This window comes from Barbus barbus, assembly GCF_936440315.1.
Source record: "Barbus barbus genome assembly, chromosome: 46".
Classification (NCBI taxonomy): Eukaryota; Metazoa; Chordata; class Actinopteri; order Cypriniformes; family Cyprinidae; genus Barbus; species Barbus barbus.
Window position 1 is genome coordinate 5,525,136 of NC_136724.1, and position 288,358 is coordinate 5,813,493.

General features: G+C 38.2%; 8 protein-coding genes across 12 annotated transcripts in view; 2 read left to right on the forward strand and 6 right to left on the reverse strand.

Moving 5' to 3' along the window:
• LOC306865154 (NACHT, LRR and PYD domains-containing protein 3-like) overlaps positions 1-34,336 on the reverse strand; it is a 94,926-nt gene extending 60,590 nt beyond the window's left edge. Inside the window, exons 1-9 of the mRNA XM_079409567.1 lie at positions 34,128-34,336; positions 33,814-33,890; positions 33,462-33,575; positions 32,941-33,054; positions 20,597-20,710; positions 19,973-20,086; positions 17,436-17,528; positions 15,439-17,232; positions 13,855-14,028 (exon numbers count right to left, since the gene is read on the reverse strand). Of these exons, the coding sequence (XP_079265693.1) occupies positions 13,855-14,028; positions 15,439-17,232; positions 17,436-17,528; positions 19,973-20,086; positions 20,597-20,710; positions 32,941-33,054; positions 33,462-33,575; positions 33,814-33,890; positions 34,128-34,154 (2,621 nt within the window). The 5' untranslated portion in view covers positions 34,155-34,336. The remainder of the gene's footprint in view (positions 1-13,854; positions 14,029-15,438; positions 17,233-17,435; positions 17,529-19,972; positions 20,087-20,596; positions 20,711-32,940; positions 33,055-33,461; positions 33,576-33,813; positions 33,891-34,127) is intronic.
• A 3,273-nt stretch (positions 34,337-37,609) lies between these two features.
• Positions 37,610-44,782, forward strand: LOC306865010 (protein adenylyltransferase SelO-like; the record flags this gene model as incomplete). Its single annotated transcript, XM_079409338.1, has 20 exons — positions 37,610-37,668; positions 38,360-38,481; positions 38,549-38,655; positions 39,784-39,912; positions 40,002-40,066; positions 40,826-40,882; positions 40,979-41,077; positions 41,564-41,631; positions 41,707-41,794; positions 41,878-41,947; positions 42,034-42,106; positions 42,210-42,293; positions 42,552-42,681; positions 42,764-42,808; positions 43,269-43,350; positions 43,616-43,708; positions 43,800-43,879; positions 43,960-44,003; positions 44,372-44,451; positions 44,576-44,782. The coding sequence occupies 20 exons, from the start codon at positions 37,610-37,612 to the stop codon at positions 44,696-44,698; spliced, it is 1,698 nt and encodes a 565-aa protein (XP_079265464.1). The 3' UTR covers positions 44,699-44,782.
• On the reverse strand, positions 44,461-69,154 carry LOC306865155 (amyloid beta A4 precursor protein-binding family B member 1-interacting protein-like). The gene is made up of 14 exons (XM_079409568.1): positions 68,991-69,154; positions 62,023-62,082; positions 61,502-61,601; positions 60,126-60,376; positions 59,179-59,256; positions 55,398-55,557; positions 52,922-53,043; positions 51,869-51,943; positions 51,542-51,685; positions 51,071-51,181; positions 46,813-46,911; positions 46,199-46,322; positions 46,041-46,087; positions 44,461-45,658 (listed from the first exon to the last, which is right to left on the reverse strand). The coding sequence occupies exons 2-14, from the start codon at positions 62,080-62,082 to the stop codon at positions 45,116-45,118; spliced, it is 1,914 nt and encodes a 637-aa protein (XP_079265694.1). The 5' UTR covers positions 68,991-69,154; the 3' UTR covers positions 44,461-45,115.
• Positions 69,155-74,967: 5,813 nt separating this feature from the next.
• LOC306864909 (uncharacterized protein) lies at positions 74,968-80,499 on the forward strand. The gene is made up of 5 exons (XM_079409198.1): positions 74,968-75,075; positions 75,282-75,880; positions 77,085-77,638; positions 77,758-77,824; positions 77,914-80,499. Exons 2-5 carry the CDS (start codon positions 75,301-75,303, stop codon positions 79,440-79,442), a joined length of 2,730 nt encoding a protein of 909 aa, XP_079265324.1. The 5' UTR covers positions 74,968-75,075; positions 75,282-75,300; the 3' UTR covers positions 79,443-80,499.
• A 12,163-nt stretch (positions 80,500-92,662) lies between these two features.
• LOC306864915 (glutamate decarboxylase 2-like) lies at positions 92,663-108,684 on the reverse strand. The gene is made up of 16 exons (XM_079409205.1): positions 108,052-108,684; positions 107,741-107,803; positions 107,343-107,486; positions 106,653-106,886; positions 105,918-106,008; positions 105,149-105,261; positions 104,601-104,716; positions 103,944-104,023; positions 103,777-103,831; positions 103,538-103,654; positions 101,618-101,682; positions 100,909-100,987; positions 100,564-100,713; positions 99,902-100,009; positions 98,316-98,405; positions 92,663-95,964 (listed from the first exon to the last, which is right to left on the reverse strand). Exons 1-16 carry the CDS (start codon positions 108,122-108,124, stop codon positions 95,791-95,793), a joined length of 1,752 nt encoding a protein of 583 aa, XP_079265331.1. The 5' UTR covers positions 108,125-108,684; the 3' UTR covers positions 92,663-95,790.
• Positions 108,685-109,793: 1,109 nt separating this feature from the next.
• LOC306864671 (myosin-IIIa-like) lies at positions 109,794-202,610 on the reverse strand. Its single transcript, XM_079408826.1, has 38 exons — positions 202,493-202,610; positions 199,805-199,988; positions 198,511-198,645; positions 178,124-178,228; positions 177,945-178,044; positions 167,725-167,801; positions 165,718-165,863; positions 153,658-153,723; positions 153,175-153,330; positions 152,475-152,513; positions 151,275-151,374; positions 150,493-150,609; positions 149,678-149,782; positions 148,650-148,733; positions 147,121-147,323; positions 146,340-146,438; positions 146,125-146,239; positions 143,990-144,116; positions 142,326-142,542; positions 133,437-133,584; positions 130,554-130,707; positions 129,913-130,001; positions 129,374-129,503; positions 127,093-127,178; positions 125,445-125,486; positions 123,581-123,652; positions 123,322-123,402; positions 123,030-123,235; positions 122,484-122,595; positions 122,248-122,410; positions 122,084-122,170; positions 121,870-121,993; positions 119,075-120,176; positions 118,838-118,973; positions 115,433-115,524; positions 114,545-114,585; positions 110,801-110,986; positions 109,794-110,580 (listed from the first exon to the last, which is right to left on the reverse strand). Coding segments are annotated over exons 1-38 (5,379 nt in total). The 5' UTR covers positions 202,495-202,610; the 3' UTR covers positions 109,794-110,429.
• Positions 202,611-230,534: 27,924 nt separating this feature from the next.
• On the reverse strand, positions 230,535-245,720 carry LOC306864951 (uncharacterized protein). 5 transcript variants are annotated; one of them, XR_013783824.1, is made up of 9 exons: positions 244,525-245,720; positions 243,217-243,443; positions 242,935-243,129; positions 242,263-242,421; positions 238,640-238,746; positions 232,995-233,092; positions 232,686-232,832; positions 231,842-232,068; positions 230,535-231,601 (listed from the first exon to the last, which is right to left on the reverse strand). XR_013783824.1 is itself a non-coding variant. In XM_079409265.1 (5 exons), exons 1-5 carry the CDS (start codon positions 245,541-245,543, stop codon positions 238,703-238,705), a joined length of 1,644 nt encoding a protein of 547 aa, XP_079265391.1. In that variant the 5' UTR covers positions 245,544-245,720; the 3' UTR covers positions 238,630-238,702. The 5 variants fall into 5 exon arrangements, 3 of the variants coding, with proteins under 3 accessions (XP_079265391.1, XP_079265392.1, XP_079265393.1); XR_013783825.1 differs by lacking the exons at positions 230,535-231,601; positions 231,842-232,068; positions 232,686-232,832; positions 232,995-233,092; positions 238,640-238,746 and adding exons at positions 240,204-240,462; positions 240,548-241,014; XM_079409265.1 differs by lacking the exons at positions 230,535-231,601; positions 231,842-232,068; positions 232,686-232,832; positions 232,995-233,092 and having other exon boundaries at positions 238,630-238,746.
• A 979-nt stretch (positions 245,721-246,699) lies between these two features.
• LOC306865159 (annexin A13-like) lies at positions 246,700-257,372 on the reverse strand. The gene is made up of 11 exons (XM_079409581.1): positions 257,197-257,372; positions 254,913-254,988; positions 254,652-254,746; positions 254,402-254,572; positions 254,246-254,279; positions 252,271-252,350; positions 251,943-252,011; positions 249,474-249,575; positions 249,278-249,353; positions 248,253-248,365; positions 246,700-247,994 (listed from the first exon to the last, which is right to left on the reverse strand). The coding sequence occupies exons 1-11, from the start codon at positions 257,209-257,211 to the stop codon at positions 247,875-247,877; spliced, it is 951 nt and encodes a 316-aa protein (XP_079265707.1). The 5' UTR covers positions 257,212-257,372; the 3' UTR covers positions 246,700-247,874.
• Positions 257,373-288,358: the final 30,986 nt, after the last annotated feature.

Consider the following 288,358-nt stretch of genomic DNA (forward strand, 5'->3'; position numbering starts at 1 on the left):
CTTGGCTAAATTGATCCTGAGTCCCAAGTTCTCCACTTGAGGAGGAGGGACCTGTGTGCTACCAGCTCTGCCTCTGACTGTGCCAGAATGAGCCAGTCGTCGAGGTAATTCAGGACATGGATTCCCATCTGTTTCAGAGGGGAGAGAGCCGTGTCTATGCACTTCGTAAAAGTGCGGGGAGCTAGAGCCAGCCCAAAGGGCAGGACCGTGTATTGATAAGCCACACCCTCGAAGGCGAATTTCAAGAATCGTCTGTGATGGGGGGCTATCTGGATGTGAAAATAAGCGTATTTCAGATCCAGCAAAAAGAACCAGTCCTCTGGGCGAATTAGCGAGAGAATCTGCTTCAATGTAGTCATTCTGAATGGCCGTCTCATGAGGGCGCGGTTCAGACGTCTGAGATCGAGGATGGGCCGGAGGCCGCCATCCTTTTTGGGGACGAGGAAATAACGGCTGTAGAAGCCTGATTCACTCTGAGCTGGGGAAACTATTTCTATAGCTCCTTTCACCAGCAATTTCTCCACCTCGGCTCGCAGAACGTGAGCGTTGCTGCTTCGCACTAAGGTGGGGACCCTGTTGCTGTACCGCGGGGGGTCCTCGAGCGAATTGAAGCGTATAACCTCTTTCTATAATCCCCAGAACCCACTGTGACACTCCGGGGATGGCCTGCCAGGCCTCGGCCCGTGTGGCAAGGGTGTTGGAATTAATTTGGGTGGCGAGTCGCCGTGTGGGGACTCGACACACCTGTTAAGAGAAAATTATTCCTTTGAGAATGTTTGCGTTTTATTTTTCCTCACTATAGTAGTGATCGGCTGTGTGGGCGCTATATAAATGGGCCCAGTTCACAACAGTATGTACACAAACACATTGCCGTCGACACACCGAGCTAAACGGGGTGTTCAGAGGCGTGACAGAGGCCATTTTGGGTGGCGAGTCGCCGTGTGGGGACTCGACACACCTGACAAGAGAAAATTATTCCTTTGAAAATGTTTGCGTTTTATTTTTCCTCACTATAGAAGTGATCGGCTGTGTGGGCGCTATATAAATGGGCCCAGTTCACAACAGTATGTACACAAACACATTGCCGTCGACACACCGAGCTAAACGGGGTGTTCAGAGGCGTGACAGAGGCCGTTTCGCGGCGCTAGACTCAATGCTTCCATCAAGAGAGCAGTTAACTCCCCCGTGGGCGGGGTCTAGAGTCTGAACCTGACAGAGATAATCATAATGACAGCCCTTTCTATCAATCTGCCTAAAAAGATCAAACCACTCATTAGAAGAGGGGTGCTGATGATCCTTGTGTGTTAACACCCTGGCAGATCAAAAACTGATGCACGCATCCCATCAGATCCGTTCGTAGCGGACGAGGGGAGGCAGGGCAAGACACAGACTGTCAGCTGTCAGATCAAAGCTGTATGGAGAGTGAAACACGGGGCTTTGGCCAGCGTAAATTCACTCAAGCTTGAACGCTCAAACCCGCGATTTGATATTTCTTCTCCGAGGTAACTGGGAGGGGAGAAATACGAGAGCAGGGGAGGCGGGGCCAACTTCGTTGAAGTAGTACAACCGCGAGCGCAGCAAGGACAGCTTAATAGTGAAAATAGCGCGAGCAGATCAAAGAGCTGCGAGAGGCGCTAATCCTTAGTGCAAACACACCGGCAGATCAAAGCGCTGTGTGCAGAGTGAAACAGGCGGGGCTATGCCAGCGCGCAAAAAATCACTCGAGCCTGCCCGCTCAGCCCCGCGATCTCTCAGTTTACAGAGAGTGAGAGCGGGGAAGGCGGGGCCAACCAGCGCAGTATTGTAAGATCTGTATAAATGGATTGTGCCACTCAGTGCGATGAGGAGCGCTGATCCTAGCGTGTTTAACACACTCCGGCAGATTAAAGTGAGCACACGAGATAAACTGACGTGCAATCACTCAAGCCTGATCGCTCCGCTCCGCGAGTTAAGTGTTCCTTCCTCCGAGCTGTCTGGGAGAAGAGGAACATGAAAGCGGGGAAGGCAGTGGCGCCTTATAGTGAGCGAATCAGGGGCGGCTTTCGACGAAAGCAGTCTGTTTGTGAGGGAGCAGCTTTAGCGACTCACACGCACACACACAAAGCTGTCAAAGATAGCTTTCTACTCCGGTCCGCCCAAGAGGATATAGCCGCTCATGTAACGAGGGGCGGTGATTCTCACGTGTAATAACACTGGCGGAACAGAGCGCTGCGGTAAGAGTGAGCACGCGGGCTCTTGAGCCGGCGTGGGATCACTCAAAACCGGTTATTTAGCCCCGTGGCCCTATCGTTTCATTCTCCGAGCTTGCTGAGAGAGAGGAAACGGAAGAGCGGAGCTGCCTTGCTAGAAGGCCAGCGAGTGGAGAAGAGCGAGACTCATACTCGACTGAGCATTCCGTCTCAATGAACGCGCAGTCTGTGTGGGCGTTGCCCACAGAGGCGAAGCGCTCACTGCCCTTCTGCATCGTGCAGAATCCCCTGCACGAGCCACACTCGCAGTGCGACATTTGCAACAACGTCGCTTGAAATTTGCTCTTTCAGAGAAATTTGATTTTAGACTCACCGGATGGCCGCAGGGGACGAGGCTGGCATCTGCACAGGTCGCTGGAGCGGCTCGAAGAGCAGGCAGAGCAGCGAGAGGGTGCAGAGTAAAAGGCAGCTTCTATCCGCAGCGAGGCGTTTCTACGGCGAGCGTCTTCCAGTCTCGAGTGTCAGCGAAGGGATGATCGTCGTCGCTGAAGGAGAATTGATCTGTTTTCCTATGGCGAAGCGCCCGCTTATATAGCCAGATGACCCCGCCCCTTCTGGCGGGCTCTGGCGGGCTTTGCCGCCATAGGCTCGTGCAGTTCCACTGACGAGCCATTGGTTCATTTTTTATTACCGCACGAACCAATGGCCGTGCAGTCACACTGCGTGATTGAAAAAGTCTTCAGTCCTCGGAGAAAAAGGAGTTTTTCCCCATAGCGTCTAGCGACGCAGTACGAGTGTAGTATCGACAGGGAACAGTATTTTCCAGTCAAGATGGTAAACAGATTATCTTTATAACATGTATAAGGGGATACCCATATGGATTGTTTGAAAAACTGTTATTTAAATCGCCATCACACCACTACGCACAAACAACGGGGACGCCAGAGTTACACTTGCCTCAAATTTCAAAGGTAAAATGCATTGTCAACAAAAGCTTATTTTTGCCAAATGCATGACAGAATTAAATGTTTGCACTAAACTATGTTCTTAGGGTTTCCACCGGTCCTTAAAAAAATCTTCAGTTAAATCGTTTAAATTTAAGGCCATGAAAACACTTAAATGAGTAATGCAGGAGTAAGCCTATGGGTAAGACTTCTGGTTCATTAGCCACTATAGGTACATAACTAGAAGAGTAACAACTCACAGTAAACGGTAAATTTTTTGCACTACAAACCATTTGTGTTCATAATTAAGAAAATTGTCATGAACTGTGCTGGGAGGAACGACGGAGACCTGGATAATCAAATTTAGATGATATAATCAAAGACAATACAGTCTTTAATGAATCCAAAACACAGGGGTAAATCCAACTCAGGAACAGGAGCAGAAACACGAACACAACACAGTAGACTCGACCCAGGAGGAATGCACAGACTGGAACTTAAATACATGACTTGTGATAAATTGGAGAAACACAGGTGAGCGGAGCAGGAGTAGTTAGGCGGGACCCAGGCCACAGCCATTATGGTGACCCTCGGTAGAGCCGACGGTAGGGAGGAGCCATGGAGGAGGAAGGGCTCACGACTCCTGGGGGCCAACTTACTGTGGCGGAGCAGGTGGTTGGAGGAGCCCAAGGCAGAGACGGAGAGTCAATGAGCCAAGGCGACGGGGAGGATCCAGAGGGCCGAGGTGGAACTAATGGCTCCGGCGACCGATGCAGAGGTGTGGATAGGCAAGGCCGCGGTGGAGCCGGAGCGACAGAGGAACAAGGTGGAGCCGAAGGGAAGGAGGAGCCTGACAGAGCCGGAAGGACGGAGGAACTAGGCACAGCCGGAGGAGTGGAGTCCCGAGGAGCAGGATGGTCAATACCAGACCAAGGCGGAGCCGGAGGAACGAGGGAGGCCGGCAGTCCACTTAGCTTAACTGCACAAGTTTTATAGTTAATAAAATCTTTAAAAACAAATGACATTAATTATACTTTAATTTCCTTCAATAAAAAGGAAATTGAGTAAGACGGTGTAAAAGGTGTGTGGACATGGATTAGTAATCTGGCCACTTGGTATAAAGGAGAAAAAATGCTGGCCCTCGTCACTATCAAAGTTGCCCATCCCTAGTTTAGAGATATGTTGCTTATGGTAGAGGGTGTGCCCTTTCCCAGTGTCTTTCATGAAAATTTTCCATCTGTCCCCAAAAGGTGTAAACTCTCTATGTCAAGGACTTGATCAATGCATATTCCAATTGTTAGTTCCTCTCTCCATTTGGGGGATGTTTGTCTTGGTCTGAGTACTTAAGGAAAAGTTGCAAGAACATTAGGGTGATTATGTAGCCAGATGAGCCTGTAGTGAGTTTGTCCATACACTTCATACTATGTATTTGTCTTGAATTGATTATCTTTGAATTGACTATGTAATTGGCTTAATATATTTTATACGACTAATAATAAATTGTCGCAATTTCATATTTGATAATAAATTATTTTCTCAAGTATATTAAATGAAGGTGTATGTTTCCGCAAATCTGCGTCCAGGGTTAAGTACTGTACATACTAGATCCCAGGTTAGATGGAGCATGGGGCACATCAGGTGGGATTCTAGACTTCTGACTAACTGCTTGACTTTAGTGAAGTTGTATGCAGTTGCATTAATTACGGGTTGCTAGTCATAGTACTAGTTATAACCGCTACTGTACTTATTTTTACTATTGGGTGCTAGATAAATAGTACTAACATAACCTCGGATTATTGTTTGAGCTTTATTGAAATTGTATGTAGTTATTTTATGGGCTAGATAAATATACTACTGAAATATTAACATTTTTCATAGTACTAGCATAACCTCTGATTATTGTCTCAGCTTTATTCGAGTTGTATATATTTATATATCTATCGGGGGCTAGATAAATAGAACTGGCATAACTTCTGATTATTGTTTGAACTTTAACTAAGTTGTACATGACTGTAGGGGGCCAAACAGAACTACTGTGCCAGGATGATGGACCGTTTTGTGCGTGTTTTTCTCCCCATGTGTTCCCGGTGACCCAGTTTCTCCCCAGTCGTGTGTCCTGTTCCCTGTGGATATTACCCTCTGTGTTGGTCTGTATTAAAGACGATTTCAATGATCCATGACTCTGTGTTCCTTCCGGCAGCGTAACGTGACAGAAGACCCGACCTACAAAACTGTTACCTCCGTTTGTATCCTCCGTTTTTTTCCCCCAGTGTTATTTGTTTCCATAGTGTTCCCTAATGGACCCCCTCCTTCGCCCCGAAGTCCTCCTCCTCCTGCTGGAGCAGGGGGAGCGTTCACTCAAGGACCATACCACACTGTTTCTAGCCCTCGCTGAACTCACCAGCCACCCGGACGACGCGCTCCGAAGATGGTCCTCGAGCGGAATTCGCCGCCTTCGTGGAGTGGACTCTGGCGAGAAACGGATCGCCCCTCACAGTCTCCCAAGAGGATGATCTCGCCAGATCCACTCCAGAGCCCAGCCCACCATCTCCGCGGTGCGGAGCATCAGCCCGAGCCCACCGATGATGGAGAGCCATTTCCCGCCGCGATCTGCGAGCCAGCGTAAAGCCGAGCGACTGAACGGATGATCGCCCCAGAAGTTGAGCCCAACCCGTCTGACCAGATGCAACAGCCGGCGACAGTGCCTATCATGAGAGAGCCAACCATGGACGGTGTGAGCGCGGAGTGAAGCTCCGCCCCCTGAACCGTGGCTGAGGGTGAGCTGATGAGACATCTGGGACTGATGGACAGGGAGGGGGCATCAGATCTTTCAGTGCCCGCTCCTCGAAAATGCCCGCCCTAAGCCCCCATCTTTACGGTGCGAGTCCCGTGGGTCTGCCATCCTCCAGCGTCGCCAGGGCTGGAGTATCCCTCACCTCTGCCTCCAGCCTCGGAGGCCCAGACTCCGCCTTGGCCCGTAGACCCAGTGGCTCCACCTCGGCTCCTAGCTCCCTCGCCTCCACCGTCATCCATCGATCCTCCAACTCCACCAGGCTCCCTCGTCACTCCGGCTCTGCCTCAACCCACCCTCGCCTCCGGACACCTCTCCTCTGGCTGCGCCTCGTTGCTCCGCCGTTCGTCCGCTCCGTTGGGCTCCTTCCCTCCTCCAGCTCCACCTGGGTCCTCAGTCGCTGATCTCCGGACTGCCAGCTCCGCTTTGGTCGCCAGAGCCCTTGGCTCCCCCCTGGCCCCCTGGATCCTTGGCATCCCCTTGGCTCATTGGCTCTCCGTCGACACCTCAGGCTCCTCCACCACCTGCTCCACCGCCGTTGGTCGGCGGCCATCCCTCCTCCATGGCTCCTCCCTCCGTCGGCTCCACCGTGGGCCATCATCACAGCTGTGGCCTGGGTCCAGCTGTGCGCATCCTGCTCTGGGTCCTTCCTATCTCTTCCCTGGTTCCTCCCTCCTTCGTCACCCCCTTGGACGATATGTCAGGATGATGGACTGTTTTGTGTGTGTTTTTCTCCCCATGTGTTCCCGGTGACCCAGTTTTTCCCCAGTCTGATTGTGTTCATTTGCTCCAGGTGTGTCTTGTTTTCCCCTGAATTCCTTGTCTTTAAAAGCCCCAGTCCTTTCAGTTAGTGTTTGTTGGGTCTACAAGTGATGTACGTGTGTCTTCCTCCTGTTCCCTGTGGATATTACCCTCTGTGTTGGTCTGTATTAAAGACGATTTCAATTATCCATGACTCGTTGTTCCTTCCGGCAGCGTAATATGACATACTGTTTAAAGAATGGCAAGCATAGGGCAACATATTAAATGGTATTAGTCATAACCTCTGGCTAGTGATCAGACTGGCGAGTTTGGGACCGTGAGGTGGTGATGCGAGACACTTTGAGTGCTATAGATTCCTAATGAATGAGTACAAATATTAAATAAAGAGTTAACTAGAATAATCAAGTGTAAGAATAATAATTAGAAATGGACAAACATCCAATTTGCATGACAACTTAAATTCAAGGTCATAATAAAATGGAGTCAGATTAGAATTTAACTTAAGGGGGGACCTATTATGCAAAAAGCACTTTTATAAGGTGTTTGAACACAGTTGTGTGTCCGCAGTGTGTGAAAACAACCAGCATATACAGGTGCATCTCAAAAAATTAGAATATCGTGAAAAAGTTATTTTTTTCTTGTAACTTATTTAAAAAAGTTAAACTTATATTTTAGATTCATTACATGTAAAGTAAAACATTTCTAAAGTTTTTTTGTTTTAACTTTGATGATTAGAGTTTACAGCTCATGAAAGTAGTGATAGACAGCGGCATATGCCAAGTTTGATTAATGGCTTTGACATTTTTTACCTCATAATAATATTAATAATTTCCATATGTGACCTTTGACCTTGACTTCTCGTTTGGCTCTCAGCGAAGGCGGACGCTTTTTCCTCTCCTCTCCTCCCCTTATCTTCCCTGCTTGCTTCTCGTCTTGTCTATTGTCTAACACTGAGAGACTCTTCTGCACTGCTCTCCAAACTGAACAATCATGGATTTGATTTGAACTGGTCTCTCAACGCAATTGACACCATATTCTCTACAAGAGCCCTGGGTTCGGGAGAGCCCAATTGTCCGGCCGGAACGTTCGCTACTGGCTACACGATGGACGTATGGGAGAGATGGCGGGTCGTGTGTCTGGTGGCTCTTTCCGTGGAGGATATTGAAGACATCTACCTATTCGGAACCATGATAACGGGTTTTCTGCTGATTGTATTAGGCTTTGCCCTGGGCTATCAGAGAATTCAGAAGACGGGAACAGCTGTCCAAAGCCTCACAAGGCTGCCCGTCATGATTGAAGCAGTGGGCAGAGCGGTCAGCACTGAGACTATCAACCGCAATATGGATTCGATCACGGAGAAGCTCACGGCTTTGCTGAGAAATATTGATGGATTTGGAGACCAGAATGGACAAAGAGAGTAGCTGTGAAATTGGTATGCAGCTGCTCGCACCAAGACCAAACAATTGCAATCTTATCTTCTTTCGGCTTCCCTAAACAACCAGAACTGCCTCGGACAAGTTCGTGCTGAAAACAACCCCCCGGAAGAGCACTGCAGTGAGACGCTCTTGCTCCCTGACCCCTCCCAGAATTTATAACATTGATGTAATCAAATTAAATATAAACCAAAGCTATTTGCCACTGCCAGGGCATTAACGTTTTTACAGAAAAATATTTTATAGTTTGTTATAGAAAAACAGTATGATTGCGTGAACATTTCTGTTCGCATAAGAAAAGAGATTGATCTGTAAAGCAATATGTGTTCCTGGACTACAAACCCAGTCTTAAGTCGCTGGGGTATATTTGTAGTAATAGCCAAAAATACATTGTATGGGTCAAAATTATCGATTTTTCTTTTATGCCAAAAATCATTTGGATATTAAGTAAAGATCATGTTCCATGAAAATATTTTGTAAATTTCCTACTGTAAATGTATTAAAACTTAATTTTTGATTAGTAATATGCATTGCCAAGAAATTCATTTGGACAACTTTAAAGGCGATTTTCTCAGTATTTAGATTTTTTTGCACCCTCAGATTCCAGGTTTTCAAATAACTGTATCTTGGCCAAATATTCTTTAATCCTAACAAACCATATATCAATGGAAAGCGCGTTTATAAATTTTTCAGATGACGAATAAATCTCAATTTTAAAAAATTGACCCTTATGACTGGTTCACTGGTCCAGGGTCACATATATTGTGAGAGGGCCGTTTGTCACTGTGTCCCAAACGACTCAAAATAAACCACAAAGTTAACAAACGATGCACTCCACTGTGCTGAGCGAGAGCGCTTCTCTGCTGTCTTCACGTGCTATAGGAAACTTCCTGTTTCCCACTTATGAAGTCGTGATTACTTATTTCTAGTGATTATCGTCAATTTGATTTCACAGATACTATTTAAACTAAACTGAGCTAGACAACGACATCATTGAATTCAATAATGAAATGCCTTTAACTGAAAATTGAGTGTTTAATCTTATTTTTATACATTACTGACACTCTATCTTCTAATTTGATACTGTTAAGTGCTTTGACACAATCTGTATCGTTAAAAGCGCTATATAAATAAAGGTGACTTGACTTGATTACGAGCACGTTGCATTCTTTTCTGTTAAAAATAACAGTGAACAGTGGTTTGTGAATGCTGATGCTCAGCCTAAATAATTTTATCGGGAGCGTTTACGTGAGCGCTGCCACAGTCTTAGGCCCACCCCAAATGCTCTCATTGATTGATACGCATGACACCCATACCAAGCCAGTACTGATCAACATCCCACCCCTCCTGTGACCATGGTTAAATCATTAACGCATTAATTATATATGTATATATACATAATATATATACAGTGCTTTTGTAGTCATTCAGCATCTATTTTCTCAGCGATGTAATTTGATTTATAAAATGAGGTTACATGCTGGTTAAATGCTGGTTAAGGTAGACCTATAATATTAAACGTACATGTTCTGTTACAAATCCTTGCAACGAATGAACACAGTCAACATTAATGCTCCCTGTGTTGTGCAATGGATTATGAGATTTGTTTTGTGTGTGTGCCAAAAAAAGGTTAATTAACTGGTATTGTTACATTGTAAATTATTTAAAAGACATATTTTTTTTAGATAAATTGTACTTTTCTTTCTCCATCAGGGCGTGGCCAAAGGTTTCATTGGTGCTTTTTCATCATTGCAATTTGGCACCAAACACCACTGTTGTCAATCTTGTGAGACAAATAAGCAGCCGGAACTTCAAAAACAAGCCCAGAAAAAGCCCAATATTTTTCTTTTAATGATTTATTATCATCAATATTATTTATTATCAATTATGTATTACCAATAAATGAGCCTGCAAAATATTAAGCTGAAACCACTCTTTTATCTGAAAAGCAAAAACAGAAGCTATTATACAAACATTAGCAAACTGCAACAAAAATTTGAACAAAACTCATCTCCAATCACCTGTGAGCAGAATAGGACTGGAGAGATGGAAAAGGAAAAAAACACAAGAGCTTCAATGGGGAGCTGTAACATAGCCACATATTTATAGCCTAAAAAATATAGGGGTCATTCTATGGAAATGTCAAATGTTCTGTCCCTATAACCTTTACAGAAATATTACACTTGAAAAACACTTGGTTACATGTTTTTTATATATTTTAAAATGAAACAATGTGATATTTGAACAATTACACCTTCTTGAGCCATCAAAGTGGCAAAATTTGTTTTTAATTAATTATAAAGAATTCCAAGCACCACAAAACTGCTCGTCCCCACAGCCATATACAGAGGGGAAAGTGCTTTATTTTGAGGTCAAAAACAGGTTTTTCTACCATTTAAAATAAAATAATGTATACATAACTATCAAATAAATGGCATAAAAAAACTAATTGGCAAATAAATATTATAGAAAAATATATATATGTTTTTTATTAAATTATAATGTATATTATATTAAAAAGAAAATATGATATTATATAATATTATTAAAAAATATTATTAAAAAGTTAAAAAATCATTAAGCTGTCATTTATGTGTATTCACAAAGTCAAAAGGTAATCTAATAATGTGGTCTAAGTTTAAATGTTAAAAAAAACATTGTAAGATATCTTGCCATACCAGGCTATTCGAACCAAATGTATTTACTCTTAGTTTTAGGATATGACTACTTGTTTTATTATTACAGACTGTGATAATTAATATATTACAAAACATTGTAAAAATTAGGCTAAAAGAAAGTCATCCCACTCCTCTACGTCTACTTCTATCATCGCTTGGATTACAGTGTCACGCGACTTATTTTTGAATGTGATTTTTCTCCAATGAGGGGGTGGAACATATGGCAAATTACACTATGACACTTACATTGTCTGCTCGCAGTTAATAGCCAGTCAGTGAATAGAGTGTCAATCAATGCATTGGAGAATACGGCAAACATAAATAAAGAAACAAAGTTGCTTGTCAGATTTCCCTAACAAGCAACCATATTTTTTTTAAATAAGTCCAAAAAACCGCAACCCGTGACCAGGGATTTTTTCACACAACTTTACAAAAAAAAAAAAGCCCAAAGTCGCATATAATATGCGGACTTGGCAACTGTGCCAAACACTGGCCCGTGACCAGAACGCTCCACGGCAACTACACAGAGTGTGTGTACTTTCAAGACTAAAGTTCTCTGCAGACTGAGTCCGAAATTTCTGTCCGATATTTTCGCACATTAAAAAATAAATACGACCTCACATTGTCAATCATATTTGTACACTGCCTCCGAAACTTTCGTCTGTCAAAAAAAAAATTGGATTAGGTTCGATTTTCTGCGTTTTCGCATCCATAGCAAGACATTTTGATAGGAAAGGATGGGGAATACGAAAAAACTGAAAAACGCATGCAAAATTTTCGGACTCAGTGTACAATGGCCTTAAGACTTGTTTTCTTTCCAGGTAATATGTGTAAAGGTTTAGAGTGTTTACTACAATTAAAATGTGCTTTATTGTTCTCAGTGGCATCTACGCTAATATTAGTCTGTTTCATTCTTATTCCGAGGTGAATGTAGCCACCCAGATCCAGTCCGTATCCAGACCAGATGGTGGATCGGCACCTAGAGGCGACCTCTACAGCCCTGAATGTCAGAGGAGATCAGGACAACTAGATGAGCCCCAGAGACAGATACCCAGCGAAGACCATGTTACCTAGATGGCCACAATCTCTGCACAATCTGACTTTACTGCAGCCTGCTATTAAATTGCTGGTTTCGTCTGGCCAGAGGAGAACGATGGAGTTTTGGTTCCTTCGATACACTATTTTCCTGTTTAATACTGCAAAACTGCTTTGACACAATCTGTATTGTAAAAAGCGGTATATAAATAATGATGACTTAACTTTACTTGGCTCAGGTTCAGGGAATACTATGTATTATGTATTATGAATAATATATATATATATATATATATATATATATATATATATATATGTATATATATATATATATATGTATATGCATTTTTGTATTTTGAAACGTTTCCACACAGTATTTTTATTTTAATTGCTCAAACTGAAGTATTTTTATTTTAAATACTGTGACGAGTCGGCTGCCTCCCCCCTGTCCATCATCACCACCCCGTCCCGTATTCGCCGCCCTTCACCAGGCTCCCGACGGGAGTGGGTGTGTGAGAGAGGAGGGGCGCTGAACACCTAGGGTTGGCGGCGTGTGATGAGGCGCACCTGATGTGAATAGAGCCTCATCACCGCCGCCATTTAAACGCCGAGCGCGCCTCTCCTCGGGAGACCGGTCTCTTCCCCGTGCATGCACGCTGGTGTCCTCGTGGGTCCAGGAAGGGTGCGTCGAGGATGACTGCCACACCCGTTAGGCGGCTGACGGGCCAGGATGCCGGGCCGCCGAATCCCCCAGAAGCGCCGGGAACCCAGGAGATGGACGAAACCGTGCAAGAGATGCCGCCGCCACTCTCTCCCGGCCCCGAGAGGGGAGCGCGTGCGGCCACCGGACTCCGCCCCTTCCCTGAACCCTTCCCTGTAGGGGTGTGCGATACTGCAAATTTTGGTATCGATCCGATACCAAGTAAATACAGGGCCAGTATCGTCGATACCGATACCGATTCCGATTCCGATACTTGTCAGGTAAAAAAACATAAATTTAAATGACCAACAACAATTTAAAAAAGTTAACAATACTAATGTTGATATGACTAATATTATATTAACCTTAAAGCTACGTGGATATTATTTGCCTTTCTAAAAGGACTTTGCCGGCAGAGGAGCCCAGAACATGAAAGCAATAAACAGTTTCATGTTAAGTCTTTTCCTCCCAAAGAAAATCTGTTGCTCCATTAATGTTCAATACAACGTATATATTTTTTCTGCAATTATACATTTTATGCGCACATTTTTTCTTAAGGTGGGCCTTTAGCCCCGTTGTACCCTAATTACAATGTCTTCTGGTCCATATCCTTTCCTTAGGAAGGTGTGCTAGACACTGATTAATGACACTGATTAATTTTTAAACATAAAAATACTATACATGTTTATATATTTTGCTATTGTATTGTGGAATGACACTTTCATAAACTTTTCTTTGCTCCTCTGATTATATAATGACAAATATTACAATATCATAGCACAACAACAGTGATCAGCAATAATGATTAGCCTAATACTCACAATAAAAATAATAAGGTCTTACAGATCATAAAACAGGCTCGGAGGTAAGAAGTGGATTATCCTTCACCTGAAATTTTTGTCTTTTCATCCTGAAATGCGAGGCAGATGTTGGATCACAATAATTAGGAACCACCGTTTCCACAAATCCCTTCACTCGATTGGGATGTTCTCTTTTATTCTCGACGGCAAGGGCAGCGACTGTAACATCGAGCGTATTTTGCAGTATTAAACACGTATTTATACAGATTTCATCAGGCTCCGAAAATTCTTCAAAAAGAACAAAGAATGGTCTTCTCAGCTGCCATAGTTGCAACTCCTGCGTCATCAGAACAGGGTGTTCAACGCATCACCGTTTCCGTTTAATAAACGTTTTGCACCGTTTTTTGGGGGCTGAATGCAGCCCAGGTCTTCAGAGTTATAGGTGTACTGTAAGTGAGCTAAACTCTGCAGGGTCAAATTTGCATACAATAACATGTCTGACTATTAAAGAGATGATCTTACCACAGTTTCTCCACTTTACACTCAGGATCCTCCAGTACAGCAGAGAGAAGCTTCACACCCGAATCTCGTAGTTTTTTATTAAACAGATTCAGCTGTCTCAGACGTGAGGGGTTTGATTTCAGAACTGAAGTCAGAGCAGCACAATCTTTATCTGTGACACCACAATCACTCAAACTGTAAAAATATGAAAATCATACTTGTTAAACACTATGAACTAAAAATCAACAGAAAATTGAAAATAATTAGATGCCATTTTTAGATTGAGTGAAGAAAATCCCACTGGTCACCAATAGATGGCACTGTCTCAAAATTACTCAGTAACTCAAGGTACTACTCTGTGTGCAAAAGTAAAAAAGCTATTCAGTTCAAGATACTGCATCTTGGCTGGCATAAATAAAGACTAATTATTCCCATTAAAATTATTCCCATGATATACATGTTACACTCATCAGCTGATATCTCAACCATGATAACCTTGTTTTTTTATTATATATATATGTCATGTTTATATATTGTAAATATTAAAGCCTTATATATTATAAATATTATTTGCTCTGTAAATTCCAGTATGTCTGTTTGTTTGTATGTTTAAAATGTAACTTTTAAAACATTTAGGGCACTATTTTAATGATCTAAGCGCATCGTTTGAAGCACATGGCACAGGTGTACTTAGATTATGTCCACTTTTTAGTTTAACTACGCACACCATAAACTCCCCTTTTTAGGCAAGTAGGCTACCAGATATAATCATGTCATAAATATTTTAATACAACTTAAATTGTATTTAACATGATCACAATTTAATAATAAAAAAACATTATAGGTTACTAATTATATAACACTTTAATTTCCACAGTTATTCAGCAAATATATTTTAAACAGAAAGCAAGCAAAGAACATTTACTGTAGCCTACATTATGAAATTATCAGTGATTTCAATCTATGATGAATTTAAACACTAAAATCTCCCATTATCATCAATTAAACTGTCTACATTGTGAAATTAATCTCTTATTTGAATTGTATGTAGATCTGCAATTTGCTGTTTTAGAAAGTGCAGAATTCAGTCAGTGAGCACGAGCATTGAATGAAACTCTGGCGTTTTAGCGATGACTAATCTGAATGCCTCTGATTAGCTATTGCATTCATAAACTCAACAGAATCGTGTGTGACTGGTTATACTGCTCAAAGCTGTAAAAAGAAATCTGATGCAAAATGAGCAGATCTAAATTTAATACCGTTATAGATTTAATTCAATTGTGCAGGGGCATTTTTGTATGGCGGGTGGGCACCCCTGGTAGAAGCATAAATCAGCGCTTATGCATCTCCCCATCATTTTCCCCATATATTATAGGGTATTAGAAATAAATTAATTTCAGAAAGATTAATAATAATAATAATAACAATAATAAAATAATAATAATAAAAGAATGATTAATATCAGTTGTTTTCACCAAAGTGTGTCAAGTATGCAACTATGTTTCTCCAATAACTGATGCAACATGTGTGTTTGTTTTTAAGAATTATGAGCTTTTGAATTTCCTTTACTTTAACAGTAAAGTGATTGTTCTCAGTGATACTTACTGAACTTTAATCACAGGCAGAAGTTTCTGAAGAACAGCCAGTTTTTCAGCTTTATTGTTTACTCCGACAAATTCATTAAGATCAAACTCATCCAGCTTTTTCTCTGATGTCATCAACACAAAAACTACAGCTGACCACTGAGATGAAGAGAGCTTGGCTTCACTTATTGTTCCGGATTTCAGATACTGTTGTATTTCCTCCACTAGTGAATGGTCACCCAATTCATTCAGACAGTGAAACAGATTGATGGATTTCTCTGGAGAGTCAATGGTCCTGATCTTTTCCTTGATGTACTCAATTGTTTTCACATTGCTGTCAGATCTGTGTCTTCTCAGTGTCATTAGTCCTTGTAGGAGAATCTGATGAGACTCCACTGACAGACCCAGAAAGAACCGCAGGAAGAGGTCCAGATGTCCAGTTTTGCTCTGTAGAGCCTCATCCACAGCTCTCTGATGTAACTCAAAAAATGAAACATGTTTAAACGTGAGTTGAAACCAGTCCATAAATTTAGACAAAGCATTCGGGTTAGTGATTGGGTCAAATACATTTATGTTGTTGTTTATACAGGAGAGGTGCACATATAGAGCTGCTAGATGTTCCTGAACACTCAGATGAACAAAGCAGAAGACTTTCCCATGATACAAGCCAAACTCTTCTCTGAAGATCTGAGTGCACAATCCTGAATACACTGATGCTTCTGTCACACCAATGCCACACTCTCTTAAGTCTTTCTCATAGAAGATCATATTGCCTTTCAGAAGCTGCTGAAATGCCACTTTCCCTAGTTTGAGGATCATGTCTTCATCTGTCACATATTTGTCATAGTCCTTTTCATGTTTGATGTTGGTCTGAAGGATCAGAAAGTGTGTGTACATTTGAGTGAGAGTCTTGGGAATCTCTCCACTCTCTGCTTCACTCAACATTCTCCCTAGAACAGTGGCTGAGATCCAGCAGAACACTGGGATGTGGCACATGATGTAGAGGCTCCTTGATGACTTCAGGTGTGTGATGATTGTGTTGGCCAGACTCTGATCGCTGATTCTCTTCCTGAAGTATTCCTCCTTCTGTGGCTCATCGAAGCCGCGTACCTCTGTCACTCGATGGACACACACAAAAGGAATGAGATCAGCTGCTGCTGGTCTGGAGGTGATCCAGATGAGGGCAGAGGGAATCAGATTCCCTACAATGAGGTTTATCAGCAGCACATGCACTGAAGCTGATTCATTTACATCATGCACCCTCACATTGCTCTGAAAATCCAGAGACAGACGACACTCGTCCAGTCCGTCAAAGGTGAACAACACTTTATATTTGTCACTGGATATATCCATTTCTTTTGTTTCAAGGAAAAAGACATGAAGAAGATCTGAAAGACTGAGTGTTTTGTCCTTCATAAAATTAAGCTCTCTGAAAGGAAGTGGAAATATAAGCTGGATGTCCTTATTCGCTTTCCCTTCAGCCCAGTCCAGGATGAACTTCTGCACAGAGACTGTTTTTCCAATGCCAGCGACTCCCTTTGTTAGCACAGTTTTGATGGGTGTGTTTTGTCCAGGTAAAAGCCTAAAGATGTCATTGCATTTGATCGGCGTGTCCTCTGTTGTTGTTCTCCTGGATTGTGCCTCAATCTGTCTCACTTCATGCTTATTACTGATCTCTCCCCTCTCACTCTCTGTGATATAGAGCTCTGTATAGATCTCATTCAGCAGTGTTGGGTTTCCCTGCTTTGCTGTTCCCTCATACATACATTGAAACTTCTTCATCATATTTGATCTAAACTTGTTGAGGACTTCATGGCTGTAAAATTAATACCATATTATTACACAAATTAAATATAGAGGAAAAAAATATATTCAGGAAAATGACTTTGTTTTCTGTATCATGAGACACTGAACATATCATAAGGTTTATGAAATGTGTCCATTATTAATGTATTTGAGTTATGTGTGATTATCTCAAATCACAAATAAATTCCTACAATTTACCTGACGCCAACATACCTGCTTTTATTAAAGTCCTGTAGTTGATTCGTAGAGTGGTCATTCTTCTTACAGATGGGTTTTGTTACAGCTGAACTGGGTTGTAGGATTGTCCTTAAACATCATGAAGAGAATCAGACAGTCTGATATTGGTGGATTTTTCTCATTACCTTAATAATTCTACAAAACGTTTTACAAAGTTAATTTACTTTGTAAATGCACTACTTATCAAATCAACTGCTAAACTGTAATAATAATAATAATAACAATAAAAACAACAACAACTTCATACAAACATTAATCAAGACAATTTTTTGTTGGCTTTATATAATGTAAATATAAGTAAAATAATATATGACTGATTGCTTATAATTTAACATCATGCCAGCTACCAGCGCTATTTTCATGACAAGAATAAAAGCAGCAAAATAGAAAAAGAAGAAATAAACAAAAAATAAATAAATTTACAAGTTTAAATCTGGCTTTACTTCATTCAAAATCTTTTCATACCAATCAACATAATAAAAAGACTTTCATTAAAATTTAATTAAAATATCCTCACAGATAGTGGACTCTAGCATAAAGGGGGATCTTCATCTGTTAACAAAACCTTGTGTGTGAGTTTAGAGTGCCCTATTCTGCATGTACCGAATAGGCCACTGCAGTATGTGTATATACACTGAACAAAATTATAAACGCAACATGAGCTGAACTCACGTTCATGAGCTGAACTCAAAGATCTAAGACATTTTCTATGTCCACAAACGGCCTATTTCTCTCAAATATTGTTCACAAATCTGTCTAAATCTGTGTTAGTGAGCACTTCTCCTTTGCTGAGATAATCCATCCACCTCACAGGTGTGGCATATCAAGATCCTGATTAGACAGCATGATTATTGCACAGGCGTGCCTTAGGTTGGCCACGATAAAAGGCCACTCTAAAATGTGCAGTTTTACTTTATTGGGGGGGGGGATCCAGTCAGTATCTGGTGTGACCACCATTTTCCTCATGCAGTGCAACACATCTACTTCGCATAGAGTTGAACAGGTTGTCCACTCCTCTTCAATGGCTGTGCAAAGTTGCTGGATATTGGCAGGAACTGGAACATGCTGTCGTATACTGCAGTCAGGTCGAGACCCCGATGAGGACGACGAGCATGTAGATGAGCTTCCCTGAGACGGTTTCTGACAGTGTGTGCAGAAAACTGATTGTTGCAGCAGCTGTCCGGGTTGCTGGTCTCAAACGATCTTGGAGATGAAGATGCTGGATGTGGAGGTCCTGGGCTGGTGTGGTTACACGTGGTCTGCGGTTGTGAGTCCGGTTGGATGTACTGCCAAATTCTCTGAAACGCCTTTGGAGACAGCTTATGATAGAGAAATTAACATTCAATTCACAGGCAACAGCTCTGGTGGACATTCCTGCAGTCAGCATGCCAATTGCACGCTCACTCAAAACTTGTGACATCTGTGGCATTGTGCTGTGTGATAAAACTGCACATTTTAGAGTGGCCTTTTATTGTGGTCAGTCTAAGGCACACCTGTGCAATAATCATGCTGTCTAATCAGCATCTTGATATGCCACACCTGTGAGGTGGATGGATTATCTCAGCAAAGGAGAAGTGCTCACTAACACAGATTTAGACAGATTTGTGAACAACATTTGTGAACAATATTTGAACAATAAATAAACAATAATATCCTGTCCAGAGGAGAACTGGCCCCCCGACTGAGCCTGGTTTCTCCCAAGGTTTCTTTCTCCATTCTGTCACAGAGGGAGTTTTGGTTCCTTGCCACTTTCACTCAGTCGGGGATATTTGATTTCTATCGATTATCGTCAATTTCATTTCACAGATACTATTTAAACTAAACTGAGCTAGACAATAACATCACTGAATTCAGTAATGAAATGCCTTTAACTGAAAATTGAGTGTTTAATATTATTATTATACATTACTGACACTCTATCCTCCAATTTTATACTGTTAAGTGCTTTGACACGATCTGTATTGTTAAAAGCACTATATAAATAAAGGTGACTTGACTTGACTTTGAGAGAAATAGGCCTTTTGCGTACATAGAAAAAGTCTTAGATCTTTGAACAAAACATATAAACATAACATTTTCTTTTTGCCCCCATTTTTCAAAGATGAACTCAGTGTATATGCAGTATGTGTGGATGATATGTTCCCAGAAAAACAATGTTTTTCTACCAACAGCAGGATTGATTTCAAGTGCAATTGTATTAGATTCATCCCAGTTAGTTGGCGATTTTTTTTTGAGAATATAAGAGTTTATAAGGGTTTGAAATCTAGAGATAGAATATTTTTTCTTCTTCTTCTTCAGCTCTGACTTATCAGCAGCACCTGCTTGCACATTCCCTGGAATTACATAATGCCCTGGTACCCAACAAAAAGGATTGCAGTCCATTTAAAATGTCCACAAAAGCTGGGTGTTTAAAATAATAAAATTATATAAAATGCAGACTATAAAAATAAAATGCAGACTATAAAAACACTGTAAAATAAAAATGCCAATCATGTATTTTAGAAATGTTATACCTGAAATCAGTCTGTGCATCTTCACTCTTAAAATCTATCAGATGTCCAAAAGACTCGTCACTTCTCATAGACATGCAGCTGGGCTCTGGTTCTAATCTCTTCTGATAAACTGATCTATAAAAGAACAAATTAAATTATTTTGGATGGTATTCACCTTAATGTAAGATCTTCAAAAAATGTTTTAATGAAAGCCACTTGAGAAGACTTTAGTCATTGTTTTCAATAAATTTCATTTAAAAAAATCAGGAAAAATATATATATATTTTCTCTCTCTAATGTTCAGGTGGGAAGATTCATCCTGGATTTATGACGGATCTGAAATTAACATTTGACACTTTCTTATTAATTAAGAACAAAAGGTGCATGTTTAAAATAATATAAGCATATGTTTAATTGAAATAGTATGTCTGAATCCAAGACATTACTTTATTTATTTATTTAACATTATGTTGTTACAATAAGTGTAAATTGAACTAAGCACTCTCATAGATGTGTCTCTTATCAGGTAAAGAAAAAATGTCTAGTATGAATACCATAATACCTTAAATGCATAATACATAAAAAATAAATAAAAAATACAAAAATATATAAAAATGCCAATCATGTCTTTTAGAAATGTTATACCTGAGATCAGTCTGTGTATCTTCACTCTTAAAATCTATCAGATGTCCAAATGACTCGTCACTTCTCATAGACATGCAGCTGGGCTCTGGTTCTAATCTCTTCCGATAAACTGAACTATAACAGAACAGATTAAATTATTTTGGATGATATTCACCTTAATGTAAGATCTTCAAAACATTTTAATGAAAGCCAATTGAAAATACTTTAGTTGCTGTTTTCAATAAATTTAATTTAAAAAAACAACAACAACCACCAAAAAACAGGATTTTTTTTTTTTTTTCTCTAATGTTCAGGTGGGAGGATTCATCCTGGATTTATGATGGATCTGAAATCAACATTTGACACTTTCTTATTAATTAAGACAAAATCTGGGTGTTTAAAATAATATAAGCATATGTTTAATTGAAATACTGTCAGTCCTGTGTCGTGTCGTGTTTCCCACCCTCTTGAGTCCATATTTGGTTTGTTTCCTGTCCTGGTTTAGGTGATTATGAGTTAATTCTGTTCAGCTGTGTTTTAGTTATTATCTGTAATTAACCGTTGTATTTAAGTCCTGTCTGTTTTGGTTGGTCTACTCTCAAGCCCGCTGTCCACGGGGAAATCAACGCCACTGTCCGCAGCTCACCCAAGCCCGCCGGCCACCGCTGACTCCAGCCCAGAGCACGCTCCAGTGGATCCAGGACCAACACGGAGGGAAAAAGCATTCAAAGCGCTTTTCATTCTAGACGCCCAGAATTGAGATATAATGACATTTTCCGTTATTTTTTCTGTTTGTTTTTATGTACATCTGCTTAATATTTGTGTTATTTATTGCTGTCTTTGTATCTGTATTAGATCTACTATATTCTTCTACCTGCATTTCATTGCAAGATTCGTAGAAAAGGAGATATGGGACATTAGTCGATTTAGAGGGGTATTACGACCCCATTTCTAATAAATACAAGAAATGAATGGTCAGTTCTTAAACAGGACGTCCTACACTATAGGCACGCCTCATATGAAACCATTTTACTGCAGAATCTTTGAGATATGGGACATTATTACACTTTAGAGAGCTATAAAGACCTAATTTCTAATAAGTACAAGAAATGAATGGTCAGTTCTTATATACGACATCCCATACTATATGCACACCTCATATGAAACCATTTTACTGCAGCATTTTTGAGGTATGGGGCATTATTCGATTTAGAGGGGTATAAAGACACCATTTCTAATAAGTACAAGAAATGAATGGTCAGTTCTTATATGGGACGTCCCATACTATATGCACACCTCATATGAAACCATTTTACTGCAGCATTTTTGAGATATGGGACATTATTACATTTTGAGGACTATAAAGACCCCATTTCTAATAAGTACAAGAAATGAATGGTCTGTTCTTATATGGGACGTCCCATACTATTGTCACGAATCTGGTCCATGCTCTCCCGGTCAACCACCACTAGAGGTCACCCGTTCACCACATTGACTTTTTCACTCACAACACACTGGACTCCATTTCCCACAATCCATTGTACTGACTACACGCACAGCTGTTCACCATTATCTCACCCACACCTGATTATCATTTCACAATCACTCACTCACTATTTAAGTCTGGGACTTGCTATTGCTCACTGCCGAGTATTGTTAGCCCGTCTACCTTACAAAGCGTTTCCCTGTTTTCTTAGTTAGTTTTCCTGTGTCTTGATTCCTGCCCGTGTTCCTGGATTATTCTCTCTGCCTTGCCCTGTCTGGATACTGTACGCTGATCGTCGACCCACGCTGCCCTTCGGATTGTTCTGTGTCTTGCCTCTGCCATACCTGTTTGCTGTCTCCCGACCCTGCCTGTATGACCATGTTTTATAATAAAGCTTTGCACATGGATCCGCACGTCTCACGTCTCGTCAGCCCCGTGACAACTATATGCACACCTCATATGAAACCATTTTACTGCAGCATTTTTGAGATATGGGACATTATTACATTTTGAGGACTATAAAGACCCCATTTCTAATAAGTAAAATAAATGAATGGTCAGTTCTTATATGGGACGTGCCATACTATATGCATACCTCATATGAAACCATTTTACTGCAGCGTTTTCAAAATATGGGACATTATTGGATGTAGAGGGGTATAAAGACCCAATTTCTAATAAGTACAAGAAATGAATGGTCAGTTCTTATATGGGACGTCCCATACTATATGCACACCTCATATGAAACCATTTTGCTGCAGCATTTTTGAGATATGGGACATTATTACATTTTGAGGACTATAAAGACACAATTTCTAATAAGTACAAGAAATGAACGGTCAGTTCTTAAAGAGGACATCCCATACTATATGTACACCTCATATGAAACCATTTTGGGACATTATTACATTTTGAGAGGGATAAAGACCCCATTTCGGTCCCACTTTATATTAGGTGGCCTTAACTACTATGTACTTACATTTAAATTAATCATTTGATACAGTGTACTTATAGGTATTTAAAGAAATATAAGGACAATGAAAAAACATGTATGTACACAATATGTAATTACATTTGTAATTAATTTCTGTAATTACATTTATAATTAAACTGTTGACCCATCCCTTACACCTTTACCCACCCTTAAACCTACCCAGACCACCAAACCTGTCCCTAACCTTACCCGTATCCCACCTCAATAGCAGCAAAAGTGTTTTGCAATACAATATGAACACAATAAGTACATTGTACTTATATTTTGATGTAAGTGCATAGTAGTTAAGGCCACCTAATATAAAGTGGGACCCCCATTTCTAATAAGGACAAGAAATGAATGGTCAGTTCTTATGGAGGACATCCCATACTATATGCACACCTCATATGAAACCATTTTACTGCAGCATTTTTGAGATATGGGACATTATTACATTTTGAGGACTATAAAGACCACATTTCTAATAAGTACAAGAAATGAATGGTCAGTTCTTACATGGGATGTCCCATACTATATGCACACCTCATATGAAATGTAAGATATCAGAGACTGAATCAGACAAAGTGAAGAGGCGATCAGAACATTGAAACCTGAGGAGCTGGAATTCAGAGAGGCTCCAAGAAACGGGATGTAATAAATCTGTCCAGATCCGAGCACCAGCTAGTTTGAAGCAAACTAACCAGCAAGCCTCTTTCACAAAACAGCTTGCAACATTGAGACAAAAGAATACTTATTAATAATTCCAGTTCAAGAAGGAGACTGTCAAAATTGTTGCAAGTAATCAAGACTGATGTTCACATGTAAACCTGTGATAGAAAATCACGAGCTACAGACTCTCTTGGACAGGTCTCCACATATAGAAGACCGACCAAACCAAAATTCCTTTGTCTAAAAGAACATGCCTTCGTTCTCCATAGAACTACATAAAAGACTTTCATTTTCAATTTTTAATGAAACTAATAATTTCTATGCATAACTGCATATTGTGTATGTAACACACATTTGAATATCCTTGTTTTAATCACTCATTGTGTATGTAGTGGTAATAGCTGAAGGATTCAGATGCATGTGTGGTATGTATGAGTTTGAAAATTCATGCTTTAAATGTTTCTTCCAATCAATTCTTTGTCAAATGTATCATAGTCTTGTTATAGAAATCGATGTTCAAAAGTATACTTTGCAAGAGCCTGTAAAGTTCGGACCTCTGACTGAACAGATAACGATTTATTAGTGGGGTGGAGAAACAAAGCAATACCCCAAGCAAGGACAGTATCTAATTGGTCAAGACGTCCAGATGGGACGGTCTGAAAGCCGAGTTTAAAAACGCTTGTCCCTTTTTCTCGTCTCTCTTCCTTTTGTCGCTCTTACTCTTCTTCGTAAAAATGCTCTCTTAGTTACTCTCTTCTTCTCTTTTGCCACCGCGTGCTGCTCTTTGAGCTTGCTCTGGCCCACGTGCAATAATGAGAAGGAAAACAACTTAGTCTCGTTACATCTTTTTTACTCTTTTACTTTAGTTTCTTGTCTTTCCGTGGAGTTTCGTGTTCTAATGTAAGTTTGCTACAAAGTCCAGCTCCAACTGCACTCGCTTCAAACTTCGACCAGACCAACTCCGCATCCTCAGCCAACGCCCAAGACCTCACTTCAAAGACTACTGAACTCTCAACCAATCAGACACTTCGGGGAACCCCCTGTCTGCAACGACGACACAAAGGAAACCCGTAACACAGGCAATGCAAGCAAGTAACGCCTCCAAGCTCTGAATTGGTGTCTTTAATATAAATCTTAGCCTCATTGAGAAACTCAAAGTGAGGGTTAAATAAGTGATTGATGGTTGTTCAGGTCTATGCAATTGAACATATTGCTGTAAACTTGGGATTTCACATTTTCATTCTCTTAAACTCATCCTTTCCTCACTTTCTCTCTTCCTGCAACGTGTGAATGTGTGAATGCTTGTGTTCATGTGTTAGATTAGTTTATGTCTTAGGTTTATATAAATAAAATCTGATTTATATTGAAAAGAGAAGTATCTTGTGTTTTCTGCTCACAAGTTTTCTGCTCACAATAGCACTCACTCCCATCAATAGCACTCACTCCCATCCTCATGAAGTGCTTTGAACGGCTAGTCTTGCACCACATCAAGTCTGTCCTCCCCCCCTCCCTGGACCCCTTCCAGTTTGCATATAGGTCCAACCGCTCGACCGATGATGCCATCACCACTGCCCTCCCTCCAGCCCTCACACATCTGGAGAAAAAAGACTCATATGTCAGGATGCTGTTCATAGACTTCAGTTCAGCATTCAACACAATCATCCCTCAACAGCTCACTCACAAACTGGCCCAGCTGGGGCTCAATACCTCTCTGTGCAACTGGCTGTTGGACTTCCTGACCGGGAGACCTCAAGCAGTACGGGTCGGCAGTAACACATCCAGCACCATCACACTGAACACTGGGGCCCCCCAAGGATGTGTGCTGAGCCCCCTCCTCTTCACTCTGCTGACCCACGACTGCACACCATCACACAACTCCAACATTTTCATTAAGTTTGCGGATGACACGACTGTGGTGGGTCTCATCAGCAACAGAGATGAGACAAACTACAGGAGCGAGGTGAGCCGCCTGGCCGGGTGGTGCAGTGACAACAATCTCTCTCTGAATGTGAAGAAGACGAAGGAGATTGTTGTTGACTTCAGGAGAGTACACACTCAGCATGCCCCTCTGACCATCAACGGTGCGACTGTGGAGAGAGTGAGCAGCACCAAGTTCCTGGGTGTGCACATCACTGAGGACCTCTCCTGGACTAACAACACTGTAGCACTGGCCAAGAAAGCACAGCAGCGTCTCTACTTCCTCCGCAAACTCAGAAGAGCCAGAGCCCCGGCCCCCATCATGTGCACCTTCTACAGAGGCACCATCGAGAGCATCCTAACTAGCTGCATCACTGTGTGGTATGGCGCTTGCAACGCATCCTGCCGCAAGTCACTTCAACGCATAGTGAGAGCAGCTGAGAAGATCGTTGGTGTCTCTCTCCCCTCCCTCCAGGACATCTACAGCACCCGTCTCACCCGCAAAGCCCTCCGCATTGCAGGCGATCCCACCCACCCGACATACAGCTTCTTCAGTCTGCTGCCATCAGGGAGGAGACTGCGGAGTCTCCAGGCGAGGACCAGCAGACTGAAGGACAGCTTCATACATCAGGCTGTCAGGAAGCCGAACTCCCTCCCGTCCTTGCCCCCCCTACCCTCTTTCACCCCCATTTAACACAGCAACACACTAGGAACTCTGACTCTGTGACCCCCCCCCCCCACAGACCAACAAACTGTGACCGGTACCTGTCACTTGTGCAGCACTGGCTGATCACTACCCATCCAACATTGACTGCAAATTACCTCTTCGGATAGTCTGACAAAAATCTATCCGAACAGTCACTTCGACTTGTCACTTTAACAGACTGATAAGCTCTTCTTGCACTACACTCATAACAAAACACAACAAAACAAATCTACACAGTTTTGTTTTTGTAAATTCAACTGGTTTGCACTCCATCTATTCTGCCATGTGCCTTATGCACTTTATCTATCTCTCTTTTTTATTTTTCTACAATGTCCTCAGACTGATAAGCTCTTTTGCACTACAAATATATCTACACAGTGTTGTTTTTATTTTACTGGTTTTGCACTCTATCTGCCATGCGCCTTATGCCACTTATCGATCTAATTCTTATTTTTTTCTACAATATCCTCATTTGTATATTTGTATAGTTGTATGTACATATGTTTAAACTGTATTTATCTGTATCTGAACGTGTTTAATGTTAACTGTATGCACCAAGGGTCTGAGAGTAATGCAATTTCAATTCTCTGTATGTATGTGCTGTACATGTGGAAGAATTGACAATAAAGCTGACTTGACTTGACTTGAAGTTAATGTCTTGATCTGCCGATCTTGTTACTGTGCTATTAAATAGTGTTTTCACTATATTTTGGATTTTAATATCCAGAGCAGAGTTTGTTATACGGCTCGTTCAGTGAATCGCCGTGACACTGATTCTGTTCAAATTCCTTATAAAATCATAAATGATTCCCTTTGAGCTAATTAAACTATTTCTTTAAATTACGTATTAATATTACTTGTATTACGTTACAGAAACCATTTTACTGCAGCATTTTTGAGATATTGGATATTATTCGATTTAGAGGGGTACAAAGACACCATTTCTAATAAATACAAGAAATGGATGGTCAGTTCTTATAGAGGACATCCCATACTATATGCACACCTCATATGAAACCATTTTACTGCAGCATTTTTGAGGTATGGGACATTATTCGATTTAGAGGGATATAAAGACACCATTTCTAATAAGTACAAGAAATGAATGGTCAGTTCTTATATGGGACGTCCCATATTATATTCACACCTCATATGAAACATTTTACTGCAACATTTTTGAGATATGGGACATTATTACATTTTGAGGACTATAAAGACCCCATTTCTAATAAGTACAATAAAAGGATGGCCAGTTCTTATAGAGGGCATCCCATACTATATGCACACCTCATTTGAAACCATTTTACTGCAGCATTTTTGAGATATGGGACATTATTACATTTTGAGGGGGATAAATACCCCATTTCTTATAAGTACAAGAAATGAACAGTCAGTTCTTATAGAGGACGTCCCAAACTATTTGTACACCTCATATGAAACCATTTTACTGCAGCATTTTTGAGATATGGGACATTACTGCATTTTGAGGACTATAAAGACACCATTTATAATAAGTAGAAAAATGAATGGTCAGTTCTTATATGGGACGTCCCATACTATATGCATGCCTCATATGAAACCATTTTACTGCAGCGTTTTCAAAATATGGGACATTATTCGATGTAGAGGGGTACAAAGACCCCATTTCTAATAAGGACAAGAAATGAATGGTCAGTTCTTATAGAGGACATCCCATACTATATGCACACCTCATATTAAACCATTTTACTGCAGTGTTTTCAAGATATGGACATTATTCAATTTAGAGGGTTACAAATACACCATTTCTAATAAGTACAAGAAATGAATGGTCAGTTCTTATATGGGGTGTACCATACTATTTGTACACCTCATATGAAACCATTTTACTGCAGCATTTTTGAAATATGGGACATTATTACATTTTGAGGACTATAAAGACCCCATTTCTATGTCTAAAATTCTGCAGCAAACTGTTTTCATATGAGGTGTGCATAAAATATGGGATGTGCCATATAAGAACTGATCGTCCATTTCTTCTTATTATAAATGGGGTGTTTTCGGGACACTGAAATTAGACAATAGCACATTACTCAAAATGTTACAAAAATTTCATATGAGGTATGTAGATAGCATGAGATGTCTTGTATATGAACTGATCATTCTTTTCTTCAACTTACATGCCCTCTGAAGTTGAATAATGCAACAATTCTTCAAAACGGTGTAGTAAAAATGATTATTATGAGGTGTGCATATAGCATGGGACGTCTAGTAAAATACTTGACTATTGCTTTTTTCTACTTATAAGAAACGGTGTCTTTATACCCCTCTAAATTGAATAATGTCCCATATCTCGAAAATGCTGCAGTAAAATGGTTTTATATGAGGTGTGTATATAGTATGGGATGTCCTCTATAAGAACTGACCGTTCATTTCTTGTACTTATTAGAAATTGGGTCTTTGTACCCCTCTACATCGAATAATGTCCCATATTTTGAAAACGCTGCAGTAAAATGGTTTCATATGAGGTATGCATATAGTATGGGACGTCCCATATAAGAACTGACCATTCATTTCTTGTACTTATTAGAAATGGGGTCTATATCCCCTCAAAATGTAATAATGTCCCATATCTCAAAAATGCTGCAGTAAAATGATTTCATATTAGGTGTGCATATAGTATGAGACATCCCATATAAGAACTGACCATTCAGTTCTTGTACTTATTAGAAATGTGGTCTTTATAGTCCTCAAAATGTAATGTCCCATATCTCGAAAACGCTGCAGTAAAATGGTTTCATATGAGGCGTGCATATAGTGTAGGACGTCCTGTTTAAGAACTGACCACTCATTTCTTGTACTTATTAGAAACGGGGTCGTAAACCCCCTCTAAATCGATTGTCCCATATCTCCTTTTCTACAAATCTTGCAATGAAATGCAGGTAGAAGAATATAGTAGGCCTAATACAGATACAAAGACAGCAATTAATAACACGAATATTAAGCAGATGTACATAAAACAAACAGAAAAAATAACGGAAAATATCATTACATCTCAATTCTGGAATGGCAGCTACAATGAAAAGCGCTTTGAATGCAAGTTCCCTTTGTGCAGTGTTAATTTCGTTGACAAAGACGACGACGAAAAATATTCGTCAACTAACCTTTTTTCTGTGACTAAGACGAGACGTTGGCGAGCTAAAACTAATATCTGATGATAAAAACTATGACGAAATTTATGCGCGTCTTCGTTAACAAGACGAGACTAAAATGTTATTTGAGGACTACCGAACATTCAAAATACATCCTATAGGCTCAGGGACGTGGGAACTATATTGTGAGAGGGGGGGGGGGGGGGGGGGGGGGGGTTCTTGGGGGGGGGAGGTTACTGTAGGTTAGTGTAGGCCTTTTGTGTTATGTATCCTGATTGACTTTACGATTAGTTAAATCTGTTTTGCACATGCATCACCACAGAGTTAACCATTTCAGACAGTACCGGACAGCCTCTGTCTCGTTCACTTCACGTCTGTGGGCGTTACGTGGAGTGTGGCCGCTCCAATTTACCTTCAATGAAATCTAACCTTAGTGTAACTGACAGAATTACTAAAAAATATTTTGCTACCTAAAAGTTAAAGTTTTTTGTGTCACGCATGCATGCATGTCTATTTCCCTCATATTAAATATGAAACGCATGTGGACTGATATTTTTCCAATGTCTGGACTCCTTTATTAATGGAGTACAGACATTTCAATATATTGGTATTAAATGCATTTTCTGAGAATTTATATTTCAAGTTTTTACTGCAAATGTCGAAATGCGCGCTCTTTGGTCCATCAGTGCTTGGGTCACTGATCACATTAGATCGCATACAACATATAACCCTTTCACACATAAATTTAAAATAATCTGGCTGACCCCCCACCGTGAGTTTTTCAAGGCGACCGTTATTTAGAATGGCTGTGTTCGAAATGCCATACTATCATACTACTCTTACTATTTCTGCAGCATCCAGTATGTATGCTGCTCTTGTATGCACATTTGCTGTATGCATGAAATACCCGGATGACCTACTATATTTGCCAGAATCTGCTAAATATAACTCAAGTATACTGAAATCAGTACAGAAGCTGTGTTCTGAATGGCATACTATCATACAACTTCTACTATACTGCAGTATGCTGTGTGAATACTGTGAATAGTATGTGAATTTTCTGTATGCATGGAATGCCCGGATTACCTGCTACATTTGCTGAAATTTGATGTATGCATCTGAAGACGCTTCGTGGGGTACTGTTTCCCAGAATGCAACGCACTCCATGTGACCTTTCATCTTCAAACGCGTGAGTGAACTGGAGGCGGGGAATAATAATTATAAATGTTACACTTGTATATGCATGTTTATACATATACATGTAATCTACAAACTATCGCTGTGCATTTAAAAACAATATCATTTGTAGGACATAAATTGTACTTTAATCTCTACGGCACTTTTCCGATCAAGTCAAATGACGTCACCTTTATCTCTATAGCGCTTTATACATTGTTTCAAAGATATTACATAATAATATTAATATTGCAGTAATATAATATATAAATAAATTATATATATAACTAGAATTAATATTTCAATTAAGCAAACAGAATTAAATTCCGATGCAAACAGCTCTAATAAGAAATGGAGTGTATTTACTCTAAAGACAAATAGACCAATTTGTTGTCAGAGGCTATTTACATTAACTCCGCCCACCAATGCCTGCCTGTGATAGACAGCTCTGCAGAAGACACGTGTATTTCTGTAGAATCAGTGGCGGAGAGAGTAAAAGATATGAGCTGCTGTTGATGCGAGCGATCCGAGTTTGATTTCGGCTTTTGTCAAACTCGTGCAACTCCTTTTCCCATCACATACCAGATCAGAAAGGCGTTTATTTTCAATAAAAAATTAAGTAAATATTTGAAAAGTGGAGATTAAACACCTCATTAATAATACAGTGTGCTTAGCTGTTAGTAGGTTTTTGTCCCAATAAAGTGGCGTTCATCAAATAAAATTTATGATAATTTACACTAAAATGTTGTCTAATATGTTATTGCATACTGTTTTATAGAAGAAGAAGTGAAGTGACATTCAGCCAAGTATGGTGACCCATACTCGGAATTCATGCTCTGCATTTAACCCATCCAACGTGCACACACACAGCAGTGAACACACACACACCGTGAACACACACCCGGAGCAGTGGGCAGCCATTTTATGCTGCGGCGCCCGGTGAGCAGTTGGGGGTTCGGTGCCTTGCTCAAGGGCACCTCAGTCGTGGTATTGAGGGTGGGGAGAGCGCTGGACATTCACTCCCCCCACCTACAATTCCTGCCGGCCGGAGACTCGAACCCGCAACCTTTGGATTACAAGTCCGACTCTCTAACCATTAGGCCACGACTCACATGGAGCGCGTTGCATTCTGGGAAACAGTATCCCACGCAGCGTCTTCAGATGCATACATCAAATTTCAGCAAATGTAGCAGGTAATCCGGGCATTCCATGCATACAGAAAATTCACATACTATTCATGTGAATACTATGAGCAGCATACATACTGGATGCTGCAGAAATAGTAAGAGTAGTAGGATAGTATGGCATTTCGAACACAGCCTAAGACTAAATCAAAAATGCCTGCCAAAATTAACACTGCCTCTGTGTTGGGCCTGCAATTACCGTACGCATAGTAATACGCGCGCACATATTTTAATTTCAATTGCGGCTGGCTTGACCGTATTTTTCTGGACTGCGGCTGGCTTGACCACGGTAGCGTAACTCAAATGCATCTTATACGAGATAAATAATATACACGATATACATAAACCAGCTGAAATATTTTAAAATCACTTACACCCTACCTGATCGAAAAAATCCAGTCTTTCACTCTGTTTTGTTAAAGATTTAAATCTTTGCCGCCAAGATGTTGGATTAAGTGAAATTTAAATCTATAGGGGTGGTTGGATTTATTCACGCATGTTAAAAATATTTATCAAAAGCTTCTTTCTTTTCAGATTATTATTTACAACATTATCTTAATAGGCTGTATATTAACTTATTCTGAGAAAACCGGTAGTTCTATGTTAAATCAGACATTGAGCACCCCAATATACCCAAAATGTCATGATCATAACACAATTGCAAATATTCGACTGTGAGATTGGGAGTCGAATCGGGCTCCTCATATCGAACCATCGAATCGTTGACTATTAGGGGTCACCCCGAATATATATACAATATATATAATATATATATTACACCATGTTGTTACAATAAGTGTAAATTGAACTAAGCACTCTCATAGATGTGTCTGTCTCTTATCAGCTAAAGAAAAAATGTCTAGTATGAATACCATAGTATCCTAAATACATAATACATAAAATATATATATATATATATATATATATATATATATATATATAAAAATTCCAATCGTGCCTTTTAGAATGGAATTACATAATGCCCTGGTACCCAACAAAAAGGATTGCAGTCCATTTAAAATGTCCACAAAAGCTGGGTGTTTAAAATAATATATAAAATTCAGACTATAAAAACACTGTAAAATAAAAATGCCAATCATGTTTCAATCATGAAATGTTATACCTGAGATCAGTCTGTGTATCTTCACTCTTAAAATCTATCAGATGTCCAAATGACTCGTCACTTCTCATAGACATGCAGCTGGGCTCTGGTTCTAATCTCTTCTGATAAACTGAACTATAACAGAAAATAATATTATTATTTTCAATAAATTTCATGAAAAAAAAGACAGCCAAAAATACATGTTTTCCCCTCTAATGTTCAGGTGAGAAGATTAATCCTGGATTCATGACTGATCTGAAATCAACATTTGATACTTAATTAAAAACAAACGCTGGGAGTTTAAAATAATAAGCATATGTTTAATTGAAATTCTATATCTGAAACCAAGCCATATTTCTTTTTTTTTTTTTACACACACTATGTTGTTGCAATAAGTGTACATTGAACTAAGCACTCCCATATGTGTGTCTCATATCAGGTAAAGAAAAAATATCTAGTATGAACACCATAATACCCTAAATGCATAATAAACAAACACTGTAAAATAAAAAGGCCAATCATGTATTTTAGAAATGTTATACCTGAGATCAGTCTGTGTATCTTCACTCTTAAAATCTATCAGATGTCCAAATGACTCGTCACTTCTCATAGACACACAGCTGGGCTCTGGTTCTAATCTCTTCTGATAAACTGAACTATAACAGAACAGATTAAATTATTTTGGATGGAGGGGGGGGGGGGGGGTGTTTTTCTTGAAAGTTTTCTGAAAAGATTCATCCTGAATTTATGACTGATCTGAAATCAACATTTGAAACTTTTTATGAATTAGGCTAACATGTTTTTCTAGAGACAGACATTATATAATACAGCTAATAATAATATACATAGCATTGTATAATATAAAATATTATTTAATGCGCTTGTTCAAAGTACCCGGATCCTGTAGAAAAATCATCTCTGGAGGTCTGTGTGTCACCCATGATGAAGCTATAGTCGGATCTCAACTGCCTCTGGATAGAAATGACAAACACAAAACTAAACATATTAAGCAACACTGAACACCTTTGTAATTGATCTGAACGGATGACAGTTGGAGAAATAGATAATGACCGCTGCGTTCACCCAAATAGGTAGGCTTTCTTTTTGAAAAATCATAGGCTACATCACGATACACAAAACCCCCCATTCATTTGATTTAGAATGAAAAAAATGTCAAACATGTATAAAAATATCAATCTGAAAGTCACCTTTAAAGAGTCTCGAGACGTTAACATTCCTTCATCAAAATGTATAGCCTACCGATTGACAAACTCCATCTTTTCCAAGCTACACATAAATTCCTTTCGAAGGTTTTATGAAAATTTATATTAAACATTTAATAATACTTGGCTGGAAGGACTCGACTGTTTGTCTAAAATGGCAACACAACTACTTTATTTTACTTTCACTTTCTTTTATACGGCATGTTGCTCACACTGACGTTGATAAAATTGTGCAGTGAGGGACGGATTATGACTCAGCGGTGCCCTGGGCATGGACCGATTTAACCCTGTGGTTAACAATGTTCTGTCATTTTAGACCGAAAAAAACCTAAATAAATACAAATAAAAAAGTTTGGAAATTAAAAAAATTACTGCTGACATTCACTATGTAACTAAAAAAAAAAAAAAAAAAAAAAAAAAATGTGGACTTAAATGGTCGTAAAAAAAAAAATCACACAGTTGTTCGCGGTCAAAAATGACCGTCATTGGAAATGAATGGGAAATACACAAAACTACGAAAATACATATATATATATATATATATATGTGTGTGTGTGTGTGTGTGTGTGTGTGTACAATCTACAACTCGTTTATGATGCAGACAAAAAGCGCACAGCAATGAAGGGGTGGCACTCCAAAAATATCAAGAGTGCAAAACGAACACACTTGACCCCCTATCTTTGAATTTTCGGTAACACTTTATTTCGATAGTCCACTTTAGACATGCTACGAACTATAAGTAACTTTTTAGCTACATGTCAACTACATGTCAATTAATTCTCATTAAATTGTAACTACATGTCTACTAACTCTCAGAGTTGACTGTTAGGGTAGGTTTAGGGTTTGTAGAATAAGTTGACGTAAACTTGCAAAGTTTCTGATAGTTAGTATATTGTATGTTGTGAACCCATAAAAATAAAGTGTTAGAAGATATTAAGCAGACAGTCTACTAATACTGTAATGACTGCTGGTTGACATGTAGTTGCAAAGTTACTTACTGTTAGAATGTCTAAAGTGGACTATCGAAATAATGTGTTACCGAAAATTCTCAAACAGTCCATAAAAACATGAACAAATAGAGACGACATAGAAAGAAAAGAACAAATTGTGTAAAAATAACTGGGTAATTGAATCATTCTGATTTTTGTGTACAACTGGTGCTTTCTTTAAAACATAATTTCATTTAAATTGTCTATAGATTATATATTTTTCTTGTTCAAAACATTTAAAACTCCATTGCATGCCCTGTTTGGTTTATTTCTATTTCTGATTATACCAACAATGGACCACATGCATCTGTATCATCTGCCCTGGACGTAAATTATGCCTATAGGTTCATTAATATAATTTATATACTCACTAATAGGCATCCTACATTTTTAGCATTTGTAAATGATTAAAGAAATGTTTATATTAGTTTGATTATGCTTTGAAAGACTGTGAAAGGATTATTCTGTCCCATTGTTATTGTTCCACCTGAATGAACATAATGTTTTAGGTAGGGATGGCTGACGTGAAACTGACGTTTCGACACAGTGTCGAGATCCCGAAGCGCAGATGTTTCGAAACACTGCTCCGAAGCATGATTCGAAACACCCATGTCATGTGACTATGGTGATTCGAAGCTCCGGCGCGTGTCACAAGTGTTCCGAGACGTGTCATACCTGCCGATTTGGCGTTTGATTGACAGGGTTGGGAACAAATCACACAATTGCACTATCTGTCTCAACCTAACTCCCACAAAGTATAAAAGTAGAGTTAACGCATCTTCACTTCGTGGGTTTTTGTGAGAGGAGAGAGATTTTGCGATATAGTGATATTTATAGTGTAATTTGGTTAATTATATTTAGTCTATTAAAAGTAATTATTAAGATATTGATAGATAGGCTATAGACATTGACAGATAATTAGGATAGATATACTGATACATTCATATAGGCATACATATACATTCATATAAGTTAGATAGAGACAAACACATCAAGTTACAGATAGGATATCATAGGCTAGTTGATAGATTATTTCATATTGAAATTACATAATAATGGAAGCTCCACACAAGAGATGCCGGCCCTCTGTGGTGTGGGAGCATTTCCATTTGGAAACACAAAATAAAGTGAGATGTATGTATTGTGATAGGCAGCTAGCCTACTGTAATAATACATCATCCATGATGCGCCATTTGAGGAGCACTCATCCTGCCCTTTTGGGGGGGTGCAGAGGATGGTAACATTGCTCCTGCACCTAGGCCGCCTATTGGCACCGCTGGGCCATCTAAGCAAGGTATGCATTGTATGAAATCTAAGTCAGATCACAAAGTATTGAGACACTGTTTAGAAAATCCATATTTTTAAAAAGACTTAGGCCTATGTCAACATAAGCCCTACAACTTAACATCCCAATCACAATTAACAATCGTGTTAAAAATAGTTTCAATGAGAATATTTAAAAATAGCACCTCACAAACTTAGTCAATGTATTCAATATAGTTCTATATTCATACATATATGTATGGATCTATGTGTGTATGTGTGTGTGTGCGTATATACACACTTCTTTGTTCAGGATGGTTTCAAACTAATGAACCAACAGATTAGTCTTTATAGCTGTGGACTATTTCAATCTAAATAATTTAAATGTATTTGACTGAAAATAAGTTTTACTCTTCTCTTTTATAAGGCAGACAAAAGGAATTGGATGAGGCTCTTGTAGACATGGTGGTGAAGGATTTGCAGTCCTTCACTATTGTGGAGGATATGGGTTTCAGGGCCTTTGTGAACAAGCTTGATCCAAGCTATGTCCTCCCATCCCGGAAGGCACTTAAAACGATAGTCACTGAAAGGTATAACAGCACCAAGGAGAAGACAATGAGGGACCTACAAAAGGCAGAATTTGTTAGTCTTACGGCTGATATGTGGTCATCCATCAATATGGACGGATATCTTGGTGTAACTTGTCACTACATTACACCAGAAGCAAAGATGGTAACTGTTGTATTGGGTGTAAGGAGGTTTTACCAAACCCACACAGCCCAGCATCTCATGGAGGCTAAAACCTTGCTCATGTCTGAGTGGGGAATTACCTCCAAAGTTCAGTGTATGGTGACTGACAACGCATCCAACATGATCTTAATTGTATAATATAATTGCAATCGAGCACACTAACCACTCCCCCATATCACCTGGTGGCTTCACTGACAGAACATACATTACAATTCGTCAATTCGCTCAATTGTTTCTTTGTTGACGCTGTTTCAGAGCAATACTTGAAAATGCCCACTAGGTGTCACTGTAGAGACAGGTATCGAAACGTTTCGAAGCCTCGACACATTTGCTTCAACTGCTTCAGTGTTTCACGAAGCCTCGCTCTGCCCACCACTAACTCACGCTACCCCAACCACAAGCAGCACATGCCCCGTTACCGAACACCATAGATATATATCAATAGCATCCACCGAACACAACCGCATGAACCGGAAGAGACTGTCACCGGATGTGCTGCTGTTGGAGAAGAGGCATTTTAGCATGTAAGGTTTATAAAATAGGCGTGGTATAGTGACCCATAACTTGTTTCGTAAATTCTAAATAATAATTATAAATCATTGTAATTGCTATTATTATTACGGTCTCTTAACTTGCTCATTAGCATGAATATTACTAGAATATTGGGTATTTATTAGTAGTAATGAAGCACATATTATGTGCTGCATGACCTTATTCTTCATCTCTAATCCTACTCAACACCTAACTCAACAACTAACTAACTATTAATTAGGAATTTATTGAGGGGAAAGTCGTAGTTAATAGTGAATAAGTGTTCCCTATTCTAAAGTGTTACCAAAATAACTATTAAAATAATTAGAATAGTAGTAGTAGTATAAATATAAAAGTCAATGAAATAGTTTTTATGAGATTTAATAGCCGAATCTATAAAAGTAAAAGTTCAGAATCCATATAATTAATGGATTTAATCAGTTGTTTTTGTAGGTACTTAAAATAAATAATAATAAATAGAGCAGAGTTCCGTGGCTTCTTGAGCCGCCGAGCGCCCCCTGCTGGAACTGAAGTATTGTTTCTGTAACACATGAAATATTACTGATTTCTCCTCTAGTTCCGTGATCAGATTAAATACGGATGCAGATAACTTCGTGTTTGTGAGACCGATGCAGTGACAAAACATGGTTTCACATTATTGTTCTTATTCTCGGCCTTTGCTAGCACTACATGTAGAGATGAACGAGATGTCTGTGAGAGTGAGATCTGCAATGAACAGAATCACCTCTATACCAATGGAAACACATATGGAGAAATATCACTGACATTATCACATACACTTTTAGGTAAGATTTGCATTATGCGTGTAAACATGCTGTTGACTGTTTGAATCACTGTCTGGGTGTTTTACAGATGCTCTTCCTCTTGAGGAGGCGGATGGGGATGTGAAGGGATGTGTGTTTTCAGGCTGTCAGCCCACCCCTCTGAAAGAGCCCCTGACACTGGCTGCTGTCTCACAGGTAATACATACCCTTCACCTGGGGATATTATTGTAGTAACTGTGCTTTTCTAATAAAAGAAACCATTTAAGCTGCCAGTCAAATTTTAGTCACATCCAACCATTCTTTATTACTATTCAAGTTCACATTAAAAAAAAAAAAAAATATATATATATATATATATATAATTTATTCATGCCCTTAAATAATACACACCAGCATACTTTTAACAAATATATTATTACTGACATATAGATTAAATAAATATACTTAAGTGTGAACTGAATGTAATCTTTTCAGACACTTAATTGCAATAAAGTTTAAATTCATATTAAATACCTATTTCAGTAGAACTTATGTGCATCTTTATCATTTTAAGTGCATCACTTCTGTTGTGTTTAACAAATGTACTGACAAATTTACATTGGCAAACTAAAATATACTTTGTTTATATTGAATAAATTACATATTAAATGTCATTTCTATTTAAACTTGTATATCATTATTAAATATATGTGTTATTATTACACATCTGTAATAATGAATTTGCAATTGAGTGCATTTGAAATATATATATTTAATATGTAAAATCAAGTAGCCTAGCACACTACTTAAAATGATATGAACGTGTGCTTTTTTAAAAATATATGCTTAAGTGGCCTTTTAATTAATATTATATTATCTACAAGTACATGTTGTTTTCCATTAAAATGTGTTAAAATTATAAGTGCACATTCAATACAATTAAGTTCACTTCTTTTTCACAACTAAACTAAACTAATTTATGGACCACCAACTCTTTAAATCAGTTGCTACTATCACATAGTGTACAAATTATCCATAGCATTTATACTGTGTTTGTGACAAGCCGTTAACTAATTGCAATGAGTTAATTAATTAATGTGTCAGTCAAACAGGTCTATGTTTTCAGCTTATCAACTCATAATCAACTTGCTTCATTTGTCTTTGTTTTGACTAAACTGCTTTAAAACTGATTTCATGAGAAACATGAATTCAATCAGGCTTGTCTAAATGCTCCATCGTATTTATGAGAGTACGATGGCATTATCAAATACATCACTGTACCACCACAATATTTTTTTGTAAATGTTGTCTCCAGATATTTGATTCTCTTTTTGTGTATTCCAGGATGTGTTGAGGAATATTCTGGATCTGAATGAGTCTGTGATTCAGAATGAAGAATTTGTTCTTTGTGTCAGTGGTGGAAAGCTGTTTCCTGGCTCTATTCCACTGGCACACAGATACGGGGGCCATCAGGTAAAACTGAAGGTTTAAACCTGACAGCAATGGCATAGGACAGCCAAAACAAACTTATCAACTATGCTGTTTTATTATTATTTTTATAGTTTGGTTATTGGGCAGGGCAGCTAGGGGATGGAAGAGCACATTTCCTGGGTGAATACACAAACAGGTAAATGTTTTAAACAGGTGTCTCTGAACTCTCATCATCTTACGCAATATTTAAGGAATTATTCACCAAAAAATAGAAATGTTCTGTTAATTTACTCATGCTCAGGCCATCCAAGATATAGGTGACTTTCTTCAGTAGAACAGTTCAGATGATTTTTAGCTGAACCCATGGTCCTTGTTTATTCATGATCTGCAAGGCAATGGGTGCCGTCACATTGAAAGTCAAGAAAGCAGTTACAGGAAACACAAAAGTACACAAAAATGCCTGTGGCTTCTGGTGATATATTGAGGTCTGCACATGTGTCCCGCCTCTCAACAATGGCATCAGTTCACACATGACTTTGCTACCACGCATGCATAATCATGCAACAGAAACCATGAGCTCCGATGCTGTTTGTCTGAGGCTATGGATTACAGGTAAATAATGTTGTAAAAGTTTCTTGCACTTTGCTTCATAAGACCTCAATATATCATCAGAAGCCATAAGCATTAATCTGGTTTTTCCTGTAACAGCTTTTTAGACTCTTAATGTGACGGCACCCATTGACTGGCATGTTATGAATCACCAGTCAGCTAAAAATCATCCTCAGTGTTCTACTGAAGAAAGTAAGTCACCTACATCTTGGATGGCCTGAGAGTGAAAATGTATGGCAAATTGTAAACTATTCCTTTAAGCATGCCGCTGAACAATGAGTGACAAGTGTCCTGAATAAGAGTAGGCCATACATTTCGAACAGTCTACAGTCTCTTTTTTATCCAGAAAAGGTGAACGATGGGAACTCCAGCTGAAAGGCTCAGGAAAGACACCGTACTCAAGGTGAATTTTGCTTCTGTGGTTTCACAGTATTTGTTTTATATTGTGTGTTATCTTAAGTAATACATAATTATTTTTCTTATGATGTTGTGTGTGTAGGTCTGGTGATGGACGGGCTGTGATTCGCTCCTCTGTGAGGGAGTTCCTGTGCAGTGAAGCCATGCATTTTCTGGGTGTTCCCACAAGCAGAGCCCTCAGGTGCATAACATGCACATTATACACTAATTTGTAGGAAGATGCCTTATGCTAATTAGTGAGGTTTGAGAGAATGAATGGACTAGGGGTGTCCCCGACTAAGGATTTTAATAGTCGAATCAGAATTGAATTGGAATCTATAGGGGTGGTTGGATTTATTCACACACGTTAAAATATTTATTTGAAGCTTCTTTCTTTTCAGATTCTTATTTACAGCATTATTTTAATGAGCTGTATATTAACTTATTGGGAGAAAACTGGTAGTTTTATGTGAAATCAAAGATTAGAGCACCCCCATTTAACCAAAATGGCATGATCATAACACCCCGCAAATATTCGACTCTGAGATTGGGATTCGAATCGGGCTCCTATCGAAGCATGGAATCGTCAACTATTCGGGGTCACCCCTAGAATAATATATGTATTTACCGTGTTCAAATTTCGTTGTTTCACTTTATTATTATTATTATTGTCTGTATTGTATTTCAGTCTGGTTGTAAGTGAGGAGCCTGTATGGAGGGATCAGTTTTATAATGGCAATGTCATAAAAGAAAGAGGTAAAACTACAATCAAAACACATTGTTCTTTATCTTTATAAATCACGGCATGGGATTGTTCTCTGTGTCTATCAGGAGCGGTTGTTTTGCGCCTGGCCAGGTCCTGGTTTCGTATTGGTTCGCTGGAGATATTAACTAGAACCGGAGAGTTAGATGTCCTGCGGTAAATTAACTTTAACTCAGGAGGGTAATATTTATTCTCAGACTCACTCTCATTTGCTTTTTAATGTTGTATTTCATTTTTAGGACATTAGTGGACTTTATAATTAAAGAGCATTTTAAATCTATTGCGATGGATGACCCTGACAAGTACGTGGTATGTATCTCAGTGTCTCTCTTAGTTGTAATACAAAGTTATTTTAGACTTTCTGACCAGCTTGACTATACTTCACTGGGTTTCAGGTGTTTTTCTCTAGAGTGGTGAATGAAACCGCACATTTAATCGCTCACTGGATGTCAGTTGGATTTGCGCATGGTTAGTTGACTCTTCTTTACTAGTTTAATATCACAATCTGTTATATTATAGATTGAACTGAATACCCAAAATGTTCAACCATATGATCTGCATCTTCACACAGGAGTCTGCAACACAGATAACTTCAGTCTGTTTTCTATCACCATTGACTATGGCCCATTTGGATTTATGGAATCATATGACCCAAGTAACTTTTTTTTCCCATACTTCAAAATATTAGTGACCATTTTCCTGCATGTTTGCTGTATGACATAACATATAATGTGTGTAAATATATACGTATCATATATATAATTAATATAATTACCTTATAGTTAATATAGTTGAGTACATTCATTGCATTCATTGCAGTACGTTAATTAACTGCATTAATTGTTTTATTATATTCTATATCTAAGTGAACATGAAACTGACCTATCAAAAAAAAATAAAAAATTCTGAATAGATTTTGTCCCCAACACATCTGATGATGAGGGCCGGTACAGTATAGGAGCTCAGGCTAACGTGGGCCTGTTCAATCTACAGAAACTTCTAGAAGCTCTGAAACCACTGCTGACCTCAGATCAGCTGTCACAGTAAGAGCTCTTTTTTCATGTTTATTGTATTGATCTGGAATGAAACAGGTGATGCATGTGTCATTCCATTTGTTAATTTCAGGTGTCAGCAAATACTGAGAGAATATTCACAAATCTACCATCAAAGGTGAGCATAAACTGTACACTGTATTAAATGTGCACTAAAAGATTTTTGAAAAACACTTTTGACCACATGCAGCATCGGACCGAGTCCCAAAACACACTTGTAGCCAATCAGTAGTAAGGGGCATGTCTTTTAATGATAGAGAGAAGAGAGCGCTCAATTTGAGTGCACAGGACGGATATTAGCAGATTGACTATAGATAGAGAGATGGCAGATAAAAAAGAGGACAATATCAGAGAAACAAAACATTAAAAAGGAGGGTTACGATCAGGCAAGAGGTAGGCCATGGTTGCGCATGCATGCACGTGTGGGGTGGAGATTTCAAAATAGGGGCGAGGTCCTGTTGGGGTGTGGGTGTGTTTGTTTCAGTGCTTTCAAATATCAACATCGTTTGGCAAAAATCGCTTAGTGCACCTTTAATCTCGGAGTCATTTCTAATCTAATTTATCTATTTTTGTTTCAGATTCCATGAACTGTTCAAAGCAAAGTTAGGCTTTCTGGGAAATCAAGAAAAGGATTCATATGTGATTGCATTTCTTTTAAAGGTAAATATTAGCTCTCTCTCTCTGTGTGTGTGTGTGTGTGTGTGTGTGTGGGTGAAATATATATTAATTTATTTATAAACATTTTTACATTTACTTTTTACTTACATTTTTTTTTTATTCCATACAGTATTAAATGGCCAAATCTATCAAATAAAGTTCAGAGTCCTCGTATAATAACTGCAGTAAATACAAAAAGAGTAGAATTACATGTATAACGTTGTAGAATTAAATGTATAATGTATGGTGTGTGATGTGTTGATTTGAGCTTATGGAGGACACTGGAGCAGACTTCATCATGACTTTCAGACAGCTGAGTGAAGTCACTCTGTCCGATCTTCAGACGGGATCCATTCCTCCGGTACATTTCCACTCCATTCACACCCACAGCAGCTGCAATATCCATAATCATGATTTCAGTCCATTAACTGTGACTGTGTCTCTCTTAACAGTCAATGTGGGCTCTGTCAGACCTCTCATCACACGAGTATTTCAGAGACTGGGTTCAGCTGTATTTAAAGCGTCTGTCAAGGTAACATTGCTGCAGTCTACACTAGCAAACGTTATAGCATTGACATGAACATCTCTTGATGTTTTAATTGTCTCTCAAAGGCTGAAAAGTGACTCAGATGCAGCACGTCAGCACAGAATGCAAGGTATTTTTGGGTCTATATTGTATATATTGTTACGTTAAAGGATGCCATGGCAAACTACCATTCAAACGTTTGGAGTCCGTAAGATTTTTTATTTTTTTTTAATGCTATTGATAAAAGTCTTATATGCTCACCAAGGCTGCATTTGTTTGACCAAAAGTGAAAACTATAATATAGGGAAATATTAGATTTTTTTTTCTCTGTTTCCTATTTTGATAGTTTTATTTTTAAGTTTATTGATTCCTGTGATGGCGGAGGTGAATTGTCAGCACCATTACTGTCAGCATCGTTGCAATTATTGATGCTAAACTTTTGAATGGTAATGCTGTTATGTTGTTATGTGTGCTGACTGCTTTGCTTTTATTGTTCAGGAGTCAACCCACGGTATGTATTGAGGAACTGGATGGCGGAATCTGCTATCAGAAAAGCAGAGAAAAATGACTTTTCAGAGGTATGACTACATGTGATGCACTTTTGCTTTAATATGTTAACATAAAACATATTATACATACAATCTAATATTTTCAGGCAGACTATTATTTTTTATATGTGAATTCCTTATGATGCATTTCTAGGTGGCGCTGTTGCAGAAGACTCTAACAGAGCCGTTTGTGGAGCAGGAGGAGGCTGAGAGAGCCGGATACTCTAGTAAACCTCCATCCTGGGCTCAGCAGCTGAGGGTCAGCTGTTCTTCCTAATCGATTTTGTCAATGTAAGCGTAACTTAAACATTAATTTGTATAAAAACATGCTGCAGTTCTACACAAGCATATTTAATAAAAAAAAAAAAAACTTTGCATCATGCATCTCAATAAGAAGTCAATAAGGCCTGCCAGAATCTGTTTAACAGTTAACTTTGCAAGACCATATTTATTGATTTCATTAGCAATGATGATATAGCATATTTGTAAAACATACAGTATATAATCTAAGTAGTTGAATAATAACAAAGTATTTACACATGTTTAGTTTTTTGGAGTAATAAAAACATTTCAAACAACAACAAAAAAAAATTTAAGGATCCTAACGTCACACCAAAAACCAGTTGGGGGTCAGTTCCTTAGTCCAACTATAAAAACATGTCAATTAGCTCCGTCTTCTTATCTGTCTTCAAGTTCATTGTTGACCGCGCTTTTTCTGCATTGCTGTCATCAGTTCTGACATTAAGTCACCACCTGGTGGCGTTGTTAGTTGAGGTGTAGTTCTCTTTGGTGGAGGTGGAGCCACTTTTCTAATGGAGTCGGTGGGTTTTTTGGCAGCCGGTGCAGGAGCTGGGGGTGGAGGTGGTGGCGGTGCTCCACCTGCAGATGCAAAGTTTTGGGGAGCAGGAGGAGGTGGTGGAAGACAGGCAAAGGGGTCTGGAGGTGGTGGTGGGAGAACTTCTCCCCCGTAAGAAGTCAAACTAGGTGGTGGTGGTGGAGGCAGGAAGTCAGGGGGCAGCTCGACATCTTCTGGAGGAGGTGGTGGAGGAGGCAGGTCATCCATGGGTGGAGGTGGGAAGGAGGATTGTGGCATTTGAGGTGGAGGAGGAAACTTGTTGACTTTGGTTGTGCTGGAAGGAGCAGGGGGAGTAGGAGGAAACATGGGGCTAGGTGGTGGAGGAGGCAGGATTTCCATTGAAGGCGGAGGTGGTGGAAAAGATGTTTGGTTGCCAGGTCCCTACCAAAACAAACCAAAAATAACATTTAGGAGAACTCCAAATAAATCATGACATTACAAGAAGATTAAAACAGCTCTCAAGGAACCAGATATAGCCTTGTGAAAAAGAATTGTGCTTAATTGTATTGAATGTGCACTTGTAGTGTACTTCAAGTCTTAAAAATATATATTTTATCTGTACTTGCAGAAAATATAATATTAATGAAATAAAAGGTCACTTAAGAGTACTTAAAAAGTATTTTATTTTTCATGACTGTTTCTTAACACACTTAAAAACACCACTACTAAGGTCCCTATACTACAGTGTATAATATTAGTGATAAGTGCTTTATTTTTTAACCATGTTCTCCATTACTAAAACAGCTGATAGGCTGAGAGGTACCTTGGTCTCCACTGCAGGGTGAGGAGCATGTCCATTTGCAGCTTTGGCTGAAAGATATATACAAACATTTCTAAATGTCCTCAGAATAATTTAACATGTTAATATAGCAAGATCAATGATACATTTAATGATGATCTGTTGAGTTCCATTATCTCTACCTTTAGGTGTAGGGGAGGGTGTCGATGCACTGGAGGAGGCCTGGATAGTGCGGTTAGACCATGTTGCAGAGCCTGCGGCTTTCCTCACAGCAGCCTTGTAGTTGTCATATAACAGCTTACCATACTAAGAAAGAAATCATGACCAAACAAGACCGTTACTAGAAGAACTTAAAGGGATAGTTCTCCCCAAAATGAAAGTTCTGTCATCATTTACTGGCTATCAAGTTGTTCCTTATCTGTATGAGTTTCTTTCTTCTGTTGCACAAAAAATAAGATATTTTGAATGTTGGTAAGCAAGTAGATGCTTGTAGCCATTGACCGGCAACTGTTCAGTTACAAGCATTCTTCAAAATATATATTTTTTTTGTGCTCAGCAAATAAAAAAAACTCAGGTTTGGGCGAGGGTGAGTAAATTATTTCATTTTTGGGTGAACTATTCCTCTAATACCCAACAATAGAACCGAACACAACATACTGTAGCTAAAGTGTACAATGTACATATTTTTTATTTTAAATTAGAATTTCTAATGCTACTGCTTCATGTCTTCTTTGCATTTATCATTATCTACTTAATTATTTACAAATGTATGCTCTGTGGCTTGGTTTCTGCTCACCTTTGCAATACGTATCCCAGTCACCCACAGAGTCATGGTCCACTCATCATCACAACACAGAAACTTGATGTATTGTGATTCTTTTTGAATCTGAGGATGCTGAAAAACAGATCACAGTAACCATATCAACCACTGTGTACTCTAATATAAACATCTGATGAGGCCAAGATACCTAATAACACTTCATTTGGTCGTATTCCCTATTACATTCCACATAATTCCCTGATGAATTGTGGAATCACTTAGTATTTTTCAGATATTGTATCTGATCTTCTTGCTCTAGTCTTATTGTACATTTTCCTGAAAATACACTTTGTTGTTTGTGTTTTTCTCATAGGTTTGGTAACAAATTATTTAGGGTATTCAAAGTTATTTCATGTTTTGATCATATTAGTCTTCCTCCAAACAGACAGTTGGTGATATTAACATTGTGTTGCTTACAAATATTATTCAACTGTAGTTATATAGCAGAGACAGTAGATGGCACAATAAAATAAAACTTTTGATTGCCAACACCCCTCTCCAGTGCCATACATTAGGATTAGTCTGAAATATTTCTAAAAGAGGCAGAGACAATGCTGTACTTGATGATGTTGAATTACTGCATAAGCAAAAATGCATGTCCTTTTCTGTTTGAGCATAGTCTGAGTCGCTAGGTTTATCTTTAGATCTACTTCATGTATTGCATTTTATCATGTGTTTGCATTTTATTTCCCAATTGCTTGACTAACTTAAAACACAGACAATCCTAACTTAGACATAGCCCGAAACACCCTTAGAAAGTATTACAAATCAGTTTAAAGATTTGTCATGTTTCCTTAGCGAGAGTTTAGCATGTCAGTGGACCTGGTTTTGTTAGAATCATGTATACAGCAAGGTATTTTTGTCTTCTGTGGATTGATGTTGGTAAAATAGCTTTTTAAGGAAAAGTGAAGTTATCATTACTTTGTCCAACAAGAATATTTAGCCAGTTATATTGTTTCCATGCCTAGTTTAAAATTAGAAGAACAATTAACCAATATTCACACTTTCACCACTTATACATATGTGACCCTAGACCACAAAACCAGTCTTAAGTCGCTGTGGTATATTTGTAGCAATAGCCAAAAATACATTGTATGGGTCAAAATGATCTATTTTTCTTTTATGCCAAAAATCATTAGGATATTAAGTAAAGATTATGTTCCATGAAGATATTTTGAAAATATCCTACTGTAAATATATTAAAACTTAATTTGTGATTAGTAATATGCATTACTAAGAACTTAATTTGGACAAATTTAAAGGCAATTTTCTCTTCTTTTTTTTTTCACCCTCAGATTCCATATTTTCAAATAGTTGTATCTCGGCCAAATATTGTCTTATCCTAACAAACCACACATCAATGGAAAGCTTAATTTTGAAAAATTGACACTTATGACTGTGTGACCCTGACCACAAAACCATTCTTATGAGATGGCCAGACAATGTAACAGTGTAGACTGAAGAAAACTAAGTTTGAGGTATTTTAAATTGTGTGCAAAGACTTTAATTACAGACAGGCTCTGAAAACTGCATGGTCTGAACACACAAACCAAAAAAAAGGTTTTGAACTTTCACTAACTGTGGTTTTGAGAACCATGCAACCATGCTGTGTGAAACACATATAGATAAGGTAGTGGCGAGTGCCACAGGGCTCGCTTTTAGGCCCTCTGTAGTTCTCATTATATGTTCCTCCACTAGGTAGTTTCTTTAGGAAACATGACATTATTATTATTATTGTTATGTTGAAGACACTCAGGTTTGTATTTTCTGATATATTTTTAGAATGTATATCTGATTTTTAGAATGTATGTAACATAAGCAATTTAGCTTCAAAAATAGATGAATTTAGAAATGTAATTTATGATAAATCTAATATTGCAATATGGCTAGATTTTCATCTGTCTCTATAGATAAACTTCAAATGTAGCATTCAAAGGTATTTACCATAAAATGTTTTTTGTATGAAATACTGTACTGTTCCTTGAATTTAGCTACTTTCCTTGCAACCTAAAATATATTCACCTTTCGTGAATCTTTAAACCCCCATCCCTTAATGTTTTGTGTTGCTACAGCTAATGTCAGCTCTCATCCATGCCCACTAAACAGGAAAAGATGCTTCCCCAACCACTTCCTGCATTCTGGAAGTTCAAATGCAACACATTGGCTTTTATCTTTGGGGGTAGTCATTTAGTTAATTATTATATATTAAAGCAGTAGGCATACAGGAGGCACACCTTGAAATAATTATTGCAAAATTTGTGTTTAGCAACCCAGGGTTTGGAAGTTACACCTACCAGATTGAGTAGTGTTCTTTTAGTGGACATGTATAAAAGAGAACCAACTAGATTTATGGTGCGTAAATATCAGATAAATGCCCTACTGCCGGCAGTACCTAAAGATCCCTTGTTATTATGGCACATTACTTAAAAAACTGAGATTGCCCCTTAACACTGGCTGGGGACGAGGTCTGCTATTTTTACTACAATAGTAATTAAATAGGAATTTCATTCTGGGATGTAGTTTTGGATCAGTGGAGCATTTTGAAGGGTTGCCGTAAGGTCATCTTCAAAACTCTGACCCGGTCACACCATTGCACCACTCCTTGTTATCTCAGGGGGAAATGGATGCTTTTAGAGGGATTTGATTTACAGCTTCTGGTGCTATAAGCCTCACGTCTTTTATGTATGCTTTCATGTCCATGACTACTGCTGATAAAACAGCATTTTTTTGCGGAAATAACAAGGATTTGCTTTAGGCGCAAAAGTCCAGAAGCACAATTTCTTTGCACTATCCACAGAATGAGAACAGAGAGCCTTTTTTCAGTTTGATTTCAAGTTAATAAACACCTCAAAATCTCAGTTGAGACTCTGGAAAAACAACAGGGGGGAAAAAGTACTTTCTTTTGCCTGTTATACTGCTGATTTCCATGTCTATGAAAAGTTCTGCTTTGGTTTTAAAAATGTCCATGTCACAAATCAGTATATTTTATAGAAAAAGGGTGTGTTTGTTGGTTGATTTTTTTATTGCAATTAAAATGACTATTTAATTGATCCTCCTTATAAACACACGTCAAGAAAACTTGCAAAATATATTGTAATAATACAAAACACAAGTTGCTCTAAAACAGACACTGAAAAATAGACCACATTAGGCTTGGAACACCTACTTTTGCTTCTTTTTATATACAGCATGTGTAATAAATCAGGAACTAACTACTGTACAAATATATCACTGTGAACTCTGTTGAGAACTCAAGTGTAAGTGCTTCAAAACAAGCCTATTATACACAAGCACTGGTAATGCAGAGATATGTTAGTCTTCATTCAAAACTACATATGTGCACATAGCGTAGAAACATTTTATATACACCATTTTCAACATTTAAATAAAATCAGTGTTGCAGAATGTGTTATGAAGACAAATAGTTTAAAACTTGACTTTTAAATATGAAAACATCATTATGCCTTTGTGAAAAAAGTAAAACATTATTATGGACATAATATATATGTATATACTGTAGATTATACATATATAAATATATATATATATATATAAAACGAGATAAGTGCAAACTAAATGTAATGTTTTTGGACATTTGATGGTGTGCTAATTGAAATTAAATGATATTTAAATTTATTATAAATGAAATTAGTTGAACTTTTACCCACTAAGTAGGTATACCCTTAAATGGGACTGCATAATTCTGGTTAAAGTTTGCTGATGAATGTGCCAACTAGTATTTAATGTAAACTATAATATACTTTAATGTCATTTATATTGAAACTTATATTTATACACGTGTGTATTTGTATTATGTATTTAAATATATTTGTCATTACACATTTTAATCATATTGTTGCATTTTAGTATATTAACATATACTAACATTAAATATAATATCAAATAACACTACGGTTATAGTCAAGTACTTTACATGTGCTTTAGTATGTTAGTCAACACATCAAAATAAGTGTCATAATAAGTGTACGTCTTTAAAGCACAACATAATATTATTGAAACGAGAAGAATGTGCACTGTCTTTAAGTACACTTAAGCAGCCTCTTTTGTCATTTATTTTATATTATCTACACAGATTTAATATATTTAATAATATATTATATATTTATTATATTAGTGTGTGCACTATATGTTTCAAGATTTCAAGTACATTAAAAATGCACATTCAATTCAGTTAAGTGCATTTCTGTTTCAAAAGGATGGGCTGAAACCGTACCTTAAGAATGAAGCAGTGGTCTGTTGGAGCTTTGTATTTGATTCTGTATTCTTTGCAGTAGTAGACATTCACATTGTCAAACTGCACCAAGCACACAAGATCCCGTGAAGCCTGATGAAGACAGAGAAAAACCCATTAATCTCCAAAATTTAGTTGTTTGACCTTTTCACCAAGCCAGTTATTATTGAGGTCTATACACTCTAAAAAATGCTGGGTTAAATACAACCCAGCGCTTGGTAAAAATATGGAGCCCAGTGATTGGGTCGTTTAAACCCAGCAGTTGGGTTACTGCCCAGAAGGTTGGGTTAAACATTTAACTCAACTGTTGGTTGAAAACAACCCAGCATGTGTTCTGTCCAAGCACTGGGTTGTATTTAACCCAGCATTTTTTAGAGTGTAGCAATGCAATATTTGTCTGAACTCCATACAAAATACACTTTATGTTTTACTGTCTGGATTGCCTGAGCTGACCTTTGTCTTGCCTTTGGGTGAGTAATACAATCCAGAGGCCCGTAGCAGGAAGTAGCGCTGTTTCCAGGATTTCTTGCCATCCTCCTTCAGATACAGAACACCCTCCAGGTCAGGCACAATGACAGAGGCTCCACAGAAGTTCTCCTACACCCGGAAATACAGAACCAGACATGAAGACTTCGATCATTTGCTTACACTCATGTTATTGCATATACATTTCTGCAGAACACACGACATGAGGGTGAGAAAATGTCGAAATTTCCATGTTTGCATCAGACTTGTTAAGATGACACATCTCAATTATATCAAAGTTAAAGCCAGACGCACCTCCAGAAGCTGTTCTTTGTCTTTGTCTTTCATGTCCTTTAGAGATTTCTTATCCTTTTTCCACAAATAAAAATTCTGTAAAAGTAATTGGAATGCAGTTAATATTGATTAGCATTCAACAGAATTTCAGTCATTAGTCATCAAGTATTCATGTATGACATGAGGCACCTTTAAAGACAGCTCTTTGTACACAAATGGACACTTCTAGATTTCTACCATTAGAGAAAACTGTCAATGTGCTGAGATTAACTGTTTTTCTAATTTCTGTTCCATTTTCAGTGAACTTACAGGGCACAAGAAATAGAGAAGTTATAGAAAAGGAGTTGTTTTAGTGTTAGAAATGTAACAGTTATTACAAGCAAAGGAAAGGGAAAAGTATCCATTATTTTTAGCCCGTTTGTATTAAGTTATTTATTGGTCACACTTTAGTTAGGGACCAATTCTCAATATTAACTATGACATTTGCCTCAATAAACTCCTAATTCGCTGCTTATTAGTTCGCAAGGTTCTAGTTAAGTTTAGGTATGGGGTAAGATTAAGGGATGTAGAAGAATTATGCAAAATAAGGCATTAATATGTGCTTTATAAGTACAAATAAACAGCCTATATGCTATATTTGGTTACACTTTATTTTGATAGTCCACTTTATTAGGCATTCTATTAACTATAAGTAACTTTCTAACTACATGTCAACTAATTCTCATTAATTTGCAACTACATGGCTACTAACTCTCAGTAGGGTAGGTTTAGGGTTAGTAGAATAAGCTGACATATACTTGCAAAGTTTCTATGTTGTATTTTCTGGACCCATCACAATAAAGTGTTAGAAGTTATTAAGCAGACAGTCTACTAATACTCTAATGACTGCTAGTTGACATGTAGTTGCAAAGTTACTTACTGTTAGTAGAATGTCTAAAGTGGACTATCGAAATAAAGTGTTACCCTATATTTAATAAGCAGCCTGATAATAGTGAGAACTGGTCCCTAAAGTATTAGCTATTAGTAATTTAATTTGTATCATCAAGAAGCACAAATAGCTGTCCAAACACTTGCCTGAGGGTTTCTGAACACTTCATACTTGTCTTTTTTCTCCTGAAAAATCACTTTGTTTTCAGTGTCCCTTGTCCATGTAGAAAGAGGCTCCACAAGGTTCTCATGGTCCTCAAACCCCCGTTCTGTGGAAAGTTCAAACTCAGTTCAAATGTCATCATTTTTGTCCATCCTCAACTCTCCCTTTTATGACTAAATATTAATCAATACCACCCCCTTAAACGTATGTACAAGTTCTGTAAAGATTCATTTCACAAACACTTTTATCCACAGCAACTTAAAATATTTGGTCCCACTTTATATTTGGTGGTCATAACTGCTATACTTTTAATTTAAGTGAATTTGATACAATTAATTTATTGTGTACATGCTTTTACATTGTACTTATAATAAAAAAAAAAAAAAAAACTGCGTGTAATTACATCTGTAATACATTTCTGTAATTACATTTATAATCACACTGTTGACATATCCCAAACCTACCCATACCACCAAACCTGTCCTAACCTTACCCGTATCCCACCTCAATAGCAGCAAGTGTTTTGCAATACAATATGAACACATTAAGTACATTGCACTTATTTTTTGACACAAGTAGATAGTAGTTAAAGCCACCTAATATAAAGTGAGATCAAATATTTAAAATAAACTTTAACAAAGTTTTTTTAAAACTTTAATAAAACCCCATGATATTAAGTTTACCTTGCAGCTCTGCAAGCACTGATGGAAAATAATGTTTAATGTTAATTGCGCGCACACACACACACACACACTTTGTTGCTGTTGTATATATATATATATATTAGTATGGAAAGCAGTTTTTGAGATTTCAGGATTTCCCTATTCAAATAGACAGGACTTGGTCTTGGCTTCCTGAAATAGCTGCCCGGATGCGCTCTAAAGCGTGAGAAGTACACAGCATGAAATGCTGAAAAGCATGAAAGTAAACAGCAAACTGAAATATAGAGCAGAACTTCCTCTGAAACTTACTGGTGTAAGCTGTTTTCTTTATTTAAATGGTTAACTTAACATGCCTTTGGCTTATTTGCCAGAATAAAGCTGAAAGATACCCTAAAAGTAACAGAAAAATGATAGAAAAAAATACAGTTTTCAGAAATAATGATGGTAGCACATTAGGGAACACAATTAACTCATTGCTGATTAGCATGCATATTATTAGCATACTAGCTGTTTATTAGTATTTTTAAAGCATATATTAACACTTTATTCTGCACAAACATTCTAGATCCTCTAACCCTACTCAATATTGGTAATACTACTAAAGTATTACCAATATGATTATAATAAAGTAATTTACCAAATGCCAGGTTTTTACTGTGCACACCTCCCATTGCATTGGTGCCAACCCAGACACTGTGGTATATATATTTGTACTATACTGTCTGCAACCTCCCAGATTCTCAGTTAAAGATCACATATACTGATTAAAAACTGGAATGAAGAGATCTTATTGGTGATCTGATGTGTGATGTGGTTACTGGCATTAAACCAATGGTGTGAGTCTGCTTCACAGGCATAACATGGAAGCTATTTTCCCTGAGCCTATATGATTTCCTGTCTCCCTCAGATTGATGGGAGATGAAGGTGAAGAGCTGTATATGTAGACAGTAAGAAACGGCAAAAGAGTATGCAAGTGTACTGTGTCTGTGTGTCAGAGCTGCTTAGATGTTCCCTCATGATTATAAGTGACTCACAGTAGGAAATATCATCATGCGAAGGTGATGCTTCTCTAAAATTAACCTGGGTGTAGCATAGATATTTAACACAGTTAAAGTTTGACTCTGTTCCTTACCCTGGTGAGTTACGTTCTTTTGGTTACATTGCATTGACAGTTAATTTTCAGTCAGAGATGCCAATAGAAGGCAGGATGAGGGACAAATACTTTTGACAACAAAAAGGTCTATAGCAAGTTTTGTCAAATATTTAACTATAAAAAATGCACGTGCATGTTTAAGTACACTTAAGTGGCATTTTTATTTCATTAATATATTATCTGCAAGTACCGGTTTTATTTTTATATATATTTTTAGGTTTGAAGTACACCACAAGTGCACTTCTTTTTCTCTATAGGAATAAGAACAAATGGAATAACGCAAGATAAATCCAGTCTATTCATCTCAAATTTGGCAGCCGGAAAGCAAACATATGGTAATGGCTACAGATGAAGCCTCACAGCAGATGGAGAAAGAGAAATTGGGGATTTCGAACATAAGGACTGTATTTCCTCATGATAGGGAGGTTGAGTGACGGTGTCTGGGGCAGTAAATTAAACCCACCTGTCGTTTGGTGTATGAGAGTGAATGTGTATACCGGTCAGCTCTGTACTGTGAGCTCACTGGAGCCTGGCTGTCAGCGTGCCAGTAAAAACACACTTCATCATCTTCGCGAAATCCAGCCTTATAAAGCTGATGACAACTAAATGAACATGCAGGTTTGTGTGTACATGGATGATACTCACCAGTCTGTAAGTCAGGGTTGGTCTCACACACACACCAGTCCACATTGCAGTCACAATGTGTCTTCTCAAACAGGTTGTCTATCACATCTCTGACGGTTTGTCTCTCATCCACCATCAGAGTCTTTGAGCTGCCGTCCGTAATCTCCACTTTCACGACCAGCTGTCACAACAAACCATAAATAACAAGGATAAACTTAGTTAACAGGATAACTGCAAGATGTTTGTTTTTTTTTGTGGTGATTTTGGAATTATGGCGTAGTTTAGTGACATCTGTGCAACAAAATCTTTGCATGCCCCAAAAACACTGTGAAACAAAGCTGTTATGATGCTTTACAGTTTATGTTGGTCACAAGATTTCATCCAGTTTAACAGTTCTTGGCCAGAATATTCTGCAAAGTGGACCAAAGTGGAAGTTCTGCCTAAACAAAATTTAGTTGAAACCTAAATATTTTAAAGAGCCTGGTGGGAACACTAGCATAAACACACACTGGTGACAAGCCATGCTGATCTTTTCAATAGAGTCTATCCACAGATATTTGGAAGACGGAGATATAAATGGTCTTATAGATGGATACATTTTCTGTGAAATAGATGGGAAGGATGGGAATGACAGTACATTTAAAGGGAACTACTGTCTCTGCAATGGTGTATGAACTGTTCAGGGACATCTTTGAATATCAACAATCATGCTAAAACTGTAGCTTAGTGCATTCAGAACAGTCTCATTTTGATTGTAGTCATGTTTTGTGCAGATCACATTGTTTCAGTTGTCACTGCAGCTTTAAATCAGTTTTTTCTGTATTCACTGTTACAACATACTGTCGGTAAACCACTTTGAGTAACCAACTTTAGATCACTCAGTATAGGCATTAAGTCAGTGTGGGCCATGTAACCTAACCAGACTAATTAGAAACAAGACTGTTAATTATTCTGGCAGTCTGAGCCTTGAGCAATAATTGCATACAATTATTGCTCAAAGCCTGTTCTTTTATTTCTCAAGAGACTATTAATCATCATGATACTTTGTTGTGATACTTCACTAGACACAAAAATATACATAACCTCTGCAATTGTTGACATATAGTATGATTATGGATCTATACATTTCTAACAATAATTTGGACAATTCTGTGGTCGAGACCAGCACATACGAGTCTGACTCAAAAATGAGACCAAAAGAGGGATGAGTCCGAGTCAAGACCAAGACGTGAAGATGGTTGAGTCCAAATTAAGACAGATCTGAAGATGGTCGAGTCCAAGACCTGAAAAGTGTTGAGTTTGAATCAAGCAGAAATCTGATTCTTTGTCAAATCGCAGAATTGAAAAGTGTTGAGTCAAGAATCAAGACAGTGACATGAAAGAGGTTTAGTCTGAGTCAAGATCGAGACCTGAAGAGGACTGGATTCAATTTAAGACAGAGACCTGAGTCAAAGCAGAGGAGTGTCGTCTTTGAGTCAAAACTGACACCTGAAGACGGTTGAGTCATAGTCAAGACTGAGACCTGTAAAGTACTGCATCTGAGTCAAGACAGAGACCTGAAGACAGTTGAGTCAGAGTCAAGACAGAGACCTGAAGACGGTTGAGTCATAGTCAAGACAGAGACCTGAAGTGTTGAGTCCGAGTTAAGACAAAGACCTGAAAAGTGTCGAGTCAGAGTCAAAACAGAGGCCTGAAAATCAGAATTAGCTTTATTGCCAGGTATGTTTACACATACGAGGAATTTGTTTTGGTGACAGAAGCTCCACAGTGCGACAGAATGACAGTGACAAGACAAGACACAGATAATAAAAATAATAATATTCAAAAATACAAAACAGACAATGTGCAAAATAGCACAAACACAATTTACAAAATAGACAATAGTGTTGTGTGTTTCATGTTTATTGTTAAGTGTTCAAATGTTCATGAGATGTTGACTATGTTCAAGTCCAGACAGAGACCTAAAGAAAGTCGAGTCTGACTTCAAAAGACCTGAAAAGTATCAAGTCCAAGTCAAGACAAAGACAGCGTTTCTCAAAAAGGAGTAAAGACAGAGGCCTGAAAATAGTTGAGTCCGAGTCTAGACAGCAACTTGAAGATGGTTGAGTCCAGAGGTGGAAAGTCCAGGAGTCCTGCCAAATGTTTATTCCACTCATGAACCATGCACTAATTAGTTCTACTTCCTGGCTGAAAAACTGTGCTAATTAGCAAATCCAGGTGATTGGAACTAAATACCGAGGAGGATATTTACTTTCTGATCCTGGACTTTCCACCTCTGGTTGAGTCAGAGTCAAGACAAAGCCCTGACGAGGATCGAGTCCAAGTCAAGACAGTGAGACCTGAAGAAAGCTGAGTCTAATTCAAGACCTCAAAAGCATCGAGTCCAAGACAAGACCAAGACAGCGTTTCTCAACAGGGGGAGCACTGGCCCCAGTGGGTGTTCAGAGAAGGGGGACCTGAGGTGTTCTTGGAGGGCATTTGTTAAGGTAAGTTTATATTAAATGTTTATATTAAAAGTTTATGACCAGACAAAATGAGACAAAACATTGTAACTATTTACAATATGATTCACAATATTCTAACTCTAATATTCTAACTCCCGTGTTACACTGGATGCAAGTGAACGTTACAAATCCATTGTCCTGTTGCAGCATAACAAGAGCATGTCAGAAATGGAATAGGCAACCATTTATTACTTGTGTTTACTGTCTGTGACTTGGCTGTGCATCCAGTTCATCCAGTGAACTTAGTATCCAGGCATAATATTAAACTGATAACCCTCAACAAATCATTAATAAGAATATTTTTTTGTTTGCTCGTTGGCTGCTGTTTGTGGTAATATACCTAATTAAAGTCTGAAAGTCAAATTTCTAACCAAATACTTCTTCAAACCTTAGTAAATCTTTAACATTAATTCAAATTCTCTTCTTCAATAAATTTTGCATCTGAAATGGGAAACTCCAATAAATGCATATAAAGCTGCATGTCTTTAGTAAATCTTAACAGTAGGCTTTGCGTTGGTTTCTTTTTATTTATTCTAAGGTCTAGGGGAGACAATTTAGATTACGTAATGTTGCTTGTGATTTCTCTTAAGGGATGCCCTACGTAAGGCCTCTTTGTGCTTCCATGAGAGGGAAGATGTCTGAACGTTCAGCAGGGTGCAGGCATGCTTCAGAATGCCCTGATCTGACTGATGGTACTCTTTTAGAAATGGATCTGTGTGGTGGATGTCCTCTCATCTAGATCACCTAATGCAGTTAGCATTTTCTATCCCACAGCATTGACCGATACCATGAAAAACATCTATATTTTTTGCAGTTAAATGACTCACATTCTTGATAAATGGATTTAGGAACAGTCTCCAGCTGTTTTAGAATAGCCAAAGCCAGCATGAATCATGAGCAGTGCCTGACTGCAATAAATAATATACTTGACATCATTCAAGACGGAAAAATGGGTAACACTTTATTTCGATAGTCCACTTTAGACATTCTAACAGTAAGTAACTTTGCAACTACATGTCAACTAGCAGTCATTAGAGTATTAGTAGACTGTCTGCTTAATATCTTCTAACAGTTTATTTTGATGGGTCCACAACATACAACATACTTTGGAAGTATATGTCAGCTTATTCTACTAACCCTAAACCTACCCTACTGAGAGTTAGTAGCCATGTAGTTGCAAATCAATGAGAATTTGTTTACATGTAGTTGCAAAGTTATTTATCGTTAGTAGAATGTCTAAAGTGCACTATCGAAATAAAGTGTAACAGAAAAAAGATTAAAACAACTGTCTCTCTCACCTTTTTCACTTTGGCCTCCTTTAGCTTCTCCAAAGCAAGCTTGATCTTATCTGCTTTCATCTGTTCTTCTAGTTCTTCCTGAGGGGAAACAAAATTATTATTGTGGTTTCATGGGGTCAATGTGACGTTAAAAGGCGCTACATATGGGAAATGCAAGGTTTACTTTGATTATCTGCAGATTAAATATACAAATGACAAAGGAAGACGGTATAGTGTTGTCTGGTTTTGCTATCTGAGGTCAGAGAGTCTTAACATAGAGATAGAAACCTCATATGAGGCTGATTTTGAATGCTCCACAGTATACAAAGTGTGTTGATATGTGTTGACTCCAATAGAGTTAATGTTAGCATGATGCTAATCTAGTAATGTGATTAATTAGAATTAAATACATGCAACTATTTTCATGTTTGTACAATAGCCTATATTCCAAAATATCACCAGGCATTCTGGGATCCAAAGAAGGTTATCCTTCTGAGAAGGCAATATAATTATGCTGCCCAACTTGTTGAACAGCCTTCACACATCAGTGAAGAACAAGTACATCTGTAATGCTTTCAAATGCTTATAGGTAGGCATCTCACTTAAGGTTTTAAAACAGAGCTTTACATTATAAAATCTCCGGTTGTACATTCTGCCAAGCACTGGGCTAGACATAAAATAACATTCAATGAATATCCGGCTGAGCTAACATTGCAATCATGAGGATAATTACATTTTATGGTTAGGCTTTTTTACATGCTGAGAAAAAATGCATATTGTAGACATTCATAAGGTTCATACTTCATAAAGTTATTGCAGTTTTACAGTGTTGGCTGCACTTAAATTCCATTATATCCACTCACATCTATTGTTTGGCCTAGTATTAAAATAACCCTGTAACCTTCAACTATGTATGTGTTAACCACATGAGGCCTGAGGATGTCTGAACCATTCAGAATGATACTTACTTTTGATGGTTTGGAGGCGGGTGGTGGGGGCAGAGCTGCAATGGAGTTGGAGGAAGTTGCAGGTCTAGAGGTGTCAGTTGATGCTAGGAGGCTAAAATTACTCTGAGGCTGGGAGGGTATTAGGTCAAGTGGAGCTGACCCCTTAAACGTATCTCTTTCTGTGGAAAACTTTTCTTCCGTGGCACTGATATCTGCCACCAGATCAGCCATCAAGGCGTCCAAGTCATTGTCTTCCAGATCATGCAGAGATGCTTTAGAGGTTACAATGTGGAAAGAAGAAAAAATGTAACTTTGTTGACAACCTACCGAGGCTACACATGATATGAAAACAAAATATCGCAACCTGATCTTATCAACTATTTTAAGTGTGCTATTTCATGTGAATTTGTAAAACATGATACAAAACAACATTTATAATAATAATAATAATAATAAGCATGAAGGTCCACCCCAACCCCATCATTGGGTCATAAGTAGAACGTATGAAACTGTTAGTGATGTCAAACAATTAATTGCGATTAGTCGTATCCAAAATGAAAGTTTTTGTTTAAATAATATATGTATGTGTACTGTGTTTATTTATTATGTGTATATATAAATACACACACATACAGTATATATTTAGAAAATATTTGCATGTATATACATTTATATATTTATATTATTATATTTTATATTATATAAAAATATATTTAATAAATATACATTTTTCTTAAATATATACATGCATGTAATTGTATTTATATATACATAGTAAATATACACAGTACTCACTCATATATTATGTAAACAAAAACTTTTATTTTGGATGCGATTAATCGTTTGACAGCACTAGAACATTTACAAAGGAGATACAAAGTATGAACATACAAATAAGCCACCAATTCACTAAAATGTAAAATATTTATGAATTGCCATGAGATTATGTTGGCTATTGTGGCCACAAATAAACAATTTCCCACCAAATGAGCAGTCAGGATTTAACTAAAACGAGGGAGGGAATTAATAAAACATGAAAAGTTCTTAATTTGTGACATTTATTTATGTCATGTGCGGGGCTCCGTGACAACCAGAAATGACGAAAGAATTCATAAAAATAAATACATTTTTTTAACAAAGTTTAACTTTTGAGCTCAATGAGGCTAATATGTAAGCATGCTAATCCTTACTTTGATTTCAGACAAACGTTCTCTACTTCAAACAGCTCTGTCTGTGCATATTTTGGCTGCTCTCAGACATAATTTCAAGCAATTTTATGGTTAATTAATCACTAATTTCCTCCTAAAAGCAACACTTGATGAATAGAGCCTTTAGGTGAAATAACTTGGTAAAATAGCAGACACTTGTGTAAAATATTAGGCTGAAATATGGTTTACCATTCAGATCTGTAAAACCAATGGAAAAGTTCATTTCCTGAGAGTCAGGAATGGAGGAAGGTTTTGGCAAAGGTGCAGACTCTGCTTCCTCTCCCAAACTCTGTGAAAAGACAAATGAGGTACAAGTCATGTGAAAGACAAATATGGATGCAATTTTTTTAATTCATTTTTTTTAAACAACAGAACAAACAGAACAGGAACTACCATACAAATGTGAAATGCATATAAGTCTTAATGTGTGCTTGCCCCTTTTTCATATTTTGTGCTCATACTGTTAGCATCTGACTTATCACTAATTTATACTGCCTTAAGAAAATATACACATTTTCAGTGCATCGTATCGCAGTACTGGAACTGTTTGAATGGTATATATTTGCTGTTGAAGTAGCCATACACACAAAAAGAAAATGTTAGAAATATAACTTATGAAGATTTTCCATATCTTTTTTACTTAAAAGCACACAAAGGCACACATTGCACTGATTAGCCAGTTTTCCCTCTTGAGGATATGAGAAACATACCTGCGTTAGGAGATCCATCTCCTGCAGCATGTCGCTGAACATCGCATCAATGTCATCCATCTACAACAGCAATATAATATCTTTAGAACAAGTCTTGCAATAGAATAAAGACCGCAAATAATGTGAGTTCAGTACAGAAACCAAACACAGAACTTGAGGTATGAACACAGGCCTAGTTTTAACAAATGCATTCTGATCTGAAAATAGCAGGATTGTTTTAGTGATATGCTATTTACACTAAGTGCAACAAGCTAGAGATTATATTTACACTATGTTAAAATAGTAGGGTTTTCTGCTATTTATACTACGTATTGCAAATAAGTAGTATTTGAAATAAGTATTTGCAGAGTCCCACAAGGCTCAATTCTTGCACCACTCTTGTTTTGCCTGTATATGCTCCCACTAAGTCAGATAATGAGGAAGAACCAAATTGCCTATCACAGCTATGCTGATGATACCCAGATTTACCTAGCCTTATCTCCAAATGACTACAGCCCCATTGACTCCCTCTGCCAATGCATTGATGAAATTAACAGTTGGATGTGCTAGAACTTTCTTCAGTTAAACAAGGAGAAAACTGAAGTCATTGCATTTGGAAACAAAGATGAAGTTCTCAAGGTGAATGCATACCTTGACTCTAGGGGTCAAACAACTAAAAGTCAAGTCAAAAATATTGGGGTGATTCTGGAGACAGACCTTAGTTTCAGTAGTCATGTCAACGCAGTAACTAAATTAGCATACTATCATCTCAAACACATTGCAAGAGTTAGATGTTTTGTTTCCAGTCAAGATTTGGAGAAACTTGTTCATGCCTTTATCACCAGCAGGGTGGATTATTGTAATGTTCTCCTCACAGGGCTTCCAAAGAAGACCATTAGATAGCTGTAGCTCATCCAGAATGCTGCTGCCAGGATTCTGACTAGAACCAGAACAGCTGAGCATATCACACCAGTCCTCAGGTCCTTACACTGGCTTCCAGTTACATTTAGGATTGATTTAAAAGTACTTTTACTCGTTTATAAATCATTCAATGGCCTAGGACCTAAATACATTGCAGATATGCTCACTGAATATACTGTAAACATAACAGACCACTCAGATCATTAGGATCGAGTCAGTTAGAAATACCAAGGGTTCACACAAAACAAGGGGAGTCCGCTTTTAGCTATTATGCCGCCCGCAGTTGGAACCAGCTTCCAGAAGAGATCAGATGTGCTAAAACATTAGCCACATTTAAATCCAGACTCAAAACTCATCTGTTTAGCTGTGCATTTGTTGAATGAGCACTGTGCTACATCCGAACTGACTGCACTATCTATAATAATTGTTTTCTATTCTTAACTGTTTTAAATTCTTTTTAAATAAATTATGTAATTTTGTTTTTATTGTTGTGATTATTATTAGATTTTTTTTAATTGTTGTTATTATTATTATTATTTTTAATGACTATTTCACTTCCTTTTATGTAAAGCACTTTGAATTACCACTGTGTATAAAATGTGCTATATATATGTGCTATATATATATATATATATAAACTTGCCTTGCCAAATGTAGTACAAAATGTAGGCATTGTAGTACATTATAAAACAGTATGCAATAAATTATCATTTTAATTCAAATTACTAAATGGATGCCACCTTATTGGGACAATAAAGCCCTTCCTATACCTACCCTAACCCTATCCGTTACTTTATTTTCAACATTTTTATTGAAAATAAATGCTTTTCTAATGAGATTTGAAAGTTGAAAAGGGAGAACATTTTTTTTGCTAAAAGGCGGATTCGAACCCGGGTCGATCGCATCAATCGATTGTTGGCTGTCTATTGTAATTTTGACTATCCCAGCCACACATTGGTGGGCGGAGTTAGTATATATAGCTTCTGCCAACAAGGCGGGCTATTTGCACTAAGTGTAAATAGACACTCCATTTCATTTATTATTATTATTAGATTCTGTTTGGTCAGTCACAACATTCAGAAGTCAAATATTTGGTAACATGTCATGTGATGCATGTTACATGTACTTACTATTGTAATAACAGTAAATTATGCAAAATTACAAGTAACTAACCCTAAACCAGACCTTAACCCTAGCTTTAAACCTATACATTTAGTTAGTTAATATTACTCAGTACTTATTTCTATAATTATACTAATAACATCATCTGAGGTGAACATAACCAAATATTTTTTTACATAATAACTACTTCCATCGTCGTCCATGGCAACACCACGCTGCTTTCAAATTACTACATGCATGTTTTTTTTAGAAAAGCAGATTGGTATTATTTTGTGACTATGGCTTATGCAGGACATGGTTAATTTTAAGGGGGAAAGGGAAGTGGTGTGTGGCGACCCATACTGGGAATTTGTGCTCTGCATTTAACCCATCCAAGTGTACACACAGTAGTGAACATACAACTGGCAGCCATTGCTACGGTGCCCGGGGAGCAGTGTTCGGTGCCTTGCTCAAGGGTCTCACCTCAGTCGTGGTATTGAGGGTGGAGAGAGTGTTGGTTATTCACTCCCCCCACCTACAATCCCTGCCGGACATGAGAATCAAACCCACGACCTTTGGGTTACAAGTCCAACTCTCTAGGCCACGACTGCCCCTTGCATGCATGAACGTTCAGTGATGCATGCATGAACCCCTTGCATGCATGAGCGTTCAATATACATATATTTCTCAGCTGAACATCCTCACATCAGATTCTGCTGGAAATCAGCTCTAAAAATCAACATTATTCAGCTAGAATCAGTTCAGTGTTGATTCAGTTCAACTATATTTATTTTTATAATCATGGCTTTAAAAAAATTAAAGAGTTTTTAGTTCAAAGCAGGTCCTTTTTGAAGGAATTCATGGGACAGATCGTGAAAAACTTTATCTCAACCCAGCCCCAGACTATTTTATATGAACACACTACTAAATGGAGAGAAAAAAGATCTAATAAGTTTTTTTTTCCCCACTTGTGTTTTCGTCTGCATACTCTGGCAGCTAAAGCAGTTTTGTAACTCCTGTGCAGAATTGATCAATTGAATCGTGCCTTTTTTTTTTTGGTTACAATGTACAAGTGTTTGTGATTGGTAATAGAGCAGAGTACCTGTACAAAACAATAAATAAATAAAAAACATAACCCAAAGCTAAACATTGCACAACATCCATCCAGAGGCTATATAAAAGCATGGCTTGCATAACTCGTTCTTTGCCAAGACATGCAGAATTCTGCCCATGAACACTCAGCACTGCCTGAGTGTACACTATTACAGAAAGTATGAATTACATGCAAATGAACTTGCCAAGAGATCATTCTCTGTCTCATTCTACTGTAGACGTTGACGATGCAGTAAGTGAATAAATAAGATTCAACTTTTCTTTTGTCACAGTTAAAATATATGAGCCAGTTTAAATAAAGATCTGTTTCACTTCTGATTTTTCAACTGTCTACAATTCAACTATAATAAAACAAACATTATCTGTTAATCATGGTCCAAAATACCCAACTCTGTCCTACTTCCCTCTTATTCTCCCACATTCAGCAATTCGTTTGTGCAACTGCTTTGAATTAATGCACATGTTATCACTTTATAAACATAGACGTCTAGCTCATATCGCATGGTTTGTGCCACAGACATAAATGATTCCTTTAAATCATGTGGCTTATTAAGAATATGCATACTTTTCAGTCTGAGAAGAGGGTGGTAAAATGGGCAAATCCCATAGACACTGAAGATGGGATTCAAGTCCTCCTTCAATGGATTTTCTTTTTTTCTTTTTTAATCTAATGTTTACTTGATCTTTTTACATTCTGAAAAAAAAATACAAATAATTTTTTAGATTAAAAATGCATGTTTTTTTGTACTTTACTTGAACACAACAATACAACACAAGTGAATCTTCATTCAAATATGAGTTGTGCTATAATACTCCAACAAAAACAAGCTCTTAAGTTAATACAATGTCAGTCTAAACTGCCAGAGTCTGTACCAGCACCTGTGAGTTAAACAATGCTACGTCCTCTTGTTTAAATGAAGCACTGCCAATCAGAGAGCTGTTTGTGTACTGCCACACATGGGGAAGTGGTTACAGCAACTTCCCCTCAAAAGATGTTGAAAGCATCAAAGTTTCCAACAGGAAACAGATGACACTCACTGTCTCTCTGCAACCATCAAATACGGTGCAAATCATCAAATCATATCATCAGAATATATATTCACATTAAAATATAATCAAATGTCTTTTGTTACATTTATGCTACATAGATTTGATGTACCAATAAAGGAAGAAATGAAAACATGCAATTTCCCAGCATTAGTCATGTTGATCATCGTTAGTCATTAGTCATCGTGTCAGAGTAAATTTGAGGTGATAGAAGGTCAGATATTCTAGATACTGTTTAATCTATTTTCCAGTATATGTTATACTTCAAGAATCATTTTCTTTTGTTTTGTTAAGTGTTATGGTAACTATAATATTCCATATCAAGGGCATCTGTGCAGGATTTCAGGTCTGGAAAAGAAATTAGCTCAGTGTCTCCATGCATGTGTTTTGAATTAAATATTGAGGAAGTTAGTTATACTGCAATCAAACTGGTCTTACTTTGAAAGATAACTGTAACAAATTTCAGAATTTTGTTGACGGATATGTTTCAACTTGCTCTTTAAAAAATACATTTCTGATATAAATGTGTACAACTCATACTAGCTTATTATATATAAAATACATATACATGTACATATGTTTATTATACATATATATATATATATATATATATATATATATATAAAGAGAGAGAGAGAGAGAGAGAGAGAGAAACTCTAGATGCAACTCTAGATGGCACAGCTGAGAGGTTCTCTCCTGTATCTGTAGCTAATGAGCTTGCTGCTCAACATTCAAATATATGACTAGTGCTTGCTGTAGTGCTGTAGCGTGCTTCAGAAACCCTCCACCTTCCCCAGCTCCACCTGTATAGATCTGCTACGAGGTGATAATGTATGCAATATGGGGGTTATTTCCTGTATGTTATATTTACAGCAGCAGTATTTCTTACATGCTCTCAGCAGCATGTTGTGGATATATTGGCAGTAGCAAGTCTCGGTACTTGCTCTGCCGCAGTAGTAGCAGCAGCAGCGTAGCGTAGCAGATCTATTCCGCCAAGACCAAATACATTAACATTGTCATGTACATTACCATGCGCCAATCCCTCCGAGAGTTGTCATGACAGAAATATATATAGCATAGCACATCTCGAATCAACAAGCTTCACAATTTATGGTATAATAATTCGTATAGCATGAAAAGTACACAATTAGTTACAGTATATTGCAGTATTTACCTACTTTTAATGCAATAGTAATAGTGATATCTTCTTTATAGCAAACACCATCAATAAGAGTTCATTCCTAAACAGACTAAATATTTTGACCTTTAAATGTCATTTTTGAGGCCGCAGTCTAGTTAGCATTTACCACAGAATGAAAAGTTAATGTAAGACACAAGAAAACCTACAAACGGACCAATTTTGCAGCATTCTGTGATTTGTGATAGAATTATATAAAAACGGCTCATTTTCACAGTTCTCTGAGTAGCCTAGTAGCTATAATGTTGCTGCAGTAATGCTTTTTAATATCACTGAGATGCTATCATTCCTTAGTAGTTATTTTAGTCTGAGGAAAACAGTCATTACAGACCCAGGCGGACTGTTGACTTTGGGGTAACCCCAAAAACCCTGAAAAACAGTGTCCTGTTTGTTTCTCCATCAAACACTCGGTTTAGTGTGGCTGGTGTGCCATTTTATGATTCCTGTCACAGTGCTTGAATACTTTAACCTGTGATCTGTTATGCTTGAAACACTAAACCGCTCTATCGTAAGAAAGTAGAGCCTGAGACAAAGAAAGGTGTGCTTTGAGGCTAAAACGTATGCATATGCAAGAGTTCACATTTTTCTGAATTACTTTTTGCAGACGGCTTTCTAATCACCGTTGTACAAATTATTGTTATTTGCTAATTTAGAATGCTGACAGCATGTGTTATTCCAAATGAGATACTGGACAACTGAGGACAAGCCAAACAGCAAAAACTTTAGGTTTGTTCTTTACAAAATGCAACACATATTATCTATAAGTCAACATGAGATGACATTCCCAACTCAGTTTACTTCCATACTGTGGCATAATTCCAAGTGAAATATGGTATTCAAAGGAAACAATGATTTCATCCATCAGGAATTGTTTGGATTCTGCAAAGTGGGTGTTTCAGTGGATTGTTGAGGAGGTTAACATGCAATCAAATTTTGATTAAAACTTATAAAGACAAAAACGGTTAAATTTGGAATATCATGCGCTGATGAATCATGTACAGTGAAACTAGGAATATGTTTTAAAGAAACTTTAATGATAAATGAAACTACTATTAGTCTTCAGATTGGATAGTACAATACTATAGACAATGTTTTTAGCAAATACCACACTGATATGGGTGTGGTGTTATTTGTTCTGTTTGCTGTGTCAAACAGTGCAACAGATAACCAGTCACAACAATATATTGAATTAATTGACAATTAATCCAGTCAGAAGAGAAGAGTCAGTAGTTTGAGCTGTTTTCCACAGTGCCTTCTCTCAAGTTTAAACAACATATTAGCCAAAGCAAATCTGCCCATGTCATCTTTATGTCTGGACCCTAATCAATAATCAAATATACTGACTCACATCATAGACAGACAGATACAGCATCTGGTCTAGCATTTAAACTCCTTTTTTCCATAAAAACAATCAGTAAAGTCATTCAAATGAGTCATTTATGAAAATAAGCTACAGAACTGTGGAATTAGACTAATTTTAGGCACCAGAGACACTACAAAATAATTTTGTTACTTGATTAGTGTCAGATGTAACAGGAATTTGAACAAAATCAACAACACACTGAACCTAGTCCTAAAAAATAGTTGTTTGAGGAAAAATATCACTTACCTTGGTTTATTTGGCAGTTTTAATAACTAGGTGATGGGGTCATAAATACGTTTTCTGTAAAATGCCTCTCTTTCCTGTTTAACGGAAGACACCACCCAACCCACATGCAGCAGGCTGCTGAGCTGTAGCGCTTGTATGTTAGTCACTGACACTTCACTTACTTCCTGCCTGACACGGAAGTTCAGGTCTAAACCTGTCTCTACATTCCATGTGACGCTGAAAAGCAGTGGGATACAAGTGCACAGCTGAGATTGTGCTAGTTTATTATTACATATTGGTCAATGATTGACAAGCGTTTCTCTCTGTTAATGATTAATGCCATTGTTATACATGTCTGCTTTATTGTCAGCAATGATACGTTTCAACATAAAATGAAGCCATATAATTTTATAAACCTGGTTGCTAGTGCATTTTTGTTGTGAAGCCAGTTGCATGCCTGAACTATAAAAAAATATTAATGTTATAGAAATAGTTAACCCAAAATGAACATTTTGACTATCCAAGATGTAGAAGAGTTTGTTTCGTCATCAGAATAGACTTTTAATTTAGTATTACTTCACTTGCTCTCCAATTGATTCCTTGTAGTGAATGGGTGCCGTCAGAATGAGAGTCCAAGCAGCTGATAAAAACATCACAATAATCCACACAACTCCAGTGCATCAATCTTGTCATTTGAAAAAAACTGGGTGTTTGTATTGAGCAAATCCTTCTGGCAAAAAGATTCCCCACAGATTTGTGAAACCAGCTTGGTTTAAAAGTGACTTTTGTGTAAGCTATGCTTTATTTCTCATTGTGCTTGTTTGACTTATTTAGATTTGCATTAACTGATATGTATGGGATGTAGTGTGTCAGGATATTGGGCCAGAATTGAACAACACACATAACATATTCACAAATTAAAATTATTTATTGCAGTGTGGAGGACAAAAGACATAAGTTTGGACTTTGGACTTGGACTTTGTCCAAATAAAGAGGAAAATAGCATTGGAAAGAAAACTTACCTCTTCATTTCATGGGGTTTACTCCAGTGTTGACACATTTCCGAAAGCATGTTCCTGTCATCATTTCACAGCGATACCACAGAACAAGTTTTGGTTCCCCAAAGAACCTTTCAGTGAACAGTTCTTCAAAAAAAATCCCCCTTTTTCTTAATGTGAAGACCATTTTAATAGTCTAAAGAAGCTTTTTCCACTATAAAGAATGCTGTATGCAATGGATAAAAGGTTCTTTACGGTACTATAGATGCCATAAAAGAATGTAGATGGCTTCAGAACTAAAAGAAAGGGAATAAAAGCCACAAAACTCTCACTTTGACTTCACAGGGTTTACAGAGTCAGTAATATATCTGTTCCAAAATTCCTTACTTTTTCAAGCTGAACTCATAGAACAGAGACTGTATAACTTAATGTTATTAATACAATGAATTTCTGATGTTTCTTTCCATTCAAGTGGCTGAGTAAACAATCTCAGGTCCATGCAGCTGGATGCAGATAGATGCAGCCAATTAAGCTTGTTTAGCACAAGTCCTAGAAGGACACATTTTCAGGACATTTAAGGACAATTCGAGACAACAAATGTCAAACACAAAAGTTGAACCATCAACAGCATGAAATAATAACTAAATAATGTGCACTTCTCAGACTACAAATGTGTATTAAGAAAGGATTTGACACAATATTGTTTAATATCTGTGTGTTCTTATTGATTGTGTGACTCATTCCAACCACAAAGGCACATATGCTCATCTAAAAGAATAGTTGAAATGAAAATGTACTCACCCTCAGGCCATCCAAGATGTAGATGAACTTGTCTCTTCATCAGAACAGTTTTGGAGAAATTTAGCACATCACTTCTTATGATCCTCTGCAGTGGATGGGTGCCGTCAGAATGAGAGTTCAAAGAGCTGATAAAAACATCACAATAATCCATAAGTAATCCACACCACTCCAATCCTTAAATGTTTGAAACAATTCCATAATTAAATGGAATTGTTTTTAATATTGCTTACTCCAGTTAAAGAATCTTCTTGTCTGAATCAGGAGAGAAATATGTGTAGTTCAAGCATAGCCAAAACAGTTCTAAACTAACAAGTGGGTGTTAAAGTGAGAGAACAACAGGGTGTCACGGTGCACACAGCAGGGAGGACACAGGAAACACGGAAACGAGGATGTAACTCAAAAACATACTTTACTAAGACATCAGGGCCAGGGCAGGACAAGGCAAGGCAGACACAGACATCAAACACCGGGAAGTAACGAGTAGACCAGACGAAATGGCACAACACAGACAGGACTATAAATACACAGGTAAATTAACAAACACGGCTGGACCAGAATAAACTACTAATGACATGACAAGGACAGGAAACAAACCAAATATGGGCACAAGAGGCAGGAACACATGACACACACACAACAGTTCTCTTACATTACTCCCCCCTCCCGAAAGGCTCGTCCCGAGCCTTAAAAGTTCCATCGGGGAGGTGGGGTGGGCGCTCTGGAGGCCTCTCAGGACAGACACGGACCGGAACACAGGACAGGGACCTCCAGAGCGATACAGACAGACGGAGACATCGGAGAGCTGGACGAGACCAGCGGAGACACAGGAGAGCTGGACGAGACCAGCGGAGACACAGGAGAGCTGGACGAGACCAGCAGAGACACATGAGAGCTGGACGAGACCAGCGGAGACCCAGGAGAGCTGGACGAGACCAGCGGAGACCCAGGAGAGCCCAGGAGGCCATGGTGGAGCCAGGGGCTCAGGTGACCATGGTGGTGCAGGGAGCACAGAAGGCCAAGGCAGATGGTCTACGGAGCCTTGGCCTCGGACCCCTCTCGGCCCGGCCCCTACAGCCGGAACCCTACTACCCCCCCAAAAAATTTCCCTGGGGATGTTGGGGTATCAGGAGCCCTCCGGGGCTAGACACAAGTTAAAAAGTCCTCGGTCACTGGTCAATACGGTGGCAGCCGGCTGCCACTACCACAACGGTGGCAGCCGGCCGGCTGACCATCCCAACGGCAGGGACCGGTGGGCTGGAGGCAGCCCCAACCGGTGTCGGGCCGAGTGACCTCGGACGGCGGGTTGGCTTTCCCCGCGAAACAGTGGCCAAGGTGAGCCGCGAACGGCGGCGTGATCTCCCGCGAACGGCGGGGTCCTTGAGCCGCGGACGGCGGCATGATACCCCGCGCACGGCGAGCTGGAGTCAGCGGCGATCCGGCGGGCATTGAGTCAGCGGCGATCCGGCGGGCTTAACTCAGCGGCGATCCGGCGGGCAAAACAAAAAACACAGGAACAAAGAAAACACTGGAAAAACTGGACAAAACAAAACGCGGTGAAGGGACGACGCTTACTGTACTGGTCTGGTCTTCTGTCACGGTGCACACAGCAGGGAGGACACAGGAAACACGGAAACGAGGATGTAACTCAAAAACATACTTTACTAAGACATCAGGGCCAGGGCAGGACAAGGCAAGGCAGACACAGACACAGACATCAAACACCGGGAAGTAACGAGTAGACCAGACGAAATGGCACAACACAGACAGGACTATAAATACACAGGTAAATTAACAAACACGGCTGGACCAGAATAAACTACTAATGACATGACAAGGACAGGAAACAAACCAAATATGGGCACAAGAGGCAGGAACACATGACACACACACAACAGTTCTCTTACACAGGGGATGGACGTTTTCACTGAAGGAAGCTTTATTATGGATTGCAGACTATAAATTACTTTACACATAAGTGACTATTTAAAGTTAAAACACCTTAATGGATTTATTCATTACAAACATGCAACTTTCACAAGATATTAATTGATGGACTGGCATCTGTGTATTGCTACATTTCTCCAAAAACAAACAAAAAAGAAGCAAACTCATCTACAACTTGGTGGGCCTGAAAGTAAACTAGCAAATTTTCTTTTGTGTGTGTGTGTGAAATATTCCTTTACTGACAAATTTTCTGCAGAGAATGAAAGCAAACTACTATAAACATCTGGAGAGGTGAGCGCATTTGGCATAAAATGACAGCTTAGCTCATGGCCTGATCTTACAATGAACAGACATATTTTAGCACTTTTCAAAGAAAGTACACTAGGTCTCAAGTGACTCCAAAAGCCCATATGGTGGGGTGTGAGGGGGCATGGTCTTTAAAAAACCATTAGGCCACAGTTGACTCATTATTCTGACTTAAGACAGGTCTGTACTATTCAGTACTATCAAACACTCTGGTGGTTCATTACAGCCATTAAAGTGGGAAATATAGAGAGAGAGTTCACAGAGTTCAGAGCTTAAACCATCATTGTAGCCTAATTAAAATGTCTTAGTGACTCAAACTTCACATTTTTATATCCAGACACTGGGCATGTGTCCATGCAGTAGCACAAGTCATCTGAGATCAAATAATCAAAGGAATGGTGACATAATTGTTCAAAATATCCAAACAGTGATGTATAGAGCAGGTTATGGCTAAACATAATCTATAAATGGAGGGGGGGGGGGTAAACCATGTTAAAAAGGCAGAAGAAAGAAACAAATACAGGTTTGGAACAGTTTGAGGTTGAGTACATGATGACAGAATTGTTATTTTTGGGTGAACTTTAAAGAAAAATGTAATGTTGATTTCACATTATTAGCCTTAAATGCTGATTATCTAAATTTCAAGATGTATATAACATTATTGCCAACAATAACTCAACAATCTCATATTGAGTTTAATTATTTATTTGGATTAACCAATACACCATAGAATATCCTGAAGCCATGAACATGCAAATGAAAGCTCTTTAGTTATCAGCCATTAAGAGCTCTGGATTCCCAGCTCTCCTCTCCAATTGTGTGTCTAGTATGGCCGGCTGAACTCTAGCAAATAAACTTTGACCCTTTAAGACTTTTTCTTCTGCCTGACAGATTCTGAATGACAGACAACAGCTGTTTAAACAATCAAAAGCCTGTCTATCTTTAAAAAAACTGACATGGCCACAAACAGAGGTGACACTGGTTGTAACACAACTTTCCATTACCCACAATGACGCCTCTATTACAAACTTGCACAGCACCCACTGAATTCCTTTCTGTGGTCAAATCGCTATATTGGAGGGCAGACAGTAGTTAGTTGAAAATAGGAAAAAACTTGGCAAAAAATACTTTTTTTTTTTATTCCATCTTGACCACCCTTTTCAGTGAGAGATTGTTACGTGTAAAACAGGCATTTGGTGTTAAAAGTGTCAAGTTGAACATTGTCGAACATAGCACACTAAACGAAAGAGGGAAAATAAACATCAAAGGATGAAAAACAGATGAAAGAGGGAGAGTGAGGGGTTAAACTCAGGGGAAACCTGATGCTAATTAAGTCTTTGGAATGCCACATAAGGGCTGTGTCCTGAAACTTAGAGAGCTGCCTAACTAGACAGCATTTTTAACCATGATTTGCAGGTACAGCAGTTTTGAGACATTAACTGGTGCTTGCAGAATTAATGGGCATTTTAGAAACATGGGGACACAGAGATACATGTAGATTCATGCAGGATTTTTGGGCATCATGCATGCAGCAAATTTGGGTTTAATTATCACAGAGCAAAAAAACACACATGGTTTTGGGCATTTTATATATGTGTGAGAAAAACCTTTCTATCTAAACACTTCTGAAAGAGAATGCCATGGATTATGTCTCAAAACTAAACTGAGATATACCTAAACAGCCTTTTTGGGCAAAGTAGCATTCCTAATGGGTCTATGATGCCCAAAACGGCTGCCTACATTGCCCAAAAATTATGTTATTACACATATGATGCTCAAAAATGTTGCATGTGTGCATGCCTGATTTGGCCAAAAATGCAGCATGTACATCAATAATGCTTAAAATACACACAAATATGATTCCTAAAAATGCTGCATGTATATATGATGTCTAAAATGTTGCCTAGATAGGGAGCTCACTAATCTTTGAGACACAACCCATGACATTCTCATTCAGAAGTGTTTAGAGTGGCTCACACACACACTCCAGTGGAGGAGAGATGCTCACCTTCTGCTGTTTATATTTTCACTGACATTCCAACAGAAGACAGCTGCAGGTAAAATCATCTTACTGTTTAAAGAGTTTATGTGCGGATTTAAACATACAAGAACAAAATGAAAACCATCTTTATCTTCCGGATCAGGCTGGACTAAATGATAACGGACTTTTTTTCTGTGCTCTTAGTATGTAGTGCGTAACGTCAATAGACTCGTTTAAACGCGTATTTCCTCAGGAGTCATAATTGTTATTTTCTTCATTTAGGTGGATACCTGATTAAACGATGCCATCATTCAAAAAGTCGCTTTTGTTCCTGGTTTATGTATTATGCACGTTCCGCGCTGCGCGCTCGGGGGACTTTGGAGACCCCAGACCCTGCTCTGGATCACACTGTCCGGGGGGCAGATCGTCCAGATCTCCGCGACAGCACAATCCTACAACACAGAGCAGATCAATAAATCACCATCATGCTCCCTCCAGCTTTCCATCGGAACATCACGCAACACTTCTGTCCCAGCGCGGGCGGTCTGGAGACCAGACAAGGGAAACCGTCCAGACGCGCGTCGCTGGAGATTTTGGTCCTTTGTGCGCAGACTGCGTTACGCCTCAAAGACCAGACCATGTTATGAATGACACCAGAGAATGTAAAGGAATTGAGTGCCGTCTGCCTCTGAGGATACGACCGAACCCCAAACCGAAACCCTGTGCTGGAGACGGGTGTGTGCTCGGGACCAGCCAGCCACCCCTCATTCATGTGGCAGACAGAGCCGCTCAGTTTCTGGGGGAATTTCCGGACATTGGATATCCCGCATCAGAAAGTGGGGCTCCTCTGGGAGTTCAGCTCACTTGTGACATCAAACCAGGTAAATTGAAACAGTGGTTCCAGCTGTTCTGCACTTGAATTAGAGTATCTTGTTTCAAAACTGGTGTAACACTTAAGGATACAGAGTAGACTATTGTATTACTATAGTTTATAAAATTCATAAACTATAGTAATATTGACTTATTCCACTTAACTGAACAAAAAAGTACATGGCATAACCATGTGCTTTATTAAACTCATACCATGGTAATATCATGGTATTGTCTAAAGTACTTTGGATTGTGTATACCACTTACAAAAAATAGCTACCATGGTATGACCCTGTGCTTTGTTGAACATATGCAGTAGCATGGTAATACCATGGTATTATTTGAAGTACATTGAACTGTGTAATTTTCATGATTTTTTTAACTGTCAAAAAAGTAGCAAGTTATTACCACAAGGTTTTTGGTCATCAACTATGGTAATTCCATGATATAAGTTTAGGTGCTTCCAACCTTAGTAGTCAACTGATTATTTTAGTTTTACATATTATATTTTAATAAAATAATTTTTCCACAAATTATGAAATACTTTATTGTATTGTATACATTGTAAATTATTTAATTTAATTTATATTACAGATTAACAAAGCCCCACCAGACAACTGCAACTATTTCATACTATATAATGTTGTACTCCAAACTATGCAGAGGAAATCTCTTTAATGCTCTTTATTGGAGAAGGATGCAAACCTACAGACAGCACAGAGAAAAACTAATACTTTATTCAATTTTCACATCAGTACTGGAATTTCCATACATCAGTGAATAGGGGAATTATAAGTGCAAACATACGCATCTGCTTGGCTGCAGAGAGAGTGGTAGAGCTACAGAACCGCTGGCAGTCAACACCCATTGCAGACTACTTTGATCCATTTCCATATGACTGAAATAGTTTTAGCACTGGAGTTGGAAAAGAAAATAGCCCTTGGTTTTTAAAATGTGTGGTGAAACTTTGACCTTCACATATACAAAAGTTGTATTAACTGCAGAGAATTTCTTGTTTGGATCATCTTTAAATAAACTATTCGTGTTGATTTACTGCCAAATAATAGTTCTCATGCAAACCCAAATATATTTACAATTCAGTTTGATAAGACCTGTCTATTCCACTATTAATGGAAATGCATATTCCCTCCTTAAAGCTAATTATACACTTGTTGGGTTATAGCCACTTAGTTACTCTTTCTTTTTTTTTACTAGGAGAGAATGAGGTCCCTGCCGAAGATGCACTTATCCTTCATCTACAGCTGGAAAAGGGACAAGAGAAGCTGGTGGAGGCTTTGAGAGCTCAACAAGTAGTGGTCCGTGACCTGCAGCAGAGACTGGTGGAACAGCAGGGGGCCCTCCTCTCCCAGCAGCGTGAGATACTCGACCAGCAGCGCCGCATGTACGAGCAGATGGATGTGGTGAAGGCTCAGTACGGTCTGCTTTCTGAGACCGTCAAGCAATTCTCGTTCCAAGGCTTGCAGGGAGAACTGCAAAGCTATTTTGAAAGCCACCTGGCCGGCCTTCAGAGCCAAGCACGTAGTCACCTGCAAAAGTCCTATGCTGTGCATAAGGTAGATATCGATGCCAAAGTGGTGAATGTAGTTGGGGATGCAGAGCACCCAGTGTTGGGCTGTAAAATTGCTTGCGGGCCTGAAGAATACTGCGACTTCCAGAAGGATCCACTGCAGTGTAAAAGGTGCACTATGTGTCTCCCTGGATTCTTCCTGGTGTCACAGTGCTCCCCCACGGCTGATAGGATGTGCCAGGTGACAGTGTGGCAGCAACTTCATTATGCATGCAACACATAAGATTTCAATTGAAGACCAGACAAATTTATATGTCTTAATCTTTAACTCATCTTTGAGTAACAAATATCTATCAACAGGACAGGGATGAATGCCTAGAATTACCAAGCCTGTGTGGAGAGCGAGTAAAATGTCTTAATACCCCAGGTAAGCAAAAAGAAAACAATGCCACCCCAGTGCCTTCCTTTAAATGGTATCTTGGGATTCACCAAGCTTCTCTTTGTTTCGTTCTTCAGGTGGGTTTCGTTGTCTCGGTGTCTCTGAAAGGGAGATGTCCACAGGGCTGTGTGGTCATGAGTACTTCTACAATCAAGAACTTCAGGAGTGCCAGGCTTGTTCAGACTGTGATGGTGAGCCTGTTGGCATTCCCTGTACTTTCACCAGTGATGCTGTATGTGGAACTGTGACTGAGAACATGCTCTCACAGTCTTGGACAGCTTCGATTTCCATACCGCCTACAAAGTTGAAGAGTACTTCCATCTATCCAGGGCTACAGCTCAATATTCACAGCAAAGCAGGAAACAACCTGGTGACCAACCACGATGATTACATCAACCTCCAACAACATGGACTGGTCTGGATAGACTACAACTTTGCACTAAAGCATAGCTGCAGGAACTTTCTCCAAGTCGGGATACGGATAAACGGCAGTGAAGAGGAGGGTAGAGACCTCAGCGGGGTCAGAATTGAGCAACCTGAAAGGAAGTTCTTCCAGGGTGTGACTGTAAGTGCAGCAGTTGAGGTGGAACCCAATCATACTCTGACACTCGTGCTGAAGAGTCCCAACCAATACTGCAACCAGAGTAAAGATATTCAAGCCTATGAGCTCGGAGGAGCTTCATTCAGCTTGCTCTGGCTATCTCATGACACTGGTGCTGTGGCCATGACTGCTCAGATGTCCACAGCAGCCCACTACCAGAGTAACTATCGCCCCACCTTCCGTATAGCCACTGTATCTGATCCCTACATAGTGGCACTGACCCATGACAGCCGTGGGGTGCGTTTCATGGAGACCGGTGTGGTGAAGTTTGTTCTCCAGCAGGCTATCTATTCAATGGGCCATTCTTGCGTTCGAGAAGGTTTCTCACTGATTGCCTACGTCAACAGAAATGGTACTAACCAGGAGGTGCTACGCTCCTTCAAGTCTGGCGTTAACTACAGAGACACCTCCATCACCCTTTCTGGGGCCACAAGGGTAGACAACAAAGACTGGCTCAATTTTGAAATTGTCGCCCCATCTCAGTGCAATGTCCGCTACTTTGGTGATAGTTCTGGGATTAGTATGCTGAGCTTGATATGGATCCCTACCGCTGTTTCCTCCATGTTCACAGCCACTATCTCAAGAACAGGTCTACCCTCTGGGGCAGTACGAAATAAACCCCTGTTCTTTAGGCAGATGAGCCCGAATATAGACCAAATGCGACTGGCTGGGCCAGGTGAGCCACATGCTCAGAGGAACTTTATGTTTTCGGAGGCTGGGACTGTCAGTGTGGCGCTCGACCTAAAACTGATCCATTCCTGCAGTGTGGTCAAGCTGACCCTTTACCGGCAAGGTACAGATGGAGGTCAGGCCACATCCTTGACCCAGCAGGTGGGAGGACATATGCCTGAAGGTAGTGAGTGGGCCAGTGTGGGGCTGAGAACTTCTTTTGAAGTGCAGAATGGTACAGCCATTTATGTTTCTCTGGACTGCATTCGTGGCCGGATCAACCAGATCACCCATGAGGAAGGCACCAACATCTCCATTCTTTGGTTGGCTTCATGATCCCAAGTATGCAATCTTAGATCTAAGGTATCGTAATTAACTGAAAAATTGCTTTGGAAAAACTGGTGCTTTCATATGACAAAGTAGAAAACTTTAAACAGATGGACTTTGCAATAATGGTTCATTTTTAATAGCTGAAATGCACAGGTGCTATTAATACTCCTCTGGTATTCAGATTCTATATTTATTGACATTATGTGAGGAGCAACGATTATTATTATAGTTATTATGTAAATTCAGTTACAGAAACGTAAATATGAAAAGGTTTTTTTTTTTTCTTGGCTGGAACAATGAACTAATATAACCTTTAAAAAGTACTTTTTTTAGTGCTTTGGCTGGTTGAGCAGTGACCAATTGTTCTCAAGGGAGTAATCCATGTAAATGTGTGCATACAGCATTTTGTGTGTGTTTGATAGAAAGTGTGTTCGTTAAAGAAAAATAATGTGCATTTGTGAGCTGATGTGATGATTTTGCTGCACTTTATCAATACTGAAGTGCAGTATGTTGTTCAGTGCACAATTTTGTGTTTGCCTTGTTGAAAAAACTGGGATTCAAATAATATAGCTTGATCTATATGAAAGATAGGCACATTATAGAAATCAAAATAACAATATAATGAAATCATTATGTATCTTTCAGCTCCTGAATATTTATATTTAGTACTATGAATGAATACTGCTGACCATGATGTCCTGTCATTGTAATTTATATGAAAAAATACAAAACATTGACAAATTTGTCCATTCATGCTAAGTTACCGTGTAAGTGTCATGTCTTCTATGACTCTGAATACTGTTGTCATTTGCTGTCTTTGCATACCATGTTTAATTGCTTCTGTATGTGCTCAAACTACAGATTACAAACAGTGACGTGAACAAACATTTGACAACATTAATGTCATGTCTGCCTTCACTGTAAAACACGTAAAAACCAAAGTATATGTTGACCTTTAGACCCGTGCATTTCAATGTAAGGATTGGTGTTTCATTTACTGTACACATAATGTAGAGTGTAATCTTTTATTAAATAAAATTAAAAGTCATATCTATTTTGCCAGAAAAAATTATAGGCTTCTTAATATTGTCTTAAAGCTTTTTAAGGGCTCTATTAAATACAATCTACTTGAAAGTCCAAACGGACTGTACTATACTTACAGTATATTTTAACCATGTTCTACACTTGTTTGGGAGAGAACAGGTTATTTTCACTGAATTTAATATATATATATATATATATTGATTGCTTGATAATGTCAGCTTTGGATGATTTTTAAAAACTAGCACATGCTACATGTCGTTGTTACTGGATTTGTACGAGGACACTGGTTACCTCATAATTGCAAATAAAATGTACTTACCAGTACATTTTAAGTTTTCACTAACCCATACATTCAGGATCCAGGTGTCTAGTTGATTCCAGATGGGTACCAGACATCCTTCCACCGGGCACAGCTTCAACCTCAAGAGGGCAGCAGTTTGGTAAAGCCTCAGATAGCAGTACTGAAACAGTACAGGACATCATACTGAACTGCAAAAGTGTGATAAAGAATCATGTTCATCAGAGCTAATAGTGCCTGAGATGAATCTGCAATACTTTTTCTTGCAAAAGTTTTCAGGAACTTGGAAGTAAAAGCAATTGAATGTCTGCCGAAACATGACTAACAGTGTTTAAATTAGTGAGAAAACTGATTGTGTGAAACAACAGAATGTATTTGTCTGCCCTGGGAATGGAAAGCAGGTGTGTGGCGTTCTGGAACCAGATGTTTCTGGTGTAGAGATGTTGCTGTATACAAAAAAAATATCCATATAAAACACTATGGTTAGGAAGACAGGCAGATATAAATAGAGAGAAAGAGAAGGAGAGAGCTGTATAAATAGTTACCATACAACTAGCCTGAAAATCACAGAAGTTTGGAAAGGGATGTTTTTGCTGGTTGGTTTCGATATGTGATTTTTAGATTGTTTTTGGCATGTTTACAGTATGTTTTACAAACTGACTTATCTTTTGTGATATAGTCAATCAAAAATATACTTTATATTTGCATGTGAACCCTGGAAAACAGAAAATGAAGATCAGGTTTTCTGTTTTATAAATTGTGGATTAAAATAAAACCGTTATCGATGCCAAAGGAAGGATTAAGTGGGAAAAATCTCTCTTGACAGCATAATTATTTTGATATGTGTGGTGTTTATGCTGTGTGTTCCTCTTCAAGCATCTCTGCCCATATACTCATTAGTTTACATAAAGCAGAACAAGCTAAATCTTGAGAACAAACCATTTGCCCTTACACAAATTAAATATGAAATGAAAATGAATTACAACTGCAGCAAAAACATATATGTAAACACAACAGCTTGGATGCTTTCACAAACAAAACTGCTCTGTCAATGATTAAGAAAGTTTCCATTCTGGTCAGAATGTGTACTTTTAGAATATATACACATTGAAAAAAATGTGTACAGAAATAAGCATTATTTACATTAGCAGTCTCTAGACTATAGCTTGTCAAATAGACTATTGTAATGGCAATGCATTTTTGTTTGATTTTGACAAAAGGATTGACAGCATGTACCAAATCCTGTACACAGAGCGTAACTCTGTGGATGAATGTCTATTCTAAAGAAAAGTTATATTTTGCATAATCGAAAAACAATCCTTTATTGAAGATTTTTTGAACAAAGTGAATTATGAAAACATAACTAATTTTTATGAGAACGTGGTTCATTATGTTAATGTCCCAATGCAAAAAAATAAAAAGTTTCAACAGAATTCATGAAAAACACCCATTTAACATCCTTTCAAAGGAAGCAAATTAATCTGACAGCATGGTAATTTTTTATTCACATGTATTTCATTGTGTGATAAAGGACACAAAACGTAATGTTTTAAACTGAAAGATGTAATTATTCCAGTCTATCAAGCAGATCTTTAGATGGACACCTTTAGCTGTTTGAAATTAACTCGAGACACAGAAACCGTATACTTGACCTTTTTCAGAAATATAATGTGATGATTCTTGTCAATGTTATCTCACACACCTCTTTCCTTTTATTGCTAGTTTCATCCTCTCCCTCCTTCTCTCCTCCATCTCATCTGTTTGCTCATTAGGCTGTTTAGTGAGGCATGTTAATGAAGGCCAGCAGGTCACCACGCACAAACAGAGAGAAATTCACAGTCTGCAGCTCATGAAAGCCTTTTCAGTCTCACCAACCACAAAGACCTTCCTCCCACTCAGCAACAGTTTCTAAAGAACTCATAAAGATGAACTTACCGTGTTTCCTACGGAAAACATATTAGGTGTCTGTGTGGTATTCTAATCATTGCCCAGCTACAATGTGATGGCACTCATTTCATGCTCTGTTTGGATTTCTGTTAGAACATTGACAAAAATGTGTCCAGTTAATTAAATCTAAATTTAGTAAGCCATTTTATTAAGATGTAACGATTGTTTTTGCCATAAACCATGACTCCATATTTCATTTCAATTCAATTCAAGTTTATTTGTATAGCGCAGGGGTGCCCAACTCTGTTCCTGGCGATTGACTGTCCAGCAAAGTTTAGCTCCAACTCTAATCAAACACACCTGAAGCAACTAATTAAGGTCTTCAGAATTGCATGAAAATTAAAGGCAGGTGTGTTTGATTAGAGTTGGAGCTAAACTTTGCTGGACAGTCAATCGACAGGAACAGGGTTGGGCACCCCTTGTATGCTTTTTACGATACAAAACGTTGCAAAGCAGCTTTGCAGGAAATTAAGTTTCCACAGTATATTTATACATTGTAGAAACTTAATATATTTAACTTATGGTAATATGGCAAAATTTGGTAATTCTGTATGTTGTCTGAGGGTTGGCATCCTCTGAGGTCCTCTGAGGGGTTGGCATCATCTCTTCTCAGGTGTTCGGTCATCTCAGATCATTTAAGGGTTGGATCCAGACTGAAGCTTCTGTAATCCCTAGTTACCACGAGATGTTAATCCCGTGACAGAAACAGAGAAACAAATAGAGACATAATTAGTGTAGCTGCTGTTCCATCTAAGCAAAAATGATTTGATCAACCCAAGCTAAAGAATAATAATAATGTACATTTGATCAGATATAACTGCATTACAAGATTATAAGATGCATTATGTGAATGCTTGGCTAAAGAGATGTGTCTTTTAATCTAGATTTGAACAGAGAGAGGGTGTCTGAACCCCAAACATTATCAGGAAGGCTATTTCAGAGTTTGGGAGCCAAATGTGAAAGAGTTCTACCTCCTTTAGTGGACTTTGCTATCCTAGGTACTACCAAAAGTCCAGAGTTTTGCGACCTTATGGAGCGGGTTGGATTGTAGCATGGTAGAAGCCTAGTTGGGTACGCAGGAGCTAAACCATTTAGGGCCTTATAGGTAAGTAATAATATTTTGTAACTGATACGGAACTTAATAGGTAGCCAGTGCAGAGACTGTAAAATTGGGGTAATATGATCATATTTTCTTGACCTGGTAAGGACTCTAGCCGCTGCATTCTGGACAACCACCTAGCAGTGCATTACAACAGTCCAGTCTAGAGGTCATTAATGCATGAACTAGCTATTCTGCATCAGAAACAGGTAGCATGTATCGAAGCTTGGCATTGTTTCTAAGATGAAAGAATGCTGTTTTTGTAACATGGGAAATATGATTTCGAAGGACAAGTTGCTGCCTATTATAACACCCAGATTTTTTACTTTAGAGGACGTAACAGTACATCTGTCTAGTTGCAAATAGCAATCCAAGAGATTCTGTTAACTGTTTTTTGTAACACAATTTTTTTTTAATACAATCTATTAGCTTAGATAGTTTAGAAGTTTCATCTGGTCTTGTTGAGATATATAGTTGAGTATCATCAGCATAACAATGAAAACTAATCCCGTATTTTCTAATAATATCACCAAGGGGCAACATGTATATTGAAAATAGCAGAGGACCTAGGACAGATCCTTGTGGTACTCCATACTTTACAGGTGATAATTGAGATGACTTCCCATTTAAATAAACAAAGTGGTAGCGATCGGACAGGTAGGATCTAAACCAAGCCTGCCCTTGAATACCTGTATAGTTTTGTAATCGATCTATGAGTATGTCATGTTCTATAGCGTCGAACACAGCACTAAGATCAAGTAATACTAGCAATGAGATGCAGCCTTGGTCTGACGCAATAAATAAGTAATTTGTAAATTTAACAAGTGCAGTTTCTGTGCTATGGAACTGGGCTGAAATTCTTCATAGAGATCTTTTTTTGCAAAGAATGAGCACAATTGAGCAGACACAACTTTTTCTAAAATTTTAGACATAAACAGAAGATTTGAAATGGGTCTGTAATTTGCCAGTTTACTAGGATCTAGTTGTGGTTTCTTAAGAGGCTTAATAACCACCAGCTTGAATGGTTTTAAACGTGACCTAAAGATAACGATGAGTTAATAATATTGCGAAGCGCTTCTTCTGCTACAGGTAACAACTCTTTCAGTAGTTTAGTGGGTACAGGATCTAATAAACATGTTGTTGGTTTAGATGCACTGATAAGTATATTTAGCTCTTCCTGTCCTATAGTTCCTATATTTCTTAGCACATTTTTATGATAAGCATGACTATTGCTATTTCTCATACTCAAGATTAATGATTTCAACAAACCTCTAGGCTCTAACCCTGTAGATATGGATTTATCAATTTTATTATCTGCCAGGTGAAAATGTGATCATTTAGAAAAGTGTTGCTACTGTATTTTGTTGTTACTGTAAGTGTGGTGTTGGTGGTTGCCAGGGCATTACACATTACTATGTGGTTGGTAAGATGTTCTGAGTGTTTTTAATTTATTGATGTGGGGTTGCTAGTGTGGTCTTGTGGTTATAGTTACTAAGTAGTGTTTTTTTTTTGCAGTGATGTTTTTTACTGAGATGTTCTGAGTGTAGCAACTGCTTATTAACAGGACAGGGGAAGTTGTGGCCTAATGGTTAGAGAGTCGGACTCGTAATCCAAAGGTTGCGGGTTCGAGTCTCGGGCCGGCAGGGATTTTAGGTGGGGGGAGTGAATGTCCAGCGCTCTCTCCACCCTCAATACCATGACTGAGGTGCCCTTGAGCAAGGCACCGAACCCCCAACTGCTCCCCGGGTGCCGCAGCATAAATGGCTGCCCACTGCTCCGGGTGTGTGTTCACGGTGTGTGTGTGTTCACTGCTGTGTGTGTGCACATTGGATGGTTTAAATGCAGAGCACGAATTCCGAGTATGGGTCACCATACTTAGCCGTATGTCACTTAACTTAACTTAACCACAAGAACACCCTAGCAACCACACAGTAATGCACTAAAAACACTAAATGTAAGCTGCACTAAAGAAATCTTACCGTCAGTGCCAGTAACCTCATGGTTAACATATAGTGCCTTTGCACTTTTGCGTCCCGAGTTCGAATCCCGGCTCGTGGACTTTTCCAGATCCCGTCCCTCTCTCTCTCTCTCTCTCTCTCATTTTGCTTCCTGTCTTCTTTTCACGGTCCAATCAAATTAAAGGCAAAACGGCAAAAATAAAATCTTTAAAAAAAAAAAAACAACAACAAAAAAGACATCTTACCAACTGCATAGTAATGCTCACATATTGTAGAAACACTCAAAAGCACAATATTTAGCAACAGCATATTAAAGAGGACCTATTTTACACCCTTTTTACAAGATGTAAAATAAGTCTCTGATGTCTCCAGAGCTTATATGTGAAATTTTAGTTCAGAATATCCCACAGATATATTTTTATAGCTTTTTAAAATTGTCACTTTTAGGGTATGAGACCAAACACGCTTATTTGGAGTATGGTGCTTTAATGCAAATGAGCTGTTGCTCCCGGTGAAGAGGGCGGAGCTTCAAGAGTTCAAGTTCTGGGGCCTCATTTATAAAATGTTGTGCAGAAACCATCCTAAATTTTATCTTACGATCATTTCTCAGATATGCGTACGTGCGATTCATAGAATGAACGTACGAACAGAAAATGCGCATACACGTCTCTTTCAGATAAATCTATGAATCGCAAATTATCTTGAACTTGCACGCAATTGAATGGTTTTAGCTCTCTGCCTTGTAAACGACTCCTAATTAATATCATTAACACATAAAATATCACCAATCATCATAATTTAGAACAGCCAGCTGCAAGAACAGTTTATATTTTAAAAAAACTGCAATACTCCGACAATAAAAAGTGCATAAATCTCCCCAGACCCTGACGTGAAGTACTTTTTCACGTCAAAGACCCTTTTTATAAATATGAGCGCTGGCATGGATTTAAGCGCATGCACACTCTAAGATCAAATCTGAACGTACGCACATGAGGCCCATGGTGTCGTGCCAAGCTACTTACCCCTGATAAAAAGTGTATCCCCCAGTCGCGGGAGCGGGCATGCATGCAGCGGTACAGGCAGACCATTGATGATATTGCCAAGGTTAATAAAACTATAACACGTGAATTCTTTAAGTTATCGTTTTACAGCTATCACATGGCCCATCTATCAAAATAAATGCTTTTATTCTTCTGTAGGCTAACAATCGAACCTCATTGCACTGAATTGAGAATGTCTAACGTTACTGAAAAACCCAGACAAACATATCGTTTTCCTCATAAAACAAACATACTCTTTGGATATTGTTGTAAATTGTTCTTTATTCCCCCTCCTCTTTCCACCATGAATTATTTTCAAAATCATTTAATAATGCTTTGCATTTAAATACACAAAATGTGATTACAGTATGCTCGTCTTATCAGGCTTCACATCATGTATAATACCAGTGAGGAATATGGACAAGTTTCTTCTTACCTGGCAAAAGTAGGATACGTATCTTTTCAGACCGTATTTTCGACCTGCTAAATGTGCTACCGCCAGACCCGGAGATCAGCTGAATGAATTCAAAAACTGCTAAACTCAACTGTTTAATTCTTGGGGAGTTGGAAAATTAGTCAATTTTCAAACAAAGTTGAGTGTTCCTTTAACAACCACATATTGTAGCAACACTCGAAACACACTACTTAACAACATCTTAGCAACAACATAGCAACACTCAAAGTACACTACTTAGCATCACCCAGCACTCAAAACAACTCTACTTAGTAATGCCTTAGCAACTACTCATTAACCACAAAAACACCCTGGCAACCACACAGCAATGCACTAAAAGAACAGCTTACCAACCGCATAGTAATGCCCTGGCAACAACCCTAACAACAACATAGTGTAGCAACACTCAAAACACACAACTTAGAAAGACCTTAGCGACTACGTAGCAACATTTTTAAAAAGCACTACTTAGCAACATCTTAGCAACTAGAAATTGACCATGAGAACACCCTAGCAACCACACAGCAATGCACTAAAAACACTCAGAATATCCTACACTCTAAAAAATGCTGGGTTAAATATGGACAAACCCAGCGATTGGGTTGTTTTCAACCAACAGTTGGGTTAATTGTTTAATCCAACCTTCTCGGGTCAAAACAACCCAATCGCTGCATAGTTTACCCAGCGCTGGGTTTTGTTTAACCCAGCACTTTTTGGAGTGTACCAATCGCATAGTAATGTCCTAGCAACCATCAACCACACCCTTAACAGCATACTGTAGAAACACTAAAAGAACACTACTTAGCAATACCTAATCAACTACAAAAAAAAAATTAAAAATTAAAAACCTTTAGTTAATAACCACAAGAACACCCTAGCAAATGCTCACCAATGCACTAAAAGAACATGATACTAACAGCATAATAATGCCCTGGCAATAACGATTTTCTGTTGCAACACTCAACTACATTTCAACCAACCACCTTAACCACCATGCCACACATCCTCAACAACAACATAGCAACACCCTTACAGTATATCGTGGCAGAACAACTCACGTTTTCTTCAGAAAATGCAAAAATCCAGTTTGGATTCCAAAGCTGTTTTGGTCACAGGGACTGAGTGACATTGACTGATTTGTTTTTAGTTAGAACTGAGAAGGAGCCAAGAATAGATTATATATATATATTATATATAAACAACAAAATCAAGTGAAAGAACAGGAATGTGTTAGCATTGTTCCAAAACATGTCAGAAAGAATTATCTTGTCCTGAAACAATAGGCGGCTCAGGCTCTGATGGGAAGTAAGATGTAGTTTTAAAGAGCTGAGATCAAATCCAGTCCCCTGTGAGTGCTGAGGTTAATTACCTTCTGGAGCAGCCAATGAGAGATTAAGTGTTTGTAAACAGCTGTAAACAATTTACCTTCCATATACAGTCACAAGATGGCTACTCTGAGCACAGTTTGCACTGCGGTGTAAACACAGCTTATGTCATTGTGAGTCTGTAGCCTACAGAAAATATATAGGATTATGGTATGCAAGATTTTTTATGGTTTTAAAAGCTTCTTGTGCTTTTAATTTTATTTTATTCCAGGGTTCATAGGTCCAGCAGAGATTGTAGGTGGGGGTAGTGAATATACACCACATCAGATATACTGCTCCCACACTGGGCTGTTGGGCTGAATCGTGTCCTGTGAAGAACCTGCACCACACATCTGGTATGGATTAACTGTCCAGTAAAGCAATACAAGCTAAATACAATGTATGACAGTACAGTATTTGACGGTTAGATGACTGGGTCAGAGCTTGCTGCTTAATATATTCTACCCATCCACAGGTACCATTGTAATATAATCAATATTATTCACTTCAACTGTCATTGTTTTTAATGTTGCAGCCAATTAGTGTATATCAGACATTGGAGGGTTAAACTAAATTGAAATGTAACTGAAATATACCATACACACTTTCAAAACACAGGACATGCATTTAATCATTCTACATACATCAAAGGCCATAAACAGAAAGTAAACTATAGATTTAAAGCCGTTTGGCCTTAAATTAGGATTCCCAAAGTAAGTAAATGTGAGAGACTTCAGCAGAGGGCTCTTTGTGGTAATGTTTCTGATCAAATCACAGACAAAACTGATGCAGTTTATCTGCAGTGACGTGATAAGAAACAGCTAAACAGATAATAGCAGAACTGATGGGTTTCTATGTATAGCTGAGACAGATCGCATGACTATATAGGGAGCAAAAAATCCTTTGTAAGCAGCAACAGAAGAAAGCAACTAAAAAATTGGGAAAACCAAAGAGGAAAACTGAGAACACTGAATGATTGGTTCGTAAACATTGTGACTGACTGTCAAGAACAATTTAGAACAAAAATACAAGAACAAAGGGTAGTTTGGAAAATTTATGTCATTTATGCAGAGAGAAAGAAAACGGGCAAAAATATTTGTCTTTTTCAACACTGAAAAGTGACAACAGTGTTCTCTCTCTCTCTCTCTCTCTCTCTCTGTGGTGTTGACAACAGTGCAAATCCAGCTTAGACCTGCTGTGAGCAAACCTCAGTAAAATTGAGTCTGCAGCTGCACATCTATATGTAATGAGTGTCATGAGTGTCTCAGATGGTGGGTTTGGTATTTATAAAGCTATCTGTAAATAGCACAAGGGCTTTTCTTCTTTCATAGCATATTTGCATAAGATGGGGTAAGACACCCTCCTTTAAGAACAGTGTGCATTTACTTTAAAACAGTAAAATATTTAAATACAGTTCAGCATGTGCAGGATGATAATGCATCAGCCAATGTGTTATTAAGGGAGATAAATATTTGCTCATTTAGTTGCCATAGCATAAAAAATGTAAAATTAGGCCCTTTACAGATTGCATAAATAACTTTTGATAACAATTTTATTAATAGCTATTTATATATTTACGTCATTAATGTAAAATATTAAGTCAACTATTCTATTTAAAATTGTAATTTGACAATTCAGTTGAATAATTGAATAAGTAATGACAGACAAAGCAATATTGGAGTAAACGATATTCATCTGAAAGGTAAATTTATTCTTTGACTTTTATACAGGCATATTAATATTTATATATTTAATTGTCCATATTTTAATTCAAGATATGTTATCATAGCAACACTATGAATAACAACAAGAATATGTTATAATAATAACAACACTATTATTTGATCTTTTTACCTAAAAATAAAAACTTGTTACTCCACAAATCTAAAAACACTGTTGTGTCCACAAATCCCTTTTAACAAACAGACACAAGAACTTTGATATTCAACATAATACTACTGTCAGCTAATGTCAGGGATTTGTTTTCAATATGCATAAAACTGGGAACTGAATAATTAATCATAAATATATTTTAAATAAACTACACAAATACAAAATGTATGTATGTATGTCTAAATAGAAGGAAATCACATCTGAGCACAGCACACAGTTAGGGATGCAGAATTTACTTTCAATAGCTAAATGCTTAAATTATATATTGTATATGTTAGATATTTAAGAAAATGTAAGAGTATATTAATATGAATTGATCAATTATACAATAAATGTATCATATTCAGAGAATGATATAATTACAAAAATAATACATTAGTGTTCCCTGCAAAAGAATAGGCTTTTTAAAATTGCTATTGATTCTTTAGTTTGAGAGAGCAGGGTCTAACCCCCCCCAACCAACCCTAGAGTGTAAACTTCACAGTGGCACTAGTAAGGCCCCAGTGCCCCCTGTAGGCTGATATCAGTTAATGATTCAACACTCGAAGCAATTCATTATTCCTGTCACATCCTCAGGGAGCCATACTACATCACAACACATCTTACACACCCAGATGAAATGTGAAATTACATCCCCAATGACTCAAATAATCATAGCAATCTAATTTTCACTTTCTAGTTTATTAGTAATCTACCACTACAAATCACTATCAGTCACAACAGAATTATCTACAGACAGAAAGACAGGCCAACTGATGACACAAGACACAGTCTGACACATGTAACATACTTGATCATAATTATAATTGTAGTGTGTTATTTGATACTAGCCTACATTACTATTATTTAGTAGGGCTGTCATGATTCCAATTCATTTAGAGTACTCGATTACATATTAAAATGATTAAAATACTCAATTATATTTTACCCAGGGCAAGTCAAGTAACCAACAAAATACCTGAAGTGGTGCATTCCTCAGATGTGAATCGAAGAAACGTATTATTAGACCGTTTTCCAAGGCTGCATTATATATTAAACCCATTTAAAAATCGTAATAAAGCATAATGCTATTGTGTATTGACAAACGCTATGATTCAATGAAATTAATGTATGCAATGCAGGTTTAATATATGTGTTCTAATTATTTACATGCATGTAGGTTACGCATGTGTGTCTCAGAGCGACTCACTGAAAATACTGCTCCACACAAACTGTTATCATTTAAGCGTCTCAACCTACATCTGTTCATATTGTTGTGAGTTTGGGTTTATTATAAAGCTCATCTGGAACCGCAACTTTTTTTTTTTTTTTTTTTTTTTTTTTTTTTTTTTTTTTTTTTTTTTTTTTTTTGCACCATTTCATCAGAAATGTGAGGTAAATCATGTATAAACCTACGCAAATTTCAAAATGAAAAGTAAAACTCGCTCTGAGTTTACATTTGATGTCCACATATTCAAGAAATTACAGTGGCTATAGTATTTCTGTCGCAAAGAAATTGCCAAATATTAAAGATTAAGTGTATATTGGAATTAAATGCTGTTTAGTCAATATTAAACAAGGATTTGATCGCACAGTAAAGTGTAAAAACAATCGTCACGCCCTCTGCAGTCAGTTGTTATAATGCGTAATCTACATTAGATCTGTTGTTTATAATACATCATGCATTTAAACAGTTTTATTCAATAAAACCATATGATTACTTGCTGTTGATACTTTATTTGAACAACTTATTATTGCCTATTAAAGGCTATTGTTCGCTTAGGTATATTTTTATTACTACAAAAAAATCGAATAAAAATAATTGTATTAGTCGATTAATCATCAGAATAATCGACCGATTACTCAATTACCAAAATGATCGTTAATGACAGCCCTAATATTTAGTTGGCTATATTTTAAAGTTAGTATATTTTAAATGTACTAAATTGCATTACAACTTCATTGTAACTTCATTACAAATGTGTAATTATACATATATTCTAATCAATGACATACACGTTTCAATAGAAATGGAATTAAAGTACATTTCAGTTTACCATAAATACTTCTGGGAGGATACTTAGTCATAAGAGCCCATTGTCTTTCAAATCAAGTGCTGAGGTTTATTAAAAATCCAGACAGACTTGTTTGGCAGTAACATTTATTGGCGTTTCCCATGAAAGTAAAACACATTTCAAGAGAGTCTGTTATCTGCCTCGCTCTATATAATTTCAACACACTAGTTGTTTGTTACTTTCTTCTGAACATCAGATCCTCAGACAATCACTTTACTTTCAAGCAATGTTGAGTGAGAAAGAAAAAAACATGAATTCACTCAGTCACATGGTGTTACCCTGTTCGGTCAGGTTCATGACAAAACACATGAGTTCCTCAACTGATGGACATGATGGGTAGCCGTGAAACAGCAGGGAAAACACTGCTCTTAAAGGTCTGAGAGCTGCTACAGGGCAAAGCAAGAGAAAGAGAGACACAGGAAGAAGAGAGTGCGATAGAGAGACATCGAGACTTTGAATATGCTTATATAGAGGCATGCCAAGGAACTACACACGCTAATATTAAAGCTGCGGAAAACAACCAAAGCGAAAGACAGAGAGAAAGATAGAAATATACGGTCGCGAAAGCATACAACTTCTAGCCACACAGAACATGCTTGCTTAGCAGATAAATACGTTGGATAATGCTAACACAGAGTGAGCAAGCTAGCGACAGTGTACTATATATTTGAAGCTAAGCTATCCATATTGCCACTAAAACTAACACCAGGTTGCACTAAATATACATATAAATATATATGTGGTTATCTGGGATTGTATTTCACAAGCTCGGAAGGCAAGGCGTTCATGCACGTGCAAAGAGAGCAGGTTTGTAGCAGCGGCAGGGAAAGACGGCACAGTGGGCGTTCCAAGACTACCACAGTGAGGATGTAGAGGATGAGGATGTCGTGAATACAAGAGCTTAAAATACATAAACTATGTGACACAGCTTGTCGATCCTGAAAAGGGACAGAAGAACACTCGTATCTCGAAAATTACGAACTTAGCATTCCTTCCATGCTGAAAAAGCAGCTTTACCCTTATGAGAATTAGCTATAAAAAAAAGTCCCACAGTTAATATAGTTAAACCATGGTAACCACAAATTAACCACGGGTTTGCTACACTAACCATAGTTTAACCATGGAATTTGTAGTAAAACTGTGGTTATACAATTGGTAATCATTCTGCCAAAAACATGGTTACTACTCTTTTACGACAATAAAACCATGGTTAATTTTCATAATTAGCCGGATTAGCTGGTTTAAGTCGGTCTTCCTGCCTGACCAGGGGTGCGTTTCCCGTACAATGACATTTTAGCTTAACCACCTTAGCTTGATGCTATGTTGTAGAAACTAGCTAGCCATGGCTGTTTTCGAAAACATAGGAACTTTGTCGCACATTCGTTTTTGAATAACATTGCTTTGAACTGTTGTACATGACGTCAAGCAGGTGGTAATTAAACAAATTAAAGCCATTATTTCTGTAAATAAAGCACATGGCATCTGAGGACTGCTTCGTTACTTTTGGTCTCTGTTATTTTGCATTTTCCTTCGTGGTACTAGAGCATGTATGCAAAAATATAAAAGTCGAATGTTTGCAAATGTTTGTTGGAACTACGGATTCAGGAAGCACCAATCTGTTGGTTGTAACAGAATAGGTTCAAACTAAGATACTTTTGGGAAACACACTCTAAGACCAATCTAAAACCAGATTCAACGGGGTTCAGTTGTGTTTTTCAGCAGGGCTGACTATTGATACAGGCAGTAATGTTGCATATAAGCTATAAGCAACTCTCATCTCGAATGGACGTCCAAGCTGGGACACATTCAGACAATGCTCAGTTTCATAAAACATCAAACTAAGAACATCCATTGGACAGATCATCATACATATAAGCTAAAGTGCACAAGCTCCTCTTAAGGAGAACTAGACAATACTGGCAATTAATACTAAGGCAATACAGTTACAAACACACAAAAATACAAATCGGCACAGGATGTCAAGTTTATCACTTGGGCACGAATACAACCAGCACTGGTTCAGAAATGGCTCTCATAACCATCGAAATGTGCTGTAATAATCAGTTCGAGTTAGTACGTTAAAATGCAGAGGCTTCAAGTGGATTTAAAACCAGATCCTTCATCTTTGCAGTTACATAAATCATCATATTCAACACATCTGACACACACACACACACAAGCAGAATGTATCTACCATTTATGATTAAATATCTGTTGAATAGAGAAAATAATATAATTTACCACACAAATAGACTCTGCCTTATATACAATACAGTGATGTATTCACATAGATATGTACTTGATCAAGAACATTATTTACATACTATCATAGGGCAGAACCCTAATTATGCTTGTTATTTTCTTTTTGGAGTTTATATATAACATTAAATTTAGCTCTGTTAATATACCCTGAAATATCTATAATTTTGTATAAGAAAGCTAAATAAGTACATGAATGGGTCGGTAAATTAGGAAATCTATTTATATTATGTAGGAAAGGGTTTTACTACATATATATACTAAATTTGTCATTTAAATCCATGTTTTTTAATACAGTACATAATATGCATGTGCTATTGTTTCATTCAGGGGACATTGTCGAAAGAATGAATATTTGATTGATTGATTTTTTTTTAGTTTGCTTAAAAGTGAACATCTACCTCAAAGTTTCCAAGACCAACTGCCATTCAAATGCCACTCTATTGCACTTTTCCAAGTATTAAGTTGGAAATTCTGAATTTCCAAGTAAAGAAATAAAGAATATTGTTAAATAATTGCACATGTTATTAGGGGGAAGGGAAATTCCTATTTTAAAGAGCATTTGATCCTGCAAACAGGATTATTTTGTTTGTTATCTGGCACTTTGAATAGCTGTTCAAATAGAAACTTAGGACCTGCACTGAATAAAAAGTAATTAACTCTTCATATTCTCAATAAATACATGTAAACAAACAAAGTCATGTTCCAAGACACTAAGATAGACAGTAAAAGCAGACGGTAACACTTTTACAGGGCTTTGGACCACGAAGCCCACAACAACGCTACAATACTAAAGTCTAGATATTTTCATTTTGTCTTTTTTTAAATCATACTATCTTTATATGACTTTGGAGAAGAGGAATCAAAGATTTACCGTTACATTCACAACAAATATTCGATCCATCCAGGGACACAAGAATAACAGGTTTTGGCATCTTAAGTTTTTAAAGATCCTGTCCCAGTCGCTCAATCTCTTCAATGAGGAAGTCAATGTCTTCAAAGGTAGCAGCTGGGTTGGAGATGACCATACGGAAGAAGTTGACCTTGTCTCCCTGCGGCTGATAGCTCACCATGGTCGTTCCGTACTCCATCATTCTGGCTTTGATTACAGGTGCAACCTGTGAGAGAACATTTTATTAGCTTTGGGAAATGTTTTTCACATTTTCTTCAAAATTTGTCCTTGCTAAATTTTTGGAGTGCTGTTGGTGGTTGTCAGGGCTTTGCTATAAGGTATTTTTTTAACATCTGTGTGGTTGCCAGGGTGTACTGGCGGGTTGCTAATGTGTTACTACATGGTTGTTAACTGGTCCAAGTCAAAAGAGCCTCTGTGATCTCTCCTTTATGTAACTCATTTTTGCTAGCCTTAGCAAACAGCACTAATAAGAATAGTGCAGTGCAGTAAGTAAAACTGATAACAAACACATCTTAAACACACTGAAAAGTGTATTAATTTGCTAAATAATGAGAGTACTTGTGCTTGTCAATGACCTGTCTGATATTGATTGTAACGGAAAACGCTTGAGCAGCCTTCTGTACTGTGCATTGTAACCTTCTTGGGGGAATGTGACTTCTTTTATCAAACGACTTCGAATCAAGTCCTAAGTATATTGAATACTTTGACCTTAGTTCTGATTCAGAAAAAAACAAAAAACAAAACAAATCCTACTTTCATTTAGAAAGCAAATGGAACAAAAAAAAGTTTTATTTAGCCAGCTACAAGGCAACCACTAAAAGCTTCACACTTAAAGGGATAGATCAGCCAAATTCTATTTAAACTAAATAGAATACAGTTGTACAAATGAGGATATATTCTAACCGTAGGGGTATCGAAAGGTAGTCGAAGAAAAACTGCATAAACAGAACAAACCGGAATGCGGGTTAGCGACAATCGATGCCTATATAGATGAGAAATTGTGCGAAGACGTTAGAAAATATCCTCATTTGTACAACTGTAGCATGAAAGAATACAAAGATATTTACATGGTTTTAACTCATGGCAAGAGATTGTGCAAACGCTTGCCCCGTTAGGCCAGGAGAGGTATTGCAATTTGGAGTAAAAGCGCATGTGTCGAACGTCTTTGTATGTGTACGAGTCAAATGAAGTATACTTTGCAAGGCTGTGCGTACGACTGTATGCGTACGCTAATATACACGTAAAAAATGAAGTATGGCCTTAAAGCTTAACCAGAATGTCAACCAGTAATATCAATCCAGTGTTTCCTTGTAAGCTTGATGCTCTGTCCTTGACTTAACCTGAGCAGACTTGATTAGAGATTTGGACAGTATGTGGGACTGTAATCAGAATAAAAGACACACAGCCGCTCATCACCACATAATTACGCTCACTTCCCCTCATAATAGGTGTCCAGCTATGATCAGCAGTGGCCTGTATCCAGCTCATATAACCATGTCCATCTAAATGAGCATTGATATTCTGGAACCTGTCCAGTGTCTTTTCATATATGTCTAAAATATATATATTTTTTAAAATACTGTATTGTATTGTCACTGCACCGTAAATACAAACACCTATGTGACTATCCTGCTACTCAAGAGTCTCTGGAAACCAGTTTTATAAAGATCTTTGTAAAGGATAAAGAATAAGTGTTCTAGTTTCAAGTAGATGAGGAGGGGTTTGTGGGTAGGGTTAGATAGAGACTCTTTGTATGACTAACATGAGCGCCATCTGTTCAGACTAATAGCCGATTAGAGCTTTGCTGGCATGGGAGTGACTGAAGAGCAGCCAGCCAATAAAAGGACACCCGATGAGCTGCCCCTCCTCCTACAATGACATCACTGCAGGGATGTCATTTTAGATATTTTTCTGGTTTGAAGCATCTAGACATTACAAACAGACATCTTACTGTTATGTGCTGTTGTGTTTGGGTCCCCGAGACCCCAATGTTATAATAAAATTTCTAAAATTCAATATTGTGAAAAAGAAATACATGCCATTATACTTTTAGAAAGAGTGCATATTATAGAATATACTTAAGCGTGAACTGAATGTGGTATTTTTGGACACTTAACATGTTAATTAAAATGAAATGAAAACGTATTATAGTTTAAATTTATATTAAATGCAAGTATCTAAACTTTAGAGTGCTTTTTGTCCAATTTAAGGCATATTTATATAATTTCATAATTTAAGCTTAACTTAACTTAAAACAAAATTTATTTTGAAACTTGTATGTCATATATTTGTAATTACATATTTATAATGATGAAGTTGCAATTGAGTACATTTGAGGATTGTTTGCTGTAGCATGAAATATATCCGTGATAATTCAGCTTAATTATGCTTTTGGGTTAATAAAATGCCCCTAGGGTCTTTCCGACCCCCAAAACAGAGCATGAAGATTAATTTACGTTTTTGTTACTCTTTTATTGCACCACTGCTGCAAAAGCAATATGTCATCTTCTGAAACATCAAAGCTTAGTTCACATTAATTGATCGAGTTTTTCTCACCTTGTGCAGACGCTTCATTTTCTCCACTTTGTCCTCCAGGTAGCGTACGCCCGGTGGAAGGTACCAGAAACACACATTGGTATGCTGAGGCTGCAAGGACACGAGACCAGCAAATAGCATCAGCGTACGTTCACGCAATACACACACCTATCACTCAATTTAACGTACAACACACGCTTGCATAAATAGAGCACTCTGGGGAGTCCATTAAAGATCTGTGACGGAATATGTGATTAGGGGCCGTCTGGGGCCATAATGGGAATTTTTGTCGCTGTCAGTTTGGAAGCAGCCATGTAATCTATTCAATCAAAAGGCTTTGCTGTGAGGGCTTTGAGCGCTTGAGCAGGTAGCTCATAGACAGACACTATACAGTCCATTAGAGGCCCTCATCCTCATTGTGAGGCTCCAGGGGCCATGCTAGAGAAGAATGCATCCATGCAGCAGTGAAAAGGACTCATTAACTATTCAAATGGTGGGACATACAGACAAAACACAGATCGAGTCATACCTAAGCATGGTAAAACCAAAAAGAGCTTGCAAAACATGAAATTGAGAGCTGAAATGTTTTGTTAAATGTCATTCGATCATACTGCAACACTGGGACACTGCACTTTAGCAAGGAGCCTCCAGCCAAATCATTCTGTCACATTGGCACTAGGCACAATTTACATTTAAATGAGCCTCGAACGACTGCTCAGTCATTTCAAGGGTGAAACATTTCATATTAGATGAATTAGCACACACAATCAGCTTTGCATTTGACAAAATTACTTAGAAATACAGTACTTGCATTTAAATTCAGAGGGGATTTTTGTTTCTTAAAAGACAACAGATAGGATTTAGAAATACTGTGTGTTTTGTATCTTTATGCAGATGTGCTATTTCCTGGAAAATAATTTTTTAATAAATTTCATAAGTGAAACGAACTGCTTTAATTTGAATATCTTTTTAACATTCAGAATACATTTAAATAATTCTGACAAAAGAAAAAAAACACTAAACTTTACATTAAAAATAAATAAATAAATACAATATATTAAATGGTATTAAAGCAGTATCTATTAATTAATTATAATCACACACTATTGTTCAAACTTGGCGGATAGTAAGATTTGATTTTGATTTATTGACTAATTTTCATGTTTACTGCAACACATTCAGACTTTTGACCATTAACAAAAAGCATAATAAGAGAGACCACACATTAATACATGCCATATATGGGTGGGCTATATTTCATTGTGATTATATCATCAATAGTAGACTGCCACAGAAAATCAATTCAATTTGTGGTACAACAACCTCACTCTAAAAAAAAACAGAAAATGTCAGAATTTGCTGAAGGCGGTCAATGCACAATCTGTGGTCCGTTTACGTGCCATATGAGATAAGTTCTGTTAGCTCAGACTAAACAAGAGCAGAGAATTTCTGTCAGTAGAAAAGGCCTGGTGTTATATAGTTTACTCCTTTGAATATTCTTCCTAATTCCTTTCCTTTCTAATTTCTCAGTCTCTTCCAAATTAAAAGCACTGATGGCAAGATGCAGCAGTTGTCGAAAAGAATTAAATGCATCTAATCAGACTTACCTTTCCATCAAACACCATATCATATCCTTCCCTGTCCTTGATCTTGTTGTAGAGATACTCTGAAAGCTCCAGACATTTGTCAATCTGAGCCTCAAAACCAATAGTGCCCTTCAGAGTAGAAATGAGAGGACAAACATTGTAATAACACAATAAAACTCACTACACAACTGACCAAATTGGATGAACGACTGTCCCAAATGTCTTTACAGCGGTCGTTGAAGGCAGGCCAGCTGCCCAATAAATGTCCTGATAGTAAATGTTCACTTTTCACGGGAATGGAATACTAGTTTACTAGGTTAATTCAGTAAATGGCATTCAGTTATCTTGGTTATTTTGCATTTTTAATCCACTTTTGTGTAAATGTCTTAAGACTTGACAGTCGGCTGTAATTACTTCCAGCTCATTCATTACACTATAAATAGTCTAGTTGGGAGCATAGTGTTATATATTACATATATGGAAATTCCATTCATGCAAAAAAAAAAAATAAAAATCATATACTGTGCACAGTACATATACTTTAGCAATAATAAAAAATAATGTTCATAATAGCATACTACTAAATAAAGCAGTACGATATCATATTGCACAAACTGGGAATTACAAAATAACTTTTTGAACTTTTTAAGTTATAAGAACGCAAAACAAAAAGCTCTTAATACCTTAGCTCTCCACATAAGCCATAGTTTGAAGATGTCCACATGACGGCCGCACTGCAGAGCCTTGTCCCCTGTGTCATAGGACAGATCATATTGCTTGTCCTGCTGGAACAGATAACAGGCCTGCATCTGATTGCAGCTCTGCATCAGGCCCTGGAACAGATAACATGAAGAGAAGGGTAAAGCATTACAAAAAAAAAAAAGATAATAAAATGACTTTCATAGCATTCACTGGCAGATGTCACTTGATCACAATTTTTTTAAGCATGACTTAGTGGTTTAATACTGGCCTCTGTAATATTATGATGTAATAATATGTTTTGGGTTTGATGAATACAGCAGTCTCACCTCCTCTCGAACCAGCAGAGCTGAGCACTGCAAGGGCACAGCCATCATTTTATGAGGGTTCCAGGTCATAGAATTAGCCCTAAAATGGTCAATTTATACAGAAAATAATTGAAATACCAAGTCATTGTCCTTGAAATGAATGAATGGCTATATAATCATTTATTTAGATTCAGACAAGATTTCTCCCTGAGGCACTGTGCTGTGCATTGAAACATCAAGTCAAAAGAAAAATGATCAAATCTATTTAATTTCACAAGGGTAAACTTTTCACACAGAAGTTTGTGGACTTCTCAATCATCTTTCAACTCTTTGAATGAATTTAACAAGCATTTTTGATAAGAATAAGGTTTATAGTAAGTAAGTTTGATCTTGGCTGACTAGATATGCTACGCTGCTGAGCAAGTACGAAGACTTGCTCTGATAAACATGCTCAGACATTAAGATATTAGGGAACATGCTGCTGCAAAAAGTAAAGATGAGCCCCTCATAGCAGATCTAGACAGGTGGAGCTGGGGAGGAGGAGGGCTAAAAATGAGAATTGTCAAAGACCATGCATCGGTTAGTTTAGTCAGGATACTGACTAAAGAGATACTCAGAAGATGAAGTGCAGTGGCTGTTGCACTAGCATCGAGAGAACCAATCAGTGCATGGATAGCGTTTCATGACTGAACAAGACATTTAATCCATAGGAAACGCAGATTGTACTGACCTCTCAACTCCATTCAGCTTCCAACGGTGTTTCCGGGACATTAGCAAACTTCCGCCCCATGCTCCCTGTATGAATACAGAAACAGAAGCTGTTTTAAAAGCAAACCGCAATGGACCATGTGGTATTAGAAACATGCTTGTCTTTCACTTTTTTTTTTTTTTTTTTTAAGGATGCTTAATCTTGACATATAGAGAGGTTTGAGCTCTGACAAAAAACTTAATACTGATCTTTATTATATAAAATACCTAAGCATATATTGTATTTCTTCTGCAGAACATTCATCAAAATATACATGTACATTATATTCACAGCCCATTTGAGACTGATGAGCTGCTGTCTTTAGGTCAGATGAATGAGGTGGAGAGGATGCCGTCACAATATGTCTGTGTGGCTGTTGAAATGCCAGAGGCGACAGCATCACCAGAGAAAAAAATTAATAATAATGAAAATAAGATACCGCTGTTAATCTTATCAGGCCCATGAGAGTGAATACACACATGTACACACTCACACAGACTGATTGAAGGTAATTCCTCTAATAGGAAACAGTCTACACTACTAAAAGACTTATTAAAAGCTAACTAAGTTAACCCTATGCCACACTTCAAAAGCAGCTGGCTCAACATCAAAAAATAATTTGTACATGTTCTGGAGATTATATTTGTGCAAAATATGCTGCAACCAAAAATTCTGGGTGGTGGCAGGGTGTTGCTAGGTGCTTCCTTGCTAGGTGAGGTGTTCTGAATGGTTTTTAATGAATTGCTAGGTGGCCACTTGGAGTGTTTCGGTTCGTTGCAAGGGTATTGCAATGCAGCTGCTAAGTTGTTGGATTGGTTTTTTTAGTACATTTCTATGCATTTGCTAGCGTGCAATCAATTCTGGGTGGTTACTAGAGAACTGCTGTGCAGTGCTATGGTGTACTATGGTTCAGTTGTTCTGGGTGGTTACTATGGCATGGCTATGCAGTTGCTAGGGAGTTTAGATTTCTTGATAGGGAATTGCATTGCAGGTTCTAAGATGTTCTAGTTGTTATTTTGTACTTTTTCACCTTTTCAACTCAATCTCACTTATTCTTACTGTGTAATGTTGCTCTTTAAGCATAAAATGATCTGCTCTGATCTACAAAGCTCAAAGTCCACTCTAAAAGGAGATATTCTCTTTAACAGAAAATACAAGAACTACAAAAAATGTCTCATTTGGACTACAGCATGCTTCTTCCGGATATTGTGAAATCACAGTGTCACTCATTTATATAATTCCCGTCCACGGATAACACAAAAAGGGGAGCGAAGCTTGGTTGAGTTGCGCTAGAGAAAATAGACTGCAAAAAAAAAAAAAAAACATACCACTCTGAAACGTCCTGTTAAATCCATGCTTGCATTGGTTCTGTCTGTGTGATTCTCTTGTTCATAAACATGTCAGGGTCTGAATCGCACTCAAACTGGTATGGCAAAATTGATGCCATTGTTAATATGTATAGCTGAGCAGATGAAACTTGTGATTATGATAAGGGGCATGTCTAAGGGCCGCTTTAAGCGGTTCGCCAATCACGACACACTAGTCCAGCTAACCAATCACAGCACATTTTATATTTCAGAAGGAGGAGTTTCATCGAAACAGGAGCTAAACAGAACTTTTGAGACAGACTGGGAAGAGAGGTGTTGCAATAACGTAAATTTCGTGAAAAAAAGAATAACTTGAGGGTGAGGGTGACAGAATTTTCTCTTTTGGGTGAACTACCTCTTTAAGATCTGTAATGCAGTACAATCGAAAAAGTCCTCAGTTCTGCATCCAGAGAACGATACTTCGATACGGATGTGCCAACACTGAGATCACTCTTGGATCCCAGTCCACTGTCGGTATTTCACAGGTGAAACGTTCAGGAAGTTCATGTAAGTTCAGGGAAGCAGATCTACTCACATCCACATGCATCCAGACATCATGCTTCTTACAGATGTCTGCTATAGCCATGAGAGGATCAAAGGCTCCATAAACCGTTGTGCCGGCCGTGGCGCTGACAAAGAACGGCACGTATCCCTGTGAGAAAGAAATCAATGCGTTATTCAAGGGCCCATTTTGCCAAAGAACCACACAGATTATTTAATCAGACCCAAAAGAGACACGCGAGACGGTCATGGAGACACGGCCATTGAAATTACCTTCTGCTTGGCTTCAATAATCCTCCTTTCAAGGTCGGAAGGAATCATCTTACCCCTGGAAGAAATGAGAGCAGAAAATAAGTCATATGGTTTAGTGATTATAAGATGTGCATTTCTCAGTTGTGCAGTCATGAAGTAATGCATCAGTAATGATAATCCAGACTAACCTTTCATCTGCTTTAATACAGATGACACTTTCTGTACCGATTCCAAGTGCGGCTGCTCCTTTCTTGATTGAAAAATGGCTCTGATTGAAAGCATAATCAGTCATTAATGCACTAAATTGCATATAAACATAAATCTATAAATATTTGAAATGTCCTTAGAAAAATATATAATAGTGATTAGTATCTTTATTTGCTGAAATAATAATAATAATAAGTTACTAGCATATATGAAAATGTTCTATAATCAAGCCATTTTGTGAAATCATATATAATTTGACATGACATGCAATTTTGCTGTCTTGAAAGAAAAAGCATTTCTTCTTTTCTTTCTTTTTTATTCCTTTTTTACTCTTAGAAATTAATTTCACTGGGCAATACAAAAAACTATTTTTTTAAGTAAAATGTGAGAATTATCGGCTGACTGCTCTCTCTCGCGCTCTCTCTCTCTCTCTTTTAATAACTGAAATACAAAATTGTCAAAATGTGGACAAATACAGTTTAGTGTAATGTAATATATTAACATTATGCAATTAGGGAGTGTTTTCAACAAATGGCTTTCGCAATTTACATTCTGACTAAAATGGACTATGTTGACTATTATTGACAGTATATTATTATTTCACTCATTTGATACAGAAAATAAATGCACAGGCGTACATGTTCAGATGTGAAGGCCACCAGTCTCGGTACGGATGACATTCCTTTCTCCTTCACCTCAGGGAACATTTTATAGCGAGCCAGCAGCATGGCATACATGTTGGAAATGGCGCCACCTAGAGGACAATATCCTTTCATTCCATAACTCAGGTAAAACTTGACCTCAGTCGGTTTTTACTCAGGCTCTGAATGTCATTTACTCTGATGTAACTGTCCACATCATATCCCAGTTGTGATTTGTAATATACATTTTTGCTGATCCATTTTTTTTATTTTTTTTTTCAAAGTGGGGCAGAGAATGGCAGTGCAGAAATTGCAATTATTTGCATAATTCACCTCACATAATTTTTTCTTAATTTGAATCATACAGTCACTATTGCATACTAAAATTACAACTCACAAACACAAATAACTTTTGTCTTTTAAAAAAATAAATAATGGAGACATCCTCTCCTAAAAACTTCACACTTTTAACCAATCCCTGTGCTTGCATTCATGCCGCAACATGCATGTATTACGGCAGGTCACACCGATTGACAGCTGCTTACCCGGGGAGAATATTCCATCACCACGGCCGTCCTGCCAGCCAATGATCTCCCTCATCTTCTTCAGCGTGACGTATTCCAACAGCACAAAGACTGGAGCCACCTCATAGGTGAACCTGTTTGCACAGAGATCACATGACCCAGTTACACAAGCCAGAAAAAAATGTCACGACAAGCAAACATCACGACAACCTGTTTCACAACTGATGCTTGAGAGGATTTTGCAAAAGTCTGCAGGTTCTACAGCAGTGTGTCACTGCAATAAGCTTACGACAATGATGGAAATGTACATTTTCTGGTACATTTTTTAATATTTCGATTTTTTAATACTTTCTAAAATGTTTAACATTTGATGTCTAATACAGCCAAATACACAAAGCTGACTTTTGTTTTATTCCCCACAAAAACCGTTACATTGTTATTATATTGTTATTACATTGTTATTACATCATTATTACAATGTTACTACATTATTATTTTTTTATTAAGCATCTGATAAATTAAAACTCTAATTTCTGACATAAAATGATTGCTCTAGCCTGAATGTAATTTTAATTTCCATCTCATTTTCGCTCTGTGAATGGCACAAGATGAGAGAGTGGAGGTTATATTTGCTTGTCTGAATTCATCAGCTTTTCACTTTATTCCTTTCAACGGATATCTGTGAGGTTAAGCCAGCCACCACAAAGAGCAGGCCAAAATAATGTTTATGAAGGCAGAGAAAACGGAAATGATATGCTTTGTATTTTAACGGAAGGAGACCCACACTCACATATTGGTGTTGGCAGTGGACGTTAGCCAATCGGCAGCCAAGCCAACCATGTCTAACCCAGTGGAGAGCTGATTGAAATACCTGGGGTGTGCTGAAGATAGAGAAAACACAGAGGGAAAATGCTGAATTAATCATTTAACGTACAAAAAAACATTAATGTCCCACTATGGCCCTCTATTAATAGACGCTTGGAGTAAAACACTTCAGATGGAGCTCAAACGAATCTCTGACCGGCGCAGACAGCAAGAAAATCAATCAATCTTTATTATGATCATTCATAATTATTCCCAAAAGCAAAATCACTTTTCGAAATAATGCCTGTCAGTTAAAATGCCACCAGAGAAAACAAAATCGTCCCTAGACGCATTCATTTAATATCAAGCCATGTTCTGATATGATTCGTTTCGCCTTCTGGCAAAAAAAAAAAAAAAAAAAAAAAACACACACTGATGCTTGCGGTTCTGTTTTATAAGAGAGACAATCAATATGAGTATTTATGTTATTTTATATATAGATCTAATGAATATGAATACTTGAATACACAATAAAACACATCCTAGTATGAAAACTATTAAACAAAATATTGAAAAATAATTCAAGTCAAGAATACCTATTTATATCAACAAAACGAATTTTTATGGGTTAGATCCAATAGAAATAACCATTTAAAGGCAGGTTAGCACTTTTTACAGAGTATAGGCTATTATTTATAAATTACAATTGAAAAGCGCTTACCAGTTTTTATGGCGTATTTTAGCGTGGCACGACAGCTGATGAGAATATCATCTAGAGTCTCGGGTTCGTCCGAAAGCTCCCAATTATTCCTTTGGAGCAATTCATTTGGATAGTGAAAATCAATCACTTTCGTTGACCTGTCAAAAGATTCCACTATATAAGCCAGCAATATATCCACAACCTCCTGCAGAAAATTCATAGTCTTGGCGTCCCCATCGAGTGCAGGTAAAAGATCTGTAAAATATAACATGATTGCATTAAAATAACAGATGATTGCATGAAGTGTAAGAGTCAAGAGTAAAATAGCTTCATTTAACCTTGAGAAAGAAACAAAGGACAAGATCTCCGAAATCCATTGTTACATTTTTATATACAATATAAAAAAAAAATGTATCCACTAATTTACCCAACAATGCAAAGGCAGGGTTTGATTTTATTTCATTTTAATCTGTATTAATTATTTTTACTCACATAAATATCATTTTAAAAATTGTTTCGGAAATGACATTTAAAAATGAGTATTATACAGTAGACGATATATCTATATATATATATATTATGTATATTACAAAAATATATAATTAAATCGAATAAAACCACGCCATGTAATCAATATATCCAATCATGAAACCAGCTTATCACAGCAATTTGGCCTTTTTCCCCCAGTTGTGATGGCGATGTGTGGTTTACCTGTTGAATAGAGATCAGAGAAGCACGCGGCGGCTTTGGGGCAGTTACAGGGTTTATTACAGCCGCAGCTCTCGGCTGTAGACCCATCTTCTGCTTTAGCTGGGGCTTGAGCTGCTTTCTCAGCCTCCCCGACATTTAACAGAGCTACAGAAGAAACGATTACTCTGTTAATTATATAAAACAGCATCTCACACTGTAGGAAAGAGTTACTTTTTTTAACTGCACCCAATTCGTTTCAGACTCTAAAGAAGAAAATACAATGTTCTTAATACCTAATATTGAACAGTTCAGTATGAAAACGAAATAGACATTCTAATCTCGCGCTGTTCGTAACCATTTCCCATTTTACGAAGGTAGATGAGATACAAATGTAAAACTCATGTTAAAAATAAACGTACCACATAATTTGGAGCCGATGCCTCCGGAGAATTTCTGGGCCGCCGCCTGACACCATGCTCTGGCTGAAACGATCACATGCGTGTGATTTGAACACCATATCCGTCATACAACTTCCATTAATAACATCAATAATCCATGGCTACATTTTGTTGTTTATTGTCATACGACACAGCTGTCATGACATTTCAAGGTTTTAAACGAACCTTGACACACCAAATGTCGCATTTCTTTGTCTCAAAGCCCCACTAATTCATAAACACAATCAATGCAGCATATTTTCAAGCTTCATTTTGAACGCCGTGTCACTTACGAGTGTTCGGGCTTTGACTGCCGTTTCCAGTCGCGTTTTCAGCACCCAGAAACCAAAACCCGTGAGATGCCATCGCGAACGGAGCGGATCAGAGTAGCGACAGAGAGACGCGAGCAGCAGCCATCCAGACGCGCGTCACGGGGGAACGGGAGCTGTCCGCAGCCGTGGTGCTGAATCCAAAAGCCAGCTGCGTGCGCGATGTATTTACAATCACACCTGTCCAAACGCGTCAAATCAAGTGCTTTAATTTTTATAGTGCTCATAAACGATGTTGAAAGCCCTCAGATGGAGATCAGCCGAGACTGAGCGTCTAGATTCAGTCGGTGCGCCGTGCGCAATGATTTGGAGCAGCCGGAGACCGTCACTAAACTCATGGAGAAACGCTGGCACTGATGGAGACGCAGGCATCCAATAGCTCTCATTCTCTTTCACATGCCTCAGCTGCAAACGCAAGTTAAGGATGCACAGTACATTTTTATTAAAACACTTCTTGCAATCCGTTGCGCCGGCTCTCCAACGTGCAAACTTGCAACTTTAGAGGTAATAAAAGATTCTTGTGGCGTAAAAATAATCCGCTTCACGTCACCAGAGAAATTCCGACGCGATTCGGGTCATGACGAACTATTTTGCGTCGTTAATCGTGACCACACACACTAGTTTATGCCCCTCCTGGCGCACCACCCGCATCTGTGCTGAAGGCACAATAGTTTTTTTTTTTTTAGATTCTGTAATTGCTTTACTCCAGCGTTGAGCAGACTTCATCAGAAGCAGGAGGAGCAGTCCGGCTCCATGGACCATGACATTCAGATCTGCGGTCTTTATCTATGCCCCCCCCTCCCTTTTTTATTATCATCAAACCATTTCTTATTAACAATGAAATTGGAGACCCAGTTTCAAACATGAACAGGAAAACATAGAAGTAATAAAAACATTACTGTGAATTTATTGTACCATTTTCAATTGTGTGCGGCGATCGTGCGCAATGGCATGCAGGCCATTTATTCCGCATGCATATAATAAAATGAAACCCTAAATAAAGCAGAAATAAATGATAATTGTACTATAGGATTTATAAAATAACAGGTTAAGCAAAATATTAATAAAGCCGAAATTAAGCGTTTTTGCCCACTCGCATGAGGTTGGTGTGGAGAAAATGAGAAAGAAATCACACAGAAAAGCAAGTCAAGAGAGTTACATCGGCAAAAACAAAAACAGAAAAAGTGTGAGCATCACACTAAAATACAAACAAAAATAGACTGATTTATTTGATCAATTATGAAATTCAATTTGGAATTTATGTTAGAAGAATGGTAGGAACCTGCTTTTAATATTCTAATTTAATCTATATCCCTAAAACATATTTTTATTTAATCACTGTTACCTAATCATGAAATGCAGAATCTTTTAATACCATATAATGCATTTTACATAAAAAGGACACATAAACGGAATGAGCTGATTTAGTATTAATTATATTTATAGTAACTTCAGTTTAACTTCATGTACATTTAATTAGACTAATTACAGATTTAATTAAATATTTAGTTAATCATATTTACAAATAAATGACATTCCAATAATACACATATCTATTTGTATGCATTATTCAAACAAGTATACATTTGGATACCAGTGCATCTGGGGAATTATTATAATACATGTTTTAATGTTTGTGTAGAAATGAGGCAGCAAGTCTGACTCACTAAATCAAAGGATTGGTGCAAATATAAAGGTCAATTTATGAAATCTTTGTGAACAAATCTTTATTCACAGAGAGGCTTACACATGCATGAACGAACAGAAAACATCAACTGCTAAACCTGAGTTAAAAATGAAGCAAGAGCAGCACAAATGTCCTGTCTAAGTCAAGTAGCATTACATTCTGTACAGCGTTAAGTAGTCATTATTTATGTAACTACTTAAACTAAAGCCAGTGCTTTCATGGAAAACCAAACCAAGTAACAATACATGGACTGAAAACATGGCATATTACTCAAAGAAACAGGTCACCCAAAAAAAGACAATCTTCCCCTCCAGTGAGCAGTGAGTTGAACCAGATCAGAGGTGCATTTCCCAAAGCATCGTTAGCTAACTATGGTGGTAAGTCCCATTGAACTCTATTGGTAACGACGTAACTTGCAACCATAGTTGCTTTTGGGAAGCGCACCCCAGTCCGATTTATGAACGAATCATCTCAATCGATCCAGATCTGACTCATGGAAACTGCATGGAAAAGAGCAGGTGGTATATTATTCAAAAATTCTCCTTTTGTGTTTCACACAAGAAAGAAAATCATATGGGTTTGGAACGACATAACGCTGTGTAAATGATGCCAGAAATTTCATTTTTAGGGCAACCCTTCCTTAAGGACAACTTCATCAGTCACTGACAGTATTTACAGAAGATCTGAAGCTTGATGGCTGTGTTATTAGCCTTCGTCTCTGGGAGGTCTTCCTCAGTATCTTTCTGTAGTCATATGGGTTGTCCTCACTTTGACTCTCTGTAGAGGGCATTCTAGAGAACGAGTGCCTGTGGACAGAGAGGGGCAGATAAAGCATGACTTCACATGGAAATGAAGACGCAAGCGAGAAAGGGAAAGAAAGCGGGGAGGTTTTTACGTCTTGATATCTGCATCTTCAGCTCAAACACATTTATCATGTTCAGTACTGTGTGCTGCACTGAGGTCTATGTTTCGAGGATGGTATTTGTTAAACAGACAGAATGATGCACATTTTTAATGTTCGTTCACCTGTTCTCCATTGGGTTCTTAGGGAGATCAGATTTGGGGACATCAGACAGTGATCTCTCAGAAGAGCGTCTTCTTTCAGTGGAAGATCTCCGTCTGCTCGAGCGCCGTCTGTCACTGGGCAGGCTTGTGGACTTTGTGCTGGACAAACCCTGGTAGTACTGGTCATCATTGTCCAGCCTTTTGGGGCTGGGGGGGGGGGGGGGGGGGGTGTGCAGAGAAAACAGATGAATTTGAAACTATTAGCTTCGTGTGAGGAACAGACCAAAGTCATTGATCAGTTCCTTCAGAAGACTCAGAATAATCATGAATTACTTTTATATTTGGAGATCGGCAGAACTCATTTCCATCTACTTTGAAATGACATAAGTTTTAATGAATTCTTTATTACCGACCCCCCCTCCCCCCTGCCTACAGCCAAAGTTTATTGCTCCCGATCATAAATAACGTCTACTTTATCATAGCAGGCTGCTATTAATGGGTGGCCATTATGCCGTATTGAGTATATTTCATGGCTGTTCTTCAGTGTGTAAGCGATGGCCTTCAGGACAGGCTCTGATTCATGACTGGCTTTTCGGCAGTGATGGACTCAAATGGAAATGTTCTTTCAGTGGATTTTACTCATCGTCTCAGGGCTTATCAGCAGCGTTATGTAATGAAAACAGAGATCTATGAAACCAATGAAGCCAAGAGCCTACGGCCTGCTGCCAGACCACTGATGCAATTATATCAGTCAGCCCCACTGGCCTACTGATGCACTTCCTGTCTGTCTCGCTAACAAACCAAAAACAAACAAATTTTCATATTTAATTTTTTATAATATTATACTTGAAATAGTAAAGTATTAATATAAAATATATTAATATGAAAATAATTATATATTGTATACTTATAGAATGTGTTTATTGTTATAAAGATAATAATAATAATAATAATAATAATAATAAAATAGAGTTGTTTATTTGTAGTAATATTTGGTGTTCTGACTTTACACTTAATTAATTATATTTATTATATAATTAATATATTAATTATATTGAGAATTTGTGGAAAACCTCAAATGAATGTCTAAATGCCAAAAATAAAATATTAATATAAAACTAATGAATACAAAAAATGATAGAAAAAATGTAACATATTTTTGTATGACCATAAAATGGTCTTAAAGATGATGATGATAATAATAATAATAATAATAATAATAAATATATAATACTTTATGATTATACGTAAAATAATAAGTAATATTTTTTTATATATATATTTGTTGCTCTAAACTTAAGAAACATCATGAAATTAATGTAAAAAATCCAAAAATAGAAACAGGAAATATATTCATATTAAGATGAATTATGACCATAAAACAAAATAATAATAATAATAATGATGATGATGATAATAATCACCATCATCATCATTATTAAAATAAAGTATTTCAGTTTTTTAAATTGTAACAATATTTGGTGTTCTGACTGTATGCTGAATTAATTCTATTTATTAAATTATTAATATATTATTCCACATTTGTGTGTAAAACCTCATCAAATGAATCAAAATGCTAAAAACAAAACATTAATACAAAACATATTAATATAAAAATGATAAAAATGTAATAGTTATATTTTTGTTTTACCATAAAACAGTCTTAAAGATAATAATAATGTAATACTTTATGATACTTAATAATAAAGTGTATTTGTTTTAATGTTTCTTGTTCTAAACTTAAGAAATGTCATAAAAAATCCCCCCAAATAGAAAACATATTCATATTAAAGAATTTGTATGAATAACATCATGAAATTAATGCCAGAAATGGCAAAAATCCAAATCAAAAATATGCTTATTTTCTTCAAGCAGAAAACTATTTCTTTTTGTTTTCTTTAGATTTTGAGGTAAAATGGGACTTGGACATGGTTTTGAGGGATTCGTTCAAGTGGCAGCTACACAGTGCAGGAAAAACAGAGTGTTCAGCTACATCTGTTTGCTCTGTCTCTCTAGTTCTGCACATTTGTACTGCAGTACACCTTCATTACCTGCATGTCCTCAGCTTGCCCTTTTTTCTCCCAAGATACCTTATTGGTCCCCTATCTCTCTCTAGTTTCTCTCTTTCCTCTGTTAATCTCTTCCTCTATTTCTCTCCGACAGAACATAAGCTTGTTATCAGAGAGCCAGAGATTTGACCTTCTCACTCTTAAAGTCAACACTAAACGCTCAAGCCCCAATTGACATATAGCATTTACAAGTGAAACTTTCGCAAAACAAGACCAGAAACATACATATTATGAAAGTTGATTTGATGAATACTGAAATGATGCATGCTGCTGCTCATCTCTGACGTGCAAAAACTACTGGTTTTTAATGATGCGTGTCTCTGAGAGTGTTGTTCTAAAGCGTCCGGCACCCTGTCTGTCTGTCAGAGCTTTTTGTCACTCAGCAGGTCTGTGCAATCTCCTGTCAGCAGCTCTCATGGAGGTTCAGATTCATGATCACACACATAGTATTTTACACATGCTGTGACACTGCGGATATGTCACGCCGACCTGATCGCTGACAGCCAAATGCTACAGGAACTAGCCGTAATATGCAAGCTATTAGCATAAGTGTTAAAAATATGGTTTACAATTCAGTTTTTATTGATTTTATATCAGATTCTTTATGCTTTACCTACATTATGTCTGACATGAGAAAAACGTAATTGCATTATGTATTAGACTGGATTGTTTATACAGCGTATTTTAGCAGCAGTTAAGATATGAACATATTAAAAGGTGAACTGGAGGCAACACTGGGTTAAGATTTAGCTTTATATCCAATGTTGGTAAATTTTTCACGAGTTTTGTTAAGAACAGCATCTACATCTATTATTTCTGGAGTATTTGTACTGTGCAAGTATGCAAATGTTCATACTACATTTCTTATTTGTGCACAACACAGAATATCTTATTACACCATCCATAGTTTGTTATGACCTGTGTTTGATTTGTTAACATCTCTCTTTTGCCTTTTTATTACATCGGACCCCCCAAAACACATAGGATTACTGGATTGAACAAAATTAAATTGAAAAATACAAAATTAAAGTATAAATCGTTCAATATTTTGGGGTCAGATTTGAAAACAAAATCAGAACTTATTTAGCAAGGATGCTTTAAACTGATCAAAAATGACAGTGAAGACTTTTACATTGTTATAAAAATATTTCAAATTTTGACATTTCTAATCGTCAAAAAGTCCTGAGATGCATAACAGCTTCTACAAAAATATTAAGCAGCGCAACTGTTATATTAAGAAATGTTTTTGAGCAGCAAATCAGCGTATCAGAATGATTTCTGAAGGATCATGTGACAATGAAGACTGGAGTAATGATGCTGAAAATTCAGCTTGCATTACTTTACATTTCAAAATAGATTACAATAAAAAACATTTTTTTTAATTTGTAAAAATATTTTACAATATTACTGTTTTGCTCGAATACATGAAGCCTTGGTGAACATATGAGTCTTCAATTGTAAGGTTGAACGAAGTGTATTTTTGAGACAATAAACGGGAAATTTCACTGCACGCCACATGCTATTTCATATAATATAAAAAAAAAAAAAAAAATGGCAGTATACAGTGTATCATATGTAGTATGCGGTGCACTAGTATTATATTCCAAACATAGCTTTTATCACTGTCTGCAAAGCAGCAGCTTCTAAGGAGAGGACACATTTTTGTTTAGTATAACACTTCTGCTAATTTATTTACCTTTGTTTTCTTGGCCTCCTTTTATCATTCTGGACAGACCTCTGGAAAAGACCAAAAATAGTGTGAGAAAGATCATTAATGCTGAAGCCCAGATAATCCTGAGTTGAGATAATTCCGTCATTGGGTCCTATCATACACCTGGCACAATGCGGCGTCAGGTGCGACGCAAATGTTTTTTGCTAGTGTCAGCCCGACGCAGTTATAATTTTCACGTCTAGAGCCATGTTGTTTAAATAGCAAATGCATTTGCGCTCATTTGTGCGCTCATGGGTGTGCTGGTCTGAAAATGAGGTTTGTTCAGGCGCATTGTTGGCACGTTGTTATTTTGAGGCACATTAAATATACACCGCGTCATTGACCAACTAAAACTTGGTCTAAAGTCAATGGCGTAGTATTTTTGTTGTTATTTAAAGAGCGTGCTAGTAATAAGCGCCTATAAGCTCTGCTTATTACACACACACAGGGACGCGCAGAAGCACACAAACATGCTAAATATTAAAAGATTACAATGTAAAAGATTATTATTGTGTAGGCATAATATAAAATATTATAAAAATCCCTACTTGTCATAATGGATAGTCATTGCATGTATCAGAATTAGGCTACCTATTTGCTCACACACAAGCAGATGCGTTCAGTCTTTGTGCTTGCAAATTCCGCCGTGTAAATAGCGAATTCACCATGGCGCGAGAAAACTGGCTCTTAAAGGGAATGGGAGATGAGACTCTGATTGGTTTATTGCACGTTATGCCCAAAACACACCCATTAGACCATGCGCCGTGCACGCCGACCGTTTTTCCTGTCGTTAAACTAGCAAGAGTGGAACATGGCACTTTAGACCATGTGCTTAGATGTTAAAATAGGGCCAAATGTGTGATGCTGACTCACATGAATGAGTGTGTAGTATGTGGAGTCCTCTGGCGTGTTCAGGGTCTTTGGTTGCTGTGTGCGGCGAGGCGTTCGTGACTGCTTTGTGTCGGCTGTGATAAGGGGTGAAAAAAAATAAGGGGTGAAAACCAACAGAAAATGTAATATTTGACCTTGAAGTCAATACTTTTAAACCTGTTCAAGATGTGATATTATGTCTAGTGTCTCCTGTGTGAATAAGGAGCAAAGAGAACAACTAATTCTCTGGTGGCGAGCCCCATTGCTACATAGAAGAATAGGATCAGCACACAACATCCAGCTGACCTTTGACCCCTTTGTTCTTATCGAACAAACCGTATGGCATGGTTTAACCCTTGGGCCTCACTATTTGTAATTATCCACTAACAATCAATCAGAAATGCCTTCCAGTCACAACATGCTCCAACACTGACACAGACAAGTAAAAGTAAGAATGAGAATGAAGCTTTGTTCTAAACCCTAGTCAGCCTTCTTGTTGTCTACTATCTATATAGGCAGCTCCCTTTCAAGGCAGGCAGAATCCTAGCTGATACTGAACCTCATAAATTCCTGATCTGAAACGCTCAACATGGGCCTCACTTGAACTGTGCAGGAGGCTCAAATTGACTCCAACAGAATTTGATGTTAGCAAGTTGCTAAGATAAAAATGTAACTTGTACTGAGCATAAAAAATACATATTGCACAAACTGGGTAAAATAGTGAACCTTTAATCAACCTCACAATGTGTATTAGACTATTTATATTATTAGTTTTCATTACTGAAAGAAATACATTTATAATTTCTCTAATTTCTCTTCCTTCATCCATCATCCACTCAAAAATCATTTAGGCCTAAATTTAAGATTTATGCATTTTAATTGCATATAAAAATCCCATTAATTTGATTACACAGTTTAAACATAAACTGACTAATACACTTAATTATACACATCATTTTACATAAATGAAATGGGTAAATTTTCCATACATACATGCATAAATAATGTCACAGTTTATTAAATATTTGCATCTATTTGATTTTATCTAAAATACAAATAATATTTTCAGAATGCATTTCTTCAAATTACTTCGAATCAGCACAAATACTTTCAATTACATTTTTATTCAGTTAATAAGTAGGATGAGTTTAAACTATGGATAAGTTAATTCATAAAATACAAAAATATTAAATTTGGTTCCACTTTATATGTATTAAGTGGCCTTAACTACTATGTACTTTCATCAAATTGTACTCATTGTGTTCATATTGTATTCCAAAACATGGTTATACTTTAGTTTAAGGTGTCCTTGTTACAGTGTAATTATATATTTAAGTACTGAGTAATATCAATTAATCACATGTACATGGGTAGGTTAAGGATTAGGGTTACTGGCATTATATGTTGTTATTATAATAGTAAGTACATGTAACATGTAACAAGGACAATAAAATAAAGTATTACCAAAACACTTTTTGTGCTATTGAGGTGGGATACTGGTAAGGTTAGGACAGGTTTGACGGTATGGTAGGTTTAAGGGTAGGTTAAGGTGTAAGGGATGGGTTAACAGTGTAATTTTAAATGCAATTACAGAAATTAATTACAGACGTAATTACATGCAGGTATTTTTTTTTTTTTAATACAAATACAATGTAAAAAAATGTACATACACAATTAGTGCATTGTACCAAATTATTAATTTATAAGTAAGTACATAGTAAGGCCACTTAATATAAAGTTGGGCCTTAAATATATGTATGAATAACTATTTTTAAACATAGTTTAATGCATTATAGAACCTGCCAGTAAAACTAACATTAATCCATTTAGCCTACCTTATGTTACCAGTACTTTCTTAGGTAAGTACACTATAAGTACTGTTAAAGTGCAATGTCAAAAAAAGTGTAATGCTCATTAAAAAAAAAGCCTTTGATACAGAAAACTTCCTTATTTTTCTTTGCAATCAACACCAAAAGGTACAAAAATGACCTTTGGTTTATTTGAATAGCATCTGCTAACTCAAGCACTGTTTATCATGTAGAAAGGTCCGGTGTAAAGAAAATTAATCAATGTCCACCAGGACCAGCGGGCACAGGCTGGAGAGTTTGTCATATTTATTGAATGTGTCACTTGAAAGGTCATCAACAATTCTTGATTGCTCAGAGGTATAAAGCCAATTTGCAGCTCTTATATTAATTCTTGCTGTAATTGCCGGGGCACTTTTGCATGCAATGCGATTAGCATTTAAAGACCTTTCATGTACATGGAAATGTGACTGCCATTCAAAGGGCACTTCTATGTGGAAACAATAATAATTGCACAATAATAATTGTTTCCACACAGAAAGACTCTGCTTTAGATTATTTATTTTGACTGTGGAGCTCCCAAAGACATTTTACAATCACAATAAAACATTAATAAACATGTGACAGATGACCACAGTATTTATGAAGCCAATGTAATCCATTTAGCAAGATTTTTGCAGAAGTTCAGTTTTCACAGATGAGATTAAAACTATGTGACAGAGCAAAACAGATCAGGAGGCCATATCTGTCAACACAGAGACAATTATCACTGCTGACAGAATAATCTGGTTTCATTTAGACACAAGGTGCATATCAGAAATAATAGAATCTGCAAGAATTATCCTCGCAAAAGTAATTAGACATATCGCAACAAAAATCAAATGAACATTAGATTTGCTCAGCTGAGGGAAAATTTCTGATGACACATCTTGTTCAGCCCAATTTGCATGTTGTGGCACTAGACATCCAATTTTTGATAAGATCAATCTCTGTTAGAGAAAAGTAAATTTCATGTTCTGATACAATTGACAGCAAACAAGTATACTGCAGGGGTTTAATTAAGGTAGAGTTTTCTTATTTTAAGCTATTTTAATCTTAAGGAAAAAAAAACTGCTATATTTTCTCCACTTTTGTTTTCAGTTAAAATAATCAAAGCTATTCTTGAAGTAAAAAAAAAAAAATTACATTATAAGTACAAAATTATTGTCTATTTAATTCTATTGTTTTTTAATTTGTTAAGTGTACTGCCCAATGTATGGACAAGTATACATTTTTATTGAAACTGTTATGTCGTGTATTTAAATATATTGTAATTACACATTTGTTGATTAGAACATTTAAAATATATTAATTGAATGTAAAACTAATTAACAAAACACATTTAAAATGATAATCAGTACTTTACATGTGCATCAAAATAAGTGTACTTCTTAAAAACATGACAAAAGATTATTAAACAATTTCAAATGTAGTAAAACTTTTAATTTGACATTATTACAAAGTGCACTTTTTAAAAGTATACTGAAGTTTCACCAAACACGAAAATGATTACAATTACTAAGATGTCAGACATGACTGCACAAAATCTATGAAGGACGTTTACCTGGTTGCTGGAAGTAGCCATTCATAGGTTGTCCTTTCACAAACATCCCATTTTCGTTGGGGTTGAGCTGATGGGCAAGTATGATTTCATTTAACTTCTTCTGCAGTGATAAGAAATCTTCAGAGACCCTGGTTACCTGAGAAATACAGGTTTGGATTGATAATCAGAGTGATTAAATGATGACAGATTTGTCATCTGTGGGTAAACTTACATAAACACACACACAAAAAAAATCACCTCTTTGCATAGCAACTCCACGTCCTCATCCTGTTTTTGTGATGTAGCTTTCAGGTTCTTTCTGTCTTTGTAACCTCTAAAATTGCTCTGGATTTTAATGGCTGCCTGCTCCTCATCATATTGGTCTTCCTCTGCCTGAGCATCCTCCTCTTCTTCTACCCCCTTCCGTTCCAGCTGGACATCTGTGTTTCCAGTGCCTCCTTCTCTCTCTGCTCTCAATCGCTTTCTCTCCTTGTGGCCTCTGAAATTGCTCTGTAAAACAGTTGCGGCATGTTGTTCATCTGCCCCTGGAGACTGACTGGAATCTAGCTCTTGGTCTTGCTCGAATTCTAATGGAGGTGGTGGAAGTTCCTCGAGAGAAATGTCTGGTTCTGAAGTGTCAGGATTAGCCATATCTTCTTTTGGCTTTTTCTTGGGGATTTTGCCTTCCTCCTGGAGCCTTTTACGTTCTTTGTGGCCACGGAAGTTGCTCTGAAGAACCACAGCAGCTTTGGCCTCTTCATATTCTCCTGGTGGTCCAGCTGGAGCCTCATACTCCTGTTCTATGTCCTCAGTGAATTCCATCAGTTCTTCTGGAGGTGGTGGATCTGGAATAGGAAGCTCCTCTTCAACTGGAGGACTCTTTGTCTCCTTCCCTCTAACCGGCAACTTCCCCTCCTCTTGGAGTCTTTTACGTTCTTTATGACCTCGGAAGTTGCTCTGGATAACAGTGGCTGCCTTGCTTTCCTGTGCATTGTTCTCATCTCCTCCACTTGCAGCCTCTTCCTCAGCCTCCTTCCCTTCTTCCTCCATATTCTCCTGTACTTCCTCTTGTATAGCATCCAAATCTTCTCCAGAAGTGATTTCTTCAACGGTGGATGAGGAAATGGCCAGTTCATCCCCTGTTAAAGTCTTGTTACGTTCCCGACGCTCCTTGTATTTCTTCCTTTCCCTGTAACCTCGGTAATTGCTCTGGAGGACCACAGCAGCCTTTTCATCAGCTTCATCCATTACCACTTCACCTCCTTCCTGTGAAGGTTCCTCTGTAACTGGACCTTCTGATTCCGATGGGGCCTCCGTCACTTCCTCTGTCTTCTCAGCTTTTTCATTCTGCATGGCTTCCCTGTGCAAAATAAATCAGTTTATACTACCATAGCACTGTTGAATTCTTGATTCTACTGTATAAGCCCATTTCCATCGCAGGAACTTTCCCGAGGAACTAGGGACTTTGGACACTCAGCGTGTTTCCACCACAGGAACCAGGATCTAAATAAAGTTCCGGGGAAGAATTTGCACCTCAGAAAGCCTCTGCTCACGAGGTAGTACTTTTTCAAAGGTCCGGAACATTCAGGGGTGGGACTTGGGTGCTAATGGTTGATTGGTTGAGTTCATGCAACATTATTTCAACCAACATTTATTCGCATAATATTACTGTTATTGTGTCATGAAATGTAGTTTTAAGAGTATTTCAGGCGAGAATGTAGTTGTTTAAAACTCAAATCCGTGGTTTATTTGTAAAAATGTGCTTCACCGGGCGTTCAGTGCTCATGTATACAGGCGAGAGCAGCCTCAACACGGCTAGTCTTTCTGACATTTGCTGTTAGCTCCGATATCTCTGTAGTGGGATGAGATATACATAATTCGTTTTGGGTAAATCTAACAGATAATCTTTGGTCTTTATTCTATTAATCTATTAATATGTTATGTATGTACATTCCCTGAACTACATTTATGCAGCTATTAATAGCCTATGATTAAATTAAAAGAGGCAGTGGTGTTTGATAACATACATTATTTTGTTTTATTGTCTGTACAGCGAAGGATATGGCAGTAGCCAAGGCGAGCTGACTGATGTTGTCAACCTCCATTTGCAGAATTACCGGACTTGCGTTATCCCGTCCCCGGGAGTTCACACTCTCGAGTTGATCTTGCGAAGTCTGAACTACCGAGGACGCAAGTCCAAAATTTGCATACTGAGAAACGGCCCTGGACTGGGAGGAGCAGTCGCTCACAGTCTTACTTCACCAGACTATTGCCTAATTTTCACGGTACTTTAGACCGCGATGGAAACGCAGACAGCAACTGGTCTGGGGAAAAAAAAAAGTTCCTATGACAAATTGTTCAAAGCAATTTCTGTGGAAAAGTGGCTCATGTGTACCTTGCTCTGACTGGTCAAACTGGTCAACATTAAGCAGTCTAAGATTTTAGTATTCATCCATCCAGCTTCTAAACCACTTGTCAAATATAGGGTTGCTGGGATGCTTGGAGCCCATCCCAGGGAAACACATCCACATCTATGGACAATGTATTGTCTCCAATTCACCTATCCTGCATGTATCGGACTATTAGGGAAACCAGAGCACCCAGCGGTTTCAGGGCAGAACATGCACGCTACACAGAGAAAGACATCCTAACTCAGCCAGGACTTAAACCAATGACCTTCATGACCCTTCAAGTTTGTCAATATCCTGGTATTACTGGGTGTCTCTCGTTTCACTTCATGTCTTCTCTCTTTTCATGCTCTCTTTTAGCTGTTGCAATTGATCCTATCTTGCAAATTTGGTAAAATGGCCTTGCAGGACTTCAGTATTTATTTTATGGTTAGCACATACCTTTTGTTAGAAAGCTAGAGACTAGAAACTTACAAAGAAAATGAAGACAACGGTTGGAAGAACAAGGAACCAGTAGGACAAAGAGATTGATGAGATGGAATTTAAACTAAACTGATGAACCTTTGATTGAAAATGTTGGATTTTATTTCTAAAATAATCTACAAGTAGGAGGATAAAACCATCTGGAATAAGAACAGGACTTACTTTTTCCTCTTGAAGCTTTTCCTCTCTTTGTGTCCCCTGTAATGGGCTTGGATCTTTGCAGCAGCTTTGTTCTTCTCATCTAGCAACTCCTTGTATTTCTGCCTTGCCAGATATCCTCTGCAAACTGTATGAAGATGTCGTGATTTAGTGCAAGTCTTTTCCTTCTAAACTCATTTAATTAAGTTTCTTCAATACTTTAATGTTTTTGTCTTACCTGCTTGGAATTGTGTGATAACAGCTTCTGACTTTGTTTTGCTTTTGTCATCAGCCACTCTTTTCCTAACTTTGTGTCCTCTGTATGCTAGAAGAAAGGAGATTTTAGAGCTTGTTCAGCAGAGTATTCTGCATTTTAACATCTAGTCAACAACATGAACACACCTGACTGCAACACCACAGCACTTTGTTCTCGCTTTTCCAGCATCAAACGGTATCGTTTAAATGCCAGCCAACCCCGTACATATGCTTGGACCAGAACAATCCGGTCTGTGGTCTGCCTCACCATCAGATTCAGTTGCTCCGCGTGATAGTATTTAAGAAAAACCTGAACACATCCATCAGACTTATGAGCTTGTTTGAACAACAACGGCAGTTATTAATGCCACTGACTCACAAACCTTCGTTTTTCCCAGAACCCAGTTCTCTAGTTTGGCCTTCTCCAAAATAACAGCACATGTCTCAGGATTCATTGTTGGCTCCTCATTGGCTCGAAATGCTAATATAGAGTACCTGAAAAGACCAATTGTTAGTAAAAGGCAACTCTGAACACAACAATTGAGAAATTATAGACTAAAGAGGCAACCCTTTTCCACCAGCAATGTGCTAGTGCTGGTATCGGAAGTGGTGGTCCATTATTGGTTGTTAAATTGTGGTTATCACCACAATCCTTTTGATGGCGATTACTTTGGATGTTAAAATACATTTTCAAAACTAAGACCAAAGATCACAATGAGCTATAATGGGTTCCATGATGGCTTTGTTTGAAGGGGGAGTTATGTAGTCACACCATGTAATTTTTTCATTTTTCAAGTCATTTGAAACACAGGCCAGTTATGGGACGGGTCCCTTGGCAGAGTATTGGTTCCAGCACCAACATAAACACAATTTAGGGGGAAAAGGGGTTTATGCACTTGACACACAGTAATATGTAGTATCAGTCCAACCGTTCAATGAAGTTGTTGAAGAGAATACGATGAGAGTAGCCCTGTCTGCGTATCTTGGCCGTCTCTAGAATACCAGTGTACCGTAATTGGATAAGAACCTTCTCCCTGTCAAACTTATGGGCTTGGCGATCATTGTTGGGTTTTATGCAACGCACAAAGTGAGGCTGGCCTGCTACCATCTTTGATAACAGGTCCATTAGAGAATACTGCAAAGTACATTGAATAAAGAAAGACTGTGATCACGAGTGATGATTTTTATTGGTTCTTATCATTAGGTCTTCAGAAGTCTTACTCTGAAGTAAGAGGCCACAGTTTGAGTCTTCATGTTGGTGGTCTCTCGGGGGTGATGTGTGGTGTCTCCGGTGCCCTCCGCCTTTGCAAACACAAAATATTCAGCATGCTGAAAACATGTGGTCATGAAAATCTACAGAAGGGATATTGGGGGTCTTTTATATAAGCATAAAATTATCTGTTTATAATAAATTTATGCATGTCTCCTCTTGGAAACTCTTATACAACAAAGCCAAAGGTCAGGGTAAACACACAATCACCGTTTGTACAGTCTCAACAGGCAAGGCAAGCATTGTTTTGTCATGGGTGGGAGTTAATTTCCGAGAGGAAGACTGAAAAAGAAATGCATAAAAATCGTGATAAGACAGTCTGATTTGACTCTGAAACTTTTTATTTTATTTATATATATATATATATATATATATATATATATATATATATATATATATATATATATATATATATAGTAAAGAAATAACAAAATTAACTGCAGGATTCATTTGCAAAGCAATCTAACAAGCATTAATTACTCATGAAAATCATCAATAAGGCCAAATTCCTTGTTTGAAATGGCCATGAATATTTCACCAGGCTATATTGTCAAGGTGTTTCAGTGTTGAACACAAAGCAGAATCACACACTGACACAGGTGCTTTTATTTTACGTGGGCTAAAATGGATGGAATCTTTCATGTGAAATTTTCTAAAGACAGCATGCTTAAATATGCAAATTAATGGTAATGTATGCAGGTCTTCATCAAAGACATAATTTCAATATGTTTAGAACCCTCATTCATTTCAGAGTGCAACCTGAATGTGAGGTCTAAGTGGCTCATGTGTTCTCTTAATAATTCTCTTGGGAATAATAAACTAAATGCAAAAAAAAACCCCCATAAAACTTGTAACATAAGTAGATGTTTTTAAAATGCGACTGCACAAACAAATGTTCCTTAATTCCACAGGGACACTCAATTCTAATGTGTATTATATGAACTAATCAAGCTATAAATCAGTCAATCTACAAATGCATTAGCTAATAGAAAGCTGGTAGGGCCACATGAGAAGATACTCTTTCATTCTCACAGACATGGGTCATTTTCAGGAAATGGTGCCAAGCATGTCTCCATGATTACTGATACAATTAACAGACCTTTGTTGCAATATTTGATATATCGGACTGACTGAACTTTTAAATGAAACTAAATTTTACTTGTTAAATGTTTAATTTTCATAAAACACGTCAATGTGCATGACCTCATTTGCCACTTTGGGTATACTGACATTAGCCCTTTTAATTTATTTTTGAAATCATAATAATAAATTCACAGGGTGAATTTCTCTTTTAGTCTTTATCAATATTTCATTATGTTTATTGGCCTCATCAAACTCAGTTCAATATTTTCAGTATTTTTGTTTTACAGAGCTTTAAAGAAAAAATATTCTTGGAACAAATATTGAGTATAATCACTGTAAATCATGTAATGGCTAGTCAACATGATCATATTTTATGTTTTATTAATGACTTTCATTCAACTAATAGAATTATAATTTACTATATTTTACTATAGACTTATAATTCAAATGTAAATGTCTAAAGGGTTTAAATAATATAATGATTTTGATAGTTAGGTAGGTTAGAATATTAACATTATAATGAAATGCGTTTAAATTTGTAAAAAAAATACGGGAACAGATATGCCAATCCAGAAACATAGACACCGTATTTTTTTCCGTGAAATTCTGGCACAGCTGGCTTTTTTACTTTTTTCCCTCCGATACTAGGATTAAGAGTATAGTAACTAGAAGGGGAAAAATACATATTTGTACACCACAAATCTGAAACTTGGAAGGATGCATCAACCTAAGGTGATCAGCTAATATCTAAGGTATTTTTGTCCTGGAAATTTGAGCCTGAGGTGGAAAAAAATTATTTCTTGGAAGTTCAGAAGTAACTTTTTAAAATAATTTATTATTTTTATAATAAAAAAGCACCGTTTTCTGAGAAAGACCCACATATATACAAATAGACAACCAAAACCAGTGAGCACAGTGCCGGCTGGCAAAAGGCGAATATCCTCTATGAGCACGTCTCTAATGTACAGCACAAATACTACAGGATCATTACCTCATTGAATGATACAATACTGAACAACATAAGACCCTCCAGCTTTAGACAGAAGACATTATAGGAAAGAGGAATGGAAATGACATTGATGGGTATGGAGTGTGGAAAGACAGAGAGACAAAATAGAAGTGGAAAGAAAATTAGTACTTTCCAAAAAGTGAAACCACTGAAGCTTCCAGCAAAAACATAAGCCCACTGCCTTATGAATGCCTACATCTAAACATCAACATAATTTACATACAGAAGTCTTAATGGTAGAGTATAAATAACAGAACAATATGGGGCCCCTAAGAGGACATGGTGATAGGGAAAAAAATATGTGTTGGGAGGAAAACGTATATTTCAATGTTTCTGCAGAAGTATAGTGCTTCGCTGAGACACTGTGTTAACTCCAAAATATTTGCGTTCTCATTTATGACCACTCAAAACTACTGCGTTTCCCAGAGAAACTTTGCGTTTGCTTGCAAAACACTTGCAGTCTCTCGCAAAACTATTGTGTTTCCCCAAGAAACTTTGTGTTCACTCACAAAATATTTGTGATCTCTAGCAAAACTACTGCATTTCCCCGAGAAACGTTGCATTTTCTCACATTTCTCGCATTTTCTTGACATTTGCAATCATTCGCAAAATATTTGCAATCTCTTACAAAACATTTGCGACCTCTCGCAAAACTACTGCATTCCCCTGAGAAACTTTGTTTGCTTGCAAAACATTTGCAATCTATGGCACAGCTATTGCATTATGAAAAACACATTGCATTCGCTTGCAAAACATTTGAGATCTCTTGCAAAACTGTTGTTTCCCCAAGAAAAGTTGCGTTCACTCACAAAACATTTCCGTTTGCTAGCAACCCTTTGCAATCTCTTGCAAAACTATTGTGTTCCCCTAAGAAACTCACAAAACAAACTCACAAAACACAGCAAAACTACTGCATTTCTCGAGAAATGTTGTATTTGCTTACAAAACACTTGCGATCTTTCGCAAAACATTTGCAATCTCTTGAAAAACATTTGCTACCTCTCGCAAAACTACTGCGTTCCCCTGAGAAACTTTGTTTGCTCGCAAAACATTTGCAATTTATCGCCAAGCTATTGCATTCCCAAAAACGTTGCATTCGCTCACAAAACATTCGCGATTTTGTGTTGCAAAACTATTGTGTTTCCCCAAGAAATGTTTAATTCACTCACAAAACATTTACATTCTTTAGCAACTGTTTGCAAACTCTCGCAAAACTATTGTGCTCTTCTGAAAAACATTGCATTCGCTCCAAAACATTTGCGATCTCTTACAAAACTATTGCGTTTCCCGAGAAATGTTGCATTCACTGACAAAACATTTAGATTCTTTCACAAAACTATTGCATTCCCCTGAGAAAGGTTGCATTTGCTTACTAAACATTTACATTCTCTAGCAAAGCAGTGTCCCCCATAGAAAAAGCATAGAATTTTGTTAGTTTTAATGTTTTTCCACATACCTCATCTTAAAGTTTTGCAGGTGAATGCAAAGTTTTTCGGGAGAATGCAATGGTTTTGTGAGCGAAAGGAAATACACTGAAATATAATTTTCTTTCCATCTCATTTTTTTACCATCACCATGTCCCTTTAGGAGCTCTATAGTACAGAGAGGAGAAGAGGTCAAAATGAGGTACCTTGGCGAAGTTAATTGTGCGTTGTGATTGTTGTGTTCCCATACGAGCAGAGCCCGCAGCCTTGCCTTTAGTGTGAGCCAGGTTACCTGCACAAAGAGAGAGGTCATGGGATATATCTGCTTTAACTGTGATAACCAAACACATTAGAAATCTGCTGTTGATACTTCGTTAGATTAGATCACATGTTCTTCAAAGATAATCCACCATTTGTTGCAAGGTTAACCATTTCAAGGGCACTGGGATAGATGGTCTTTAGAGGTCAGTGCTGTGACAGATAAATAAGCTTCACAATGGTCAAGTAGCTAACAAAAGCCTTATGAATGAAGCCTAGGTTTGAAATCCCAGCAGACTTCCTAGAAACAATCCACAGTGAATCTCACAGGACGTAATCGACTGTGTCAGTCAGATGACCTCCATTCATCACATCAGATCACATGGGAGTGAGCACATTTTATTTTATAAAAAAGTGCTACATTCATTTATATAAAAGTGCTACATTCATTCTTTCAGACCAATAGATCAAACTCCCTGCTTAACGTTTCAGACAGGATGGTGTTTGTCTGTGAGATTGTGGTGTGGTCTATAATGCAGTGTAATCTAATAGAATGTGACTATTTTCTTTACACTATGGACACTCTCCTCTATGTGCACTATGGACACTTTACACTATGGACACTCACACTTTACACTATGTGCACTATGGACACTTACACTTTACACTATGTGCACTATGGACACTCACACTTTACACTAGGTGCACTATGGACACTTACACACACTGCTGCGTGTGCACAATCTCACAAAAAACTCAGCAATATATGTATGTTATGTTTACATGCTCTTGCACTACAAATCATCCTGCACTGTTCCCCAACCAGCTGCTGACTCAAATGTCTCTCTTTGCACATGTACAGTTTGTATTTTTTGTCTTCTATTTTTTAGTTTGTATAGGATAATATTTATGTGAAGCATTCGTATAGTTGTATTTTTTATCCTTTATTCTTTTAGTTTGTATAGGGTAAATACTTATATATAGTATACTTATAGTTAAATCTGTTAGTAGTGTATAGGTTTATAGTGTTTTTTCTTACTTCATTGTTGTATGTCTGTATTTATGTAGCACCGTGGTCCTGCGAGACACGACATTTCGTTCCACTGCATGTCCCCACATGTAGCAGAATGACAATAAAGCTCAACTTGAACTTGAACTTGAACTATAGTTACCATTTGGCTGCTCATGCTATGCTAATTTACACTACAGTAGTATTGATTTCTCTAGTGGGTCACATGAAGAAGCACCAGTTAGATGAACATTTTGGTTAAAATACTGTATAACCTAAAATCTACCACCAGCATCTGTGTCATACTGTTAGCAAACCTTGTCACTCATCCTTTTAAAGGACAGGTTTGTGTGCTTATAATAAAAGTCAATGGGGCATGTTGGAGGGTTTAAAATTTTTTTTTTTTTTTGAGTTTTAAAAATGAAGATAACATTTGTCTATACTAAAAAGTTATTTGAGCTGTAAAGTTGTGTTTATAATTGTGATTACTTTTCTATATGGATGAATTTTCGATGTTGTGGCATTTGTAAACAGGTCTTGATAGTTTAGAAGAAATTCTGTTTTGTGTTTTATTTCTTTCTGTATTCTGTACTTTATGATTTGTTACAAATGTAACATCAAAAATACTATCTAACAAATTACATATACATATATGATATTACTTATAATAATAATAATAATAACAATAAAACACCCATTTGATGTTTTAATACTTTGTATTATATTATATTAGTATTATATGAAGTATAGCCACAGTAATGGTTATAAATTATCTTTTGGGGGTGATATCTCTGCCATTTTGATATGCAATTAATTTGTGATTTGTGAAAAGTAATCACACTGCAGGACCATCCACACAACTAAAGTAGTGGAAACTGGCGGATGTACTCAAAGCAACAAATGTTCCCTTTTTTTTTTTCTGGCAGCACAATGGGGAAAAAAAAAGTAATTGAACGAGGCAATTACACAACGATTGGATTGACTGACACGTTGTTAGAGGTCACTGTTTAGAAAATCTGTCTCATACAGAGAGGACAAATGAAACACACACACCAAAAGATTTATAATCGCCTGTCTAGATGAATGTGTGTGGATTTGTGGGTTCTTTAGCAACACAAAATAAGTATATCTGTATAAAAAAGGACAGAAAATAAAGCATCTGAACAGCAGACATACCAAAGGCTTTAAATGTTTCTAAAGAATACAAAGTCAAAGCAAACCTGTTTTAGTAAGCGGGTGAGTAACCAGTTTACGGATCAGTTCATTCTCTGAGGACCTCAGCAGAAGAACGATATCAGCAGGCAGAGCATCTCTGTTCTTAGCCAGAAAACCACCAGCATTATAGATCACCTAACCACACGAGAAACAACATGTATTTACATCTAATAGACTATTATTCTCACAGATGGACTCGGCTTAGAAGTTTAGTTCACCCAAAAATAAAAATTCTGTCATCATTTACTCACCCTTACATACACAAAAGAAGATATTTTAACAAATGTGCTTTTATTTTCTATACAGCAGAATGGACAAATTCTTCACACTATATATATAAAAAAATAAATAAACTGTTTGTATAAAAACTCACTGCTATGAAAACTCCATTTGGATCCTTTATTTATAGAAATGTGAATGATGTCAGAATTGTCCTTTTTGGGTAAACAATCCATTCATTCTCTTTCATATCTTTGTTTCTGTGGTATGTTTGAAAAAAACAAAAAGATGCAGAAATAAATATTGATAAATATAATATTTCTACCTTGCCTGCGTAGTGATGGATTCCAAAGCCCAGATCAACCCTCTTTGGTCTCCAGAAGTTTTTGGACTTTAAGTTGTCCTCAAATTTCTCTGAATGAACAAAAGACAACTGCTTGTTAATTACAATGAGTTCATTCACACACCCATCCATTCACAAGTTCATTAGTTCAATAATTAATTTGATCATTTACTTGTTTGTTGTTGTTGTGTACATTTAACCATTCATCATTTATGTCAGTTCATTCATTCATTTGCTCATGTGTTCGTTCACTGACCGGACCCTCATTAATTCATTCATCCATTCGTGATACCATGAGATACACATGAATTAATTAATCCGTCCGTTTCATTCAGTATAAAGCAATAAAGCTAAGTCATGGAAAAACAGCTAGGCGTCTAGTCTTGGCATGTTGAATTATTCAGCTGTCAATCAAAGACTTCTTTGAGAGCGTCCTCTGGAGAAAGCAGATGAAATCTTAGCATGTCAATAAATGTTTGATTACAGCCTCTCCCTTGTTCTTGTGTGTGTGTGTGTGTGTGTGAGTGCAAGTGTCCCTGGTCATAAGACACCAGGTGAACACAACTAAAGCTAAACGCTCGTTGATGTTTCAGGGAGAAGGTCAGATGTTGAGAGGAACTTGCCAACGAGGGTCTGGTCAGTTGCCTGAGGAAAGCGACTCTCCTCGTCCAGTAGAGCTAACATGCCCATGGGCTTCTGAAGGAACAGGTCCAGCAGCGGCCGGTTATCTTCATATTCAATCACTCGAGCGTCCACGTCTTCATTCAGATACTCATCCTGCAGAGAAACCAAATGATTTAATGAACTTATATGAGGTTATTCGAATCAAATCTCTGAATGTTTTATAAAATACCATTCAAAAGTTCGGGGTCAGTCATTTTTGTTTTATTTAATTTAATTTAATTTATTTTTAAGAATTAATGCTTTTTTCAGCAAGGATGCAATTAATTGACAAAAAGTGACGGTAAAGACTTTTAAAATGTTGCAAATTATTCCAATTTCAAATAAATGCTGTTTCTTTGAACTTTCTATTCAACAAAGAATCCTAAATAAATAAATAGCAGCATATTAGAATGATTTCTGAAGGATCATGTGACACTGGAATAATGATGCTGAAAATTCAGTTTTGTGTTACAGGAATAAATAACATATCTATTCAAATAGAAAAAAAAAACAGTTATTTTAAATTGTAATAATAATATTTCACAATATTACTGTTTTTACTGTATTTTTAGCAAATAAATGCAGCCTGGGTGAGTGAAAGGGACTTCTTTTAAAAACACGAAAAAATCTTACCGACCCCAAATTTTTGAATATTAGTGTAGATGCAAAGCTATCAGTATTTATTTCGTTTGAGGAAGAAAAAATAGACACAAATGACACAATACTGAGAACATTTACTGACATTTACAACAATACTGAGACAGACACTGCTGTTTCTTTAATTTCTCATCCCCAAAACAACATGAAAAACAAAATAAACCATGACTGGTCACTATCCACGTCAATCAGTTATTCTCTTCTTGTCTAACTGGGCTGTTTTCAGCGAGAATGAGCTGCGAGTGCACAAGATTTCATGCTGATAGTAAAAATTCTGGTCATGTGAGACTAATTCTACACGAAATGTCAAAAGAAAACTCTTTATTATAAGACAATGCATTCGTATTTTGAAATGTCTTGTTTGATTACACTTTGTCTCTGAATGTGATGCTGTCTGTGACCTTCTCACTTGATGCTGCTATTGTTTTGCACCTGAATTTCTCCTCGGGGAACGTACTTCTGTTCATCTATCCACTAATATTTGTAAGCTTCCAACAACACTGCAGACTTCTGCTAGCTGATGCCTGGAGCTCCGTAACCTCCTAAATCTGAGCTACACTGTGCGTCAGACAACGATGACTTCCTGTGAGCAGAGCACTCAACCCAAAGCGCAAATGTCATATCTGTCTTGTCTCTAGACTGCCATGTTGATAAATTACAATACACACATGGACATAAATTATTCGCTGGCAAAATGCATCAACAGACATACAGAAGCGTGTCCAAGAAATCCAATCTCTGGTGTGGATTAGAGCTTTTAGCCGCGGGTAAAGTCATCATGTGAACAGAGAACAACCTCATTTTTTGGGACAGTAAGACTGCTGCTGACATACAAGCCTCGGGGATGCAAAAATATCAGACATTTGAAGCAACATGGGTGCAAAAAATAATAGAAAACACACGCCAATGTTTACTTCAGGCTACATACTACTGAGTGCTCTGAGTGGAAATAATAATATGGAGAACACACATCAACAAATATGATGGTTATGAATACATTTTACAGGAAAAGCTCAAAAAGCAGTGCCTGGGTCAAATTCCACTAAAAAAAAAAAATTAATAATAATAATAAAAAAAATTATAAATTTTATTGTAAGATAATTAAGTATATTTTTGGACTTTATTTTGTTTTTGAAATTATTTTAATTACATTCCCCCCACCCACACTCTCATTGGTGTAATAAAAATCTAAATGTCAGTACTATGTGTATTATTTATATGATGCATTAACAATGCAAAAATAATATTACAAAGTTTTTACTGTATACAGTAAAGATTTTTAAAAATGTAAGTACATTTTCGCCCAAAATCTCATTGAATGAATGAATGAATGAATAAATGTATTTATTTATACTATAGGCAAATAATCTATATTTTATTGTGGTTTTTATACTGCCTTTTAATTTATACTGATTTAAATAATAAAAAACAACTAAAAATTGTATTAATAAGTTTGAATAATACTGTATTGCAAAAATAAGAATCTTTGAGAATTGATGAGAATCATCATGGAGAAAAAACAAACAAAAACAAGTAGACGTACATTTGTGTACACCAAATGTGAGTGGTGCTTGCCATTGAAAAGCATTATATTTTACTATAGTATTTTATAATAATCATTAATATTATTATTTTAGCAATGACTAGAAGTCAAATATCAATGCCCTAGCATCTTCCTTGAACACCATAGCAACTGCCTAGCAAATAAATATATTTGTGAGATTTATCCATATAAATACGAATGAATTATACATCAACCACTATGTATATAAATGTGGCCATCACATTCACACATTTACCTAAAGCAGCATTTTCTGTCCGCTTACAGAAGCACAAGCAAAGTCAGCGGCTACTGACGTAACCCTTGTTTCAGATGATTTATGAAGGCACTAATGTGGGTTAGTCGCAAACGTTTAGAGGCACCAAATCACTTTCCCCCTCAAGGCTACAGTCAGTCTGAGGAATTGCTACGCTTGTCTGCGTCAGAAAAAAACTGAATACTCCACTCCCTTTCCCACCATTTCTCACAACACTGTGATACAATAAATGATGAGGTGTTACCACCATTTAGATGGAAATATGGTTATGCTGAGAAAAAAAAAAACTAAAAATGCTCCCAAAAGGCATAGAAAAGCTCCCAAGCAATTCAAGATTGGATAAATGACTTTATTAGAGGCAGGATGTACCTGTTCCCAGGCGAAGATGTGCTGGTTGAAGTAGAACTGGATCTGCTCATTGGCAATGTTGATGCAAAGCTGCTCAAAAGAGTTCCTCTTAAAGTTTTCAAAGCCAAAGATGTCCAGAATACCAATGTTTAGACCTTTGTCGTCCTCCCTGGAGAGAAAATTCAAATATTATTTAAAAATAATTTTACATTTTAAAATGTTTTGTCATTCACAGATCAACTCATAGGATGGAAGTATATTTTTCTAGTTTCTGCTCAATTAGGAGATATTCTAAAGTTGTATTTCTCCATAATATTTGTAGTTGTATTTCTCACAAATATTCCATAATATTTCCATATTAGCGATGTAACGTATCTGAATGCTAAACTATTATTTATTATGTAAATTATAGCCTTTGTACTTCAGAGGTACTTCTTGTACTTGTACTTCTTTGTACTTTGGACACAGAGGCGCGCGCATTGATGTTTGGCTCACTGTATTTTATTTTGATAAAGTACCAACTGCGCTATCAAGTTAGCAATGCTGGAACTAGTGTTGCTTTCGTCAACAAAAATTATGACTAAATATCCTCGTCCACGAACCTTTATCATGTGACGAAAACGAGACGCAACATAAATGCTGGTCATGTGGCAATGACTATAATTAAATATATAATGCAATATTGTTGACGAATAAAAACGAGACTAAATGTGGTTTACAAAATAAAAACTATGCTAAAATGTCTCTTCATTTTCGTTGACCAAAACGAGACGAAACGGAATGTTATAACGTTAGTTCGTCTCGTTTAGTCGCGTTATTATTTTGCAGTATTTCTGTTTCCTGTGTCTCACTTCAGGAGCTGCATCAGGTTGCACTGCGCAGACGCAGGCGACATCACTTCCTCAAGCCCCACTCGCGGCATTATTTAGAAGATGACAACAAACATGGTATCAGGTTTGGTTGGTAAAATTAATGTAGTAAATTCAAATCAGAGCATCTTCCTTGTCTGGAATGGATATATTCTTAAGTCTATAAGGTAACAATAATATAACCTTGTTTGAAATGGGTTTGGCTAAAATAAAATTTTGGTTTCGTCTATACTACTAGCGCAGTGGTGGGCCGTCAGGGGAAGCAGGGCCTTCTCTGCTGGCCCTATAAAAAATAAAATTGTGTGAAAAATGTTTTTATTGATTATTTAGGTATCATTTTCATATGCGTAATGTCCACTAAATTGCCTATGATTAGTTTAGTTGAGGTTGAACTGGAATATCCTACATAAAAAAAAGTCAGAGGCCAGCTCTACAGATAGTGCTACCCTTTTGTTGAAAGACGTCACATCTGATTTGTTACAAGCATTAGTGACAGAATCATCGGCCAATCAAATTTTGACTTTCAATGACAGCCCGCCCTCTGGGTCCAGCTACGTGCCCAGTGCTACCCCCAGCGTTAGACCGCCCCTTTAGTCAGGGATTTCCAAGGTACGAATATGAAAGTAAACGAAAAGAAAATGACAGCTGCAGTCATCGGCACCTACGCCAGATCTTGTTACAATATACTAAAATCGCCTTTTCAAGGTGCTCTTTTGCAGACAAAAGAGAATAACTGAGAAAGGAAGACCTACACCCAAAGTGAATTCGCTAACAAAGGCTAGCAAAGGTTTTATGCGCCATTTCAAAGATTGCAACTATGAGTGGCTAACAGCTAGCACCGAGCACAAGTTATTTTGTTGGCTGTGTTTACTTTTAAATACGAGTAAAGGGGCATAGAACGACAGACCCATGGACTTTATTTACAAGTGACAGGTGAGTGCTTTATTATTTGATGAGTATTGTATCATGCACATTGTTATGGAGGTGTAGGTGGTGCGGTGTTTGGATGTCCAGCATTTGTACAGTTTTGCTGCTTTGAGCGCGTCATCATTTTAGCGTGACATGAATGTGCATAGTGACCTGTGTATTGTCGGATTACTTTTACTGACCATGTAGGGAAATTTACTCTGCATTAAACCCACCCCAATCTAGCCTACTATTAAAATAGTTGATCAGCCGTCATTGTTTGTTGAGAGCCTGTGTGCGGCATAATATGTGCATTATAAGCATATAGCTGCGTTAGCTGTAACATGTACATGTAGTTTACAGTTGCTTACTGAAGTCCCTGACTAAGCCCACGGTATGCCACTGCTACTAGGTACTTATACTATATACTGACTTGGTTAAATAGAATTGCATTACTAAAAAGAGACTAAAATGCAATTTTCATTGACTAAAACTAGACTAAATGTTTTCGCTGATGAGCCGAGCCAGTGACATAGCCGCTCAGCGGTGGCACAGCAGCCGTGGCGACGGGACGTGACGTCTCCATTACCCTCCTTCAGGGAACGAGGGTTACATACGTAACCGTGATGTTCCCTTTCAGTCGGTCACTCCACATCACGTCGGGTGACCGACAAATTGGGATCCCTACCAAAGGGCCACGGATACTGCCCCTTCCAATGTCCTGTGAAAGCCTCCTGCACCCCTATATTTTGGCGCAGGTTAGGGCTTACCACAAGAAGACCAGCTACTGTTGCAATGGCACTACCCACTCAGTATGACTGGATAACACTGGGAAAACGTACCCCTTCCACTTGGAACAGGAACGCAGCAGAAGCCCATCCTTCCCGAAGGAGGTTCAGAAGCACTTACGCATATGAACAACCGTTCAGGTGTATATGGAAGATTAGAGGTGATTGTAGCCTCTTGGATAATGGCAGAACATCTGCCGGGGAAACACGGGCTCTGAGGCTATACCGTGGAATTTACACATATGGGATCCAATTAGGTCTCACATCGAGTGAGGGCCTGGCGTCAGACGCTCCTCCACGTCTGACTGCCGAGGGAATGGAGGAGCTGGACAGGGTCTACAGTACGCAGTTTTAGCAAGCCGACCCGAAACCTGAGCCTCTCACTGCCCATTTGAGGTGAGAACACAGGCGCGAACGTGTTAGGGGTCGCTCAGCCCGCAGCTCTACAAATATCTGCCGGCAAGGCACCACGAGCCAACGCCCAGGAGGATGCAACACTTTTAGTAGAGTGGGCTCTTGACCTGAATGGGCAGGGCACACTCTGTGCCTGATAAGCCAGGGTGATGGCGTCCACTATCCAGTGGGCCATCCTCTGCTTGGAGAAGGCATTCCCCTTCTGCCGGCCTCTGTGACAGACAAAGAGCTGGTCTGAGGTCCTGAAGCTTCACGTCCTGTCAACGTAGCATCTCAATGCTCGGACAGGACAAAGCAAAGCTAGGGCTGGGTCTGCCTCCTCCGGGGGCAGTGCTTGAAGGCTCACTACCTGGTCCCTGAAGGGAGAAGTGGGAACCTTGGCACATAGCCAGGCCGGGGCCTCAGGATTACCTGGGAGTCAGCCGGCCCAAACTCTAAGCACGAATCGTCGACCGAAAATGCGTGCAGTTCCCCTACCCTCTTCATGGAGGCCAATGCCAGCAGGTGCAGAGTCTTCATTGAAAGAAACTTCAGCTCGACTGTCTGCAAAGGCTCAAATGGGCCCTGCTGTAGTGCTCTGAGCACTAGAGACAGGTCCCAAGAGGGTAGAGAGGGGGGCAGTGGAGGATTTAACCTTCTCGCCCCCCTAAGGAACCTGATGATCAAGTCATAATTCCCCACCGACTTCCCTTCCACGGGGTCGTGGTTGGCAGCAATCGCAGCCACATAGACTTTTAGGGTGGAGGGAGACAGCCTTTGCTCCCACTCTTGCTGCAGAAAGGACAATACGACTCTGATCGGGCACTTCCGGGGGTCTTCTTGGTGAGAAGAACACCACTCGACGAACAGGTTCCACTTCAAGGCGTAAGCATGTCTCGTAGACTGCGCTCTCACCAAAGTGATGGTGTCAACTACCTCTTGGGGTAGGTCACCTAGAACTTCCGCGTCCCATCCAGGGACCAGACATGAAGTTTCTAGAGGTCTGGACGCAGGTGCCATAAGGTGCCCCGTCTCTGGGTCAGTAGGCCCTTCCTCAGAGTAATCTACCAAGGAGGGGCTGTCACGAGGAGCATCAGTTCCCGGGAACCAAGTCCGAGTGGGCCAGTATGGCGCCACGAGCAGGACCTGCTCCTCATCCTCCCTGATCTTGCACAATGTCTGTGCGAGAAGGCTCACTGGGGGACATACATACTTGCGAAGGCCCCGTGGCCAGCTGTGTGCCAGTGCGTCCGTGCCGATTGTCCCCTTGGTCAGGGAGTAAAACAACTGGCAATGAGAGGTCTCTAAACCAGCTGGACCGTCCGAGGATGGAGTTTCCATTCTCCGGGGAGCGCAGCTCGTGACAGACAGTCGGCTGCCCGGTTGAGCAAGACCGGAATGTGAATGGAACAAAGCGACCTCGGATGCTTCTGACTCCAGAGGAGGAGGTGACGGGCGAGTTACGACATGCGACAGAAGTGTAGACCACCTTATCGGTTGATGTACGCAACAGTCGCAGTGTGTGCGGACCAGTCCATGCTTGCCTCGTAAGCGCCTCTTTAGACGGTTCAAGGCCAGGCGTACCGCCAACAACTCTAGACAATTGATGTGCGAGTGCAGTTGGGGGCCCGTCCAAACCCACGACACTGCAAGCCCTTCGAACGTGGCCCCCAGCCAGTAGTGGAGGCATCCATGTAAACCACAACATGCCTGGAGACCTGTTTCAGGGGCACTCCTGGCCGGAGAAAAAGGTCTGACCATGGGGTTTGGCAGCAGGCCGGTGTGACTTGTTGAGAATGTGAATGCCCTGTTCTCTCAGGGGAACAAGGGCTGCCTCCGCAGCTTTCGTGAAGACACGGGGCGACAGGGACAGCCCGAAGGGCAGGACCTTGTACTGATATGCCCGTCCTTCGAACGCAAATCACAGGAATGGCCTGTGGTGTGGAAGGATGGACACATGGATGTACGCGTCTTTCAGGTCGATCGCTGCAAACCAATCTCGGGGACGGATGCACCCAAAAATGCACTTCTGAGTGAGCATATTGAACTGAAACTTGCCCGGTTCAAGACGCGCAGATTCAAGATTGGTCTCAACTCACCCCCTTTCGTGAACCAAGATGGCGCCGCTGATGGCAGCGATTGTGCGTTGCTCTCCAGTGTTTGTACTATTTTTGTTTGTTTTTCCTGTTTTTGTTTTTCAAATACGATCAGTTTTACCAGGGATGACCTGCTGAACATTCGGCAGAACACACCCCAAAATCTTTTGCCGGATTTTGATTTTTCGGACGTTTTGCTGGACATTGTAGTTGGCGGAGCCGTAGCTCTGGTCAAACGCTACAGGAGGCGTAGGCGGGGAAAGCAAGCCGGCGCGCTCATGAGGCTTCGTCAGCGCGGATTTCGAATGGTGTTGCCTAGTATCCATCTGGCGAATCTCCGCTCTCTACCCAACAAAACGGATGAACTCCTTCTGCTCTCTCGGAAAAACAAGGATTTTTCTAACTCTGCTGCCCTGTGTTTCACGGAAACCTGGCTAAATGACAACATACCGATGACACTGCGATTCATCTGCCTAATTATCAGCTGATCAGAGCAGATCGGGATGCGGAATCAATGAGGAAATCGCGTGGGAGCGGGACATGCTTTTACATCAATGAGAGGTGGTGTACAGATGTAACTGTGTTAAAGAAGATGTGCTGTTCAGATCTAGAAACGCTCTTCATTAACTGCAAGCCGTTCTACTCGCCGTGGGAGTTCTGCTCGTTCATTCTCATGAGTGTCTACATTCCACCGCAAGCGCACGTGAGCACAGCTCTACAGAAACTCGCTGATCTGATCACAGACACAGAACAACAACACCTAGACTCTGTTTTAATCATTCTCGGAGACTATAATCTCTCCTGTGAACTGCCAAAATACAGACAACACATCACATGTCCCACCAGAGACAGTAATAAATTGGATCACTGTTACACAACAATAAAGGAAGCATATCACTCGGTTCTACGAGCAGCTTTAGGACTCTCTGATCACTGTTTGGTTCATCTTATTCCGACCTACAGGCAGAAACTTAAATCTGCAAAGCCTGTATTAAGATCTGTTAAAAGATGGACTAATGAAACAGAGCGGGATCTACAAGCCTGTTTCTCTCTCACTGATTGGACTGTTTTTGAAGCCGCTGCCATCGATCTGGACGAGCTCACAGAGACTGTAACATCTTATATCAGTTTCTGTGAGGATATATGCATTGCTAACAGGACTCATCTATTCTACAACAACGACAAACCATGGTTCACTGCAAAATTCAGACCCCTAACATCCAGCACACTCCCTCTTTGAACTGTTACCGTCTGGTTGACGTTACAGAGCTCTGAGCACCAGAACGACCAGACACAGAAACAGTTTCTTCCCTCAGGCAATCCATCTCATGAACACTCAACAATAAATGTGGAACACACAACTATAATACTATATACTATATACTATTATCCATTCACCACACTCACTTATTTTATTTTCTCATTTCTAATTTGCACATACTTGATCTGTACATACATAGTTGTCTATATTATATATTGTGTTTTTGCTGCTTTGTACATTGCCTACTTGGATATTTGTATATTATTCTTTTATTATCTGGTCCTGTCCTGTTGCTGTCTTTCTGTTGCACTGTGGAGCTTCTGTCATTACAACAAATTCCTTGTATGTGTAAACATACTTGGCCAATAAAGCTCATTCTGATTCTTTCTTGGGCACAATGAAGGGCTGTAAAACCCTGTCTTCATATCAACTGGAGGGGCACATCACGTCCCTGGCTAGTAGGACAGTGATCTCCCCACACAAAACATGAGCATCTGCTGCCTTCACTGCTGTGAGGTGGATGGGAGAACACCAGGTGAACTGAATCGCATAGCTGAGTCAGATGGTCCACAGGCGCCAGTGAAATGGGCTGGGTAGCGCTACCAGGTACCCAGACGCCGTAGAAGGGACCCGGCCCGTGGCGGACCAAAGAGGTGTCTGAGTGTGGTCCGGTGTTGGTCCATCCGTGACTCTCCATGCCCTCTTGGGACCCAGAGGCAGAGACAACTGTTTCTTGTCAAGATTTATTTTAAACAAAAGATTCTCCACCCGGCCCTCCTCCGGGAGAGGTGCATCCACCATCTCCCGAAGCAGTCCTCTCTCTCTCTGGGTCACCTGTCCCGGGGCCTCTTGCTCTTCCGCTCACTGCCAGGTTTGACGGGGGCCAGGACGAGCGGTGCGACCCAGAGACCGCGCAATGACCTTCGTCGCTCATAGCGCGAGGTCAGAAGCGGTACAAAGCTTTTTCAGAACTTCTGAATCGTGACCACCCTCGTGCATGTCCCTCAGTGCTTTTAGCTTGAAGACCCTGCAGTAACGCCGTAGCTTAAGGTGGAGGCAGCTTCTCCACAAGCCACACAAGCATCACCGGACAGACCAGACGAGTACCTACAGGCCCGGAAGAGGAGGCACGGTTTGCCCTGCCGGGTGGAGGCGGTATTAGGACACAACTGCATCGCAACCGACCGATCCACTGAGGGGACCCCCTGTATACCCCCTAGCTGCACCACCATCAAGGGTGGTGAGGGAGGAGAAGCTAGCAGGTCAGTTTCTGGCAGTAAAAGGTGCCGTCTATGACCTGGTAAGCTCCCCATGCACCTCTGGGAAGAGAGGCACCGGGGCAGGGCGCTGAGAACCAGCGCAAGCTACCCCGAGAAACCAGTCGTTCAACCTCGAGGGCGGCCCAGGAAAGCATAGCCGTGTTTTTTGGATCCGACTCAGGCATTGCTACTGCCAGAGCAGCAGCGTAGCCTAATCTTCTTCCCCAGAAAGCTCCGGCTCACCCTCCGATGCACCGATTGACATCTGGTCGTCGGGAGGAGCGCCAAGGATATTGCTGGTACGCCCCTTGTAGAGGGCCCAGCACGTTCCACTGGAAGCTCAACTGGTTTCGGAGTGCAAGAGGAGCTATGGTCCGTCGAGGGTTGGTTCCCTGGAGGATCTGCCACCACTGTAATCCTCAGACCACCCGTGCCATCGCCTGAAGTAGTCCTCGTCTGTCTGCAGCCAGAATGAGAACCAGATTGAGGCAGAGGCAACAGAGCTCTGCCCCTTTGTCGAGGTAACGGAGCCTGGCCCGCAACTCCAAGATGACCATCTTCCCAGCCTGAGAAGATGCCTCATCCATGAACGCCACCTCAGCATGCTTACTGCCCAAGCACGTGAGGCAGCGATCATGACCATCACCCGGCCCCAGGTAACGACCGCATCCAGAAACGCACGTGTGACACATTGTCTGTAGCAAGACCCAACTCGTCTTTACAAAGACGTAACGTCGAGTTTGCCAGATGCAATTTTGTCTTTAAAAAGACGCACCCGTGAATGTTCTTTTAGGGAAAAAGCTCTTTTAGCATGCTGAAGTGCACAGGGGAGATGGTTGCCTGCAACACAAACAGTGGGTAGTGGAACCTGATGTGTAATCCACTCGACACGGGAGGAACCACCGCCGTTGAAGCGCCGTACCGCCAGCACTAGATTCTTCCGAAGAGCGTGCTCAACTCGTTGTATTCACTCGTCAGCAGAAGTCAGAAGCAGAACAATGTAACCGCTCGGCTCCGAAACAAAAAGCTGAATATGTGCTGCACTTGCTGCCTTCTTATACTCATGCTGTGATCAGCGGCAGCTGGATGCAATAATCGAATGCCAATGTGCATTGGCTCGTTTAGTTACACTCAAAGTGGATTGGTCTCTCTAAGCGACTGAAAGGGAACTGAGCATAGTAGATTTCTCTTTTTTTTTTTTCTGTTGTACCGAAATCGTATCGAACTGTGACCTCCGAACCGAGGTACATACCGAACCGTGATATCTGTGTACCGTGCCACCCCTAGTTAAAATAGTGGCAAACCTGAGCACAGATTGAGAACACTCTCTTCTCTTACCCTGACTGGTTGTCGTTGTCTGGTTTCAGGAGAGAGTTGATGCGATTGACGATCCAGCTGAACAGACGCCCATAGAGGGCTTTGCCCATGGCATCCCGTACCTCAGTGGCCTTCTCCACTGTGTTTGACCTGACAATGGTTTCTCCCCGTGTGACCACACAGTGAGAGGTCAGCGCTTCCTGGAGCTCATCCGCACGGATACACAACAGTGATGCAGCTGCACATACAAACACATAGAAACATAACAACAATATGCAGATTTATTTATATAGGAGGTTCTTGCCCCTTCTACACAGTACAAAAAGTACTATTGCAGTGGCTACATACTTACATGTAACATGACAATACACCAATTTAGGGACATGCTGTCATCATGAAAAATGATGGTAAAATTACGGTATACTAAAGTAATAAGCCCCAAGAAGCCGTGGTTTACAGTGAATTTATAACAGCTAAGGGGCGTAGTTAGGCCAGAACGGCTCAACGGCTTTGTGCGAACCTACAGTATGGTGAATGATGTCAAAAATACCGTTCTAAGATGGTGGCCGCATCTACATGCCTGGACCGGTCGAATAGGGCAACAGCTTCGAACGCGGTTCAACCAATCAGAACCAAGGACCGGGACTATCCATTTTATAAAATAAAATTGTAAACCACAAACTACAGTTAACTAAACCTAAAACCATAGAAAACAACAACAACAAAAACTGTGTTACTTAGAATAAAATACAAACAACTTAAAAGTGATAAAATAAAAATAAGTAAGTTTTACATCAGCAAGTTGCCAAGACAACATTTCTCATTTTCATTTAGGTTAACCTGATGTACTAAAATGAAAAGAACTTATGCTCAAATAAAAATGAATAAAAACTACGGTATATAGACATATTACAAAAACTAATAAAAATGACAAACACACTACAAAATTACAAAAATTTTAACTAAAATATATACAAATTAAATATATTAATAAAAACGATTTAAATAGGTTAATATAAACTAAAGTAATACTGCAAGAAATTCACTTCTACATACAGTTAGCTTTAGCAGAAGGTTTCATTAATTTGAAAACCATCTGCAACTATAGGAAATTTGTTTGTTATATATATATCCCAACTTACATATTTTTACATATTTACACTAATCAGTAATTGTGCATTTTTCTAATTGCTGTCTCCTGCCTCAATGTTTTTTTTTTTCCTGCAATAGAAACATCAATGGTGAACCACGCGAAGACCTTCTGCAAGGGTTTGTGGGCAATATTAGCCTAGACACTTTATGAAATCATCACAGTATAATTACAGATGCTCTAAACCCCTGCAATGGCCCATTACTTTTAACTTAAACTTAAAATAGTCAAATGTGGTTTGCTAGTTTGAGTTTGATAAGCTGGTCTGGATAAGCTGGTGAAAATTGCCCTAAACCCGTCTAAATCTATTAAGTCAGCTAAGAGTAACAAACCACCTTAGGCTTGTTTATGGAGATTTCTTTCTAAAGGGATGCAAATAGGGGTTTACTTACGGTTTCTAGCAGCTCTTAAGAATTACATGAACACACAACGCTCATGACTGATTATATAACTGTGCTCGGGCTCAGATCAAAAGATTGTGCTGTACAGAGTGAAAGGTCATTCTTGAAAACCAGGAATGCGAGACAGTTCTTACCACTCTCTAGTACTGCCATGTTGGAAATGTTGCTTTTGTCCGTCTGATGTTCGGAAGCGACTGATGTGAACTCGACATCTCCTGCATTTAGGATCCCAGCTAAGATACTGTAAACACTCCCAAGCTCCTAATAAGATTATAACAAAAAATGTACCACGTTCATATTAATAGATAAACAAAATGCATTAAATTAAAAATTCCACAGAAGAGACGCCAGGCATAAATAACATGATTTATTATATGACATCACATTTAAACACCCCAGCCCAGAGGAACGAATCTGCTACATATTTCTGCAAATGTAGCATAGCAGCTAATATCTAGTGGCACACTGACACATCTGTCTATTCGATTATATGGACTCCCTAAAGAATACAGTGCTCCGTAATTTCAAAGCCATGTCACTCACAGGCCTGTGATTACTGCTGCCTCCCTTGAGAAATAGAAAACTAAACTGACATTACAGAGACAGAGTAAGATTTAGATGTTGGCCTGCAGGTATTTCAGTGGTATAATTCACAACAATGACCGTCTGCTTCTTTAGTGAGTCCAGAACTAAAAAGTTTTTCAGCATGCCTTAGCATTTTATTTAAAGGAATATTTATTAGGGAAATAATATATATTGTTTTAATGTAATGTAATAATGAAAAATAGTGATGAAAGTGTACTAACTTTAAGAACACTTATGTGGCTTTTTATTTTATTAATATTATATTATTTACAAGTACAGGCTTCTTTTTAAGATTAGAAGTATCTTCAATAATAATTTGAGGAATAGTTCACCCAAAAATGAAAATTTGTTAAAAACTTGGCCATTCAAGATGTTGATGAGTTTGTTTCTTCATTGGAACACATTTGGGGAAATTTTGCATTTCACCACTTGCTCACCAATGGATCATTTGCAGTGAATGGGTGCCACCAGAATGAGAGTCCAAACAGCTGATAAAAAACATCACAATAATCCACAAGTTTCTGGCTAAAATACAAGTCTTCTATCCATAATTTTGCTTTCATCAGTGAAAAAGCCAACTGAATCAGGAGAGAAATATGTACAGATCAAGCACCACTATCAAAACAGCCCAAAACCAAGTCCAAACATATCTAAATAAATATGTTGGCAGCTTTTGATGTGAAAGGACAACAGAGGATGGATTTTTCCACTGGAGGAAGTGGTATTGTTAATTATGGACTCTTATTTTGCCATAATGATGGATTGGTTTTGTACAAACGCACAGTTTTGTTTACTTCACAAGGTGTTTATTGATGGACTGGAGTGGTGTGGATTACTTGTGGATTATTGTGATGTTTTTATCAGCTGTTTGGACTCTCATTTTGACGGCACCCATTCACTGCAAAGGATCCATTGGTGAGCAGGTGATGTTATGCTACATTTCTCCAAATCTGTTTCAGTGAAGAAACAAACTCATCTGCATTTTGGATGGTCTGCAAATTTTTCTGGAAATTTGCATTGTTAGGTGAACTATTCCTTTAAGCGCACTTATTTTGTATTTATTTATTTTTGATAAATAAAGAGCTGAGATGCTGATTTGTTCCTTCTACATAATCTATTTTTGCTTAAGCTCATGCTATTCATGGTACATCTACATTAAAAATCTATTTCTTTATGAAGAAAAGAACAATGGGTTACTTCCTGAACCCGATGTTGCGCACTATTGTGACTGTTTCATGATCTTGGGATATCTGATATCTTATTTCACTGATAAGCTTGGATGTGGCCTTCCAGGCAAAATAGGCACTGGTAATGTATTCCAGCATGCATCACTGATTCGCCTGATGGTAATTGTGGAGACTGATGGCATTAGAGCACTGGGTCACAACTTCTACATAACCCTCCACACAGGCCATCGCCAGCGTTCAGAGCATGGCAGACTGTCCTCACGGTTACTGCACATCAGCATTCTGCTTGTCTATTACACCTCATTATTTACTAATCAAAAGACATTTTAGCCCCTTCTCCAAAAGAAACAACATTTGAATTTTAGTATAATGAAAGTCAGTGTCACTTATTACTGAGAATGTGATTCTAAAAATAAAGGTTCTATGCAGAAAAAATCACTATAGTATTGAACATTTGTTTAAGATTGTAAATACTTTATTGCGATAGGTTTGTGTACCTCTAGGGTGAAACCGATGACTTTGAAGCACTGCTCCACCGTCTCAAACTGCTCCTTATAGAAGGCATTGCCCACAATGTCAGGCACTAATTTAACATTCTCATTGTGGAGATACCTGGAATTGAGAAAAACAGAGAGTACAAAACAGAAATAAGGACGTCAGATGAGGATCCAGATAAAAACAGCAGGCTGTTATCAGGTGCTCAAGAACTTACTTTGGAGTTTTGCTGTCTGACAGCTTGTAGTGGCCAAGTTTCTTCCTCTCAGCCAGACCAGCATAGATATAATAGAAGATGTGGAAGTTACGTTCGCCTCTGAAAAAATTAAAGATGTTTGGTTATGGAACTTAGCATCTAAGCAGTTGAGAAAAAGTGTTGGTGGTAAATGATGGCAAGTAAACTTATTAAAGAAAAGTATATTCTCCATTTTCTTATTTTTAACAAAATATTTGAGTGCTTACATAAACATGCAGATGCATACATACATATATATATATATATATATATATATATATATATATATATATATATACACACATGTACAGTACAATTTAAAATATTATTAGTAGTATTACTTGAACAAAATGTATTGAATGCACTGTATATGTTTTAAAAGAAAATACTTTATCAGTTTTTCTATTATAAAATGTCATGTTGAATACAATGTGTTACCTGGCATTTCTTTATAGTTAATTTTGAATTCACTTGAAATTTCTGAAAATTATAATAAATGTGTTATAATAAAAAAAAAAAAAAAAAAAAAAATTCATTGTGCTTAATTTATTGTTTATTATTTATTGTCTTTTTTTTCATTTTTCAACAAATGTTTTATACCCTATTTACTGAATGTGCTTTGATAAAACAGGATAACTATTAAACATCAAAATGTGTTTGGTCATTTCAGTCAGTCTTTATCATTCAATATTTAATTCTGTATTCATGCTGAATTTAGCTGCAGCTTCAAGGTTAAGGCAATATGAGAGAGATGGTCTCCTACACGGCCTGGTGTACAACCCGAGACTTCTCCAGCAGGTAATCTGAGATCTGAGCTCCCACCACGGTCCCTCCACAGGTGAACTTCATCTCTAGATACTTCCCAAAACGACTGGAGTTATCATTGATCACAGTGCAGGCATTTCCAAAGGCCTCCACCAGACTATTGACCAGCAAAATCTTCTCTTGGAGGGTCCGATTGTTTGCCTGAAGAAACAAAAAAGATAAAAGAGACATCACAATATTGATATGAGAAGCATTCTATGAAAAAAAACTAGTGCTGTCAATCGATTAAAAAAATTAACTAATTAATCACAATTTTTTCCTGAAATGAATCACGATTAATCCCACCTAACATTCAACTTTTTAAATCTACTTTTATATTGCAATAATTTCACATTTAATCTTCAAATTAATGTAGAAACAACATAAAGACGGTATATTTTTAATATTTGATTAATGGCATCTTTTTAATGAATGAAGGCCAGTATCACTGACACCAATATTGATGTCTCTATAAAATAATTATTTTTTCCCTAATATTTAACCATTGACTATTGCCATTCAACATTACAGTATAATTGAGAGCCATCAATTTTAATATTTATTAGACTTTAATAAAAATAACTTCTAATTTAAGTGAACTTTAAACAATTTTCTCATAAACACAGTATAACCAATGTCATATTTAGCTACCTATGCCCTTCAGCATGTAGGAAATATACAGAAATTGAATAAAGTTATCAAACACTAAATTCTAAATTAAATACAGATGAGTCCTTAAAGCTATAAAGTTATTGATTTCCTTTTTTTTTTTTTTTTTTTTTTTTTTTTTGTTCTTTGATGAACATACATCACAGCAGCTGGGTTAATAGGTTATTTTGGCTGCTTTTTCTTTAAGAGTTGCAGAGGCGGATCTGACACGCATCGTGTTTTCTCTCTTTACACTCACTTTACATTTTCTGACCCACTTCAGGTCTTAAAGTCTCTATTAATGATCTGACGAGTGTGTTAGATGAGTGAGAAAGTGCAGGACAGTTTTGAAAACCATTTCACAGACATGTTCTTAAATGTTACTCATATATTTCACGCAAGCACAGTTTTAAGGCAGTTTTAATCACCTTCATGACTTAACTGACCACGACATTGCATGCACATCGTTTCTTTCGCGCTTTGATATGAAATGATAAAGGCTACAGCGTGCGGCAGCGCCTTTATTCAGTACAGTACAGTTTCCGCGCTCCTTTGACTCACGCCTGACGCTGAAGTGAAGTTGAAGCACGCGTCTGAAACATCTCCTATTTGAAATGCTCGTAAAGACGTTCTGTGACTAAATTAGCAAGAAAAAAGAAAGAGGCAGCAGTTGTGAGTGGGGTGGCCAACACTAGCCCCGCCCCTGTGTTAACGCCGTTAAATATTTTTAACGCGTTAAACTGAAAAAATTAATCACCTGCGTTAACGCGCTAATTTTGACAGCACTAAAAAAAAACATGTCATAACACAACAGTGAGAACATAAAGCCACTCTCCAAACCTTTCCGAGGACGGTCAGCTGTTGGACTAATAAGTGGGCACTTTCCGTTTTCCCAGAACCACTCTCTCCACTAATGACAATGCACTGCACACAGAAACAAGCAGTTCAGAACATGACTGATGATACACTGAGAAAAAAAAAAATTATCCTAAAATTGGTAACATCTAAATATAAAAATATTAAATCGCACTTTATTTTAAGGTCAAAACATTAAAGGGTTAGTTCACCCAAAAATGAAAATTCTGTCATTAATTACTCACCCTCATGTCGTTCCGAACCAGTAAAACCTTCATTCATCTTCGGAACGCAAATTAAGATATCTTTGATGGAATCTGAGAGCTCTCTGACCTTCCCAAAGACAGCAAGGATCCTAACATGTTCTGGGGTACTCTCCAAAATGGTGGTAACTCGGGGTGAAGAATTGTTTAATAAATTATATTATCATTGTTTTCTTTGCGCACATAAAGTATTCTCGTAGCTTCGTAAAATTACGGTTGAACCATTGATGTCACATGGATTATTTTACCGATGTCCTTGCTACATTTCTGGACCTTGACCGTGATATTATCCTTGCTGTCTATGGAGGGTCAGAGAACTCTCAGAATTCATCAAAAATATCTTAATTTGTGTTCCGAAGATGAATGAAGGTAAGGGGTTTGGAACGACATGAGGGTGAGTAATTAATGACAGAATTTGCATTTTTTGGGTGAACTAACCCTTTATGTTTAGGTATTGGGTAGGATTAGGAAATAGAATATGGTCATGCAGAATGTGTTCTTTATAAGTACTAATAAACAGCCAATATGTTATTAATAGGCATGCTAATAAGCAACTAGTTAATACTGAGAATCAGTCCCTATACTAAAGTGTTACCAAATATTATTTACTATCATTGAATCAACCTAATACATTACTTGAAACTACTTCATATGGGTTAAATCAGGTAGAAATATCTCTTTAAAGTAACAATTGCGGGTGTCAATGTTTTGATGGAATATACTCTAGGACCACAGAGGAACATATTCTACCTGATCAGCATTATAGGACACCATGGACTGATATGCGATGTCTGCAACTGCATATATATGAGGAGGGTTGGATGTTCTTTTGGCTCCAATATAAACCTTAGAGTGCTGTCAGAGAATCACAAAATATTAGACAACTGTATTTGACTTATTTGAGAATTCACATTTCCTGAAACAAAAGTGTAACGTAATTAAGTGTTCGAAACTTTTTGTTTGCATTTAAAGGGATAGTTCACCCAAAAATGAAAATTCTGTCATCATTTACTTACCCTCAAGTAGTTCCAAACCTGTATGAATTTCTTTGCTCTGCCGAACACAAAGGAAGATATTGTGAAGAAAGTTTGTAACCAGGTTGTTTGGGGCACCATTGACTTCCATAGTAGGAAAAAAAAAAATACTATGGAAGTCAATGGTGCCCCAGAACTACTCTGTTTCCCACATTCTTCAGACTATCTTCCTTTGTGTTCAGCAGAACAAAGACATTCATACTGGTTTGGAACTACTTGAGGGTGAGTAAATGATGACAGAATTTTCATTTTTGGGTGAACTTTAAGTATATTCTTAAAGCATTTTTTTTAAGTACAATAAAGTGTACTTCTTTTTCACAAGGAAATCTAGAAAGGAGAATATGTGAATGAAAGAAAAGGGGAAATGAAATATACACTCTCTGCAAAAGATGCAATATCACAAAACAGATACAGATTGATGAGTGAGGAAGAAAGCGAACGAAAGATGTGGCAGTAAATGGAATTTAGTAGACTACGAAATGCTGATGGCATCCATAATGAAATATCTCTCTCACACACACACACACACACCTCCGGCGTGTACAGCTCCGTTTTGTGGAATGGATTAACTGCTATGAGGATGTCTCCAACGTAGGTGTAGATCTGCTCCTTTGCGTAACGTTTCTGTAGCTGTTCAGTGATTGTGTTCTAACAAAGAGACAATTAAACATCACAGATGGCCATCCCATCAAACCACTGCACACCGATACACAACAATATAACCATCTAATACCACATTTACATGCATGACCAAACCTGGTGAGATAACCATAACACGGTGAGATGATTTATTATCTACTTCATTCATGGCTCTTTACATAGTGATTATTGCACACTATGTACATGTTGCTGCCATATGCAGCCAGTATGGCCATACAAGACAGTTACACACATCACAGGTCTTCATCTGGTGATATCAGTCCAAGGACAAAAGAATAATACAAGTGCTTCCTGTCAGCACTGCTACCATAATGGATGAGAAAATATATCTAGTGTCAATGAGAGCCCTCTGCATTGATAAATCACCTTAAATGTGTTTCTATACAAACTCTGTTATTGTTCACTAATCTGTCTATTTATTCACTTGACAGTTAAAATATGAGACTGCTTGGATGAGTCATGGTCACTTGACAGTCTCTCTGAAAAACGCTGCTGGAAAATGTAAGAAGTACAAAAAATTCCAACTGGAATGAATGGCTGTCTGATAGAAGGATGGAACATTTCCTGAAGTCTTTCCTGAGTCTATATACTGATGATCAAAACGTGTCTATGTGTTTTGGCCTTTCTCTTGTGTGGTCTGTATTCATTCTTACTTCATCTAGAACCTCTAGGGTTGCCAGATCATCCACGTCGTCACAAGTTTGACTTTGAGACTTCATGTAGCTGCCTTTTTTGGTGTGGATCCGCTCATGCCTGCAACCATGAAAGTTAAAATCACAGAAATTACTCACACAAATGACCTTTGTTGAAACTATTGATAAAGTCATTAAAGGTAATGATGAAATAAAAATCAATAGTTATATAAGAAAATTGCTAAGTCATTTGAAGATGCCCATACCTAATTTCTAAATCTTTATTTCAAGGTTATTTTATTCTACAGCTTTATTATTTTTTCAAAAGCTATGCAGCAAAATTATCACAATGGATTGAGTATGGCATTAGCATAGGAGCTGTAACAAGCATGCAAAATACATTACCTGTTCAAAAGTTTGGAGTTAGTAAGATTTCCCCCCACCCCAACCCCCAAAATTTAAAATGATCTACAATATTAAGCAGAACAACTGTTTTCATCATTGAAATAAATGTTTCTTAAGCAGCAAATCAGCATATTATAATGATTTCTGAAGGATTATGTGACCCTGAAGACTGTAGTAATGGCTGCAGAAAATACATTTTATATACAACGTTGTGTATATATATATTTTATATGGTTTTTACTGTATTTTTGATCAAATAAATGATGCAGTCTGTGTGAGCATAAGATACTTCTCGAATATGGCTGACAAAGACTTGCTGACTAACCACCTTAACACTAAAAACATGAAAATAGTTCAAACTTGTTTTACCTATAAACAATATAGCCGCATTACACTGAATATTTGTTTTATGAATGTGTAAGCTTGTTAAGTTTATGTTTGTGATAGAAAGTTTGTAAGAAAGGCCAGCACATTGGGCCAAACTATGTATTCACACATTTAAAAGAGTAACTCTTGAATAAACCCTACATCCTAAGCACTCTTAAGATTATTAATTACAGAGCCAAGAAAGCACAACATATGAGAATACATTATATTCTCAATGATACTGGTATTATACAGTAAAGCTGCACAAAATTAGCTGCCTAACAACACATTCTGCAAATCACAAAAACACTGGGTACACAATCAATACTTTTGGGAAAGTTGCAAGGGAAATCGTCACAAAATATGATCAGAGACAGGAAGCTGCTACTGCTACATCCACAGAAAGTAGATTCTATCTAACCCACGTGACTGACAGTCAATATCTCATACCTGGAATCACTGTCTCTCCTTTCAGATATTCCAAGATGGCTTAAATGATAAAAATAAAATTAATATCTCAGAAGCATAGCAAGGTTTGTGATGGTGCCGCTATAATGGCTAGCACTGCAGTCAGCGGAGATCCTTGTATTTTTATGAGCATGTTTATGTAAGTTTTAAAAATATAAGTAATTCTGATGTATCTCTGGCTTTTAAGGCTGATTACAGAGAACTCATTCTTACGTTTTGAGTTATTTATAAATCGTTGTCTGTTTAAACATGCGCTAGATGGACACGGCATGTCAAGTCAATAGTTAAATTTTTAAGTATAATTTGTCGACATTATGTTTCAATAAAACAGAAATAAAATCTGAGAACAGAAGTATCATAAACTTTGCTTATTAAGCACAGATGGCACAAAAAATGGAAAACATATATTTTACAGGTCGGTGCAGCTAAGTATGATTTAGAGTAAATAAACAATATATTTTAAATGGAAGATGGGACTTTCAAATATTCTGCCATCATATTCTACATAAGAATGCATCAGGTTTTTTTTATGAATGGATTGCTTCTCTTTATACAATCTCTGGTAGAGTCATTCCTTGTGAAAAAGATTAGAAAGTTCAAATTAAAATTTGTGACACTTGTCACGTCAAACACATTGTATAACTCACAGAAAGCACTAGAGCTGATATTTGTGTCTAACTACCTTGATTTCTCGATAACGCCTATTTGCTGGTTGAGGTCGATTAGCTCCATCAGCTGCTTGGGCAGCGTCTTCTCTCGGCCCACAATCTGTTTGATGAAGACATGCTGGAGAAGGTCAAACACATTGGGCCTGAGCTCAAAATCCTTTATCAGACACCTAAAGGGGACACAAGCGAAAAAATGAGAGAATTTGTGCTAAAATGTTCAAGATATCACAACAAATGGCAACTGATAAGGAACAGATTCAGGAAAAACAAACAAGGTAAAGGTTGTTGAGATGAAATCAGTTACAAACAATGTTCTGGTAAAACAGCAGGAGGATAATTAGAGTATGATGAGGCATTATGAGACACTGAGGCATGGCTCTTTATGAGAGTAATTAACCTACAAAATCAGTGTCAAAAAGAAAAACTAACAAAACTTTAACAACCAGCAAACTTTGTATTTGCCAATGCTGTATATATAAAATACCTGCGTTACTCACTTGCATAGAAAATCATTAAAATCCTTTGACCAGAGCTCTGGTTGGTGTAGGGTGGGTGGAGGATTTCTGTTCAGAGAAAAACAGATAAATAGACAAAGATAAGTGTGAGAGAGCAATGAGGAGACAACCGCTCACAGCAAATTGATCCCATGCATTCATTTCAAAGGAAAAAGACACTCCTCACTTGATAAGATTATTAGATTACTGCCTAAAATTGTCTGTTGTTTAGATGAATCATTTCAACAATCCTTATAAGCACAGACCATATAAAGCATGCACAAAGAAAAATGTCTACAAAAATGCATACCTGCATATGTTATAAAAGAGACTGTGGCAAGTTGTCACATGTGGAAGAACGACCTAGGTTACGTATGTAACCCAGGTTCCCTGAAGGGAACGAGAGCTGCGTCAAAACGCATATGGGAACGCCATCAGCGTAACCGACGCTCTGAATATCATCTACAACAAGTCCAATAGAAGGGCGAGGCGTCACGGGCGGGGTGACGTCACGGCCAGGAGGTATATAAGCACGTGAGGCAGAGCCCGCGTCAGCTTCATGTCATGAAGCAAGCGCTGGCAGGGATGCCGGAAGTATGGCTTCGAGACGCAGCTCTCGTTCCCTTCAGGGAACCTGGGTTACATACGTAACCTAGGTCGTTCCCTTCCAGGAACGTCGAGCTGCGTCAAAACGCATATGGGAACGCTATACCAACGCCGCCAGACTGACAAGTCCCTGCCTGATGTCAGGCCAAGAGGACAGAAGAGCCTGTAGTGGCTCGGATGTCGAGGTCGTAACCTGGCGAAGTCAGGGGCGTGGACTACCCAGCAGCGTCGTAGATGCCCTGATCGGTACATCTGTCCAGAAAGGCCTTGAAGGCCGCCATACCTCTGGTTGAGTGCACTCTGACTCCCACGGATGGGCAAGCCCATAGGCCTCGTAAGCAAAATTGACAGCATCCACCATCACTTACTAAGAGTGGGCTACCAAGCCCTACCCTCTTAGGCGGACCAAGGCCCTCGAGCAGTTGGTCCGACTTCCTCCACAGAGCAGCTCTGTGGATGTACGTGCCCAGTGCTCACACTGGACACATACGGTTGTGCTACTCCTGGCCGAAGGGAGGAGGACAGAGGCCTGGAGTACGACCGGCTGTGGTATGACCGTCAGAACCTTCGGTACGTACCCCATTTTTCAGGGGTAGAGAGACTTTCGCCGAACCGGGCACACAGTCAACATCGAAGGGGCCGCAGACAGGGCCTGAAGGTGATCACCCTCCTCAGAGAATGATGCTAACCAGAAGACGGTCTTGGAGGTGAGGAGTCTATCTGTTATCTCCTCGAAATGCTCAAAGGTGTTCACACCGAGCCTCAGAACCGCAGCCAGATCCCATGTGGGGACGTGATCGTACAGGAGGCCTCAGCCTCCGCGCACCGGAGGAAACATGTAACTAGGGGGTATCTGCCCACTGGCTGGCCACCGATAAGGGCGTGGTATGACAAATAACTGCCACGTAGACCTTAGTAGTGGAGTGGGTTAACCCTGCGGAGAATCAGGCCTGCAGGAACTCCAGAACTGCACTAACTGGGCAGTTGACTGGGTCAAGGTGGCGGTCTCCGCACTTCAACTTACAGTTTCCTCGTGGAGGGAGCTCTGGATTAAAGGAGGGTCTCGACAACCTAGTCGATAGACCGGAAGCTATGAGTTGCGCCTGCTCAGAGGCCAAACCCACAGCTTCCATAGCTCCGGGCGAGGGTGCACATAGGTGCCCCCGGCCTGTGAGAGGAGATCTCTCCTGATCAGTACCGGCCACGGAGTGCCGTCAAGGAGAGAAATCAGGTCCGAGAACCAAACTCGGCCCGGCCAGAACGGTGCTACTAACAGTAGACTGACCGCGTCCTGGCGCACTCTCGCCAGAACTCCCGGGAGCAGAGCGATCGGGGAGGGAAGGCGTACAGACGGGGCATCGGCCGCGTCTGTACCATAGTATCCAGTCCCAGAGGAGCTGGAGGAACTAAAGAAAACCAGAGGGGACATTACGCTGACTCTGGAGTCGCGAACAGGTCTACCCGTGCCTGGCCCAACCTTCGAAATCTGCTTCACCCCTCGAGGTGAAGCATCCATTCCCCGGGCCTCAGCCCCTGTCTCGACAGAACGTCTGCTCCTACATTGAGATGTAAGAGACCACTGCCGTGCTGTCGGTGCGGACCAGCACGTGGTGATCTCTCAGGTCCGGGAGGAAGTGCTTGAACGCACGGAACACAGCTAGGATCTCTAGCTGGTTGATATGCCACGTCAAGTGGCGACCACTCCACAGACCGCGGGCAGGGTGGCCACTCATGACCGCACCCCAACTGGTGAGGGAGACGTCCGTCGCTAAGGAAACACGGCGACAAGGAGCTCCCGGCACCAGGCCCTAGGACAAGAACCAAGGTTTCCTCCACGAGTCTAAGGCACGGTTTCTCCATACAATGGCGTGATCCTTGACAATGCGAAGCGAGTCTCCCCTCAGGGAGACCCCCTTGGTCTTGAGCCACCACTGTAGGGGCCTCATGTACAGCAGGCCAGAGGGAATCACACTGGACGCAGCTGCCATGAACCCAAGCTGTCTCTGCTTAACAGTGAATGGCTGGCCTTCTCGTACTCTCTCGACTGCCGCGAGGATCGACTCGATCCGAGCAGGGGATAACCGCGCCTGCGTCGTGGTCGACTCCCACACCACGCCTAGATAAGTGGTTCTCTGAACTGGAGAAAGCACACTCTTCTTGGCGTTTAGTCTTAACCCCAGATCTTTCATGTGGGCAAGAACGACATCTCGATGCCGAACCGCCAACCGCTCTGATTGAGCGAGAATCAACCAATCGTCGATAAAATTGAGTATGCGGATGCCCTGCAGTCGCAACGGGACCAGTGCCGCATCCACACACTTGGTGAAGTGCGGGGTGAGAGTGCTAGGCCGAAGGGAAGAACCCGATACTGACACGCTTTGCCCCCAAAAGCGAACCTCAGGAACTCCCTGTGAGAGGGAAAGATGGGTACATGGGACAAACGTCCTAGAGGTCTGTCGTGACAAATCAGCCCTTGGACCCGATTTGGAACACGATCTGCCTAACTGTGAGCATCTTGAACTTCAGCTTTCTGGCTGAGAGGTTCCGAAACTCAAAAACCAGTATGGGCCTCAGCCCCCCATCCTTCCTTGGAACAATGAAGTATCGGCTGTAGAAGCCGGCGCGAGTCTCGTGAGGAGGAACCACTCGATGGCTTCCTTCCTTACTAAATTCTCGACTTCTTGTTCCAGAACCAGAGCCTGCTCGGGGCGGACCATAGTCACGCAAACCCCGTTGAACGGCGGAGGTGGCCCATCGAACTGGATGGAATAACCATGCTCTACCGTCCGCAGGACCCAAAGAGACACATCTGGCAGCCGCTGCCAAGCCGCTAGATGATCTACTAAGGGAATCAGTCTCTCGAGACTGACCTCTGGTGTCAGAGATATGGCCAGACCACTGTCTTGCTGCGGCTCTCCGGAGGAAGACGCGGTCTCTGGCACTTGTGCAAGCCGCTCCACCCCAGTAGAGGTCGCTCTCCGCGGTCCTGGGGCTCGCCCGTCAGGACCTGCTGCGCGAGGAGCTGGTATGCGGAGGAGGCTGCGCCCGCCCAGCAGCCGCCTGAATTTCGAGAGCACGCATACCATCTGCCCTCAAAGATTCCACCCGCGATCTCAACACCTCGGTGGAGATCGGGGGAAATTGAAGGCTCTTGTGGCTCCTCACACTGGGGCGAGAGAGGCGGCGAAACCTCGTCAACGCTCGTCACATCACCTTTTCCTCGGAGGACGCAGCGTCAAGCCCTCGTCTCGGGGGGAAGAGTACCGCTTCCGAACCGCGAGACGGGGCGCCAGATCTGGTGGATACGGGAGAAGATAGTTTCTTTTCTCTTCTCTTCTAAATGCCCGCCAGCCAGATCAGCCTTTTTTTCTACGAGCCCAACGAGCGCAGCCGCCGCTCTGCCTCGGCAGAGTGGGGCTGGCTTTATTTGTGCTTGTGCAACACTGGAGTTTACAACGCTCATACCGTCTTTCTCATCCACCTCCTCGGTAGGAAGACAAGCGGGGCGTCGAGCCCTCTCTCTGGGGGAAGAGAACCGCTTCCGAGCACAGAGAGCGGGCGCTGGATTTGTTTTGATCCATTTGCGAGCCGCGCGAGCGCAGCCACCGCTCTATCTTTCTTTTGCACAAAAGCGGGGCCGACAGCGCGTGGAGAGCTCGCTTTCCTTCTATATAAATTGGGGCGACAGAGGCGGCGAAACCTCATCAACGCTCGTCACGTCAACCTCCTCGGAGGAAGACAGACGAAGCGTTGAGCCCTCGTCTCGGGGGGAAGAGACCGCTTCTGAACCGCGAGACGGGGCGCCAGATCTGACGGATAGGGGAGGAGATAGGGACATTCCCGTCTCACTCTCGTTCGCCAAATCAGCCTGTGAGTCCCACGAGCGCAGCCGCCGCTCTGCCTAGGTAAAAGCGGGGCCAGCACCACGCGGGGAGCTCACAAAGACTCTCTTCTCGAAGAGAGCCCTCCGAGTGCGGAGTGTGCGCAGCGAGAGCCGCTCACAATGCGGGCAGTCAGCTCCCTCGAGAGCCGCTGCCTCGCGCTCCGCACTCAGGTAGACCACGCACAGATCATGTGTGTCCCCGCTCATAATGCTTTTTTTTCATAACGCAGGACTAGCACACAATCTGAAACGCGATCTAGGATCGCCCCCTGTTTTGGTCTTGGCTTTAGGGATGTCTAATTTCTTTTCAGGACATACAACACTAAATAAGACTCACAAAACAGATATGGACTGACAACACACAGAGCGCTTGCTGAATGACAAAAAGCTGACGCGGGCTCTGCCTCACGTGCTTATATACCTCCTGGCCGTGACGTCACCCCGCCCGTGACGCCTCGCCCTTCTATTGGACTTGTTGTAGATGATATTCAGAGCGTCGGTTACGCTGATGGCGTTCCCATATGCGTTTTGACGCAGCTCGACGTTCCTGGAAGGGAACTATAATTCAGTAACTATAGACCTTATATAGCTCCGCCAGTTTTTAGTACTGTGCTTGTTGTCTTCCATTTGTATTTCCACAATGTGAAGGTAAGGTTGTACAAATTTAAGAATGAACTGCTCGTTATAAAATTGTCCCAGTCCACTGACATTTGTTATGACATCCGTCTTGAAAATTGCAATACTCACAATAACTGTACAGTTAGTAAATCCACTTCACCAGCTAATAACCCAACAGCAATGCTATAGAACTACTGCAAAAACAGAAGACAGATTCAAAATCAGAATTCAAAGACAGAATTGTGCTTGTTTCTCTGGCCCATAAAGTATATAAGGTTTTTGGTTTAAAGGTCAAATTAATAATTAATAATAATAATTATTATTATAATTATTATAAAAATGTTGATTTTATTACATTATAAACAATAAACAAATCAACAAGGAAATATATTACTATATATACTGCTATTGTATTGTAAAACAAGAAAGTTTGTATTTATAATTTTATAAATTTAATTAAATTATTTTAATTACTTTTCTTTCAAAAGTTTTAAAAAATAGATTTTATTTTGGAGGAAAACATGCTCCTAATTGAAAAACTATATTGGGTCTATATGAATTACACAAATTTAATATTTTGGTATATCGTTTCATAAATTTCAGGTTGAGGCATATTGTTACAATATTATTGGATATTGTTTTTTTTAAATACAATCCACACTTTATGTTATGCAATGGTTTGACATTTTGCATGTGACGTTTTTGTTTTTGCAGTTTAATTTTAGTTTGTATTAGTTTGTTGTTTAAATTTACAACCCGAATTCCAGAAATGTTGGGATATTTTTTTAATTTGAACTAAAAAGACTTTCAAATCACATGAGCCAATATTTTATTCACAAAATAACGTGTTTAAACAGAGAAATATTACACTTTTATCCACTAAATGAGCTCATTTTCAAAATGTTGGCACGTGGGCAACAAAGGGCTGAAAAAGCAAGACATTTTGAAAAGATTCAGCTGGGAGAACATCTAGTAACTAATTAAGTTATTTGACATCAGGTCTGTAACACGATTAGCTACTGTATAAAAGGGATGTCTTAGAGAGGTAGAGTCTCTCAGAAGTAAAGATGGGCAGAGGCTCTCCAATCTGCGAAAGAGTGTGTATAAAGATTGTGGAATACTTTAAAAACAACGTTCCTCAACGTCAAATTGCAAAGGCTTTGGAAATCTCATCATCTATAGTGCATAACATCATCAAAAGATTCAGAGAAACTGGAAAAATCTCTGTGCATAAGGGACGAGGCCGAATACTTTTGTTGGATGCCCGTGGTCTTTGGGCCATCAGACAACACTGCATCACTTACCGGCATGATTCTGTCATTGGCATTACTAAATGGGCCCAGGAATACTTCCATAAACCACTTACGGTAAACACAATCCACCGTACCATCTGCAGATGCCAGCTAAAGCTCTATCATGCAAAAAGGAAGCCATTTGTGAACATGGTCCAGAAGCACCGTCGTGTCCCGTGGGCCAAGGCTCATTTAAAATGGACTGTTTCAAAGTGGAAAAGTGTTCTATGGTCAGACGAGTCCAAATTTGACATTTTTGTTGGAAATCAAGGACGCCGTGTCCTCCGGGCTAAAGAGGAGGGAGACCTTCCAGCATGTCATCAGCATTCAGTTCAAAAGCCAGCATCTCTGATGGTGTGGGGGTGCATAAGTGCATATGGTATGGGCAGCTTGCATGTTTTGGAAGGCACTATGAAGGCAAATAAAGGTTTTAGAGCAACATATGCTCCCCTCCAGATGACGTGTATTTCAGCAGGAAAATGCGAAACCACAAAGCATGGCTTCGTAGTAGAAGAGTCCGGGTGCTGAATTGGTCTGCCTGCAGTCCAGATCTTTCATCTATAGAGAACATTTCGCACATCTTTAAATGAAAAATATGTCAAAGATGACCACAAACCCTTCAACAGCTGGAAACCTATATCAGGCCAGTATTTTTCCCATGACTAAGACGAGACGACAATAAGGTCAATAAACGATAACTATGACTATATCAACATGCAATTTCGTTGACGAAATAAGACGAGACTAAAATGTGTTAAAAAAATAAATAAAAACTTTCCGTCAAAAAAAGAGACAAAATGTTGTTGCGGACTGCGCTACACGCCTCTACTACGCGAGCTTTCATGAGTGCGGTTGCCAGATAACAAAAGTTTAAAAACCCGAGTCAGAGCTTCGCTGTTACAATGATACATTTTCTACCCAGTGTTTTGCTTATTTTAAGCAATCTGGCAACCATGTGCATGCTCCTTGTTGCGGAACCGCCGATGATGTGAAAACACAGAAAAACAAACTGGAGTTTAGCATCTAAATGAAAGCGTCACTCACCCGTTCTGTGTTCTGTCATGAGATCTCGACTGTATTGTTTGCGATTATGGTTGCTGAATAAATGCACCTACTCAACTGCTGTTGTTTTAATAGAGAAATAGGTTATTGTCATTTTGAATTACTTGGAACTTCACTGTTATAATATTTTTCATTTGTTTTAGCAGTTTTCATAGTGTAGACAGAGAGATTGCATAAGTCTTTGATATTAATTTATATAATAAAAAGACTTTAATAAATAAGTACACTAGATGAGGAAAAATACACAATGAGTCCACTTTTGGAACTATTTCTGGTGAAAGTGCAATATCTGAAATGCAAAAGTAAATTTCTCAAATGACAACAATCATTAAGATTATAAATTGTGAAAATTATTTTTATCAGTTTAACCATTATACAGCATGATGAAAATGTGACTAAGAATTGACTAAAACCTTACTAAAAAGGGGAAGTCTTAGCCTAATGGTTAGAAAGTTGGACTCGTAATCCAAAGGTTGCGAGTTCGAGTCTCGGGCCGGAAGGAATTGTAGGTGGTGGGAGTGAATGTTCAGCACTCTCTCCACCCTCGATACCAGACTGAGGTCTGAACAAGGCACCCAACCCACAACTGCGCTGCAGCATGAATGGCTGCCCACTGGTCTGGGTGTGTGTATGCACTTTGGATGGGTAAATGCAGAGCACAAATTCCAAGTATGGGTGTATGTCATGTCACTTTCACAAAATGCTCATACATTTAATTGACTTAAACTTGATATAACAAAAACAGGACAAGACTTGACTACATTTGAGTAAGTTAAATTAAAAATGCCTGCCAAAATTAATACTGTTGTAATGTTAATTAATAATAATCTTATTGCTAAGATGTCATGTTTTCATAAAACTAGACTAAAATACTTCAGGTTTTCTTCCACTAAGACTTTTAGTCGATTAAAACTTGAATAAACAAAAAAGGGATAAGCTTGACTAAATATGATAAAAACTAACAAAGACATTTCACACGGGACTCAAACTAAGACTAAATTGATAATAGCTGACAGAATTAACACTAGATGCTACACCATGGTAAACATGCCCCCATTCCAACTATTTTGAGACCTGTAGCAGGCATCAAATTTGAAATAAGCTTATTTTTTAACTAAATTTCTCACTTTAAACATTTGTTATGTTATCTATGTTCTGTTGTGAATAAAATATTGGCTCATGTGATTTGAAATTCCTTTAGTTTTCATTTTATTAAAACTTAAAAAAACGTCCCAACATTTCCGGAATTCGGGTTGTAGCTGGAAAACCACTATAGCCCATAATACACTTTAAACAGATATATATTATGAAGGATGACTGATTTATTACTTTAGGTAATATTTTATTATCATTATTATTATTATTAAATCCATGCCAATAAACAGCCAGTTTCCATTTTTACAATTGATCTCAAATGGAGGGACAACATGCCCCACTGCAGGCTAAATGAACTGTATATTTTTTCCTGGGTAATAACAGTGGAAATATTTAACATGGTTCTGTAGTGAAGATATTACAGTAAAGTGTGTGACTATGAAGAGAGAGAGAGAGAAAAGGTTAAGAAATATTCAACAAGGTAAAAATAGTGACAGCTATCCCTGATCTCCTTTGTTTTTGTTTGAGGTTGCATGAGTGAAAGTTAAATTTTCAGTGAATTTGTGCTCATGTGAAAAAGCTTTGTCCGTGAAGGCTGCCAAAAAGCTTTTCCCTGTAAATGTAGATAAGTAAGCAGATAGACACTTAACGGTGTCACAGAGGACCTGACAAGTGTTCCCTGCTGTGGAACAATAGAGCTAATTAGCCATCATTTGGTGTCCTGGTGAAGGGGGCTTTTAGCAGAGGGAGAGCAGGGTTGAGGAGGTGTACTCCAGCCCAACAGCTAGCACGTCAGGAGCGCGCTCTGTGCCTCTGACAGCAATTAATTACCCTAATGGGGGGGCATACATCTCTGCTTATCACACGCTGCACCCCACACAAACAGCGGGTGTCAGACGCTTACATGGAAACGGCTGGAGAAACGTTTGGACTATTAAAGTGCATCCTTATCGGAAAACGCAGCAGCAAAAAATAAAAGATTACAGATGAAAACAACAAGGCTTCTGCAATTTAAAGCACATTGTTAAGAGCACAGCATTCAAAAGCCACAAGACAACAACAATAACGTGGGCTGGGATATGTTTTGTTCTGGTAACGTATGTCACTAATAAAAGCACCAAATAATCAACAAACTAGATAACCGTTCAAAAGGCTGGGTTTGAAGGGTTTTATGTTTTTGAAGGAAGTCTCTTATGCTCACTGTTTCCAACACTGATAATATTTTTTCTTGAGCAGAAAATCAACATATTAGAATGATTTCTGGAGGATCATGTGACACTGAAGAGTGGTGTAATGATGGTGAAATTTAGCTTTGCATCACAGGAATAAATATATTCTAATAGAAAACATTTATTTTAATGTTTTTGTGGAAACCATGATTTTATACATCAACATTCTGTGATGTATAAAGAGAACAGCAATAATTTGAAATACAAATCTCTTGTAATTTTATTTTATTTTATTCTTAATTTTGATTGCACATTATTAAACTGAATGAATTAATAAATTAATGAATTTTTACTCTCACAAAAATTTGAATTGCAAGATATAAACTCAATTGCGGCTGACTTTTTCTCATAAATCTGAGCTTACGTCTCACAATTCTGAATTTTTTCCTCAAAATTCTGACTTTACGTCTTGTAATTCTGTTTTTATTTGTTTCCACTATGGAATAAAACATTTAAAAAGAGGTAATTGTGACTTTTTTTATTTCACAACTTTTTCAACTTATATATCTCAGAATTGCAAGAAAAAGGTCTGGAACGTGAGATAAACAGTCACAATTATGTATCTGTTTTCTTTCTTTCTTTCTTTCTTTCTTTCTTTCTTTCTTTCTTTCTTTCTTTCGTAGCAGAAACAGGTTTCCACAGTACAAAGTATTTATATTTTAATGAAAGAATTTCCCTGCCTTTAGTGCTGTTATATGTTAAAAAAATAAAATGTTTGGTCTATTTCAGTAGCATATTCAGATTATGTATCATCTCTCTCATTGGATGTATTAATTTCTGGTTTATTTTGGCTCTCAGCCCCTTTCCACTGGCTAAATGTGTGTATTCCTGTCTGTTGGTGGCAGGGGGGCTGAATGCAGACACGTTGTGCCCAGGGCTCGAGGCTTAGTCTGGCCTAATCTGGGTCACACAAATGGAACACCAAATATGCCATCAGATTGTGCCACTGGCCTAGTACTGTTCACGGAGCACATACCAGCTCTCAAACCCTACAGTGCCAGAGTCATACCAGATCTCCTCTGATTCTACCCAAGGCATAATCATTCAGCATAAGAGACACAAGTTCAAATCAAATTGTGAGAGTGATTTATCAACAAAAAGACGGTCAGATTTTGCAATAAAAAACTCTTAAATAATTCATTTTATACATTAATAGTTATTTTAAATAAATACATTTATTTTATATACATTTTTAATATCAATATCTAACCTAAAATATTCTTAAATATAGAATAAGACTCAAAAGTTCAGGGTTAGATTTGACCCTGAAATGCTTTTATTCAGCAAGAATGCATTAAAATGATCAAAAGTGACATTAAAATACATTTATAATGTTACAAAGTATTTTTGTTTCTGTTTATCAAAGAATCAAATGTTAAAATATATTTAAAATACATATATTAAAGTAAAAAAAAAAGTAATAATATTTTACAATATGACTATTTTAAATATATTTTTAATCAAATAAATGCAGCTTTGGTGAGACTTTTAAAAACATTAAAAATCTTACCAAGCCCACGCTTTTTTAATAATAATGTAGATCTAAATATAAAAATACTTTTCAAAATAAATCTTGAGTGAAATATTTTGAGAACATTCCGATTTGAGATTCTAATGGCTACGTTCCATTTTTGTCACATTGCATTGCTCATTCTCAGTATGGATGGGTGTGTGTGTGTGGGGGGGGGGGGTTTCTAATAAGAGGGAAACAGAACATGAGAGAGACCCAACAAAGACAGCCTGCAGTGTGTACATGAGCAGTCAGAAACATTACCACACCACTCTGTGATTATACCCACCACCCCCACCATTGACTGCAGTCAGAACACCACTGAGCTCAGTGGACGGATGCTGTCTCTCTGTCTGTGTGTGTGTGCATGTGAGGTATATTAGAACACAAAAGTGCTGCACCATCAAGATGACATTAGTGATAACAGTCTCTGTTCTGAGCATGAAAACAGTAAACAATCAAATTTCGCCTTCAGACAGGTGAATGGAGAGAAAAATCGATTGGTTTCTTTCTTGTGTCCACAAAGATACATGCATTTCAATAAACCGACGTATATTAAAAGCTGCACTAAAAAAGACCGAAGAGTGAAACCAGCCTGGCTTCTGACAGCTCCAAGGCCCAAGTAGGCAGCAGTGCCATCTACAAATTATTCCATATACTGACACAAACCTGACCTTGTGGACTGTGAGGTCTTTTTGAATATTTTGTAGAGTACTCATGCAAATCAGTGTTTGCGTACAACGTGTAAAAAAAAAATGACGGCGTCACCTTGGAATTTTGAAGAGAGCTCTCATTGGATGAAGATCAGCAAGGGGCGGGTCTCCATCACCCAGCTCTATGGCCGTGATACCCAGAGACCACACGTCACAGCGCTCGTCATACGTGGAGTCGAGCTGCTGCTCACATGCGATGACCTGGTCAAATACACAAACACAGTCAGTACTGAACTGCAAATGTTTATAACGGACACATAATTGCAATGTGACACTGATTTTATACAACAGTAGTTCAATAAACAACAAGCTAAAATTAAGTGACTTACATTTTAGACACAATACTATTGACTATTGATTTCGCAAACGAAAATAGTTCCAAAGCCATGGCAGAACTGTTGTGTGTCTCGGTTTCGTTGCTTATTGAATCCCCATTTTTTAACGAATCGAGTGAGTCAATGATTCAGTAACCCATTCAGTCACTTTTCAGTAACCCATTCTGCCGCCACCTACTGGTTATTTCATATTTAATGTATCATTGAATTTTTCCCAGCATTTCTTATTTAGATGTTCAAAAAATATTTAGATCATTAATCTTATCACATTATTCAAGGCACCTCGGGTTCATCAAACATTATGTTTAAAATCAAAATAAAAGATTTTGTTTACATAATATATGAGTGTGTACTGTGTATATTTATTATGTATATATAAATACAAACACATGCATGTATATGTTTAAGAAAAATATATGTTTATATATTAAATATATTTATATAGAATATAAAATATAATAATATAAATATATAAATGCACATGTAAATATTTTCAAAATCCATACTGAATGTCTGAAACAAAAACTTTTTTTAATGCGATTAATCGCGATTAATCGTTTGACAGCACTAGTAAAAACATCTTTTTATTTTCTTCTGCAGCAAAAAGATGGATTTTGTACTGTATTCTGTATTTCATTTGAAGGGTAACAACTCTACAGTGTCTTATTATTCTAACTAACTGAAATAAAGTAAGAATTCTATGTGAAAGATGGCACATACATTTAATAAGGTTAGGGGAAAATGTATAAACCGTGGGAAATTACATCTGTTTTGTTATATACAACATATACAACAACTCATTTCCACCTCTTTCCAGTTGTTGTTTAAGTGAGAGAAGATACTGTATGTTACTTAGTCCAGATTGGGGAAAATGCAATGTTTAATAATTTATTTTGTTATGCATTTATTAATTTATTTATTATTGATTGAAAAAGATTTTTGTTTTGTATATGCTGTCAGTTTTAGTTCTTAGAATGAAAAAAAAAAAAAAACAGAAATCGGAATTGGCCAAGTAAGCATCTGTAGTTGTAATACTACACAAGCAACAAACTGGGACCTTATAGTGCAGAATAATAATAATTTAATAATACAGCAAACGCATAATAATATTACACACACTAAAAGGATGTTGATTTTATACTTTTATAGTTTTAAAAATATAGAAGATATAATTTAAGAGAGAGAGAGACTAAGCAGGGATGAGAGAAATAGAAATCTGCTATAATAAATCTATGCAAAAGAGCTGCTAATAAAAGCTGTGAAGAAAAAAAGTAAAAAACGTATTTCTCCATTAAAAAAAGTGAGACCTCTACATTAACCTACAATATTGTACCGTAAACTTTATGTGGATAGAAAACCGCAGAATGGAATATAGGTGGTCTTACCTCAGAATTAGAAACACAAATAAACTGTCCAGCGTCTTTAGTAATTAATCCATGCGATTAGTCCAGAAATGAACCTAGAATGTTCCCCACAGATGTTTAGAAGTCTAAAAGTGCACTAATAATAAATCTCTGTTTGTATTTTGATTGTATTGGCACCTAGGACAATTTGAGGCACGTATGCCTCTACCCTTGAGTCATATGAAAATTTTGGCTACGACTCTCAAAACAACTTCAGAGCTGTAGTCTCATATGGAAATCTTATGGAAAAACTAAGTAAACAAAAACATTTGCAGCCCACAAGGTCACCTCCATGCTTTGCAAACTACTTGCCAACGGTCCTACCTCAGGGGCCATCCAGAAGGGCGTTCCGACCGAAGTGTTCCTCCTTAGCCGGGTGTTTGTAAGCTGGGCCGATACCCCTGATCAGAGGAAGAAACACCAACAAAACATCCTGTAAGGTAGTTATGAAGTGACATTCAGCCAAGTATGGTGACCCATACTTGGAATTCGTGCTCTGCATTTAACCCATCCAACGTGCACACACACAGCAGTGAACACACACACACCGTGAACACACACCCGGAGCAGTGGGCAGCCGGGGAGCAGTTGGGGGTTCGGTGCCTTGCTCAAGGGCACCTCAGTTGTGGTATTGAGGGTGGAGAGAGCGCTGGACATTCACTCCCCTCACCTACAATCCCTGCCGGCCCGAGACTCGAACCCGCAACCTTCGGATTACAAGTCCGACTCTCTAACCATTAGGCCACGACTTCCCCCCCAGTTGTTGTTTAAGTGTTGTTGTTATCCGTACAGATTCAATGGATGGCTTCTGGATTCAAGGAATGTCTTTGTATTGTCTGTACTGGTGTTTAGCAAAGTGGCAATGGAAACACAATTTGAATAGAGATCAAATAAGCTCACAAAGAAAAAAGAACACGTTGTCTTGGATGCAGTGATCTTAGTAACCCAGCACTGACCCATGAGCCTCCTGACTGAGAGTCAGAAGTCATTATTTACATAAAATCTTGACTTGAAAATCTTATTTATGAGCTGTGGTCACCCTTCACTGTCACTGTAAAAGCAGAACGAACATGATGGAGACATGATGAAGACATGATGGAGAGTAAAGGAAGAATTTTATGATTTGTGGGGGGGGGGGGTCAACTATTCCTTTAAACGAATACAATTTACATAAGAAGCTAAATTATGTAAGATATTAATCATTTTCAGAGAAGCTTACTTGACTGAAGGAAAGAGTGGTGCTTGCAAGGCTATACAAAGAAAGTGGTTAGGTGTTAAAATATCACTGAAAAATGGTAAACTAAAAGAAGTAATAGTAAATTAACTGGATTTAAGTCACTGACGCACAATTTAATACCTAAACATATTAATTTGCACCACCAAAACTACATAATATGGGTTAAATCATGCAGAAGTCAAATTTAAAGTATCAATTGCAGGTTACCACTTTTCACAGTGAAAGTTTTGTTTTTATGGTGAGGTCAAATTTGCGTGAAAACAAAAACATCGCACAGTTCACACAGAACTCAAACCAAGCAGCTTGGGAAATCTATTTGAGCAAATCCTGCACCCTTAAGTAGTTTACACACTTAAGTAATGTGGCTTGCCAAAACTCGCAGAACAATAGTAAATGTGACCAAATGTGACTTTAGAAATCTAATAATCTAATTTTCTTGATGTGAATATGATAGAATTGATATTTGACTGAGATACGTTTTACATTTTTGTTTTTACTATTCTTTTTCTTATTATTAAATGAATATTGTTGTAAATACTAATTTAAGTAATTCAAGACTGAATTGTGAAAGTCTCATACTTGCTTTAAACGAAATCTCTTCAACGTCAATGATATCATCATATTACTTACATTTGAAATCTGATTGGTCTTTCTTATATCTATTTGCATATTGAATTGCGACTGATCGTTTCTATTTTGCATCTATGGAAATAAACTCAGCAACAGCTAAATAGCCTAAAACCTAAACTTACCTAAAACTAACACTATTCTTTTCCTTCAGAAAATGCAAATCTAGTGTAATTTGTTCTAAGCACAAACTTCAGTACATGTAAATATTTTTCCTAGGAAACAAGATATTAGAAAATTGGATTTATGTTGTGAAGAAACATTTAATTAACATTTGTAAATCGCATAGAATCTGAAATGTTTAGATTAGAGCAGATTATGTTGTGCTGCTAAATTTAACTATGAACACATGATTCATATTAAGAATGTTTGTAAAGCAATCTTCCATCGGTTTCTGATCGGATTAGAACTATTGAATCACCAGTAAACAACCCATTCTTGGCAGTATCAAAAAGGATTCGTTACATTCATAAGACAAATACAGAAACATGGATTCACATATGCTGTGGGCTGTAAATGGACAACAGACAAGAGATGTATTGAATAATAACAGTTAAACACACACACACACACACACATACACACACACACAGCACTAAACAGTCTCCTGCGGCTGTTCCCTTTCTGCTACATTAGGTCTGCACAGGGCCCCGGGGTCAGTCTTAATAATCATCAGAGATAACACTGCCAATTAGAATATTCATGACAAAGCCACTAAAGCGTCCCCCCCCCCTCGCTCTTTTTGTCTAATAATGCAGTTTTTTTTTTTTGTTCAGATGAGTCAGTGTGGGGGCTTTATCTGCTCAGCATAGCGTGAGCCCCTTCACACGGATAACGCATTATCCCTGCGTGACTCTGAGCGCTCTGAGACGTGGGCACGTGGAACCTCTGCATACAGCCGCGGTCCGACAGCCACCCACTTGCCGTGGCTCCATTCCTGACAGTGGGAGACAGATATTGCCCCCAGCACGTCTCTGACCAAGCACTCAACAAATGCACTCTTTTTGGAAAAATTAGGTTGACAGGGTAAACGGAGTGACGTTCAAGTGAGGTTTGTGTAGTTTGATGCAGACAGAGAATAGAAAAGAAGTAATTTCCTGCCCGCGCCCTACATCTTTTTCTTTCCCAATTGCCCATTTCACTACGATGTATACTTCACAGTACGATAAAAAAAATCTGTTGCTATTTTTTATTTCATTGCATCTTCAAACACATTTCTTTAACATTATAAATGAATGAATGAATGAATGAATGAATAAACAGTTGTACTGAGGCACAATGGAAAAAATGGGGAAAATCTATGAATGTAAAAAAAAAAATACTGTTGCAATAGTATAGCCACAAGACACAAAACAATAGTGATTTTAGTGAGAATGGGTTAGTCTAATGTTGTTCTGTCTTAATACTATAATAGCTATTAGGCCCTCAAGGACGTGCTGCATTGTGAATATACAATATAGATATAGATTAATATAGATTAAATAAGCTTTCCATTGATGTATGGTTTGTTAGGATCGGACAATATTTGGCCAAGAAAGAACTATTTGAAAATCTGGAATCTGAGGGTGCAAAAAAATCTAAATATTGAGAAAACCAAAAAAAAGTTGTCAAATGAAGCCCTTAGCAACTCATATTATTACTAATCCAAAATGTTTGATATATTTATGGTATGATATTTACAAAATATATTCATGGAACATGATCTTTACTTAATATCCTAATGATTTTTGGCATAAAAGAAAAATGTATATTTTGACCCATACAATGTATTGTTGGCTATTGCTTCAAATATACCCCAGCGACTTAAGACTGGTTTTGTGGTCCAGGGTTACATTTTACTATTAGTATAAAATCTGATTGTTCTACACCATATGAATACAGTGTCCTTAAAGCCCTGTCTGAAATGAAAATAGGGTACATTATTTGGTTATCAAGCTTCCATAAATGATAGCCTATGCAAATTGGGAATGATTTGTTTGACATTTTAGAAACATGTCTTTGTGTCATGCTCTAATGCCACATTACTATTTTACATTTATGCGGTTGCATTGACACTAATCAGCCACTCTGCATAAACACTTTTTTTAAATGATCACTCATATGTGGTGATCAAACACTTACAATGACGTGACAAAGATATGTAATGGAAGCGGTATTTAACAATAAACTTTATTATCCAAAATGAGTCTGACATCAGTGAACTAAACAGTAAAATTTACTTCACTTATTATAAATAATCTTAAACACAAATAGAACAAAATGTATATAACTTAAATTAAGAACATGAGGATTCATAATTAAATTGTCTGTTTGCAGTTTAGTATTCACAGACACTAGTCTATATCGCGATTTGATTTAAGTGTACTGACCTGTTTTTATTTATTGCACATAAATCACAAATATGACAAATTCTGTGAAATTCCACAGTCAGTAAATTCCGTTTTTATGACTGGATTGATTTTTGGAAGCTTCATGAATCACACCTTAATTCCACAAACAGACGAATGGCAACATGACGGCTCACTTGACCAGTAACAAATAATGTAGTAATTAAGTAATGTAATCACACCATTTAAAAGCATTTCATAAGCGTTATATGTTCTGTAAAAAAAAAAAATCATATTTGTGGCGTATTCGCCGATACAATATATCTGCGACAGGCTCATATCGGCCGATAAAATCGCCAAAACGATATATCGGTCGGCCTCTATAAATCAATATACTTTAAATGTACTAAACTGCAATTACATCATTAAAAATGTGTAATTTGACATTCATTTTAAAGACAATACATTTTAAATGTAATAAATCACAACTACATCATAACATCTGTAATTTCAAATATATTTAAATTAGGCCTGTCAGTTTAAAGTCGGCATGAAACGGAAGTAGCGATAGTCTTTTTTTTCTCTACTGTTACGTCTGTCCGAGTGAAACGGCATCTGAAATGAGAGGGCGGGACTTGTTTTTGTCCTTCGAGAATTGAATGGATCATTGGAAGGTGGGGCGTTGCTAACAAAATGGAGACAGATCTGAATGCCAGTGTGCAGTTAGTTGTGGGGAGATTTCTCTCCGCTGGATTCACTGCCCTAGCATGAAGAATTTTTTTTATTTATTGAGGATGACGGCGCCGAGGATGAGCAACGACACAAAACATGCCTAACAGTGCGCTGGTCAATGCATTTATTTCTATAAAGTGAAGCATCAGCTTCAGCTCTTCCCCCTGTCGTTTATCCCAGCGTTTATCCCAGCGTTTTCCTCCCTTGCACCATAGCTTGTGAACGGAAGAGAAGATGAGTTGTTTTGAGGGGGAGGGGAGGTTAACATTTTTGATTAAAGATTACAAAGGCAAAAGGTATTTTTAAAAAATAATGAAGTGCACGGATAAATTATTTATAATAAACACTACAGTATTCCATTAAAATAAGAATTTAAAATTTTGATTTCATGCCGACTTTAAGGCATTAACTTAATTAATTAGTTATGAAAAATATTTTAACATATTTTAAATGACATACAGGTTTTGGCCCCGCCCCCAAACCTGTATGTCATCTTACATTTCATACAGTTGACTGTTGACAAATACTCAGTGGCCATTTTATTAGGTACACCTTGCTAGTACCGGGTTGGACCCACTTTTGCCTTCAGAACTGCCTTAATTCTTTGTGGCATAGATTCAACAAGGTGTTGGAAACATTCCTCAGAGATTTTGGTCCATATTGACATGATAGCATCACGCAGTTGCTGCAGATTTGTCAGCTGCACATCCATGATGCGAATCTCCCATTCCACCACATCCCAAAGGTGCTCTATTAGATTGAGATCTGGTGACTGTGGAGGCCATTTGAGTAAAGTGAACTCATTGTCATGTTCAAGAAACCAGTATGAGATGATTTGAGCTTTGTGACATGGTGCATTATTCTGCTGGAAGTAGCCATCAGAAGATGGGTACACTGTAGTCATAAAAGGATAGACATGGTCAGCAACAATACACAATACTCAAGGGGCCCAAAGTGTGCCAAGAAAATATTCCCCACACCATTACACCACCACCACCAGCCTGAACCATTGAGACAAGGCAGGATGGATCCATGTTTTCATGTTCTTTACGCCAAATTCTGACCCTACCATCTGAATGTCGCAGCAGAAATCGGGACTCATCAGACCAGGCAACGTTTTTCCAATATTTTGTTGTCCAATTTTTGTGAACCTGTGTGAATTGTAGCCTCCGTTTCCTGTTCTTAGCTGACAGGAGCGGCACCCGGTGTGGTCTTCTGCTACTGTAGCCCATCTGCTTTAGGGTTCGACGTGTTGTGTGTTCAGAGATGGTATTCTGCATACCTTGGTTGTAACGAGTGGTTATTTGAGTTACTCTCTAACCAGTCTGCAGATTCTCCTCTGACCGCTGACATCAACAAGGCATTTTCGTCCACACAACTGCCGCTCATGGGATATTTTCTCTTTTTCGGACCATTCTCTGAAAACCCTAGAGATGGTTGTGTCTGAAATTCCCAGTAGATCAGCAGTTTTTGAAATACTCAGACCAGCCCGTCTGGCACCAACTACCATTCCAGGTTCAAAGTCACTTAAATCCCCTTTCTTCCCCATTCTGATGTTCGGTTTGAACTTCAGCAAGTCGTCTTCACCACATCTAGATGCCTAAATGCATTGGGTTGCTGCCATGTGTTTGGCTGATTAGCAATTTGTGTTACCAAGCAATTGAACAGGTGTACCTAATAAAGTGGCCGGTGAGTGTATATGCCCTAAAATTCAAGATACTGGGGCAAAATATTTTTGTCTCATATTTATATCATATGATAAGCGATATCACAACAGCAGAAAGAGAAATATGACATGAGTGTTGTTTTTGTCACGAAGAACAAAAGTGCAAATGTGATTTTATACAACAGTTAAGTAAATAAGAAGTTAATATTGTGTAAAATTTAAACACAATATTGTGCGTTTTGTTCAATTTTGCCAATGAAAATATTACCTACAGTATAAAGCCACAGTAGAACTGTTGTGCATCTCCGAGCAACACAGCAGTGTTTGGTTTCTGAATGAATCCGCAATTTGAATGAATCGTGTGAACCAATGATTCAGTAGCCCATTCATAAAGAGAGCCGTTTACTGATTTCCTGAATGAATCAGCCGTTTGAACGAATCGACTCATATAGACATTTACCACCAACTACTGGTAGTTTTAATTTCTTCTTTAGAGTATCATTTCATTTATTTAAAAAAAAAAACATTAAAGGGATAGTTCACCAAAAATAAATGAATAAATTCTGTCATAATTTACTTACCCTCATGTTGTTTCAAACCTGAATGACTTACTTTCTTCTGCACAACATAAAAGAAGGTACTTTGAACACTGTTGGTAACTAAGCTGTTGTGGTGACTATAGTGACTTTCATTGCATGAACAAAATATACTGAGATGTTTCTGATTCATTCAGAAATGATCTTATTTTATGTTCCATACTTTATGTTAGGCCATTGTAGCCTGAACATTTAACACAATAATAGGTTTAAATTATATTTTGGGGGTATTTTCACAGCCAAATTTAGTTTGCAATTAATTAGATTAATTAATCGCAGCACCCTGTACATTTTAATTGACTGACAGCCCTAATTTAAATACATGACATGTCTGTAAAAAGTTTCAATTGAACCCCACTCTCTCATGTACGCAAATATGACAGTTAGCGGAAGCTATGGTTTCTAAAGTTTTATATATAGATATTTTTACAAAACCGCATCAATTAACTTCAGGAAGCCTTTATTAACCAGCCAGAGCCATGGGGAGTACTTTTTATGATGGATGGATGCACTTTAGTGGACTTCTATTGGACTACTGAATCTCATCAGCCCTTCATTGCCATTCATTGCCATAAAGCTCGGAAGAGCCAGGACATTATTTTAATATAACACCACTAATATTTGTCTAAAAGAAGAAAGTCATACACACCTATGGCTCGAGAGTGAATAAATCATAGGGTAGTTTTGCTTTTTAGGATAAATATCCCTTTAAATTTTAGTTTAGTCTAGCATAAATTCTAGTCATTACATTAGACTACACTTTAACCACATTTCAAAGACAATAGAATGAATTATGAAATTAGATATTAAGATGAATACTTAAGTGGGTCAAAAACACTCTCAAGTTTAATGAATTGAATTTAATATTCCTTATTCCTAACTATAATACATTTTCATTTATTTGCAATTAACATGCAATTACATGTCTGACAACATTACATTTAACTTGCACTTAATTATATTTCCATAATAACTCTTTTTAAGAGCATTTCTAAGTGTACTTCTTTTTCACAAAAGCTTATACCTTGAAGACTCTTAACAACCACAAACATGATTTTGTTGCTATCATGTTATCAAGAGCAAGAGCATGTCAACAAAGCAATTTAGTGCATAAAGTACACCAACTGGGCACATCGAACCCTTCAAAACAGGCCATAGTGATACTCTGTACACGCTGCCTGCAATTCTATTGGTCACATTTCTGTGATGTCACTGAGGAGCTCAGTCAATGTCCTTGACAAACTCTGACAGAAAGCTCTTTCTGCTGACAGCAACTTTGCTACAGCAGTTTTGAGTTCCTGGCATGACTCATCGCTCTATCACGCTCTCTCTTTTCTCTCTCCACCTCTCCTGTCTCTCCAGACGCCCATCCCCCTTCCCCTCCCTAAAACGAGAAGGATGTCCCGTTATCTCCCGCGTCCCTCAGATGCAGTCGACTAATTACGGGCTTTATGTGTCTCTGCTCTGGGGCTGATACCCCTATGAGGGGGGCTTTGGGGGGTGGGGGGCAACTATGTCCTCTCAGGGGCTAAATGCGGCCTAGAGAATAACATAAGAGAAGATTACATTTATAGTGGATTTTAGGCTGGAAATTAATAGTGAAGGGGGTGAAGGGAACGTGTGGAGCATAGCAAACATTAGTCTGTGCCACATCACAAAAGCCTACGATTGGCTGTTTATTCCCAGGAAAAGCATTTACTGGCTTTCTAAAGGTTTATAAGCTCTCATATATGGCTGTTCTGGAAGAAGCTCTTAAAAATACTCCACTTACTGCCTCAATGAAAACACGTTTTTCATAAGTAATAGAAAGAGGCATCCAGGAATGGTCTGCGTCACTGTTGTATTTATGCTTGGGAATCAAGAGCTGGTTATATTTGGAGCTAGTATAATTTTTGAGGGATTTTTATGTTTGTTTGTGCATGCTAGGATTGTGCAACAATACTTTTTTTTTTCTCATTTATCGGGGTTGGCATATGAATGTGTGTATTAGAGTACCACAGCACTTTTTTATTTGGAACTTAGACACAAACCAGACAATGCTTATTTATAGCAAATAAATGATGAATCTGGTGCCAATGTAATATCAGTTTTACATTATGCAACACTTGAGTTACATTATAACACAAATAATGACTCAGATTGGATGAAACCTATTCAAAGCCACTGTAAACTATTTTATTTATTTTAGTATTATTTAAGTACATATTAATATTTTGATTTAACTTTTATTTTGTATTTTCAGCTTTGTTTTAAATTTAGCTTAAGTTGTTAAGATATGTTTTGTAATTTGTATTTATATATTTTTGTTTTATTTATATATACTTCTATTTATCTTTATTTTATTTCAGTTTTTGTTGCAGTAATTTTAATACTTCAACTTATTTTCTTTCATTTAGCTGCCAAGTTGCCATTTCTAATTTTTGTTTAAGCAGTTTAAAATGTTTAATATTTATAACATACATGTTGGTCACGTGTTGGTTTCCGTTTAGTTCCTGTTTACCCTTATTTGGTTTTTCCTGTTCTAGTTTAGTTAATCATCGTTTATTCCATTCACCTGTTTTGTATCAATCATCTTGTTTGCTCTTTTGTTCCTGTCCCTTTATAAATCCTCGGCTCTCCCCTTATCTTTGTCTCAGTTTAATGTTCATTAAAGTATATACGTGTGTTGATAATTGTTGAAAATGATATAATAGTTTTAGTCAACAATAGCAATATTGTTATAGACTATATATAACATATAAACTGTAAACACTGCATTTTTCACATTACTTGACAGTTCTTCACATTCTCTTATGTAAATAATATGTACCCTACTGTCCTGCCCATTGATTGCCAAATAAATATATTTAATGTACAGTAATGGTATAGAAAAATCGCTACCACATTTCTACCTTCACACAGAACATAACTTGATACCATTTACAAAGGCAGCTTAGAGTGGTGAATATTACTCTTAATGCAGCTGTTAAGGAAGAAGAATCATTAAGGTGAACTGGAATCAATAAATCCTGTATGATTGCAGCTCATCTGTTTTAACACACTCTATTTAAGAGAGCTTAATTTGGTTAAGAAAAGCTATAAGCAAATCATTAGTAACTGAAAGCAGACAATATCCTCTGTCCCAATGACATGATGACTGACAGGGGCTTTAATGCAAGAGTGTTGGACATCCATCATTACCGTACATGTAAATGCACTGCTCTTGATGAGAAGAAATAAGTGCTATTCAATTAGCACGGAAACGTTCACGTGTAATGGCTTTGACCCATGTATAAAACACACAACACACACACTCAATCATTCAGGCTTTCTCTTTCACAGCCAGAAGTTCCTTCCCAATAAAAGATCAACTTCCTCACCGAAGTCAACCAGCTTGATTTCTCCTCCTGTGGTGAGCAGGATGTTGTTGCCCTTGACGTCTCGATGGATGGTTTTATTAACGTGTAAATGCTGGAGACCCTTTAGAGACAAGAGCACATGTTACAGACCTAAACTCACTGAAAGAATACATTTGTGTTAATATTTTAAAATATTTTACCATGAGAGCTTCATGTAGGATGTAGGCTATGATGGGTTCCTCCATGCGGTCTCCTCTTTTCAGCATACCTTTAGCCAGATCTGTGACAGACCCTCCGTTACACAACTGCAAACAATTACATTAATTCATGAAATACATTCAAATAGAACATTCATACAAAAAAAAAAAACCAACAACAACAAAAAAAAAAACTTTTTTTATGCAAACATATAGAGTGCTACCTGTTACATATGCTAATATAATCTATAGATATATATGGTAATACAACCTATTTCTGGTAAAATAATAATATTAAAAATAAATACATAAATAAGATAAAATATATAAATAAATTCATGAATTAATTAAAAACAATCAACTAGTTATACAGTATATGGTAATAAACCTTGATTCCGCAAAAATAAAAATAAAATAAAAAGATTGCAGCTGATTGTAATGTACAGAGAGAATTTAAATAGTGCAGGGTCACATGCTTAAAATGCAATTTTCCATTGCATTACAAAGTCTAACCCACGGTTTGTTAAAGCAACAGAATCCTATAAAACTAACTAAGGGTTGATGCTGTGGTTATGATCAATGCTAAATGCTTGCCTTCAGTCAGAGGACACAGAGGTGAAAATGGTCCTTTTTTTCTGAGGCAAGCCCTCTTGAAATTACATAAAATTGTCTAGCATGTTGCCAAGGCAACAACAATACCCTCTTATTAAGAGCCATTTAAATCGACCAAAGGCAAACACGGCTGTCTTCAGCCCGCTGCTATTGTAATGGGACAAAATGTTTGCATGAATGCTTTGACAGACTCTTATTCACAATATCCCAAAATCTACTCTCTTCTATTTTGCTGAAAGAAATAGAAATACAGAGGTAGAGATGTGCACCTTGTAGTTTAAGAAAAAAACATGTCTAACCAATAAAAAAAAAAACAGCAAATTGCCGCTAACATTACTAATGCAACCAATTACAAATCCTTTGAAAACGATCTGCTTGATCCAGCCTTTCAGCAGAACACTGAACACTTCAAAGAGAACATCAATGACTCACATCACTTTATGGCCCGAGAGGCCATTTACATTTTCAAATACATTTACTTCTATTTCCAAGACTCATCCCAAGGGGTTCGGATGGGTGGGTGGATAGACTTGATTTCCCTGATTATGCATAAACCTCAAACATCTGCAGAGCTTAAAATATGTAAAGCTGAATTGTGTCATTTCTGCATTTTGCTGTAGCGGCACCAAATGGAACTGCAGCAATAACTGCATTTCTGCATTTTCTGAAATGTGAGAGGCTGTTGGCAAGGTGTTGCTATGGTGTTTTGAGCTGTTTTAGCACATTGCTATGTGAATGCTAGGGTGTTATGCACTGGTTGTAGGTGGGAGGTCAAATATGATATATATGATATTCAATTTCTTTTTTATATTGTCTGCCAGAGCAAAACTGTAGCACAAACCTGTGGGGATTTACATCTCAAAATGTAGCACTTGGTGGTCATTCACACAAAATACATTTTTGCATTTTAAAACACAAAGTGCAGAGAAGTGGAACAGAAAGAAATGCAAGATCTAGAGATACATTTTTTCTGTGTGGAAGAACTTGACTGGTCTGCATAAAACCAAGTCCTGATCCCAGCTGAACTCCTCTGGTGGGACTTTAAATGCAGACCTTGAGCCAAAAACTCATCACCAAACACCAATGACTTGTACATAAGGGTACTGTCATTTTAGACACGTCCAAAACTGTTGCAACAGAGATGGAAATACATTTTTTAAATACATGAATTATGTTTCCATCTTTGTTTCCACAGTTTTGTTAGTGCCTTTTTCTGTTCTAAAGAAGGGGGTGTCCCAATACGTTTGTCCTTATGTCTATACAAGTCATTGGTGTTTGGTGAGGAGTTTTTGGCTCAAGGTCTGCATATAAAGTCACACCAGAGGTGTTCAGCTGGGATCAGGGCTTGGCTTTCTGCAGACCAGTCAAGTTCTTCCACACTGACTGAATCAATCATGTCTTTTTGAACCGTGCCTTATACACAGAGGCACTGTCATGTTAGAATAGAAAAGGGTCCTGTCCAAACTGTTGCTATAAAATTAGAAGCACACAGTTCCCTAGAATATCATTATATGCTTTAACATTAAGATTTGTACTCATAGAAATGACTAAAGTAGCCAAACCTGTTCATTAGAAGGGGGTGACCCAATACTTTTGGCAATATAGTGTATTTGCTTAGGACAGTTTTTGCTTGCAAACCGTGCTTGATCTGTGCATTTTTCCATTTTGATTCAGACAACTTTTTCTCTGGAGAAAGCAATATTATGGATAGAGGACTTGTTATTTTAGCTGGAAGTGTCTGTTTGAAGTTAAAAATGTTTGGATGATTTTTTTTTTTTTTTAATCACAAACATGGAACGTTTTGCTTCACAAGACATTCATTGATGGACTGGAGTCGTGTGGATTACTTGTGTGTGATGTTTTTATCAACTCTCATTCTGACGGCACCCATTCACTGCAGAGCATCCATTACTGAGCAATCTTGGATGGCCTAATTTTGGGGTTAGCTATACCTTTAATAAAGCTCTGTCTCACTCTCTACAATACATTTAGAAACACTACTAAATAATGTTTACCTCTTTCCTGTTTTTTTTTTTTCTAACCCCTCTCAAAAAGGGCAACACAGCATTCAATTTAACTTGTTCTGGACATCGAAGTTTGGTAAGTGGTGGACTGAAAGGGTAATTTCTCACTGGGTTGAACACAAAAGGTGAAATGTAGACACTTGGAACAAAAAAGTATGTTGATGGGTGTGAAATGGAGTATTCCCACAACTCCGGGTCCATTTTGAAATCTCATTATTACTGTGCCAGAGGGGCCTTTGGCATTATAGCACACCTTCCTGTTTCAGTACTGTTTACAAAAGTTAATTGAGTTAACTGCAGGGAGCTGCCCATTTCATTTATAGCTACAGTACATGCTTCAGAGTCAAGCACAGAGGCGGCAGCAAACATGTTCTTCATTTGAGTTGCTGATGCAGTGACTGAAGGTAATTGGTAATCAGATTGTTCAATAAAATGGACCCTTAGTGAATATGGATTCAAAAATGGACCCTACACTCCTAAAAATGAAGGTTCCAAAAGAAGGTTTTTTGGGTTCCTTAAATAACCTTTCAGTAAACAAGTTCTGAAAAGAGCCATTTGTCTTAGCATTAAGAACATTTTAATAATCTAATAAACCTTTTTTCAACTACAAAGAACCTTTAGTGCAATGGAAAAAAATCTATGGATGTTAAATGCACTAATAAAGAACCTATTGTGTGTGTGTGTGTGTGTTAATACACTCCTGGTCTTATTTATACTGCTTTTACCTCACAACAAATGCCATTGTATCACACTTATAACACAATCATTCACAATATTCACAATTACAGAAGAAAAAAAATATGCCAGCACAAAGATCACAGACATAAATTATCCAAAGTTAGTTTGAATCTCAGTTCCTACTGTTTCATTTGTACAGTGCTTCTGTGTGTCAGAATGCCATGAAGAGTAATGAGCAAAGCTGACCTCATTATGTCATGATATCAGTCTGAGATCACCTGCCATCATTACATTTAACCCTGACACCTACAGACAGAGAGAGTGAGACATTTATCTGACAGCAAGCAACTTGAATGTTTTACTAAGCACTTCCTTCAGGTACTGCAACATTAACGTCCAGGTTTAGGACTATTCAGTGAAGTCATCAAAAGTGCCACACTTTACTTTTTTTCTTGCTTTACCAACAGAGACAATGAGAGAATCAGTAGCTGTATGGATGTGGAAGCAGAAAATTTCTGAAGAAACAGATGTGAGAAAACAGCAGTTAAGAAAGCATCTGATAATAGTAATGCGGCAGTCAAGTCACATTTAATTATATAGCACTTTATACAATATGTTTCTTTACAATATTAAACATGAAAACATAAAAAAGTGTCTGAATTTGCACTATAAATCAGGTCTCTTGTGTATACATGTTTTTAATCGTGTCTGTCCTGGGCAAGCCAATTCGAACTCCCAAAGAGAACTCCAAGAACGCCAGTTCACCTGTTTTTGTTGTTGTTTTTTCAAGATTACATCACACCAGTTCATTCTTCGGAGTGTCTATTTACAATAAGTGCAAATAGCCCATCTTGTTGGCAAAGGCTATTAACACTAACTCCGCCCACTAACTGTCAGAGAATCACAGTCACCTGCACCTTCATTAGCCAGATCCCAATCACCTGAGTACTGATTCCCCGCACCTGTCACCGGCTAATGAACAGCACTATATCCACTCACCACAAGCACTCCTTCCTCGTCCGGTCTACCGTTCACTACCCGAACCTAGCCTGACTTCTAACCTTGGCTTACTTACCTGCAGACCTCCCGATAACCCCCGCTCCAAGTCTCCACCGCTCCTGGTCTCCACCGCTCCTGTTCTCCACCGCCCCTGGAACTTCCTTGTCCTGGTCCTCCCCGCGGCAGTGCGCACCGCCGACTCCCCTTCCTGGATCCTGTCCCCGCTCCTCCGCTCAGCACTCACCCTTGCACCTATCCTAATAAAACCCTGTATTGACTTTACTCCTCCGTGTCTCCTAGTCTGTTCGTGACAGAAGACCGGACCAAGTACAGCAACGCGTGTCATGGAGTCCCGGCCACCCACGGCCGTCGACACGCTGGAGGAGTTGGTCAATACTCTCCGGGCCTCCCTTCTTCCGCCACCTGTCCCACCACCTGCCTCTGAGAGTCCCGTGGCCGTTCCGTCCAAGTACGCGGGTGATGCGGCGGGGTGTGGCGGATTCCTGCTGCAAGTATCCCTGTATATCGCGGCACAACCCCGTAAGTTCACCACCGAGAGATCGAAGGTGGCTTTTCTTACCTCCCTCCTGTCCGGCAAGGCGTTGCTATGGGCGCAGGCGATCTGGGACGCGCAGAGCACCATCATCAACTCCCACGAAGCGTTCACCAGCCACTTCAAGGAGGTCTTCGGAGTCGCCGCGGGACGCATCTCTGTGCAGGATCGTCTTCTTCGCCTGCGCCAAGGAGAGGCGTCCGTGGATGACTACACCTTGGAGTTTCGCACTCTAGCGGCCACAAGCGGCTGGAACGAAACAGCTTTACTGAGTGCCTACCGCCTCGGCTTGAATCCCCGCCTGCGCGCCCAGATGGCCATCTACGATGACAGTGTTGGACTAGAAGCCTTCATGCAACGCGCCTCTCGCATCTCTCAACGCCTCGCCGCCTGCCTCGAGGATGAATCCGCCTCCCCGTCAGCTTCACCCACTGCCAGCTCCCCAGTACCAGAACCCATGCTCGTAGACACCGCCCGCCTCCCCCGCACGGAACGTGCGCGCCGCCTCGCGGCCAACCTATGCCTCTACTGTGCGAAACCAGGACACTTCATCCGGGAATGCCCCGTTCGACCTCCACGCCCCGCGGTGAGTACCCTTCAAATCGAACCAGATATTTCTTCATTATCACTGATGCCAGTACAACTCCTCACCCCAGACTCCTCTCTTACAGTCTCCGCCCTGGTCGACTCGGGCTCCTCGGGGAACTTCATTTCCCAAGCCCTCCTAACCCACCTCAATCTCCCCCGGAGGCGGCAACCCCAGGAGCTCCGAGTCGAGACCATCCAGGGAAAGCCGCTGGGGCGTGGTAGAGTGAAGTATCGCTCTCCTCCCGTGACACTCAGGGTCGGCTGTCTACACGAGGAGTCCATCACCTTCCTGGTACTGGAGGGGCCCACGGTGGATATCATCCTGGGACGCCCATGGCTCAATCTCCATTCTCCAGTAGTCAGATGGGATCCATGCGAAGTCACTCGCTGGAGCGAGTTCTGTTCCCAGTCCTGCCTGCTGTCAGTACAGAGGATCCCTACGAACCCTGCCCCCCTGACAGTCTGTTCCACTCTAGTAGAAAGTCCTGAGCCCCAGGTGAAGTGTACTGTCCCATCTGACTACCAGGCGTTCCAGGATGTATTCAGCAAACAGGCAGCCACTCGCCTACCACCGCACCGGCCATGGGACTGTGCCATTGACCTGCTGCCTGGAGCAACACTGCCTAAGGGTAAGATCTACCCCCTGTCCATCCCGGAGCGCAAGGCAATGGAGGAGTACATCAAGGAGGCTCTTCAACAAGGCTTTATCCGGCAGTCAACATCCCCCGCCGCCTCGAGCTTCTTCTTCGTGGGCAAAAAGGACGGAGGCTTGAGGCCCTGTATAGATTACCGCACACTCAACGAGCAGACAGTCAAACTCCCGTACCCGCTTCCCCTGGTCCCGGCCGCCCTCGAGGAACTCCGTGGGGCCCGCATCTTCTCCAAGTTGGACCTGCGAAGCGCGTACAACCTCGTGAGGATAAGGGCGGGCGATGAGTGGAAGACGGCGTTCCACACTCCATCTGGGCACTACGAGTACCGGGTTATGCCGTACGGCCTCTCCAACTCACCGTCCGTCTTTCAAGGCTTCATGAACGAGGTGTTCCGGGAGTTCCTCCACCAATTCGTGATCGTCTACATCGACGATATCCTGATTTACTCCCGGAACCTGGCCGAACATCGCCACCACGTTGAGCAGGTCCTCCAGCGGCTCAGAGAGCACCGGCTCTACCTCAAACTGGAGAAGTGCGAGTTCCATCGCTCCACGGTACAGTTCCTCGGCTATACCATCAGTCCCGAAGGAATCCAGATGGACCAGGGGAAGGTCCAAGCGATCCTGGACTGGCCCCTGCCACAGACGGTCAAGGAGCTACAGCGCTTTTTGGGCTTCGCCAACTTTTACAGACGTTTCATCTGTCAATTCAGTCGACTGTCGTCACCCCTCACCTCCATGCTCCGTGGTAAGCCCAAGTCTCTGTCCTGGAGCCCCGAAGCCCACGAGGCGTTCCAAAAGCTCAAGGAAGCCTTCAGCACGGCCCCTATCCTACGCCACCCGGATCCCCAGCTCCCCTTCGTCGTGGAGGTCGACGCCTCCACCACAGGAGTCGGGGCCGTGCTGTCCCAACACCACGACGAGCCTCCCAGCCTCCATCCTTGCGCTTACTTCTCGCGGAAGCTGTCCCCTGCGGAGGTAAACTACGACATTGGCAATCGAGAGCTGCTGGCCATCAAACTAGCCTTGGAGGAGTGGCGTCACTGGCTGGAGGGAGCCGCCTGCCCCTTCACTGTCATCACGGACCATAAAAACCTCCAGTATCTAAGAGATGCCAAACGCTTAAACCCCCGTCAAGCACGCTGGGCCCTCTTCTTCACTCGGTTCTCCTTCACTATCACCTACCGCCCCGGAATCCGCAACACCAAGGCCGATGCTCTCTCCCGCTTGCATGCCCCAGAAACACCCACAGACCCCGAACCTATTCTCCCTCCAGCCCTCGTAGTCAGCCCCATCCAGTGGACACTTAACGACAACATCCGTGACGCCACTCTCACCGAACCCGCCCCGCAGGGAGGCCCAGAAGGGAAAATTTATGTGCCCCGCTCCCAACGCCTCACCCTTCTGGGCTCAGCTCACGAAGTACCGGGCTCTGGACACCCAGGCAGCCAGCGAACCCTTCTCCCCCTCTACCCCAGGAACCACCGAACCGGACACGCCCCCTCCTCCGGAGATGATAGATGGCGCTGAGGTCTACCGGGTCCGCAACATCCTGGACTCGCGGCGACGGGGCGCCCGGCTCGAGTACCTGGTGGACTGGGAGGGGTATGGCCCAGAGGAAAGATCCTGGGTGGCCAGGGACGACATCCTCGACCCCTTGCTCCTCGAAGAGTTTCACCGCAACCACCCTAGTCGTCCCGCACCCAGAGGCCGAGGCCGCCCCCGTCGCCGTGGTAGGGCGTCAGGAGCCGCCCCTGGAGGGGGGGGTAATGTCAGAGAATCACAGTCACCTGCACCTTCATTAGCCAGATCCCAATCACCTGAGTACTGATTCCCCGCACCTGTCACCGGCTAATGAACAGCACTATATCCACTCACCACAAGCACTCCTTCCTCGTCCGGTCTACCGTTCACTACCCGAACCTAGCCTGACTTCTAACCTTGTCTTACTTACCTGCAGACCTCCCGATAACCCCCGCTCCAAGTCTCCACCGCTCCTGGTCTCCACCGCCCCTGGAACTTCCTTGTCCTGGTCCTCCCCGCGGCAGTGCGCACCGCCGACTCCCCTTCCTGGATCCTGTCCCCGCTCCTCCGCTCAGCACTCACCCTTGCACCTATCCTAATAAAACCCTGTATTGACTTTACTCCTCCGTGTCTCCTAGTCTGTTCGTGACACTAACGTGTGATTGGGTTAGTCAACAATAAAAAAAAATCAGTCAGTTCAACATCAGTTTTAGTGGCGTAGATGGTAAGGCGCATGCTTTTTGACGCGATCGACCCGAGTTCGAGCCCACCTTTTGCCAAACATTTTTTTTCTCCCTTTTCAAATCTCATATCGCATCAGAAAGGCATTTATTTTCAATAAAAATGAAGGAAATAATCATAAATGTACTACAATACTGAGGTGCAGATAATTACATTTGCAATAAGTAGTATAAATAGCAGAAAATCTTGCTATTTTAACAGTGCAAATACTGTACTTCACAGAAGAAAGAAATTCATGTTGGTTTGAAATGATGTGATACAATCATTAATTTTGTACAGGAATTAAAAGATTTTAAATTAAACCTTTTCGTTTGATTTCTTCCTGATATTGTTTTATTTTTAGACCGTATCACTCTGGATTACCTCAGGCTGCAGAGGACATGTTATTAATGTCATCTACTGACATGTCATCAACATAATTCCTCACGTATGGATGAAAAGACTCAAGAATAATTCTACCATCTTTACTCAGCTCCCACTGCCAGCATGGCTGATGCCTTTCAAAGTCTTAACATGCAGGCTTGAAAAAAGGGAAAAAAGAACAAGAAGAAGCTTTGACTTGCAGGTATACACTCTTAGGGCCAGTTTTACTAAACATGGCAAATATGCGTGAGAGTGCAATTCCAAAGCAGAGCTGATTGGTGTGGACATTTCTGCGGGTGATTTACTGACAACGCGCAAATGAAAGAACACAGACACATCATCTCATTTCCATAATGACCAACGCAATCTACCAAGCGCAGCGCAGATTAGTGTAAGGATATGTTCGGATTCAGATAATGTGTTCTGGTATTCCAAATAAATTAATACGCGTAGAAAAAAAATCCTTTCTCTTCTACCACGCGCTCTCTGTTCTCTGCAGTGTCTCCTCCTAGCAACAACAAATTCAGTAATTTCAAGTGGAAATTAGTTTAAGAGATGATTTTTTTGGGGGGGTTAAATAATGGCGCAAATACCAGCAATTTGTGCAAATGTTAGTACATTTCGTTGCGTGATTCATTTCAATACTCTCCTCCCATAAATTTTGTGTCTGAAAAGGAAATTCCAACAAATCCGCAAAATAGCTCTCCACACCTTTTCAGTGCTAATTCTTCTCTCCACGTCTTTAGTTACTCCTGACAGTACTATTTTAACGCCAAAAGATGGTTGGCACTGGCGCAGGCTGTTAGTAAATCTGGCCCATAAAGGGATAGTTCACCCAGAAATGAAAATGATGTCATTATTTACTCACCTTCATGTAATTTCCATAAAAAATTCATCAATGCACACAAAAGTTATGGCAAACCAAAACTCAAGCATGCTTGCTTGGCGAGTGAGAACCAATGAGATTGATTCTTGTGTGTTACACAGCATGTTTGAGCTTCTGTAAAAAGGAATGCGATTTATTCTTGAGCATCGGCTTAGCTTCCGTTTATGTTCGCTGATAAATGCAAATACAGTATGTGAATAAAAGCCTAAATTAAATCTGTTCATCATATAAAGTGATAGAGTCTCTTCATGAAATTTCAACTATACCAATTATTTTTATGATCTCATTATGAACTTTTTGAAGTGTCAAAGTTAGTCGTGTAGACTCTCAATGGAGGTGCGGAAATCTCTCAGATTTCATTAGAAGTATCTTCATTTGTTTTCTGAAGATGATCAAAAGTCGAATGGGGTTGGAATGAGGGTGAGTAAATGATGACAGAATTGTCATTTTTGGGTGAACTATCCCTTTATGGGCCAGATTTACTAACAGCCTGCGCCAGTGCCAACCATCTTTTGGCGTTAAAATAGTACTGTCAGGAGTAACTAAAGACGTGGAGAGAAGAATTAGCACTGAAAAGGTGTGGAGAGCTATAAGTCCTCATTTACTAGTTACTTGGAGTAACATACCTGGAGCTTCTGACTTTGAATATTTAATTTGAGCTGAATGTTTTGTTAAGTCCATCAGATGATCAAATCACTACCTTTGTTTGAGCTGTGTGTGTGTGGCCCTCACACCATTATAGAAAAACACTTCTTTTGTTCAAGCGACCTTATCATTTGCACTTAAATAATGAGCTAGGTGTCCGCTTTCCCACAACGTTTAATGAAAAAGCCCTGACAAACAATGGCATTTTAAACCTCATTGTTAATTAATGATGGGCACAAGCTAGACACATCAGACATGGTTCGAAAAGGGCTTTGTTTCAAAGGGTGCGCCAAAGAACCCGCCATTCAATACAGGAAACAAGGCCAAAAAACACAGCCACCACTTTGACCATATTAGAGGGAATGAGTGAATCTAAACAGCAGGGCAACGTACTATTTGATCTGTTGTTTTAACCACAATGTGTTAAGTTGTATTTAATTACATATAAAGACATTGACAATAACAGTTTGAAACAACGTGTTGCAATAAAACTGACCTATAGTACCTACATTAGAGTTGTTTACAAGATATGTTACAAGAGTCAGTGTTGCTTGAACCTCAAAGAAATCTCCTTATTTGTTCTTTTTAAATACAAGTACTTTATTAAATATATTGGAACACTCATGCTCAGCAAGGCTGCATTTATTTGATCCAAAATACAGGAAAAAGAGTAAAAAAATTTTAAAAAAATGTGTATGTATATATATATATATACACTGCCCTCCAAAAGTTTGGAAACGCCCTAGAAAAGTGGGGTTTTGGACAATATTGGCATGAATCCTTTTTAATTTTTGCTAATTTTGCACTGACAAGGGACAAAGAAAACATTTTATTACATAAACATTTTATACATAGAAAAAACATATCCACCATTAGCAGCTATTACAGCTCTGCAGAATCGGACATCCAACCTGTCAGTTTATTCAAACATTGACTTTGAATTGGCAATTAGTTGTTGAAGCTATTAAGCTGTGCTGACCCAAAAATCTTTTAAAAACCTGGGTCAAGTTTAAACTAGTAACCAGGCCTCACAGCTGGTAAAGGGGCATGTCTGACTTTGACATGTATATATTGCCATTATTATGTTTTATTGCTGGTCTTCAATGATAATGTCAAGTTACTTTAATGTATTTGGACCAAAAAATGTTAAGGATTTATGCTGATATCGTCAACATAGGGGTGTTTCCAAACTTTTGGAGGGCAGAGTATATATATATATAAGAAAGCATATATGTATGTATGTATGTATGTATGCATGTATGTATATGTATATAAATTTGTTAATGTGATGGCAAAAACTTTTTTTTCTGTTACTCCAATCTTCAGTGCCACGTGATCCTTCAGATATCATTCTAATATGCTGATTTTGGTTAGAAATGTTGAAAACAGTTGTTCTGCTTCACATTTTTGTGGAAACTGAATCTGTTCAAAATAATATAATTTGTTGTATATATATATATATATATATATATATATATATATATATATATATATATATAGTTAACATTAATGGTTTAACATCATTAACTACAATGAGCATTTGCAAATATCCTATTGCCCATTGCTAATTAAGGTTTCCTTTTACATTAATATTTACTCATGCAGATTAAGATAAAGGATGTGGATGAAGAATGTGTAAACTGCATACACGAAAAACAACAAGCAGAAATTAATAAATACTACAAATGTTGTGCATTGCTATTTCATGTTAACCATTGCATTAACTAATGTTACCTACAGAATCACATTACAGGGTTGTGCAAATAACTTGAGCAATGATGCAAGCACCATGTTATATTGATTGTCTCCAATTTTTAAGAATCCAGTCTATAAATCCTGTAAGGCTTTTACAAGCTATATCTGCAAAAAGCCAGGCATTTTAAATGAACTGAAAGAATAACAGTGGTACAGAGACGTACTGTTTCATTTGAAACTACAACAATGAACCGATGTCGTCAGTCCTATCAGCCATTAGCCACCAACTGGAGCCTACAAGCCAACTTGAACAAAACCGAATAGAGATCATTTCCGTTATCTTTGAAGTTTTAATAAGACGGAGCGGAGTCAGCCCCTTATACGATGAGGAACCGGTGAGTACAGATGAAAGCGGTTCCCTTCATATCCATAATTAGAACCCACAACACAAAAGAAAGGCAGAACAAGCACCGGGCCTGATGAGCAGCCAGCAAAGTGGAGGACGCAATTTGTGTGAGTCCTCTCTGTAATCAGAGGTCACTCAACGTGGAGGAGCCTTCTTCCCGAATCCTACTGAAATACGGAAAATTACAGTTCAGAGGGGACGACTGTAACCATAGCAATTTAACCCCCCTGCGTTTCCCCATCTCCTTGACTTGCTGCTGACAGCTTGAATGCTCGGCTCTGATTCCAGCCAGAGGATTAACTTCCACATTTGGATTGCTGACTGTGGATTCTGCATGCAGGAGTTTGCATACAGAAATGCAAAGCTCTTTGGGGAAACACGAACAAGAAAAAAGACCATTACCTTTACTGCAGCAGGAGAAACTTGCTTAATGCTTTGCAAAGGAAGAAAATAGCTTTTGTAATTTATGGTAACTGTGTTTGGAAAAAAAAAAAAAAAAATGTGGTTCTTAATGGAGCCTTTTTTACATTTTCATCAAAAATAGGTTTCCAATTCAGCTGAAATCTGAAGAAATCTTTATATTTAATTTTTTTTGGACACTGGCAGTATTTGAACAAGACACTCAAAATATCATCGCGTTGTTATAAAATGGCATCAGTAAACAAATAATTCTAGAGCTATTCTCTGAGATTTAACCTTTTTTATTATTATTTGTAAAAAGTATTTTTATCGTTTTATCATTTGAAACTTTTTTATTTGCTTAAAACACTTTTTAACAACTTTGTTTAATATTTTGTTGTCCAATGCAATGGTTTTCAGACATTTTTAAGTGCATCTCTGATTCTGAAACATGTTTAACAAATAAAACAGTTGAATAAGTCACATGCATATTTGATTTTTAAAATTTTAATACCAGACTTTGCATGCTTTCAGACATATGTTAAAGACTGTATGTCTGACATTAGTAAAATAACTTTATAAATATGCACAGGCAAAATCATACCATTTCTTTCTTTAATTTTTTATATATTATTTTTGATTCTGTTTTATTTACAATGATTGACTCAGAAAGTCATGGTATTGTCTATTGAGATAAGGTTTCAGGACTATGTGGGACATGTTAACTAACCCTCCTCAGCCCCACATCTTGAGACTGAGGTAAAGTTTCACACCAGGTAAACATGAGATAAGCTCTCCAGACAGGTCTAATACTGAACACAATCCAAGATCCGATTCAGCTGTACAATAGCAGATAAAAGCCCCGCTTCTGTTTTCCTTGGGTAACAGTATTGATACTGTGCTTAACAAAGATAATGTACAAAACTGACTGATATTTGATGAAGTGATTTCCTCCATGAAGACTTCTAGAGTCAACGAAAAGGTCTCAGAAATTTCTATTTGCACTGTGATCATCAGAGAACAAAGATAAGTGGTGGAGATGTTCAGGGGCATGGTGTCTTGGAAATATTCTGCTGAGCACACGTTGAACTCAATGGCTTCAAAGAACTACAATGTTAATAAATGTCTGAGATCAGAAGTACATTAAAAGGACACAAAACCTAAGATCACTTACAAGCCTGTACATCTGAAGCTTTCATACAACACAAATTTGAAAACCAAAAGCAAATAATTCGCTACCTACAAAAAGGGGTTAAGTAGTGGGACTGATACGGGTTGTTTAGTAATCTTGTAGGCTACTTATGTATGGAAAGCAGAGTGGCAGATATAATGCTGGTTTATGTGGTTTAATGACAGCACAAACTATTTCATTTGACTTCTTTTAAACTTTAATATAAGTTGGTCAAATCCCAACAAATATACTCCCTCCACCACCCATAAAGTTATATATATAGTAAAAATAATACCATAAAGTTCCATTTGAAGTACCTTGAAGTCCCATGTAAATATCATGGTACTGTATGAGCTAAATGTTATCATTAAGTATGATATATGATCCAATTAAAGGAGAACAACTGCACACTCACTTAAGCATAGACTATTTATAAACCAACATCTCTGCTAGTAGCCTGTTTCAAGGTATAAAACCTTGAAAAAGGCTACTAGCCAAAACGTTGGTTAATAAATACACTCTTAGATAAAAAGGTTATTTGGGGTTCTATATAGAACCCTAGGGTTCTTTACTCAACTCCAACGAACCCTTTCAGCCAAAAAGGTTCTATATAAGGAGAAAGAACCCTTTTTGGCACAAAACGGTTCATTGGGCTAAACCATGTTTATGTATGTTTACACATTAGGCTATTTAAAATGATTATACTACATTTTATTATTTAGTTTTATTTCAATTCTACAATGACACACTTTTATTCCAAAGAAAATAAACTTAAAATTAGGTCTGCACTGAATCATCCAATTATTAAACCAACAAACTGATCAGGTAGAAATACATGTGTTCTAGCAGTATATAGCAGTTTTTAATAAGTACATGCTAGGCTTCTATTTAATCAGCATACTAACATGATTGCGAGTTCTAAGATGCCGTGCAGCTCTATTATTGACAAGCAACATGCTCATATCAAGTTTCAGAGATTACATTGGTAAGTGAGAACATTCATTAATTTTAGCTTATTGTATTACTTTTACCTAAACTCTTGTCATTTTTAGCCTAACGTTACATGTTTATTTCAAGAAGCTAAAAGAAGAAAGGTGGTGTATCGCGTTGTCCAGACCTGCGCTTGTCATTTTTAACATGAATCCCTAAAGTACCTTGATAAAAACAGTTGTGAATTGATTAATAATGCTGGCGATAGTTCATGTTATAGCCTAACGTAATATTTATTTGCCCTGTAAATTGCATTGGACCTATACATAACGTTGTAGGAAAAGATGAAACGAAGTGTCGGTCAAATTGTCAGACTGTTGTTATAAACATGAATTCAAACCAAGAAGAACAAAGAGAGAAGCAGCTGATGGAGATGTTTCCATTTTTTCTGTGGTATTTCGTGTTTGCAGTTATAGTATAGTAAAATATAATTATTTTAACAATAATTATAATTATTGTTTTGCAGAAGTAATTGTATATTATCAGTGTTGGGGGTAACGCATTACAAGTAACGCGAGTTACGTAATAATATTACTTTTTTCAAGTAACTAGTAAAGTAACGCATTACTTTTTAATTTACAAGAAAATATCTGAGTTACTTTTTCAAAAAAGTAACGCCAGCTACTTTTTGGCAGCGGCTATTTGCACTAAGTGTAAATAGCGATAGACGCTATTTACACTAAGTGCAAATAGCATATTTTTTTAGTGACAGATGCTATTTACAGTAAGTGCACATAGCGATGGATTCTATTTACACCAAGTGAAAATAGCAATATTTTTTAACGATATGCTATTTACACTAAGTGCAAATAGCTATAGATTCTATTTACACTATGTTAAAATAGCAAGATTTTCTGCTATTTATACTACTTATTGCAAATAGTGGCAATTATCTGCACCTCAGTATTGTAGTACATTATAAAACAGTATGCAATAATAACGTACTGAGTGTAAATATTAAATGGATGCCACCTTATTGGGACAATAAAGCCCTCCCTACACCTACCCTAACCCTACCCGATACTTTATTTTCAACTTTTTGATTATTTCCTTAATTTTTATTGAAAATAAATGCCTTTCTGATGCGATATGAGATTTGAAAAGGGAGAAAAAAATGTTTGGTAAAAGGTGGGCTCGAACTCGGGTCGATCGCGCCAAAAAGCATGCGCTTTACCATCTACGCCACTGAAACCCAATCACACGTTAGTGGGCGGAGTTAGTGTAAATAGCCTTTGCCAACAAGATGGGCTATTTGCACTTAGTGTAAATAGACACTTCGTTACTTTTTCCCCATTTATTGACTGACAGTGTGCTGTGTGAACATGCTGTTACTATAGATCTAAATGTGAATGTGCATGAATTCATCCCACTCGCAAAAAACAGATTTAGTATTCATCAAAATTAATTAAAACAGTGAAATGCTAACTCAGAATATGACGCAAACTGCAATAATTAAATGTTAAACAACACAAATGTATCTAATCCCATTTTATTAACCAATGTCTTTGCTGCTGACCTTTGATGATCCAGTTCAACCATACTAATAAGCAAAAATTACTTTAGATAAACTAACAATTGTGCTTCATTGTTTTTTTATTGCCGAAGAGAGTTAAACCTTCTTATCCTGAGTTTTACTTTACTGAACGTGAATTTACTTTTCCTTCACAAGATACAGGGCTTTTACATTTGTATTAATGTAATTTCTTGTATTAAAAACAATCAAGCCCTGCTCATATTTAAAAAGTAACGCAAAAGTAACGAAAAAGTAACGTAACGCATTACTTTCCATAAAAAGTAGCTAAGTAACGTAATTAGTTACTTTTTTAGGGAGTAACGCAATATTGTAATGCATTACTTTTAAAAGTAACTTTCCCCAACACTGTATATTATTCTAAACACACTTTATTTGGTTGTTGTAGATGTTCATCTAACTCAGAGGGTATTTTTAAAGGTTTTACCACCAGCTTATCAGAGTGTTGAAAAGTGGAAGTCAGAGGAAACATGACCAGCCTGCTGCAAAACAAATATACAAAAGGTACATTATTTATTTTTCCTCACAGTAACAGTTACCAACTGAAACTCATCGATCAGCTAATCTGAAGTTACTGTTGTCTTTTTTTTTATTCTTCTATTTTCCACCTTTTATCATGCAGGTTCTTATGATTGATAGATAAATAAATAAATATTTTGCACTGTCACTGCAGGTCTGGACTCTGGAGAGCAGAATTATTTGTTTGGTCATCAACATTGAGATGAAAACAACACACTCATCTCTAATTCAAGTAAGTTCTAAGACTTGATTTAAATGTGAGATATTCCTTTCTTTTTCACAAACGGTAAACTTTTAATTACCAACTTAGAGAGCCGTGGAGCACAGGCAAGACGAACACAGAATGACACTTTCAGACAGGACACAGAGGCAGGGAAACACAGGGCTTATAAAGGACAGACTAAACTAGATAATTAACAACACACCTGGAACTAATGAACTGATAACTAAAGGGAACGAGGACAGGAACAGGAACACCAAATATGGGCACGAGAGGAGGGGAAACACGAGACACAGAGAGACAAAGTCTGACAGTACTCTCCATAGGTCTAATAAATGTTTCTCTGACTTGTATCCCCATTTTAGGATGTCAAGCCTACCCATCGCAAGGAGAGTTAGCATCAAAATGGATGCATCACTGACCAATAACACAGAGATGCCAGAAGCATCTGTTTGCGGTCTACTTTTTGTTCAGTATGGAGCATCTAAAAGACATCACTCAGTTCATTTCAATCAGCACTATTTAGCACTTCCCAGTGCTGAAATTGTCATGCGTCTTTTGTTTTCATTGTTTAAATGCTTATCTGAATGTAAAATTAATATTTAATGCTTATAAATTTAAAAACAATACCATAATTAGTCTTTTAGCTACATTTTCAGAAACATGCGGTACGCCATCTTTCATGGGTTACAGAATTGGGGAAAGTTGGAGTATACAAAAAAAAAAAAAAAAGGCAGACTTGGTTTATAGGTTTGTAGGAGAATGTGGAGTAAATACTTGACATTTATTTAAGGTAAAGGGTAATGACCTGGTGGTGAGATGCAAAATAAGAGTGTCATTAATATACTATTTGATGACAAACATTTCACATTCAGATTTTTCTTATGTATTTATTTAAAAATATATATTTGTGCAAGTTAACATCCTATTCACCCCCCCCCCCCCCCCCCCTTTTTCATTCAGTTTCTTAGCAATCAACATATATTTGTGACTTGGATGGGTGAGTAAGGTAGAGGGAGTTGAGAAAACTACATCTAAAATAAGGAGTGCTATTTTACACAGGTAAAAATTATAAAATGTATGAAAAAATAAAGAAACATGGATTTATGTTAATCTCTGTAGCTGCTGCACTATGAATTGCTGTGTTATATATCGCTTGTCATTGTAAATGCTAATAAAAGTGTCTTAAATGATCACACAAAACCTTGATGTGTTATGCTTACGGATATTTAAGTTTTTTTTCTAGTGATAAATTAGCCATATGAGCTGTTTAAGTCTTATAATGTAATTAAAATAAAACAAAAATTAAATCCAAAGAATGATCCCATGATGGGAACCCTTAAAAGGTTCTATATAGAACCTTTTTTTCTGTCTACAAAAAGGGTTCTTTTGATTGATTGATATATATATATATTCCTTCAACTTGCACCTCTACAGGTGTGCGTTTACTTTGCCTCACCTGCTCTATTAAGGATCACTAAGTATGATCTATATTAAAGTAGTACATTGGTATTACCATTCAGTAACATCTGTATCACTTTTTTAAATGAAAATCAATCTGTAGGATTTAATTTTAAAAACATGCCTTGAGGATATTTGAAAAAGAGCACAATTTAACTGCTAATTATGTTGTATCACTCTCAAATTAAATTATGCATTATGTCACTTCTGCAATTTGATGAGCTGAAATGAAACTTTTCCAGAAGGTTTTTGTGCATAACCATTCAAGCAGTTGTGGCTATAAAATGTAAAGCTTATTAAAATTTTACATATTAAACTAAAGAATACAAATGATACACATACTAGGTGTTTATAATTTACTGTTCTTGCACATTCTAATTACTGGATAAGTCAGCTGTAATAACACAACTTCTTTAGTAAATTCGATACAACATTTATGGGCTGTTTGAACACATTTTTTTTCTGGATAATTACTGCTGAAAGACATAACTACTAAGCATTATGCATCAATATATGTGACCCTTGACCACAAAACCTTGACCACACTTAATTGTCTTAAGTGTCAATTTTTCGAAATTGAGATTTATACATCATCTGAAAGCTGAATAAATAAGCTTTCCATTGATGTATGGTTTGTTAGGACAATATTTGGCCGAGTTACAACTATTTGAACATCTGGAATCCGAGGGTGCAAAACAAATCAGTTCTTAGCAATGCATATTACTAATCAAAAATGAAGTTTTGATATATTTACAGTAAGAAATTTACAAAATATCTTCATGGAACATTATATTTACTTAATATCCTAATGATTTTTGGCATAAAAGAAAAATCTATAATTTTGACCCATACAATGTATTTTTGGCTACTGCTACAAATATACCCCAGTGACTTAAGATTGGTTTTGTGGTCCAGGGTCACATATAGTTTCAGAATGGTGCAATATAAAGCAACCTCACTGTCAGAATACTGTTATCCATTACAGTGATGGAGCATCTCTTCCCTGCTAAAGCCTGTGTGTCTGAATGCAGAATTGGTATATAAACATGCTCGTCTTAGCCAGGCACAGCCAGTGCACATTAACAGTCATCTCCACACCCCCATACCTGTCCTGCCACAAAAACTCTGTACAGACCTACTTCTGAAACTAAAGTCTCTTATGTAACACTTATCTTATCCCATTTCCACAACACGCACCTTTATACCTGTCTGATCTCAAGCAGTTAAACAACACAAAAGGTCACTATGTTTACTGTAGGTCTAATCTGTTTTAAAAATAATACATACACATATGCAAAATATCTTATAAAAATATAAAAATACAGAGATTCATCCTGACGTTCCATAAGATTTGAGAAATGTTCTCTATGTTCCAATTTAAACATGTTCCCAAAAATACAGATGTGTTGATACTAATAACCTTTTATTAGCAGCATATTTTGCTAATCCTCTTTAAACAGATTTCCACTCCTTTCATACATACCCCATCTGCCCACACTGCAATAACAGCAATAAATCCATAATGTGATAATGATATAGCATGCAGTACACTTTGCCCTGATTTAAAAAAACACATTAGCATATGCATGTTTTCTGGCTGCAAATATAATAACGGCGATTATGGCATGTAAAAGTGTTTTGCTGATAATGTCACTAGCCCAATTTAATGTGTGTGATATACAACAAGCTTATATAAATAGGGCCCACATGCATGACATAGAATTGAACTTTACCTCTAGCACTAGCCATAGCTGGTCCCCGTTCTTGAAGTCCTTCTTGTAGAACATTCCAAAGAACTTGACAACATTGGGATGGTCTGAGAGAGCTTTCAGGATGTTATACTCAGCTTCGATTTCCTCATCAATATCCTTAAAGAAACAGATGAATTGACTTTTAAGAGACACTGGGCAATGGTTCAAACTTCTATTTTCATTTTTGAGTAAACAGAAACATTTCTTAAACTTTTCATAGTTTAATGTTTCAAAGAGAGTCACTGATGCAAAAAACAACAACAAAAAAAACTGTTTTCGTGTGTCATTTTAGCTATTGAATTTAGCAAAACTGCAAAGGCCATGAAATGTCAGCATTAATAAAGCCCCACAGGCCACAACGGTACACTACACATGGGGGATATACTGAAATAATATTTGTTGGCTTCCACGTCCTCCAGTGTTGGAAAATTACTGTTTACTGATTGAAACTGGAGGAAAAACAACCTCTGACTGTAGAGTTTTAATGGGTACGGTGCACGGGTCTTTTCTGTGATGCGTTTTGGCTTCAAAAGTTCTCCATATTTCTATTACTACACATGATTACTGCATTTCCTGTGCTTGGAAAGAGGTGAAAATAAATATTTGTGAGTATCTGAGGTACAATGACCACGGCAGCTGCAGTCTATTAAATTAAGCCTAGATTTATTTGATCTAGATGAGCAATTTTTAATATACTGGCAGCCAAAGGCCATTGAAATACTTCCAAGCCTCCTTTCAGTACCTTGAAAGGGTGAATTGGAGAAACTCTCGTGAAGTAAATGATCACAAATTGCACATTTTCTGAAAAGCCGTCTCATCATGATTAGTTTGGGTATGTGCTGTTAGGGGCCCTTTTATTTGCCCAGTCACTAAAAGATAGAGTGTGTGGCTAGAGAAATAATCAGAGAGACGAAGACACAGAGAGCCTTTTGGTGTTATCTGCAGGATATAGATGTTCTTTTTTAATATGACAGTGGCGAGTGGATGTTCTCAGTGGTCAGTAATTGCCTACAGGCCTCTCTTAAGGCGTAAACACTCTCACAGGTACACACAAATGTGCAAATACATACATATGCACACAAATGTGAACTGATTGAACATGAAGGGCCTACAATGACTCTGCTTTTAAACTTAGCTCTGTGCAAATCTGACCTTGAGTTTGCTTTGTGTTTAAAAATTACGACTCAGGGTTCGGCAAAACCGGTCTCATAGATGTTCATGCTTGTTGTCTCTCTTTGTGACCTAAAAACACACACCACATACAGGTTTTACTCACATGGATTGGATCCAGTATTTTGACAGCGGCTTTGCTGCCATTGACCCTGTTAAGCACTTTATAAACTTTCCCATAAGTCCCTTTTCCAATAGTCTCAATGATCTCCCAGGTGTCAGATGGATCTGGAAAGCTGTCAAAGATGATGGATTTTCCTGAACGAGGAAACATCTTCCCGAGCGATCTCCTAAGGAGAAAGAGCACACATTGAAGCACACTTAAGTTTTAGACCGCTGTCCGCTGTTTTTCCATTTAACATAAAGCGGTTAACTTGAAAGTTGTTTTTCACTTGTGATGCCAGTTCACATGAGATAATACCTTTTAACAACCATGCGATGAGTAAAAGATAATCTGCATGAAAATACACACTAATATGTAAGCATGGGCTTAAAAATTAGTCTTGGTACAGCTAGGACTATTTTTGTATGACAGCAATGTTGCTCCAGGATTAAAAAAAAAAGTATTTACAGTAGAAACATGTCCTACTTGATAAACTCACCCTGTATTATGTCTGACTTATTGAAATCCCTCAGACTTTTTGCAAAAGCTGTTGGCTTTTGCCGGTCATTGAGGATGGGATAGAAAATTTTGTACTAAAATGTTTTGGCTCGATTTAAGAAAATTTTGTACTAAAATGTTTTGGCTCGATTTACCTCTCAAAGGTTTTGATCTCAGAATTTGTGAATCCCTTTTCAGAAAACAATGTCTGAGAAAAGCAGGAAGATATGATCAAAGGCTGGAAGATCTGAGGAACCAATTTAGAAGTTGTGTTCCTTCAAAGACAACATTATGTGGAGATTGCTCGACAAAATATAGCAGTAACTATGACATAGTGAAATAAAAAATTACATTTTGGTTTGCAAAATCCAAAACTTTGACAGAAACTTACCTCATTAAAGAAACCCGGCAGCAGAGTTTTACAAGTTCTAAAGAAACATGAATGGTGCTTGCCTGTGCAAAGCACTATGCTAGAGTTTTAGAGTTTTATAGCTGGCTGGCAGGGCATTGCTTTGTAGTGGTTGAGGTGTTCTAGGTGTTTGCTAGGTGGCTGTTCACTGTCCTAAATGAAAACAGCCAAGTTTTTATGAAATTCTGATTTCTAGATATGACTTGTAGGTCTTTTGTTCAATGCAAATTTTGCCATTTTCCTCTCCTCCAAGAAAATGGTGTCCAGTCCTGCTCCTGGAAGGCCACCTTCCAGCAATGTTTAGCTCTAGCCCTAATTAAACACACATGAACTAGCTAATCAAGGTCATCAGGATCACTTGGATCTTCCAAGCAGGTATGTTGGAGCTCTGTAAATGCATTACAACAGTGCGACAAAGACTGTCCCATCTCAAAGTCTCCTTAAAATTGGTCTTTGAAACACATCCATTTCCAGGACAGGAAAGATACAACAGATGGACCCTTCACGGCCTAGACTATACCATGATTCCCTATATAGACAAGTAATAGCACACATTCAAAGTCGTGTTCCCTTGAACTGAGAGGAACTGTTTGTGTTATAACATTCAATAATAAAATTGAAGTAGATAAGAGGATTGTTGCCAATGTTGCATCCCTTCTTTTCATTTAAATAGTTCCCACAAAGCTCTTGCTCCCTGTGGTTTAAGCGCCTCATAAGAGTCTCGTATTGTTGAGATGGAGAATGCGGGCATGTCTCTTTAATGTGAGTGAATAACGGAGACCCTGATTCAAGCAGCTTTTATGACCTCATTTTTGTTCTCGGCATGTGTCAAACAGTACGAAACGCTCTGGCTACCATAACCTGATGTGCCAGCTATAAAACCACAGTGAAGAATGGGATCCCTAATGAACTCCAGCATTAGCTTGGACAGTGAAAAAGTTGCATTGTGTATTTTAGCATGTAAGCTAATTTCACAGAGCTAATTATCACACCAGACTGAATGGATTTCGGAGGGAATATTTTTATTGTCTCAAAATGAAGACTGACTTTCTAGAGCTCTGCTAAGTAATTCTTTAATGTTTGTTTGAATTAGCCTTACAAGCATCTAGGAATTTGCTTGTTGTCTTCCACAATATGAAGCATCAGAGCACTCATCTTAAGAATTATTCCTCAAGTTTTTTTTTTATTATTGTTGTAAAGCATTGTAGAGGATCCACTTTTAAGAGAGTCTCAAATGTAACTTTGAATGGCCGTTAAGCATTACAAAGGCTGCAGTAAAGTTGTGCACATTCAATATGACAAACAAGTGTTAGACTAAACAATACTTTGCAGAATTGTGTGAAAATGGAATATGTAAAGATTCTTTAAACGTTGTCCTATTGTGTTCTACAGAACAAAAAAATGCATATGGGTTTGAAATTTCATAAAATGACAATGGCAAAATTCCATGTTTGAGTGAACTATCCCAAAGTAATAAAATAAAAATTACAAATTGTATATAAATATATATACACACACACACACAGTATTTTTAGAGCAACCATGCCAGTCATATAACAACAATACTTCTGTTGTTTAAAAGAAAAACAGATTAATTCCAAACAATAGTTAATCAAGCTTGAAATTATGTAACTGTTAGTAATCAAGGATTTATTATACTGTCTCTCTACCAGACTTAGTAGTTGTAACCCTACCGGGTGACAGTTCAACCAGCTCTTTCTCTACTCTAACTGCAATTAAACCCACTTTTAAGATAAAACTGTATAGTTCAACATGTCACTTACATTCCTTTCTTAAACGGTTGTTGAACATTTTGTTGAATAAGTCCATTTTGACCCTGTTGAAGCAGTTGCGGCGTGTGAACACTTGTGGAGGAGTTAACCACAGCTAAAGCTAATGCCTGGCACCAGAAAAAACGCTAAGCAGCAGAAGATATGTTGGGATTAAGCGGAATTAGTCGACTACGCCATGAGCCTTTCCTGATTTAGATACTCATTGATACAGGCGCCAAAGCTAGTTAGAACAACTAAGACTATAACTCCAGGGGGACTACCTCTCTAGCCCAAAGAAAGTAACTAGACAGAGTAGCTTAAGAAGCATCTTCATCCATTGTTAGGGGTTTTACACCAGAGAAAGCTCTTTAATGCAGTGCTTCATGTAGTATTTATAAAACCTAACACTTTCTATTGAAATTGCCATTTTGTCTATGAATATGGTACAAATTGCTGCGGTATTATTTTTTTATAGCAAAAATGACACAATTTCCTTTTTCAGTAGCAAGAACTATTATATATTTTGGAAGATTCCTTAAAATTGTAATGCAGAGGAAGTAACAGCATTTGGAGCATTTATTTTCCATTCATTTTTCACATGGTGGAAGGATAAGTGAATTATCTTGTTCCATTTTCTCCATTTTACAATTTATTTTGTGCTGCCTGAATACGTTTAGCTCAACCATTCAACCCTGTTTTAAGAGATACTGTGTTAAGAAAATTATCAGCAACTAGAAACCAACATTTGGTCCCAAACTAACTAGCCCCCCACTGAGAGATATCCTAATTTAGGCTAAATCTTCCATCCTTTTACCTACTCCTGAAACTTTTTTCTGTTGGCAGTGGTTCCATTCACCCTTTGCTGTACAAAGAATAAAACTCTTCATTTTCAAAACAAATGTTGTACTCATTTGTAGAAAGTGGCAATTAGGTTACTATGATTCAGGATGCAGTCAAAGAAGCATGTTGGCCTACCTGCTTTTGGCAAAAACATGCAAAAGTTAAGAAAACCACCAAACCTCTTAGAAAACATCATCTAAGCATGACAGGAGATTATCGGTCATTACTTATGCCAAGTGATTAGCCTTCTAAACAGTGAGGCCACGCAGCATGTAACTGAGCACATTTAGAGCTCAATGTAAAGTGTCCAGGGATCTTCCAGACATGTTCAATAATAAATTGAGATTCTATGTTACAAAACTCCATGACACAGGAGAAACCGAAAGATAAGACTAGCCCACCTCAGCACTCACAAATTACAAGACATTGTGTGTGAGTGTGTAACATGACCTCCCTACCTATGGTACTTAGAGGTTATGAGGTGCATTAGTGTATGCATTTTTAAAGTGTCCCTTGGTAAATAAGCATCACTATTGCTGCTCATACTTAAGGTCTGGGGAATTAATGTTAATGGACTCTTCATTTGGGCCAATAAGCAACCACATAAAACACCCAAACCTCTTAGATCAATTTAATATTTTGGTAGAGAGTTTGCAAAAAAAAGCAAACATAACTTTTCTTTTCTTATTCTTTTCCGGATTCTGTGTATTATGATTCAATACAAACTTATCATACAAATTATGTCTAATGAAATTAACTATTAAAACTTTAACAGTTTGATCATTCCTTTAAAATGTAAGGAAATTAAATTAATTTAACGACAAACTTTGCATTTTTTATTGTCGAACAAGATGTTGCACACTGTATAAATTAATTAAAAATACCTTGGTTGCATGATATTCCTTAAAAAAGTTTGAAAATACGTTGCTGTCATAATTTCTTCAAGTTAAACTGGACTTTATAACAAATTGTTGTGAAGGTCTTCTATAGTTTTTTTATTTGTTATTATTATTATTATATTTTACACTGACATGCTCTCTACAGCCCTCAAACATTATATGTATGTGCATTTGCATTCTGTTCTCTTCTTGCAAACCACGATTCGTCAATTAAGTACAAAGCTTGCACACTATGGGTCAAACTACTTTTCAGCCATTACCTTTAGCAAGTATGAAAACAATATTAAAACAAACCCATACAAAATCTGGTCATTTTAGGTAATTTAAAAATCCCGGCCAGGACATGTCTGGGAAAAATGACGTATGGTCAGCACACTTGACACTAATCACACATGGAAAAATTCACAAAGAACGAGAGCTGGTACTCTTTTATTTACACATGTTCTCTGTGCTTGTTTAGCATCCAGTTCAGTAAAGGATTGATGCAAATCAGGTAAAGCTAAAATTTTGTACTGCAGCACACATCTGATATACACGGTTAACAATCTTAATCACAACAGAAAATACACAAACATTCCATTAATAAAATTCTGTAAGAAAGGTAAAAGGTAACCATGATTTTTGTTAAAATAGTAAAATCTAATAAGAAATTTATTTATCAGCAAGAGCTGATAAAATTTAAAAACTGTAACTTGAATGCAATGTAAGTCGCCTTGGATAAAAGCGTCTGCTAAATGCATAAATGTAAATGTAAATGTAAATTTACATATGAAGGAGGCGTGTTTGCCTCTTTAATTTAATTATGGTGCAGCACTGTTTCATTGCATTTAGCACCTGTATTGTAGGGTGCAAGATTTTGCATTGAAATACGGTGTACAAAAGTGGCACAATTATAAATCTAATGCAATAGTGAATTCACTGTACATTTGCATACCTGTTTTGCCCAGATGTCATCTCTGCCTGCTTTGCATCCAGAGAGCAACTTTATGAAAGTGCTCAGCACTCTGAAACATTTCAAAATAATACATTTTGCACTATGGTAAGTCGCCTTATTTCACCTTTTCAAAGAACAAATGTCGAAGCAACTTGAGGAGAGTAAGGAAACAGGAGCCAGGACCGCCAGGACAAGAAAGGAGACCTGAGCTAATTTACAAGGGTTGAAGTTTCAGTTTAACCTTTGCAGAGAAAAGCATGCAGAGAAAAAAAAGATGAAAAACTTATTTTAAGACAGCAACAGCAACAAATGATCCTTAAACTATCAAAATAGGAACTAGGAAATCCAAGCATTGTTTTATGAATATGCACATTAAGAAGTCAACAATAGCACTTGACAAAACTTTTTGCAAGTTTTTCATTTTACTCCAAGTATGCTGTACTATTATTGATATTACTATTATTCATATATTAATTCGCCATGCTGCTGCAAAAATTACCAACTGCTTCCCTAGGTCACTCATCATCACTGAATAAAAATATATAACTGATGTTTACCTGAAACTGCAAATCAAACCCCATCCTATGAAGTCTTATTGTGGCTAAGTCATATATTGCACAAAGGCACATGTACAAGCACACATTCAAAGTACCGAATTACAGCCAATCCCACACCTGAAGTTATAGGCAAATCACTCAAATTTGGCTATCTAGCCCTGCCCTTACTAAGTTCATCGAAGACATTAAAAAGAAATGCATTCAACATAACTATTACAACTCAAATGCAATAAAACCAGTTGCACAGATAGCGCTAATGTTTGTCTTTTGTAAAAACAGACCATGTTTTTCTCTATTTGCAAAGAACTACAATGTGTTTAACTAATGCTGCAGTGTTCCTAATGCTACAGCAACCTAGAAACACCTGCTTTAAGATCCAAACATTCAAGAAAATGGTAAAAGCCCACACCATGCAAGTAAACGAACTTCAACTTACAGTTCGCCGCTGCTTCTACATGCTCAGGTATCAATCAGTCATAGCCTCCCATCACAGAGGAAGGAGACTGTGCTAGTTACTGCCTACAGTTAGGTTATCTCTCTGTATTATGTATTATTCATCAACAAAAAGTAACACAATATTGTACAATATCCCAACATGCTTGGCTTCTGACCGTTACTTTAATGTCAGCTCAATAATGTTGCTAGTCTGAGGTGACCTATGGACGAAGGCATGCAATATCACTTGCAGATGACAGATTAAAACAGGCAAATGTTTGGACACCCATATTGTAATAGGTGCAATGGGCCATGAAACCAGACATCAGGCTGTATAACAGCATGATAGAGTTTCTACCTACAGTGCAGGCACTAGGTACGAGCAGGGTCAGGACAGACAGTTTGATTTCTTTGAGGTTCGGCTATTGTTCTGTTCTGACTCAACCCACAATGGTACTGTGATCACTACTACATTCAAGCCTGCGCTGTTAAAACGATTTAATGTGACTTATCTATCTTAGAGAGACATCTAGTGTCTTCACTTCTGACAATGGCAGCACCATTACTAAGCAGACAGGGTTATTTCAGTATCAGTATGGTAAGTAAATATATATTTAGTTGCTGCATTTGTAGCATTTTATTTGTACCATTTCATAGAACTTTTTGGCTAAAAGTTTTTCTTTTGAAAGTTAAAGTCATAAAATGTATCCAAACTTCTTGTCCTATGTAGAGTTGCCTATGTAGGAGCCTGTTCCAGCGTCTCGGGCTGTAAACAATCTGTATAGGTGGATGGCCAGCCCATCACATGGTTAACACACACAGACGTACACACATTTATCTGTTCTGCATGTTTTTGGATTAAAGGGGAAACCAGAGCAAAGATATCCAAACTTCATACAGAAAGACCTTCTGTGACTCGAACCAGAAACCTTCTCGCTGCAAACCAACACTTTTACCCACTGAGAAACCTTATTCCCCTGAGCAGCATCTTTAGCTTCTAAATTATGTAACTGCAACAACATTTTAGCTTAAGATGTTGCTACCAAGACCAACTTAATTTGACATTTTCTTAAGAAAATGTGGTTTCACTTTATTCTGATGGTGTCAGATGTTTATATGTTGAATTTCTGTTTTGACCTAGTTTTTGCCTGTCTAGTTCATCGTCATCACCTGTTGTTTATTAATTATCCCATTAGCCCCTGTGTTCTTAAGTCCTGAGTTTTCCTCAGTTCTTTTCCAGTTACTGTTTGATGTTACGTGTATTGAGACTACCCTGAGTTATTCCCTTCTATTCGTGTGGATTATAATATTAAAAGACTTTATTTTTGGATTCCCTTTTCTCCGTGAAATTTGTTCTACCTGAGACCATAACAGAATAACTGGCCAAAACTGTTTATAGCGGCGTTTTTACCCTTTTTTGTTTCGTTCAAATTTTTCCAAGGACCTTCCCCCCATAAAACTTCTCTGCCTGTAGCAGGGAGATCGCCCGCTGGAAGCTCACACCTTGGATTTTATTCAGCTTGCATGAAGCCTACTTCCCCACAATGGTCTGACCAGGTGTGTGAGCCGGCTACACCGCTGAGCACTGAGGGAGTATTAGTGGAGTTTGGGGATATGGTGGATTGCCCCGCCCACACTCCCACCGCTATGAGTGAGTACGAACTGGTCTCTGGTGGATATTATGAGGAACTAAAGGACATTTTTTCGAAGGACCTGATCGATTTTTTTTGGAGAGGTGAACCCTAAGCCCCCTGTTCTTCCAAATACCCCTGTGTCTCCGCTGGTCCCGTCCAGCCCTGAATCTCCTGTGTGTCCTGAAGTCCCGCCCAACCTCCCTCTCCCGCCTCCTTATTCAACCAGTCCTTCAGCCCCACCATCGCTGATGTCCTTCAGCCCCTCTGCACCTCCTACTGGTCAGCTGGATATGCCGAGTGTCTTCGGACCATCAGCTCAATCCTACACAGAAGATCCCCTGTCTCGGCCTCAGACCTCTGAGCCCTCTGCTCCACCTCGGTCTGTCGACACTTCGGCTCCACCTTGGCTCCTCCCTCCCTCGGCTCCACCGGAAACCATCGGCCATATGGCTTCTCTGGGCTCCCTCGTCCATCCGGCTCCGCCTTGGTCAGTTGTCGACCTGCCTGCACCTACAGCTTCGGCTGGCTTCTCGTTCCCTCTGACTCCGCCTTCGTCCTCGGTCCCACCGAGCTGCAGAAGAGATACTGTTTCTCAAGTGCTTTCCGCGAGTGAGATTCAAGACGGAGTGAAATACGGACAAATGCGTTTCATCCATTTCTTTAAATTTTTTTTCATTCTTCCGTTTAAAAAAAAAAAATCTCCGTCCACATGAAAACACAAACACATGCTATAAGGCACTGTCAAGAGCATGCAAAACCAACAGGTGGCGATATAATCTAAACCGTAAAGCCATGTTGGCCAATCAAAAGCCTGAAAAAGTTTCCAGTAGGCGGAGATAACAGTAAATCTTGCTGCCATGATGTTTGATGTTATAGTTGCATAAAAAAATGTAATCAGATTAGTTACATTTAAAAAAAAATAAATAAAAAGGAATACTATCAGTTACAAAGGTTTCATTTAAGTAAGGAATAATTGAAGACAGGCCGTTGAATTATTAGAAAATAATGATCCGGGGTGGTGATGCAGCCACAGTGCGAAGGGTCTGACTAATGCAGTTATTAATGCAGTTATTGAAGAGAGAGAGACAGCGAGAGAGAGAGAGAGAGAGAGAGGGGTTAAGTGTGTGTGAATTACCAGAGTCTGTGCATCTCTTGACACTTTTCAGCAGCAGCATTTCTACTAATAGCGAAACTGTAAATTCTTCTGCTTCAATAACAGCACCGTTATTACATCAGTATTGAGGAATGTCATGTAGTCTTTAACTGCTAAACTATTTTACTGATAAAAATCATCTGAGCAACGCTAACAACGATTTCTGTGCATGTGAGTGTTTCTGTGTGTGTTTGTGAAAGACAGTATGTGCTTTCTGTACATAATTTGCCATTTTAATCCTATTGTTTAATATATTTATTTGCTTTACATTTTCATTGTGGGTTTTGGTTATTTTCCAGTTTTATAAGGACCTTTGAAACGTGAACTACTGAACAGCACATTTCGAGACTCACACATTCAAGTAAATGCAGTTGTCAATCCCAAACTCTGACAGTGTGAACGTTTTATGATGGACTTATTTTGGGTTTTACAGCCAAATGTCATTGGAGAACACTGAAGTTCCACAAAGAACTTTTTATCATCTAGTGTTTTAGAAAACTATGCACATGTTGGAGCATATTTATGCTTTAACAAACCCAGAAATGAAAACACTGACGTAACGTGAACTTTTAATTTTCAAAGAACCACCTCAAGAACTCTATACCACTAAAACTAGTTCTTAATATGAAGATGGTTCTTTGCTGAACCTAAGACCCAATTTAGACATATAACAACGTACCAGTTCATAGATTTGTTACATGCCACATATACGTAAATGCAAGTCATCAATCCATTCTACCCTTCTCTGCATCAATCAACACTGACTTAAAATCTTTCCTGAGCTTCCATCCTCTCTTTGCTTGAGTGGATGTCCAGTAAGTTACAGCATTCAACTCCCATTATAATTCCCAATTATTGGCAAGCATAGACAAGCATCTTTTTCTCTGTCAATCAATTTCAGTAGCCTTTCACACTTCACTGGTGACAACACTCACCAACAGGGGCTACTGCCCAACCTCTATGTGCCTGTTTATCTGTGGCCTGCAGAGATAGAGTGTTATACCAGAAGAGCTGCAGAAAGCTGAAATATTCATGGCTGCTTCTCTGTTTCTTTTGTTTGTTATGAAGCTCCCGTGGTGTTCATTAGGTCCCTCCCTTGCCCGAGGTTCAGTTTTCAAACCGGAGGAGATGCCAGATGCCATGCTGCTCGCTTGCTGTGTGCACCCCGGTAAGACTCTGTCAGAAGATGCCGCTACTTCTTCCTGTGCACCTTCATCATCACTTTTTACCCTCCTTGTCGCTTTCCTTCATTCGCTTTCTCTCTTTGGCACTTTCTCTCATATGACTAGCCCAGGCAAACATCATAATTCGAAGCAGTGAGAAAAAGCCAGCACTGATGTTTCAACCTCTAGAAAGAGGACCATCAATCACAGGCTGATGGGAGGACCAGAGACAATCAATAACTCTGTATGAAGTCGTTCACGTCTCGGCCCATGAGGAGGCCCCACGTCATGCATCACGCTGACACCTCCCCGCCCCCTCTTCAGGTCTCCCTAGCCTTTGACGGCCTTCATTTCTAAAGGGGTCCAATTTGATCAGCCTCTTTAAGTGGTGCTCCCTCAACTGGATCTCCCGGGCTTGAGTTACCACAGCTAAAGTGCCTAATTTCCTGCTCTGTTGGGTTACAAATGGTGCAGTCCAACCCACAGGCGGAGACACAGCAGTGGCCGTAATGACCCCATGATTAGTGTGGGCACTGGGCCCACAACCTACTTGGACTGAATCTCTGTACAAAGGCCGGCCCCCCATTTCAGACAATGAGCCAGACAGACACATTACCTGTTTTGGGCTCTTATTCGAAGTGGAAAAGCATAGTCTTTATGAAAAAATAAATAAAAGTACTAATGCATTATGTGGTTGCCAGTGTGTTGCTATACAGTTGCTAAAGTGTTCTGAATGTTTTTTAGAGTGTAGCTATGCAGATGTTTGGGTGTTATGGGTGATTGCTAGGGCATTTCTGAAGTCATTGCTACATTCTCAGAAGAAAAAGTTACAAAAGTTGTCACTGGGGCGGTACCCTTTCAAAATGTACACTTATTTGTGACTCTGGGCCACAAAACCAGTCGTAAGTCGCACGTGTATGTTTGTAGCAATAGGCAAAAATATGGGTGGGTCAAAAGTATTGATTTTTCTTTGATGCCAAAAATCATTAGGATATTAAGTAAAGATCATGTTCCATAAAGGTATTTTGTAAATGTCCTACTGTAAATATCAAAACTTAAAATTTCGATTGGTAATATGCATTGCTAAGGACTTCATTTGGAAAAATTTAAATGTGATTTTCTCAATATTTGGATTTTTTTGCACCCTCAGATTCCGGATTTTCTAATAGTTGTATCTCGGCCAAATATTGTCCTATGTTTAAGTGTATAAACCTTAAAGGTACGTATGAATACCTAAATTATATTATATTATATATTCATGTTTTATTGCCTTCTGAAAGGGTACCACTTTTGTACCTTTTTTTGAGAGTGTAGGTAAAAAATAGAGTCCACCCCCAAGTCTCTCCATCTAAATATGCTTTCTTTCCTATAGTATGCAAAAAGCAATATGTTAAATAAGTAGTATGCCCAAATACACAGTATTCATTCAATAGTAAGATTCTGAAATTTGCATCTATATCCAGTAAATACTCTGAATGTGAATCACTCTTATGATATTCTGGTTTACATGGCAGTTTAATACAAATAATAATATTTATTGAGACCTTGAAAAAAGCCTTTTGTAATTAAACAGATTTTGCAGGTTGCATTGCCAAACGTGTGAAATTATCATCAAGATCCTATCAAAGCAGGTTATGAAGATATGAAGATTAATTAAGTACTTTAATTAATCAATCCAGAGAAACATGTCATACGCTCTCCAACGGACTGTGAGCTGATGCTTTAGGCATATGTTCTACATAGATTTGCAGTTCATCATCCCTCTCTGAACATTATTCACTCACTGTTTGACATTTTATTCTTGCCATTTCCTTACAATGACAATGAAGATCATAATGAGAAAAAAGGCCATGCCGACAGATGCCTAATGCAAGATGCTCGTGGTTATTAAGATATGAAATAAGGCTCATTCTTGCTCAGACTCATGCAGTACATTATTATGTCCCCTTTATGTATGACTTAATAAATGTATCAGATAAAATATAAAATTATTAATATAATACATATAGTTTGTAAAGATGGAAGTCACACTGGTCAATTTCTTTAGCGCAACAAATAATATTTTTTTTCATGGGATGAAGTTTAAATAGTAATTAATTTTTGATGACAAGAAACAACAGTACATTAATTAGTATTGTATAAGCAATTCCATCATGGATTTTTTTAAAAAGGTACAAAAATCTATTTTATTAAATTTTGATATCAAATATGATAATCATCATAAGATTTTAAAATATAATTTCAAATTATTTATAAAAATTATACTTTATCTGGTCAATGCTCACTAAGCAATGGCTAATTTCAATTTTGTTATTTCCATCCTATTCATTTTTATAGAAATATTCCCTTGAATTACAATGCAAGCTTAACAATCTACAGAGAAGCTACAGAATTCCAGAGAAACTACACAACATAATTGACCAGTATAACCATACTTCATTTTCAGTAAACAATTTATGGACTGCAATTTTGATTATGAAAAATCTGTGTTTATGCATATAAGGGAAAAAGCTGACCTTTGTCTCGTCATGCATCGTTTGTGTAAACTATTAGCTTCAACAGCAGAAAACACACAGCTGTCTCTTCATATTCGTCTCATCATTGTTTTTTCTTAGCTTCTTTCCACAATCAGTGCATCACAGCTGGAGATCCAGTGTATTTACAGAGTCATCGTGATTGTTTCCATACACACTTGAGTCTGGGCTGTTGTGAGGCAGGTGTCGATTCAAATGGCTTTGCCTCAGGGTGTCAAGCATGTCAAATTCATCAAATCCCCCAACACTGATCAATTTTATTAACTGTAAAAAGAAAATTTAAATAGTAATAGCAAGCCTTAGCAATCTAATAATTTGTTTTTACTTTGGAAAAGCAGCTCTACACAAGTATTTGAGTTATGCACTAAATAATTGCTTGTCATATCAGAGTAGCAATTCTAATTGAGATAGTTATTTATAATGTATGTGTCAGGTACAATGCAAGAGGAATGACATGCAATTCAGTATATACGAAAGCAGAAATGCATGAGGAACAGTTTGTCTAACACATATTTACTGTAGCATGATGGCTTTAATTGCTTATTACTGTGAGTACAGCTGTATAAGAGTGTGGCTTCACATCTTTCACAAAAAAAAAAAACCCACTATAATTAGTATTTCATTCCTCCTACACATTTCAGTCACTCCCAAGTCCAATAATTAACCTCACAAGGTTGTGAAATCCTACAAAAACAAATTTACTATTCATAGCAAGAGCAGTGGACAATCAAAGCAGTGGACCAAAAAAAAAAAAGAAGAGAGAGAGAGGGCGATAAAATAATGAAAATTCAGCCAGTATAAAGAGAAAAAAAAAATCATAAATGAGATATAATTATTTTAATTGGTTATTCAACGCACCACTGAGATTAAATGGACAGCAAATTAAGACTTTCCAGGAAAAAGGTAATCTTTCACGTCTTTCACGTATAATTTTAGCAGAGATCTCAACAATATTTCAAAATGTGTTCAAATGTGCCAAATTAGTCAGCAGTGTCAATATATTTATTTGGAGAATATAAATGATAAAAAGTTAATAGAATAAACAGAATATACATAAATAGTTTAGAGCTATACAAAAAATATAAAGTACAGATTTGAGAAATTTCCTGAGAAATGTCTGCCCTCAAAAATCTGTGCTTTGTTCATTTTATAGTTCTAAACTATTATACTTCTCCAAAAAAAAAAAAAAATTAAACAATAGTCAACTAATTAAACAACTGTTTACATTCTGCTATCTAGCTAAAAAAAAACACCTACAAACCTAATCCTACAAATGCTATCTAAATTCCATACACATTACTTCATAAGTTACTTCCTTTTTCAGACCAACTAATGTAGCTATCACAATGTTCTGAAAGACATTAATAAAAGTTAAGCGCAAACAGTGGAAATAAAGATGAACGATGTTTTGCAGTATATGGCAGTATAGGAACACTGAATGAACAACGTTTTAGATTTAATGATGGATTCTTAGAAATATATCAAATATAGTGGAGGTATGGTGAAAATAGAGTTGCTCTTACCAGAGGTGAATGCAGCTGTCTCCAGACATGGTTGGACAGTTCTGCACCAAACGATTTGGATACATGAGGCTGCTTTTAACACGATTATCTCATCCAAAGTGAAGTGGCTTCAGTGGGCGAAAGCATCTTAGCTCACACACTGGACTCAAGACCAGATAATCATCATAATAACCATCATTCAGAACAGCTCCATCATAAAATGTCCGATCGGTTGGAATGTATGAGGAGATAACACATTGGGAAACAAGGATGACAAATCTGAAATGGAAAATAAGCATGCATTATGACACATTGCTCAGATGCTCTTTAATCGTGTGAAATGCTTCATGGAGTTCAGTTTCATTTAAGCTTCAGCTCCACTCCATGATGTTTCTCCTAAACTGGGTTCCATTTAATCCATGTCCTGTGTAGTAGAAACAGGAGACATGATTGAGATCTCATTTGGGATCTATTCTTTAATGCAGGGGTGTCCAAACTCGGTCCTGGAGGGCCGGTGTCCTAACCCTAATTAAACACACATGATGCTAATCAAGGTCTTACTAGGCATACTAGAAACTTCCAGGCAGGTGTGTTGAAGCAAGTTGGAGCTAAACTCTGCAGGACACCGGCCCTCCAGGACCGAGTTTGGACACCCCTGCTTTAATGCTTTTAGTGACGTCAAAAAAAAAAAATTGGCTCTGAAAAATTCTCTGATAAAGTCACAGTTGTAACCATTACAATACAGATATTGTCAATATATTCACTCCTGAAACGTATTACTCATGCATGCCAATCAACCGATGAGCCTTCATTACTATACTGTAACAAACAAATAAAACATCCACCAAAAAAAAGAAAAGAAAACTAAATTCTAAAACGTTCCAGAGGAATTAATACTTCCGTTATAACAGAGGGAGAGCGAGACTGCGATTTGTGAAAAGCCATAGATTCTCTTGGCAGATTTGATGGGCGCTGAGGGTTGCAGGCATGCGTCAATAGACTGATGCGGCCAATGATGAGGCCATTGTCGTGCGGGAGGACGTGAGTTGAATGTGTTCCTGCTGGAGCACCGCTAAATCTGCTCGCCATTGTGAGGGGCTACTGGAGCATGACTCCCCCCAGCTGCTGCTGGAGATAGCAGATGTACGGCTTTACAAGATCCTTATTCATACAAGTAGCTCAATCTGACCAACACCATCATATCACATTACTTTCAGGTTTCTGTCTGCTGTTTCCGTCTCTTTACCTTTTCTCAGATGATAGTGTTTTCTCAGCACAAATATAATTTTGTAATGTTTGATCATTAAAAGCAGGCTGCATCCGTTTTGTAAATGCATGCTATTGATATTATTGTGAATGATTCATCTGTGCTTGTTTATTTTTTAAAGGGGTCATGAACTGAGAAATCAAATTGCCCTTGATATTTTGATATATAACGGGTCATTGTATAAAAACATTCTGTAAGTTTCAGAGCTTACTTGAACTTACTCGTTAGTTCAAAAACTACTTCTATTGAAAACAAGCTGCCAAAACAACTCATTTTGGAATTTGTCACATTATGACATCATAGTGCATAAAAAACCCCGCCTCTGCAGAAGATGATCAACGCCTACTTCTACATTATCTGCTCTTTAGCCCCGCCCACTGATTTGATTTAGTCACGGGGTAACATTAGGAAAGATCTCCATATTGTGTTTGTGGAACACTGTTTGCTTGCTTTACTTCATTTTTAAACTAGACAGCTCGGTGCAGGCTTTTCAGAGAGACTGAAGGTAAAAGAAGATGCAGTGCTAAGTCTGATGCCTTGTCCAAATACTCACACTTGCAGTGTTTGCACTTGACTACTTATGATGTATTTCCTGTATTTGGCCTACGTGTTCAAGTGAGGAAGAATTGTGTTTTAAACTTTTCATTACCTGGGGCCTGTACCATGATGGTGGCTAAACAAACTCAGGGTTACAGGATTAGTTTTGAGTTGACAAAACCAAACCAGTTCAATCCGGCTTTGTTGGTACCATGAAGCTGATCATCAACTTTCTCTGTCAACTCAGGCTTGATCCTGAGCTCGTGCACATGAAAGTGTGACATCAGTAATGAGCAGCCAATCACATGCCTTGAAACTGGGATTCACTTCTCGTGAGAGAGTCAGTGCGAATTCACTACCAAAGATTAAAAGATTGAACAATATGAAGAATTTAAACACATTTACACAGCAAGATGAAACAATCGATCCATTAAAGAGGAAAACCTATCTTACCATATAAGTGCAAGTAAAATTTGTAAAGTTTATAATATTTATAGATATAACAACACTTAAAAATTGAAACTCATATGTAGTCATGTTTACAGCTATTGATTCTAAAACGTATTTATATTGCATATTATCTATGTTTATATTAATTTAAAATAAAAGCTTAATAATTACTATTAAATTAAGCTGTCTTGTGTAATGGATTAAGGGTATACTAATTATATAAATAATAAAAAATAATCATGTCTAAAAATCACATGATTTTATCTTTAAAAATGTTTTATGTAGCGTCCTTTAATTTGGAGTAAGAGAAACTGGAGGAGTGGCTTTATTGCGTCAGAGATGTGTCACTTTGCTTGAAGCTGATTGGTCAAATTTCAGATTGAGATCTCTAAACCAGAACATAACCTGCCCCGGAGCAGGTTAGCCGTGCAGCGTAAGATACCATGGCAACGAACACCGATTAAAGCCGAGCTACTTTCATAGTACTAAGCTGTATGGAAACTAAGCTGAAACACAGCTGGCTAGCCACCTAATCCGGCTTCATGGTACAGGCCCCTGATGGGAGACACTTGTAGTGTTGTAAAAATGCAAGTGTTTACATAGCTTTATTTTGTATTTTAAAATCAACTTTTAAATGTCTGTTCAGTGGTCCCTATAGCATGACAATTTAATTGTTGGTGCTTCTAATAAAAACTTTACAATTGGACCTCAGAGAACAGTATAAAAGAATAATAAAAAAAAATAGTTCATGACCTCCTTAAATAAATAGGGAATAATCATTTTTCTCAATCATCCTGTGATATTACAGACTTCTCCCTGGTGATGTATGTCTGTATGTTAAACCCAACCACTTTCATAAAGCTTGACCTCAAGCTCAAATTCAGATCAGTCTTTATCCAATCAACAACCAATGGACAGAAAAAAAAAATAGGGCAGGGACTTGGTTCTTTTACAATAATATGTTTCACTTACATGTATGTCACTAAACAGAAGAAATATCTGTCACTACTTCCATTACGTCGCAACTTAAGGGTTAGATGCAGAGACCGAGGGCAACAATCATTGATATTTTTTTTTTTATTGGTTTAATCTGTTGTTCAAAACCCAGCATGCTACTGCAAGTTTAACCACTGCAAAATTAACCCTACAAAATTCGACTTAAAGACACATTACAGGTTGTAAGGTTACATGTGGTCTGTGCTTCATTTTTGAGGCTGGTTAACACGGGCTGCTGAATCTTACTGCATTTGATGTTGTTTGTTTGAAGTCATTATGCAGTGCCTTGATTGAATCTATATTTATAGACGTCTTTGATGTACAAATTGAATTCTACATTTCATCTACATATGAAGTGAACTTCAATCTTCACAGGAAATGGTTCATTTCTTTAATGATTTAATCAAACCTGTATTATCCACAAATAAATGGCATTTGCATAAATGTCTGGCTTATGGAAGGAAACAGTGAATTAACAAGGTTATACTTTTATAACTGTCACCAAAATTCCTAAAATAACTATAACTAACTCTGGCTCATGTAGGGTCACTTTACCGCAGGGCTTAGCTCAAACACACCTGTCTGGAAGTTTTTAGTGATCCTATAAACTACAGGCAGGTGAGTTTTTAATCAGAGCTGAGCTAAACTCTGAAAGAAAGTGGACCCCGAGGGCCATAGTTGAGAACCCCTGCTGTAGACCTAGAACTGGTTCTTGTGAGTTCAATTAGAGCTAGATGGCTCTCTAGACTGGACTAGACAAGACTGGACACCCCTGCTACTAAACCTACATCAGGGATAGGCAACTTCAGTCCTGGAGGACCACTTGTCCTGCATAGTTTAGCTTCAACTCTGATAAAAACTCACCTGCCTGTAGCTTTCTGATGATCTTGAAGACACTGATTGGCTTGTTCAGGTGTGTTTTATTTGGGTTGGAGCTAAACTCTGCAAGACAGTGGCCCTCCAGGACTGAAGTTGACCCATGCCTGACCTACGTCACTGCAATAGACCCTTGACAGAAAGAGCAAATGGCTCATCAAGCCTTCAGAGGCTTGTATAACAGTTTATCCATATCTAACTGCCAGAAGAATGAGTCTTACTCCAGCATTACTAATACCAATACGACTAACACCAGTGGTATAGTAATAATTTTATTAATTGTCACCATGATGCTACAGTGTAGGTGGTTTCCAGAGCATTGTCATGCAGTTGTTAGGGTGTTTAGAGTGGTTTTAATGCATTTCGTGTGATTGCTATGGCTTTCTATAGAGTGGTTTCTGGGCTGTTGCTAAGGTATGCTTGCTGGTTGCTTACTGGCCCAAATCAACTATACCCAATGCCAGCACATGCTAAACTAAGGCAACTTACTAGCCATATGTGTCCATATCTGCCTACTTCCCCACTATAGTAGTTAAAAAAAAACAAAAAAACAGTAGTATGTGAAAAGAGTGGTTTACCTGAATTCATAGTATTCATAAATTACCCAGATTACCTAATACTTCTGCCCAGATTCTGAAGTGCACAACTAATGGACTGGAGAAGCCACTGGAGAGGAGTTGTGAATGGCAACTGGCAATGACAACATGACGAATGTAGTACGTTTGGATTTAATTCATACTACACATTATTCATATTCACTATATAGGCACAAAGATTGCTCCTCATCAAGTGTAGTACCTATACACACAGTATCCTGTCATTTTAAACACACTACAGAACAGGACTGGGCAACTCTGACCCTCGAGAGCCAGTTGGATTCTCTTGTTTATGTCCAACCCTAATCAAACTCAGCTGCCTGTAGCTTTCCAGTAATCCTGAAGACATTGATTAGCTTGTCCAGGTGCGCTTGGCTAGTTTAATTGGTTGGAGCTAAGCTCTGTGGGAAAGTGGATCTCAGGGGACAGATTTGCCACCCCCGCTGTACGAACTTGCTGGTGTGTTGGAGTTAAACTTCAGAAGCAGGAATGGACACCACTGGTCTTTGATATTCCAGTCTATAGATATGGCTCAGGACCTCCCTTCAGTGAAAGCCTGTGGGTCTGTGGCAGGTGTGCCCAATCCTGTTCTCAGAGATGTAACTTCCTGCAGAGTTTATGGCCCTGCTATTAAGATGCATATTGGTTGATCCGATTACAAGTGAACGATGCAAAATGCAGGTGTAAAATTGATGAGCTTGTCCAATTTTGATAACTTCCATAGGTAGTTGAAAACACATTCGATTGGATTGCTCTCAGTGTGGACACTCATGTAATCAAATGCTTTCGAACAGCCATCAAAACCGCCTCCTCTCTGCTGAGTGACCTAATTCGGAAACATTATGGGACATTTTGTTGAAGCGTGTTAGCCCGACACTTTGGAATAAAGGTGAAAAACTGTCAATGTTTTCTTACCAGTCCTGATTCTAAAACAAACCCACAGCGTTTGACATAGTTTTGCGGCTATCATAGCAGAAATGAAAGCTGTTGATCTTCGTACTGTTTTTCGTTGTCGCCTTTCAATTCATCTGCTTAAGTTCTCCTGAAGATTTTATTAGCTGGTTCAGTTGTTTTTGATCAGGGTTGAAACTTTACTGGATAGTAGATCTCCAGGAACAGGATTGACAACCCCTGGTCTATGGCATTTTTTCCACCTGTTTTATTGTCAACCATGATCACTCAGAAATGTAATAGCAAACCTCTGCATTATTTGACACAACATTCATGTCTGTAGCACCAACATCACAGGACAATTTACACATTAAGGTTTAGTACTCAAGGTTAGTGATCTGAAAAAATATCTAACCCAAAGTATGAGCAAAAAGACAATTGGTTGGTTCACGCTTCCCCAGGCCTGAGGGAGGATTTTCCAGCCGTCTCGTCTAGCACTTGTCCCTGTTTGATGAGTCTCTCAGCCGCCTGCGTCACCTCGCCTGAGCACGACCGACAGCCAGCCAGTCAGATTCATGTTTATATTTCACTACATCCTCCCACATACGCCACCATGAGGTAATTGCATTTGACACAATCAATGGAAAACGCCACAAAAATAGACAGAAATAGTGTCCATGCTAGAAACTCATTTATGGGTACAGCTATAGAGCCATTTTTAACTAAAAGCAAAAAGATAACACACCGTTTTGTAAAAGTCAGTGGTGTTTGCTAATGCAAGTTGGCAGCATTTTTCATACTCGCATTAAAATTCAGGGCGTAACTCATCCTACACCATTTCAGCTACACACTGTAAAAAAAAAAAAAAAGTTGAGCCAACTTAAAATTTTAAGGCAACCAGCTTTTTGTAGATTTTTGAGTTCTCTAAACATATTTTTGTAGGAGATTCTCAACTTTTTGTTGTATAAACTTAAAACAAGTTGAAAAAACAAAAAAATCTGCTGAAGCTGGTTGCCTTAAAATTTTAAGTTGGCTCAACTTTTTTTTTTTTTTTTTACAGTGCAGGCATGAATGATAATGAGTTATAATGCATAACAACTTCACACAGAACATATTGCAATCCACTATTTTCCATTGTTTTTTCTTTCTAAATGTGCTAGATGGACATCTTTGACTGTCAGGTCAACGTTTTACATCTTTTTCAGTGTCTTGCGCTTGACAAGACATTCCAAAAGAGTGGCACTGGAGTTGAAATGTAAAAAATTGAGACCCTGATTTTTTTTCATTCTGCTGCTTGCGGCTCACTTTTGTCAATGCAAAACCTACACTTAAAGGGGTCATCGGATGCAAAATTCACTTGGTAAGTTGTTTGAACATAAATGTGTGTTGGAAGTATGTGTACACATCCACCCTAGAATGATAAAAATCCACCCAGTGTTTTTTTTTTTTATATCCCTATTTTAAAATACTCTTTCTCAAATCAGACTGTTCTGAGATTCCTATCAGAATGACGTAGTTCTGTACAGGCCGCTCCCATGATAGTCGATTGACAAGATCTTCTTACCTTAGATCCGCCCTGAGTTAGCTGAGAGCTGGCTGCCATTGTGTCAACTCCGGTGCAGGGGAAGACAAGAATGTCTCCAATTAAGCGATTGAGGTGTTTTGTTGTTGGATGTAATAATGAACAACGCAGTCGTCATTTACTCCTGACATCTGAGCCGCTGAAGATGCAGAGGATTAATGTTACTTTCGTTTTTGAATGGAATGCGCTGATTCCGATCTGCCTAAATGCATCTGTGTTCGCGCGAATCATTCATGATCCAGTTTCATGCACAGAAGAAGTGAGTATAAGGGGTTTTTTATGAGTCTTTGCAAATCGCCTTTCCTAATAATGTGCTAGTTAACTAGTTTCGCGGCTAAAGTAAATAGTACTGCTTGACACCCCACAGAAGAGACGAGCGGGGTCAGCAGAGCTCATTAGCATTTAAAGCTACATGGACTAGAATGGCTTGCTCAAAACAGAGCTGATTGTGACATGGTAAAAAAGGTGTTTTTTTGCACTACCACTGTGAAAGTTTAACCAAAGTATGTTATAAACTTTTCATGAAAACCCTAAAGAATCACATCAACTTGTGGAAAATGGGCATCTGATGACCCCTTTAAGGACAGAACTAAACCATATCTAGGAAATAACATATCGTGGAGACATGACAATGGGCCCTTTTCTCACCTAGCAACCACATTACACATGCTCTAAAAACCCAAATGTTTCCTAAAAAAAGCAAACGTTTCCTTTGTGGCTGAACAGGTGAGCCCATCACCGCATCATTAGCCAGGCTTATCGAAAGGGTCAAACTGAGAGAGAAAATAAGGAATATGGCATCTGAATATCCCTTCTCCTCGCAAAGGGCGCGATTATGCCTTCCGAAGACCATTAACAGGATCATGGAGCGCTTAAACGGCAAATCATTGCCCTTACCTGCTGAAATCCCATCGCTCCTCATGGCAGGGCACTGTGTTTTAAGCCACCACCAGTACAATAGCACAAACCAATGTGTTTCCATTGGTTACCACTCTGCACCCCATCTATCTGTATTGGCTGATATGACAGGGTGTGATTGGCTGATAATGACCGGCAGTTTACATAATTTCAGTCCTTTTCTAATTTGCCCTGTCATTAACTCTTCAGAGAGAGAACACAAGGCGATGCTTTTTAGAGCACAACGTCACATGTGTACTACAAAAAGAAGCGAAACCTCCTGGTGTGTCTGACCAAAAATAAAGATGCGAGGAGGAGGGGGGCTGAGAGAAATCTCTCTACGTACTTGTTCCTTGCTGACGTCTGTTCTTTCTTTCGTCATAGCGCTTGAAGCCAGCTGGGTGGAGGAGGTGGAAATGGGTGTTTTGAGTCTTTTTTCACATAATGGATTATATATCATCAGCCTTCTCTGTCTTGCTGATTGTACGCAATGCTGAGCATTATTCCACTTTTGTTCTGTTCGCTTAAATGGGAATAAATTTGCTACTAATTACTTTTTGTGTAACCCAAATGTGACACAATTGATCTGATTGATTTAAATGTACAGAATGCCAATGTATAAGAGCCACTGACCTTTGCAGTGCTGTACAAATAAAACTACAAAAAGCCTAGAAAGTTATTGAGACTTTCTGGAAAATTACACAGTTGTGTCCTGATATACACCCCCTCCTGCTTCTCTGTATGTAATATCTATACAATCTGGCATCCCATTATGCACCTTGCGAAGCTGACACCTGGGGCATAAACTGTAGCTCATGACCCAGAAAATAGAGGTTGTGTCCTTTTTCCATATCCCACAAGCCTCTGAGCATGAGGGGAAGTCTGACACCCAGAGAAGACAAAACCACAAATTCACGTTGTTATATATATATATATATATATAATCTGACAAAAATAGGCCACCAAATGGACTAAAAAAACCTTCCTCCACATGCAAAGTTTTACTGTATAATTTCTTATTTAAATATTTTGATTTTGGAGTGAAACATATCCCAGTTCTTGACAGGTTTATTAAGATTCATCCATATTTCTGCAGTGTGATATCAAAAAACATTTAATATCTTGTTTAATATGCAAATATTCAATCATCAAACAATTCCTATAGAAACCGTCATGATATCTAAATTGAAATGGATTCATCCCAGAGCGTGAAACAGTATTTTTCCATTCAATCTCTGCCGTAACGATTTTTGGCTCCCCCTCTGGCCCTGAGAGCAGCCATTTTGTCTCTCTTTCTCTGAAATGGGGGTGCAGTGAAAATCATCAGTCTCGGAGAAACGCTCGCCTCTGACAGCCGCACACTTCACAGCTGATTGTGCAGGGCAGGAGACGCAGGCTGCCGGCAGGGCCGTCTCAGCCAGAATACATTACGTCCCAGCTTTTTAAGTCGGTGAAGACTATTACCCAGAAGGCCTTTGGAAGTTCTTATCAGCGCCAACCAGATGGAGAACATGTGAGCGATGTCAGTACCTGCAGACTTGTTGATAAAACAACACAGCCGGAAATCTGAAATTGAAAAGAGATTGTGCAGTATACGGATTTAATTTGGTTAGTAATGAAATTTCATTAATATGCAATGTTTAAGTGATTAATATGTATAAGGCATTGAATCCTCTGGTTTGTATTTAGCTCCATTAGTGGTTTATACTATAGAGACAATGAGTGAACGTAATAATATTTACTGTGCTTTTGTTTTCCTATGCTGACGTATGTGCCGTTTGTGTTCAATCACCGCATGTGACATGATTACAGGGCATGACAAAGCCACAGAATTTCACAGTTTGACTTCAGTCCAAGAACAACATGCATCCAATCTACTCATATCCTACAAATACACCCCTCAAAACCACAATAATCATACATGTCTACATGTGCCAGAAAGACATTTAACAATTCACTTTCACAGCAGAATGCATGTCTGCCCCCTAGTGTCTGAGAATATTTGAGGAACTTGTCCAGGACATATTTCACCCCAAAATTAATAGAAATGTTGCAGTGTTGCATTATTTTTATGATAATCATGCACATTTAGATTTTTTTTTTATGTCAGTATATTATTGATTATACATAGTACATACATGTTGTTTAATTTTGAATTATCTTTAAATAACAGTTAAAATTTAATATACATGTACACTGCAATTCAAAAGTTTTGGGTCAGTAAGATTTTCTCTCCAAAAAACAAACAAACAAATAAATACTATAACAGCAAAGGCTTTAAAATGACAAATTTCAGCATTGATGATGATAATGGGAAATTAAATCAAGAAAATAAATGTTTCTTGAGCATCAAATCAGCATATTAGAATGATTTCTGAAGGGTCATGTGACACTGAAGACTGGAGTAATGATGGAATAAATTACATTTTAAAATATATTTAAATAGAAAACAGGTATTTTAAATTGTAATAATATCTCACAATATTACTGTTTTACTGTATTTTTTTATCAAATAAATGCAGCATTCGTAAGCATACGACTTCTGGACTTTTGAACACTTTGTATGTATATATATATATATATATATATATACAAAAAGTGTTCAGAAGTTCAGAAGTCTGAATGCTGCATATATATAATTTATTAATTTATTTTATTTTGGAGTGCATTAGAAATGTTTTATATAATATACACACACACACACACACACACACACGTGCAAATGCATTAAATAACTTGAGAATTAACTCTATATTTGATTATCAGTCAGTCATCAAATACAATGGCTCATATGTCTAAAGCAAGGAAGAACAGAGCAGTATCCATAACTCTCCACAGTTTAGTTCCGTCACAATGAAAGTGTCAGTGATAAACTGAACTGCATTAAACAGACACTGTATCATTCTTCACTTGAAGGGAAAATTACCAGGATGTAGCTCAATATGCCCATTGGTGCATGTGTGGGCCTTTGGCATCCACTTCCTGCCCTGACCTACTTAGAATGGCGTGTTGGTTATTTTAAGACACCAGTCGCACACCCTGCGGCAGAAACACGCAGCATGAACAGTGTTTTAGAGGATGGTGTGGCAGTCCAGAGCAAAGCTGGTGTGTGACATCCAATACAATGGCTGCAAATGACAGCGAGAGATTTTGTGCTTGACAAAAACAGCAAACCAATCCGACGATTGAGACAAAACAGGAAACACCACATGATGCCACTGCATTCCATATTGTGGAGGTGGTTTGGTGGAAGAAAAAGAAAGAAATGCACTGTTATATTTGGTTTTCAAGGGCTTACTTGAACACTACAGATCTATTCTGAATCAATCAATGTACTAATCTGGATGATCTCTTCTGAAAATCAAGTGTCTGGTTAGTTCTCTGTTAAACAGATCTGCCAGCTGGTCTGTGGGCCTCAATACCACCACGGAAACAAGCATCGATCACTTACTGCATATGACGGGCAACAAGCCTTATTGTGGCTCTTTTCCAAAATCTAGTGAACTGTTTCATTGTCTACATAAGCAGCTACTTTCCAAGACAACATCCTAACATCCTATCCTTTTTTTATATTATGCAAGTAAAGAATGTGACATCAGGACTTGATTGATTCAGTCAGTGTGGAAGAATTTGACTGGTCTGCAGAAAGCCATGTCTTTTTGATCCATGCCTTATACACAGAGGCACTGTCATGTTAGAATAGAAACGAGTCCTGACCAAACTGTTGCTATAAAATTAGAAGCACACAATTCCATGGAATATCATTATATGCTTAAACATTAAGATTTGTACTCATAGAAATTACTAAAGTAGTCAAACATGTTAATTAGAAGGGGGTGACCCAATACTTTACACACACACACATATATATATATGTTTTGTGAGGTTCACACAATATACTATACACACACATGCAAATGCATTAAATAACTTGAGAGAGGGTTAAACAGAATTAACTCTACATATACACTGACTGAAAACACCTCTGCACTGATGGACTCACCTTTAAATTAACTGCTAATCCAAGAGGTTCACATACTTTTGCCACTTACAGATATGCAATATTGGATAATTTTCCTGAATAAATAAATGACAAAGAAAATATTTTTCTCTCACTTGTTTGATTGGGTTCTCTTTGTCTACTTTCAGGACTTGAAAATCTGATGATGTTTTGGGTCATATTTATGCAGAAATATAGAACATTCTAAAGGGTTCACAAACTTTCAAGCAGCACTGTGTGTGTGTGTGTGTATATATATACACACACATATATATATATATATATATATATATAAATAGCATACTATAATATCAATATGATATAATTTGCAATTTGTGACTTTTTTATTTTTTATTTGTGTTTTTATTGGTTTATGATTATTTTAAAATACATTATTATTATTTTATGGTAGATTTTGATATTTTAAGATCGAAAGAGTCAAGAAAAAACTGCATTGTTTTTAAATAAATAATGAAGGCAATGTAAAACATTTCCAACACGTTATTAATATGATTTCTAAGCAGAACGTGAGTTATTTTATACCATTAAATCAATTTTGTAATTAAAGTCTTTCACACAAATATTAATTTCACACAAATTACACATGCAAAATCACACGTCTGTCTCTTCGACCACTGAATTTGGCCTTTGATGTATTCTTCCAAAATGTTTGTACTTTTTTGTGTATTAAATTATTAATTTTTATTGATTTTTTAAAGTTATCAAATGTTTTTATCCTATTTTATTGTTTTTTTTTTGCTAAACATTTTAGAGTAATGTTTAACATGCAATCAATAAATAAACAAAATAAATTAACAAACAAACAAATGGGTAAACAAGATGAAAAAGAGATTATTTACAATAACCTGGTAAATATATACAGTATATATATATATATATATTTTTTTTTTTTAATACCATACTTAATACAACATAATATCAGACCATTTCATCAAATTTAATGTTATAAAATTATACTTTTAGTATGCTTACCCTAAAATAAACTTGCACTGCAACAACAATGCTGGAAAGTTCCAGTTCCATTAGTCTCATGTAAAAAAATATCTGATTGGTTTCTGTCATATTCAACATATAACTGTTATACCCCCAGTTTCACAGACAAGGCTTAAGCTAGTCTCAGACTTAAATGCATGTTTGAGCTGAAAATATCTTGCTCTGACATATCTTAAAATATGTCAGTGTCATTGTTCTGTGTCAAGATGCACACCTTAATGTTTTCTTCTAAGGCATTTGTGTAAAATTTGCTTAAATATCTTAATTTAACTAAGTCCTAGTCCTGGCTTAAGCTAAGCCATGTTTGTGAAACCGGGCAATGATTGTAGAAAATAAGACTTGGGAGGAAGGTTCTGAAAAATGCTTCTGGCTGAAAACATGTTCCCATATCAATTTGATAGATTACCATTCCCTACATATATATAACAGTCATGACAGGTCAACTGGTCAACTAAGCCTGCAGGTGTTCTCTATTCATCAAGCGTTTGGATTCTTACATAAGTGCAGATTCATGAGGAAGGATGGTGAACTCATGCCACTGCACCTGCCACACATTCGGCTCACATGAAACCACTGCAGCTGCTGCGCTCGGCCCTCTGCCCTCATTCCAGTCACGTGAGTTATGATGCTTCAGGCTCCATTAGATTCAAAGCATGGCGCCCCCTTAAGCGAGACCCTCTGGTACCTTCAGCCGTCTACAAGAGAACCACAGCTGTCTGCTTTGAAAGGACAGCAGGTGGACACACTCTCAGCTTGTTTATATATCAGAAGTCATCCCATCAAAAATGACTGCAATGGGAGGCCTTACTAGCAATCAGCAATCACTGCTTTGTTGGTAAAAAAAGAGAGAAAGAGACAAACTGGGAGGAAAGACAGACAGAAAGCTGAGAAAAAGTGTGTGAATGACAAAGATAGAGTCCCAGAGAAAGATAAACAGCCACAGCGGAGCCCTATAATGGCTTTGCACTGCTAATTTGTCACTCCACTTGAACAGAAAACAGCAGGAAGACAGTGAAAACACCCCGCACTGTCACTTCCTGCTGCCCAAGACACGCTCGCAAGAACCTTCATCTGGGGCTCATTCTACTGGTGAAGACATCAGCTATTTATAGACCTCCAGAGAGGAAACAACCACCACAGAAAAAAAATAATAAAAATCAGAAATATGATATCTTTATACAGAATAAAAAAAATGTGGTCCTGAAAACTGATTGGTCAATACAGCATTCCAGCCACAACTTACGAAAATTACAAGAATACGAAAAACAATTTGTTCAAGTGATATATACAGTGATTTTTCTGTTCACATATTTCATCCCATGTTCTTCACTAACACTTTTGTCTCCTGTGTGAATACCTATGCTATCTCTTGATTAGGGCCTGTGACAGTAGCCACGCCCAAAACTTTCGCGATTGGCTGCACGGAGTTATGCAAATACATAGGCTGACACTGACAGGCAGGTGAGATAGGACATCCATTGCTATCAGGATGTGAAGAGACTTAACTAGTGTAACAAAAAATGTTTCTAGAAAAAATAGCCTATCCTACCATTAAAGGGATAGTCCGGCCCATAATGACAATTCTGTGATTATTTACTCACCCTCATGTTGTTCCAAAACTGTATGACTTTCTTTTATCTCTGGTGGAACAAATTCTTTTGAAAAGCCAAGGCTTTTTTTAATACAACATAAATCAATGGACCCAAAACCTTCAAAATTATGTTTCTTTTCAATCATACAGGTTTAGAAAGACATGAGGGTGAGAAAATGTTGACAGAACTTTTATTTTTTAGCGAACTATCCCTTAAACATTGTGTTTATTGTGCAGCTTCCCACTTTCCTCCAAAAATAGTTCTTTTGTGTATATATTAAAAGATTGAACGGCTCAAATGCACCTCCTGACACACAAAACTCAAGCGGGATGTTCAACCAGCAATGGTATCAGAGTGCCTTCTAGTGTTCAGGCATGGAGTTCACTAGTGATATAACCATCTCACTTTATGACTTGAGAATAAACAGTCTTGAAAATAGTCTAGAAACTCCGAAAAACATCTGTTGAATAATGCTGAACACATTTACAAGTTTACAAAGATTGATTCAGTTTATATATCATGAAAATGTATTTTTTTTCCTGTAACTTTTTTTTTGTTTTAACTTTGATGATTAGAGCTTACAGCTCATGAAATTCAAAAATCCAGTATCTCAAAATAGTAGACTATTTCCTAAGATCAATCAAAAAAAGGATTTGCAAAACAGAAAAGTTCAAGTTCTTTAAAGTATATGTTCATTTATGCACTCAATACTTGGTCGGGGCTCCTATAGCACACATTCCAGCATCAGTGAAGAATGGCATGGAAGCGATCAGCCTGTGGCTCTGCTGAGGCACTATTGAGCCTTCAGCTCATCTGAATTGTTGGATCGACTGTTTCTCATCTTTCTCTTGAAAATATCCCATAGTTTCCATATGGGGTTCAGGTCAGGCATGTTGGCTGGCCAATCAAGCTCAGTAATATCATGGTCAGCAAAGCACTTGGAAGTGGTGTTGGCACTGTGGGCAGGTGCTAAAGTCCTTCTGGAAAATGAAATCAGCATCTCCATAAAGCTTGTCAGCAGATGGAAGCATAAAGTGCTCTAAAATCTCCTGGTACACGGCTGCATTGACTTTGGACTTGATAAAACACAATGGATCAACACCAGCAGACGTCACGGCACTCCAAATCATCACTGACTTCAGAAACTTCACACTGGACTTCAAGCAGCTTGGATTCTGTGCCTCTCCAGTCTTCCTCCAAACTCCTGACCTTGATTTCCAAATGAAAAGCAAAATTTACTTTTATCTGAAAAGAGGACTTTGGACCACTGAGCAACAGTCCAGTTATTTTTCTCCTTAGCCCAGGTAAGATGCTTCTGACGTTGTCTCTGGTTCAGAAGTGGCTTGGTAGCCCTTTTCCCGAAGACGTCTGAGCGTGGAGACTCTTGATGCACTGACTCCAGCTTCAATCCACTCCTTGTGAAGCTCTCACAAGTGTTTGAATCGGCTTTGCTTAACCGTATTCTCAAGCTTGCGTTCATCCCTGTTGCTTGTGCACCTTTTCCTACCCAGTTTCTTCCTTCCAGTCAACTTTGCATTTAATATGCTTTGATACAGCACTCTGTGAACAGCCACACCTTTCAGTAATGACCCTCTGTGACTTACCCTCTTTTTGGAGGGCGTCAATGTTCGTCTTCTGGATCATTGCCAAGTCAGCAGTGTTCCCCATTATTGTGGTTTCAAAGAACAAGAGATACCCAGAATGTATACTGTAAGGATGGTCATTTATTCAAACTCAAATGTAAATATTGTAAAATTTTGAGATACTGATTTTTGATTTTCATGAGCTGTAAGCTCTAATCATCAAAATTAAAACAAAAAAACTTTTGAAGTGTTTTACTTTACATGCAATGAATCTAAAATATATGAGTTTCACTTTTTGAAATAAGTTACAAGAAAAAATGAACTTTTTCACCATATTCTAATTTTCTGAGATGCACCTGTAGAGTTCTGTTTTCCCTCTCTCTTTCTTTGCTGATAACTAAGAATTTGAAAATAGAAAGCGTTTTAGTGTTATGTAATATTTAATATTTATATAAAAGCATTATTGGTTTTAATAATAGTATAAGTTTAATAAAATAATTGTTTGCAATTAGAATTTAAGATCATCTGTGGAATAATGCTGAAAACATTTACAAGTTTACAAGGATTGATTCAGTTCATATATGTTTTCAAATGGGTGAATATTTTGGAGGGGCACCGCCCAACCTATCCATAAAGAACAGCCACAGCTGCTACTGAAATCACTGGATTTTGCCAGAGAAAATTTGCTAAACGGTAGTAAATGTGACCACAACTTTAGCAACAAAAGATAAAGACATTTTATGCTCCCCAGAAAGTCATACAGGTTTGAAATGACGAGGGGGAATACATTTTCATGTGTGCGTAAACTACCTTACTACTAATAATAATGATGATAATATTTTTTTTTTTATAAAAATACTGAATACCTAATATATAATTGTTTAATACTCGTTCACATAAATTAATAGCAAATGTTATAACATGAGTCCAGTTTATGTTCTGACATAAACACTTTCCAATTAACTTTTTCCAGTTGTTTCATCTGAAATCCCTCGACAGACATGAACAGAGAGAGCACTGGTAAGGTTCTCGATCTGGGATCGCAGGAACCTCCGATCCTCCTGTAGGTCCTGCACCTGTCTCTCCAGAGATTCAATCCTCTCCTGTTTGCTCTCCACCAGTTCATGAAGTTTAGTGATGGTAAGCATAACACTGCTAGGCAAATCGTCCATGATCGGAGGTCTCACTGCTGAGAAAGAGAGAAAAACATGCCGATTTGTCTCCGTACATGTATTTGTTCCTGAAGAAGAGAAGACTTGTCTAACTGACAACTCAATTGCAAAAACCCTCTGTTTAATGACAAAACTGTACCAATCACATCACTGCAGACAATACCTAAATATCTTCTCTATCTATGTCTCATCATTGTGTTTTGGAGATGCTAATGAGCTAATTAACATTGATTCTCAGTAAATAACAAATCACATACTGGAGATGGAAGTGGCACTGCTCGGAGTGTTGTCCTGCTCGGTCTCAGTGGCAGCTGGCAGTGTGTTTATATTGTCCCACTTGATTACTACAGTCTCTGGTTCCTGTTTTATCCAGCTATAGCTGTTCACAGGACTCTCCAGTGTGGCAGAGCTGGAGTCGGCTTCACTGCTGGGAGAGTATGGAGCAAAATCCTGCAGCCATTGGGAGTCCATCTCAACCTGAGAGCTGCCGGAGGAAAATATCATTAACAAATGACTTTAAGTATATAAGATGTTTAAAAATGTAGTTAGTCAAGTGGTTGCATGTTGCATACGCTGGGGTATATTTGTAGCAATAGCCAAAAATACACTGTATGGGTCAAAATTATAGATTTTTCTTTTATGCCAAAAATCATTAGGACATTAAGTCAAGATCATGTTCCATGACGATATTTTGTAAATTTCCTACTGTAAATATACAAAAACTTAATTTTTGATTAGTAATATGCATTGATAAGAACTTCATTTGGACAACTTTAAAGGTTTTTTAAAGGCACCCTCAGATTCCAGATTTTCAAATAGGCCAAATATTGTCCGATCCTAATACATCATACATCAATGGAAAGCTAATATATTCAGCTTTCAGGTGATGTATAAATCTCAATTTCGAAAAATTTACCCTTATGGTTTTGTGGTCCAGGGTAACATTTATGACACCAGTGATAGTTCGCTTCCAATTTGCTAAATCCATGTTTTTTGTAATTATAACTGGCTTTCAAATTGTCCAAAACATGTTTATACTAGGAAGATATAAAACAATGGTTATCAGGTTTGCAAACAATTAAACAGGCTGAAGGCCCATACGAGCATTGCAGTGGTAAATTCCGAATCTTGCTCCTGCGACTTCTCTGGTAATATCTCCATTTCTGCCTCAATTCCTCCTGTCTCGCCTTAGAGAGTTCGGCTACTGGAGGACGTTTAGTCTTTCCCTCTTTTTTTCTTCGCTGATAACTAAGAATTTGAAACAAAAAGAAAGTGTTTTAGCAAACACTAAAATGTAATACTTAATATTTATACAAAAGCACTATTGTTTTTATTAATAATGTAGCTTTAAATATAACTGAATTTTTGCTATTAGAATTTAAGTTCATCTGTGGGATAAAAATCAAACACCTCTCTCTTCTTTTTTCAAGGTATCTGGCCCTGGCAAGAGGATCAGCATTCACCTTCGCTCTATGCCGAGCCGATTTCTCATTGTTTGATAGTCGCATCTATAAATGAAAAAAACAGACAACATAAAAAGCTTGTTACGACACAATAATTATGTATATATGTGGAAAGAATATGTTACAAAAGGGATATGCATTTAAACTAGACTGTGTTGTATCTCAATGTTAGTTAGACTTACAGTTTAACAATTGTAATAAGAGTTATATATTACTATATACATAAATGTACTTCTTGCCGTCTAGTTTTAATAGATGCCTGTGTTGAAGTGAGAGATGAATCGGTGTTAAGAATGCCTTAGCTCTTTATCTTTCGATACGTCCTACTATTCTCAGTCCTTGCATGGGCCCATGGAAAGATTTATGAACATGAAGCCAATTGTCTGATCATAAACTTCTTCAGAGTGTATTACTACATCCATACATTATATAGTTGCATTGCTAGGGGTGGGGCAGTGGTATATCCAATGAGAATATGCATTACATCGGAGTGGTACTCAGGCCAAGAAACATACACTATATTGCCAAAAGTATTGGGTCACCCCCTACTAATGCACATGTTTGACTACTTTAGTCATTTCTATGAGGACAAATCTTAATGTTAAAGCATATAATGATATTCTAGGGAATTGTGTGCTTCTAATTTTATAGCAACAGTTTGGACAGGACCCTTTTCTATTCTAACATGACAGTGTCTCTGTGTATAAGGCACGGTTCAAAAAGACATGATTGATTCAGTCAGTGTGGAAGAACTTGACTGGTCTGCAGAAAGCCAAGTCCTGATCCCAGCTGAACACTTCTGGTGTGACTTTATATGCAGACCTTGAGCCAAAAACTCCTCACCAAACACCAATGACTTGTTATATAAAATGGAAGTATGTCCAGAAAGTTCTGGACATAGGCGTACACTTGGCCGAGGATACCTTTTCTAAACTGAACTATACAGATCGGTTAGTCTGAACTCAATAACCTGGAGCACTTCAGACCCCCTCCACTATTTCACCATTTGAACTCATGTGGAGATATACCTATATGTGCATGCACTCATAAAAGAGCGAAGATATCCATAGAAGAGAAAAACACAGAAGGGAGGAGGGAGCGAGGCAGAAGAAAAGGAGTGAGAAGGGAGGATGCAAACTCACAGAAACATCTGGCAGAGAGCATGATATAATTTAACAGTTCCCCCATTTGTTTATATAATAAACACCATAAAGGCTCTCTGCCCAATTCCCCTTCTCTTAACATACAATCAACATTTTTCTCATTCCATTTAAAATCAGCACATTCCAGCACATTTAACAGTTCTATTCATGAAGGCACTTATGAGCATCTTTTACCAACTTGTAAATCAAGGCATAAATCATTCTGAGCATTTGCTACTTCCCTTGCCTATAGTTCCTAGACATATTCAGTAAACCTTCATCAATTTATCAATCAACTTGTATCATCCGCCTCATTATGAGGGGTACCTGTGAAACATGTTATTGCTATTATAACACACTTTGCCCTTTAGACAATGTATTGGTTTTGATCTCCGCATGATCTTGGATCCATGGCCAGTAACATTAACATCATGTTACTGCAATCTCTGGGTAGGACAGCATTTGTGATTTCATGAATTTTAAAATTATTTCTTAAATTCAGCCCTAGGAAATATCTATTAACCAAGATGGAGTGACCGGTTTCATTGCTTTACCATCCATATGTTTTAATTGGACACTTTGTGCCCCTCTACTCACGTTTTTTTTGTTTTAAGGAATCCTGGAACATCTATGTTTATCAGCTTTACAAGAAGCTCTGTCTTTAAATCGGTCTACACTCTCTCTATATTACACATCGAGTCCTCTCTATGCTAAATCCAGTCCGAATTTGAGCTGATCCGAGAAATCAAGCAAATACATTTATATGGGGTTGGACTGGTGCCTAATATATTAAAAGACAGCAGTGTGTTGTTAGTTCAACAGATTACACAGAACTGCTATAAAACCAGTGAAATATCAAGCTGCAAATCAAAATTTGAGGCTGTCTCTGTGGTGATCATTGTATGTGCAGTACCTGACCAAGAGGGAAGAGATACAAGTCTCTGATATCATCAGTCAGTTGAACATGTTTTTGGCTGTGTTAGTGTCTTTCTCTTCATGCAGTGTCTTCCGGTCTGTTACTCGGTGATGAGGATCTGGTGGGGCATCAGAGTTTTGACTCAGGATGCAGTTATCTTCCTCTCTGCCTCTCATGGCAGATTTTTCATGTCTGCATTGTTTCTCAGTCTTTCTCCATTCTAGCCCCTCCCAGAAGTGTCAGATTCCTCTTACAGGGGGTTTAGTCGATCGCCCATCAGTTCTCCACAGCCATAATGTCTCTTTCTTTATGTTGTATCGCCCATTGGCAGCTGTCCCAGAAGTTGTCTGGCTTCTTCTATAAAATGAACACTCAAAAGAACCGCATTGTAAATTTTGATCACAACTGCATATAAGCAATCCATATGGTCAGTCATCGTGTGCAACTGTCCAAAACTAAAGAAATCTCTTCCAATTAACAATATATGGCAGTTCTTTATTTTATTTTAATAAGCAAGTTCTTCTTCGCAGAAAAAAGCAAAATGTATTCTTTACAGAATGCAGAAAAGAGCAGTAACCTATTCTGTCTGAGCATATCATATTCTATAATCTTTATGTATACATCAGCATGATGCATTGTATTATTATATCTTGTATCTTGTAAATAGTCTAGCAAATGTAGCAACCAAAGTCAAGAAAAAAAAATATTATTTTCTTTTTATTATTATTAGTTGAAAACGGCCGTTTAAATTAGTCACTCAATCTTGTTCTCATTCATCGCAATGCACAAACTAAAGTCTCAATCTCTGCAATTTATCACGTCAAGCTGTCCCCCAGGGATAACGGATGCAAATTCATACATCTAAAGATAACAAAATGTAAGTCAAACTTTATATTTAAAGACAACATTATACTATTTACTAATTTATCAATTTAATTTTCTTGTTGCTCCCACATTTCATAGAAAGTATAACCTTAAATTTTTCGGAGGCAATACATAACTCAAATCTCATAAAATATCTAAATACAGTTGTACATCTCTGCCATCCACATAATCAACAGTATTGTCTCCTAATTTTGGATTTTGCTGGTGACTGACAATGCTTTTAAAATAGCAGCACACTTGATCTAACAAAGCAGAGACAGAACAAAGCAAGAGTAGATTCCTTTCAAAACTTCACTAAATCCAAGTGAGTTAAGAATGGCAAATAGCCATTTAAATAGCCTGAAACATACTAATCTTTTGTTTCATCCATCCTGTCCAGTTCATGTGACATAGACAATTAGAACAATTGTTATTTAGCATTTTTTGGTTTTGTTTTAGTGTCTTGCAAGGATTTCACAATACCAATTCTTATCGCATTTAGAAAATCATCCAATCTTGGAAGGACTGAGAAATAGCTTTTCACGAAGCATCCATTCCCTTTTTTAAGAAGGGTATTTTTCAAAATATCTGTTCTCCTTCCCACTTCCCACTCGGTCGCGATCCGATATCTGATACTATACGTCCCATATAGCTTAAAACACAACGATAAATTCACGGCACCAAAATGTAATCAATTTCTTAACAGACAGTAAGAATAATTCATAATTCATTATTTCTCACCTGTCTGTAGAAATTCCTGGAAAGACGAGCCCCCATTTGTTAAGAATGCCTTAGCTCTTTATCTTTCGATGCTGTCCAAATATTCTCAGTCCTTGCATGGGCCCATGGAAAGAGTTGAAGCCAACTGTCTGCTCACAAACTTCTTCAGAGTTTATTAGGGGAGAGCGGGGCACAAAGTAACACTTTTTGACTTCCTCAAATTGTGTAAATCCACTTCGTGTTCAGAGTAGAAATTTTATCCACAGTAATTTCACACTTGTCTAGTACAAATATGTCGCTTTGTTTCATAAATACAGTGTATACGTTTTCTTTATTTACCCTCAAAAATTGGAAGTGAAATGTGACAACATGCCCCGAATATACGTTGTAACAGCTGAGGGGCACGTTGTAACATGACAGCTTAAAATGTTATCTGATCTTATGAAAAAAATATATAAAAAACAAACTACAATATTTTGTCAATAAAATAAAATGGTGTTTTTTAATAATTAAAAGTAATTTGATTTTTGAGTTTGACAATAAACTTATTGCAACCATGCCTGGGACGGCCCATATAAACGAGTCAAAATGCTTTCCATGTCTTGAAATAATGATGGTCAATCTTTATTCACCCGTTTCTTGTCGTTTCCCATTAAAATGTATTACAGTAAATAGTGTGAATTACATTGCTAATGTCATAGAACAGCACGGCAAGCATTACAAAACTATCTAAACTGATAAATAACAGATTGGAGATTAAAATAATATAAATAATAAATTACTAATAAAAACTGAGATGAAAATTTTACTTAAGCCAGAAATATAATTTTACTATGGAAAAATAAATGTTCAGCCATATCTTCAAAAGACTTTTGAATTTTGGGGCACTTTTTTTCTCTATTGATTGTAACTAGTAAATACTGTAAATTTGGTTATGCTAGCATGGGTGGAAATATATATAAAAAAAACGTATGTTACAAAAATAACCCTGCGTTACTTTGTGCCCCGCACTCCCCTACTACATTATATAGTTGCATGGCTAGGGGTGGTGCAGTGGTATATCCAATGAGAATATGCATTACATCGCAGTGGTACTCAGCCCAAGAAACATATGTTATATAAAATGGAAGTATGGCCAGGAAGTTCTGGACATATTAGGCATACACTTGGCCGATGATACCCTTTCTCAACTGAACTATACAGGGGTGTGTTTCCCAAAAGCAACTATGGTTGCACGTTATGTCGTTACCAATAGAGTTCAATTGGACTTACCACCATAGTTAGCTAACAATGCTTGGGAAACGCATCCCAGTTCGGTTAGTCTGAACTCAACAAACCTGGAGCACTTCAGACCCCCTCCACTATTTCACCATTTGAACTCATGTGGAGATATACCTATATGTGCATGCACTCATAAGAGAGCGAAGATATCCATAGAAGAGAAAAACACAGAAGGGAGGAGTGGCAAACTCACAGAAACATCTTGCAGAGAGCATGATATAATTTAACAACCAGTATTGATTACAAGTAGACTTTAGTTGTATTAAATACAGACTCCACATAACTGTAGAACTGCTCTTGCAATTTATTTACATTTTATATTATAGTAAAATTCCACTTCCAATCTAAACTGATGTTGGATTAAAGTGTTTATATAACGTCATACAGAGCACACAACAGCTAACAGGATGATAACATCTAAAAACAACATGGCTAGGAATTCAAATGACATTTTCAGCATCAGGAAATCACCATAGTTCGTGTGCTGGATCTTGCAGTGCGTGTCAAATGGAGTGATTGGTTACACCACTTGACATTTCAGTTTCCACATTTATCTAAAACAGTACCATGATTCATGAACCTTCAAAGCTTTCCAGCATGTGACCATTAGCAAACGTTACTGCGTTATAAAACGATTAAAAGATATATTATTTGTAAAGACATACTAACCTTGACACACAGCCATGAGGATTTGAAGGGTTCGTCTCTGAGACTCCATTTCCTGCTTCAGGGTCACATGACAGCAGCAGCAGGGTACACCACAGACGGGGAGGGCTCTGGTTACACCACACAGAACAGATTCACTACTTGTTTCAAATAAATTATAATAAATATTACGCCAAACTGCTTAAAATAATTATGTCTTTACACACTTTTTCTCTTATACTTTTTAATTATTTAAGGACGGTTACACCAACTAGACTATTTTTGTTGTTGTTCGCCGGTTGTACTCGAGTAATTAGTTAAAGTGGTTCTAAACGCTTCCTTCACGAGTCACCCGAGAACCGTCCAGGGATGCATCCCAAAAGTATCAACTATGGTCGCAAGTTCTGTTTTTAACTCCGTTGGTTACGACCGAACGTGCAACAGCTGCTTTTGAGAAACGCATCCCAGGACATAAATAATGCTCAAATGGCCGAAAAGGGAGCTCATGAGTATGGGTGAACTGAGGACTTGACCTGGTCAACCTTACTGCCTGAACAGGTTCAAAGTAACTTTTAATAACTGGTTGTACCAATGAAATCTATGTTTAGACAGACAGATGCCTTTGATTGTCAACTGATCCTGAAGAGCTGCTTCAGGTGTGTTTGACTGGAGTTGCTGAACTTTGCAGGACAGTGGGTCACAGGAGCAGGGTTGAAGATATCAGTTTTAGAGAGCACTTTTATTAAGTTAGAAACATAGCTAAAAATCTCTTTAAATAAGGCATTTTCAAACTAAAAATTTATCAAAATAACTGTTTCAAACATAAAAACCACAAGCGGTGTTGTTGAACTCTGGCTCTTGAGGGCCACTGTCCAGCAGAGTTCAGCTCCAGCCCTGATCCAACTCAGCAGCCTGTCATTTTCTAGCAATCCATATAGACCTCTGGATTGGCTTGTTCAGGGGTATTTGATTCAGACTGAAGCTAAACTCTATAGGGCAGTGGAACTTGATGGCCAGATATGAAAGTGACATGAGGCCAAGTATGGTGACCAATACTCGGAATTTGTGTTCTGCATTTAACCCATCCCAAGTGCACACACACACACACAGTGGGCAGCCATTTATGCTGTGGCGCCCGGGGGCAGTTGGGGGTTGGGTGCCTTGCTCAACGGCACCTCAGTCGTAGTATTGAAGGTGGAAGAGAGTGCTGTACATTCACTCCTACAACCGGACCTGACACTCGAACTCACAACCTTGTGGGTTACAAGTCCGACTCTCTAACCATTAGGCCACAACTGCCCATAGAACCCTGGCATAAAGGAACACGGTGACATTGTGTGAGAATATAACCTTGGTAAAGATTTCTGTAAACGAACACATACGATGATCATCTCAAACATACATGCCAAATCAATCTGTGCTTCATGAGTGGACTGAATGGTCTGTTTCTCAGCTACTGCACACAACAACATGTGCAATTTAAGATTGAAAAAAATATCTCTAAGTGATCTGTGCATTTATTACACAAACCACTTAAAACTTCGTACACGCAGTAATACAACTAGTGAGAATAAAGAGTTACATTATATGCATTGCAACACATTTAAAATGTCACTTTATTTCCCTCCAGCACCATTTTCACTCAACAATGGTAGTATTAGAGCGACCTCTAGTGTTCAGTCATGGAGAATGCTCTTGTTTTTATAGCAGTGCTATACCAGCTCTCCAGAAGCTCTCATCCACTCCATCCTTTATGCAAGGGCTTCATCAGCAAAAAAAGAGCTGTTCAGTTGTGATATCAATTGGTAGGTCAACCCAGAAGACTTTGTCAGGGTGTTAGGGTTTTACTGATGGATTTCAGAATAGCAGTTTTCAAATTAAAATCATTGTTTACACAAGCTTATATTTGACTAATTTTAATTACCAACTTGCGTTTTTAAAGCAACAAGTCGTATGTACTCAAGAATCAAAACCCCACCTAAGCAAGGCTCAGATTTGATAAATCTTTTCTGGGTTGTTGAATTACAAACTGAACTGCTCTGCTGTGGAGAGAAGACACACTGCTGGGCGTAGCTGACTTCTGTTTCCTCGCAAGGCCTGATCAGACCCACCAGACGAACAGATTTGTTAGCAACCTGGTGCAATTCTGTGATGAGGGCCACGTTGGGGATGTTGTCAGGGAGGGTTCAACAAGGAGCGCTGTCTCAGGCCATGACAGAGGGCCCAAATTAGGTCCTTTATGGTATAGGCTACTGTACTCCTGGGCATATGGACACTCGCTTGTAAAAAACTGTCCCGGGCCCTGTGAACTTCAGTGACGCACTTGGGCAGAAAGCCGTATTCATGCTCTTCTTCTTGATATAGGCTGATCAAGTCCTAGTCACAATGAGGAACACACTCTGTTGGGAAGAGATTGAAATGCAAAAATCAATTTCAAATTTGCTCGTTTTAATTTAAGATATATGTATTAACTATTACACGTTAACTGTTAAAACACACAAATACAAATTTATCAAATTAAAAGTTTTACTTTAAAGTAATTTTAAATAATTTTTTAAAAGTAGTACACTTGATTTGTTAAATAAAATACTAAAGCATATGTGAAGCACTTGTAGTGTGTTATTCAATGATAACATTCAAAGTTAATATATTTGTGTTGCCCTAGATTGAGACTCCATCATTATAAATGTGTTTTTACAAATGTTACAATACATGACATACATTTTTCAATAGAAATTACATTGTTTTAGTTTACCATAATTGAGTGTCACTTACAATTTCAGTACAATTTAAGCATATTTCAAGACAACAGGAACTATGAAATTACATATAAAGATGTACTTAAAGGGTTAGTTCACCCACAAATTACAAATTCTGTCATTAATTACTCACCCTCGTTCCAAACCTATAATACCTTTGTGCATCTTCGGAACACATATTAAGATATCTTTGATGAAATCCAAGAGCTTTCTGATCCTCCATAGCATTGGTGTCAAACTCAATTCCTGGAGGGCCACAGCTCTGCTCAGTTTAACTCCAACCCTAATCAAACACACCTGATCCAGCTAATCAAGGTCTTCAGGATTACTAGAAACTTCCAAGCAGGTGTGATTTTAGAGCTGTGGCCCTCCAGGAGTTGAGTTTGAGACCACTGCTCTATAGACAGCAAGAGAACTTTCTGTGCCTTGACTGTGGTAGTTCCCTTTCTATCTATGAAGGCGACAGAACTGACTCAGATTTAATCAAAAATATCTTAATTTGTGTTCCGAGGATGAATTTATGGGTTTGGAACAACATGAGGATAAGTAATTAATGATAGAACTATCATTTTTGGGTGAACTATCCCTTTAAGTGGGTCAATAAAAAAACCTAAAGTTCAAATAATTGCATTTCATATAAACTTAACATATAACACATTTTCATTTAATTTCAATTAACATTGTCAAAACATTGCCAAGTGTCCAAAAACATTACATTCAATTTACACTTCATTATACTCTTTTAAAGGATATTACGTTTTACAGGTATTCTTTTTAAATGCATGCTAAAGTGTATTACATTTTACAAGAGATCTTCAACAGGTAAGGCAAATTTATGAACAATCCAGATACAAAACTGATCATGTTAAAGTGCTACTTGTCATGTACCTCTCTTTCCTTTCTTCTTATGGCGTCTTTTTTTTCTGACGCTGCTGGACTCTTCAGATGAAGATTCATCGGTAATGCTCTCATCTTCGACATATGAACTGGACGAGCTCTTACGCCGCCTTTTCCTTGCCCTGGACTGAGAGAACACTGATGTGCTCGCTGCAGCAACAGAGAATAATAGTAAACAAGAGCACATGAGCAAGTATCATTATAACAGGAAATAGCACATCAACTGCTAAATTCATTAGTTCATCATTTCAGCTAACAATACTTTAAAACACGGAATGAAAAAAAGTTAAAAAAATTCATTAGAATCCCAATTAGCACAACTATATATATTCATAACCTTATCTATATACCGTCATGCGACCTTTCGTTTTTATTTACCTTTTTTTTTTATTTTTTGCCAAACATTCTCACTACATTTTTGCAACACTTGAAATAAATGAAATACGAACACTGCAATTTAATATTGTTTTGTTTTCATAATGAAAATATTATATTAACATTTTGAAGATTCAAAAAAAGAAAATTAAAACATTGTGCTAACACACAAAATCCTAAATAATAATAATTAATAAATAAAGCTGTACTGCAAAAGGTAATTCTAAAATGCATTACAATACAGATCTCATATAACAATACAGGTGTTCAGATGTTTTTCCACCACACCTTCAGGCACTGAAACCAAGCGAGCGCCAGTGAGGTTCTCGATCTGTGAGCGGAGGAACCGGCGATCCTCCTGTAGGTCCTGCACCTGTCTCTCCAGAGCTTCAATCCTCTCCTGTTTGCTCTCCAGTAGGCACTGAAGTTTGGTGATGGTCAGCATAACACTACTGGGTAAACCCTCCATCGAAGGTACCGCTGCTGAGAAAAATAAATGTATACCTCATCAGTGAAATATGGGGATCCCAATGAGTTCACTGATTCTCAGGAAATTAAACAATACCGTACTAGTGACAGCACTGTTCAGATTGTTGTCCTTCCCAGCATCAGTGGCAGCCTCGTAGTTCATATTTTCCCCCTGGATGGCTTCAGGCTCTGGTTCCTGTTTCACCCAACTGTGGCTGCTCACGGGACTCTCCTGTCTGGCAGAGCTGGAGTCCAGTTCACTGCTGGGGGAGTATGGAGTGGATTCCGGCTGCTGCTGCTGCCACTGAGTGTTAATCTCAACTGGAACACTGCAAGAGAAACCTATCGTAATTGCACTTTCATATTTATTATCTTAATGATATTTAAACATGACTTGTTTAATTACTACTTCCAAGAGTGCTAATATTTGGTATAACAGCACTCCACTTGTATGCATCTCTCCACCTGTCTGCGTTTACTGTATTCATATCTGAGTATATAAGTGGAAGTTGTGTGATTTTGAGCAGAATAGCTCCATTATAACAACAAAACTAAAACACTTATATTTGGTACATCTGGAGAATGGGTATTAGCCACTGCTAATAAAGACCGCATGACTGCTTTACTAGGTAAAATAATAATAATTTAAAAACAGAGTTTTCACAAGATTATCACGAGATTATCTATTATCACGAGCTAGTAGACCAGCACAACTGTCAATGTGATATGTGACCCTGGAGCACAAAACCAGTTATAAGTAGCACGGGTATATTTGTAGCAATAGTCAACAATACATTGTATGGGTCAAAATTATTGATTTTTCTTTTATGCCAAAAATCACGCTCCATTAAAATATTTTGTAAATTTCCTACCAAAAATATATCAAAACTTAATTTTTGATTAGTAATATGCATTGCTAAGAACTTAATCTGGACAACTTTTAAGGACGATTTTCTCAATATTTGGATTTTTTTGCATCCTCATATTCCAAACCATACATCAATGCAAAGCTCATTTATTCTGCTTTCAGGTTATGTTTAATTCTCAATTGTGCTCCAGGGTCACATACTGTTTTTAAATGACAGTTTTATAAACAGGTAATATTATTTAAAGAAATAGTTCACCCAAAAATGAAAGTTCTGTCAAAAGTTACTAATCTTCATGTCCTTCCAAATCTGTAAGTCTGTGGGACACAAATGTCGAATAATTTCCTTATTTATTTTGCCTTTCAAGTAAAACTAAATAAGTCCAAGCTTCAAGACGGTGTTCCTAGAAACAATAGACAAGCAGACCCAGTGCTCTTATATGAAATATAAGCAGAAACTAACTTTCTATGGATACAAATGTGGTGACAGTGTTTGGAGGACCCACTATAGTTTATATTCGCTTTCAGGCTAAACATAAGGTTACCTCACACACACCGCCATGATCTCCCTGGACTCCGTCAGTCTTTGTATCGCAGTGAGCCTCAGGCTGTGGTTAGTGTATATCGTTCTGGTGCCGGCCTCTTTGCATATTTTGGGCAGCATTTGGGACAGATAATTGACTCCCAGTGGAAGGGGGGTATACCACATCTCATCGGTGATCACATACATCCTTTTGGGCTGCAGATACAGCGCCTTCGCGTCGGCGGGGGTTTTGCTCAGATATTTCTCCAGAGATGCGACTGGACACAGCGGATCGCCGGGCTCTTCATACATAGCCCTGCGGCTTTTCTTGTCCTTTTCCTGCATGTGTTTCGTGTCCTCTTGTAATGTCATCGTGAAGTATTTGAATCCGTTTTGGTCTCGGTTCAGAGTAAACGCGTCTGGCTGCAGGTGTCGGTTGCCCTCCTTACCCCGGAGTCCGAAATGTAGCTGGATATCGTACCAGACTTTGTTTAATAAGCCTTTCGGGTTGCCAGGGTCCAGTGCAGGAGAATGCTTCAGCAGGTGCTGGTCCTCAGGTGAAATCGGGGGGTAATGTGCTGTTATATCTCTACCGGAGCGTCGGATCTGCTTAACGACGCCTTTAAACACATTATTGGCGGCCCTGAACTCGGTGTCCTGCATCAGATTGCACTCCCGGTTGAGAGGAGGTTCATTAATGAACCGATTCAGTCCAGCTCGAAGCCCGACGTAGCTGCTGATACCGTACAACTCTCCTTTGCTCGTCCGAATAGAGCCATAAAACTCGCGCAGCACCGGGTTTAGATCCGACTTCTCCACGGTTTTAAAGTCGATCGTCAGCTGCTTTTCACGCAACCAGGCTTTAAAACAGTTCACAGCCCATACTGTTTGCTTGACAGTACTGGATTCGTTCCGGTTGTGCTCTAATTCATCTAAATCCGCTGAGGATAGATTCGCACATCTGGATATCTGTGCTGATAAACTGCTCTCTTCCTCTTCATCTGAACAGCTTTCGCACTTTAGGTCAAACATTGTATTCATGGGAACAAGATGCGTTGGTTAAACTGTTTTCTTCTTCTTTCTTTCAATGTCATAAATGTTCGTGGCACATAAGCTTTCCAAGCAAAGCTAAAATGAACAATTATTTGAAGCGACTTGCTGACCTGTGCACGGATCCACTAGTGTTTACAGGATTTCTTTCTTCTTCTTTGAGAAACTAGAGGACGGAGCGCCACAGAAACATACCGCCACCTACCGTTTACTGCGCAAGCAGCTGCGATCTTCACTATACGATTGAAATATCTGCAATTTTATGCAAATTACCTTTTCTTTGATTTGTAGCTAACACAGCATTGATACTTTATCACTGATATGTTATCACGTTCGTGCAAAAACAAATAAAGATGAATTAAAAAAGCTGTTTATCCGTGGTGGGTTGCTCCTAAATGTCCTGCATGTGTTTTTAAACGGTGCTGTAAGCTGCAATGAGAAAGTTTTTTTTTTTTTTTTTTTTTTATAATACCTTGTTTTAAGTTTACAGAAACAAGTGTCCATGGATTATAAGAAATAACTCAAATCATTATTAAATTAAGCTTCAGAATTATAGAAATATTAAGAGGTAAAGATTCCTCAGGAATCCAACTCTTTTTTAAGTGTAAATATAAAGAGATATATTACTAATAATTTATTAGAAATATATGTATTGCTAATAATTTATAGCTTGGCATATATAGAAAATGTATTTTACATAAACCCACTTTATTAAAAAAAGTCCATATTTATTTTCCAAAGTAATGCAGAAAGGCAAATTACAATAAAAAATGTTTTTGTCTTATTTCAGTGCTTGTTTTGCATTATTTTAAAACATTCTTAAATATGTAATATTTGTCCCCTTTGAAGAAACCACTGACTTGCCCCAAGCTAAAAGCTTTACCAATGTTCACTCAGTTTATTCTAATTTATTTAATTATTTGTCCATTGCTTTTTAGTGTCTAGTTTTTCTTTTTATGACTTTTCTCAAATAAATATTTTTGAGGGGATCATATGATGCATAATATATTATAATATTTAATTATTTAATAATTAATTGTATTTATATATTTATTTTATATTTTAATATATATATTTATAATTATTACATATATATATATATATAATATGATCTATTATAATATGCATGCATTTAAAAAAAAACTTACAGCCAATAACCCTTATCGAAAAACTTCTAACAGGAAATTTAGCTATTTGGATAATACTGGATAATTATAACTTTGGTAAATGACTTTAATTAGAAACAAGCTACAGAAAATTTACTGAACAATAAAATCATCCATTTAAATAAGTAATAACGAATAAAGAGAAAATGTCACAATAATAATGCTAGTCATCCAGGAACTTTGAACTGCTTTATTTTATTCAGTTAATGACTTTAGGGAAATACAATAGTATTAATACAGAACATACTACTCCAGATTCCATCTCATGTTTATTCAAACTATGTTTCATTTAAACAGTCATTTGTCAAATAGTAAGTCCTGCAATTCATGTATACCACCTGCCACATGGGTCTACACAGTATAGTGAATGCTCTTCATATTAATCTGATCAAATACATTTTTGGGAGGACAGCAGAACTCTGCCTGTATTCTTGTGTTACAGATATAGTAAAATATACTGTAAGTTATAATACAATTATTCCATGTAAATAATATAAATACTTTAGTATGTGTTAGTTACAACTACATATTAATTGGGTGAGTTAAAACCGTTGCTTCAGTAATTCAGACATTTTACCACAAGTTGATAAATTAGCCGCTTAAGTCTCATAAATAGACCGTAAATGTTACACTGTAATTTTAGCATTTATGCTTCAGAATTCACATTGTCATGCACATTTTCAAACAGTAAAACTGCGAGGGTTTAGTGTGGAAAAATACTGGCGTATCACAACAGAACATTTCAATGCTGGCTTTGTATTATTTATGCATTAACTTCTCAACTTCTAATTATCATAATGTAACAATTTTATCTTATAATCCTGGAAACTACAAGACTCCACTTAAACTGGCCAATTATGCCTCAAGAATAAGGCATGTCACAGAAACTGGACACAAATGCATGTTTCTGAACAGCTGTTCATGAGACTTTTGAGTGGTGCTATGCCTCTTCATAATATATACGAAATACATATTTGCAGTGTAATAAAACATTCATATTAAACAAATTGTATTTGAAGGTTGCTTTACTGATTCTCCACTTTAAACTAAGATTTATAAAAACATGTTTACAGACTACAGGACAGAAAATAAGTCATGTTAGTTTGCCTAGTGAAAACCTCCTTGGTCCATGGTAAGCACTCGGATTGTGTTTCTCTTAGTGAAGGATTCCCAGCAGGAGGCGCTTAAAATCTCCGCCGCATTCCGAACCGATGGCTTCTTTTAGAGACACATCATATTTCTCCAGGTACATGTCTTTAATGGTCTCCAGATCAATCTATTCAAACAGAGGAGTGTCCATTACAGGTTGTTTTAGAAGACGGTCTAATCTAATAACAGAGCAGTATTCTTCATGCTAAATATCAGTGTCTATGGAGGGACCCAGTGTCTATGTAATATCCCACAATGCAATGCGTCCGACCTTTCATTTCCAATTTGACAACTGAACCAAAAGTACAGTTTGTGGTCAGTAAGATTTTCATTGTTAATATTTTATTTTTCGAAAGATGATTTGATAAGATAAGTGGTATCATACCTCTGAGCGACACACAATGATACGGATGAGAGTGTCTTCATCAGTTCCGGCACCTTTCATAGCAGCATTCAGCTTCCGGGCAAAGTATAGCTGAGGGTTCTTAGCACACCTCACTATGGGTTAGATGGGAAGTGTTAGTGAGTACTGTAGCATTATTACACAAATAATCAAAACTGGGACTTCGAATATTGGAAACTCTAATATTTTACCAAGGCATTTTGGCTTTGTTCACAATGCACCCAATCTATGTTTGTATACAGTAATGACTTGAAGGAATAGTTCAACAAAAAATGAAAATATGCTGAATTCAAGAGGTAGACGAGTTTGACTCTTCATCAACAGATTAAAGGAAATTAGCATTGCATCACTTGCTCACCAATGGATCCAGTGCAGTGAATGGGTGCCGTCAGAATGAGAGTACAAACAATCACCACAATACAAGAGTAATCCACACAACTTCAATCCATCAAGATGCTTTTAGCTTTAAACTATTGATTCTAGCTAAAATACGAGTCCTCTATCCATAATATTCTTTCTCCAGTGAAAAGGTTCTCTCGTCTGAATCAGGAAACACTGTTTACCAGCGAAAACCGTCCAAAACATTTCTAAACAGATATGTTATTGGATAGAGTATTTCACTGTAGGAAGCATTAATATGGATGATGGACTGGTATTTTTTTGGCTGAATCGAAGGTTTTAAGTTTAAACGCCTTAATGGTGTATTTGTTTCTTACAAATACGCAGCTTTTCACTTCACAGGATGTTAATTGATGGATTGGAGTGGTGTAGATTACTTGTGGATTATTGTGATGTTTTTATCAGATGTTTGGACTCTCATTCTGACGGCACCCATTCACTGCAGAGGATTCATTGGTGAATAAATCTGTACTAATGAAAAAAAAATAATCATCTTCATCTTGGATGGCCTGAGGGTGAACTAGTCTCAATGAAAATGGGTGAATCCAGAGACACTATAAGGACTAGACACCACCGCACCACCAACAAAGCCTGTGTTTAATACAAACCGAGTGCAGTGTAGCAGTCCTTCAGAGTTCCAGAGGTTTCCTTATCGATTGCATCCAAAATCTCTGTTCCAGAAATCTGTTGGAGAGAACAAGGTGAAATACAATCTACAATTAATCCAGAGCTGGTACATGTGAACTAACACAACATAGTATGCATAAATTACTGTCTTAAGCTCAAACAACAGAACAAACTTACGGCTTCATAAGCTTTGAATGTGACCTGCAGTTGTAAGTAGTTCCTGGTGGCCAGAATGAAGCTGAAAGTTGACTCATCTGTGCCAAAGCAGCCCTCTCCAGCCTGACAGAGAATTAAAACATCGATTAATAAACAAGCTTAGAACTGGATGTGTGACTAAAGGGTGAGCTCATTCACTTAGGTATTTGTACATTCAACATATTTTTATGTTTAGATAAACCAGGGTTTCCCAAACTGGAATTTGCAAGGAAACTGCAGGTGGTTGCTAATAATCAGTTAAACTTTTACTATTAAACTAAACACTTAAAATGCATTATTATTATTATTATTATTTTTAATTACTAAAATATATTATTTGTTTATTCGAATGCCATGTGGCCATTAACTGAAATCAAAGAACCATTGCACATGGGTTCTTTGCAAATGTTAACATTAAATTATTAAAATATGAATAATAACATAATAGTAAATAAATATTACATACTACTATTCAAAATGCTGGGGTCAGAGATTGTTTTTTTAATTAATACTTTTTTTTCAGATTTCAGGATTTTGGTTTCAAATGCGGTCTATAAAACTTTCAGCTCATTAAAAAATCCTGTAAATAATGATCACGGTTTCCACAAAAATATGAAGCAGCACAATGTTTTGGACATTGATAATAATAAGACATTTTTGTGAAAGGAGAATGTATGTGTGTGAGAGCACCAGAATGAATTATGGCTTGTACGGCCCCCTCATATTTTTGCCCCCATTTTTCATGAGCTGAACTCAAAGATCTAAGACTTTTTCTATGTACACAAAAGGCCTATTTCTCTCAAATATTGTTCACAAATCTGTCTAAATCTGTGTTAGTGAGCACTTCTCCTTTGCCGAGATAATCCATCCACTTCAAAGGTGTGGCATATCAAGATGCTGATTAGACAGCATGATTATTGCACAGGTGTGGCCACAATAAAAGGCCACTCTAAAATGTGCAGTTTTATCACACAGCACAATGCCACAGATGTCACAAGTTTTGAGGGAGCGTGCAATTGGCATGCTGACTGCAGGAATGTCCACCAGAGCTGTTTCCCGTGAATTGAATGTTCATTTTTCTACCATAAGCCGTCTCCAAAGGCGTTTCAGAGAATTTGGCAGTACATCCAACCGGCCTCACAACCGCAGACCACGTGTAACCACACCAGCCCAGGACCTCCACATCCAGCATCTTCACCTCGAAGATCGTCTGAGACCAGCCACCCGGACAGCTGCTGCAACAATCGGTTCACATAACCAAAGAATTTTTGCACAAACTGTCAGAAACCGTCTCAGGGAAGCTCATCTGCATGCTCGCCATCCTCATCGGGGTCTCGACCTGACTGCAGTTCGTCGTCGTAACCGACTTGAGTGGGCAAATGCTCACATTCGATGGCGTCTGGCAATTTGGAGAGGTGTTCTCTTCACGGATGAATCCTGGTTTTCACTGTACAGGGCAGATGGCAGACAGCGTGTATGGCATCGTGTGGGTAAGCGGTTTGCTGATGTCAATGTTGTGGATCGAGTGGCCCATGGTGGCAGTGGGGTTATGGTATGGGCAGGCATATGTTATGGACAACGAACACAGGTGCATTTTATTGATGGCATTTTGAATGCACAGAGATACCGTGACGAGATCCTGAGGCCCATTGTTGTGCCATTCATCCACGACCATCATCTCATGCTGCAGCACACAGTACACAATTCCTGGAAGCTGAAAACATCCCAGTTCTTGCATGGCCAGCATACTCACCGGACATGTCACCCATTTAGCACGTTTGGGATGCTCTGGATCGGCGTATACGACATTGTGTTCCATTTCCTGCCATTATCCAGCAACTTCGCACAGCCATTGAAGAGGAGTGGACAACCTGATCAACTCTATGCGAAGGAGATGTGTTATACTGCGTGAGGAAAATGGTGGTCACACCAGATACTGACTGATTTTCGGACCCCCCCAATACAGTAAAACTGCACATTTTAGAGTGGCCTTTTATTGTGGCCAGCCTAAGGCACACCTGTGCAATAATCATGCTGTCTAATCAGCATCCTGATATGCCACACCTGTGAGGTGGATGGATTATCTCAGCAAAGGAGAAGTGCTCACTAACACAGATTTAGACAGATTTGTGAACAATATTTGAGAGAAATAGGCCTTTTGTGTACATAGAAAAAGTCTTAGATCTTTGAGTTCAGCTCATGGAAAATGGGGGCAAAAACAAAAGTTGCGTTTATAATTTTGTTCAATGTATATATACATTATATATATAAATTATTCAAATATTAATAATCACCTTAAAATTCAATATTCTATGAATCTCAAAGGATATGTAACATTTATACGTGTCTAAAGTAAGTGAAAGAATCACATTTTACTATGTTTGCAGATGTGTGCTAAAATCAAGCTACACATATGGATATTTAAATGCGATTGTGTTGAATGTCTCCTACTTCAAACAGAGAGACGGCATCTTGCTCTGCCAGTGCTTCGTCCACCTCGTAGCTCTCGTCTCTGTTGCCCTACAAGAGAGAAAGTATTGACACCCTTGACCGAGAGAGTGAAATCCAATCTGAGTCACGTCATTGAATCCTGCTTCTACTTATCTAATGAAAGGGGATCTGAAGCACTGCCAAGCTCCAGTGCTCTATAGGGACAGCAGGAAGAGGGAGGGGTACTAAACACAGGCCGACACCGAGTTCTTAATGTCGCTCAGGACTGCGGCCTGGTCATTTTGTAAGACCTAAGCAACCATTTTGATTTAGAATGAAGCAGATTTACCTCGAGAAGCAATGTTAGCAGTCTCCTAACATCCCCACTGGTGTCTGCTTCGATGTCTGCCTCCAAATCCCTGTCATGCACTGCAGACAACAACATACAGCTGATGCTTACCAAACATAGTTGGATACATTTGATAAAGCAATAGATAAAGTGTTCAAATTGTGATCACGAAACTGTAATTGTGAGTGAACATTAGGGAACTGATGTTGCTATGTGGTTGCTAAGATGTTCTGAGTGGTTACGAGGTGGTTGCTTACTGGACAAGAAGAGCCCACCTCCAAATCTCAACTATGGAGCTTTTTCACAGACTGTGATGACATGTATACACAGTTATTAACAAATTTGACATCCTTCTCTCTTCTGACCAATGTGATCAATCTCTTGATTTTATTTTTGCCTTTTGTAAAGTCATAGAAATGCTATCATGATTTATTTTTCTATTGGAGCCAAAGAGAACGTAAAAATATGTATTGTAATTCCTGTTATCCTCTATAGAAATTTACACAACTATGATGACTTTTTTTGCTCCTATTATATTGTCTTATGACTCTTTACCAAATTATATGAACCATAATGAATCTAATATAGGGTCAAATCTTGAAACATTCAGAGGATTAATAACAGCATTTAAAAATAAATAAATAAAAATACTATAGAGATGCAAACTCTTCAGGAGTGACAACAATGTTTTGCTTTTGGATTTATTACAAAATTACTATTTTAACAGATTTTAGCAATTTTATTGTACTGAAGCATGAAGTATAGCAAGTGTACGAAAAGTCACAAAGAAAATAAATGAATAAATAATTAAATACACACACACATAAAAAGCCCAGACCCCTACAGCCTAGAAGGGTTAATTAACTATTTCAACTAGTTAACTACTTGAAAATCCTAAACAAATTAAATGAGTGAATTATTAATGCTAATAATAATTATTAAATAATGCGCTATAGCGTTAATTAGCTGTAGCTATAATTTTAAAAAGTCGAATACTTTTAAACATAGCTTTAAAAAGGCACACGGAAAGAGTGTGTCAGAGTTTTGTCAGATGTGTTCGTTGCTACAGTTATCACTGTTAATCATAGCAATTTCAGGAGTGACTCACAGAACAGTTCAGCAAATTCACTCCTGTAATTATGCGTTTGTCACTCCTGAAACTCAGCTATATACGTGGACGTAGGTTACTCACCCTCATGTCGTTCCAAACCTGTAAGACCTGCGTTCATCTTCGGAAACAAAAATAAAGATATTTTTGATGCTTTCTGAGAGCTCTCTGACCCTCCCATAGACAGCAAGGATGCTTACACGATCAAGGCTCAGAAACGTAGCAAGGAGATCGTTAAAATAATCCATGTGACATCAGTGGTTCAACCGTAACTTTACGAAGCTATGAGAGCACTTTTTGTGCGCAAAGAAAACAAAAATAACGACTTTATTCAACAATTCGTCTCCTCCGTGTCACCCTATAGCGCCACATACATAAACAACGTATGCAACGCATGTACATGGATACGTTGTTTACGTTCAGATCAAAGTGTAAGCGTATCTGCATACATACGTTGCATATACATACGTGCTACTCTCCAAAATGGCGCCAAGGTGACGCGGAGGAGACGAACTGTTGAATAAAGTTATTATTTTTGTTTTCTTTGTGCAAAAAAAGTATTCTCGTAGCTTTGTAAAGTTACGGTTGAACCACTGATGGATTATTTTAATGATCTCTTTCTTTTTGATCGTTTCTGAGCCTTGATCGTGTAAGGATCCCTGTTGTCTATGGGAGGGTCAGAGAGCTCTCGGAATGCATCAAATTTGTGTTCCGAAGATGAACGCAGGTCTTACAGGTTTGGAACGACATGAGGGTGAGTAATTAATGACAGAATTTCCATTTTTGGGTGAACTATTCCTTTAAATACATTATGTTGAATCTTTCAGTTTGTCAGTGTTGAAAGCATATTGGTTAAGTCATTCTTACCATACGCGTAGGTTTCTTTATAAGTGGCAATCTCCTGTTAGAAAACAAAATGTAGTAAATGACTCATTTCATGGACAAACATTTGCCCCAGCTTTGGGAATGGTGACAAACACAGGAAACTTGCAGAGCCTTTTCATTCAAAACAAACTGACGTACAGCATTGGTAGCAGTGCACAGAATCTCCACCAGGACATCCTCGTCTGTGCCTGCGCCCTTCATGGCCTTCCTGAGCTCTTTAACTGCAAACACGTGAGGAGGGTCCAACATGGCAAGAATGGCATTCTCAAAATTACCAGTCAGCTCACTCTTCAAAACCTCCACCAGCTCCTTCAGAGAAAACACAAAACTGTGAAGGCATGCTCTTTATTATTAAAAACTATTTCTGTGATTTTTGCATTATACTCACATCATCATATTTGTCAAAGTATGCTTGCTTGATGTCCAGTCTCTGAGCTGCACTTCGATTGGCTAGGATGTGTATGATGGCTTTCTCATCAGTTCCTTGAAAATTAAATAGAAAGACCACAAATGTATCCTCTAGTGATGAAAATATCCAGTAAACAGCATACGAAATATAACTGCATGTAGAACTGTAATTGTATGGTATATTCGATTAATAAACATACTGAACGCTAATTAAAATGTAAGACAGACTTAAGCATCTCACCTAAACCTTTGCAGGCTTTGCGAATGGCCTTTATGTCAGCAACTACATCAAAGTCGTCATAAGGAAAAACGGTTGGCTGTCAAATAAAACCAAGGAAAATTATTTCCAATGTTCATTATGTTTGATCCTGTTCACAATCAATTAAGTAATACAAGCCCAGATCACTAAATTCATGTTTTAGCATTCAACAGTTGTGAATTTTTGACCTTGCTATAACACTAACAGCCATTATTGTTAGTTGAGGACATTTATATGTGCTAACTGTATTAAATATTGACAATAATATTGAACTTAATATAACAAGTCATGTTTCAACTACTCCTGCTATAGCAAATATTTAAATGTCACGGTTTATAATTACTGAAAAATTCTAGAAAGCATTTCTTGCAGCTGTATTATGATTAATTGAAAGGAGTTAAATCCTGTTTGCTAAACTGTATGGATAGGTTGATAAGCAGAGAAGTTTCTTAGGCCTAATTGTTACTTACATATTTTAAAGATTTAAGTCTTTTTTTTTTTTTTTTAACTGTTGCAATGGTCCCAAAACACACCCATGACAAAATATTTTATGGTAACACCCAGGGGCCAGTTGTTCAAAAGTAATCTGATCGGATTTTGGTCATCGGATGGTATCAAATCTTGAAAACGGGTTGTTCAAAAGAAGAAGGAGGAAAAAAAATCTGAATTAGGTTTAGGTTTTGATCTGGATTAAATCCTCAATTTGTGTTGTTGAAAACATTTTAGTATAATTGGGATACTTTTGAAAAAAAAAAAAAAGAAAGATTTTCTGATCCAAGCAGAAGGGTGGATTTCAGGAACAAAAATGTAATAAAACTTTAAAACTGGTCCACAAAAATACAACGTTTATAACATACTATATCCCTAAATCCCCAAACAGCTGTCAATAATACAATAATAATAATAATAATAATAATAATTATTATTATTATTATTTATATATATATATATATATATATATATATATATATATATATATATATATATATACACACACAGGAGTGTGCTGGGTGTGAGGGGTCCAGAGTGATTTTAACAGCCCTTTTTCTCACTCTGAATTTTATTTTATTTATTTATTTATTTATTTTCCATCACCATGTCCCTTTAGAGCACTAGTAATCCAACCCTGATCCTGTAAAGCAAAACATGGGATTTCCAAATCCAGATCATTCTGATCCAACTTTTTGAACAACTGGTCCCAGTAATTTATGTTAACTTGATATCACTTTATTTCGATAGTCCACTTTAGACATTCTACTAACAGTAAGTAACTTTGCAACTACATGTCAACTAACAGTCATTAGAGTATTAGTAGACTGTCTGTTTAATAACTTCTAACACTTTATTTTGATGGGACCACAACATACAACATACTGACTATGAGAAACTTTGCAAGTATATGTCAACTTATTCTACTAACCCTAAACCTACCCTACTGAGAGCTAGTAGACATGTAGTTGCAAATTAATGAGAATTAGTTGACATGTAGTTATAAAGTTACTTATAGTTAGTAGAATGTCTAAAGTGGACTATCGAAATAAAGTGTAACCCAAATTACTACTCCAACTACTACTACAACCAGTAGGCTACTACTAATAAAACACTTGAAGTTCTTATTTTATTAATGGCGAAATCTGTACTGAGCACCACTCTTTTTTTGTGAATAAAGAGGCTTATTGTCATACTAGAGCACCCGGTCTCCCCCATATGAACAAAAGCCTGGCTCAGGAATGCTCAGAGGAAGGGCCCTGTCCAAACACCCTGTAATCCTAGATGGAGGCCCCTCACAGTTTGTCCCAAAGCGCCTCCTCTGACTCACTCAGATAACGGGATTCTGATACTTTCCTTCTCTTTACAATACCACCACAATCTACATCGCTGTAAAACATACTCGAAAAGTGAATAAATAAATAAATAAATAAATAAAGATTTAGCAATAAAAGTAATCCTGGAAAGCCCAGAAAAGCAACACGAGACGCATTTACTGTTACTGTATCGCATTCAGAGTTCACGCGATGATCAGGACTGCGTTTTCCGCTGCAGCTCAGATCAGTGAGATATCTTGACCGTCTTTATTCTTTTCTCTCTAACGTTATATTCATTTTTCTTTCCTTTTTTAAAGCGATTTGAATTGAGAGATTACGCGACGCGTCTCAGACCAAACTCTACGCGTCCCAGACCAAGCTCTACGCAGAATCTTTCTGATGTGGACGTATCTCGTATGTAAGCTGCGCATCAGCAGATAAAAATGTAAGGAGATACTCACTTGACAGTTTCCCATGATGAGAGCTCCTGGTGTTTGATGATCCGATGATCTGACCGCTGTCCGAGCTGCAGGCCACACGCACGAGTGACGTCAGCACGCAGGGAAATAACGGGATGGGTTTTAAACGACTCAGAAGAATCTATTGCCTTTCATTTATTTTGCACCTATAAAAAGATAAATGACGCCCTCTATCCTGCTGAACAATCATAATCTGGAGGAGCAATAAACATCTATATTCTAATACAGATTACTGTATTTGCCTTTGAATCAGCATTCAACATCTCAATTCACTTCAGAATGATGACTTTTAAGACACGTTTAAAAGCATTACTGTATTATTTTTGTTATTGTAAATTTAGACCAACAAATGAGTAAAGTGTAGAACATGATTAATAACTACACTGAGAGAGATTAAGCTCTCTTGGATCAATTTTAATTCTACACAACTTGATAAAACACTCAAATTGTTATCTGAATTCGCTTTACATCACATTTGTGTTGAACATACATATTTCAAATATCCATTATTTTTTGTTGACTGGTTAAGTTTAATACTAGTTGTTATCATCAATTAAACAATTATTTATTATGATTATTATTATAAAGCACTTGAAAAATTATTTAACTAATTAAAAAAAACGATAAAGACTGGGGGTTATTTGGGAGAAAATGCAGTATAATTCAATATAATATGCAATATAATAGAGGTGATATAGCATTTTATTATTGATGCTTGAACTCAAAAACAGGCTGAATGTCTGATGCACACTTTATTGGAAAAACTTTGGGAGTTTCGAAGTTGTCTTCTGATTGGTTGAATCTACAGAATTTCCAGGAGACGTGCATGTCGCATTCTTTACTGTTCTGCCTGGAAACAAAGATGTCAAGTCAAGTCAAGTCACCTTTATTTATATAGCTTTTAACAATACAGATTGTGTCAAAGCACTTAACAGTATCAAATTGGAGGATAGAGTGTCAGTAATGTATGATAATAAGATTAAACACTCAATTTTCAGTTAAAGGCATTTAATTATTGAATTCAGTGATGTCATTGGCTAGCTCAGTTTAGTTTAAATAGTATCTGTTAAATCAAATTGACGATAATCGCTAGAAATCAAGTGACCCCAACTGAGCAAGCCAGAGGCAACAGTGGCAAGGAACCAAAACTCCTCCCTCTGTGACAGAATGGAGAAAAAACCTTGGGAGAAACCAGGCTCAGTCAGGGGGCCAGTTCTCCTCTGGCCAGGATATTATTGTTTATTTATTGTTTAATTATTGATTTAATTAAAATTGTAAATGTATTATATTTATATTTTTATATTGTTGCAATTTCTAACAATAATAGTATTATGTAGTTAGGTATTTTATTATATTTTTAGTTATTTTGTTTTATTTTTAGTTTTATTGTACTACAGTATTGTTATACTGGGGATATGTCCCCGGGGCTCATACAGGTGTCCCGGCCTCCGCCGATGATCAAGGCCGCAGACATCATCTCCCGGCGCCAAGCTGTCATCTGATCCGACACGGACTGAGAAACAGAATAAGAAAGAAACAGACAAATATTAGCGTAGATGCCATTCTTCTTACGATGTAACGAGTACATCATGTGTTATGAGAAGTGTTCCCGGTTCCGGTTGATCTAATTAATGCTGCCTAACAATCCTTTAACGGATTTGAATAATAGAAGTGTATTAGTGTGTTATGTGTAAGCCAGGTTAAAGAAATGTGTCTTTAATCTAGATTTAAACTGACAGAGTGTATCTTTCTACCAAACAGTGTTAGGTAGATTGTTCCAGAGTTTGGGTGCTAAATAGGAAAAGGATCTGCCGCCCGCAGTCGATTTTGATATTCTAGGCATTATCAAACGGCCAGAGTTTTCAGAACGCAGCGGATGTGGAGGACTATAATGTGATAAGAGCTTGCTCAAGTACTGAGGAGCTAAGCCATTCAGGGCTTTATAAGTAATTAACAAGATTTTAAAATCTATACGATGTTTGATAGGGAGCCAGTACAGTGTTGACAGAACCGGGCTAATATGGTCATACTTCCTGGTTCTAGTAAGGACTCTAGCTGCTGCATTTTGGAACAACTGTAGATTGTTGATCAAGCGTGCAGAACAACCACCCAGTAAAACATTACAATAGTCTAACCTATGCTTTTGAGATGGAAAAATTCAGTTTTACAGATGCTAGAAACGTGGCTTTCAAATTAAAAATTGCTATCAAACAGCACACCTGGGTTCCTAACTGATGAAGAAGAATTGACAGAGCAGCCATCAAGTGTTAGATAGTGTTCTAGGTTATTACATGTGGGGTTTTTAGGTCTGATAATTAACACCTCTGTTTTTTCAGAATTTAGCAGTAAGAAGTTACTCGTCATCCAGTTTTTTATATCGACTATGCATTCCATTCGTTTCTCAATTTGGTGTGTTTCACCAGGCCGTGAAGAAATATAGAGCTGAGTATCATCAGCATAACAGTGAAAGCTAACACCATGTCTCCTGATAATATCTCCCAAGGGTAACATGTAAAGCGTGAAAAGTAACGGCCCTAGTACTGAGCCTTGAGGTACTCCGTACTGCACTTGTGATTGATATGATACCTCTTCATTCACTTCTACGAACTGATGGCGGTCAGATAAGTAAGATTTGAACCATGTTAAGGCACTTCCACTAATGCCAACAAAGTGTTCTATTCTATTTAAAAGAATGTTGTGGTCGATAGTGTCGAACGCAGCGCTAAGATCTAGTAGAACTAATAAAGAGATACAACCACGATCAGATGATAGAAGCAGGTCATTTGTAACTCTAATGAGAGCAGTCTCAGTACTATGATAAGGTCTAAATCCTGACTGGAATTCCTCACACAGATACCATTTTTCTCCAAGAATTAATATAATTGTGAGGATATTACCTTTTCTAGTATCTTTGACAGAAAAGGGAGATTTGAGATCGGTCTGTAATTAACTAGATCCTTGAGGGTCAAGTTATTTAATGAGAGGCTTAATAACAACCAATTATTAAAGGTTTTGGAGACATATCCTAATAACAATGATGAATTAATAATAGCCAAAAGAGGATCTATGACTTCTGGAAGTAGCTCTTTTAGTAGTTTAGATGGAATAGGGTCTAACATACATGTTGTTGGTTCCTCTCCTATAGTAGAGAATGAGTGGAATTGTTCCTCAGGGGATCTATAGTGCATCTGATGCGATACTGTAGCTGACGGCTGCATGGTTACAATTTCATCTCTGATAGTATCGATCTTGGAAGTAAAGTAGTTCATAAAGTCATTACTGCTGTGCTCTAGGGGAATGCCAAAACCTGTTGATGCTTTATTTTTCGTTAATTTAGTGACTGTATTGAATAGATACCGGGGGTTATGTTTGTTTTCTTCTAGAAGAGACGAAAAGTAATCAGATCTAGCCGTTTTTAATGCTTTTCTATAGGATAGGGTACTTTCCCCCCAAGCTATACGAAACACCTCTAGTTTTGTTTTCCTCCAGCTGCGCTCCATTTTCCAGGCTGCTCTCTTTAAGGTGCGAATGTGCTCATTATACCACAGAGTCAGACTGTTTTCTTTTATCTTCCTTAAGTGTAAAGGAGCAACTGTATCTAAAGTGCTAGAAAAGAGAGAGTCCATAGTTTCTGTTACATCATCAAGTTTTTCTGAGCTGTTGGATATGCTGAGGAATTGCAATAAATGAGATAGATGCTGTGGTGCCAAACCCCCTCATAGCCGTCGGGTTTACAACTGTGACAGTGAGTGCTTATAAGGCTCAATTAAACACCTAGATTTTCAAACGTATGTGGAATATGTAAAGTTTGAGGCATAGACTTTAAGATCTTTAAATACAGCCAGGAGTTTTATACACCATTCTGTTATTTTGGGGACATTTCCGCGCCCATAACCACAAAAAGTTATGGTTGCTTTACCTGTCAGTCATATGGTCTCTTGGGCGGTCATTGGCCATTCAAATATATACAAATAAATACATTTAGATCACTTAACTTAGTGATTGTGATCGGGATGTGAAGAGACTTTTAACCAGCATAACAAAAAAATGAGAGCACAAAAAAAAGAGAACACAGAGAACATTCTAGAGATCTTTTCTGCAGAAAACTTCTCGGCTTTATTCTCTTTTGTAATAAAGTCTATTTTCTGGCATCAAAACCCCAAGGCTCTGAGAGTGATTCTTCATAGAAAAGGGAAACCACCACATCAGCTTGTTCGATTTCCTACACTTAATTTTTTGGTCCGGTTGTTGGCATCTTTGCCAATTGCAGGAGGTCCATTGGAATGTCTGTGGGGTCACTTTGATGTTGGTCACCAACAGGTCTTGCCTCTGGACCATCCAGTAGTCAATGTGAATCTCATGGCTACCACTGCTGTAGGTGACCAGCTATGTTGGTTTTTCTTAAAATACATATTAGTCACGGCTAAGTTGTGGGCTTTAACACAGTCCAGGATATGGCATCTGTTGTAATTTTGCATGCTGAGGCTGTGACCTCCACAGCACTGTGCATATCCTTGATTTTCTGATACAATGTGCCCATTCATTTAATTCTAAATTTGTAGTGAGTTTTTCCTTGCCACTGATGCCTTTGGCTTGCTCACTGGGGGTACTAAGCCACTTTAATAAAGCACATAAGGCACCTGTCTTGATCACCACTTCTGAAATACTTGTCAAGGCCAATGCCACCGAGGTCTATGTCACGCTCTTGGTGTCTCAGATGCTTTCTGTGACCTGCATCCAAATATGCCTATCACGCTAGAAGGGGCGTTTCCTCTGAGGCAAGGGAGGTAGTGTCTCCTCAAAATATTGGATAAGAAAAAAAAATAGTACAAAAATAAAACAACGTTAATATTACAAAATATAATATTAAAAAGGTTTTATAAATAAACTTCAGCAACACCATCAGGTAAAGTTACAGTGGGAGTCGATGTCTCTCTCGCCTCCCCTGAGCCCATTTATTTTTAACAGGCCCCATAAAGCGTGCCGTGAGTTTGGAGAGGCTAAGTGAGAATGAATGGGGGAAAGTCACGTCAGAGGAGGCATTGCCTCCATCGCGATATAATTGGATATGACTGGTTACATTTGGTAATTTGATTGGTTCATCAAGATAGAAGTGGTCTTCTGTCTTAAGTTGTATTTGTAGTAGATACTTTTTGTATGCAAAGAAAATAAAAATTATGACTTTATTCAACAATTCATCTCAAATAAAATTTATTCGACTTGAATAAAGTCGTAAGTTTTATTTCATTTGCGTACAAAAAGTATTCTTGTCGCTTCATCACATTCAGATTGAACCACTGATGGCAGATAGACTATTTTGACGATGTCTTTCATACTTTTCTGGGCCTTGACAGTGCTATTTACTTGGCAGTCAATGGGACAGTCACAAGCCTCACAGTTTTCATCCGAAATATCTTAAATTGTGTTCAGAAGACGAACAAAGCTTTTACGGGTTTGCAACGACATGGGGGCAAGTGATTAATGACAAAATTTTCATTTTGGGGTGGAGTAACCCTTTAACCTTCTTCATAACACTTTAGTTGCTTTCTTTTCCACTAAACGTCAGTAGGCTACACCACAAAAATAGTAGAAGGTTTGGAGCAGAATTGATGACTGGTAAAAGTTTTTACAAAAATGTATTTTATGCACTCATATCTTAATAGCTCCCCCTTCTTTATAGGCTCTAGCTCCTCCTCCAAAATATACCAAGTGCTTGCATGAAATAATACAAACAAACAAAAACAAGTTAACATATATAAATAAAAAAAAAATATTTAATGGCAAACATTCAAGATTAACCAATGGACTGTTGATTCATTAAATAATAATGTTGTTCCCATCAAATCAGTTTATGTAACATTAAAAAAGCTGTCTCGTTTCCTTCTCTGCATACCACATCTATGAAACACATCTCACACAGAATTCACTTTAAAACCAAGCATATTTCTGTTGTTGCATGTCAAATTCACATCACCAACTTGAACATAATCAGAACTGCCATTCATGCTGGTTCCTATTGAAATGACTATTTTTTGTTTTTTTAAAGTAGCTTTCTGATGCTCAGCACAACAAATCCACATGACCATTTTAAACCCACTGCAAAATCCACAAGGGGAAGTCTTTCGCCCTCATGCAAAATTCCCAATTGAATGGCTTTCTATTGAAATTCACACAACAATGGTAAATTTGTATTTTTGATTTTGGCTTGCTATTGGCTGTGTGGGCTGGGAACTAGGAAAAAAAAAGTAAATTAACTGCATTACTGGCATTATTCAAAAATATCTCTTGATGTTGCAAAACCCTCTAAACATTGTACGCTGATGACACCTGCTGGTCAAGACTTCAAGGTTCAAACATGTTTAATGACAAATATTGTCTGTATGATTTGTGTTTTTTGTTCATTTATAGTGCTTGGTTTATGTGATTTTAAATAGGTCGTGGCTAACAAGGCCAATAATAAACAATTTAAAGGGTTAGTTCACCCCAAAAAATGAAACATGTCGTTCCAAATCCATATAACCTTTGATCATCTTCAGAACACAAATTAAGTTATTTTTGATGAAATCTGAGAGCTTTCTGTCCCTCCATTGACAGCAACGCAACCACCATGTTCAAAGCCCAGAAAGGTAGTAAGGACATCATTAAAATAGTCCATGTGACATCAGTGGCTCAACTTCATTTTAAGAAGCTAAGAGAATACTTTTTGCACACAAAGGAAATGAAAATAATAACTTTATTCAACATTTTCTTTTCTTCCATGTCAGTCTTCGGTGTGTATTCACGAAAGTACCATAATGCATATGTGTGTTGCTGCTGACGCAGGAATTTTTTGCCCAGCCTTAATTACTTGAACCAGAATACACAGACAATGAACTACACTATAAAAAAAAATCAAAAGTTGAGAAAACAAAAGTTTACGGCAACCAGCTTCAGCAGATTTCTGAGTTTTCTCAACTTTTTGTTGTATAAACTGAAAACAACAAGTTGAGAAAACTCAAAAATCTGCTGAAGCTGGTTACCTTATACTTTTAAGTTTTAAGTTTTTACAGTGTAGTTAATTGTCTGTATATTCTGGTCCAAGTAATTAAGGCTGGGCAAAAAATTGTAAGTCATCCTCTCTGTCAAAATCTTGAAAGGCTGTTTTATGTACAAAGTTTGATACATTCTTAAAACAAAATGTACATAAAGGTCTGAAAGCTTCATGAAGCAGCTTTGTAAAAGTGTCTGTCACTGGAAACAAGAAAATACATACAGAAAAACAGAGTCCAAGCAGTCAGTGAGTCGTGGCAGCGCTAGTTTTTCTGGCATTCCTCCACCACCCCATCTCCTCCTCTATTCTAAGCTATCTCAATCTATCCAATCCTCTAGTCCGGGGGTTTAGCACAGAGCTCCTTAAACGACAGCAAGCCAAATTGATTTATCACGACTGTAAGGGCAAGTGAACTTGTGAATATGTGTATGCATTAACTCCATGTAATATTTCTTTTTCTACATAGTAGTTTATGTGCATACTGTGCAGTATTCACTTGGTCAAAGGAGAGTTTTCCGTTCTGAGTGTACCCGGTGTGTGTGTGGCGTGGGTGGAATCGTGGAGTTGTAGTGTTGGTGCTGACAGCCAGGCACAGAGGAATTTCTCATGGAAATGATCCTCGGTGTAGAGAGGGCCTTTAATTGGGTGCATATGTCATAAGGGTTCACAGTTAATCATAGCAAATAGAGAAATAGAGGACGGCTGAGAGGAAGTTTGGGGCATTTGGGAAACGGTGAAGAATGTGGGCTGTTGTAGTTGGATTTTAGCAATATGTGCCATATGTAATTGTTGAGTGAATTTTGTAGATAACTAAATGTTTCTAATTTGTGATGGAAGCAGGAACGTTTTGAAACCATTATTCTTCAGTGCCTCTTAGATGATAAAGAGTGCCATTTTTGCAAAATAGACATGGCACTGCAAGTCTGTACAGTATATAGTGACTCACTTAGCTGGTGTTTTTATTAAGAAGAATTATGAAAATTATGAAGGCATAATTGGTGTGCAATTGCGTCATACATCTAATGCTAAACATAACAAGCCTTTGAAACTTCTGGCTAAGCAAAGTAAAAAAGCAGAGTTTCTCTCTTGGTAACCAGACATCGAGTGCAGGGTGAGTTGTGCTTTTATATGGGTGCTGATGTGAGGAGCTGCAGGGGCAAGTGAACAGTAATCAGGGGAGAATGCGTGCTGTGTTTGAGAATGTGTGTCTGTGACATCAAAATGTAAAGGAAATTGTTTCTTCATCAGAACAGAATTGGAGAAATGTAGCACTACATCACATGCTTACCAATGGATCCTAAGCAGTGAAAGGGTGCCATCAGAAACAGCTGTTAAAACATTCCAATAATCCAAAAGTAATAAACATGACTCCAATCCAGGCAGTGGTCGGGAATCTTTTGGTCATGAAGTGTCATTTTTAATTGTTATGGTTAATCACTGTGCCATAAGTTGTCAACCCCTGAATTAACATCTTGTGATGAAGCAAAACTCTGTGTGTTTGTAAGAAACAAATCCATCATTAAGGTGTTTTAACTTTAAACCGGCGCTTCTGGACAAAATACAAATCCATAATCCATAATTGCTTCCACCAGTGAAAAGGTCCATCCCCTGTTGTCCTTTCATTTCAAAATCCACCGGCATATTTATTTAAAACTGTTTAAGACTGTTTTCACTTATAAACAGTGCTTGGCCTGTGCATATTTCTGTCCTGATTCAGATGAGATGACTTTTTCACTGGTGAAAGCAATATTGTGTTTGAATACAAACAGAGGATCCATTGGTGTGCAAATGATGTAATGCTAAATCTATGCTGATTAAAGGGTTAGATCACCCAAAAATGAATATTCTGTCATTAATTTCCCACTAATTTTGGACTACACGCATGTGCTGATTTGTGACTGCGTGTTTTGAGTTTGAGCTCCATCAAGTTGATTCTTTATCGTCAATTTTCTATCTTAAAAACTATTTTATACACTATCATTTTCATTTCTATAACGTGTGAATATATCCCCTTATAGCATTCTAAAACAAAACGAATCAGAACGCCTTGTTATCACTAGTTTTATTTTGATTTCTCGAGTCTGTTATTAGCTTATAGCCCGTTAGCATCGGCAGCGTGGCTGCCGCTAATCTCGCTTAGATTGCTAATACTCTATTCACACACATTACCATTGTTTCACTGTTACTTGCTTAAATGGCGGATTTGTGTCTACCTTTGAGTGCAGGTGAGGACACATTTGAGCTGCATTCGGTGCAGCTGGAGCTGGAGGCCGTGGAGAAGCAGATCTGCGACCTGGTGGAGAAGCAGGCCCTGCTGAAAGAGCGGAGAGACATCCTGGGCTGACGCTCACCGTATACAGCACGCTGCTAACACTCCCACCACCTCTACTCCGTGTGTTTCTCTGCACAGACCCTGTGCACCCAGGACGCGATCTTCCCAGATGTCCTTCACTCCGGCGCTGGGACGCCAAGGACCCTGGGTGCACCAGCAGCGGAAGACGCGAGCCAGGCCCCGGGCGACGACCTCTCCGCCTCCGGTCTTCGAGATCTCCACCCGGAACCGCTTCGCTCCCTTCCGCAAGATGGAACGTGAGACTGTGATCGTTGGAGACTCCATCATCCGGCACGTCCGTGCTACGTTAGCTGAAGGTAAACTGCACACTCACTGTTTCCCCGGTGCTTGTGTTCTTGTTGTTTCTGCGCAGAGAGCATCGGTGCTGTCGTGCTGCATGTGGGGGTTAACAACACCAAGCTGCGGCAGACTGAGACACTGAAGAGGGACTTTAGGAGCCTGATCGAGACGGTACGCAGCACATCGCCCGCGGCGATGATCATCGTTTCAGGACCGCTTCCCACGTATCGACGAGGATAATGCCAGGGCCATATACAGATTTCCTAAAAGAATTTGCAGATTTCCTCTCAGATCTATTGGTCAATGTTGATAAAGTGCTAATTGTCGGAGATTTTAACATTCACGTTGATAATACAAATGATGCGTTAGGACTTGCGTTTACTGACCTAATAAACTCTTGGAGTCAAGCAAAACGTCACCGGGCCCACTCATCGTTTTAATAATACGCTAGATTTAATTATAACGCATGGAATTGATCTTACCGATATAGATATCGTACCTCAAATTGATGATGTTACTGATCATTTCCTTGTATAGTGCATGCTGCATATTACTGATATTAGTTATATGGCTCCGCGTTATCGTCCGGGCAGGACTATTGTTCCAGCCACCAAAGACAGATTCACAAATAACCTGCCTGATTTATCTCAACTGCTCGGTGTACCCATAAATTCCATTGTCTAAAGAACATGCCTTCGTTCGCCATAGAACTATACAAAGACTTTATTTTTCATATGCACATACACTCATCCTAAAAGGACATTTCTATGCAGAACCCTATATTATGTTGGTAGCCCACACATTTGACTATCCATTGTTTTAATCAAATATTATGTATGTCTTTTTAATCATTATTGAATAGCTGAAGGATTCAGATGCATGTGTGGTATGTATGAGTTTGAAAATTCATGCTTTAAATGTTTCTTCCAACCAATTCTTTGTCAAAGGCATCATAGTCTTGTTATAGAAATCATGCTCAAAAGTATACTTTGCAAGAGCCTGTATAGTTCGGACCTCTGACTGAACAGATAACAATGATTTATTAGTTGGGTGGAGAAACAAAGCAATACCCCAAGCAAGGACAGTATTTAATTGGTCAAGACGTCCAGATGGGACGGTCTGAAAGCAGAGTTTAAAAACTCAGGACCCCATCAAACACTCTCTTACTCTTCTTCATAAAAATGCTCTCTTAGTCACTCTTACTCTCTTGTTCGCCCTTCTTCTCTTTTGCCACCGCGTGCTGCTATTTGAGCGTGCTCTGGCCCACGTGCCAGCTGCTACCGCGATGGAAAGAAAACCAACCTAGTCTCGTTACATCCTTTTATTTTTATTCTTTTACTTTAGTTTCTTTTACTGGAGTTTTGTGTTCTAATGTACGTTTGCTACAAAGTCCGACTCCGACTGCACTCGCTTCAAATTTCGACCAGACCAACTCCGCATCCTCAGCCAACGCCCAAGACGTCACTTCAAAGACTACTGAACTCTCAACCAATCAGCAACTTCGGGGAACCCCCTGTCTGCAACGACGACACAAAGGAAACCTCTTAACACAGGCAAAGCAAGTACACCTCTAGATTCTAACTGAATCAGGTGCATTTAATATACATTTTAGCCTCATTGAGAAACTCAAAGCAAGGGTTAAAGAAGTGATTGATGGTTGTTCAGGTCTATGCAATTGAACATATTGCTGTAAACTTGGGATTTCATATTTCCATTCTCTTAAACTCATGCTTTCCTTACTTCCTCTCTTTCTGCAACGTGAATACTTGTTTCATGTGTTAGATTAGTTTATGTCTTAGGTTTATATAAATAAAATCTTATGTATATCGAAAAGAGAAATATCTTGTGTTTTCTGCTCACAAGTTAATGTCTTAATCTGCCGATTTTGTTACTATGCTATTTAATAGTGTTTTCTCTATATTTTGGATTTTAATATCCAGTGCAGAGTTTGTTATACGGTGATTATTTTTCAAATTCCTATAAAATCATAAATGATTCCCTTTGAGCTAAATTAAACTATTTCTTTAAATTACATAATATTACTTTTATTATGTTACACCATGTTACAAAAACAGCATTCTTCCATCTTAGAAACATTGCCAAGCTTTGAAACATGCTACCTGTTTCTGATGCAGAAAAGCTAGTTCATGCATTCATGACCTCTAGACTGGACTATTGTAATGCACTGCTAGCTGGTTGTCCTGCATCTTCAATAAACAAGGTACAGATAGTCCAAAATGCAGCGGCTAGAGTTCTTACCAGGTCAAGAAAATATGATCATATTACCCCAATTTTACAGTCTCTGCACTGGCTACCTATTCAGTTCTGTATCATTTACAAAATATTATTACTTGCCTATAAGGCCCTAAATGGTTTAGCTCCTGCGTACCTAACTTATCTTCTACCAATCCAATAAGGTCCTCCCTAAGGTCGCAACTCTGGACTTTTGGTAGTACCTAGGATAGCAAAGTCCACTAAAGGAGGTAGAGCTTTTTCACATTTGGCTCCCAAACTCTGGAATAGCCTTCCTGATAACGTTTGGGGTTCAGACACACTCTCTCTGTTTAAATCTAGATTAAAGACACATCTCTTTAGCCAAGCATTCACATTATGCATTTTATAATCTTGTACTGCAGTTATATCTGATCAAATGTACATTATTATTATTCTTTAGCTTGGGTTGAACAAATCATCTTTGCTTAGATGGAGCAGCAGCTACGCTAATTATGTCTCTGTTTGTTTCTCTGTTTCTGTCTCGGGATTAACATCCCGTGGTAACTAGGAATTACAGAAGCTTCAGTCTGGATCCAACCCTTAAATGATCTGAGATGACCGAACACCTGAGAAAAAATAATGCCAACCCCACAGAGGACCTCATAAGTTAAATATATTAAGGTTCTGCAATATATAAATATATTGTGGAAACTTAATTTCCTGTAGAGCTGCTTTGCAACGATTTGTATCGTAAAAAGCACTATACAAATAAACTTGAACTTGAACCCTCATGTCGTTCAAAACCCTTAAGACCTTCATTCAAATTTTGGAACACAAATTAAGATTTTTTTATGAAATCCGAAAGCTTGCTGACCCTTCATAGACAGCAACAGAACTACCACATTCAAGGCCCAGAAAGGTGGTAAGGACATCATTAAAATAGTCCAAGTGACAACAGTGGTTCATCCTTAATTTTATGAAGCTACAATACTACTTTTTGTGCACAAAGAAATAAACCCCAAATAAAACGACTTTATTCAACAATTTCCTCTCTTCTGTGTCCGTCTTCGACACGCGTTCACAAGAGTACCACAGCGCATGTGTGTGGTGCTTGTAGCGCAGGAGTTTTGAGTGAACTATTCGTTTGAATAATTTATTTAGTCATAATACATAGCTAATGAAAGGCAGTCAATGGAGAAACAAACCAACTGAAGCTAACCAGCAAAACCCTGACCCGCTGAGTACACATGACTAGTTTACTGACACAGTTGGCTAGTTGACTAGTTGGTTATGCAGTTAAATCATAATTGAAAGTTGAAAGCTTGACTCTTGAATTTTAATTAGGTTCTGTGTCTGGGGATTCCAGGAAGTTTACCAAATTCATATTCATGACCTTAGCCTTGTAGGATTTGTCACATCGCCTCCGGAACACCTTGATGAGTCATGAATTGTCCCAGTACAAATGCGTGGCCCGTTGTATGCTGCCTAGGGGAATGAAAAATGCGTGTGGGTGTCTTGCGCTGGATTTATCTTCTGAGCACAGCCAGAGCTAGCAGGGATTTAGCTATACCCCTGAGCTCTGTGGGCATTAGCCCACCCACTGTGACGGTCAGAAAGAAATTCTAAAGCTCTTCTTGATATTTTATGCAGATAGAACATCAAAACATTAAATAGTTGGAATGTGCAATGCCTTGATTTTATATAATGATAGTGTGACTAATTTTTTAAAACCACTAGCCACAATACATCTCTGGATAATAAATAGACAGAAGCTTAATGAGATATAATGTGTGAAAGATTTTCTTTCTTTCTTTCTTTCTTTCTTTCTTTCTTTCTTTCTTTCTTTCTTTCTTTCTTTCTTTCTTTCTTTCTTTCTAATTTAACCCTTGAAATTAAACTAGAAAGTATTTGGAAAAAAAATGTAAAGCATGAATGGTTTTGTGGATGGATGGATGGATGGATGGATGGATGGATGGATGGATGGATGGATGGATGGATGGATGGATGGATGGATGGATGGATGGATGGATGGATGGATGGATGGATGGATGGATGGATGGATGGATGGATGGATAGATAGATAGATAGATAGATAGATAGATAGATAGATAGATAGATAGATAGATAGATAGATAGATAGATAGATAGATAGATAGATAGATAGATAGATAGATAGATAGATAGATAGATAGATCTACGACTACCTGGACTCAATAAACTCCTGATTTGCTGCTTATTAATAATTAGTAGGGTAGTTGTTAAGTTTAGGTATAGAGTAGGCTTAAGTAATCTAAAATATGGACGTGCAGAATAAGGCATTACTATGTGCTTTATAAGCACTAATATCCAGCCTTTATCTTAGTAATATGCATGCTAATAAGTAATAGTGAGAATTGGTCCCTTAACTAATGAGTTACTGAAACATTTTTGTACAAAACATGCATTTAGATTTAATTTGCATCTTCTCAAGATGTTTTTTGGCACATCCTCAACACGTGCTGGTGAACATGTTCATAAGGTTTCATGAAGTTTGAGAGCTGCTGTCATTAAAGCAAAAGGGAAACATTCCAAATACTAAATAATTCATCTTCACTTCACAAGTGATTTGGGCATAACGATGCTAGTGAGTTACAAGACAGGTCAGAATCAAACCTGTATCTGCTACTCAAGCTTTCCAGAGTGTTGCGCTAATTACTAGGTCACAGTTCTACTTTCCCTATGTTTCAATTTAATATACAGAAAATAAGAGGCTACTCATAATGTATGACATATGAAATATATGAAATGACCTCTGCAGTCACAGATGTGATATGTGATAGCAAATCTGAAACAACATTCTTCTCCATTTGTGCCAGTGTAGAGAGAGGCCAGTCTCACTGTATTGATTGGCTGTTTGTTCCACTGACAGAGTGAGCTCTTGAAAAGAGAAATCAATGCTAAAGTGATTTGTTTATACTCTTTTAGTATGCTTTTACCTACATTACAGCACATCAGAACTCACAGTCCAAAGAGTTCACAGTGCTCATAGGTCATTAAACCTTTAGTACAGAAGGATGGTTGAAGCTTGGGTTGTAGAATTTGCTGGAAGGTGAGAAAAAAATGCTACAGCAAACAGGCTTAAGTTTGGTCACTCGACTTCCCTCTTTAATATGTGATTGTTCACTTATGAAGTATTTGTAGTATCATTAGTGGTGTTTTACTGAGGAAAAGGCCTAGGAACATTCCTAATTCATAAGTATTAAGTGTTGATTTGCGTAACATGACCTGCATGTTCCTGTTAGAGACATGAAATATAAAAGTATGTATGTATGTATTTATTTTAAGGTCTTTTAAGTTGTTGCTTATTAGCATGTGTATTACTAGAATATTAGTCATTTATTAGTACTAATTAAGCACGTATTTATGCCTTATTCTACATTACCTTATTCTACATCCCTAATCCTACCCAATACCTGTCACAGGTTGATGAGGCACAATCACACAAAGATGAAGGAAATAAAATATATTTTAATTAGTAAATCCAGGAAACAGGCAAGTATAACAGTATAATATGGACGAGAATGGACGAAGACTAAGGAAGAACTGAGGACTTATAAAGCATGAACCAATCAAAGGAAACTGATGAGATAATTAAAACAACAGGTGAATTTAGTGTTGCTTTCGTCAACGAAAATTATGACTAAATATCATCGTCAACGAACCTTTATCACGTGAAGAAAACGAGACGAGATGCAACGTAAATGCTGGTCATGTGACGATGACTATAATTAAACATAATGCAATATTGTTGACGAATAAAAATGAGACTAAATGTGGCTTACAAAATAAAAACTATGCTAAAATGTCTCTTCATTTTCGTTGACCAAAACGAGACGAAACGGAATGTTATAACGTTATTTCGTCTCATTTAGTCGTGTTATTATTATTATTTTGCAGTATTTCTGTTTCCTGTGTCTCACTTGAGGAGCTGCATCAGGTCGCACTGCGCAGATGCAGGTGACGTCACTTCCTCAAGCCCCACTCGCGCCATTATTTAGAAGACGACAACAAACATGTTAACATGCTTGGTTGGTAAAATAAATGTTGTAAATTCAAATCAGAGAATCTTCCTTGTCTGGAATGGATGTATTCTTCAGTCTATAAGGTAACAATAATATAATAAGATAACCTTGTTTGAAATGGGTTTGACTAAAAGAACATTTTTGTTTTGTCTATACTACTAGCGCAGTGGTGGGCCGTCAGGGGAAGCAGGGCCTTCTCTGCTGGCCCTATAAAAAATTATTGTGTGAAAAATGTTTTTATTGATTATTTAGGTATCATTTTCATATGCGTAATGTCCACTAAATTGCCTATGATTAGTTTAGTTGAGGTTGAACTGGAATATCCTACATAAAAAAAGTCAGAGGCCAGCACTACAGATAGTGCTACCCTTTTGTTGAAAGACGTCACATCTGATTTGTTACAAGCATTAGTGACAGAATCATCGGCCAATCAAATTTTGACTTTCAATGACAGCCCGCCCTCTGGGTCCAGCTACGTGCCCAGTGCTACCCCCAGCGTTAGACCGCCCCTTTAGTCAGGGATTTCCAAGGTACGAATATTAAAGTAAACGAAAAGAAAATGACAGCTGCAGACATCGGCGCCTACACCAGATCTTGTTGCTGATCTTCTAAAATCGCCTTTTTCAAGGCTCTCTTTTGCAGACAAAAGAGAATAATTGAGAAAGGAAGACCTACACCCAAAGTGAATTCGATAACAAAGGCTAGCAAAGGTTTTATGCGCCATTTCAAAGATTGCAACTATGAGTGGCTAACAGCTAGCACTGATCACAAGTTATTTTGTTGGCTGTGTTTACTTTTAAATCTGAGTGGAAGTGGCATGGAATGACAGACCCATGGACTTTATTTACAAGTGACAGGTGAGTGCTTTATTTGATGAGTATTGTCTCATGCACATTGTTATGGAGGTGTAGGTGGTGCGTTGATAATACTGTGGTGTGGTGTGTGGATGTCCAGCATTTGTACAGTTTTGCTGCTTTGGGCGCATCGTCATTTTAGAGTGACATGAATGTGCATAGTGACCTGTGTATTGGCAGATTACTTTTACTGACCATATAGGGAAATGTATTCTGCATTTAACCCACCCCAATCTAGCCTACTATTAAAATAGTTGATCAACCGTCATTGTTTGTTGAGAGCCTGTGTGTGGCATAATATGTGCATTATAAGCATATAGCTGCGTTAGCTGTAACAGAGATGTGTAAGATGTGTACATGTAGTTTACAGTTGCTTACTGAAGGCCCTGACTAAGCCCACGGTATGCCACTGCTACCAGGTACTTATACTATATTGACTGGGTTTAATAGAATTGCATTACTAAAAAGAGAATAAATGCAAAATGCAAAGACTAAAATGCAATTTTCATTGACTAAAACTAGACTAAATGTCATCAGTTTTCGTCGACTAAACGAAATAGTCGAAAATAGTCATGGATAATTCTAACTAAAATAAGACTAAAATGCTCAGACTTTTAGTTGACTGAAACTTGACTATACTAAAAAGAGTATGAACGTGGCAAAAACTAATAAAAACTAAAATGACAGCTTCAAACAAAGACTAGGCTAAAATTTAAATTAAAACAGGCCGCCAAAAACAACACTAGGTGAACTGAATGACTAATTAAACAGAATGGGGAAAACTAGGTCACAGGAGAAACAGAAAACCACAGACATATAACAGTTCGCCCCCTCCTGGAATTCAGGGCTGGACGGGACCAGCGGAGACACAGGAGATTCAAATGGGCCCAGCGGAGACACAGGAGATTCAGGGCTGGACGGGACCAGCGGAGACACAGGAGATTCAGGGCTGGACGGGACCAGCGGAGACACAGGAGATTCAGGGTTGGACGGGACCAGCGGAGACACAGGAGATTCAGGGCTGGACGGGACCAGCGGAGACACAGGAGATTCAGGGCTGGACGGGACACAGGAGATTCAGGGCTGGACGGGACCAGCGGAGACACAGGAGATTCAGGGATGGACGGGACCAGCGGAGACACAGGAGATTCAGGGCTGGACGGAACCAGCGGAAACACAGGAGATTCAGGGCTGGACGGGACCAGGGGAGACACAGGAGATTCAGGGCTGGACGGGACCAGGGGAGACACAGGAGATTCAGGGCTGGACGGGACCAGCGGAGACACAGGAGATTCAGGGCTGGACGGGACCAGCGGAGACACAGGAGATTCAGGGCTGGACGGGACCAGCGGAGACACAGGAGATTCAGGGCTGGACGGGACCAGCGGAGACACAGGAGATTTAGGAGCACTGGGTAATACCTTTTAAGTTGGCTCAACTTTTTTTCTTTTTTTTTTACAGTGTAGTTAGTAAGGTAGTTGTTAAGTTTAGGTATTGTTATATGTCTGTGGTTTTCTGTTTCTCCTGTGACCTAGATTACCCCATTCTGTTTAATTAGTTATTCAGTTCACCTGTTATCTTAATTATCTCATTAGTAGCACTTTATCAAAGAAGCTTCACAGTAATAAACAGGTAAATACCACAACAAACTTAATCAAATATGAAACAAATTCTGCTGCAAAGCAATTCTATAAAGACAATAATGTCAATGTTCAGCTGAAGTCTGCTAAGTTCAGTTCAGTTTAATAACTGTGGAAAATTAATTGTAAAACAAGTTCAATTCAGCTGTAAGCAGCTCTACAGAAGACATTAATATTGTTATTCAGTTAGAGTCAGTTCAGTGTAGATTCAGTTCAGTAATCAGCTATAAAGCAGCTCTACAGAGACAATGGTGTCTTCATCCAGCAGGGTTGCCAGGTGTGCGTAGCAAAACATCCCAATGGGTAATAAAAATTAGTACAAACATGACCAAAACTATCCCAATCACATTTTGGGGGAAATTGGCTATAAAAACCACTCCAAAATCACATTCTGGGGGTGTCAAATCGTTCTTTCAGAGGGTCCCATCTCGGGCGAAATAGTGTTCTCGGGTTTCCCTTCAACCCCTGGCAACAATATGAAAGTAATTCAATTCTGTGAGAAAACTACAGATTTGGCAACACTGTCATCCAGCTCAAGTCAGTTTTTGTTATCATCCAATGGTATCAGTGCAGTCAAATTGATAATGCAGTATTACTGAATATTAAAGGATTAGTTCACCCCAAAATGAAAATTCTGTCATCATTTACTCAACCTCATGTCATTCCAAACCCATGAGAAATTTGTTCATCTACTGAACATGTTTTAATCAAATTTGAGAGATTTCTGTTCCCCCAATGTAAATTGTGATGACGAGAAATTGCTCTAAATGATGAACAGATTCATTTTAGGCTTTTATTCACATAAAAACATTGATCAGCTAACAATATTTATAGCTAACAACAATTGTGTCTCTTCAGAAGACTTTGGAACCGCTCAAATCATATGGATTGTTTATTTTTTTTTAATCTCTTTACAAGCATTTTTAAATGTCAAGAGTTTTCGGTGAACAGACTTTCAATGGAAGGACAGAAATCTCTCAAATTTGATTAAACATATCTCAGTTTGTGTTCTGAAGATGAACTGATTCTTTGGTGAGTATATTATGGCTAAGAATTAACCCTAAGTGTTATGTATACACTGAAGGCAACTCAGAACATCTTAGCAACACCTTAAATGCTCAGGCAACCATCCACAACATTCACTGTGGAAGAGTTTTACTGCAGCAAGCATCACTCACATATTCTTCTGAAACTTTAGATGTGTATTTTCGAGTGAAAGAACTGGAATCAAGTATTCACATCACATTTGTACAGCAGTTGATTGGACTGATCTTCAGCAGCTTGGCTGTTGACAGAAATATGAGGAAGAACCTGATATCGTCTTATCCACATTCCCCATACAGAGCACCAATTGATCTCTGTCAGAAAGACTACAGCATCTCCATAAAAGCTTTTCAGGAGCTGAGCCAAACATGCATATGAATATCCTAAAGTGGTTACAATGAAGGCTTTTAAAGGCTTCCTTTAAGTTTAAAGTAAACAAACCTTGAAGAGAACTAAGACTGCCAGGATACAAATTTGCTTTGAGAATAGGCCATGACCACTTAGCTGGAGCCTTTGTGGGGAGATCAGTCATTATTAATGAAAGCAAAAATGCTGACAATGTAAAACCAACCAAGAGATTTTTGCAAGTGCAACATATTTGAACCGGTGTGAGAATCAATGATCAGGGCTCTTTGCGGAACCTTTATAGGTTTCATCAGTGTTGGAAGAAAAGTCCTAAAAACTGTGAGAAATGGTTTAATACTAATCAAAAACGTCAAGGTCAAATCTGATTGGCTGGCTGTCAAGCAGCACTGTTAAAGTGCAAAGGCTTTATCCATACTGGAAACAAACTTCTGTTTCAAGTTGCCATAGAGAAACACCAAGCACCATAGAGAGATATGTTGTTTCACCAGAAGATCAAGTTAAAATTTTGATTAACCTTAATGAGAAACATGAATGAATCGTTCACAATAAGATCAATAACATGCATGTACAAAACAGATAGATGAAAACTTTAAATGTGCAAGTACATCCCCTAAATTATCATTCAGTGTGTGTACAGAAAACAGGAGGCATGTCCTTAAATTGCAACGGCTGACATAATGATAATCATTGCAATGCTTTGACATTCCAGGGCTATTTATGACTAAAGTAACATTAGCAAGCAGTGCAGAGACAGTGATAGCAACGGTGGAGAGACAGTTTCAAAATTTATGTTAAGACTTATGTGATTTTCTAGCACCATATATAGATTAAGTATACACATGGCCATAGAAGCAAGTAAGAAAGAAAGGTAACACTTTAGTTCATGGACCAGTTCTCACTATTAACAAGTTGCTTATTAGCATGCATATTATAGCATAATTGGCTGTTTATTAGTACACTGTAAAAAAAAAAAAAAAAAAAATAAAGTTGAGCCAACTTAAAATTTTGAAGGCAACCCGCTTCAGCAGATTTTTGAGTTTCCACAATTTGTTGTTTTAAGTTTATACAACAAAAAATTGTGAATCTCCTACAAAAATTAGTTGAGAGAACTCAAAAATCTGCTAGAGCTGATTGCCTTAAAATTTTAAGTTGACTCAACGTGTTTTTTTTGTTTTTTTTAAAGTGTACGTATATGCATACCCAATACATAAACTTAACTACTACCTTACTCAATATTATTATTAAGCAGTAATTAGAAGTGCATTGAGGGAAAAGTCACAGTTAATAGTCAGTTAATAGTATGCAACACATGCAAATTAAGAAACGCTGCAAATCCTCACAACACATGCAAATTAAGAAACGCGCTGCAAATCCTCACAACACATGCAAATTAAGAAACGCTGCGGATTTGCAGGGTTTCTTAATTTGCATGTGTTGTGAGGATTTGCAGCGTTTCTTAATTAGCATGTGTTGTGAGGATTTGAGGAAATGATGAAGATGTTTTCTTGATTTGCTGGTGTTTTTTTTCTATTTGCATGTGTTTTCTGAAGTTGCAGCGCCTTGAGCTCTCTCGGCCACCGTAAGATACACCCCTATCCCTTAAATCCTAAACATAACTGTCACTGTGTAATATCCAAATTAGATTGTATAAATTCATATGAATTAGCCACCAAAATTGCAAAAACATAAAAATAGTTACACATTGCCATGGGATTGTGTTGGTCATATGTTTAAAAAAAAATGGGTGCTTGACTTCAGGACAGATGACAATTTTGACCACACATTGTTTAGTTGCTATTGTCTGTACAACAATTTGAATGTGGTGTATCATCGATTTCAGATTTCAGACAACCTATGGTTGGGCCATTTCCTGGCCAGAATAACACCAGTATGTAGTAGAGTATCGTGAAAAGTAATAAAGGTACATAAAGGTAACGTTTTCATTAAAAGTTCTTTTTTCCCTTAATTTTGATTTCATTCAGTCAACACAGAATTACTTTTTGTAGAAATATTTATTGCAGAGGAGGTATTTTTATGTACATGCTATCACAATATTACACAATATAAATCTACCAAATATCTCCATATGTGTATGCTATAAGCTTGTCATAGAGCATTTAATATAACAAGCACATAATACAGTGGGTAGGGCACAGTTTCACTCACTATACAACTTGTAACAGTCCAATAAAGATCAAAGATTCTTTTTTAAGTTCTATCAAGGGCAGTGAAACATCAGTCTTACTAATTTCTCATTATCATGCAGAAGCAACGAGAGTTAGAGCTAAGACAATACAGCGTTAAGTAGTAGGAGTGTCCCCCCAACACGTGACAGTGGTGGGACACGTGTGGGGCCCAAGTAAACGAGCTAAATAACCAAAATCAAGTCATAAATAGATAAATAATCACTTCTGTAAACTCCAAAAACTGAACTAAACATTGCACTAAGACAATGTAATAGGCAAGGTTACCATTAACATTAACAAGTCATGAGTTGAGTGCTTACATCATACTACATAGAGATCAACTGAGGACCTGCAGATGGGTAAAACTCGTAAACTAGAGGGATGCACTACGATACAACAACCATTCCCAGAAACATTCTCTATGTAACAAAGTTGGTCAATTTTACACATCCATCTAGGCATACATTTAGAACAGAATCTGGAAAGTCTTCTGTTCTTACAAGAGTATGAGATGACTAGACAGTTAAGGAGCAGTTAAACTATAGGTTGCTGAAAGTTCCTTTTAGTGTACCAAGAAATCCATGAGCACATATCCTGATGAGAATAGCTGAAATTTGGGCTTATAAATTATAAGCAGATTACATAAATCGGGGAAGGTGGCGATTCTCTCTTGGTTACTGCTTTGTAGTGAATACTACCTGGGTCATTCCTACTCGGCAATACATTTTATATAACATTTACTGTTTGAAAGATGGAAATCATATAAGTTGTTTTTCTTTTAATGCAGTATCACAATTAAATTAACATGGAGTGAATTTCAGTCCTTGTAGATGTCCCAAGATGGTATATGCTTCTATACTGAAAAAAACAAAAGTAAGCTAAAAATGGTAACATCTAAATGAACTGGTTTGATTAATTAACTGGTAATGAATTTATAGGTCAAATTCAATGTCACTTTTGTAATGTATCTAAAAGCCAGGTCATCATTACTGGTGAGTATTAGCAATAAACCTCATGAATGATCTGTGATGTTTTGTGGCATTAATTGGTTTTTCACACATTAAAATATTTCAGAATTAGTTATCTTCTGTTTATTTCAATTCCACTGAGCAAATAATCAAGATATAATTAATTAAATTTTAGTCATGATTGATCATGTCATGCTTTACCAGAGCATGTTTCTGAAAGTCTGGTGAAAGAAAGTATTCAAAAAAGTACTACCGAACAGGAATGACCTACCTATGTAAATATTAGCATGGAAAGATACTTTTAGTTTTATAAGTTAAATTGTGACTAGAGGTTGTTGATACATTTACCCCACTGTGGAAAAACGGGAGTGTGATATAATTTGATTTTCACACAATGTCAAGAATGATATATTTAGGTAAATTTTTTAACCTCTTTGGTTGCATATATACACGGTATAACCATTTTTTCTGTATTCTTGCTAATTCATATTGTGCACATACAAAACACAAGAATCTGTCAATACATTTAAAAACCATTTAGTTACTGTAGGATTGGGTCAAAATAGTTTGCAATCGCAATATGTCAACATTTATAAGAACATTTCATAACTAGGCATCAACCTGTACAACAGTTCATGCCTCATGTGTTGTGACACCATTACCTTGACATCATTACAGATTACCAATGACCATGTGCTGAGAAGGCATATAAGATATGTTAACATTCCAACAGTAATTTAGATACATTGTTGAATTCACATCAGCGATCACTGGGGATGTTTCAGAATGTTCTTCTAAGAAATCAAAACATTTTCCAAAAAAATCAATATGGTAAGAGCAAGATTGTATTTGTAAACTGATGTAATCATCATAAAATGTTAAAGGATACCAGATATATATGAAAGAATTTGAGGCTTGGGTTAGAATTCAATATGAGATAGTCTGGAATTTGATATTTCCTATATTGTCATGAGTGTTCTAATTATAAAAGACAAAAAGGAAAGACATTAGAGGAAGAAACCTTAATGATTGTGCCCTACGCTGAGAAAAACGATATCTATGGTCCCATGAACTGAGTAGTTGACTTTTTTTTCATAGCGTACCCCGTTCAAAAAGCATTTACAATTTTGCAGCATTACTAATATATAAACTAAATTTCATTTCTTTTCAAAAATAAGATGCTGATTTTCATCAAGTGTTTCAAGAAGTATTTGTAGCATGGGCTATGACAAAGGTTTCACATCTCCCAATACAAAGTAAGACTGGCACAGGACTATTTAAATAGGCACATTCAGGATAATATATCAGCAAATTTGGAAGCATTGGAAATGTTTAATTTTTTCTAGCTTTTTTTCTAGTCAAGATAACTCAAAAAATTAAAAAAAGTTGCAGATGTGCACATATGATCACAGAACGGCATAAAACAGCAAGGCCTAACAACAAACAAGGGCAAATATGAATGGAGTTATGTCCAGTTTACGTCTGTCTCTCTAAGCATGTTCTTTACTAAAGTGCTACAGGCTAATTTTCTAGCAGCCGCATGAATTCAGCTCACTGTACAAATGTTGTGTCTCTATTATGCTGTTGAGGTTTGAGTTCTTAGATTTATTGGATTTTACCTATATCTTTGGCAAATATTCATTTTTACTCAAACCAGATGATAATGTATGAAACAAACGAAAACAAGGACATGGATCAGGCTTACTCCATGACACTTCATGCATGGTCCACACCTTCCTATGTAACAAGAACTTGTACAATCTTTTGTGGAAGCCAGAGTCAAGGAGAGGCTACAGATGCAGCTGTTATGAGAGATCAAATGTTAATGAGGATACATGTGGTGAGCATAGGCATCTTGTTTACTTTGCACATAAAGAGTTGCATAATTGTAAACTACCATTTCTATTTAAAGGTCCAACCAACACTTTAAAATCTGGAATGCCTGGTGAGTTGTTGCATTTTTGTTTTTGTGTTTTTTTTTTTCTGTTTTTTTTTTCTTTTATTCCAAAAAACACAAAGGGAAAACAAAAGGTTGAAGAGAAAGGCAGCTTGTGCGACATGTTGATTTTCTTCTCCAAATCACCATACATTTCTATTAAAGTTTTTATTCCATGGTGTATTTATGAAAGAAAAAGCACATATAATGAGGACTAACTAATGGTTCACTCATGTAAAGTGTCATGCTTTTTTTGTTGATTCTTGGTCATCAAAGTCCCAAGGGCAGACATCTGACATTTTAACACCACTAGTAACTCTGCCTTTGGAATTTTTCTGTTTGCCAGTGGATGAATTGGTGCTCCGTTTGACTTCTTTACTAGTTGCCGCATCTTCGAAATCCCAAGGGCATACCTCTGCTTTCTTGATTTTTGCAGATGCAACATTAGGACTTTTTTGTTTTTCCATTGAGACAATTTCTTCACTACTATCAGCATCCCATGGACAAACCTCAGCCAGTTTAGACTGGCTGATAGGTCTTTCTTTCGTTTTTCCAGTGGTTAACTTGTCTTTTGCGTTTGATTTCATTTTGTCTTCATCGGGACCCTTTGTGTTCTCTCTTTCCATTTCTGATATTCTGACAGGAGAAGTTCCTTTCTTTATAGCGTGGGTCTCGTTTGTTTTAGAAACCTGAGAAGAACAAGGGTTTTGTTCAGAGATGGGACCTGACACAGTCTCAAAGTCCCATGGACACACTTCTGCTTTAAAGGGCGGCTGTATTGTGCTGCCTGTGGATTTAGTAGGCTCGGAGAAAACGCTCTTTGCTTTGCCTTCTGTGGGCGTTGTACCCTTGTCCTTGACTTCAGTAGGCAAGGAGCTTATTTTCCCTTTGATCTCAGTGGATGTGGTGTCCTTTCTTGGTCTACTCTGATCGGGGGAGCAATCCGAGTCCTTTGGCTTGCTCGACACTTCCTCAAAGTCCCATGGACAGACCTCAGCTTTTAGAACCTTGGCAACCTCTCCAGATGCCTGGGGTTTGGACATGGCAGGCTTACTATTGGAGTGAGGTTTTGGCCCCACTGCCTGACCATGGTCCTCATTTCCTTCCTCCCACGGACATATGTTTGCTTTATCAGCAGCTTTCTGGGTTGGATGTCTGGCCACAGAGGGTGAGTGCTCTGTGCCTTTCTGCTTTTGCGACTTTTTCGCCTTGTTGCTACTTCCATGGACTGTGGTGGTCTGCTCGGGGGCAATAGACACATGTTTCTGGACCTTGCTTTCGGAGGGAGTCGGCAAGTCCTCCACTTCCCAAGGGCACACCTCTGAGAGGTCATACAGGTCTTTCCCCTTGGCTGTTTCTGAGCAAATTGAAGGCTGGCTTCCGCTCATCTGTGGCTTCATTATACCAGTTTTGGCAGCTGTCTGCTTGTACTCCACTGACTGACTGACAATCATCTTTGGATAACCCTCCTTTTCTTCAGCTTCAGCTGGGGTCTTGGCATCCTTGTTCTTTTGATTAGCTTTCTTTGTTGGATCCTCCGCTGTTTGGGCCTTTCCTGTTAGACCAAGAGTTTTCTCTTTGGCACTGGCAATGACACTTAGAGATTTCTGCAGCATGGATGTTCTAGGGTGAATAGGTTTCTTATCAGCTGTCAGGTTGTGAGCGCTGGCTGACTTACACACCAAGGGAACGGACTCTGTTGACTCGCTGGCTGCATCAATCTTCTCTGAGGACTTTTTGACCAGCTTCTTGCCCATTAGGGTTTCGAGAAGGGACCCTTCTGTGTTTGCGACTTCCATCTTGTCAGTAACTGAATTGCTGGAATCCTCATTGTGGTCCCGAACATGGTCATAACTGCTGTGGGACTTTTTAAGGGAGAAAACTTTGCTCTTCAAGGATTCATCTTTGGCAGGCTTAACAGAGTGTGAGGGGTCGAAAGGGTTTTTTCTCAAGACACAGATGCTGTTGCGGTTACTCCCATGTTCACCCAGGTCCTTATCCTCACGACTACACTGGCGGCCCATTGTCTCTGGAATCTCAGTGATGCGGCGCATGAGAGAGCGACCTAGGCCCTTTTTGGAGCTGCGCTTCTTCTGTAGGTGAGGATTGTTGGCCAGCATCTTTTTCCTCTTATATATCTCCAGCTGGGAGTAGAGTTTCTTCAGCTCTTCCTGTGGATTTGAAGACAAAATGGGCTATTAACTCACAACATATGCCTGGATGTAGAAGCATAAAAATGAAATGATTCTAGTTACAGTGAAGCAGACGCTCTATTGCACAGAAAGCATGCAGAATTAGTCATTATATGCAACTAAAGACAGTGCCTCAAAGACGTTAGACCAAACCAACATGCTGTTTTACACTAATTAGAGACAGGACAGTCTGGGACGGTGTCAAATACGAAAATTTCATGTTTTATTGTTAGGTCTGAAACAGCCTCTGAAGAACATCAATGTATTTCACACAGCTGTGTGTTGAAGTCATCAACCGCAATTATAACAAGAGCAGAACTTTATCCCATTAGCAAAATGCCCTTTCTATGAACAAAATTTGAGTCTTTGGTGAGAGACTTCTTCAGCTCTAACAAACAAACGAAAACATCAGCTCACGTTGGTACGTTTTTCCCAAAGACTGTCGCAAGACCTTACGCCACAGCCATTAATAGAACTTAGATGGCCCATTTCCTCTGGTGTCTGCAATAAAAAACTGCCGTGGCTCAGTATGTTTGTCAGTTATAGGACAAGTGGTCAAGAGATATTTGCAGATTATGAATTTTCATTTAATTACTAAGGCAGGAGAGAGTCAAGGGGAAAAGAAAGCCTGAAAGAAATCAGGGCACCTACCCGAATATCCTCTGCGTCCAGACTGTGCTCACTCCAGGCGGACGTTATGCTGCTATTCAGGTATGACCCAGACCGGCCCATGTCCAATTCATCTTCATAGGCCTCTGTAGCAATATCATCCCTTAGATGCGTACCCGCAAACAAGAACTGTGGGAAAGATATTAGTGTTTAAGAGATTCTGTAAAATTTGATTTTAGCCAACAAATGATTCAGAGGATAAAAGTGGATTGGTGGGTTTACCTTTGGCACAAGCAGTAACCCCAAAGTGACAGTCATTGTCAAGTGTGTATGAGCAAAGAATAGCATCAACATCCAGTCTGGGTGCAGTTCAGGGGAAAGAGTGAATCTGTGGACGGATTTACAGAAAAAAAAACATGAATAATTATCTACACTTTTTCCTTTTTTGGTGGTAGGTTGAACAAAATAAGACCATTGCAGTTTCTATATTTTACAATTTTGTGTACTTCCTAAAACAATACACTACAATATAATATAGTTATCTGGTATGTGTGCATTATAGATGTGGCTCTGGTCGCATTCCGGAATGCTTATTTACACAACCAAATTCTTCAATAATTTAACTTACTTTTTATGAATGCATATACAATTAAATAAACATATTGATATAATTTTCAATAAATGGTATCTGCAACGTGGGTAATATGGCAATGTTACAACTTTGTCCAGCTTTGAAACAGTATCCAATGCAATATGTTTTGCTCACTTTTCTCCCCTATGAACCTTGGTAGTATCTACAGCATGCTTTTATCACACTCTTACACTCTACACTATTACTCTAATTTAAATAATTATATGCAGAATCATTACTCATTGCCCAAAACCCCATTAATTCATAGCTTGAACCTGTGGGTGGATTTACAGAATCCAAGTGAACAATCAACTTCTTTTGTTTTCTTTTTTTGGTGTTAGACTGAACAAAATAAAACCATTGTATAGTTATATGGTCACTTACTACAAAAACAGGATTTTTACTAAAATGAAACCTACAAAGTGAGTGATTTAAGAGGCTAAACTAAACTTTGAGCCAGGTCCATACAAGGGCCTGGATTTGTGTACACAATATACTGATTCCTGAACTCAGGAGCTAGGGAGCTGTTTGAGACGCACCCATATTGTTGCCTCAGTCTGTGAAGGTAGAATAGCATTTGCAAATGACACAAGCTATAATCGAACCTGCAGTCACACAATGATGTCACAGCATGTGCACAGCTCCAATAAAGCAGGTTTATTTTTAGATTTAAGCTGTGTTTATCTGTGCTTGGTCATATTTTTTTTCTTCAGGTTTATCTGTGCTGACCTGCTGGGGGACTGTGTTCACCTTCACCATGTTTGCAGTGAGGTTTCCAGCTCTGTTGGAAACTGGTTGGAAACTAACGATCCCTCTGAGATGACAGATGCACTGCTACATGGAATAGCATGGACATCAGAATCAGAATCAGAATGAGCTTTATTGGCCAAGTATGTTTACACATACAAGGAATTTGTTGTAGTGACAGAAGCTCCACAGTGCAACAGAAAGACAGCAACAGGACAGGACACAGATAATAAAATAATAATATACAAATAGGCAATGTACAAAGCAGCAAAAACACAATATATAATATAGACAACTATGTATGTACAGGTCAAGTATGTACAAATGAGAAATAAAAATAAAATAAGTGAGTGTGGTGAGTGTGGTGAATGGATAATGTATTATAGTTGTGTGTTCCACGTTTATTGTTGAGTGTTCATGACATGGATTGCCTGAGGGAAGAAACTGTTCCTGTATCTGGTCGTTCTGGTGCTCAGATCTCTGTAGCATTGACCAGACGGTAACAGTTCAAAGAGGGAGTGTGTTGGATGTGAGGGGTCCAGAGTGATTTTACAAGCCCTTTTGCTCACTCTGGATAAGTACAGCTCTTGGAGAGTGGGGAGGGTTGTACCAATGATTCGCTCAGCAGTCCGGACTACTCTCCGTAGTCTTCTGAGGTCAGATTTGGTAGCTGAGCTGAACCAGACAGTTATTGATGTGCAGAGGATGGATTCAATGATGGCGGAGTAGATCTGTTTCAGCAGCTCCTGTGGCAGGTTGAACTTCCTCAGCTGGGCCTTTCTGACAATGGAGTCTATGTGAATATCTCACTTCGGGTCCTGGGAGATGGTGGTGCCCAGGAATCTGAATGACTCCACTGCAGTCACAGTGCTGTTCATGATGGTGAGTGGGAGGAGAGCAGGGGGGTTTCTCCTGAAGTCCACAATCATCTCCACAGTTTTGAGCGTGTTAAGCTCCAGGTTGTTAAGACTGCACCAGACAGTCAGCTCCTTAACCTCCTGTCTGTAAGCAGACTCGTCGCCGTCCTGGATGAGGCCGATCAGTGTGGTGTCGTCTGCAAACTTCAGGAGCTTGACAGAGGGGTCTTTAGAGGTGCAGTCGTTGGTGTAGAGGGAGAAGAGCAGTGGGGAGAGTACGCAGCCCTGAGGAGTTCCAGTGCTGATGGTACGAGTGCTGGATGTGAATTTACCAAGCTTTACTAACTGCTGTCTGTCTGTCAGGAAGCTGGTGATCCACTGACAGATGGAAGTGGGGATGGAGAGCTGGGTTAGTTTATTCTGAAGGGTTTCCGTGATGATAGTGTTAAAAGCGGAGCTGAAGTCCACAAACAGGATCCTCACATAAGTCCCTGGTCTGTCCAGATGCTGCAGTTTGAAGTGCAGTCCCATGTTGACTGCATCATCCACAGACCTGTTTGCTCTGTAAGCAAACTGCAGGGGGTCCAGTAAGGGTCCGGTGATGTCCTTCAGATAAGCCAAAACCAGTATTTAAAATGATTTCATGGCTACAGACGTTAGGGCCACAGGTGATCTCCAGTGATCTGTTGAAGATCTGTGTGAAAATGGTGGCCAGCTGGACAGCACAGATTTTTAGGCAGGCTGGTGACACACCATCTGGGCCTGGCACTTTCCTTCTTTTGTTCTTCCTGAAGACCTGGCACACATCTTCTTCGCTGATTTGAATTGTAGGTGTGGGGGAGAGAAGGGTTGCTGGAGGTGTTAATGGTTGTATGGAGAGGTGTTCAGGGCGGGTGTGGGGTGATTTTTCAAAACGACAATAAAACTCGTTCAAGTCGTCTGCCAGGTGTTGATTCTCCAGAGTGCTGGGGGATGGTGTCTTGTAACTGGTGATATCCTTCATTCCTTTCCACACTGAAGCAGGATCACTGGAAGATAATTTTTTCCTTAGCTTGTCAGAATAATTGCTCTTTGCCACACTGTTTATACAAGACTTTATCCCCCTTTCTGTAAGCATCTTCTTTGGCCTGACGGATCTGTCTGAGTTTTGCAGTGAACCATGGTTTGTCATTGTTGT

Excerpts from the sequence above, each read along its gene's own strand:
- LOC306864951 (XM_079409265.1), bottom strand. The coding sequence starts at position 245,543 with ATGAATACAATGTTTGACCTAAAGTGCGAAAGCTGTTCAGATGAAGAG. Across the intron at positions 243,130-243,216 it reads TCTGAACAGTGCTGTCACTA|CAGCGGTACCTTCGATGGAG; the intron begins GTACGGTATTGT and ends TATTTTTCTCAG. Across the intron at positions 238,747-242,262 it reads TAAGAAGAAAGGAAAGAGAG|AGCCCTCCCCGTCTGTGGTG; the intron begins GTACATGACAAG and ends TGGTGTAACCAG.
- LOC306864915 (XM_079409205.1), bottom strand. The coding sequence starts at position 108,124 with ATGGCATCTCACGGGTTTTGGTTTCTGGGTGCTGAAAACGCGACTGGA. Across the intron at positions 103,832-103,943 it reads TGTATTAAAGCAGATGAAAG|GGGTAAGATGATTCCTTCCG; the intron begins GTTAGTCTGGAT and ends CATTTCTTCCAG. Across the intron at positions 100,010-100,563 it reads GGCTTATGTGGAGAGCTAAG|GGCACTATTGGTTTTGAGGC; the intron begins GTATTAAGAGCT and ends TCTACTCTGAAG.
- LOC306865155 (XM_079409568.1), bottom strand. The coding sequence starts at position 62,082 with ATGGATGACATTGATGCGATGTTCAGCGACATGCTGCAGGAGATGGAT. Across the intron at positions 55,558-59,178 it reads AGGAGGCCAAAGTGAAAAAG|CTGGTCGTGAAAGTGGAGAT; the intron begins GTGAGAGAGACA and ends TTGTTGTGACAG. Across the intron at positions 51,182-51,541 it reads CACCCAAAGGCAAGACAAAG|GCTTCACGGGATCTTGTGTG; the intron begins GTCAGCTCAGGC and ends TGTCTTCATCAG.
- LOC306864671 (XM_079408826.1), bottom strand. Across the intron at positions 178,229-198,510 it reads AGCTATGGCTAGTGCTAGAG|TTGTGTAACGGAGGGTCTGT; the intron begins GTAAAGTTCAAT and ends AATTGTTTGCAG. Across the intron at positions 115,525-118,837 it reads TGGCTACTTCCAGCAACCAG|CCGACACAAAGCAGTCACGA; the intron begins GTAAACGTCCTT and ends CCCTTATCACAG.
- LOC306864909 (XM_079409198.1), top strand. The coding sequence starts at position 75,301 with ATGCCATCATTCAAAAAGTCGCTTTTGTTCCTGGTTTATGTATTATGC. Across the intron at positions 75,881-77,084 it reads CACTTGTGACATCAAACCAG|GAGAGAATGAGGTCCCTGCC; the intron begins GTAAATTGAAAC and ends TTTTTTTACTAG. Across the intron at positions 77,825-77,913 it reads AAAATGTCTTAATACCCCAG|GTGGGTTTCGTTGTCTCGGT; the intron begins GTAAGCAAAAAG and ends TTCGTTCTTCAG.
- LOC306865159 (XM_079409581.1), bottom strand. Across the intron at positions 254,573-254,651 it reads ACTTTGACAAATATGATGAT|GAGCTGGTGGAGGTTTTGAA; the intron begins GTGAGTATAATG and ends TTTTCTCTGAAG. Across the intron at positions 252,351-254,245 it reads TAAAGAAACCTACGCGTATG|TGCATGACAGGGATTTGGAG; the intron begins GTAAGAATGACT and ends TGTTGTCTGCAG.